The sequence below is a fragment of the Clupea harengus genome, chromosome 2 (assembly GCF_900700415.2).
Source record: "Clupea harengus chromosome 2, Ch_v2.0.2, whole genome shotgun sequence".
Lineage (NCBI taxonomy): Eukaryota > Metazoa > Chordata > Actinopteri > Clupeiformes > Clupeidae > Clupea > Clupea harengus.
The window spans coordinates 26,070,073-26,322,201 of record NC_045153.1 but is presented as its reverse complement, the minus strand read 5'-3'; the positions used below and the strand labels follow the sequence as shown (position 1 = coordinate 26,322,201).

Below are 252,129 nucleotides of genomic sequence, written 5' to 3'. Positions count from 1 at the left end.
CTTGTCTTTACTGAAACTGTATTGTACAATGAGGGTATTTGTTTGGCTAAGACTTAGAGAATCCCCTGGGCTGAAATAATAATAATAATAATAATACTTGAGGGGGAGGAGGTTTGAAAGGTAGGAAGGGGCCAGGTTGTTTAGGGCTTTGTATGTGGTGAGTAATATTTTAGTGGAAGTTGCGTAGGACCGGGGTGATGTGTTCATAGCGTCGGGTGGAGGTGAGCAGCGGCAGAGTTCTGAACGTTTATTGAGGATTGTGTTGGGAGAGCCATAGAGGATGCTGTTGCAGTAGTCGAGTCTGGAGGTTATGAGGGCATGGATGAGAATTTCGGTGGTGGCAGAGGACAGGGAGGGCCGGAGGCATGCAATGGTCCTGAGGTGAAAGAAGGCAGTTTTGGTGATGTGGTTGGCGTGGGGTAGGAAAGAAAGGGTGGGGTTGAGGATGATACCGAGGTTGCAGACCTGGGTGGAGGGGGCCATCAATGATGAGAGAGAAGGTCTGGGCTGAGTGGGTGAGGGAGTTAGGGCCGATGATGGGTATTTCAGATTTATTGCAGTTGAGTTTGAGAAAGTTCTGTTGCATCTATGATTTTATATCAGTGAGACAGGTGGTGAGAGTGGAGTGGGTGACTGAGGTGATGGTCTTGGAGGATAAGTAGAGTTGGGTGTCATCAGCGTAGCAGTGGAAATCGAAATTGTGGCGACGGATGATTTGTCCAAGTGGAAGGATGTAAATGATGAAGAGGAGGGGACCAAGCTTGGGGAACACCGTGGGTGACTGGGGAGGTGGAGGATTTACAGTTGTTTATGGAAATGAAGAGAGAGATATGAGGTGAACCAGGAGAGGGCAGTGCCAGTTATACCAAGGGAGTGCTGGAGACGTGAGAGGAGGATGGAGTGGTTGATGGTGTCGAAGGCGGCGCTGAGGTCAAGGAGGATGAGGATGGTGAGGAAGCCAGAGTCAACAGAGAGAAGTATGTCATTTGTGATTTTCAGTAGGGCGGTTTCTGTGCTGTGTTTTGAACGGAAGGCGGATTGGAAGGGTTCGTAGAGATTATGGAGGTTGAGGTGGGACTTGAGTTGTGATGCAACAGCTCTCTCAAGGACTTTTGCCAGGTAGGGGAGGTTGGAGATGGGCCAGTAGTTGATCACATTTAAGAACTGCTGTTTAATGTTCAAAATCCGGTTTAACCTGCCCCCCCCCCCCCCCCCCACCACCACTATGCAGCCTAGTCAAGTTTAGAACAGCAGCAACCAGTGCTACTCGAGGGGCAGCAAGAGGAGACTGTGATATTCCTTTAAAAAAAAGTGTATTTGGACAGTCGGTTTTCTCAGTTAGGTCAGCCCGGGAATGGAACCATCTCCCACAGAACATTAGAGAATCAACCTCATTCAACTGCTTTAAAAGAAATCTCAAAGCATGGTTGATAAATAACCAAAAATGTGATCATTAGTGGGTAAGCAGTAGAACTTGTATATTTGTTTTGTTTTGTTTTATTTTAATTTTATTTATTTTATTTATTTTATTTATCTTATTTTATTTTATTTTTGATTTATTGTCTGATTTTTGTTTGATATATACGTTAATGCCTTTTTTTAAGGTTGTATAGCCTTTTTCACTCTGGCAGGGGGACTGCCAATGGAAACTAGCCTTTTGGCTATAATTGGGTGCATTTACATCTTAATGTTCATGAATGTACACTGTCCCTCTTGATCAAATAAACAAATTGATTGATTGATTGATTGATTGATTGATTACATTCACAAGCCTGCAGTATGATCAGAGAAGGCCTTGGCTGATAACATTTCCGAAAGATTACTCCTGCCTCGTATTAATAGAACCGTCGGATTAGCTGATCGTGCTGATGTGACTGTCAATCCAAATGAGAATTTCTATTCGTTGACACTACTGAGGACAAAGTGAAGGCTTTGGAGGACAGAGGTCAGGGGTCAGACTCGTGCTTCACAGAGAACAACAAGTGAACGACATGTGGGATGAAATTCGTTCTCTCCATTTACTGCTCCCACACTATTACACCACATGTAATGTAAATGGGTGGGAATCGTTCAGGAAAACGGGCAGGTGCAGACAGATACTTAACAGCAAACTAAAATATTATTTATCACAGCATTATATTTTCTTCAATTTGACCTTCAGAGAGGATTTATCAAGCTCTGACAGTCAGCAATTGGGATTTGCAGATTATATTTGACATGCCACGTACCTACCACAGTTAGCTGTCCTTTTCCCCCCTTTAAATACACATAAACAAACTTGGATAAATGTTTAGGTTAGAGCAGAATATTCTGATTGGCTCAACTTTGAAATGCTTTTACCTTTCGATTGGAAAAGCATAGTGACGAAAAACATAGTATAAAAAGTAAGTGCACTTGTTTTTTGACTGAGTTGCTCCATGGACCACCACTCGAATTGAATGAAAGTCTGTACGATTGAATAAACTTCAGCTCATCGCATTCGGTCATCCGACTCTCATTGAAGTATCAACTCTAAGATTTGAAGAGATTGTTTCGCTACAACAATAGATAAATTACATTATTTTAAATGAATTAAAACGTTTAGTATTGTTTAATTTGAGCCTGTCAAGCATTTTAACCCATGGCAGGGGAGGTCTGTGGAATCCAATTTAGCCTATACACTACGATATATATGGTTATGTGTTTATTGAAGAAGGGAATGTACATTTGTAATGAACTTGTTGTTTTGTAAGAACCAAGGTCTCCCTCTGTTGCTCTTGAAAAGGATTCCATCTGTACCCACATGCTCAGAATCAAAGTGTGCTGGACTAAATAGTCAAACTGGAAAATACAAGAAAATACTCTGCTCTGCTTTCAGAAAGTAATTCAAAGTCCAATCTTTTTAATTTCAGGAGAGAAAGTTATTTAAATGTTGTGCAACAATCTTGAAATGTTGTCTTTATGGCAGTTGTTTCTCCCTCTTTGAAAGTGAGAGCTAATAAAAACATTCCTTCATCTGTTCATTTGCAGTCTCAAGGTCATAGAGACTGATGCCATTTTGTGAATACCTCAAACGTATTTGAAATGTTCCAGAGGGGCAAGCTTTGTCAGAGTTTACACTACTTTAGTCTGCAAGTAAATCTAGGCAGGTGGTCCAACCAATTGAACCAATATGAATGAATAAATACTTGTATTTCTATGCTGTCTTCCATGTTAGCATCATGTGTTTCCTTATCCTCCCTTATCTCTTAACAGTCTCCTCTGAGCTACACTTCCTTTGCATTTTCTTAACTTCAACATGACATGGATGCAGCTCTTGATTACATGAGGCATATGCAGGGGTTGGGGAGTAAGTTACATGTAACGGAGTTACATGATTAAATTACAGACGAAATGTAATTGTATCGACAGATACTGAAAAGAAATGTAATTAAATGAGTTACTAATCAAAATGTTGGTGATTACAAAGGGATTATACCCAAGCATCTCTGGTAATTTCCCTTTAGCAGCTACGAACACCGTAGAAATAGCTAACTTTATTAGGACTGTTAACCAAACATGATAACGGTTTAAAACAGCCTTGCCTAGTTTTGTGCTAATACCTAAGACCGAAATAAAATGATTGGTTCAATGTGTTGGCAATAATATTGAGGTATATGACTCCAGATAGAGGGTGGAAACCGTACATATTTTAACCAAATAATTTAAGCACACAGTTAAAAACAATTGTTTCATGACATGCGTCAGACCAAAAAGGACTCCCGAAATTAGCTAACGTAATTGATGTGACGTGAGGTTTGAATTGCCATGGAGATTCTTACGCGTTACAGCGATACATTCCAGTCAAAGTAGAATGTTCAATACTTCTATGTTCGATTTACATTCACTTTGATTTTACACTGCGATCGTTACTACACGGTGAGTGCTGTACTCCACAAAAAAATTATAATTTACATCAATTAATATAGATATTTTGGTTAACCTCAATTTTTAAACATTTCAGCATTCAGAATACGATTTAAAATGAAGTATTAACATAGTTTTAACCATGAACTGCCTCATTATGATAACGTATACGTTTTCTATCTCTGCATGTTAGCCTACAGACTGTAGTCTTTTTATGTCACCTTGTTTCAAGGAAGAAAAAAAGTGTACGGTATTGGTGTCAAGGTCAAAATCAGCTATTTTTGTAACCAAGGGTGCTTGTACCTTCTAGCTACCATTTTTACAAAGCTATGAATCATCAAACTGCATTCAACACCATCATCATTCATCATGACAATATTGTCAGTCATGGACCAACCACTGGGATATTTCGGTAACCACAAATTATTATTCTCCTAATTCTCAACTATATTATTCACTTAATGTATTATTATTTTTTTCAATCCTTTCATTATGTGCATTATATCTAATGTCATATTCATATCTTTTTTTTCCATCACAGGGACCCACCTCTGTCTTCAGAGATGCAGGTTGAGACTGGTCAGTCTCCAGTGTCTCTTCACAGTGGTTTCTTGGAGACCAGTTATCAAGACCTTCAGGTATGCTAACTGCATTACCAGGTCAACATCCTGATAACTTTTAGTTGACATACACAGCAAAAGACATCCAAGCCAGTATCAGTTTGACTGAGAGCTCAATAAACTGAAAAATAAATTGAGGAATTGAGGTAGCAGTGCACTTTGTATTATGTGTTGCCAGATAAGGAGTATTTCCTGACTCTTTCAGCTTTGTCAATCAGTATTCATATTTTCACTGTATGTATTTCTTGCAACAGACTGGATCTGAGGTTGACTTGGTTCATCCAGGTTTGGTGGAAGCCAGGCCTCATTCCTTTAATGAATCAGGTCAGTGCAATGACATTCACAACAACTACAAATATCAATATCCAGATGTGGAGTCAGAATATAAGTCTTTGATGTACATTGATGTGTCTTGTAGCCCAGTGTGGAAAGCATTAATGACTAACGTCAGTTTCATCTTTATTAAGTCATAATGATCGCTATTCGCCACTCTTCAGGAATGGTGACATGTGTAACTATATATCCATATCTCAATATCATACGTCCTCTTAGGCACTAGTAAGCCAGAAGTCAGCCTGGACCAGTCCAGGGATCAATTCATTCAGGGAATGACAAAGTCCAAAGACTCTTCCCCCACGGACACTGAATCCATTGTTGCCGTCCAAAACCTTATGAATGAGTAAGTATCAATGCTCACACAAATATTCACCATCTCAAATTCCTCCCATCCTCATACATACAGTACCTACTTACCTGTCTGCCCTAATTGGACAAAATCTAATATAGGATGTACATCTTTTTTTGTAGCGACTTTTCCAGCAACCACACTGGTTCCATCAAGAGGCTTGCTGTAGTGCAGCATTTCCTCACAACTTGTCAGCGGTTGAGGGACCTCTGTAATGGATGCTCAGGTTTCAGAGTGTCATTCTTTGGCCGTCAACCTGAGTTGTCCTCTGCCAGGGTCGCAGTTTCCAGTGGTGTTCAAAGTTGTGGCAACATCAAGGATACAGGCACCTCAGGGTGTGCTGATCTGACCACAGCCATTGATGCCATGGAGACTGTAATGGGAAGGATGGTCCTGAATTTAGATGATGCTGCCGCTATCAGGATGAAGATGGAGCAACTTCTGTCCAGTGGAACTTTGAGGCCACTGACAGACATGCTGGTGAATCGCCTTCGACACATCATTCCAGAGTATGACTGCCCTCAAGAGAAGTTTGTGTATGCCATAGTGGAGAGGTCTTTGAAGACTTTCCTTGGCCAACTGCTGGATGGCGTTGTTGCAGAGTTAAATGGTGCTCCTGAGGAGGGCACTCCCTCTTCATCAACATCCATTTCTAATACTGAGATCCACAGTGGAGACTTAAGTCTTTTGACCACCGCGATGACACAGTATATCATGAACAATGTGTCTGGCCGGCCAAGGGACTGCTCAGGCGACTATCCACCCACCAGGGACTTTTCATCCAGGATCAGTGGAACAAGTGATCAAGATTCTGTGGAGAACTGCAAAGTCACTGCCTGCACAGAGTGCCCTGAGGGAAAGGATTACTTTTCCCTAGTCAGTATAGTGTTGGTACAGCTGATGAGAAAGATTGAACCCACCATCGAGCACATGGCTGATTTCACAGCCTTCCACAGTGACCTCACTGAAAGGATCCTCTCAGAGTTTTGCTCTACATCAGGCCTTTCAAGAGATAAGTCAAATCCAGCTGTCAGGATTCAGAAGATGTGCAATAATATCTACAACGAACTTCTAAAGAGCTTTCGCACCAAAGCTATGGTCAGTGGGCTTTTGGCCTATCGGCAGCCTGTGTTGAGCACAGTCCTGACCAAGTGTTTGGTGAAAGAGCTTCTCCGGGTGAGCCAGGAGGAGGTGGGTGCTGAGAGGACGGAAGGAGCCCAGAGGTTCAGCTTCCTCCACAGACTCAAAGCCTTCAAGACTCTCATCCTCAAGGTGCAATAGTTTAAATATTTCATGACAGTAACAGATGTTAATATATCTCAAATATTCTTCATAAAATATTTTCTCTATGTATCTTACGTGTAATTTTGGTGACTAATAGTAATGTAATCAATACTTAATCTCAATACAGAGTAACAGCAGAGTTCAGCCCATGTCCTCAGAAGTCACAGATGCTGAGACTTCCTCTGATGAAAATGAGGGTAAGTGTTCTAGAAGATTTTCCAGTCAACGATAATTTCAGTCACGGAAATACATACTGATTTATAACATAGCCGATTGACTGAAGAATAGTAGAGTAATGAAATGTCCTGTTCCTCCTCCTTGGAACTACAGGTCAAACTTCCTCAGCGACACCAGAGGAAAATCCCCCTGCATCCTCCTCATGTGACGGAGAATCCCACAACCCAAACCTTTTCTCAAAGATGCTGAAGACCATCACCACAGTCCTGCAGTCCCGTGGGACTTCCACAACACCATAGAGTAGCCTACATCAGGATTTAGGCTGGACATATCATGACAGGATTATAGATCTGTTATCAGGTCACATGGCCAAACAAAAAAAGTAAGGCCCCAATTATTATTATTATTATTATCATTATGGATCTGTTATCAGGTCATATGGCCAAAACAAAAAAAAGCCCCAATTATTATTATTATTATTATTATCATTATGGATCTGTTATCAAGTCACATGGCCGGAAAAAAAGGCCCCAATTATTATTATCATTATTATTATCATTCTTGTCATTATAATTATTATTGCTGTTGTATTAATAATAAATCAATATCTATTTTTGTATTGCTACATCATGTTGTGTTTTGATGTCACATCCTCCACTCATTATAATACCATAAGATACAGCACAATGAGTTGCTTTAAGATTGTGGCCACAGCAGGTTTAGATGAGCCATTCGATGCTCTCTATAAGTACTCACCTCCCTTGGACTTTCCACATGAAACTTTGCATGATTGTAGCCCCACATAGGATTGGCATTTCTCCCAAGCATACCTCATAGAACAATTCATGTTGGCATTTAAAGCAACACTGCAAAAATGTGTCTTTTTTTAAGGTAGGTTTTTTATGAGCAACGCATCATCTTCAAATTCATTTTGGCGGAATGCAGTCACGTGAGGGACAGAAAAACACACCTGTCATTCCCAGTAGCCATCCAGGCACTACATATTTCTGTGGTTTGGGTCAGAACACCCCGCAACATTATTCTAAAAGCTTTTACAGCACAACATTGCCGAACTACATCCCCAAAAGACACCAGTTAGCATGTAAGCAAGCGTGCTGGGCTGTTCACACCGCATACACTCTCAGATCCTTTAGCGTCCCCTAGAAATACTACTGCGTGAAATTACCTGCATACTACTTACAGTTAGAAATATACTCAAAGTAGGAAATGTCCTTTGGTGTCATTTGTAATGGCACGCTGTGTCATTTCTTGCCAAGTCCAGATTGGGCAACCACAGAGGTGAAGGTGGATAGGTTAGAACAGAACTTATTTTGCAAAAAGGTCAAATTTAAAAAGTCCAAAATTCAACGCACAAAAGATCCAGGTAACAAAGGATTCCAAAAAGGGTAAAACACAGAAGATCCAAAAAAGCAGAGTAAAGGGGAAAAACACAAAAATCCAAAACATATCCCACACGGGCAGAGTATCCACGGAAGTGAAGCAGAGAAACGATACAGGCTTGGACAGGACTCAGAGTTACCAACCAGACTTAATGTTACAATCAGACAGAGGACACAGGACAGACTGAACTTAAATACCAGAGGGGAAACAGATAATTGGTGGGAAGCAAGTAAGCGGCAGGAGAAACTAATCAGGATAACAAACAGACTAATTAACAGAACAGGTGTGGTAGATGGTGACAGGAAAATCCAGGAAGTGGCAGAGGGCAGGTGGGGGCGGAGTTTCAGGACAAAAACAGAAAACACATGGCATGACAAAACAAACACAAGAAGCACATGACATAATAACCAAACACAAGAAGAACATGGTGACCAGTGTTCTTTGACCAGCAGAGGGGATACTAACAATTACAACATGCAACATGACACATAACCTCACCTAACACATCATTCATCATATTACAACATGCAACATGACACATAACCTCACCTAACACATCATTAATCATATTACAACATGCAACATGACACATAACCTCACCTAACACATCATTAATCATATTACAACATGCAACATGACACATAACCTCACCTAACACATCATTCATCATATTACAACATGCAACATGACATATAACCTCACCTAACACATCATTAATCATATTACAACATGCAACATGACACATAACCTCACCTAACACATCATTAATCATATTACAACAAGCAACACGACACATAACCTGACCTAACACATCATTAATCATATTACAACATGCAACATGACACATAACCTCACCTAACATATCAATAATCATATTACAACATGCAACATGACACATAACCTCACCTAACACATTATTAATCATATTACAACATGCAACATGACACATAACCTCACCTTATACATCATTCATCATATTACAACATGCAACATGACACATAACCTCACCTAACACATAATTTATCATACAAACACGTCAAACGAATGCAACATCAGAATTAAGAAGAGTTTCTGCGCTAGCAGCTGTTGGCAAGGCAAATGCCGTGAAAGACCAGGGAGGTTGAGACGGACTGCAGTGGGGCTGATGACTGGCGATGGGAAAGGGTCCGATGAAGCGGGGAGAGAGTTTACGGGACTCAGTCTTGAGGGGAAGGTCTTGGGTGGAGAGCCACACTCGTTGTCCCTGGCGATAAGGGGGGGGGGGCGAACACCTCTCTCTCCTGATCTGGGAACAAAGGTGGTTGATCACTCGAAGGGTGACCGACCAGTGGAGGATGTGGGAATTGATGGCGTACTCTGCCCAAGGCAATTGTTGGCTCCGGGAGGTGGGATTCTGGGAAGCCACGCAGCGCAGCACCGTCTCCAATTGCTGGTTCGCCCTCTCGGTTTGGCCGTTGGACTGTGGGTGAAAGCCAGATGATAAACAGACAGACGCGCCAATAGGGCCTAAATTGAGGGTCCCTGCCTGAGGGTCAGAAACCACCTCTACAGGTAGCCCATGTCATTTAAAAACGTGCTGAACCTTTAACCTAGCTTTTTCTTTGGCAGAGGGAAGACTGGGGAGAGGAATGAAATGGACTGACTTAGAAAACCGATCCACCACAGTGAGGATAGTGGTGGAAGACCAGTGATAAAACCGAGGGATATGTGAGACCATGGTCTTCTTGGGACATGCAGGGGTTGCAGCACGCCGGCAGGTGGTCGGGTGGACGTCTTATATTGGGCACAGACTGGGCAAGCTTGAACGAACCTGTGGATCTTCTACCTCATTGAAGGCCACCAGAATCTTCGGCCAATGAAGGCTTGAGTTCGTCTGGCTCCAGGGTGACCGGAAGCTGGGTTGAATGGCCCCACTTCAAGACCTGTGAGCAGAGAGAACTGGGAACAAAAAGAAGGTTAATAGGACACTGACTGGGCCTTGCCTCATTAGGTTGGGCTGCAGTTGCAATGGACTCAATATCAAATTGAGCTGCCTCTAACACACAATGAGAGGGAAGGATAGTGTCCGGTTCTTGGGGTCTCACGGGGAATGAACCTTCGAGACAGCGCATCAGGTTTTACCTTTTTGTGACTGGAACGGTAAAGTTGAACCGGGAGAAAAACATGGCACAGCGAGCTTGGCGGGGGTTGAGTCTCTTGGCAGTGCGGATGTACTCCAGGTTCTTGTGGTCCAGACCAGAAAAGGCAAGGAGGCAACCTCCAGCCAATGTCGCTACTCCTCCAGGGCTAGTTTCACAGACAGCAATTCCCTATTGCCGACATCATAGTTCTGCTTGGCGGTTTGAAAAGAAGGCACAGGGGTGGACCTTGTTGTCTTTGGCTGAGCGTTGGGAGGGCACTGCTCCAACGCCCACGTCAGAGGCATCAACCTCCACAATGAATTGTCTATTGGGGTCAGGTTGGATCAAGATGAGGGCTGAGGTGAACCGTTGATAAAAGTTTGCAAATCCAAGAAAGCTTTGAAGTTCTTTACGGGTAGAAGGTGAAGGCCACTCCAGGACTGCTTCGACCTTCTGTCGATTTTCTGTCGATTGCTCCGGGAGAGATCACATAGCCTAGGAAGGTGACCGTCTCTTGATGGAACTCGCATTTCTCAGCCTTCACAAAAAAAAATAGCAGGCGTTGAAGGACTATATGGACATGGGAGACATGCTCGGACAAGGACTTGGAAAAATCTAAATAAACAAAAACAAACTTATTTAGCATGTCTCCAAGGACATCGTTCACCATATTCTGAAACACCGCTGGGGCGTTCGTAAGACCAAAAGGAAGGACGAGGTACTCATAGTGGCCAGAGGTGGTGTTGAAGGCTTTCTTCCACTCATCTCCCTCACGGATACGAACAAGATGATAGGCATTCCGGAGGTCAAGTTTAGTGAACACAGAGGCCTCTTGAAGTAGTTCAAAGGGCGAGGACATCAGGGGTAGAGGGTAACGATTCTTAATCGTTATGTCGTTGAGACCCCAATAGTCTATGCAAGGGTGCAAAGAGCCGTCATGAAGCCCACAAAAAAATATCCAGCTCCTGCGGGGGAGGAGGATGGACGAATTATGCCCGCTGCAAGGGACTCTGACGTATTTATTTATGGCCTCTGTTTCAGGCCGTGATAGAGAATAGAGGCGACCTCTAGGGAGAGACGTGCCAGGTAGGAGGTCAATGCCACAGTCATAGGGGCGATGAGGGGGTTACGAAGAGGCTCTGGATTTACTAAAAACGACCTTGAGGTCCATATACTCAGGGGGAATGACAGGTCTGGGAACACCTCTGATGATCCAGGGGCTAGGGACAGCAGAGTCTGGGCATGAAGGAGACAGTTCGAGAGACAGAATGGGCTCCGGCCCACAATTCTTTTACCTCTCCAGTCGATGTGGGGGTTATGTTTGGCGAGCCAGGGATGGCCAAGAACCAAGGGGGCATGTGGGAAGATGATGACATAAAAACTCACTTGTTCGTGATGGTTACCAGAAAGGCAGAGACCCACCGGAACGCTGGCTTGTATGATGTTGGCCAGCCTCTGACCATTCAACATGTTGGCCACCATTGGAGTCTTGAGTTCTATGGTTGACAATCCCCACTGAGCCACAAAGCAGGAGTCGAGGAAGTTCTCCTCTGCACCGGGATTAATCAACGCCACCACCTCCTGTTGTTGGTCCCCCCACTTCAGGATGGCAGGAAGAGTGCGTTGTTCTGAGGAGGACTGAACGGGTGTCACGCTCATCAGTACCCCTCCCACTGGTGAGCGTTGGCTTTTGCTAGGCAGGAGGAGATAAAGTGCCCTGGCTGGCCACAGTACAGGCAGGAACGGGAACTGAACCTTCTCTGTCGCTCAGTCAGGGTCAGACGGGTGCGGTGTATCTGCATGGGTTCTGGTCCAGAAGTGTCAGAAGCCGATAAGGGCGTTGTTTGGGTGGCAGGGGTGACCAAAGAGGACCTAGGAGAACCCCCAAAGGCTTTCATGCGTCGGCGCTGTTGTAGCCTGATATCGATCCTGATGGCAAGGTTAACCAGGGCCTCGCAGGTGTGGGGTAGGTCATGGGTAGGTCATCGTCTTTGATGTCCTCCGACAGCCCATTCAAGAACGTGTCGAAGAGAGCATCGGCGTTCCAGCCAGAAGAGGTTGCGAGGGTTTGGAAATCGATGGCGTAATCCGAAACAGACCTGTGCCCCTGGCGCATGTGTAGTAGCCCACGAGCAGCCTCATGCCCGTGTTTGGAACAAAGACCCTTCTCATTTCGGCCGAAAAATCCTGGAAGTTATCGAAGGGAAGCGACGAGAGGGGAAGGTGGTAGGTTGTAACTCAAAGATGAGGGAGCATTGGGATAGGAAGGAACGGCACGTGCCAGGCTCACCAGCGTACTTCTCCGGGGGAGGCAGTTTAGGTTCATGGGCTGGTGGTGGAGACGGGGTCGAAGTAGGCGGAATAGCCGCCGAGGATTGAGAGAACTGCAGAGGTTGGATTTGGGCGGTCAGGTCTCTGATGCTCACGAGAATGGTGTCCAGCTGAGTCTGGTGTCGCCCCAGGACTATGCTCTGCTGTTCAAGAACGGCCTTCACTTGGTTTGGGTCTGCTGGGTCCATCTTGATCGGATTGTACTGTAAGGGTACGCAGGAAAAAGACCCAAATGCAGACCAGATGCAAAAGGAGTTCAGGATTTATTTTACTAAAATTTTACTTAAAAAAAGTAAAAAAAGATCCTGGCAAAAACTAGAATTCCAAAAAAGGGGAAAAACACAGAAGATCAAAACAAGGGGAACAAACAAGAGGCAGGATAAACTAATCAGACTAACAAAAAGGGTAATTAACAGAGCAGGTGTGGTAAGTGGTGATGGAAAAAACCAGGACGAGGCAGAAGGCTGTATTTTTTTGCACACAAACAATTTAAATACCCCTTTTGGGCAGGAGCGTAAGTTGTTTAAAATCCGTTATCCTGGTTGACACTGTGGTGAAAGATAGTCCCTGGTTCCATAGAGCTCAGGTGAAGCGTACATAATGCTGGGCCTGCCACTTGGCACATTAGTGTTGCTCGATGGCCTGAGGATGTGTGAAGACCATATCTGTGCAGTGTCGTCCAAGTCATCATAGAAGAGTCAAATGCATCATTTTATCACCTTTCTTTTAATCACCATTACCTTTTCCACCTTCACCAATTACAACAACAAAATGCACACAACAATAAACACATTTATGATTGATTATTAACCAAATACAATACATAGTAATACCTCACCGAAAGGAATCATTCCGTTTAATTAGATCTTTAGGATTATATATGTGTACTTTTAATGAATGGGGATTCTTTTAATCCCATTTATTTTGGAAGATATTTATTACGTTCATCGGGAACTTAAAAGCACATATTTTGCCAAACTCCGAAAATTCAGAACCAGCTCAATAGCAGGAAACTTCGTGAATGCGACCGTTAGATGGCACCAAACTTCAAGGAATCATCTGGTCAATGCATCCTCAGAGTGCATATGGCGCAATAGGTGGAAATATTACTCCTACAGCCTGTATACAAACAGTTTGAGGCTATTTTCCAATCCAAACCCTAGTCACTCTGACTCTATTTGTGCGTTCGCTTGAAGAGTCCGCCACATGACATGTTATCCCAAAACCAACAAGCGGGGAGTGGTTGTGCGGGTCTGCATCGATACTTGATTGGCAATGAAGCGCATTGGCTTTTCTTGTGTGTAGCTGCTGCCATTTAATCCTGCCTGCCCATTTCTTTGCAATTATTTGTAATTAACATCTAACATCGAAAACAAGGTAACAAGTAGCCTAAACAGCTAGCCTCTTGTTCAGAATGTTTGTACAGAGAAGACAATTTAATTTTGACATTCAAAATGAATTACTCAAATTGAAACATTAAAATTGTAATATTGAATTGATTCATAGCCTAGGCTACTTCTTGCAGAATGTATTCAGAAAGGATTACCAATGTCTGAAAATCCAATTGTCCACTATACGGTTAAATCCACATAATCTATTAGCCTACGGGGGGGATCTAATGGGATGTCGGAGCCTTATCTAGTTCGCGGACAGATAGGCCTGAGCATTTTGGTCCTAGGTGATGTGAAGGGCCTGACGTTTGCAGCCTACACGTAAGAAAAGTTCAAAATTCAAAACCCAGCTGGGTTGTGGGCCAAATTAATGTTTGTGTGTGTGCGTGTGCTGTGTTCAGTTTGGAAGAGTAACGGTAGTCCACAACCTGAACATGAACACCACCCCTCCCTCTTTTCCCATTCTCTTGTCGCCTGGTCAGGTGACCAACGCTGGAGCAGCTGTGCAGCCTCGCAATCGTTCTCCATCACACATTTTCACACTGAAAGGCATTCGCACCTAAGAGGAACGGCAGACAAACCAGCGGAACCACAGAATAAAACCCAACACACTCCGCAGTGGACGTGTTGCCACAGGAACTAAGACATGGGGGACCACACGGCACTTCTGCTGTTGATGGTAGCGACCTTGACGCTTGCCATCGAGGTAAGAAAAAACGGCTTTCTCAAATCGACCGAAGCAGCAGCAGCCATTTCCCTCTCCTTGAACGAACGTTAGCAGCATACTGTGACGGAGAGACCGAGAAAAAAAATCACAGTTCGACAGAGGATGGAATGACACCGACTGTTAACACAATCAGACAATGTGAAAATGTTATTGGCGCGTTATGTGACATATTATCTGGTTAATACTGACTTGATAATTGGAAGTTCTACCAAGATTTGTTTTCTGTGCAGCCCAAAAAGCTCCGATCTGGGGGGGAAATTCCCGTGCTTGGTGCTGTTTTGTGGGGGCAGGGGTATTGGACATAGATGATAAAACCTAGGCTAAATCTATTTTAAGTTGGCGTAGTGTCACGAAGTATTCTATTTTATTTTTATAGACAAGCTATGACCACCAGTATATAGTCTATCCATCAGGAAATGTTATTCTGAGGCAGACAGGGCGTTCATCTATGACACGGATAGCTGGAATGTTATGATCCCATAGCTTCTTCGAAAATGTCTTTATCATTTGGCATTTTCTCTTCATAGTATAGGCGTAGAATATCGGACGCCTTTAGGGTGGTGCTGAACCGCATTTGTAGTGCGTTAGCTCGCGATTGATGGAAATGCTGATCTGGTTCTTTGCACGGGGCGTGTTGTTTAGCCTACGTGTTTTCTGGTAGACGGAACCGATTTCGAAAGTGGATTTGTCCTGGTCAGATCAGATCGACTGATAACGTTAATTAATTAACAACACGGTCAAATACCGATTGAAAGCCCACTGTTCGGAAAGGGGCAAGTAAACATCCACTCCTGTGATGTCAGTGTGGAATAGCTTAGGTTACCCCCTTGGATAACATTCATTGCACCATAAGTCTATCAATCAGCGTTAGGTTTGAAGTTTTTGACAGGCCAATGGCCAGACTGTGTATGTGCAATGTTTTTTCTTTTTTTTTAAAGCTATATTTTTTAGAAGGTCATTTTTTACCAATAGGCAAGTGTTGGTCAGTGGAGCTTCTGCGTTGTTCATGACAGTCACAAACGTTTTTGATTTAAATAAAGTAAAATAAATGTGATGCCAGTTACCCTACTGAATAGATCGAGGGAGCAGCGCCCCAGGCCCCGTCAGACTGGTATGAGCTCAAGTACACAGATGGAGATGTTGCTTGACAGAGGCAAGATGGCGTCGGTTAACTGCGGAGTTGCAGTAACGCAATATGAAACAGTGCCATGAACCCTCTCATCTCACGCTTGACAGTGGTTATAAGCGCAAAGGTGTTGCGCAGATGCTACATCGAAAGATACGTATTGCAACATATTAGCAAATTGTAATGTCTGCCTTCATCGTGTTAGTGCAATCTTGCGTCCCAGCATTTTCAAGGCAGGCCTAACCCTTTTTAGGGTTTCTGCAGAATACAAAAAAGAGCCAATGGAGTGTGGTGCATACCAGAGGTCCATTATCCATGACGATTTAGCTGTTATGAATAACTTACCGGTGGCAGCGATATGTAGGTTATGTTAATGACATGTTCAGACGTTCCAACGTGGTACATGTCTTACTGTGAAGTCTGGATGCAAACACCTTTTTAGTTCATATTCCTGTCTATGGGAAGTGAAGTGGACTGGTATAGTTGATCTCTTTCATTGACAGAACTGCAGTTTCAAAATAAAAACACCTTTCATCCGTCAATGCTGTGCATCAACACCCAACACCAATGTAATCCTAACGCGGTGTTACATCAAGCTTTTAAAAACACAGCACGCTATGGCTTGGAGAAGTACGCAGTGCACAGCAAAATGCTTGTGCAAATTTGATGGTTTAAACTCCTGGCTACACCGGGCTTGCTTTTTTTAACTATTATTTTATTTATTTATTTATTTATTTATTTATTTATTTATATGTTTTATGATGTGTCGTACAAACTCTCACCTCCCCATAGAAGAGGCTTTCTATAGGAGCAGCTCATTTACCAGTGTGCACACAGGTAAATCTAATTAGACTAGAGGAGACGGCCTATGGTTGTACTGCAGGAAGGCCGACTGGCAGTCCATGACTTACAGTGGTGTAATAAGTGACCGGCAGTAGCATGACTCCCCACCCCACCTCCCAGCACAGTCTGAGGGAAATAAGCCTGCCTGATGCCTCAGGGCTCGTCTGCGCTTGGTTACATTTCCTAGGCCGACTGGACACATTAGGCTGGTGTGCGTTTTTGCGGGCCAGCTGTAAAGGTTGAGGAGCACATATCTCATCTTAGCCGGTAACCTTGAAGGTGTTTTTGCAGACGTAGCCTGTGTGCAGATAAGGGGTGGCACTGGCAGATTGGACAGGACGCACAGAATGTGCCTTTTCCTTTTTGCGGGGTAGCGTCTGCTCTCTGCATGCTGCTCGCTTCAGGGTACGCTGACAAGCCTGCTCGCCGTCACACGCAACTTCCCTCTGGAGGCCATTTTTTTTTGTGTCAAGGTGGAGGACTTCAGAATGCAGTTGCCTCTCCTGCAGGATTGATGATCTCCATAGAAATACCCACAAACATACACGCTCACTCCACCCCCTATATCCATATCATTTAGCCCCTAAGACCAGCTAGAGTGCATCACCCTAGAGGCCAAGTCACTCGTCTCTATCTCCCTGGATGATGTCAATCATATAAACAGCAGAGTGTTCATGCATGCAAGCCCATGTTCCAGCTCCCGGAGACGGGGATCAGTAGGCTGTGTGGTGTGAGAGCAGAGACTGCCCGTTGACCTCAGCAGTAGACTGTGTGTTATTCCTAGACCGCAGTGGCAGTCCTTGGTCAGGGACAGTAGCTGGGTGTTTATGCCTTTGTGACTCTTCACACTAAGGGCAGCAGTGTTATCTGCTGAAGGGAAGTACTGTTAGTGATCTCAGCTGTATAGTGTCTCAAGGTTGTAGATCAGCCACCACCGCAGGAGTCTCAGAGGGACTGTAATGGGACGTACCAAGCTACTGCTGTTATTTGTGTCCACCTTTCTTTTTCTTTTTGCCTGTTGGGTTGTTGTCAGAGCGGTGCTTGCCCGACGCCACAGCTTCCTCTGTTTGTGTCACAGAACACAAAAGAGGAGGACAAACAACAATCCCACAACCCCCCGGCGGTGGGGGGCGGGGGGGGGCAGGGATCGCTTTAGACGGCTGATTCCTTTGTGCCTGTTCAGGTCAGGTCCAGGTCACACAGTGCAAGAATTGCCCACCAGTGATCTCTCTCTCTCTCTTCCTCTGTTTACCTTTCTTACTTTCCCTTTCTGTCCCCCTCTCTTTCTCCCTCTCTCTCTCTCTCTGTCACATGTTAACTCTTATTGGTGCTGCGCCTCTCTCTCACTTCAATCCTCATTATTTTGTCTCGGTGATAAGCACATTGTGAAGGTCTCTTGTTGCCCCTCTGCCTTTCCTTTTGTTCCTTCATATACTCTGTTACCCCCTTCCTCCCTCCCTCCTTCCCTCTCTCTCTCTCTCTCTCTCTCTTTTTAATATCCCTTTCTCCGTTCTCCTTGCACCAGAGCAGATTAAAGCTATGTTTAACGCTTTTCAATCAGAGCTGGAAAGAGCAGCGCTCTTGTACATTATACCTTACATAACTCTAGTTCTGACCTCACCAGCAGATTAGTGCGGCTGTTTACAAGGGGACCTGGACTCTGCAATCTGCATTTGAAGGCAATATACAAATGTGATGGGGCTTGTTGTGTGCACCACATTTAATACACAGCTTCAAATATGGGCTTGAGGTTGGGGTTTTTTTGTGGATTTTTTTTTTTTGCCATTTTTGGATCCCTTTTTGGATCAAACTCAGGTGTTTTCCTGTAAATGGGAGTGCTTTGTTCTCACTCCTTAGCTGGCCTAAATGAGCAGTGTGGTAGTCATGTCTTTTGTTTTTCAAAAAAAGCAGCGTAGGCCTACATTTTGAAAAATGTCCTTTTTTCATGTGTACGTGCTGGAAGGTTCTCATTTGTGAAATTGTCTGCTGTAGTCCTCTGTTAGAGTTTGCCTGTGTTCAGGTGGATTTTAAATTACAGATGGGAAATGTAGCCCTTTGCTTTGTAGGATATTATTATTTTGAAGAATGACATTACTTGAAACAATAACAAGTTACATAAAATCACTACACATACACTAATATTTTAATACCACTGAAGATGTTACGTTACATACACACACACACACACACACACACACACACACACACACACACACACACACACACACACACACACACAGAGTTGGTCCTCTCTCCTGCTGCCTGTTTGGCTTTAAAGGTGATTTGTTCCAGTTGCTGAGCTGTCAAGCCGCCATTATCAATGTAAGCTGGTTGTTTTTCCATGAAGACATTGGGCCCTACTTTCACTGACCAGCAACGGGCAAAGGCTGTCACGCATGAACCAAAGCTATCGTGTGGGAGCATTGCGCTGACCCACCCATGTTTGCATGTAGGATCGTGCTCATGGTATTAAATTAGCAACATTATTTTGCACGACAGACTTTGCTCATTGCTTGTTACATTGCTCGCTGCCCATCAATAAAATGAGGGCCTGATATGAGTCTTTGTGTACAGTCCATCTGCACACCACTCGCACACCAATAATGGATGCGGGCAACCAGCGAGAGCAATGATTCTTCGTGGCGGAGTGTCACATTAAATGATTGTTCGATTGTGCATGATGGTACTGGTTTCCAGGATTTTATGGTCTCCGATCTGTCTCTGCTAGTGGATGCACTGAGTGAAATATGTGCGCTGGGATGGACCTGGTGTGTGTTGCTATGTCTTGGCAGTGGCTTGTATTGACACTATAACACATCCCCACACATACAGTGACCAAAAACACAAATACCTTTACCTGCTCATGCCTTTCCTCCTCCCTTTCTTTATCTCTCTCTCTCTTTCTCTCTCTTCTGTCTATCCATCTCCCTCCCACTCTCTCTTTTGCAGGTGCCATCGGATGAGTCTGCAGGTTTGCTGGCAGAGCCCCAGGTGGCCATGTTCTGTGGGAAGCTCAACATGCACATCAACATCCAGACCGGCAAATGGGAGCCCGACCCCAGTGGCACCAAGAGCTGCATCGGCACCAAAGAGGGCATCCTGCAGTACTGCCAGGAGGTGAGAGAGAGAGAGAGAGAGAGAGGAAGCGAGGGAGAGGGAGAGGGGGAGGGGGAGGGGGAGGGGGAGAGGACTCGAAGAGCTGCGAGTATGCGAGAACGCAACCAAAAGATGGATGGGAGGGGAAATAATTGGATTCTCAAATTCCGCCTCACTAAAGGCTAGAGTCTCAAGAGAAGGAGTGATAAGTGGAAGGAGGTAAAGAAAGAAAGGGAGGAGGGGAGAGGAGAGGAGGGGTGGGGTGGGGAAGAATGAGCAGGAGCAGTACTGTAGACAGGAGGGGTGGGGCAGCATGAGCAGGAGCAGTACTGTAGACAGGAATTTGTGCCGAGTCATAGTCAGAGGTGGGACGTCCAGGTGAGGAGATGAAGTCCTCCCCAGTATTAGCATCTTCAGGTTAGGAGATGAAGTCCTCCCCAGTATTAGCATCTAGGGTTAGGAGATGAAGTCCTCCCCAGTATTAGCATCTTCAGGTTAGGAGATGAAGTCCTCCCCAGTATTAGCATCTAGGGTTAGGAGATGAAGTCCTCCCCAGTATTAGCATCTAGGGTTAGGAGATGAAGTCCTCCCCAGTATTAGCATCTTCAGGATAGGAGATGAAGTCCTCCCCAGTATTAGCATCTTCAGACAAGGGAAAGCAGTAGTACCAAAACCAGTGAGGGGATGCAGCTTTCTTTCCTGTTGCACCTTGGGTTCTGCACAGTGCCTTGACACAATGTTTGCTGTTTATGGAGCAATATATAAATAACTAACATTGACATTGAGTTGGATTTAGCACATATCAATGTGCTCCCTTTGCCGGAGCGCTGCTCTGATAAGAGATCTCATAAGGAACCTGCTCTTTCTCTCACCCCACCCCACCCCACCCCACCTCCATCAGATGTACCCCGAGCTGCAGATCACCAACGTAGTGGAGGCCAACCAGCCGGCCAGCATTGCGAACTGGTGCAAGAACGGCCGCAGGCAGTGCCGCAGCCATGTGCTTATTGTGGTGCCCTACCGCTGCCTTGGTGCGTATGTGGATGTGTCACTCAAACACACATAATAGTTACTGGTTAAGGCAGTGTGTTTGTATTTTGTGTGTGTGAGGCTGTGGATTTCAACATATGGATGCTGTTTCTTAATCAGTGCATTTAATTAACATTTGTGTGTGTGTGTGTGTGTGTGTGTGTGTGTGTGTGTGTGTGTGTGTGTGTGTGTGTGTGTGTGTGTGTGTGTGTGTGTGTGTGTGTGTGTGTGTGTGTGTGTCTTCTCAGCTGGAGAGTTTGTAAGCGATGCCCTCCTGGTCCCGGATATGTGCAAGTTCCTGCACCAGGAGCGTATGGACATGTGTGAGAGCCATCTGCACTGGCACACCGTGGCCAAGGAGGTGAGAGAACAAGTGTGACTGCAGCATACACACACACACACACACACACACACATACACACACACACACACACACACAGCTACAGATGCAATCACATACACTTTCTACACAATTTACATATTGCCTCTAGCATGTATGATGTGAAAGCGAGATGAAAGCAGTTAGCTCCAACAGCTGTGTCTCATACTGCACACACAACCTGAGTCCAGGGCTGTTCCACCCCTGCTATTGTAGTCCAATAAAAGCATCATTACTCAGGGTATCACATATCTGTACTTAGTACTCTCTGAGAATCATCCATCGTGCAATTGTGCTGAATGATACCGTTACACCTTCAGAAATTAAATCTACGGACAGTTATGGTGTCTGGTTGCACACAAGCCATGCAAGACACAAGACACCTATCAAAGGTGCATACACATTATAATCGTGTGTGTGTGTGTGTGTGTGTGTGTGTGTGTGTGTGTATATATATGTACATAATATATATATATATAATCGCACATAGTGTGAACAGTATTTATGAAAAGATATTTGCCGGGAAAGTTGGCGTACATATGCATGATATTTGTAATTAACAAATTGATGACTTCAAGAGGAACTAACAGTGATGCCAGTAGGCTAAACGGTCCACTGCATCACTGCAGTCAGGAGCTGTTGCGCACTTATTATTAATAGTGTAGGGCTGTTACTGTTGTAACTGAATTGTCAACATGGCTATCATGCAAACCATCTGGTTGACTTCAAGGTCTATTTAACAGTACGGAGGTCAATATTAAAATACGTTTTAATATCATGTTTTCACAATGTAATTGGACGGTACAGATGTTGCTGCTCATATGATAGTTTATCATCACTGTCAGTTCAAGATGTTTGCACAGACACACACACACACACACACACACACACACAGAGAGAGTATGTTAAGCGTTTGATTCAAGGGTAGAAATAATCAAAACTAATAAAACATGGTTTGGCATGTGACCGCATCAAAGCCAATTGAGTAGATAGTGCAGGCATCGACATGGTGTGTCATACATGTTAAAGATTACATACAACATGATGTGATTACATGTTGTATAATAACCGTGTTGTTCCACAGATGTGGATATGTTCCAGTATGTTGCAGTATGTACTGTATAGTTGTGAATATTACAGGAGGTCCGCATGTATGTGCAGCATGTTCTGTGAACAGCTTGCTAGCAGCACACAGGCTGCTTCACCCAGAAAGCTCCAGTAGCCAGGCAACCTTGTCTGTCACCTTCTGCCTGTCATGACTCAACTCTCTCGCCTTCCCTTATCCCCCCCCTTCACCATGCAGTCCTGCGGAGACCGTACCATGAATCTCCATGACTACGGGATGCTGTTGCCATGTGGCATTGACCGCTTCCGCGGCGTTGAGTTTGTGTGCTGCCCGGTGGAGTCCCAGCGCAACTCTGACAGTGAAGAGCCTGACGATGCTGACTCAGTGGTGTGGTGGGGAGGAGCCGAGGAGAACACTGACAACACTGATGAGAGGTACGCACGCACGCACGCACGCACACACACACACACGCACGCACGCACACACTGGTGCACACTGGTGCTTATACAACGAATGCATTGTCAGCGAACACACACACACGCACACTTACTCATGCAAACATGTAGAAAAGATTATTTCCAGCAGGTACATGACTGTTCATGTGAAACGGGTACATTTACAGAGACAGACATGAGACGTTTGTACATGTGTACATGCAGAGTCCAGGCAGAATATTCATGCAGGCATATTTAGAGTATGCACAAACCAATAATAAATGTGCACACCATATTAATGTGTGTGTGTGTGTGTGTGTGTGTGTGTGTGTGTGTGTGTGTGTGTGTGTGTGTGTGTGTGTGTGTGTACGTCCATCTGTAGTATGCCTCGTGATCAGATGCCTGTAGATCAGCAGCAGGAAGAGGAGGATGAGGAGGAGGAGGCCGAGCCAGCCGTGGTGGAGGAGGAAGAGGAGGAGGAAGACGATGACATCATTGATGAGGAAGAGGAGGAGGAAGAGGAGGCTTGGGACAACGATGAGGATGGTGACGGAGTGGAGGACGAGGATGAAGATGATGATGAAGACGACGACGCCACAGATGAACGCGACACCAGCGAACAGACTTCCAACATCGCCATGACAACCACCACCACTACCACCACCACTGAGTCCGTGGAGGAAGTTGTGAGAGGTGAGTGAAACGGAGGGATAATCTCACTGTGTGGGTGCCTGTGTCTGCTTGCCTGATGTCTGACTGTGATCCCAAATGCAAAACGTACCCAATGGCTACGGTGACGTATTACACCATACCACCTAACGGTGCTTACTTGGTGGTGTTGGGTGGGTAAAATTGCAAGTTAGCACAATGGATCGGTTAAAAAAAAGAAATGTGGTAGGATGAAGACCGACCCTAGAGCCCTCATGACCGTGGCCATTAGGGGTGTAACCCTACACTAAATCCACAGTTTGGTTTGGACCTCGGTTTGGGGTCACGGTTCGGTACGTTTTCGGTACAGCAGACTTTTTTTCTGAAAAATGTAAACAAGTTCTTGAGAATCCTCTGCAAATCCACTAGATTTAGATTAGCCACCATTTTATCCATTAGGCATCATCCGACACCAGTGTTGAGTTGTTTCTGAGTTGTGTTTGGCAGGTTGAGTGATGAGAGACTGTCAGACACAGCCTGTTTTGTTCTATTTGGTTAACCTTGAAGATTCTTGAATGCATACAAAAAATTCGATTATATTCTCATACCTCCATATTAAGTTACATTTACTCTTTTTCATAATTGGCTGCTGTTGGCTTAAATTCAAGGATTTCCTGCAATTGGAGGTTGCGATTTTCTCTTATCGTGCATTATTGTATTACTTGCAATTGATTTTATTTAATTCAAAAACTATTTTTTTGAGAATCAGAATAAACCCTCGCAGGATCCTGGAGGAACTGTATTTATGTACGGTGTTCATTGTATGTTTTGGAGGTACCTGTAGTTGTCTGGATGCAGGTTTAGTTCTCAGTAACAAGAACTGTTAGGGACGTTGTGTGTTTACATGTGTGTGCGTGTGTGGAGAGGTGAGGCGTTGGTATGCTTGCCTAAGCTGAATGTTGGCCACTCCATAGTGCTTGTAGCAGAGGTGTGCTGCTGTGTGTGTGTGGGGGTGGGGGGCATGTTTTAGCATTAGCTTTTAGCATTAGCTCACGATGACTCTCAGTAGCAGGACGAATGTAGGTTGGTATGTGTGTGTGAGAGAGGAAAGAAAGGTTAGCATGTATTGGCATAAAGGTGTCTCCTCGTGACAGAAGTGTGCTAGTGTGTGTGTGTGTGTGTGAGGGGTAGTAGCGTGTGTAAGCATTAGATCACATTCGCCACGTGGTGGTCAGGTGTCTCCTGGTTGCTTGTGTGTGTGTGTGTGTGTGTGTGTGTGTGTGTGTGTGTGTGTGTGTGTGTGTGTGTGTGTGTGTGTGTGTGTGTGTGTGTGTGTGTGTGTGTGTGTGTGTGTGTGTGTGTGTGTGTGTGTGTGTGTGTGTGTGTGTGTGTGATGTATGTGTGTGTGTGTGAGGGAAGAAGGACTGGCCTAATGGTCTCTCCCCGTGGCAGAGGTGTGCTGGGCTCCGGCTGAGACGGGGCCGTGTCGAGGCATGCTGCAGCGCTGGTACTTCATGGCAGAGAAGGGCCGCTGTGCGCAGTTCATCTTCGGGGGCTGCGGCGGCAACCGCAACAACTTTGAGTCGGAGGAGTACTGCTTGTCCGTCTGCAGCAGCAGCCTGCGTAAGTCCCTGGCAGAGGAGAAGGAGCTCGCTCTCTTTCTTTCTCTCCCTTGGTCTGCGACCCGTGTCTCTCTCTCTCTCTTCTTCACTCGCTCTCTGTCTCTCTTTGTCTGTCTCTGAGCTCCAAGTGTGTCCTCTCCTCTTAGCCTGGCCGTCTCTCCGTCGCCTCCTAACTCAACTCGGCCGCTTCAGCCGTCTGATCTGCTGCGTTCGCCTGCTGCTGGACCAGCTGTCTGTCTCCCTCCATCTCTGCTGCAGTGTGGGCCGTTTCTCTTTGAAGTATCTTTAGTGACAAACCTGCCGTTGGAGCAGCCAACACGGTTTCAGGCTCTCCCTGTTTCTCTCACAGTGAGCTGAGGCTCAGACAGTGCTTTCTCTCTATCTCTCTCTCTTTCTTTCTTTTTCTCTCTCTCTCTCAATTAGCCGTAGTGCTAACCTGGTGTTTTAAGAAGGGTATGCCATGTTCGTTTCTTCTCAGAATGCTGCACAGCTTCTTGTCTTCTGCTGTCTCTCCCCATTTTCTCTCTCTCTCTCTCTCTCTCTCTCTCTCTCTCTCTCTCTCTCTCTCTGTCACTCACTCTATTTCTCTCTCTCTCTGGGAGACCAGAGATGCTAATCCTGCACTATCCTGTGCTGCCGGTCATTCTTTCCCACACAGTTTGGCCAGTTACTGTAATCAGCGTGCCTGGCCTGAGGGGCTATTGATCAGTGTGTGTGTGTGTGTGTGTGTGTGTGTGTGTGTGTCAGGGATATATATATATATATATATATATATATATATATATAAACTAGTGCTGTCAAACGATTAAAATATTTAATCGCGATTAATCGCATTTATGTCATAGTTAACTCAAAATTAATCGCGATTAATCGCAAATTTTTATCTATTCTAAATGTCCCTTCGTTTATTTATTTTTCCATCTTTTTATTTTTATTTGAATGCCCTTATCAACATGGAAAAGTTGATTGGCTTGCTTTATGCAAATGTTTTATTTTATTGAAAACCAATATTGCCAAACAGGGCGGTACAAAATAAAATTATAAAGTGCACATTTCAGGTAAACAAGGACTCAGCCTATAGTGCAGTTAAACCATGGCTTAATATTTTCTTTTTTTCAAGTTTGCTGGGAACATAGCAGTCAGGCCTCTTATTTCAGAAACATTGAACCGTAACAGTTAGGTTACCAATAAAAGGTAAGCCTACTACTTCTTTGCTTTCAGCCAGCTGCCTGTTGACATTTTCAGACAACAGTGAAGCTCGCTTCTTTTGCACAACACAACTTTTAAAAGTAAACTTTCCATTCAGAAGCTTTTTATCATCCATTTCGCGGTATCGCGCTCACCATTCACTCAAACCGTAACGTTCACCTACTACACAGTTTGCGAGGCCAAAAAGAATGTTTATCTAAAAAAACAAAAAAATTATAAAAAAAATTCGCGTTAATCTCGCGATAAAAAAATTAACGGCGTTAAAATGGGTTTGCGTTAACGCCGTTAATAACGCGTTAAACTGACAGCACTAATATAAACACAAAAAAAACCTGATCAATTCAAAACTTGTCAGCCAAAATCTCCAGTAATAATGCTCATACAAAATATACAACAGTAAATTAATCACAGCTTATTGTCATTATTGATTAATGTCGTCACAAAATCTGACCGCTCCCTACTCTCATTAGACAGCATTGGGGATTTGATCCAGTCACGTTTCACTCTCTGTGAGGTTTCAGTCTGAGCTCCACCAGACACATCATGGTGAATAGTGCCAGCTAATCAAATGATTCTATTTTTACGAGGACTGCGTAATCTATTGGAAACATCAACCTCTCTCTGGGTTTGTTTGATAGCCTATAACGTCACGTTAAACGCCAGGGGCTAAAAGCTGCCTGGGAATTTGATACGCCAAATACACACTGACACATGTTTATCGATCAACAAATCGTTAATTAAAAAACACAATCTGTTATTTGTATTGTTCGTGTTCGGCTATAATATTGAATCTGCGCTGGTTCCTTTCCCTTTCTTTTTCAGTGTCATGTTCACCTGTTTGTTTAGATTGTAGAGTAAGTATTTAACAGCGGACATCATTTTTACTGCTGGGCTCGCTATCAAATAGCCTTGTAGGCTATAATGTGAGAGAGTTGATGAGTTAGCCTACTCTGGAGAAATTAGCTGTCCATTCTTATTATTTCATTGTGTGTGTGTGTGTGTGTGTGTGTGTGTGTGTGTGTGTGTGTGTGAGAGAGAGTTTTGGTGTGTGTGTGTGTGTGTCTCTGTCTGTGTGTGTGTGTGTGTCTCTGTCTATGTGTGTGTGTGCCTGCGTCTCCACTCAGCTGAGTCAGGCAGTCTGACCTTTGAGCTTTGGGTGATATGTAGCCAGGCTTCCCTCATCCTAACTGCAGCACACTAAATAACAGTAGAAGTGAGAGATGTGTGGGTAGATGTGTGTGTGTGTGTGTGTGTGTGTGTGTGTGTGTGTGTGTGTGTGTGTGTGTGTGTGTGTGTGTGTGTGTGTGTGTGTGTGTGTGTGTGTGTGTGTGCGTGAACTTGCGTCTGGGTGCGACGGTGTCAGCGGGTTCACCTGAGCTACTAACCTGCTGACCTCTGCAGTGCTTGTGTGTTTCCTCACTGGTTTCATGACCTCCGTCCTCCTCTTTCTAACTCTCTCTGTCACTTTCTCGCACACACACACACACACACACACACACACACTAACACGGTGCAGACACAGTCCAAACACAGTCAGCGGTGGGATCAGCAGGCAGTGGTACGTGTGTGTTCCAGTGGCCCTGCGGTAGTTTCCGCTCAGTTAAGCACAAAGCAGAGCTGCCTCTGTGGGAGAGCGTGGCTGTTGTGCCTCCATAGCGACGGGGCTGTGCTCCCTTATCTGATCAGCGTCAGCCCACATCAAAACAGCCACTCAGCGTGCCTGCTGCTCCTACTGCCCAGACGGGCTGGAGACTACCGAACACACACACAGACACACACACACACAGACGCAGACACATATTCTTACTCAACACATTTAAACACAAAATACCCACATTAGGTATGAAGCTATCTGGCCCACACACACACACACACACACACTCTCTTTTAAAAAAGTAATTAAAAAGCCTGCAGTCTCGCCTGTGTGTGTTGACACAATCTGTTGGCTGCTTTTTTTTCTGACCGTCCGTCTTCTAAGACTAACCACCATGCTCACATGCCAGTTGATGATGCATGGTTTTTGTTTCTGTCTCATCCTACCCCCCCCCCCCCCCCTCTCTCTCTCTCACACACACACACACCATCCCACCTCCCCAGTGCCCACCATGGCCCCAAGCCCCCCCAACGCCGTGGACCGCTACCTGGAGGCACCTGGCGATGTGAACGAACACGCCCACTTCCAGAAGGCCAAGGAGAGCCTGGAGGCCAAACACCGCGAGAGAATGAGTCAGGTGAGGAAGGGAGAGATGGAGAGATGGAGAGGGGAGAAGGGGGAGGGGAGGAAGGGAGAGATGGAGAGATGGAGAGGGGAGAAGGGAGAAGGGGGAGGGAGGAGAAGTGAAGAACACAAAGGAGGGGGGTGGGGGTGGGAAACAAGAGATGCCATTTCTACATATTGGACAGAGAGGAGAAGTGAAAGTGTCTGGAATACTGATGACAGGCACGTGTAAATACCCTGAAGACTCTGGAGATACTGTAGTCCAAGACACATTGGGAGAGAGTTTCAGATCTTCAGAGTTTCAGCTTCTTTTTTTTTTTTTTTAAGTGTGAATGCCACATCTTTTACAACTACATAGGCTATGTTTCCTTCTCCCAAAATCAGCCGGCTTACCATAGAAATGGGACTAGTGGCTGTGCCGGGGATGGCTAACGCACCACCTTGAGCAGAATGCTGCCTGTCACACATGCATATATTCCCTTTTAAAATGGTCACTGACAGAATTCACATTTTGTGTGTCTCGGTGGCTTAAGCTTAATGTGTCGCAGATCAACCCTAGATGTGCCTGGGCAACAGCACGATTTCTGTGGTATTAGTCATCATAACAGGTGCTGCATTTAGGGCCAGGACTCATTTGTATTGAAGGAAAAGTAGGACAGGATGCAGTCAGATTTCTGTTTGACCAGGGGGGGGCATTTATGTGGCCAGGTGTTGAGGCAGTGCAGATAAACCATGCCTGGATATAATCTGGATGGGATTCATCAATGAAACGGTGTGTTCAGTCTTTCTGATGCCTAGTACTGTAGTATCAAATGTAATTAGGATGTTGCCTATCCTTTCCAATTTTGTACTCTTACATTTGAATATTTTTTCTACTCTACTGTGATGTAAACCTTTCACTAGGGAGAGAGCAGGAGCAGCATGTCTGTAGAGGTTTTTGCCATAGGCATATGAAATATAAGGCAGATGCCATGGAGAGGAGGGACTGACCCCGTTTCTTCTGACCTTTTCTTCTCTTTAGGTGATGAGGGAATGGGAGGAGGCTGAGAGGCAGGCCAAGAACCTACCTCGTGCTAGCAAAAAGGCCCTCATCCAGGTAACACACTGCACTCGCTCGCTCTCTCTCTCTCTCTCTCTCTCTCTCTCTCACAGACACACACGCAGTCCTGTGTTTGCTCTTGTCAGGGTTGAGTCGTAGGAGCCCTCTGGGTTGTTGTTGAGCTCCAGTAGGCTGAGCGTTGCTCTTGGTGTGGGTCTCGTTTGTGAGCACAGGCAGTCGAGCTGCTGGCCACCAGCTACTGCACAGCTCTCAGGGTTCAGATATACATTTGTGGTGATTAAGGTCGGGGCGGGTCACTCTTGGCCCACCTGGCTTGGGTTGGGTATTGGAGTAATCAAGCCCAGTCGCCATTAGTCTGGGGACAGTGCTAATGCATTATGACAGAGCAGCTATTGCATAACGTGATGGACTTAACTAAGTGTGTGTGTATGTGTGTGTGCGTGTTTGTGTTTATATGTTTATATATCTCTCTGTCTTTTCCAACTCTCTCTCTCTCTGTCTCTCGCTCTCTCTCTCCCTCTCTCTCTCTCTGCAGCGCTTCCAGATGAAGGTGGAGGCTCTGGAGCAGGAGGCCGCCAGCGAGCGCCAGCAGCTGGTGGAGACACACATGGCCCGGGTGGAGGCCCTCCTCAACGACCGGCGGCGTCTGGCCCTGGAGAGCTACCTGACTGCCCTGCAGGCCGACCCCCCCAGGGTACGCCTCGCACCGCTCTCCCAGACCTGTTAATGGGCAGAGCCTAATGCAATACGGCAATACCTAATGCGTACTGAATATTGTGTACACAACCACACAAACACATGGACAATGGCTCTGGAACCTCACCTAGCCCTGAGGGAACACACACACACACACACACACACACACACACACAGCCTTTGTTTGTGGCTCCAAATAAATACACGTCTCCCTCCTAGCCTCACACACTTTTCTGTTTTTGTCTTTTTTTCTTATCCTCTCTTTCTCTCTCTCTCTCTCTCTCTCTCTCATATATATCTCTATGTCTGTGTGTGTGTGTCTCTCTCTATCTATCTATCTATCTATCTATCTATCTATATATCTATTTCTGTGTGTGTGTGTGTCCTCTCCAGCCCCGTCAGGTGTTCACCCTGTTGAAGAAGTATGTGCGTGCTGAGCAGAAGGACAGGCAACACACTCTGAAGCACTTTGAGCACGTGCGCATGGTGGACCCCAAGAAAGCCGCCCAGATCCGACCCCAGGTAGCGCCCCAGCCTGCCCAGCACCAGTCACATATCCTGTCAAATGAAATGTATTAAACACGCACTTTCATAATGCTTCTCTGTACCAAAGCTGCATTTTCACACATTAAAACTGCATTTTCACTGATTGATACAGTGCACAAGATGTTTGATATGTGCTTTTTTGCATCGGATAGAAGGGAATGTGTTAAACTGAGTCATTGGCATGAGGCCTTGAGACGTTTTGATTGTCGGGCCTGACCCCGTCTTTTGACCCTCTGTCCTAGGTGCTGTTCCACCTCCGTGTGATTGAGGAGCGCATGAACCAGTCGCTGGGCTTCCTCTACAAGGTGCCCATGGTGGCCAACGACATCCAGGACCAAGTGGGTGAGTGAGTGCCCACACTCACTTACATACACACACACGCCACAAAAATGCAGCTGTGCATATTTGCACTTGTTTCATTATAATCCACACACACACACACACACACAGTCAAATGCTTCGTAGGCAGACATTAACAGCTATGAAATGTTAAGGCAAAGGGCCAATAGATGTGTCTGGTATGTGACCCCCCCCATAGCGTTGCTGATGCAGAGGGACCAGTCAGAGGTGGCCCAGCAGGTGTCGTCTCTGCAGACGGAGAAGCGCGTGAGCTACGGCAACGACGCCCTGATGCCCTCCCAGACCTACAGCACCACCCCGCTGGACTCCGTGCCCCCCGAGCAGGACGGCCCGGGCTTCGTCCACCCCGAGAGCTTCAACCAAGCCAACACCGAGAACCACGGTAAACACTTCACCAACCACGCCAGTCACCACGCCAACACTGAGGAACAACGCGCAATCCTAATTAGAATCAACAACAGACAACTACATCACAGCCAGAACCACAGTAAACAGTAGCTGCTGCTCTCACGACAACTAGAGCTAGAGAACTAGAACGAGAACTAGAACTAGAACTATACAGGAAGGCCACACAGTGTGTGCAGGTGTTCCAGGTGTTCCAGGTGTTCAGGTGTGCTGCTCCTGTGCTTCTCAGTGGGTCTGGTGGGTAGTATAGGTATGTAAATGTTTTGGCATGATTCTCTTATAGTTGAACCTGTTGATGCCCGCCCCATTCCTGATAGAGGACTTCCCACTCGTCCTGGTATGTATAAGAGGCTGTGATCTTCTAATTCTATATCTATCCGTGTGTGTGTGTGGAGGGGGAGGAGGAGGGAGGAGGGAGTGCATAGGTATATCTTTGTCCTTCAATGCGTGTGTGTGTGTCTTTTTGTGTTTCTCTCTGCAGTGTCTGGCCTGAGACCTGAGGAGATGCCCGAGGTCCGCATGGACACCGAAGACAGACAGACCGGCTATGAAGTACATCACCAGAAACTGGTCCTCCCTCTTTCTTTGCCCCTCTTTCCCACGCACACATTTCCTCTAACAAAAATGCATGTGTACTGTGTGTATGTGTTAATCACCACCCCCTGCTAGTTCTGTGCAACCCCAGTGTGATCTGTAGGTGCTTGCTTAGAGGTGTGAGTGATCTATTTGATACAGCAACGTGATTGGTGTTCAGGGTGATTGACTGGTCCTCTGCCCTCTCAGGTGTTCTTTGCTGAGGATGTGGGCTCCAAAAAGGGAGCCATTATCGGGCTGATGGTCGGCGGCGTTGTCATAGCAACTGTCATCGTCATCACTTTGGTCATGCTGAGGAAGAAGCAATACACCTCCATCCACCATGGTGTCATAGAGGTAAGGGGGCAGAATCTCTCTCTTGCACACACTCACGCACACGCACACGCACACGCACACGCGCATGCATGATGCTTTAGGATTTTTCTGGCCTGGCAATTGTCTAGCATGCAAATTATGCAAACAGTGAGTATTAGTATTTACATGGATGCCTGACATCTCTGCTCCACCTGCACTCATTCTGCCTTTTCTTTCTTTCCTTCTTTCTTTCTTTTCTTGTCTCTCTCTCTCTCTCTCAGGTGGATGCCGCCATCACTCCAGAAGAGCGCCACCTGACCAAGATGCAGCAGAATGGCTATGAGAACCCCACCTATAAGTACTTTGAGCAGCTGCAGAATTAAGCCCCCTAGCTCCCCCAGCTTCCACTCAATCGCACGCGCGCGCTCATAGCAGCCCCATCCCTCTCCAGCGCACCATCCAGCACCCCTCAGGCCTCACCCCCCCACCCCACCCCACCCCCATGCCCCCCTCCCAAGCCCAGGGGCAACACCGGCACAGCCGTCTGACCAGTCACAATACCCCACCCCACCCCGGGAGGCCACGGTCGCCTGACTGCTTTACCCAATCACAGACAGGCTGAGATACCTTCCTTCGCTGCGCACAGATTCAGAGATGATTGTAATGGGAAAGACCCACCCGAGGTCCATCTGTCTGTCTGTCCATCTGTGTGCCCTCACGCTGTGCTGTGGCGCCCAGTGCTGCCACTCCTGCTGCACTCTGGGTAAGGGAGGTGTGTGGCGGGGGAGGGGGTGCCGGCTTCAGCTCTCCTTTCTTCCCCCAATTCCTCCCTCCCTCCTCCGTCTCCCCAACCCCACCTGCACCCCCTCCATTGGCTTCATCTCTGACCCATTCCACACAGATGACAGCTGTGCTATGTTTGGGCACGGCCTGCCCTATTACACCCCCCCCCCCCCCACACACACACACCCCCCCCTCACTTCACTCAGGCACCCTCCAGATGAGGTCATCCTCCAGCACATTTCAAGAGAATTATTCCAGGTTTCCTTTTTTTCCAGAAAAACAATGAAAAGACAAAAATATATATACAGCAACACTTACGGAGATAAGCAATGAATGTTTCTTTTTTATTTGGTGTGTAATAATGTGTTGAAATAAGGCAGAAACCTTAGCTGTTTATCTATGTAGTGCATGACGATTTTTGACAGGGAGACAGACAGCCCAGGGCTCACACCAGCTCGCCTGGACCCCGCCGCCTCCCACGTAGAGTTTAGAAGGATTGTACATTTTAGTGTCCTCTTGTGATCACGTGATTTTAAAAATGAAGAAGAAAAAAAAATAATGAGAAACTGAGAAAAAAAAATAATTCCTAAATCCACTCTGCTTCTTTCTCATCACAGAGACATGGCTTTGAAAATGAGGTCTGCGCTTTTTCGGTTTATTTGTTTTTGTTGTTGTTTATTTTCTTTAAGGACTGTGCTACACACCCCTTCTAGCATGGGGCTGGAGATCCTGTAATGTAATATATATATAAGGAAAGCTTAATATTATCTTAAGTTTGAGGCTTCTTTTTCTCGTCTGAGAGAAAATGATTCCCGCGCACGCCGTTTTTCTTGAGAGGGAATGCACAAGTTACCCTATTACGTTTTCATTCCACGTTTAGGATTCTTGGGATGTGGTTTGGAAAAGATTGGGAATGGTTTTACCGAAGTATAAATGGGATTGTGTTTCAGAGTGAGGCCAAAAAAAAAAAGTTAATTACCCTCCATTTTGGATTCTGTGTATATTTAATTTCCCTCAAGATGTCCAAGCATTCTACTTCAGAAAAAAAAAATAATAAACAAATGAATTTCCAGTGTCTGTGATATTCACGAGCACGGAATGGGATAGTGACTAGAACACCTCTGAATCAGCCTTTTTTTTCCCCCCTTCCTCTCGACTACTCTGAGTCTTCTTGCTCTTTCACGCTCACCGTCCTGGTGCCGAGTCAGCAGTTTATGGCGTGCTGATGGATTCGCCTGAGGGTTAATAGAAGTAGGTTGTGGGCTCAAAGGTTGATCGAGAGAGTCAGTGTGCAAATCTGAAATACAACCTTTACTCTTCAATGTCTCATTAACACACACACACACACTCTCATGCACACACACAAAGCTTACACACGCCTTGTGGTATGTGTGTGGTTTCAGGCCTCTGTTGTCTCAGAAACACATGCATGATCATTGTGCAGTAGTTACTGGACGGCCGATATCTAGTCACACCTAAGAACGAGGATTCACATTAGTTGGTAGATAGGTCGAGTGAATGACTGGAAGTGAAACCCGAGTCATCACTCTAGGTACTGGGGGAAAAGTGGATTGGTCAAGAGGCCATTGTGGGTTATGATCCATAGTGCATTCTGAGAAGAATAAATGTAAGTCAAGGGCCGGGTCTCCTGCCAAAATGAATGTGACTTTAAACATTAGTGCAATTAATGACACACCTCATGGACTGACACTATATACAACACTAGCACACACTCAAACAAAGCACTTAAAAGGTCTCAGTCCGTATTCCTTTGTAAAGAGTTGAACTGGTTAAACTGAAGTGGAGGAGGTGATCGCATTCTGTTTTTTTCCTCTGATATTTCCTTCTCTCTGTGACTGTTTTTCCCCTCTGTGTCTGTATAAATCATCAGCTTAGAAAGAGGGGGGAAGCTTTCTACACTGTATCCCATGAATAAAGTTTTGAATGTACATACAGATTCCATTGTGTTGTTGTCACTTCCGAGAAAGTGCATTTGTGTGTGAGTGACAGAAAGAAGAGTGGGGGAAGAAAACAAGAATTAAGTGTTACACAATTCTCCTCACACAGGTTTCAAAAAACACTTGTTGCTTTATTGCCCCCTAGTGGCCAAACCCTATAAGGCCCACACCTCAAGGGAATCGGACACTCAACATAATAAAAAAAAAAAGAAAAAGGGAGAGAAATCGATCCTTTACAAATGGAAAATATCAAAATACACTGCCCTCATGGCTATCAAAAAACACCGATTATATACAGTGGAAATGCAGCTAACGCAAGCCTGCAGTCAGAGAACAAGCATACAAAACCCATAAGCGCACGTATAGAGTATCAATGCTTCCTCTCACACAAGCATACACACTCACACCCCGAAAGAGGGCATAGTCGAGCACTCACCCACACACATACATACACATTCCTTCCAGAAGCTGCTTGTAACTTTTGCACAAACACCCCTTTTCCCCTCAGTCATCATCTCCTTTGACTCCACCCCTCGCCTCAGCCCCGTCTCCTCATTGGCTGAGACAGAGTGACGCCGTGATGCTCCACATCCTCAGCTCAGCTGTCCTTGTCCATGGCGGTGGTGGCTAGGGTTACCGTGGTGAGGGGCTGGTGGATGCCGTGGAGCTGCACGCGGGCCAGCTTCTTCTGCTCGCACTCGGTGACCAGGCTGTTGAGCTCGGCCGCACTGTAGCCGATCAGCGTCCGCAGGTCGCACACGAACTTGTAGACGAAACGCTTGCCCTGCACCTTGCTGATCATGTCGCCGTCATAATAGTACCTGCAGAGGAGGAGGAGTAGGAGGAGGATAGGAGGCAGACAAAAGACAAATACGCGGAAACTTTAAAACAAGCAGAGGAGGTGGGAGGTCTTAAATCACAGCCCAGCTGAAAGGGATGCAAGTGCCAGCTGCTGCTGCTGCCGCATGTGCGTGTTGTGGCCCTGAGCACTGGTGTGCGGTTCAATTATTAATTACATGTTCCATAATGTGACTCTGGGTGCAGCTCAATTATTCATGCCCTTGCGCTGTTGCATAACGCCGACAGCAGCACAGAATTTCATTTGAGAGAGAAAGAGAGTACACCAACAGACATCAAAGTGAAAACGGCAAGCAGTGCTGAATGTGAATATTTGTGGTCCTCATGTACACCAGCAGTTTTTAGATCTCAGCTCACTGTACAGAGCTGCAGAGAAATATGAGCTAGAGCAAATACGAGGTGACTGCAGTGCTTTGAGCGATGTCTGTCTGTCTGTCTGTCTGTCTGTCTGTCTGTCTGTCTGTCTGTCTGTCTGTCTGTCTGTCTGTCTGTCTGTGTCAGCAGTGACTGCAGCCTGACGTACAGACCTGAGGGCTCTGCTGAGCTTCTCGTAGTTCATGGTGGGCTTGTTTTTGCGCTGGCCCCACTTCTGGGCCACCAGCTCGGGCTGGTTCAGCTTGAACTCGCCCTCCTCGCCCACCCAGGAGATGCAGTCCCGGGCGTCCTTATCCGTCAGCAGCTCCAACAGGAACTGCCACAGCTGAATCTGCCCATTGTTACCTGACAAATGGCCAGAGAACACCAGTCAAACAAACACACACATAGATAGACATATATTTAGAATGTGTGCATCTGTTTTTTTTTTTTTTTAAATGCAGAAGAGCTTACGTCTAACCAAATAGCTCCTTTGCAGACATGACATAATGGTCATAGCCAAGCATAACCATATTTCCCTTCCATGTTGTGAAATAGCCCTTTAGACATACCATTTGGATCCCTTTAAGATAATACTTTTAAATCTCTCTGGACGCCAAAGGCCCACAGGTACCTGTGCGGTTGCCAGGGGAACTGCGCTCTTCTCCGCTGATGCGTGGTGTTCGAGGGCCTTTGCTCTGTTTCAGCACCTTAATGGCTGTGGGCGTGGTCTGCATCACAGGGGCGGGGATGATCTGGACCGCTGGAAAAGGAAGTCATGGGAAATGGAGTCTTAACACGCGGAATGAAAACAAGCTACTGCTATAGATGACAAGACTCTGAACTGAACAGAGGCTAAGGTGAATGGACAGAATGGATGGATATACTGGTAAGATTATATTATGTTATATATTATGTTATACATTATTATGTTAATAGGTTATACATAAAAGTGAAACCCACGCTGGTCAATAGTCACTGTGGCTTCCTGAACTGCCTGTTCCTGGCTGGCCAACACATCTGTAGGAAGAATCCATATTTGATCAGTTTAACACAACATGAGGAAAAACCTACTAAAGACCTACTGATATTCTGCTCACTTATAATACATTAGTTACATTTATAAGACAGCTCGACACACATACACACACCTAGATGAAAATGAATCTAATCAATGACAACTACTACCACCAGAACAAAAAACAAATGCAGTTCACACAGTTACAGAGGTATACAGGTACCACAGAAATTGAGAAGTCTACTGTCAGCTGAGCAGGCGCTCACACACACACAAGTAACACTCACATTTGCGCAGCAGTTCCAGATGGCTCCACAGGATCTCTCCGTTGGGAACCCGCTGCAGGAACTCGTCCTGGTTCAAGGTGCAGAGGTCACGACCCGGGATGTGGATACTGCCCACCTCCATTTCCTCGATGCTGAACTCCTTCATCACCCACACAGCCCAGTGGATCACCTGGTCTGCCGTCCACTGCACCGGGTCTGAGGGATGAGAGCGCTGCTTTAAAAGTCTGCTTTAAATACCTCCACTAAAAGCCAGCAGTCAATACAGGTGTGTTTGTGAAATTATCTGAGTCTCCTAGTGTGACTCCCTCTTTAAAAGCATGCTATAGGTATGCCAAACAAGTTTACTATATCACTGTAGAAACACATGCATTTTCCACTTATAATGTTTGTTCGAGTGAACAATAATTTAGTTGCAAGTCACACAGGCACAGGTTAACTTGTGACAGGTACACTAAAACATGAGTGCCTTGTTGTAATACAACTTTGTCTCGAGTTTTGACTAATGTGGGTCAGCAGACAGGGGCAAAACATTCCCTACATGCACCTGTGCCGTTAAGTCCATTTACCGTATGGGATGTTGAGGCGGACCTGCTCCTTCCTGTAGCCCTCTAGAGCAGCCGCCCACCGCGTCACCTGCTCTGACGTGTCGTCTGTGATGGCTGAACGCTCCACGGCGATCATCTGACCGTCCTCCATCAGGTGGGCCTCCTCGCCTGCCGCATCCGGGTCGATCACCACCTCCACCGTCTCCACGGGCTTCACGATCTCCAGGATGTTCAGCTTCTGCTCATCTGCAGGGGAGTGGCGGGGATAAGGAGGAGATCGACAAAGGGGAAATAGTCAGCACGGCACTTCCCAAAAACAACCACAAGAAAATAACAAGCAAAAACAACAACTTTAGATGAACTGACAATTGCTGACAGTGCGCATTAATGTGTCTGAAGAAAAGGAGCTGTCAAGATATTTAGGACGCATCTTGGCATTTTCTTATTTCCATACTCAAATACCTGTATGCTAGTGTAAGAACTGAAAACGGGCCCGTTTCTAAATATTTTTCCCTGTTATTATTGACTACATTTCCCATAGTGCTTTGTTTGGACTTGGGGAACCCCTCCTGAGGCTCTCAGGTTACACACTAGCGCTCATGCACACTAATTTTTCAGTTAGAGCCCTTAGTAAACAAGAGGAAGTATGATGACAGCAGGATTCAATTGTTTGGACTGTCGTGAGAAAATAAACGAGCAGCAACTGTGAGTTGTGGACAGATTTCTCAAGGATGGCTCAGACATGAACTCAGTCATATAATAGACTAGGCTACTACAATAACATGGCTAAACAAATTTATATTGTTAAAAACTAGATACAAGCAAATATGACTCATTTCAACTGTTAAATGGCTGTACTTACTAATGATGACCAGGATTCATTGAATTTACAAAAAAACAGCCGCTATATGTAACCGCCCCCCTGCCCCCCAATGTATGTATGTTACCTGGTCTGGAGATGATCTGCACACTGAGCTGTACAGTGCCATCTGTCTTAACACCTTGATCGAACAAGCTGTGTTCTGCTGACAGCTGTGTGTGTGCGAGAGAGAGAGAGAGAGAGATAGAGAGAGAGAGAGAGGTTTACACCCATACACAACCAGGCATATTCATTACTGCAAAATCCATGTGTTTCCATATCCCCCCGTTGTGTCACATACATGAATGTCCTGCAGGCAGATCTCATAACCATCCAGTGGGATCTGGAGCCGGGGCTCCAGCAGCTTCTTGAGATTCCCGACGGGCTCATTGATGTCAATGTCCTGAGTGATGAGCTCAGCTGATGTGATGGTCTGCTCCTCGACTCTGGAAACACAAACACACACAGAGAGTTACAGATTAGATCATGACAAGTTGACAGAGCATCAACTGAAAATTGTCTGAGCTTGCGATGTCACTAAGTGCCCCATTGGTGGTTTAGACAGTCTGTCTTACATGCCTGATAGAATGGGGTAATACAATGACCACTGTTATAATAATGGCAACCGTTTCCAGTCAACATACTACATAATTCTTTAGATTTATTAGTTACCAAATCGTGATATGACTATTTGAAACACACATTCTGTAGATGTACTTGCACATATCTAAGAGGAATAATGTCACTCACCCCTCCTCCACACAATCCTGTTTTTCTTGACCATCAATCTCAATTTCTATCATCTCTTCTGTTTCACTTTTTGACATCTCCCTTCGAATTTATTTTTGATAATCTAAAATGAAAGCAAATTCATGTTAAACAATTCGAATACAACTTTAAATGGGTTAAAATACCAAGCAGTTGTACAATGGGTCAACGCATTTAGGTTTAAGTATCAACTTTAGCTAGTTATTTTTAGTCCGTAGCGCAATAAAAGCATGAATGCCATTCACATCAAGCAGGGAACTAGCGAAATTCATTTGTGAATAGGAACGTACAATATCGACCCTATGTAACCTGTGGGCCCATATAGTCATCACGCAACACCGAGGCCTTATCCCTGTGTAGGCCCTAATTAGGGGTAACTCTTTAATCGTTTGAGAGGAAGTCAAACAAGCATTTCATATCGACACATCTAATAATCAGTCATCGCAATTGTAACGGTGTGTATTGATCTTGCAAGTTTAATGGCTAAGTACGGGCAGAAATACCTTGCTAGCCATCAAACTGTTCGCCGACATTTCACAAGAGGGAGAGGCGAATCGACGCGATCGCAGATGATGTTTGGAAGAAACCTTTTTGTTAGTTATTGTTAACGATCAACAAAATCGTAGCTGTAACGCTGTAACTTTAATCGAGTTAACTTCTTAGAAGACTTTTGATTCTGGAAACTTAAAACGGAAATGGAAGAAACGGAAACAAAACAACAGAAGGGCAATGTAAAAGCAGCCGGAAATCCTGGCCAAAGTCACGGTGCTGTCAAGACTTCCGAAAAAAATGCTGCGTGAAAACAGATGGAATAGTGGATTGAATAGGGGTAAATACTCTCATTCTATCCAATTTGTTGTTAGATAACGTAAGCCGTCAAACGTTTTAAGCCGTAAAAAACTATTTTGTTTGTCAGCTAGCAGAAGTAAGCTAACGTACTACAGGCTCACGGCATCGAAAACTTCGTAGAACCCAAGTGGCTAACTACAGCAAGCTAACGTGTAACGTTAGATGGTTTATGATTGTGGTCGAGTAAGTTGATTACTTTAATTTAAACTTCGGCGATTAGAACTTAACGAAACGTTTGCTGTTTTGATAACGTAAATAATATCAATCTACCTTCTAGTAGAACAGCTCAACTCCGCTCGTTCAACAATCTTGTTTTGCCTGATAGAAATTCCAGACTCCAAAGTTAGCTAGCTAGCTAACACATTCTGCTTACCAGCATCAGCTATCTAGCAAGCTAGCATATCTCCCATAAATTAAGCTGGTGCATCAGCGTTTAGCATGCTAGCTGGTAGTTGTTTGGGCCACGTTAAAAAAGCGGGAAGTTTGTGTAAGTGTAAAGGTGTATCACGGATCATTAAACGATGCTCGGAAGTCCTTTGGTAGAAGATGCAATGCTTGTACAATTCATAACACCTGTGTACATACCTTTTGTAATCGAATAACCAGCGACGTTGAGGCCGAAAAGGTTTTTGGGTGTAGCTTGGATGCTAGCCTCCCTCTACGTTACACCGTTACACTCCTCATGCTGGCTAGTTTTTGGTCAACAAGAGGGGGCGGGGATGAGGGGAAGACTGAGGTTGCAAGGATTTCAGCGCTCAATAAACTCGTCCTTGTTCGAAAGCAAAAACTTAGTGACGTCTTCTAATGAACATTAGGTATGTTTGTACACTCAAGGAAAATTGCACCCATGGTAAGATTCCCGATTATCTCGTAAAAGTCTCGCACAAGTTGCACATTCTAAGCCCTGTGTTTGCTTGTAGCTGCGTCATAGGTAAACCAATAATCATTTTGTTCGCCCATCTAAGCCGTAATGTTTAGCACTTGAAATGTACTATACATCAGTTATCTATTCCTGTCGTGGGTTTTTATGTCCTGCTTGTTCATTGAAATAAAATGATAAATGTGTGATTAAAAAGATACGTATGTCCCTGTGTAATTATGTGACGGTTTCTTGAAAACCGCAGATAGGTCTGCTTCACGCCAGTTTAAAATGCAGTACTGAACATTGTCATTGCATTGAAATGTATTCAGTGAGGCTTACACACTTGGGTCTAGTTTTGAGCCTATTGGCATTGTCTGGAGACAATCTCCTTCAAATATTCACATTTGTTAACATCTGTCACAAGCTATTTAGCACGTTCTGTATGATTGTATTCTTGGTATAAAAAGGCTATATAGTCAGTTTTAAACAGAAATAAAATGGAAAAAATACACAAAACAAATGAGTAATGGATGACGGGAAGTCTCTTCAGGTCCAATTGTGATTTAATAGAAAAGTTTTGACATACAAAACTGGCAAGTTACAAATATGTGTTAAACCTGTATAAAAATACTAGTGCATTTGGGGGGATTCCTGGCAAGACATACAGTACATGGAGGTTTTAGAGGAACTGCATGTGATCTGACATGCATTAGTGTGGTCTGAACACTGGAGGGTGAGGAAACGAGCCCTTCTCCAGGAAGCTATGAAGACGTGGGCCAGGAAGGGCGTTGTGGACAGTACAGCTCAGGAATATTGTGGACACAGTTCGTTGGAGGCCACCATCCCAGTGCAGGATAATTCAAAAGAAGAATGGGGTCAACTCCACCTCTGCATTCCTGTATGTTGGCATATTTCTACAAGCAAGTGATCCCTTTATAGCATAAAGGACTTTGTGTGTTTGTAGAATCTTGGCTGTGAAGAAAAGTTTCAATTATTTGTGAACAATTCATTTACAGTGGATGGCTCAGTTTGCTGATTTCAAATGTGACTGCAGTATAGTAACCTATAATTAATGCATCTAGAACATTTTGGCAAAAACAAGAGTCTCTGAAGAGTTACTCACATCCTGCATAGGGGGGCTGAAGTTGGAGGGGTTTCTAAGGCAACAACAGTTAAAAAACAAAAATTAGTTGATTTCTGTCTTCCAAATGACTAAAGTTCTAATGTCTTAACAAGAGTATACATGTTAATACAACATGCTGAATATCTGCTTGAAGCCAATCATGTCTTAGACTGCTCTATTACATTTGTGTAATTCAACAGGAGCAAATCTAGATGACCTACTCACCGTTTCTGTTTGCGCTCTTCTGTAGAAAAAAATGAAAGCGTTAATATTTATTTCTGTGGCATTCCGCATTATAAGGTATGAATCATCTTTCCCAATGTATGAGGTTGCAGTTTTAATCTAATCTAATATTAAATGTAATATTAGTGATCATACAGTAACCCATGGTAATAGACAGACTATAGCCACAGTAAGTTCACATTCTGAGCCATGTGTTTTAATTACTATTTAAATACTATTTCATTACTATTACTATGGTTTTAACAGTCAAGTTTAGAACCAGCTATGCTGTCTGCGGTTGTCTGTTGTATGACCTTAGTATGTATAATGGAGTATCCAAAAAGATAATCAGATAGATTGTATGTGTCTGCTAGATACACATCAATTGTTCTTCAAATGGCCACATTTGTCTTTGATGAGAGTATCGTTGGAACAGCTTATTCTACATAACCTCATTCCCAAGATTCCTTCCAGAATGATTCAACTTCAGGCAAACACAGCTGATCAGCTGAGGAAAACCCCCACATCCCTTTTTGTGTGTGTGTGTGTCTGCGGCATACGCTAGCATGGCCAGCGGCCCCATCAGAGGGCAGGCTGGCTGTCAGGAAGGCTGCAGTAATGCGGCGAGCAGTGTGTGAGGCTGCCAGGGCGAGCAGGGCAAACTAAAGAACTCACTCTGTCTGCGGCGGCAGCAGCAGCAGCAGCCCCGTCTGTAGCAGAGACACACCCCCAGACAGCACAGGAGGAGCAGGAGGAACGCCCCTGCTCCCACAGCGATGAGCAACGGCAGACTCAGCTCAACTGGGAGAGAGGGAGAGACAGAGATTCATCTAGGTGTATAACACACACACACACACACACACACATACAAACTTCAGCTAGCACTGTGTTACACTCCATCATGCCTGTTCATCACGCACAGGGAAAGCTTTAATAAAGTATTAAGGTTATCATTACATCAGTTTACCATTAATGCCATCTGCAGGTCATCTCCATATACCACTGTACCTACACTCCTTGACTTTCATGTTGTGTCCTGCACAGCTCTTGGGTGGCCCCACATCATTGGAGGATTCACAGCGGTAATGTCCGGCGTCAGCTTTAGCAACGGCTTTAAACTTCTGCTCAAAACACAGGAGCGTATTTACTTTGTGCACGCAGTGGAAAGTCATTTTATCCCTTATTTTAAGAGAGGTTTATGGAAGAAAGATCAATGTATTAGAATATTCCCTTCTAAAGAATGAAGGAAAAGGAAGTTGCAGAATAAAGACTGCGGACATGAAGCATCTCGCCACTATAGGGCCAGTGGTTACAAGCCGTGGTAAATTAGTTTACATGTGATATGCTGTTAAATAGAAGTACACATGACACTACTGAGACGAAGCATTAGGTCCCCTCATTCTGTCAACTCATCATATGGGAGATTTTTGGACTGTTTTCATTAACCTGGAAACAACTTTTCTTACTTCAAATGAACCAGGAAGTAAGAAGTATCCAATCAGTGCATACCTACATCATTCATCCTCCTCAAACAGTTATAAGGAATTGTGTCAGGGGGGAAGTATGCGTGACAGACCTGTAAGGATTCTATTCAAAACCATATTGATGTGGAAATACTGTTGAAACAGTTTATCTCTGAGCGCTGAACCATTCAGGCCTGAAGTGTATCTCACCAGTGCTCCTGTGTGTGTGTCCAGGCTGTAGTGGCTGTCAGGCGTGTGTCCCGGAGCCAGGGGCTTGTTGTCTTTGTACCAGCTGTAAGTGGCGGGAGGGACACTCAGTTTGTCCTTGCAGTGCAGTTCCACAGCCGAGCCACTCAGCACTGTCTCAGGGACCTCACAGGACGGGGTGTGAGGAGGTACTGTACACCAAGAAAGTGTGTATGCACATACACACACACACACACACAAATAGTGAGGGAGAGAGCTGTGCCTCTTTGAACTTTGTGTTGTTGTGTCAGTGCTTCCTTGTTTAAAGCTAGCTGAAGTAGGTCTATGACATAGTCTGGGTTGATTACATTAAACACTTTCACTAACTGGATTTATTATCTGATTAGCCAATAAAAGTGTCTGCTTGAATCATTGAGGTTGAGACAAGACGGCAATTTATGTTACACAGCCACTAGCCCACTAACACACAGAAACTAACTGCCTTTTGTTTTGGAAAAGACTAAAACCTTTAAGACTGAAAGATACCAAAACTGAAAGATATCAAAACACAGATTTGAAGAATAAGAATTGCACAACCAGTAGACCCCTGAAAACACACCTAGTACATTGAGGGTGACGTTGATCTCTCCCAAAGGAACACGATCCAGCTTAGCAGTGACCTCACAGCGATACACCCCTGAATCCTTCTGGGTGACGCTGTGCAGAGTCACTGTGGCCCCATCAATGTCTGCTCGACCTGCGTACGGCTCTAAGGACAGACAAAATGCCTTGAATACCAGGAGGCAGTTTTATCAGTGGCAAGGACAAAAGGTTTGACAGGAGAGAGAATGTGAGGTGGGGTGATATGAGAATTTCTAGTGAGGAAAGTGAAATATCCTCCTCTACCTCTAAAATTGCCCTCAAAATAAACAAACGTGATTCCCTTCCCGCTCTTCTTCCACTCGATGCGAGGATCGGGGTCTTTCTCTGTCTTGAACTCGCAGGACAGGACAGCATCTGGGCGAGAGAGATAAGGTGGGGGAGATCAAACGGTCACAGAGTCGTCTCTGGCTCTGGCACAGAGGATCATGTTACAGCCGGTCAGCCGTATCCTCCTACTTACTGGAGTTCTCATGGGCCACCACCTTTGCCTTGCCGGTGCTCACTGCCACTGAAGCTGTAGGTGAAGCTGAGGAAAGGTGAAGAAGGTGGAGGAGAGTTAGAGAGAGAGAGAAAATGAAGGTAGGTTAACATAGGGTTTTCCTCAACCGACATTATCAACAGTATTTTGTACATTCCAGAGCATGTTCTAACATACAATATGCCTGTATATATATATATCTTATTATATAATCAGTGAACATATCAATTAAAAAAAAGATGAAATACAGTTCATGTGTCATTGCACGAATGTGTGATGTTACAAATGAGAACGACACACACTCCCTCTCTGTGACAAGTAAACATACACTGATCCTAGCCGACTCGTACCAGGAACGGGCTTGCACATATAGGAATGTGTGTGATGGATGAGCCTGAGACAGCCTATGAGGAGGCAGAGAGCACCCCGACATGACGTGATAACACACACACACACACAGAGAGAGGGCAGGGAAGAGAAAGAACAAAAATAGGACGGAGTAATAAAGACTGAGGAAGAATGAGTAAGTTTTGTGTGTAAAAGAGATATGGGGGAGAAAGACTAGGTTCTCCATTATCACTAAAGGTTCCTGTCCTTAATCTCTGTGGTATGTGTGAAATGTCTTTGTGTGCATGCATCTCTGAATGTCTGTGTGTCGGTGTGTAAGTTTGTCTTGGTGTCTATATATACGTGCCTATGCGTGGTCCGCAGAGGTGTGGGCAGGAGGAACAAAGGCTCCTTTTTAACGGGGTAATTTAAGCTCCACACTGCTGGCCCTGGAGGGAGGGTTAAAATCATACGGCACCCTATTATATCCACCACCATGAAGAATCATTTAGTCACTAAAGCTGCACAGGGAAAACCTCTGACCTCCATGTCACCAGTAAAACTAGCAATGCCCTGCTGGTCCTATGATGGTCACATTGGAACAGTTCTGCTGTGGGTCTACTCACTGTATGCTTTTCATAATTAATAGCAGTTCATCTGTGATAGCCACGGCAGCGATTTTTTTATTTTTTTATTTTTAGAACTAACTGAAAACGTGCTTTGGAGTCTTCCCACAAATGTTGGCATCCCAGAATAATGACATACCTATGAAAACTATGTCTTGTATGTAATAACGTAATGAATAACATATATTCAACATGACTATTCAACATAATGTCCTGCATTACAATGTATGTTCATTTTTTGATAAATAATATATTCTAAGCATCTATAGTTAACATGGGTGAATTACGCATACCTACCCAGCAAGCAAGACAATCGTCACACTGGTTAGTTTAGATTATATGCTACAAAGTTGACAGAAAGTTGATTGAAATCCATCTCATAATAACGGTAGATGACTATCTCTCTGAGGCTCACTATCAGCTGGGTCGAGCAGGGGACAGCGACAACATTAAACAGCCATGTCCGATCTGAATGATTGGGCTTTACAGGCCCTAAGAACTGACGCATTCCGTCAGTCCCCCCATCTCAAGTTCAAAGGGCATGTCAGAAGATCACGTAAACACAAGGACCATGGAGCCCCACCCAAACTGCCCTCTTTTCACATGACCAGTTTTTGAACACAATCAGAGAGAAACGTTCATTCTTTTGAATGTGTAGTGATTTAAACACGCACATGCTAAGCCTGTAATATTGCAGGCTAATGTTTTTTTGATAATACACACTTACATATACAATACAGTTATTAATCTTTCCCAAATAAAAGCATCTTTGGAATAAACATACTCTAATAAAAAAGAGCAGAAGAGTTAACTAACACAAAAGTTTACATTCTCATATTTTGCAATGTGATATAACTTGAATATCATGTGTTGCTGTACAGGTAAAGAAAATATATAAATGGCTTTCTTGATGCGTTAACACCAACTCAACAGGTTTGGTTTGAACAATGTATTGCTTTTGTAAGCTGCCATGAGCTTACAATCACTCATAAAAGTCATTAACAATGAGAACCTGCAAATGTATTACCCCCACTCCAAATATGCCAAAATAACGTGGAGCTTTTGAGCTTTTAGTGATTCTTGCGTGACTTAAGTAATTTGAGATGTTGCATTGCATTATAATGCTGATAACCAGTCATGCATATAAGTCCATAACCAAGACATTTTTAATGCACAACTAATTTTGAATGTACATAGAAAGAGATTATCTTTAAAAACTTACGGTGCAACAAAGTCAGGAGCACTGGAAGTGCCAGAAGTTGCGTGCTGTCCATCTTCGTTCGGCCAGGGATGAGTCCGAAATTGTAAGAGCTAATGCGCACGCTTTGTTTCAAACGGACATGTAGAGCTCTGGTCACTTTAACTTGTGTTAGAAAAGATATGAAAGTGAACTGTGATTTCGATGGCAAGATTGGCGCAATTGGATAGGTCACAGAAGACGCGCGTAAGATGTTGTCTCAAAGGATGGAATTACTGCGCCCTTTCTCCCCTGCCTATTGCGCCCCTTTTTGCACTCAGGGGGGAGAGAAAGTTTGAAGTAGGCGGGGGCCATAGTCAGTCAGATAACACACTGTATAGCTTGATACTCTGGAGAATATTCCATACACGTTTCTCTACGAATTTTGTTGAACAATCACGACATTTTATACAAGAGAGAAATATTAGACGGTTTATTAAACATAAAATCGTAAAATCAGTTGTATTCCAGGTCACGGGTAGAAGAACTGTTAACTAACTTAGCTAATTCCAAACAGAGGTGAGGAAACAGTGAGGTGAGTAATAAAGGAACACAGTTCTTAAGATGCAGTCACGTCTCTGCGAGTCTCCCTGTTATAAGTACCTATTGCAAGGCTAACTGAACACTGACCACATCCCATCCAGCCTGTAGACCACAAAATAGTCTTTTAGGCCAGCTAGTCTTTGTCAAGTAGTCAAAATGGTATTTGTGTAATGTGGCACTACTGGTCTAAATCGTGTGGTTAAAGTACAAGGCTGAGAAAAGCATTGAGGCCCAAATCCTGAGCAAACCAAGAAGATGTTAAATAACATGAATAAACAACCAGGATTATAGCCAAAATAGCCATAAAGTAGCCTACCTTCCTAAATAACATTTAGCTTCCATTATAACTAAAAACTCTCCTGCCTTCCTCCACGTGACTCTATATGGCTTCACATGACAGAGAGGCACACACACACACACACACACACACACACACACACACACACACACACACACACACACACACACACACACACACACACACACACACACACACACACACACACACACACACACACACACACACACACACACACCTGCAGAGTGAGACAGAGAGAGAGACTCAGAGACACAAGCCCAGTACATAATCAGCACAACAGCATATAATACACGTGCCTCTGTGTTAAACTGTAAATATCCACACCTCAGCTCTTTGCAGAGTAACAAACAACCATAACAAGCATGAGGTCATTTCTATTTTATGATGGGTACAATAAGAACTCATAGGTCAATTAATCTCCAGACCTACACCGTATAATTCTGGAAGATCTTTAAAAGAAAAACAAGTTTCTTCGACCTTTGCACTTTAATGGCAAACAAACATCTATTGGCTCACTTTATCTATGTTATTGGTAACCATAAAATAACATTTTAAAAATGCCCTTTCACTCACAGACCTCAGCCTGCACGCCTCTTGCAAGGAAGTGGACAAATACTGACAAAAAAGTGTGTATCCTCTACCTTGAGCTGAGAGAGTTCAGTGCCATTTATGCCCTCTAGTGGTGAGATTGAGGCCATTTACATTAACAGATGTTGATCCCAGTTTGGGATGTAGGCTGCTGTAAATCTCCATTTCAACTAAGGCTGTTTAACTTCCGTGTGATGTAACAAAGTATTCCCCCAGTTTATTCGACAATCCCTATGTTATTACCCATTAAAATAATTTGCTTGATTTGTGCTCTATAAATAGAGACCACACAAGCAATACTCTGAGTTGGCTTTATCCATTTTTATACTTTTCTATTTAAAATGTATATGATACTGAATCCATACATGTCTTAAACAGGTCAGCAGGAAGCAGAACTGTATGGCAAATAATGGCTACAGTAAACTGCAGTGTCACAAGCAAAGGAAAATTCCTTTCAAAGGAAAATTCAGGAACCAGGAACCATGTTGGGAAAAATAATCAAGCATCATTTAGATAAGGGTAATGATTGTTAGAACAGCACTCTCAAGCAGCCATTGGACAGTGTCTGTGGCTGAGCTATGACATGAGCTCAGACAAGCTATAAAGCGTCAGACTACAAAACGCATTTACAGAAACCAGGAGCAAAGAGCACAGACAGCAACAGAACGTCTCATAGAAGATATCACAACAGAAGTACAATACAGGTAAGTCACTGGGAGCAAGAACATTGCAAGTGAAATATAGACACACCCATACAGAGGAAATCACAGGAAATGTAATGTGGAACATAACCTTAAATGTGGATGTTCATCTTCTGCTAGTTGTTTAATTGGGTGTTAGTGATAATCTCAACTACACAACAGACATGTGGAGAATCATTTTTAAGTAAAGGGTGGATTGATGTATTTTGTCAGGGGTGGAGGTTAGATGGTACTAAGATGGTAGAGTAACTATTGCTAAGAGGCACTTTTTTAGTTAATTTCACGATGAACCATCTAATTTATGAGTGTATCAGAATTATGAGATACACAAAACCATCAAGTGTGGTCTTGAGGGAGACTCTTAACCACCACCATGATTTCCTGTTTCCTAAAGTTGGCTCTCAGCTTGGCATAACAAATCTTGTCTCTAACTTTTCTTTAACAGAGATGAAGTCATTTCTTCTTCTGTCACTCACCCTCACAGGTAAAACGTATTAGGGTGTGTCACGAGATAGATTTGTTAATAATCAATTTGTAATTCTAGCTGTTAATAGTTGACCTTTTATAGCTCACTCTGTCTCTTTATCTTAGTTGCCTTCTTATGGACAACATTTGCGGAAATAGTCAACAGTGAAAGTAGAACAGAGAGCAGAAAATATCTATTATGTTGTTAAAATATTTTCCTCCAGAAAATCTTTCTTTCCTTTTTGTAAATGACAGCCTTATAACCTCATCACATTTAGGATCATGTGTAATTCATTATTCAGTCATACAGTATATTGTTAATGAATAGATCTTAAGTAATTGATGGAGTGTGGTGATCCATAATATTAAAGTAAGGAAGCTTCAAGGGTAGTAGTCTCAAGATTAATGTAACATAAACATAAACACATCATTGACTATATTATAACATACTAATGATAATTATACTTTTGTTCTTTAGTGAGCCTTGGAGTACCAGTGCCAGAATGGGTTCCAATGGTGCTACCTCCAGAAGAGGGGGGTATCTCTCTGGCCGATGTGCTACCGGATCAAGGCCATGTGGTCCAGGAGGACGTCTGGCCAGATGCAGGTCTGGAAAAGGTGGAGCGGCCTGCTGAACTGAGCCCTGTAGTTCAGGAGAAACCAGCTGAACAGGAGACTGTGGTTGAGGAGAAACCAGCTCAATTGGACCCCGCAGTTCAAGATAAATCAGCTGAGCAGGACCCTGAGGTACAAGTCAAGCCTGTGGAGAAGGATCCTGAGGTACAGGACAAGCCTGCAGAGAAGGACGCTGAGGTACAGGTCAAGCCTGCGGAGAAGGACGCTGAGGTAGAGGACAAGCCTGCGGAACAGCATCCTGAGGTAGAGGCCAAGCCTGCGGGGCAGGACCCTGAGGTAGAACATGTACAGGAAGAGGTGGAGGAAGAAGACCAATCTGAGGGTCCTGCTGTGGAGGATGATCTCACAGCAAATGAAGTCACTGAGGATTTCCCTGTCCAGGAGGGGGCACAGCCCGAGGAAAAGTTCATGGATGAAAATGAGTTTAGCTTGAATGATGAACAAGGGCCGGATGAAACTTTTCTCTCAGAGGAACTAAGAAGTGATGAGCCAGTGATGAAGTTAGAACCTCCAATGGAGGAAGAGCCAGTTGTACAGGAGGTGCATCCAATGCCAGGGATGCTTAGAGTAGTAGAGGAGCCAAGGGTTGAGTTAGAGCCTGAAGAGGAGGGAGTAGGGATGTATGGCAGGTTAACTGAAGAGAAGGCTGTGATGGCTGAAGAGCCTAAGATGGCGTTGGAGCCTCTGCCAGAGGAGGAACCAGCAATGCAAGAGGCAGATTTATCAGATCCAAGGCTTAGATTGGTGGAGGAACCTTCAGTAGAGCTGGAGCCTCTGTCGGGAGAGGAGCTTGCTTCAGAAGATGAGCCTGGAACAGAGAATGAAATGGACGAAGTGTCACCAGAGCAGGAGCCCAGCATGGAGATGGAACCAGAGGAGGATCCAGCTCTTTGGGCGCGGTCTGGATTGGCAGAAGGACCTCTGATGGACAGCATGACACAAGCAACGATGGAGGAAGAGTCAGAAATGTGGGCGGGGACAGGGGAAGAGTCTGCAGCAATGGGTAGAGGGATGGATATGGACGATGACATGTTTGTGGGAATGGAGACAGGGGAACAGTCTGCAGCAATGGGTAGAGGGATGGATATGGACGATGACATGTTTTTGGGAATGGAGACAGGGGAAGAGTCTGCAGCAATGGGTAGAGGTATGGATATGGACAATGACATGTTTGTGGGAATGGAGACAAATGCTAAAGGAGAGGCATGGCCTTATGCAGAAGATGAGTTCCAAGCGAGATCTATGGATGAGGAGGTCCCTGGTGCAGGTGAGAGGGGGTGTCACTATCATTGGCTACTGCCTTGACAGACCAGAATGCAAAGCTCAGTGTTTGAACCACTGAGTGAGAAAAATAAGTTAAAACAAATAGAACATAAAACAATAGAAAATACTACATTTGTTGGTAGAGACAGAGAGAAAAAACTGTTGTTACCTTTAAAATAAACATTCAATTCATACAAAATCAGATTTTTGAGAATATGTAAACCCCCGAACCAGATGTATTATGTCACAGTCACATCAGCCAGGCATATTTATGTGATCCGCATGCATGTTCCTTTAGTGTCCACCAGGAGGAGTTCATGCAGTGGAGTGATCATTGAGGGTCGATGCTACCAGTTCTTCAGGGGTCCCAAGCAGGCTACAGATGCTGAGGTAAAGTGACATTCTGCACATTACAATCAAATGACTAACAACAGCTACAAGCACCTTGGTCCATTATGATTTTATAATGTCATTACTCATGTTATAGATATTACGTAGATACACACATTGCAACAGATATAGGTAATAATAGCATTTTATTGTGTTCAATAATTGTTTTTGTTTGTGAACTGAAAACCATCTTGGTCAGCTTCTACAGTTACCCTGTTTTTTGTTGTTTGTTTGTTTGTTTTTAAAGCCCTTCTATAGTAGTAATTGGATAATACACATAAATAGAGAGAAACTGAGAGAGAGAGAGAGAGAGAGAGAGAGAGAGGGACCTGTAACAGTGACTGCCTTTGTATCCAGTTCTTCTGTCAGAGTAGCTTCCCCAACGGACACCTGGCCTCCGTCACCAGCTCTTACATCCGCCAGCAGATGATGAGACTCATGGCACAGAACGGTGGCCCAACACGCACCTGGGTAGGAGGACTCAGATATCTGGAGGTGAGTCTCTGTGGACCTTTACCAACATGCATGAACCTATTTTGACGTATTTGAATCGGAGCTCTGGAACCAGCGTTCACTGAAACTGTACCCGTTTGTTTCAGACGGGCCGTTTCATCTGGCTGGACGGGGCACGTTGGGCGTACGCTGATTGGCTCTTCGGGGAGCCCAACAACACGTCTGGAGTAGAGGACTGTGTAGAATTACTCAGTGAGTTGCACCAAATCAATACACTGACAATAAACAACATTGTTGCCATTACATCACAGTCATTATACATGTTGCATTACAGTACATTACTTATTTTATAAGCCTTGGTAATGTAATTGTATCTGATGTATTTAAATGTTGCTTCGGTGTGTCATAGTTGTGATATTTTCACATAATACCTAATCAGAAATTTCAAAACGAGATGTAATGCTGTGTGATATATCACCTAACACCGTACTATGTATTCACAGGTAATGGTAAGTTTAATGACATGCCGTGCTGGGATCTGCGGGCTTACCTCTGCTCATATCCTCTGTGATGAGTCCACAAACTTCTGTGATGTGACCTCCCATCTTCAGCACCAATCACACCTGACAATTTCAATAGTGTGAAGAGTGAAGAGTGAGAATACTTGACCCAGGCCAAATAAGAGCCAAATAAGACAAAATAAGAGCCTTAATGCTCTGCGTGCACCACACCAGACAAGATTAGCGCTCCAATGTACAGACTCACACACTGCCCTGTGTTTATATTGATGCATATTTTACACTTGAAAGCCATTTGTATTTGGTTATTGGTTACTGTTTTTTTTGATTGGACATGTCAGATGCAAATCATTTTTTGTGAATAAATGAAATTCCTCCAAAACCTTTGATGCGTGGAGCGTGTTTGTAACAAATACTGTCGTACGCGCAGTGCTGAAATGCTTTTTACACACTCACACACATATTTTCTTAATAAAGTCACTCGAGATGGCTACATCCATATATATTGTTGGTGTGTCCTCACTGAACTTATGGACATACGTACAGAGCTTTTTGTGAGTTACACTTTCCTCATAGCCCCCTCTCTCTTTGACCCTGATGGTAACATACCAGGCCCCCTCATCTTACATCTGAGCTAATGGCACCAGTTAACCCCATGAATGTGAACAGATCTTTATTCGGGAACATCATCGGGGGCCATAGCACTTACAGCAGGGGGCTAAAGTCATCCATCCGCAGTGGAATTTCCAGAATTCTCCGTTCATGTGTGTGATCCACAGGATCAGGCCAAAGCCAGCCAGTCTGCAGGGGTCTGGCAAGGCAGGGAGCATTTACTGTAGCCTGTGGTGTCCTATGGCAGCTATGTTGGTTTGGGCCTGACATTTGCAATGTTTATACTGGGGATGTTTCTGATTTTCAGTGGTTCAGGTTTGGCAGGATTGCTTTGTACATGGATTAAGATAGTGTACCTCTGTGCATGTGGGTGTCTATGTAAAGATGTCTCTCTGTGTGGTTGTGTGTGTGTGTGTGCGTGTGTGTGTGTGTGTGTGTGTGTGTGTGTGTGTGTGTGTGTGTGTGTGTAATAGGTGTTGAGTAGAGCAATGATCTTCCACTTTAGGAGGAGTCTCTGAGCTGTCAATGACACTGTGCCCGCCTGTCTGGATCCCTGCTTAACCCCCCAATCTAACACACACACACACACACACACACACACACACACACACACACACACACACACACACACACACACACACACACACACACACACACACAGAAAGAGATGCAAAAGTCACAACCATGTGAAGCAGCACAAGTAAGGAATTCTGTATGTTGCTGGCCATTCGCGAACGTTTTAAACAAGCAGATGTTGGATGTTGACATGTTGTTGCCAGTGGGGCTGTGATTGAGATTAGAAGGCTCCACGTGTGACTGGCCACATTTCCCCCTGAATAAGAAAGGTTCAATAGTGCGCCTTCTACATAAACAAGACACAGTGCCAGACAGGTGTCCTTCGTAAACTGAGCAACCAGTGGACTTTGTACAAGGAAACAGGGTTGTTTTTTTGTATGTGCACGTGTTGGATTTGGCAAGGCACTTGGAAATGTAACACAAGTTATCATACTTGCTACTTACTGTAGCTGGTTGTTAATGGATGGTTTTTCATGTATTTCCGACTTAAGGACAAACATTTACTGGTGTTTTCTGCCAAGTCTACTGAAAAACCTTCAGGCTGTATAAAAGTTACATGTTTACCTATATTATTCAAGCCCAGAATAAACCTAATCAGAAAACACACACACATAGAAACTGTTTTTCATGAGGGAGAAAAGTAATGACCAGAGCAGTTGGCTTCTCCCCAAAGGGTAATGTTGATGTCTGGGAATCTCTCTGCTACTGTAACACAGGACTGCTGGGTCACGTCGGGTCGATTTTCAGTGGGGTCTTAGTGAGGGTCCCTGGGGCAGGAAGTGGTATTTGGGGTCACAAGGGGACTGAAAGACCTGTGTGGGGGTGAACGGGGAGTCAGCCAGAGGTTGAATCACACACTTTTATGGTGTTGTGGTTGGTCTGTGTTTATAGCCGGTGGTTTCAGTGTGCCGTTTGGTAGGTCATTTGCACTGAGCGTATGTGTGTGTGTGTGTGTGTGTGTGTGTGTGTGTGTGTGTGTGTGTGCTTGATTTAATTTTGTATGCTAGTTCTGTTCAGTGACGAAAAAACTGCGTTAAAATGCAACCGATAACAGGTTAAGAGAAGGTTGATGTCAGTCCAATGCAATGTGTCCACATAACATTGGTCCCATTTAGCAAAGCTCCAATAAAACCCAGATCTATTTACCACCCTGTTGTGTGGCTACCGTGACTGCTGAGGATTGCCGTGGGGCACTGGCTGCAGTTTGCACGGCCCACCTGTTCCAACACGACGACGACCGCTTAATTAGTGCCCCCAGCTCTGTCCGCGGGGCGGCAGCGAGTGGATCAGGCGGAGGGCTGGCGTCCGTCATTCATCACCCGAATCCCGCCGTTTTTAGGATCGCCATAGTGACCCCGCCGGACCCTCTTCCAGAGTTTTAACGACCCTCGACGCCCCCTCCCTTTCCCTCTCCCTCTTCCAGCCACTTCCCACCCCTCCAAATACAAATAAGGATCAGCGTGCCTGGAATCCTGAGGCTCTCTGTCAACCGTCATCGAGATGAGTGGGAGACTTGAGCTGAGCTGAGGTCATTTCAAAGAATGGGAGACTTAAAACTTGAACTTGAGCTTTAATGGGCGCTGTGTAATGACCTACATGAGTGAATACTCTCCCTCTCTTTCCCTCTCTCTCTCTCTCCTGCTCGCTCGAATGGGCGTCTTGCCAATTAACGGGTGCTTTTGCAATCAGAAACGAGCTCTGAGTGAAGCTTGATACTGAAAACGTATCCCTTGCTTGGTCAAGAGTAAACACTAAACAACACTAAACAAGTCATGCAGCAGTGGACATATGTCTTGTGCTTGTGTTTGTGTGTCCTGAGGCATCTTTATGCTTATGTATCTGCCTGTCTTGACTGCCATTTTTGCATCATTCTTATGTTGTACTTGTGGATGTTCAAAGTAATTGACTTTGTAATTGAAGTAAGATAGGCCTACATGATGGTGAAGTTCTAGTCCAAAGGTTGCAGTGCACCAATGCATATGATATGTAGATGGGCACAGTTAATCAAGATAAGCTAAAGATCCCGGACAGCTCTTTTACCTACGTTGTTCCCTCGAGATGACCTGTGTTTGTAGCCATCGATCCGCAGCAAGCTTGACATAACAAGGACGTTGGCATTATGAAATGACATCCATAACTGCAATAAATGGGACAAGGTTTCAAATCTGACCTCATATTTCAAACAGTAAAAACACACAAACTACATTTCAACAATATCATGCAGATCTGATTCCTTAAAAAGTGGAAAAACTGCCACTGACTATATTTCAAAAATAGTTTGAAATACATCCCAGAAGCAACTTGCTATACATTTGTGAAACACATGGTCCCTTTTAAAATCATCAATCAAACTGTGTGTACAAACAATGGATACACTGTGTACAGTATCTTTCAAAACGATCAGTGTATTTGCTCCAATCCCTGTGTGATTCCAGCCCCCCAGTAATAAACAGGTTCACGGCAGAGCCTGGCATGGCAGAAAGAGTGCACATGAAGACATGTTATGTATGTGCAGAAAGAGTGCACATGAAGACATGTTATGTATGTGCAGAAAGAGTGCACATGAAGACATGTCATGTATGTGCAGAAAGAGTGCACATGAAGACATGTTATGTATGTGCAGAAAGAGTGCACATGAAGACATGTCATGTATGTGCAGAAAGAGTGCACATGAAGACATGTCATGTATGTGCAGAAAGAGTACATTATGGAACTTGCCTCAGGTTTCCCGTGAACAGTGCATGCAAATGTACATGAAGACATATCGTGTATGTGCAGTTATTAGCAGGAGGCCTTGAGTTTATGGTCAACAACAATCCACTTTGGATGCACAAGAAAGGAAACTGCACATGCTTGAGGAGTTTGTAGATAAGGGTCATCATATAGAAACATTATTACTGAATAAGATGTCAAGCTGTTCAAGAATCTTATTTGGAAAATAAATACATATTTCATACTTTAAAGACACAGAAAACATTCTAAAATCTGAATAAATAATGCTCTCAAATTGTAAATTACAATAGTTCTCTTCTTCCAAGATTCTATTTAGAAAATGATGGAAAATATACAAATCTACTGTTTTATTTATTGTTTTATGGTACTGAAACTCTGGCAAGATAAAACCAGTGCATCAGTGCATCTACGTATGTAACCTTCAATGCAAAATGTTTCTGTGTATGTCCATGTGAAATGCTCTAAATATAGTATCAAACTTCAACTATCATGCAACTATCAGTAAAGTACTTCACGTTCCTTATTATGCCCTGATATATTACAAGCTAGCGAGGCAATCATCTGAAACATTTGAAAACTGAGTTAACTTAGAAGCCTCTAAAATGGGGCCAATAGGTCAGTGCACTCCTTTGTGCTGACACTCGGAATGCCTGGCTACTGGTATCTGGCCTAAGTGAGCGCAGCCCCTTAATTTACGCTCTGGGGGACCAGTCTCCCCTATCAGTGCTGTAACTCAAAACAGGTCAGAGCCATGTTTTTTCCATGTTGTTTTCAGCCGTTATCGCTGCCTGACAGATGATTCCAGTCGCCAGTCCCAAAGGCCGGAGAACTGGGATTAGGGGGTTCGTCAGTACCAAGGCCTGAGAAAACATTCCACACGTGCAGGAGGATTCCCTGTGCTCTGATTTCCTATCCAGAGGGGCACATAATGACACCTTATAGGTTTTGGAGAGGGGTGGTGGGCAGCTTAGTTATCAGGTGCCCACCGCCAGAGTACTTACTGACACAGCCAAAGTCTAGTATGGCAGTGCCAGCAGTATGAGAGGAGCAGATGGGAGTACATACTTCTGGAAACATGATTGCACCATCACCTCCACCGTTCCTCCATCTCTTCAAGGACACAGGATACACTCCCATAACTGCCAAGCTCTCCCCCCCACCCAAACACAGCCTGCAGGAAAGCACTTGGCCGCAGTCGGGAGGATCAGTCGACGCAGTGGGGTGGGCTTTAGTCAGCTTTTCCTCCTCTCCCTTTCTCTCGCGCCCACTATTTCACATCCCTCTGTTTGAGTGCTGTAAATATAGCTCGGCTGCCCTGGGCGTGTCTGGAGAGATGCTGGTCCTGCATAAATACAGAACAGGCAGACGCAGAGTAGATGCAACTTAGCTTTGTCCAACTTCTAAGAGACGGACAGAGGAACTACTCACAGAGGTCAGTACAGTGTGCACTGCATGTGTGTTTGGCATCAAGTTTTAGTCTCGTGTGATCTGTTCATCTGGTAAAATGCATGCACCTGGGGACATTTCTATCCGCAGAGATGAAACACTTTAGGGTTGAGTGTCTCTTGGTATAACTGATGGGAAAACATCAGATCGGCTGAAATATAAAATTTCAAAACATAAATCTTTCTTCAGAAATTTGTACTGGGTGTGAGTAAGATATGCATGAAAAGTAGCTATACCTCCTGGATTGGTAGGAAAACCTATTTAATGATAATTAGGTGGAGTGCAGAGACATATAAGATTCATGATGACGGGATCATAAGGGATCAGATGATAACTTCCAAAGGCTTCCAATGCACACCTGATATAGTACTGCAGTTATTAGATTGAAAACCTGCCTGCAGATCTAGATTTTAATTTAGTAATTTAACCCTATTTCTAATCAAGTTTAAGTGCCGACTTTATGGATTTCAAATCTTAAGGTGAGGTCAAAACTGGAGAGAAGTCAGGATACAAAACTATCAAATGGTACCTCAACATATTCAGCATACAAAGATGCATTAACAAAACATGTTCCAGAAATGAACATAAAAAGAGTGACCAATCTAAATGTGCATAAGGCACACTGGACAAAATCTGTGAGATCATTGTGGTCACTTATAGTGGAAAAAAGTGGAAATTGACAACTGACTGGTCCAGAGTTGACATTTAGTGAGGTGTAATTGAGTTCTTGCAGACTGTCATAAAATCAGCTAATGTCATGTGCTGCTAAAGCTGAGCTGAGACCTTGCTGTTAATGCGTTAAATGGTTGAGGCTCACGCCAGACAAATGAACCTGATGAAAATGAAACTGATAAAGATGAACGTGATGAAGATGAAACAGATGAGTGATAATGACAGAGGCTGTTCCTTGTGAATTTGACCTGCATTGGACTGGGAGGTTGAAGCCACTAACTAAACACATTTGATTTGCAATATTTTAAGATGGTTGGTTGGGAAACTGACCACTTTTAAAAGCATGTTCATGGAGTTCACTATTTTCAAAAGAGAGCTATGTCGGAAAGAAGAACTGTATATGGGGTGCACAATTTAAACCATGAAGAAACTTCAGATAAGCAGTAGAAAGTGATGCCATTTCTGAGCTATTGCAGGTATTCCTCTTTGCATGGTTAAGTGGACATGAGCTATAAATAAAGAGACCACAGGCTTTAATTGAGAAAGCTGAACCCCTGTGTCATGCACCTCACAGCTCACCACAGAGATCTTCAGACCACAGTGGTGCAGATTGTTGCCATGGACAACTACTTGGGTAAGCCCAAGACAGAAGGAAGGGCGTTCATCAATGTATGTTTAGTGACAAGAAAAGAGGATGCGAGGTGTGAAGAGGAGGATGTCAACGAGCAAGAGGAAGATGGATATCCGTCTGAGAGAGGTAGGTGTTGGAGCAGTCTACCGTTTGGGTTATGAGTTATGAGTGTGATGTTGACTTATGACCCTAAAAGCCATCTATTAAACAGTTGGCAATATGAAGGCAACTTGCCCTCAAAATGACATTTGTATGGAGGCTCAAATGTTGACATTTGAATATTAGTGGAGAAATCTATGTGTACTGTCTTCACCAAAAAACTGTCAAAAGTAATTACGGCCTATTATAAACTGCCATGACTCAATGTGTTATTACATGCAGCTGTGTTGTGGTCGTGCACTGGGTGTGTGTTACATGATAAACTGGTGGTGGGGTCCATTACATTATTAATGAGTGTCTGCCTTGTGACAGTGACATTGCTAATGTAGCAGTGGCTGTTGTGCATTTTCACTTGCCAAGTGATGCCATGGGAGGTAGTGGAAAAGAAGAAGATTTGGGAGCCAAGCTGTGAAACCTTCAGTTTTGCTGGTCAAGAAATTAACATCAAGACGTCTCTCGACTCATTTGGCGCCCTCATCTGGCCTGGGGTGAATATCACTTTGAGCTATATATAAACATGGGTAGAAATACAAATACGACCAAGTCTGATGAGTAATAGAAGATTTTTAACATTAGGTCTCATGTCTGTGCTCCTTTAGGCTCTGGCTCTTTGTCAATACTTGGAGAATAATTGTGAGCAGATTGATCTAATGGACAAGGCAGTGCTGGAGATTGGAGCAGGGACTGGTCTGGTGTCCATAGTGGCCTGCTTACTGGGTAAGAGTGCCTACTATCTGTAGGGAATTTACCTAATGATGGTGTGTGATGAGTTTGCAGTGTGTATAAGGGGGACAGTTGACACAACAGGAAATCCCTCCCCCCATCTACCTCATCCTTGGTCAATAGGTCATCAAAATGCACTCAGTCGATTCAACAGGTTGAGTTCTAACTGTAATATATCTGATTTGCAGGTGCTTGGGTCACTGCGACTGACTTGCCAAACATCCTGGGTAACTTGACGTATAACATCTCACGGAACACCCGTGGCCGCTGTCGCTACACCCCTCAGGTGGCTACTCTGGCGTGGGGTCATGACCTGAAGTGCGCCTTCCCTTCCTCCATCTTCCGGTATGACTATGTGCTGGCTGCAGATGTTGTCTACCACCACGATTGTCTGGACGAACTCCTGGTGACCATGGAGCACTTCTGCCGTCCTGGGACCACTCTCATTTGGTCAAACAAGGTCTGTTAAGCTACTGAGACAAAATAAAAATTGGCCCTTAAGGTCCCCTAAGGTCTTGACCCATCTTGAAGAACACATATGTAAGAGAAGACTTTTTCAAATTCTTCTTCCACTGTTCCAATTCACAGACAAGAAGCTGAGTTCAAAAGCTCTGACTAGATGCTATACTGCCTCTTTTTTTTCACCCAGGTACGGTTTGAGAGTGACCGGAAATTCACAGAGCGCTTCAAGAATGCCTTTGACATCACTGTGCTCGCTGAGATCCCACAGGAGCAGGTCAAGATCTACAAGGCTACTTTCAGAATGTGAGGGCTGACGTTCAGAACCAAGAGAGTGAGACTCGTCTATATAAGAGGGAGGAGTGAGATACTCGAAGAAAGATGGGCTGGTGTCAAATCACATGGGGATGACGCAACATTCCAAAAGGACAAGTGATGTCCAGTATCGCTTTAATACCTCTGCCTTTTTTGTGCTAAGCATTGCATGTCTGTTGCTGGTCAAGAAACAGCAATGAGTGTTTAATGCTTCGTATTATGGTTATTCGACATTGTATGATGTACTCTTCAATATTTGTACTATGACCACTAAAGTCTATAACCTTGAATGGTTATACTTTTATAATGAATAGAGTAACCCATTTTGAAAACATCAGGAACTCAGCAGTGCCAATGAGCCAGTCTGGTGCAGAGTATTCCAACTGCAAAAGGGATTAAAGCAATACTGCCCTCCTCAGTCTATGAAAGGATGACCAGCAATTTACAACAAAAGGGTTTGGGTTGATGTGACAAATATTTGTCTACAGCATTGCCAATTGCACTGCAAACACTACACATTTACAAGACTTTTTTTTAACATCCGCCAAGGTGGTTGTTTCTGTTGCCATTTGTTCATGTGTCTGTCGGCAGGCTTACGCAAAAACGACCTGTCTGATCTCCATGAAACTTCGTGGAGGTGTGCAGCATGGGCCAAGGAAGAATCCATCACATGGAGCACATCCAGGGATGTTGTTTCACTTTAACATTGCGATAGGGCATTTGGCCTGGGTAGTCTGCTCTCCCCCAAGTGCCCTTCAAGTTTTAAATGTTTCTAGACCCTGATCCAGTTCTGAGAGCATGCCTGAGTTTACCAATATTCTTGTGCAATTCTGCATCTTTCCCAGATATTAAGCACTGTATTATTCATTTTCCACTTGTTTACATTTTACAGGCCTGAAAAACAATAAAAATGCACACACACAAATTCATTTCTAAATATTGGAACATACCACTTGCGGTTCCCTCAGTATTATCTCATTATTGTACCTCGCTGAGGCATATATACTCTCGCCCTTAACCTCCAAATTCTTGTTAGCATATCAGTATGGCACACTAGATGCAACATTCTTTCAGTGAGAACACAACGCTGTGTCGTGGCTCTCAGGGGAGTGACCACTGGAGGAAATGTCTGCTCTTGTTTACAGCGCTGAAGGGTGTGGGTGTCCCCCTCTTCTCTCCAGACTGGAAGATACAACACAGTGGTTTGGCTACAGATGTGTTGCCAGATTTGGAGCATATGTCGAGTACCTCAAACCCACACGTATGGACTATATAAAATAGATTTTTATTGTTTTTCCATTCGATTTCATTTTGTGCAGTGTTATTGATACATTAGTGTCAGCAATAAACACATTGAATTCGACTTGTTAAAACATTCTCTATATTTAATTTCCAAACTTATATTAGATTACAGAAAAAGTTACTTGGAAGAGTCAGTACATGTGTTGTTCAGGTTTAAAAAATATGTTCAAAGGGAGTCAAAAAAGACCTATAATTACCCACTTTTTGGATACAACCTCATCATCATTTCGATTTTATTACCAACCTGAAGAGGACTCTACAAACTAGTCTTCAGGAGACCCAACACATCATTCACAAACAAAAGCTTTTTTGTTTTTCCTATAAACGCTTGTGGGTAATGGAGTTTATTTTACTCCCCAACCCCGACGCCCCTATCATTGGTAAACACAAAAAGGAATAACAGGCAGTCTGAGGGGAAGGATCACCTCTAAAGCTCTGACACAAACAAACAAACAAACAAACAAAACAAAAAATCTGCTCAACAGAGCATCCCCATGCCAGGAAAAAAAGCTGCCCAGAAGTCGGCAGTGAGCCAAACACACAGGGGAGAGGGGAAAACAATTTCATTTAAAAATCTTGCTAAGAATCAGCATTAAAAAAAAAAAAAAAAAAACGAAGTGTCCACACATCCATAGATCTGCCCAGCGGACGGGGCAAAATGGCAGCTGGCGCATCAGATTCTCCAATCCTTCACTCGAGAGGGTGACTGCCATCTTGAATTCAGATCACGTTGCTTGTTCAGAATAGAATAAACTTAAACTGGAGATAAACTATTTCACACAGAGGTCACTCTACACATTATCCACCACTAGTTGGCAGCCTGCGACAAGGGAAACTTAACCTGGAGGTTTCTCAGCTGAGCAAGAGTCATGGTGCAGAACAGGGTAGCTAAACATCCTGACAGCGTGCTTCACAAGGAGACGTTATTAATCCTTAAAACTACAGCGGAGCCCATCTGCTGAAGAACTACAACTCCCAGCAGGCAGTGGGGTATGAGATCCTGGCGTGGTATAGCTGGATTTTGGAACGGACCCCAAATGTAGGATCCAACGAGAACAAGATGAACTAGGCATAAGCCCTTCATGTCGACACTCTTCAATGCCCTTGTCGAGTAAGGTGGGGGGGTGGGGGTAGTGGAAGAGATATAGAGCATGGTAGAGTGAGCGCGATGGAGATACATCCCTTGAATATGGCCTTTTGGAGAGGTGTGCACTCAGGACTGATGACTGGGTGTGGTTAATCATCATCGTCATTCTCGTCGTAGTCGTCTTCATCGTCGTCGTCCCCCATGTATGACACGGGGGTCTCCACCCGGGAGCCGCTGTAGTGAGAGTCATTAGAGCTGGATGCCTGAGTGCCGTCTGCTCCACTGTCACTGCAGACAGAGAGGGGGAGATGAGGGTTTAAAAACAGTGAAATAATAAAAATGCTATAACAATGAAGAAGGGGAAAAAAAAAAAAGAGAGAGAAAGAGAAAAAGCCAAGTTTAAGCTCTGAAGTGCTTACCTGCCGACATGATAACGACCTCCATTGGAGGACGATGCACCAGTCATGAACACGCTACTGATGGGACCCTGGGCCATTTCTGGGGGTCAAGAGTCAAGAGTCAGTTTGAGTTGAAACAGACCAAAGACAGACAGAGGGAAGGGGGGGGGGGGGGATACATCTGATCTGCAGAGCCAGCACTGCGACACTGATGAGTCTAGCACTGGAGAGGCACAGGGAGCCCTGGGGAGCTCTGATGCAGGCATTCTGCGGATAAAGCTGACACCCAGACACGTTCGGCAACACCATCACATTCACCATAACGTCAGTTCTCTGTACGAGGAACATATAGCACTGCTAAGCAAAACAAGAGGCAATCATAGATTGCAATCCTCAGTGAGGTGTTGAACCGAGTGGTCATACTAACTTTGGAGAGGTCAAGCTTTATTCAATCATTCTACCATATGAATGCCTTCATTTTCATTGTGGGGTTCATTTGGATGACAGCAGTTCTATCATCTGTGTATTAGCAATAATGTGTGATTATTGCATTACTGCATTATGATTCATGCAGCCCCTAGTATAAAAGCACTTGTCAGAGTTATATTCATTATTCTACACTCTTAGGTTCTTTGGGGAGCTCAAAGAAGATGCAAGGCTGTTGTTTTCAGACATAAAAGGTTCTACCCTGGGTCTTTGCCTATGAGGTAATTTGCAGTTGAAAACTGTCAGAGCACAAAAGTGTTTGGAAATATTTAAGTGCACAGTAGCAGAGCTCTCACCTGTAACATAGGGCTCCAGTGCCTTGGGCACCAGGCCACGCGCCACCTTGAGGTCCTCAGGGGAGCACTTGCCCGCCTCCAACCCGTAGGCCATGCCCATGCGCTTCAGCACCTCAATGTCGTCATGGATCTCAAACATGTTGTCAAAGTTAAATAGGTACTCAAACCTGCAGAAGAGAACGGAAAAGAGAGATAGTAAGGGAGGGAAGGAGTGCACCACGAGAAACTAAATAAAGAAGCTATCGACACAGGCAGTCGTTAAAATTATGTCATGTCAACAATACAAAAGGAAGGAACTGCCACTGATTTCTGCAACATGTCAAGTAACTTCATTGATTGGCAATGCCAAAAATGCAAAATGTACAGGATGTGTTAATAATATATGTGCATTTAAACGATTGCACCAGACAGATCCTAAACAGACATGGTGACATGATACATACATGTGCATTTGTGACTTCATGACTGTTTAGCCCAACAAAGCAAAATATGAAAAACCAAAGACAACCATGATGAAAAAAAACCCTGATGAAGAGAACAAGCTAAGCTTCCTGACCTATGGTACCCTTTGGAATACAATTATAAAATCACACCACTGTAACAATTAAATACAAATATAGTTTTTGTCTTGAGCACAGAAATTAGCCTAGTCATGTGAGAATCCACAGCCTTGCAGGAACAAATGTAAAAGTAGACTTGTTAGAGTAAAACCTGTGGATTTATCTGAGGAACTTGTTGACAGACCAGGAATGTTCACAACTGGCCGTCCATTGACCTCATGACACTGACCTTAAACACCTCAACCTGCTAACTTGCCCCAGCGCACCCTCTAAACCGTGACACCTTCCCCGCACCATGTCAAACAAGCTATTGGCTTTCTCTGAGTTTTGGGATTTACTTGTCATTGGAAATGCTGCAGTCTATGACTGTCTTCTTGCTGGTGTTGACGATGATGAAGGGCAGATGGATCACCGAGTTGTGCGGTGGCTGCCGGTTGGTCTGCTGTTCCGTCTGACGGTTGCGCTGTACCAGGTTCTTGAAGGCTATTTGCTGCAGAGAGGATGTCAACACGGTCAGTGTAGCACATCTCATAGCATGCTGACACATTTATGAGACATTTCAAAGTGAAGCAAAAACACAATAAAAAGAGAAAAGACACAGAAGGCTTAGCCTTAGAATAGAAGACACAGTAAAGGTTTAATCAAAGCAGCACCGCTTTCAGTTGTACCTGTAAAATTAACTCCTGGAGTTGGGACTGTTTCTGCTTGATTCTTTCAAGTCGTCTTTGTCTCTCCACCTGAGGGGTGACCGTAATGTCGAGGTACATTAAAATGTGCTCCGCCCAAACCTTTTTTTTTTTGTCAAGACCACTTTGTTAAATAGAGTTGGCATACAGGATAGATTCTGAGTTTGTTTCCATCAAATGCATAGACTGGCAATCAGCATATCATCTCCTAACCTTAATCAGGGGAGTTAGGTGTTAGGGCAAAAGGCTCACACAGTGGAGTATTATATAATACACAAATATGGCTTCAGTTCTAAATTATTCCCTTACCTCGAGGTTCTGGCACTCCTGAGCTGAGTTAGTGGGTAGGCCAATCCACTTGATCTCCTTCTTCTCTTTAGAGATGATGTTCATGGCCATCAACACATTTAGAGCATCATAGACACGCCGTCTGATGTTCTTCTGATCGTACACATGCTAGAGCACAGACAAAGAACAGTCTTAGGCTATGTTCAGTCGGTCAGACAAAATCTGATATGTGCATATCGGATTGGAATCCAATCATAGCAAGTCCAAACAGCCAAAAAACAAGACAAAAAAGAAATTCCCATTTTTTCCCCCTTCAAATCAGTTTCAAACCACATCCGCATGTGGTTTGAAATACTATTCGAAACACATTTTGGCAAATCCATTTAGGTCTGACTGCTGTGATCAGATTCCAAGTGTTTTCATTACCATGTCATTACTATAGCAAACAAAAATGAGGATCACCACACAGACAAACCGTTCGAATCGGTTCACTTGCAACATAATGTGGACAGTCAATCAGAAAAATCGGATTCTGCAGAGATCAGATTTGGACTGACAGTGTGAAGCTAACCTTTCCACTTTGATACTGTCCTGCTGCCAACATGTCTGTCAGCCTTGAAAGATGACTGGTTCTGTTCAATATTATACTGCTGAAAATCCTCTCCAAGCCACCTGCCTAAACCTGATGATTAAGTTGTTTCTCTGATCTACAGTGAACAAACAAAAGTAAATGGCAATTTCATTCTTTCATTCTGATTAGTTCATGGCCGGTCTGACGCCAATCTACTCTTCATGTCAGCACAAAACAAAAACACATTGAAAGGGGTTAAGAGGACAGTGGTTGGCTGAAGGTGATTGACTCACTGAGTCATTGGGGGAAATGTGGTTGTCTGTAGAGCTGAATTCAGCCACCAGCTCATCGGCCACTTCATTGTAGGTGGTGACTCCCTTCTTCTGGACCTTTTCGCACACCTTCATTGAGAAATGCCTCAGCCCCTTCCCATTCTTCTCTCCCTTCTTGCTGCGCTTCCTGTGGACAGACCAAGTGCAGTTGTCAGAGGTCAGTGGCTTTCAGTGATATGAAGAATATCACAGACATGAAGCAATGAGAAATGACTTGATGCATAGCATCAGTAACATAGCATAACAACAAAGAGCTATATTTGTTCTGTAGTGAAACTAGTTTATATATAAAATAAAAATAAACAGAAGACAACTACATATAGCAGGTGGTCAGGACTGCAACACCATGCAAGTAAGTTATGTTAAATACTAAGGGCACAGGGTTTATGAGACAATCACTTAACTGCTCAAATGTTCCACCTTAGACAGCGTTGACAACTAGTACAGTCTGATTCTAGCTGGTTCTTTCTATGGGATCACTTTTAACTCAGAATTTGGCCTTATTTACACCTTGCCCATTCAAACTCCCTTTCACCACGCTGGTGTCCACGGGGGATGGCAGACACTCACCCTGTGGACCAGGGCGAGGCTTCGGACGGCTGGGTCTGAGTGAGGAACTGTGAGCTCGGCGTGTGGGGACTGTTCACCAGAATGGCATTGGAGCCACTGGGTCTTTGGGGTGTGCCAATCACCTGTGGCGAAAAAGAAAGTCAATAACGATCATTTAGGCATGCATTTACATACTTGAAGCGGTTCATGATGTTCTGCTGAGCCTGGAGAGTATTCATCTCCCTTCATTCCACTTGAATCTTGACACACCTTCCTTAATCAACCCAAAGTAAATGTATTGAAAAACAACCTTCCCCAGGTGCAGGGCAATGACTAAACCATTTGATAGCAATCTGATCACAGAACAGCAATGGTACATGACTGTACTTGAGGATTTCTAGAACTACATCTTACCAGTACAGTGACAGACAGATTAGGTTTGTACAAAAAGAGCAAGGCAATGATGCTCACCAAATGTGGGGCAATGTTGACATTAGACGGCCCAAGTGTTTTTGGCAGAAGTTGCTTCCCAATGGGAATTGTCTGTGGATGGACCGTCACCAAGGACAGGACACCTAGAGATATTGTTCCAGCACATGTTAGTTATCAACTTAAGGCAATGGGAAAGTTCAAGTAATTTCAGTAGACAAGAGCAAATACTCTTCCTGGTTTACCACAGAATAGTTATCTTAATGTGGCATGACAAATATATGCCAATGTCTCTGACCACCATTCACGCCAACAACCACAATAATGGAGTTCTGCAACTTGACTTACCTTTACCAGGACTCAGATTCTGATCAATAAAAACCTTCAACTCCCCATTAGCTTCAATCAGACCAGCCTGTGAAGTGAAGACCTGGTGTCAACAGTGATATAATCTTTGAGTAAACGCTGATTTAGTAGAAAACCCATTTGACAGAATATTTAGATATTTGGCCGTCTGAACAATGCAGCATAACCCTAAAGAGACTGTACTCACATCTTTGGCCATGATCCTTGGGGGATGAAATAATTATGGCTCGGTTTTGTTGGGAAACTGTGCCAGATCACTGAATCACCTAGGAGAGAAATATGAAAACATGTCTTAAATTCTGTTATGTACATATGCTGTAACAACTCAGTGTGAAGTGCATAGGACAACAGACATCAATTAGAATTCAAATTCACTACAAATATAATCCTCTAAAACTAGGTGGTAAAGTTCACATACACTCCCCAAGCAAACTGTTGCCAGTGCATACAGGGGGGGAAGGGACAATAAACGGACCTGGAGTAGGATTACATTGATACGGAAACAGTCCTAAATACTTCTGACCAACCTCTCAATCCATAGCCTCCTTCATTATAATCTGACTGGCTACCTGAGCCCCCGTGACAGTTTGCGCGTGGTGGGGGTAGCTCATGGGTAGGCCGCAGGTTGATCAGTGACTTTAACGATTTTTTTCAAAATAAGTAGTTACTTACGAAATATGTAACATTATCACGCCTCACCAGAAACGCAAAGAAATAACTCACATTTAAAACACTTAAATATCGATGTTGTGCATAGCTTGATTTTGTTCACAACCCAAGGCCCCACCGGTTAGCTTACAGCATCTATCTGCACAAAGCTAGTGCTGAATCGAGCTATGACTAATTTAGCCACCAAGCTAACTGTCGTTGCCTATCGTTAACGTTTGCATAATGTTTGAAGAACAAAGACAAAGTATCAATAACCCATACCTATAACTGGGACTGAACGAATAATGGGGTAGATGTAAATTCCTTTAAATGATGAAGAATCAACTACTTTGTTCCCTTATAACAACTTTTCGCAAAATCAACCGGGCCCCACTTCGTGTAGAATGGCTAGCAATGCCTCATCAAACTTAACTTTCAACAAAAAACAGGGTATGAGCTGGGAGGCACATTCATCAGCAAAAAGTAGCCTCGAAAGATATAACAGACGCCTCTACTAGTAATATTATTTGTATTAGTATGGTACACCACGCTAGCTAACTTAGCAAGGTGGCTTTGAAACACGTTTTGCACTACAACACGAATTTGTATGCAATTAATCGATGCTGAATTTCATTGATCTTATTCGACTTTATTGCTCTTTTCTGAATGCATAATACACGCACGGCCATACAAAGACAAATTAACGAAAAATTGTGGAGATTTTCCATTGCACTTACGATTGAACATTAATATACTGCCTCCTTCGAGTCCTGTTTTTGTTGGCATTGGGGACACGAGAGGAAGAGGAGGTCTAAAGCCCCATCACCAAACAGGAAACTAAAACTCTACAGAAGAATAATTTTGTTTTTGATACATCCAAGGGAAGTGAATGAATCAGTCAAATTCGCTGTGAACCAAATAACTGTCCTGTTCCTCTGTGTTTATTCACTCATTCCCACCCAACCGAGCCACTTCGACAAAATGGATGCTTTAAGAAGAACCTCGCTAGCTAGCTAGATTGATGATACTTAGTGCAACGTTACCTCGCGTCGTAGCGCTTATATTGCTTACAATGACTGAAATTGTTGTTGTTTGGTTTGCCGGCGGTAGTTTGATTGAACAAGTTTCCAAATAACTTCATGGTGGATATTGTACTTCCCAACTAACTTATCTACCTCTCAGAAGTCAGTCGTGCAAATGGGACAACAATCGAATGTAGTGCTGTTCTAATACGCGCGTGCTTCACAATTTGGTAGCCTGGGATTCAGAACATTGACCAGATACTACATATCCACCATGCACTTATAGACGTTATGGTCTTTAAGGAAGCAAATGATTTCAGTTGACAGTATTGCACTGGTACATTTCTTGGCTGAATGCAATTGACAAGTCAGCCATTTTACAAAGCTAGTATAGCTAGTACGATGCAAAGCTAACTGCTAGCTAAGTCAATTGCAATTTCCATTCATATGTCGCGAAAACCCGGCCTGTCAACCCGAACAATACTGACATTAGCTTGCTAACTTTATAGCTAATGTACTAGCGAGTGTAACTTCGACATATAGTTATCTAAAGACACTTAGAAATCATGTAAACGTGAAACACTGCACAGAGTATCACGTTATTAGAAGATGAAACAATATGCAACACATGTAAACATGATTAACACCAATATGTGATTAGCAACATGACCTACATAACATCAGATTATGTTGACACTGGGAAGTCCAGATGTCAGTTCGTTACCGTTAGTTATGAATGTTCCTGATTGTGTTTCAACAACTGAACGTTAACCACAAAAAAGTAATGTAAGCGTCAGTTAGCGCTGGCTAACAGCTTGGCTAACCTTATAATTAGCAAGCTTATACTTTAAGTCAGCCATATGGTTTAAAACGTTACGTTGGCAATCTAACGAGCTAGCTATATTTGTCAATTTTGTAAGGCTGCCTTAACGTTAGTAGCGATGCTCCAATCAGTTTAAAATATTTGTAGAGAGTTACCCAGAGTAAGTCACTCAATAAAAAAATAGTTAGCTTGCTAGCAAAGTAGATACCACCAGCTGTAACCAAACCTAGCCAGAGGAATTTGGCAAATAATAAGATACCTCACTTTATCAGAGCTGGCGCATGTTGCCTTTGATCGATCAAAAGTTGGCAGAATTGTTCCAAAGTCGGTCCACAGCATAAATATCTTCTCACAACGTTGAACGTGTATGTTCAAACTGCTCAACTTGGCTTTACGTTTGCTCACTGCGAGACCAGAGCCGACGCTTACTCCGTCTTCGTCCTTCTCTGAAACTGAGCTTGGCGGTGTCTACGAACAAGTGGTTATGATTGGACATTCAAAATATGACGTAAGCAGTGCAGGCCAACAAAACCACGCCTTCGCAACTATCGGGTTGGTTGGTGGCGCCCTACGGCTTCCCTTGCCGCCTAACGTCATTGGCCACAAGCTTTTTGTCAGCGCACACCATGCGGTACGTTCTTCCGGCTTATCAACAGCAAAGTACAAACAGAGAATGGTATGAAGACAACTACCACAAAACTAGGCATACTAATAACACTGAACTGTCAGTGACAATCAGTTTACACTCATGCCTGTACGATATCAACATACTTTTTGGATACAAGTCAAGTGGATCTAAATAGCTGCAATAATAAGATCTTAATTTATCACGCCCTTCGAAGTTTCTTTTAAGAGCCTTGATATTTCATCACACACGCTACAGTGGCAGAGAAACACAGCTGACAAAGACTGATAAACGCATTAGCCGTTCGAACGAGACTATCCCATCTTCGTAAGTTGACGATAAGCACTGCAGTAGACCTGCCGTGGCATCAGGCCTTATTTTGGAATTTTAGAATTGTTGATCACTGGCAGTCTTGCTTGAAGAAAAGTAGATGATTGAAATGCCCTACACAGTTTGTTGGACAGTTTGACAGTGTCATATACCAGTGTTAAATTCTACAATTCTATTTCTCTATCCACCACGTATCAGGACTGAGGCCTGCTGTCCTATTAACCTACTGAAAAGTCACTCCATACTCCAGACCTTCATAAAATGTGATCATATGGAGAGATTAGCAATGGGTACAGTGCCAGGTGTTGATAAGGTGCTTGCCATCATAGTTGTTTTACCAGCTGCTGGAGGAATGCTTTCCTATTGGGCCGTGTGCGGTAAAGGTAGAGGACTCCGCTCGCGTGAAATAAGGCAGTTAGGCTACTGTCTCAACGGCTGCTGGTAAGATAGTGGAATGGTTGCTCCTTGCTAGTCTGAAGAGGTGTTTACAATGTTGCTTCTGCTTTTAAGGCAAAGTTTAGTGCTGTTGCTTACCCCAACTTGTATAGTATATAACCATCTGACAAAGTTGTCTAAAAAGCTAGTTTACAGCGTAATTTAATGCGCTCTCGTGTAGCTAAACTATCAAAGTTCGAAAGGTCCATTGAGGTTGCACTTAAAGTTAACTGGTGAGGTGCTATTTCACATTTTAAGAAAACGATTAACGTTACAGTTACAGACTGGTAACTTCGAGCCAGGCTTCAAATACCCCCTTGGCATAACATAGCTTGGATGAATTTGAATGGATGAGACAGCTGTCAAAAACTTTGAGTTGGCTTTATTTAGATACAGCTAGCCAATTTTGTGTGACCTGCTGTCGCGCACAGGTGACCTTACCATACCGGTTTTTAATGTTTTGATCCATGTTTCTCAGGTCGAGGTTATGAATGGTTTCAAACTTAACTCTAGCCTCTCTTTCGGTCAGTCAAGGTCAATTGGGTCACGTTTTTGGTCTGGACTTCCACTGCAAAATATTGCCTAGCCTATGTAGTTTTTACTGTAGCTATGTAATTTAATTCTTCTTTTTTATTGTATTGGTCCAATGACATATGCACTGTTCTAAGTCATAGTGATCAAAAGTGCTTCCATGTTTTTCTTTTTATAATTGTTTGACAAAACGGCAGGACTCATGTGATGCTGCCCCTCCCTGCTTGGAGGCAGCTGAGCTGTCGAAACCTAGTCCGGTGGCACAGCCGCCGCTAGCGTAACAACTTTTGGAGCCTGTTGATGAGGTGATTCAAACCGAAAAACCCACGAGAAAAGGTCAGGTAGGCGTCTGACCCACAGTTGCATGTCATGTCATAACGAGCTGGACACACTCTAAGAGTTGTCATAGACCAGTGTATTCTTATTAAGCTTCAAATACCGTGTAATCCAATCAGTGGTTGGAAATAGCAAAGTAGCTGCTAGCAGACTTCAGTGGCTAACTTTATCGCTTCTAGTTGAAAGTGTTTCAATAATGCTTAGATTCTGTATATTCATCGTTTAAGACTTATGTCAACGTTCCTCTTCTCTTCGTTTAAAATAGTTGGAAAACACTCCCTGGAACGTAAAACGTACAAGAACGAAGTGAAGGCAACCAGGTTCCCTTTCTCGAAGCTGTGCTGTAAAGTTAGTCTGTGAATTCTTTGGAGACGTAGGTTATGTACTCTGAATCCTCGAGTGTTTTGCTCAACTGGAAGAGCAAAGCTCCTATGCGTTACTGAAGTGCCGTTTATGTTCTCATCTTATTCTCATACTTCTTTTTCACATTTGAAAGTTAGTTTATTAACAATAACATACCGGTTGGTTGTTTGTCATGTTGGCCTATAAAAACAAAAGATGAGCACAGGTGACACAGGCAGATTAAATAAATATGTGCTAGTCATGTTTTTTTTATACTTCCTTGGTCATTTTACTCCCCAAACATATCCAATGGGGTGCCAACGCTGCAAACATTATACTGTCAAGTTCATAGACATAGGAACACCTTCTATGTCTATGGTCCAATTTCAAAACTGTTTTTAAACTACAATTCCCTGCATCATGTGACTTCAATGCGCAAACTCCATGCTCCTCTAGCGCAGTCCCTTGATGCTGACGCGCAGGCGTACACGGAACTACTGAGTATCAAATTGGTCTAACAGCGGGTGATAAAAATGGTAGGTATTATGAAAATCATAAACCCAAACGGTAGATTAAACATCTACGAAGATGCACAACATCGGAGTTAATGTCGTGATGCGCGGGGGTGTCCGCTCGCTTCGTACATATGCTGTGTCCTTAGCCTGTGTCGCATTGTCACTTCATTTTCTGTACCGAAATTTATCAACGAGAGAGGGAAGGTCAGTTGTTGATATTTTGAGAGCTCGGTCCGCAGTCACTCCGCCGCGCGTTCCTTTCCCTTTTTGGCGAACTGTAACTTTGGTTGGGCAGAGGCGAGAGCTAGCCGCGCTGACGCGAGAACTGGGTCGCGACTCACTGCAGTGGCGAAGCTCAGAGGATAAAAAGAACAACAGTGGAAGTGGTTCATTTGACCGTCTTTCTGCACACCACACATTTGCTAATTTACGCTGGGACACTCACACAGACCAATGACCAATCTTTAAGAAAAATGCTTACCGAAATTGTGGATCACTGACAGTAACGATTGAAATCTAGAACGTTGGCTTGGTCCTTAACATGTCAATAGTCATGGTTAGCTTTATAATAAGTGTTATTTTTAGATAAGGTAAACATGTAGCTAGTAAGTCAGGATACTCTGATGTCTCCCAGGCCAACGTGTGGCTCTGATGTCATATGAACAAATGTGCTTACTCGACATGGTTGGAAATAACTCCCAACTTGCTTGGTTTGTTTGTGTGGGCTGCCCTGAGATAGCTAAGAGGTCCTCCTACTTGAGTTACATTCCAAGAGGATCTTTTTTGCAAGTGGCCTTCCATAGTTCAGCACATGTACTATGCTATAAGATAAGAATCTTCAACCTTTGCTTTAAATTCTCACATATCATGTGTTGTATCTCTGGGGACAAATTTGTATTTGTTTTGGGCACTTTTGGCAGTAAACAGGGCAACTCCTTTCTGTATCTGTTTGCCTGTTGGTGTGTGTCTCTGGATGAGTGTATTTTGGTCCCTCTGCATACTCGTCTGTGTCTCTGTTTGTCTGTATGTGCTGCTATCGGTCTCGCACCGTGTGCCTGAGCCTACGTTTGAGGGCTTCTCCTTTGTGTCCGTGCAGCACAAGCTGAAGTCGTCACAGAAGGACAAGGTTCGCCAGTTTATGTCCTTTACTCAGGCTGGGGAGAAGACAGCTGTGTACTGCCTGACGCAGAATGACTGGAAACTAGAAGTGGCCACAGACAACTACTTCCAGAACCCAGACCTCTACTACAAAGAATCCATGAAAACCTCAGTGGACAGGAAGAAGCTTGAACAGCTCTACAATCGTTACAAAGGCAAGTCAGAGCTGTTATTTTTTTCAAAATGATTACATTTTTTGTAGTGTTGTGCTTAATATTTTTTGTATTTGTGACAGTGGGTGTGTGTGTTTGCTTTAGGAGTAGGTATACGATAGGGATATATTTATGGAGTACAGACCTATGTCATTTTGTGAGAATGTATAGGATTGTGTGGAGGAATTTAGATAATTTGCATAGATAATTTCATTCTTGTGCTGTATTTTTTTCCCCTTTCCCCCGCCTCTTAGATCCCCAGGATGAAAATAAGATCGGGATCGATGGTATACAGCAGTTCTGCGATGACCTCAACCTAGACCCGGCCAGTATAAGTGTCCTGGTCGTGGCATGGAAGTTCCGTGCTGCCACGCAGTGCGAATTCACCAAGAAGGAGTTCCTTGATGGCATGACAGAACTAGGGTGGGCTATGATGATATTCTGAAACACGTGTCACGAAGTATCCATCTTTGTAGCTCTGGCCATGTTCAACATTGCATTGTAACAAAAGAGAGACCCCACATATTCTGATGACGATGACTATTGTATCCAAATTAATTTTGAATATGAAGATACAAGTTGGAATTGTTCCTCATTCAGTCACCGGGATGTATATTTAAAAGGTCATTGGACATTGTTTCCATTGGACTGATTTCTACCTATTTTTTTTATCTGTTCTTCTTCTAGGTGTGACAGTCCAGAGAAACTGAAGGCTGTTTTACCCAGATTAGAGCAGGAGCTCAAAGACAGTGGAAAGTTCAAGGACTTCTATCAATTCACCTTCAATTTTGCCAAGAACCCTGGACAAAAGGGTTTAGGTGAGTCAGAGAAACATTTACTGAGAGAGATTAAGGTAAACTAAAGAAAAGGTATTATCAAGAAACATTTTTGGCACTCATGCATCTTTCTGTTGTCCACTTTTAGATTTAGAGATGGCTGTGGCCTACTGGAATCTGGTACTGACAGGCCGGTTCAAGTTTTTGGATCTCTGGAATAGGTTTTTATTGGTGAGTGGTCACACAGTAGAGGATTTCCAGCATGTTTATAGTGGTAGCTTTGCTATTTATGTTCAGTTCAACCAAAATGCTCTTACTTGGTCCTTGGAGGCATGTACAAACCAAATCAGAGTTGGAGAGCTATTATAAACTAGACTACACCTGTCATTCTGAAGATGAGTTTAGATTATGAAGGAGCCATGCCAGTTTTTTATATGATGTTCTTCATATATTTTTTTCATGACATCATAATTATGATAGTGCCAGAGCTAAGCAATCCTGTCATAAATTATTTCAACCCCTGTGCCTCTTTTTTAATAGGAGCACCACAAGCGGTCCATCCCAAAAGACACATGGAATCTGCTTCTGGATTTCGGCAACATGATTGCTGATGACATGTCAAACTATGATGAGGAAGGTATGTAATGATAATTACAATACACTTTCTCACGTCCAGCAAACAAGCACACAGTAGCACACCATAAGCTTTCTGTAGAGTTAGTAGTATGTAATCGGACAGAAAAAAATATGATGATTTATTATTTCATTTATATAGCACTTGTAAAGTATAGAGGCACAAAGGGCTTCACAACCAATATAGAAATAAGTGAAAAACAATGGGCAAAAGGACTGCTCATATTAGGGGACAGAAGGTAGACACTAGGTAGGTAGAAACAGGGTTTAGAAGCTCTGAACAATATAAGTCCTCCTTTTTCGGTAATCAGTAAACCTCTAATTTGTTTGCATGGCATGTAATGTTTCACACGAATGTGTGCTCCTTAAAACTATTAGTTTTGGATTAAAAAGGTTGGTTAAAGTTGTGATTGGTTTAGAGCAAAGGTGAATCATGCTTCCCAGGTGTGTAATCAGAGAATCTCTCTCTGGCTTTCCCAGGGGCCTGGCCTGTCCTGATAGACGACTTTGTGGAATTTGCCCGGCCAATTGTAACAGGAACCAAGCGCAAGACTGTATAATCACAGCCCTGCTCTTCCAGAGGAGTGGGGTCTTGTTTTGCATTGACTTTGTAGTTTTTTTAAAGACTTGTACAAACATATAAAAACATAGAGAAAAGAAGAGCAGAGAAACACTTGAAGGCAGCAAGAGAATCCAGTAAAAGCAAGAAACACAGTACGCAGACCACCTGTCAAGGAAGTGCTACTGATGGAGACCTGGAGAGGAGAGGGAGGCGCACAGGAAACAACGCAAGATTTGCTTTTGGAGTCGCCATGTGCACATTGCCAGCTGTTGGCACAGGCAAGCTAATTCTAACCTCAGGCTCTTGAAGACGCCGTGGGGACCATTATATATAATCTGGACCCCTCTGCACCCTCCCTTGACCGCTAGCTGTGTTACACCTAGGGGAGAGGATGCCCTCTACCCCCCCACCATGGCCACCCTTAGAGTTGTGGGTGAGAAAAAGAGAGTGTGCAAAATCTCAGAGCACTTTGCTGTGTGGTGGGTTCGAGACTTTTATTTTGGTTGTTTTTATTCAAGTATTTCCTGCAGGGCTTGGGATGGTCGCACTAAACAGATCCACTTTCTGAGCCAGAGTCCTGGGTTCTGAGCAGCATGCAGCTTGGCTCAACTCACCAGCACAAACACTATTGTTACAGTTGTAATATACTGTATCTACTGTAGCAGTATGTACAGAGAGAATTCTATAAATAAATCATATTAAAACTATATAAAAAAAACAAAGCTAGGGAGAGCAAACAAAATGTGTTTTGCGTACAGTGTGTCAGCTCTGTTATCTGATGCCTCAATATCATTTTATTTCAGGTCAACCGTGTGACCATATCATCTGTTCTTTTGTCGTTTTCTTTTTTGGGTTGTAGAAGTTGGTGTGACTTTGTGCAGTTATGTGTTTCTCATCAATTTTGTTCACTTTTTTTGTCAGATTTATGTAAACAAATAAATTATAGCTCTTTAAGTAAAAACTGCCTTTCTTTCTCAAGCTGTCAAATATTTTATTTTAGAACAACTCTGATCAAATACCCATGGTGCAAATCATTTGTGTTGCTGTACATAGACACAGTAAATCATAATCATAGTAGAACAAATTGACCATAGTATAGTATAGTAGACCCCTATATACCATTAACAAATTGACAATAGTATAGTACACCCCTATATACTATTATCGTTGCCCAACTGTGTTATGTTTGCTGTGATGTCAAAGTGCCAGATAAACATTGTGTGTATGTATGTATGTATGTATGTATGTATGTATATATACTATGTGTGTGTGTGTGTATATATACACACATACACACACACATACATTGTATACTCATTTATGACGCCAATACATAATATCCTAAGACCGGAGTCTATTATTTGTCTGAGGCTTATACATTCTGTGTAAAGTCCATGTATTTGACCAGATTATTGACTTTAATAAGTCACTCATTGGTCAGTTATTATTTGGGTTAGTAAACAGAGGGTAATATTGCCTGAATCAAAATATTAATACATTGTTTATTGTTTTTGTCTCGGTACTTTACCATTGCTTTTTTTGTCATAGTTGAGTCATTTCTAATTCACGGAATTGCTACAGCAAATTTTTCAATGTATATACTTTTAAAGGGCACTTAAATAACAATTTAATCAAATAAGTGAATACATTAAAATAAGCGTTTATTTAACATATTTAAATGTGACGTATGTGGACAGATCATTATGCCAATTTGAGACCAATCTACCAAGGAACTAAATAACTTGGTGTTCATTGTATGAATCCTCTAGGCGGCACTGTCTACAGACCACTGTGACGTGGAGTGATTGAATGTTTTGTGTTCTGCCTGTAGGGGCTGGATCCCTTACCTGTGGGTTTTCAGTGCCCTACCTCGCGCGCTGAGTCACGGCATCATCACACTACACTGGCAGCATTGATCCTATTGGATGTAGTAGTCTACATGTTAACCAAGACGAAAATGTATAAATGAAAAGTTGCTAAAGTAGGAAATGTGTTTTACACGTCAGTCCATACAGACTCATATTCATGCATTATGGTTGGTTTGCCATTGTAAATTATCGTCAATCCAGGGCCTGGGTTACATTTCAGCTTGCCTTTTTTTGTGTAAGACCACAGACCTCAGTCTAAACCTCTTTCCAATAAGAAGCAGTTAATTTCCAGAAGGTTAAATCCTTGTGAGCCCTCATGTCAACAGGGCACACCCAGGTAAAACCTACAAAATTTTCATAAGCATATCTCAAAGATAAGTGCTGCAAGCTTCCGTATTGTCACTAGCTAATACACAGTTTGTTAGCTCAACAAATAACACAAGATCATGTCAAAGCCACAATAGCCACTTCTGTTTTGGCTCATAACATAAGAAAGAGAGGGCACGCGGCACATTATGTACAAAACAAACAACTGTGTGAGGACTTTGTTTGAATCCACATTTTACTGATAGTACAGTGAAATAAAAATGAACAATTTCAAAAGATTTTATTGCATCGTTTTTATAGCCTACAGTAAAGCAGGACATACCACATTCTGATGTATTTGAGTATTGGCCAATTGCTTATTGAAAACAGTTTTAAAGAGAAAAAAAGCTTTGTTTACCCAACTTTTTGAAGTTATTCATTAGGCCTTTCTTACACTAGTAATGGAGCATGCATAGAACATAGCCTAAACTCGATTTGAATACTTGAATACAGCCCATTCAACGTGTGCTCCAAACGGGAATGAATGATGTCCCCCTAGCTCGGTCTGGGGATTAGCATTCATGGAGGGAGGGTGAGTACACGTTAAAAGGGCAACGTGACTCCTCGAGCCGTCCAAGCAGTGTTTAATCTAGCATGTTGGGCAAAAAGTCGCGACGGATTGCTAGTCAAGTGGATCAATCGGACTCTTCTTTTCCCTCAGTTTAGTTTTATTTTACTTTTACGTACGCTCGAGTGGTCTTTTAAGTTGTAAAGAGTATTTTTTTTTCTCCGTGTTATCAAGGCAAGGCTTATAATAGGCTGACTGGGAAAAGCTTCTTTGGTTTACCTTAGCCGTACCTCCGGTATTATTGGCCTCGCAAGACTATTATTACGCACCTGTGATGTGGGTTGTCCATCGGAACGGACATTGGATACGGGACATTTGACACCTTGTGTAGATCGTAATGAACTTTGAAGCATTTACAGGCACAGGCGCTGGTCGTAGTTGAGGACTACTGCTCGGGTGGCAAAACTGACCTGTCGATCGACTCGATACTTTTTTGAATGAGGCTATAGACATAAAAAAGTGATCTTATTTGCTTTGACTGGTCCCAAATGGACCGTCAATTGAATGGATATCATGTTTCGGACGATTGTCTCAACAGCAACACGAACAGCAGCAGCAGCAAAGACACATCACAAAGGTAGGCTAGTGGACCAGATAACTTGCTTATCGACTTATAGGCCTGCTTAAAAGTTGACAGACAAATCATAATCGCTCGGACTATGAAATCTCCAGGTCTGCCTGCTTCTGAAACGCCGAAGACCGTTCAACCACCTACAAAATCCCCACCGAGAAATCACCTGTTTGTCAGGTGATCTGTTTGTGACATTACCGACGTCACTAACCCTTTGACCAGTTTTCCTTGTTTATTCTGAAATAACTTGGTCATAATTTATAACGTTATGGTCATTTTTAAAATCCCTTAACATGTTTTCATGACGTGTAACGTTAAATATTCCATGAGGTGTTGTGTGCTGTGACTTGCATGCAAGACTTGGACAAGTTATTTCTTGTCGTGGTGTGGGGGACTAACAGCTGTTATGTCAGAACTAATGGCTAATGTAGCTCAAATGAGCAGTTTCCCATGTATAACATCGCCCGTTTTGTGTTTAAAACGTCTTTGTATGGTAAATGCTGAGGGTCATATTGTGTTTCTTAAATTATACAGTCAGTTACAGAGACCATTTGCAGTCTCGTATCTGCGTTTGTCTATTCGCTGGAGAGTGCAGACCTACTCAAGTTTACTTTATCATACGATGGAAGTGCATTTTTAAATGTAAACCGTTTACATTTTTAAAATTTAAGTTTTACTACCTAGGTGTAGGCCTCTGTGGTATGACAGATTTAACAGATTTTATCTGACAAGTAACATAGAAGGTAAACAAACCTGTGTTAACTTGGTCTCAGTCTGCATTAAATGGTATATTTTAGTTTCTTTGAATTTCCTTTTTCTGTGTCCATTTTGTGCATTTCAAACCACTTGCGTGATGAACTATGAATTATTTGTTATTTTCATGACATACAACACCCATGTCTACGCAGGGTTGATCCCTACGGGTTTGAGAGGCCTCAGGACTTCGACTATGAGTCCCACGAGGAGATGATGTCTGAGTATCTTGCAGTGCTTCGAAGAAGATCCGTGAAGTGGTCCAAACTTTTACATGGAAATGTGAAAGTGGAGAAGAACATAAAAGGTCAGAGAGAGGGATGCGCATTCAAACACTTTACCCGGTGTTGCACTAGTTCTGCTGCTCTTGCCTTGTTTTTCCTCCCCCCTTCTTGTCTCTTGTCTCCTCTCAACTGTCTCTGTCTCTCTTCTCCTTCTTTCTCTCACGCACGCACACACACACACACACACACACACACACACACACACACACACACACACACACACATACACCATCATTTTCTTTTTAAATAGTTTGAATCAATTCACAACATGCATCACTTTATTCTATAAAACCTATTTAGTTTGAATACATCTATCTTGAGTGTTGCTATGGTCTATTACACAGTGAAGCGCTATGTGCGTAAAGGAGTACCCAAAGAGCACCGTGCTCAGATCTGGATGGCGGCCAGTGGTGCTCAGGAGCAGCTGGAGAAGCACCCAGGATACTACCACTCCCTCCTGAAGAACAAGCACAATGCTAAGCTGGAGGAGACTATACGCTTAGGTAAGCTTCGTGAAGGGATGGGCTAGACATGCAGCCAGGGGTCATAATCAGTATGAGTCTCTTTGGTAAGATGTTTATACTGTAACTGGAAATATGAGATGGGGCAGGATGGAATAGGGATTCAGGAGAACAATGAAGGAATATCCTTTGTGTGTGTGTGTGTGTGTGTGTGTGTGTGTGTGTGTGTGTGTGTGTGTGTGTGTGTGTGTGTGTGTGTGTGTGTGTGTGTGTGTGTGTGTGTGTGTGTGTGTAGGGCAGGGTAGATTGTACCTCGTATCCATCATCCATTGGTAAACAGTAAATTGACCTCAAAGTTGTCAGCCACAAAATACATGACTAAATCTTAACTTGACACTAGTTTGAGAGTTGAGGAAGTGAGGGAAAGGGGAACACACTAGATGAAAGGCTAGTTTGTTTTTGTGCCTGTTTGTGAGTATTTAACTGTGGTCATGCCCTTTCATAGATATGCACAGGACCTTTCCGGACAATGTCCTTTTCAGAAGTTCCTCTGAGTCGTGTCTACAGACGGCCCTGTACAATGTGCTCCTGGCTTATGGACACCACAACAATGATGTGGGATACTGCCAGGTACCCGTACCACCATACCTGCTTATAACCTTTTTGGAGCCAGTTGTCTGTACCTTGTATTGTCCTGCTAGCGGACAAGGGAATGTTTGTTCCATGTCTCCCGAAGCTATGCATAGTTGTACCCTCCCTCTTTTCAGTAATAGGCTCATTAAATGGGCTGCAGAAGCCTTTCAAAAGACAGGGCACTTTTTATGGATGTCTGCCCAGTTTCAAATCTTTGTGATCATTGTGTTTCTCTCTCGCTTTCTGTGTATGTGTGTGTGTGTAAATGTGCACCAATATTCATATATCTGTAGTGAGATTATGTATCATTTTGTGTTCCTGAGTAAGAATGATTGAGAACATGTTTTCATTTTTCTGAACATTAAGTGCAACAGAAGCTATTTCACTTGCTTGTTCGCAGTTGTGAATGTGTGAATGTTTTGTAGAGTATTTCAGACTTGCATGTTAAAATGTTTGTAAGTTGTTGCAGTAAGGAAATGAATGTCCTTCAAGACCATGTCTGGAAGTGTACGTTTTTAAAAAGGTCATGGGAAAATGGAGACTAGGATAAATGAGGAAATGACTAAGGGGCAAGGTGTAGGGAGAGTTCAGTTGCTTTCTCTGTAAAACCACCACATGAGAACATAGCATAGCCCATTGTATTTTGACGCTTGTCCCTCCTTGATTTTTTTTTGTTTTTTACAGTTGACTTTGGCACGTGATGGAACACTGTAAAGTGTTAACAGATAACGTGGCTGAACGATAGAGAATTACAAAGACAGATGGAATAGGTGGAAATTGACAACTGTAGCTTGTACTTTTCGTTTGTTTGTTCACATTATAAAGTTTCATAGAATAGTTGCTTTGGTGGCATATTTTTAACATTTGGTTGGAGCATTTTGCAAATCAAATGTGTTGTCCTGTCAGTGGACAGTGTTAGCTGTTTTGAATATGAAAAGTTGTAAATGTTTTGAATATGAAAAGTCTTCAACTTCTTCATATGTGGCTTTTTGAACAGCCAAATGTGATTGAGTTGATAAGAACAAAAACTGTAATTCCATAACAACATACGACACTACGAGTAAATGCTCCAAAAAATATTTAATATTTACAACATATTGAATTTGGTTGTATGAAAAACGCCACCTGGTGGTTTTAATGTGTCATTGAAGAAGAGGAGCATCTGTTCTTGGCAAACTCTGTTCAATTATACCATCGCTCTATAGGATCAGTTTACATTTTCATTCTGCAGTTGTGTTTCTCTGTCATGCTTGTCTCTGCCTTCCCTGGTCCTAGCCAAACCCACCCTTTAAACACTTACCTCTTGGGTGCACTATCTTTAGGATCCAGAGTACACATAGGATGGGGATAGTATTTCAATTACACAGATGCCAACTGACTCTGGCTCTGATTTTGGAATGTTGCCTGGGAACCAAGTTAGTGCGCATGACTCATGGCCAGTGTTGTATTCACAAGCATGGAATTCCTTTTGTGTTACAGGGGATGAATTTCATTGCAGGTTATCTGATCATCATTACAAAAGATGAGGAGAAGTCCTTCTGGCTGATGGATGCCTTACTGGGCAGGATATTACCAGGTCTGTGGCCTTCTACCCTTTTCCATCCAAATGGCCTACTTAGTCTCTGTGGAGCTGGCCAGTAATGATGGACGTTTGTCTCGTCTCTGCCCCCGTGTGACAGACTACTACACGGCAGCCATGATGGGTCTGAAGACGGATCAGGAGGTGTTGGGGGAGCTGTTGAAGGTGAAAGTGCCCGCGGTGTGGCACCTGATGCAGCAGCACAACGTCATGTGGTCCCTGGTGGTGTCTCGCTGGTTCATCTGCCTCTTCATCGACGTCCTACCAGTGGAGGTGGGAAGGAAGTCATTTCTCAAGAGGGTTGCATTTATGTAGTCTTTCAGTCAGATTTGTTTTTAATATTGATCTTCCTCCTCTGTTGCGTTTGGTCCCTTCCATACTCCCCACCACCAGACAGTCTTAAGGATCTGGGACTGTTTGTTCTACGAGGGTTCTAAGATCCTGTTCCGTGTGGCCCTCACACTGATCCGCCACCACCAGGCGCTCCTGCTACAGGCGCAGAACCTTCCAGACGTCTGCGAGCGCTTCAAACAGATAACCCACGGGGAGTTTGTAGAGGACTGCCACACTTTCATGCAGGTGAGATTTCAGGCCACACACGGCTTCTTTCCGCTCGATTTGTATTGGCATGTTACGTTACACTCGGTAAGCCATGTATAGGTTCCGTTCCCTTCTGAGCACAGAAACATGTAATCTCATGAACTCCCTGTCCCATAACTTGTTGATTTTGGCTGGTTGTGAAAAAAATTTCTGCTGATTTACCAAACCAGCATTGCAAGTTTACATGTGGATAAACACATTAATATTTGAGGAGTAGTAAAAACATTTTTCAACTTTTTATCAAACATCTTAGACATTTTTGGCCTACCTTGGACTAAAACAATGGAAAATGATTATATTATCTTAATCTGACCTCGATATTTATTTTATTAATACATCAAGTTCCAAAAACTGCTACACGCAGTATGTTTTAAACTGTTCACATACTGAATGTTCTTCCAGAAAATATTTTTGGAGCCTGGAAGTCTGTCCATGGCGTCGGTAAGGAAACTCCGTCAAACATGCAGAGATCGCATTGTGGCCGAGGAGGCTGCCCTGCGACCCTGAGATCAGCTCTTTTTCAACGTCTGCACACGAACATTCCTCACATGTATTTGTAACAAACAGGAGACAGGGCCTCCCCGTGACCACCCTTTGCACTGCCTCTGAACTGGAAATGGCATATAAATTCTAATGAAATAGAAAATATGGCATTCCGCATTAAAAAAAAGTTTTGTCTAATGAAGTTAACTCAGGTGTCCCCCAATTCATTTTAGCAGTTTTTTTTTGAACTGTTAAAACAGCTTAAAGGAAACATATTGTATTGTAAAGGCCCTTTATGCTGTACTATCTATGTCATTTCTACTGGTGTTCTATATGATGATTAAGTGCTTTTGTACTGTTGAGTGTGGCTGTATATGAATGTATTGAATATGGCTGCCAGAAATGAAAAGAAACTCTTTTGACCACATGGTGGCAGTGTGCTTCATTTAACCTCTTCAGGTTTGCACAGTAGTTGACCACACACACACACACACTACTGATAGATGCTTTGTATGTATGAAATAAGCCACACTACTTCTCGTTTGTCCCTTTTTATTGAAATCACAGCATTTCAAAAGTGATCCAAACATTCGCTATTAAAACAATTAAATTACTAGTAAGGGCTAGCAGTCATTCATGCCCTCAGTTAAAGATCAACTGCACTTCATGTACCTATACACCACTCTCGAGGCCAACAAGCTTGCTCTTGGAAAAAGCGAGAATCCAACCAGCAACACAGTTATGATGAAGAGTCCTGGCTTTGCAATGCGGTGACACACCCTGTACAGAGTAACAATATCTTACACACACTCACACAACTCTGCTTGGCCCGCCCACCCTTCAAACGTACTAGCATGTAACAGTCCCATGAACATTGTGTGATACCCTGCACAGTGTAGTAACATCAACTCCCTTTTCGTGATTCTAAATGCACAACACCACTTCAATGCCAGCCCAGTGAGGCCCACTGCAGTCCTCCCTCCCGTCAGCATCGCCATCCCTCTTCATCACCTACTTCCTCAGCAGATTCCAAGCAATGCACATGGTGCCCATAATGAACTCCGCGCTGAAGGCGTCCTGTGGAATTTACCCTCGAGGTCACTAGGTGTTAACCAAGTAACCACAACTAGATGCTGTCAACGGTGGACCTACCCTGATAGCAAGGCCCTGTTTTTTTTTGTTTTTCCTTTTCTTTAGCTTAATTGCTTTTGAATGCCAACCTGTAACAGATGGATCAGTGGACAAGGGGACAAACACCCAAAAAGCAGTTAAATAAATGTCCAAATGTCTTTTAAGTGCCAGTGCAAAGCCACTTGTTTACCAGTAAAGGCCTCGAACGGAGACCAGTTAAGTTTTAGCGTTAGGATTGTGTAAATATGTACACAAGGAAGGGGTGAGGGAGCACCTACATGTCCAAGGGACCTACATGGGTCAGACATCAAAGATACCAAAGTGTTTGTGTCAGTCAAAATGGGTTTCCTTTTTTTCTATGGTACTGAGAACACATCCTTATTGTCTATATGAGGAAAACAACACAGATGGACAAAATGAAGAAAGGAAAAAAATAAACACCAAAACGAGAAGGTATACAAGCTACAGCAGCAAAGAAAACAAAGTTAAAACAAAAACAATCCCTAAAGCATTCCTTCTATAAAACTCTTCAGACGAAGACCCAGACTGACAAAGGCGCGTGAGGGTTAAGCACAAGGTCTTCAGAGGTTGGCCACACACACACACAGGCTGACCCTCTGAGTCTGCTCAGAGCATGTCTCAATTGCATGTTACACATCATATTATATTCATGGTTTTTTTTTTAGTTTTTTTTTTTTTTTATACAAGAGGGCAGGAAGTCCTGGAAGAGCAGGGCCAACCTTGGCACGGGATTGAGGCAGAGCTGTGGGCTTGGGGTGGGGGTGGGGGTTTTGGAAAGGCAGCTGGGGCCCATAGCATGGGTACGAAGGAGGCCAGGCTCTGTGGGTGTATGGGGCAAGAGGCTGAGGCTAGCAGGTGATGGTTAAGGGTGGTTGAGGGTGGGGTGGGGATAGGGTGGTGGTTGGCTGTGCTCCCTGGCTTTTTAAGATAAGAAATCAGAGGGCGGTGCTCAGATGGTCTGGTAGCCAGCATGACTCCTCTTGCGGCCAATCAGGTAGGCCATGAGCACTATGAGCACCAGGCCGGACAGCGCGGCGCCCACGATGATGGGGATCAGCATGTCGTCCTCGTCCAGCTCACACTCTTCAGCTGTAGGGAGGAGAGGAGAGGAGGGGGGAAGGTGGGGGGACAGTTCACAGTTCATCAGATCTGAACACCGGAAAAAAAACTCTTCTTCTCAGACACTGAATAATGGGTGAACATGCTTAGAAGAGTAAAATGAACTGTGGTTGGTCAAATTAACACCATGGGTGCGAATAAACACGACAAAGCCAAAATCCAAGTCTTTTGTTTCGAAAGAGACTGAAAGACTGACCTTCACCAAACTGATCGGAGCTCACACCGAAGGGCTGCACCTGCAGCTGGTAGGTGTTGAGTGAGAAGTTCTGATCGACGCTCAGGGTCTGCTCCTCCCGACACATATAGGAGCGGCCCAGGGTGCCCCTCAGGTAGTCCAGGCCGGAGTTGGAGGCGCTCAATGGAGCTAAGGACATAAGGGACACAGTAACGTTTTAGCCCACAGGTCCGAAAACATTCATCTCAAAATGACGTCTGTTTGTTTGTTTTCTTGAATGAAGGTTCTGTTTATATACATCATTACAGCGTTTATCATACAAATGTTACACAGATCTCACCAGCCATATCAGGCCAGGATGCTGATAGCGCCAAGCTGCTCAGGTGATATTTCTTAGATGTTGTGTTCTGGAAAAAAAGCAAATGGCAGTTAAAATGCAGGTCGTGTACAGAATTGGAAAAAAATTAAATAAAACAACATTACAACATTAGCGACTATAGCTCCACCTAGTGGTCAGAGTTTTCTCTACAGAATGTGGAGCAGCACCTAACAATTACATGAGGCCAGTAGCTGCTTTTCTCCAAAGGGGTTAAGAGCACATCGCAAATCAACATTAAGATGTAATTATGCTCCACAAGTAGAGGCTAGCTTAATTTCTCAGAGTTTTTTTTTTTTCTCCTTGGGCATCAGAACTATACAGGAACCATCCTGCAGCTCCTGAACTCACCAGTAAGAAGGAGAAGGTGAGGTTGGTCTTATCCTCCATGAGGATGAGGGTGGCGGTGTCTGCGTCACAGGAGCCAGCAAACTTGGTCTGGTTGGGGTGCAGATTCACCAACTCCTGGACAGTCTGCAGCGTTTTAAAAAAAAAAAAAGAAAGAAGACAACAGGTTCAGGCGATGACCATGCAAACCTGTCAGAGCAGATCACATTACTGAAATCGAGTCTAAAATGGCAAGAATTTCAAATGACAAATCAGTCAAGGAACTGCAGAACTATTGCCTGTCTATTTTGACCAACAGGCAAATATTTGAATGCCAGGCCGTGCACACACATGCATACCGCTGTGTGGGCTTAGGTGCTAATTAAATGTGTGAGGTTAGCACCCATCAGCAGCACAGCACAACGATAGGTAATGTGAGAAAGACAGGGAGGATAATGATGGATCAAGTTGTGCCTTGCTATTTCATTAAGCAACGCTTCCACAGGTTAAGTGAGTGCAGTGAGTTTGTGAGGTTAAAGCACTAGAGCCTTTTTCTTAATGGAACCAGTCTTCCCTACCCTCCTTCCACATCCCTTCCTTCCAACCTTAAAGGCATTTCCGCATGCACTCATTTATTGATTTCTTCAGACAACGTGGGAAGGAGATATGGGGGGAAATCCATACATGGTGTTGTTTTTCTGCACTCGCAAGATGGCAAGTTTGCTAGTAGTGAGACGTGATCATTTTAGCCAGGTTAACTATTGAGAGGCATTTGCTTTGACATTTGATGTTTCAAAGAAAATATTCAAATTCAATGATAATTAAATCCTGAAGTACATGTCAATAAGTCACAATCCAACAACTCAGCCCCCAAGCACATCCTCCCATCCAGTGCTTCAAGAGTTTGGGAAAATCACGAGGATGACGACTACACAACTAAAAAAAAAAAACTAAAAAAAGAAACCCAAAAAATTAAAAGACTTGTCATACACAAGAGCACCCCTCATAAGGGGTCAAAATATTTTCATCATGAGACTAAACGATTTACACAACTTTCCTAATACTTGGAAATGGAGGAAGATTCAGCTGTTTACTGTAAATAAATAATCAGATACCATCTCCAAAGGCCAGAAGGCAGCACACTGGCCCTCTCTTAGGCTGAGGCTGAGACGAACAGCCTGCAAACAAAGAAGTGTGACTGAGGGTGCGCACCTTCTTGTCTGTGCTGAGGAAAGTGACGTTGAGCTGCAGTCCCATGCGAGCCATAAGACAGGCTGTTCCATTGCCATTGGTGACATTGTAGTTTCCCCTCTCGGGGTTGCCAGGAGACGCAGGGGTGGCCGGAGCGGCACTTGTCGGGGGGATGGCAGTGGTGGCTGTTGCCTCGTCAGTGAGGCTCTGATGCAACGTAGCCGCTGTGGAAACAGAATTGTTAGCATTACTTCCCATTTAATACACCACTCTCCTGAATGCATAAAATGACAATTGAATACAATTTTATAGGCCATGACATAGAAATGTTCAAACCCTTTGGCCATCAGATGAGATCAATTTTTGTACCAAATTTAGCCAATTCAATAAACAAAAACCAGAAGGGCCGGAAACAAACAATCATAAAGGCTTCAGCTTTGCTAAATTTCCATCAGGATCCATAACTTGAAATCTGAAAGGCAGTAGAGGCAAATCTACAAATATCAATGCCACATTTGGGTTTAACAGGATAACCAGTAGAATATAATGAAGGTCATCAACTTCTACAGCCATAAAACAAAAGTGTGAAACGGATGTCCTAAAGAACCAATTACGCTACATGGTTTACACGGCAAAACCGCCGTCATCAAGATATTTTGCTAAATAGGATGTAACCTAATGAAAACAGACGGTGACACTTGCCAGTGCCAGGCCAGCGGTTTGCCTCAAAGCCCTTCATAGGGAGAATCACGTGAGGGACAGAGACAATACATTTTAGCGCACTGCCAGCATGAGCGCATAGCAATGTTACCAAACCAGAAAAACAACCCCAGAAGATACGACAGGGGTCATGAACTACATTCGGTGATTGGGGAAATCCATTTAAATAACAAGATTATAGGGTGTTGAATGTTAGCAGTTGCAAGATTGGTTTACAACAAAAACACAATGCTGAAAATACAACAAATGGCTAGCTAGCTAACGTCAGCTAGCTAACTTTCCAGCTCTCCCGATGCTCGGTAACCAGCTCTTACCTAACACAACGATGAATGTTATGCCGACGGGGAGAGGTTGTTTGCGAATGTGAGGTATCATGTTTCCAGTCAGTTGCCAAAGTGAATCTCAGTGCACTCGGCTCAGAAGAACGCCAACAGGACGGCAAGAGGGCTAGGTAGACAAACAACGCACTCGTTTACAAACAGTGCACACACACAGCGTTCCGTCGAATTCAAGCACCTGCTGCAAACCTCACCCTGATTTACGTCCTTCACGCTCCTCTTGTGCTGAAATATGTTTCGATACTTGTGTCAGGTCACGACGCTTTTTACCGCTGCTTTTCTGTCATGCCAGAGATGATGCCCCCTCAGCTGCGCTTAGAAGAAATAAAATGGTCATGTGAACAGCCTTTTAGGACCACCCAGTCACGTGAGAATGAGTAAGAGAAAACAGTTCTCAAAACAAGGAGAGAGATGCTGCAGCCCCTGGTGGCTGTCATAACTATAACAGTTATTACACGTTTCGTTTAAACTCAGCAATATTGTAATCTTTATGTTCGATTATGACAAGATCATAATTATGATTAATTAGGTCAACATTGACATCACAATTTTTCATTCACTCATTACTCATTCAGTCTTTCCCCTTGGATTAATGGTTGTGGTTGTGCACGCGGATATGAGCCCGTGACGCTGGGAGGGGTGGACGCCCACGGCTGTAAAGGAAATGCGTGCGCTGGATTTATGACACATGACAAAAGGAGAGCACCATTGCGAAACGGAACGCATGAATCATTTCATCTCGATTGCATTGTTTTCAAATTGAAGCTGTAATTGAATTTCGATTATTTGCACAGCCCTAGTCGCGATTTATCAGCGTTTAGGTCTCTCTTTACAAATGTACCCTAAGTAGTAGGCTACTATAAGGCCTCAGGCATGAAAACAAGAGGCCTGACAGGAATCTCGTGGGTGCAAATTAATTAATCTCACAGTCTAAAATGTAACAGTTTAACAGAACAGTTCAGGTGTCTGAGGGAGATGGGTGAGGTGATGTGGTATATTCAATTGGATTTAGTAGTCTACTAGTTCTGTTGTCCACTAAAACAGTATAATTGGATGTCTTGTACATGTGCCTGATCCTAAGAACACTCGGAAAGGCCAATGTAATTAGAAGACATGGCACAATTGGCAAGAAGATGCCAAATGTTTACAGGAATATTCTGGAACGTCTTCACAAGATAATGCTACTTAGCCTTTGACTCGCTCTGTTGACCACACACCCTAGCCTATGCTTTGGTGTGCTGTTGTGCCATGCCATCACATTTGTGTCACCACTTGTGGAGCAAAGAAGTCTTTCTAGAACTTCTTGAAAGTAAGAAAAACATAGAGAGGCGATGTGTGGCATTAATTGAAAGGTTTGTGAACTGTAACAGCAATACGAGTAATTTCAGTGTGATGAACCTGACCGAAAATAAGCAAGTTATTTTACAATGAGTTATAAAATATTAACATTTCCCATGGACACATACTGAGTGGCAAAGCTGGAGACATGTGCTACTAAGAAATTGTATTAGGCCCATCTTGTGAGAAGAAGAAGAAGAAGAAAGTTGCTGTTTACCACTAGGTCAGTTCTATTTGAAATAACCAGCATATTTTTAGAGGTAGTTTGCAAATGCAAATGCAAATACATACCAAAAAAGGTCAAAGATTTGGTTTGGACAAACATACATAACAAACATACGTATACTTTTAGACATGGACAATCACAGGTTGTCACAGACAATGCAACTAAAGAAAGTACATTGTCTGTTTCATACAGTACTTAAGTATTTAAACCTAAGGCACACCCTACATATACTGATGTAATGAACAGTCTTTTCTGTACGCACATACATTTTTATAGTCAGTCATCAAAAATACTCATTTAGTTTGTATTTATTTGGACAAGGATACAGAAGAAAGGAACAATGGAAGGACTTTATGCACAGACGACATACATTTCTGTTTCTGTTAATCAAATTAAACTCTCACATAAGCCTTAATCGACTGCCAAAGCTCCTGGACAGATAGAGACTGCAGTCTCAGTGGGCTGGTGTAGACACATGCAGGCTGTCTAGGTGCACTTCAGAGTGATGCCAGCCGTGGTGACTACCCACAGTCTGCTCAGGATGAAACTGACATGTCTGACTGGCAGGCACATGTCGATCTTGTTAAGTAGGCATTTAGTGCCCACTGGCACTATAAAGAAAAATGGTCTCCTATTCCTTGCAGCTATGTCAGCCTTCTCCTACCTGAACGCTTGGGTAGGCGATTCTGGGGAAACCAGCAAGAGTAAGATAGATTTTGAAAGTATACAACTGGAAAATCCCAGCCCCTTCTTTCAGACCCCTCTGAAGCCGCTCCTTCAAAACACATGACTGTGCACTGCCTGACTACTGCCGGAGCACGTGTCCACGAGAGAGGGTTGGAGGTGAGCACAAAGAATCGTTGTCATTGCTAACGTATCCTACTACTCTATGTCTCATTCTCACAACTACAAAAAACACACAAATAAGCTAGATCACCACATCTGTAATATGTCAAGGTACATGTACAGATAGCTACATAGTCTACTAGCGTTGGCATTTGGATAACACATAAGCTACGGGGGAGGGGGGGGCGGGGCGTGCGTGTGCCCAAGCAGTGATTGACACTATGTCAGACACCCCTCCTGGCTCTGGTTGGTTGTTTTGATTTGGTTGCTGTGGATTCTTGCAAATGGCATTAGGAGCACTGGGTCGATTTTGGATTCGCAGATTAGTTGTGTTATGTACTACTGTCGGACCTCTTGGGCAATGCACCTTCTTACCTGGTGTCCTTGTCCATTTTCCTGACACAAACTTGTTGATGTTGCCGTAGCAACTGACTCCCCAAATTCCGTTGGCCCTGCGCTGACATGCTGCATAAAGTCAGGCAGGTGGTAGGTGACCTGCTCCTGCCTCATTCTACTGCACATACCTCAGGTTGACCTCCTTGCCCCTGGGGTCAGCTTTACCTGGCAGAAGTCACAGCGGAGATGGAAAAAACTGAAACAGCTGGACCCAGCAATGTAGTCAAGGGCATCTATTCGAGGGTTAGCTGTCACAGAAGCATCAGGAGCCATCTTTCTTCCTGACCAGGACAGTGGGTGCAGCCTATGGGCCTGCCTCAGCCATTTCTTAAATCTTCTGCTCAGCTGCCGCCCATTTTACATTAACGTGCAACATCTGTAACATTTATGTTTTTTGTTCATGTTTGAAAATTGTTGGGCTACAATAGATTGTTTTTCAGTAAATATTGACTGAAAGAAGAACACAGATTCAGAAAGAAGGTACTCATAACAAGTAATGTATTTAGTAAATATAAATTTTCGTTTTACTTCTGTATATAGGTATAAATGATCTGCTTATATGTCAGTATACTCAGTATACACAACTCTTCTTTTGTCTGTGTTCTCAAGGTTATAATGTTTGTACATACTGTACATTTGCACCAAGTCACTGTTGGAGAAATGAGTTCCTCTGTTCTCAGACATGTGTTGTCAGAATTTTGCTTCCGATTACTCTGATGGTGGTCCTTGTGGTCCTTGTCCGACTCCCCCTTTTAAGAGATAATTTAATCAATATGCAGATGTTGTGACTGTGATTTGGATGTGGTATATGGCCAATTGTGTATGTGACATTGTCATGTGGACTATTCCAGATGATCCAAGTCACCATTAGTCACGGGACCGTTGGTGCATGCATGACCTCTTAATCTGTGTCCTTGTAATCAGCCCCACACAAAGGAGTTTGCAGATTGTATGGAAGACTAATAACATTGTCTTAAAGGTTCTCAATCCCCACTGTTCACGGTGCAGATGCTTTGGCACTAAATTATTGAGCAGATTATGTACCAGGCAAAATGGCAACCAGTACAAAGTTATGGTGTTTTTTTCTAGGGTGATGACTCAGACTTTATGAACAGGAGTCATGGAACAACAGACTGACATCTGAAACCATTACTCTGTTGAAACAGACAAACATGTGATTTAAAAAAGAAAATTATAGTACAAAGGCCCCCCTGTGTGGAAACCCATGGAAGAGCTGAGTGTGTGCAGTAAGTAAGGTAAGACGTGTGGAATAAACAGGGAAACATTTAACATTTAACAGGGAAAGGTGTTCCTCTATTCTCAGAAATCCACTCTCAGTGGTTCAGTTTTGCCAACGCCAGTAAATAACTATCTCTCTCTCCACTGTTCGTCACATGACAGATCAGACACAGTGCAGATATCCAATTTAATCTGATTTCTAACTTCAAATGAAAGATTAAAATGAAGGAATGCTTCAATCCAAGCCATGGCCGGCTGCTATAGAGTGTTGTATCAAAGGAAAATCTTTCATATGTTGTTATACATTTTCAATTTGTTTTTACTTGTTTTTGAGCAACATGTCCAAATGCTTTAACTGCAGCAGTTGATGGCAGGTTTAAACGGCCAATGACCTTTGAAGACAATTATTCCACCTTAATCTCGGGTGCTTTTCTTCCTGTTGAGTAATAACAGAAAAATGCAGTCATTTTCTAAAATGAAAGTTAAAAAACAGAAACTGTAGGAAGTCATTTTCTATAGTTTCCTTACAGTTATAAAGAGGTAAGCACACACAAGTCTATCTCTGTGGTGATCTTTTCCATGTTGACACACACTTGACATAATGACCCCGTCAGTGGCGAAAACAAGTGGTTTACTATGATGCAGATGCTTCCCCATTGCACAGCCATTTTGCCAGTTAAAGCATTCTAACTCAATCCTAGACCCATCTCCCTTTAAAAAACTATACACCTCTGAGATACTGCTAACCCTGTGTATCAGCACCAGGACATCTATAGACTGATAGAGACATTACAAGAATGTCGGGGGGGGGGGGGGGGGGCTACCTTGCATAGGCACTTCCTGTTTGGTGGCACGACCAAGTTACTCCGAGAGAGCGGAGTCAGGGGTTTGGTGTGAAGGAGGAAGAGCATCAGCAGCAGTCAAGGTAGCAGAACATCCTCAGGTTCAGAGAGAGAGAGAGGTGGAAAGAGCAACGGCTGTGGCAGAATGACGAGAATGTGGAGGACCACCAAACTCTTGGCTCTGTCCATGATGACCCACACGGCAGGTAAGAAATGATCTGCTTGTCCATTGTCAGGTTTTTACCAGTCTGTCTGGTCCTTCTGTCCTCTCTATCTCTCTTATCCATCCCAGGTTTACCTCCTTGGATGCATCCCTCACTTTAAAAACAGACTCTGTGTGGATCACCATGTGACCCTGACGATGGTGTACTCTTAGTTTTGAATGAATGTGCTTTGGTGAGGTATATCTGCAGTACACGGTGTGACTTTCTGTGTTTTCCGCTGTCTGAAAGCTTGAAAAGGACTCTTAGCCTGTTTTCATGTTGTCTTCCGTGTCGCAATCAAGACCCACTGATGCGATAGAATAGGGCCTCTTTGTTTGTTTCTCAATTACTGAGACAGGTCTGTAGATGGTGGAGTTTTTTTGAGCACAGAATGAACAGCTTGAGGAACAATAATAGTAACCATATGCTTTACATGCACTAACACTTCATTCCAACAACAACTATTACCTTAAAGCAACACTATGCAGCAATTTCCCACTGAGGAATGTTTTTTAAAGAGCAACTACTTTTGGTATCATCTTCAAATTAATTTTAATGGAATATGGTCATGTGAAGGACAGATGAACACACTTGTCATTCCAACTAGCACTAGGCTATGCACTATATAGTTGTGTGGTTCTGGTTGGAACACCCTGCAAAAATTTAAGAAAAACCTTCACAGCACAACATTACCATCAATATCACCAAAAGACATCAGTTAGTATGTTAGTAAGCTTTTATCAGTGCTAGCTGGGCTGTTGATGGTGTTTACAAGGTTTTTGTATGTTTTTTTTTTAGGTAAGTAGCTTTAGACTAAAACTCCATAATGCTTCTTTAAGTTAGTCTTGGTAAGGAAAAAAAAACATAACTTAAATAATCAGGTTTAAAAACAGATTTCATGATCATTATTTTTATAATACATTCATTTTTGACATGGTACATTGTGACCTGCAACATTAGATGCCAGTTCCCTCTCTTTGGTGCAGTCAGTGATTCAGCTAGCTATCGTTCTGTTACACAATGAGCAGTTATGGACATTCGATGATAACCCAACTTTAATATTTCCCAGTTTAAAATTGCGCTCCAGACAGCAGTCTTTATCGGCCTATCTAATATCTATCTATGATGTTAACGTTATTTCAAATAGTAATAGTCTGACTATGAAATAAGAAACATTGTCACTGGCTTAGTGAACAGCACAGAATGCTATTTAGTTATTTCCATATAGTGGGTTAGAGCATGTTACACAAATATGGTCTTACGTGGCTGGATCTTTTTTCAACATTGCCTTCACATCTTCTGATTTAAGCACCCGGTTTCATTTACTGTTAAATGTGCAGGTGCTTGTGTTAAATTATCACAGAAGGCTTTCCAGTTATTTTTTCCATTCTCTTTTTCTAAAGAGAAAATGTTACTTGTGATATAATTTCAGTTTCAAGTTAATATCGCTCTCACTTGTATGAGGAAGTGAACAACTGTCTTTAAATACAGGGCTCACCTGAAGATTCTGAATTCTCTTTCCTCAAGAATAGATCAAGTGATAAGGCGAGTTACAGACGGCACACTTTATCACAGCTAAACATATAGATTATTTTCTGCTTATGAGCATGAATGGTCATACCCTCTGTAGGTAAAAGTATAGGTGTATGTACAATAGGCCGTGTTATCAATAGCTATGAACACATAAGCAGACACACTGAGGAGGGGAGAAACTGCAAACTGCAAAACTGTTGCAAAACACAACCAGTCTGCCACAGAAATAAACTGGGTTAAATACACAAAAGCATTACCACAAGTGAGGAGTTACTGCACAATATGACATGAGTAATTGGCCCCGGCAATAACCTGCATTTGGGACACACTGCTTCAAAATGTTACTAATTAGGCTACTAATTTCTGTATTTCGAATGAACCATTTCAAGAAAACAACGACAGTTACCCCTATGCACATAAAACACATAACCTACTCGTAAATAAAACTGCAGCAGCATCACTGGCTTCAGTCTGCAATAGAACTTAACTGCTGTGACTGTATAGGGAGCAAATGAAAAGGAGTGAAAAGGGGTTTAAACACAGCTCATGCATCTCTCACAGACTAACGCTGATTTAATCAGGGGCATTTTTATTCCTCGCTTTACTTTTTACAAACGTTATTTCTTGTCAGTATGAATGTATGTTGGAGTATCAGTCTCTTCGTGTCTACTGAAGGTGTTATTTATCACCACTGCAAAGTCCAGCCCTTTGATATCCTGATCTAGTCCATAAGTATGGAGATTTTTCAACAGACGGTCTAATCACATAGGACACAGAATAACTTGTCAGTGCCTCTTTTACACAAATATGTGTCATTTTTCAGTTTGCTGATATGTTGCCAGTTTTAACAATAAAATGGTAGCTCCCTCTAAGGTTTACCTCTCTCAGAAAGAACTAAGATAGGAAGTTTTAAATAATGTATATAGATAAACCAATTTGAATATTTGTGCTCAGTTGATTAATTACCCAATAACAGCAAGTCAGTAATGCCACAGAATATAATTCAATTTCTTTGAGAATGGTGTAATAACTAGACGTACCACATAGCGTTGCGTAATATGACCACCGCACAAAGTGAGAGAATGAGCATGGAAGGATTATGAAATCAAGGGCCGCTGGGGACAAAAGCCTCCTCGGCCATCCAACAACCGGGTGCGCACAGCACAGCAAGAAGCCACTCACAGTCCAAGCACCCTGTCTTTACGTGACATTTAATATCTGTAGATTGCCTACAGAGGTCATATTAAGCAATAAGCTAAGTTAATATATTTGAATTGCCAACAAATAGCCCATTAATGGACAAAATAAAAACCCTGTGTATAACCCATCATACAGGATTTACGAGACTAATATACCCGGCAGCTGTGTCTGTTCGTCTTGTACCTTGTATGCTATGCACATTGGTGTTGGAGAAAGAACACCATACAGAACACAGATAACTTAGGTTCTGCTGTGGGTTTGCTGACTGGAGACTCTGACCGCTACGTGTGGTGAGAGACCAGAGCAAAGAGTAATGCTGGGACATTGAGGAGTTATCGTAGCCTTTGAAGACAAGGCCACCACAGAAGGGAAACTACACTATGGACCATATCTCCTAACCAGCACCTCCTTCTCTCTCTCCATCGTAGCGTGTTGTGTGTGCTTCTGGTCTGTTGCATAGATTATGCCGAATAAACAGACACCCTACCCATCAGACCGGCATTCTATCGAGTTCTGCGCTAAAACTAACTTTGGAGCTAAAATAGAGTTCTGTTATATTATAGTATAACAGTGGTGTTTTCATGTGAAATCTGTCGGAACACGCTGCTCTTTCAGTTGGTGTTTCCACCCATCTCCAACGATCCTTCAGATTAGGATCCCTAACCCTAGGTGTTGATCCAATGCTCTTTCAGTTTCCTTGCCACTGACCCAGCCTGACCTTTCACAACCAATCTAACCTTGCTAATCTTACCATACTGTCCAAAAATTATGATTTAATTTTTTTGGATTGTGTTACATGATAAAAGATTATAGAGACATAATCTACATAATTATTGCATTAACAACATGTCCGATCTGATATTTCATTTAAAAAAATGCTTTTTCCTTAGATGGATATTCAGGTATGACCATGATACAACTAAGTAGTCTACAAAATGTTAATTTATCAGACTTTTATAGGGAAAAGGGTTATTCCAAATCTGAAGATCCCAATCACTACTAGAGGCCCTTAGAAACCATCATAATATAGCACTGAAAGATATCGTTGGAGCTGGGTGGAAATGCTCAACCGATTTCCCGTGAAAACACCACTGTTATACTATAATATAACAGACCTCTATGTTAACTCTGGCGTTAGTTGCGGTTGCGTGATCCTAGCAAAGAACTCGATGAAATGCCGGTCTGATGGGTGATGTCAGTTTATTCTCCGTAACAGACCTCGAGCACACACAACACGCTACGATGGAGAGAGAGAGAAGGAGAGATTAGGAGATATGGTCCATAGTGTAGTTTGTCTTCTGGTTGGCCTTGTCTTCATAGGCCGCGATGTCTCCTCAATGCTCCTTGGTCCATTCTCTCACCACTCGTAGCGGTCGGTGTCTCTACGGGATTCTTTCTTCAACACAACACACTCAGCATACAAGTTACATTTTAGTTACAGTCAATAGAATACACAATTTAGCATAATGGGTGTGTCTGTGGTCTGGTTCATGGTGTAGGTTGGGTGCATGCTGGGCATGGGGTCTACCTATATATGAAAAGGTGTGAATGTCAGCAGACAGGGAAGGTCTTGCTGGCCATTTGTGTGTTAATGAAGGTGGCGAGAATGTGATACATTCTTGTGGGGGAGGAATTCATACGCGTTGAAAGTATATGAAAAACACCTAACAGCACATATTGCAAAACATACATTTAGCTTTTGCCCAAAAAGCCTACCCCACTTCGGGAGGCGCTACCATGAAGGGACATGCCCACCTAGAGACTCAAACCTTAGATTTCGTATCAGCCATGTGGGGGCTACAATCACAAGTTTCATGTGGATAAGTCTAAGTATACGATATTGTCGAACATAAATCAGTGAAAAAAAAACAACAACAAAAAAAAACTAAACACTATATGGTCTTAATTAGTATGTAGCTGTGATTTTGCAGCTTAGGAGGTTAAGCAACTCACTGAAACACAAAATGTTCCCACTATTCTCTCTAGTAGAATAATGACATATTGATACCGTCCATTCAACTCCACTAAGCAGGGATTCTGAAAGAAAATGTGTTTAAAATGTGTCTTTGCTATTTAGTGATATAACCAACATTTGTATCCTTTGTCAGCTTGTCATGGCATAAAAGGATGACACTCGAAAATAAACTGAACATGCTGCTCAGTGAACTGAAACCGCTATTTGTCTCTGCTGCTGCTTTTGATGTGGGTCCAGTAGGCCCTGAAAATTCAGCCTGCCAAGAGACACAAAAGAATCTCTCTAAACTCACAGAGCATAGTGGAAACTGAAGGAAGGAGGGAGGGAGAATGTAAGCAAACTAGAGAGATGAAGAAAGAAAGGAAGAGAGAAGAGGGACAGTTTGAAAGAAAGAACTGGAATGCGATTGCAAGGGCTGATGGTATCTTTTTCAGAGCTCAGAAATGTTCACATACAGAACTATTCATTTAATTTTTGTGAGGCTATTTTGTACACAGTACATTTTATGGGGTCTGCATATTGTTTATAGTGGACCGGTGCACTGCGTGTCTTCATGTTTACCCTCTTTCACACTCTCTCAAAGGCACCCACATACACAGAAACACACAGACCAAGAGAAAGGAAAGAAAAAAAAAAAGAGAGAGAGAGAGAGAGAGAGAGCTGTTAGCGCAGCAGTTGTAGGAAGGCAAAACTGAACTAGATACTGAGCCCCTTACACAGCCTGACCACAGAGTACCACGGAAGCCCGGTCCTCTTCCCCTCTGAAACAGAAATAACCTCACCTGCAGGCTCCACCGCACTGTGCACAGGGGCTCACTATTCTCTGCATACGGTCAGGGCGTCCCCTGATAGTGATCTGTGCTGAAATAGGCAGAAAAACACAAGGTCTGGGGTGTTGGATGCTGAGAGACAGGTGTCTTGAGTTTGGAAGCGTTTTGGTATAACTCCCCGTAAGTGGCTTTAAGTGCCACTCTTTTGTAACGCTTACACATCCACAACGAATTTAAATCAAACCGAGATGTACACATACGGCACAAGGCATTGGTAGAGCCTAATGCTATACTTTGCTACAGTAGCTTATATACATAAACAGACATCGAGGAACTTATCCCCTGCAGTGGTACTTGCTGGTGGAGTATATACATATTCCTATGCCATTAGCAGTTCTGGTTTTATGAAGCAACATGAATGCATCTGTGTCAGTAAACTTAGTAAATGTTGACAAATGATGTCATTATACCAGCACTTCAATATCAAGAAACTCAGGGCTTCATTGTGTTTGTTATTTGAGTGAAACATGCAAGTGGCCAGTCTGAACCTTTCATTTCAATTCTCTGGGTGGTTCCCAAAGTGACCCGCTTTGGGGTATGATCTCAGGCACGTTTCATCTGACAACACAGTGACCAACAGTGCCAGAGCCATTCATCTGGAACAAACAGGCTTCCCACTCTAAGTTAAATGTCAAATACAATGACTTTTCCTTGACTTTCACTAACAAAAAAAAGCTGAATTTCCATGACCTATAATGAATGTAGAAACAGGCCGCCTTTGTACTAAGCAGACATAAACAAACCATAGTATTTTAAATCCATCAGGCCACATTTACAAAAGGTGCTTAGCCTGCTTACCACTGAGTGATGAGTGCAAATTAAAGCAGCAATAAGGAGTTCTGTTCCAAAACTAGCAAGCTAACTACTTAAAAGGCATACAAACACCTTGCAACCACCACCAACAGCCCAGTTGACACTGATAGAATCTTGCAAACACAAACTGGTGTCTTTTGGCAGAATAGCTGGCGATGTCATGCTGTGAAAGCTTTTCTTCCATTTTTGCAAGGTGTTCCAGCCAGGAAACACAGAACTACACAGTGCATATCCTGGATGGCTAGTGGGTAAGACACAGGTGTTTATCTGTCCTTCACATGACCATATGCTATCAAAATGAATTTGAGGATGGTACCAAAACTAGTTGCCTATAAAACCATACCTCAAAAAGTGTCAAGTTGTTGCGTAGTGTTACTTTAGAAAGATGATCATCACATGTTTGGCTGCCCACGTCTAACTTGGCAAATCACAGGATCATCAGTGTTCAAAAAGAGTCACCTGTTGCACGGACGCCATTCTTGGCCTACTTTACAACCTTTCAACACGCATGTGAGTAAGGTTTGAAGCCTAGACTGCAGTTCAGACGTTTCCAACATGTCTGATAAAAACGGAGTGAAACTTTAGACATTTTAAATTTGTATTATTTATAAATGGTATACGTTTCAGAAGCCAGTGAAATTACTCTTTTGAAATCCTATAGACCCATCACATTACAAAATCACTAAACTCTTCAAGCATACTTTTGAGCAAACTCGAATAGGCTATTCGCAATTAAACCATTTTGCCAACTGCCCAGACTACGACATTATACATCCGTTAAACAAGCCCCCATGGATGAACTTTTTCCATTTTCACTTTTGAATTGTGACCCTTCCTGATTGGGTGATTCATTTAGAACACCTGATCATCATGCTAAGTTATAAAACACCCTTAATTGGCCCATCATTTGGGAGTTTTCACTGCATAAACATACAACAACATACAACTAGGCTTAGTACACCCTTATAGGCTTCATCTTGACTGAAGTGATTGCAATCATGCAGAATGGGGATAAATAGGCGCTGAAATATCAAGTAACCATAACAACCACTCATGCAATACATGTTACATGTGAAATAACCCGATAAAGAACATTTTAAATACTGCATGGAAAATAGGCCTATAACATTTTGATTAATGGCAACTAAAATTTAAACACGCTTCAAACAACATTCCCTGATATTCCATGCCATAGATAAAAAGATCAGATCCCCTGACTTTCCATGCCTGGGGAAATTCTATGAACAACCCTAAACAAAGGTGTAGGAAAACAACTAATTTTGGAGTGTAGGAAAATGATGTCTATGAGTGTGAGGTGATTACTTGTGTTTCGATTAGTAGACTAGATTAGGCAGTGGTGAACTTGAAGTGGAATATAATATTGTTAAAATTCAAAATGAAAGAAATGTGGTTTAATTAAACTTAATGCAAACTAACAAACAAACAATCAAAAAACAATGGAGCCTAACGTAGCCGTCACTGAGTTAACATAATGATGCCCAGTATAGACTTGGCAGATTTCTAGCTGGAACTCTGGCGCAACAACTGCACAACTATGCAGCAGGGAATTGTGATTGTGAATTGTGATCTGTGCACCATCCTAAGAACGATAAACATCATCGTCATCATCAGGGGGACATAAACATTCACAAAATAATTAGGCCTAACAGGCTGGAGCCCCCCCAAAACTAATATTTATTTTTATTTTGAGATCGTCAAATTCACACCTTACAACCGATTTATTGAAATTATTTGGTTTCATTTATAGAGTTAGAATAAAATAGTCTCGAGTAGTACAGGAATACCGCCTGTTTGAGACTGTGGTGGCAAGCGCACGGCTCTGTTTGGTCGTGAGTGAGCCTCGCGAGCGTGCAGGCAGACGGTGATAACGTCTAGTAAAGTGATAACGTCCTAGACTTGGAGCGACTGTCCGGCCCAAGCTGGTGAAAGCTGTCATAATCAGCTGCTGGATATAAAGGTATAGCACATGAAGTTTAAAATAGTAAAAGAAACGAAATGGTTAAATCATCACGAGTTAATTATAGATGTCGTGGCTCTCTTTTATCATGCCGGTTCATTGATTATGTGGGTATGCTACCCTACTCAGTAGCTCCGCCAGCTATAACTAGCTAGTGAACTCTAGCCTATAACGTTAACCTTCTCACTTGAGCTGCAAATCCCTACCATGCTACAGTATAATTAGCACCTATCTCAGCAGATGTCTTCAATATGTTTATTGTTGTGCCATATTTAAAATCTAAATTAGTTAATGTCTCTTCCTAAAACCCACCAGAGGACACTATTTAAAATTATATTTTCAAAAATGTCTTATAGGGGAGCATGCCCCCAAACCCCCCTACTTTTGCTGGGTCACAGGAAAAATAATAGATTGTATCTAGGGCCTTATTGGGAACCTAGATTCGCCCCTGCTACCCAGATAGCAAGCATATCAGTCCTCCTGTGGACTTTGGTCGGCACCACACATCTGGTCCACTCTCGGGCCACCATTATCTTTAGTTTAACTGGGGTGGATACTAATAAAATAAAATATAATGCTAGCAATTCCTTCTAAATCGTAGTATATTAAAAAAAACCACTAAACAGAAGAAGTCAAGGTGAAAAGTGACGTGGTCAATTAAAGACGTTACGCACTAGTTACATCTACCAAAATGTTGGTGCAGGGTTGGTGAAAATGACCTAGGAACTGTAAATGAGTATAGAAAAAATATTTGGAAAGCGAGTGGCAAAACGGTGGGTCATTTGCTTGTAAATCACAAGCGGACCGCCCGAAAATCGATGAGCAAAAGGCCAGCGGACCAGCCGCTCTGCCCCCAGTGGTCCGACAGTGGTCCACTGGCCTTTTGCGATCAGGGAAAATATTGGTGATACCTGTCTCGACTGCCTCGGCGGAAAGGTCATTCAGCTGCTTGAGATGTTTAAAGACACCTGGTGGACAGTAAGCTATAAGAGACACACTTGACTGGATTGGCTCTAATGCTTTTCCTATTCATGAAGACCTTGAAATCGATTGGGAGAGAGTTTTGAGTGAGTTTGACGCAACAGGGACCAGGAGAGTCCATTCTTAATTAGGTATGATGAGTTTAAATCTTTTAACATAAACGTAAACATTTTAAACCAGGGTTGGGTTACTGTTCTGGTGCACATACGGTAGAGCTATAAGCTGGACCGAGAAAACACACTTGCCTCAGTATTCTGATCGACATTTAGCCTATTCTTTATTTCAAAATAAGCATTTTGGAATTCGGGGATGTTTGCTAGCACTCCGTCATTGGGTTCAGTGCTAGAAAGTTGGCTAGCTGGTGTCTGAGTGATCTAAAAATTGAAAGACAACGTGTTTACATGGTGGCTACAACGTGGTTACGTTTATTAACTCAAAAACTACAGCCAAATCATGTTTTGGCTGGAGCACTCCTTTAAACTACCATAAAGTAGGCCTATGCTACGTTATATAGGCTATATATCAACCGATTTGTTTTCAAACATGGCTTGTTTCGCAATGCAGTTTTTGTCACACTATCCCATGCGCTCTCATTCACTTCTGATTTTTAACATAAATCTTAATAGATGGTTCCTGTATTTACAGAAGATTAGCTGCTGCCACTTGTAGATTACACGTTTGGAGTGCATACACCATGAACAGGAATCCTGCGGGCGACTTTATATGTATGTGTGTATGTTTCCTACAGAGGCTTTCGAAGTGACCGACCCAGCAATCTGCTACATCTTAGACGCCTTTCTTCTCCTCTATGGCATCGTCTTTACGGCGCTCTACTTCAGGGAGAAGGTCAGAGTTCACGGCAGGTCCATCACTGCCCTCACGATAATGTAACCTTACTGTGGACTGTTAATCATCAGAACAGAAGGCTCGTTTATCTGTCTGACTGTCCCCCCTTGCTCTTCTTGTAGTTTTCTAGAAGTCCACCTAATGACCAGGGAGAGAACAAAGATACAGTAAGTGTCACAAGAGGAATCCTGAAGGATAGCATCAACTATGCATCCATTAAGCATTCATGATTTTATTTTATATGTATATTATGTGTTTGCTTTGCATGTTTAAAGTACATTGACATGGAGGATTATGACAACCATGCTATAGCCACTTTTAACAGTTGGTTTCTTTTTGTATTCAGGGAAGGCGGTAGAAAATTCTGTTTTGCATGAACATGTGAATAATATCTGCTACATAGAGTTATTCTCAACAAAGAATTATTTATTATTAATATTCATTCTTGTTCTTCTTATTAATTATGATAAATTAATTTTCATTCACACATAGTAAATAGGCCACTATAATAAACTACAGACAAACAAATGAACCAAAGCCTAATTTTATGACTATTTAAATACTAAAGTTAGTGCTTTGATCCCAGTGTTAATACCAGCACTTTTACGGATGTGATAAAGTGTATGTGTATGTAGGCCTATGTGTATATACGTTCTTCTGAGCCTCTGTGTGGTGCACTTGTGTTGTTTGTGTGTGTGTGTGTGTGTGTGATCTAAAATTGATTCAGCGTGTGATGATCAGTTGCGTCTCTCATCACCTGTGGACATTTGTTCCCAGCAGGAGGCAGTGGGCGCTCAGAGTAACCCAGAGAGCGGGGCGGTGCAGCGAGTGAGTGGCATCTGTTAGATCATATCTGTGTGTACGTGCGTGTGTGTGCGCGTGTGTTTGTGTAAGAAAGAGAGGGTGCGAGTGAGAGTTAACCCAGGTAGTGTGAATACTTCAGTCAGCTATCAGTGTATATAAACCATATTTTCCAGCTGTGTAAGATGTAGAGGTGTTGTTTTGTCTTGTACAATAATAATTATTTTATACTACTTATTTTCCTGTTTCTACAAACTTTTCTATGTGTGTACCTGCGTACACAAAACTACATAATAATTTCTAATGGAAACTAAGTTTACACCATAAACTGAATGTACTGTTCACTCTTTCAGCAGCAAGGCCATGCAGCAGATGATCACTATGCGGTGAGTTTGCCTACCACAGCCTATTAGCCGTATGTCATCAGCAGCATCTCTATAACCACAAGGTGTCTAGGCAATGCTATGAAGAAACTTAAGCGATCACCCAAGTGTATGTGGTTAGACTTAAAAGTGATGACTTTAGCGATCACACAAAAGTGTAACTGGTTAGACTTTAGCGATAACACAGGAGTGTAACTGGTTAGACTTAAAAGTGATGACTTTAGCGATCACACAAGTATGTATCTGGTTAGACTTAAAGGTTTGACAGGTGTCACTGGGCCTTACCATACCTAGAATAGGCCACCTGTGTTTGTGTTTTTGTGAAGTAAAATCATTTGTAGTTTCAGGTCAACTAGAAAGCTGGTAGGCGGGGTTTTTTAACGAGGGAGGCTCATTACAGTTAAAACAATGGAAAATAACAGCATGGCCAAATCTAACACAGGTGGGGCTAGATCGTTTTAGTTTGAAAAGCTCCATATGTAGAGGGCTTGGTGGAGATTAAGGTTGCTATTAGTGCCCTCATGAGGTCGGCTCAGGTACTACACAGAGACTGAAGGAGAGAGGGAACTAATAGAGCTGTTTGTTCGCCATAGGCTCTTCAGCCCCGGACGGCTGACACCTACTCACATATCGAGAAGAGGAAGAAGAGGACTAAGGATGTGAGTTCACTCAATCACACTGGTGGAAAATTGTCAATTCCTCTCTGAATTGGCTTCAAGTACAACTCTGAAGGGGACATAATTACACACTAAATTAATCTCATAATGTGTGAATAAAAAGGGAGAAATAACTCTCGGACAGGAGCCCCATATCTGGCCTAAAATGTGCTTGCAAAGCCTATAAGACAACTCTCGAGCCTTTGTCCTCTTCCTTTTGTCAACAGGCCCAAGTGAAGAAGAACGAAGATTATGAGGTACAGTGAAATCGACTCAATCTGTCATTGCTCATTGGCAGCCTAATGGTGTCCTTACTTCTATAATTGCAAATGACTGGAATGGCATTTCCACACCTCATTTACTCTTTCTGCAAATGGTGTCAGTGCAGTGATGGGTGCCTGGCTGCGGTTCCATCAAACTAGTCGTTTTGACCCGTCATCTCTCTGTCCTTCTCTAGTCTCTCAACCAGGTAACCGCAGATACTTACAATACACTGGAGATGAGGCCTCTTCCCCCGCGGAATCGTCCAAACTGAGCTCGTCTCCTGCAGTCGTCCCGTCGGGTTCCAGGTGGCCACTTGGTCATCTACTCTCAGTTCAGAAACATTTAGGCTACTTTATTAATAACCGCAAACAATCCTGTTACACACTCACCCCTCTTTACTAACTTAAGGGATGAGTCGTTTTCTGGAAGTCTTGTTTTTATTAAAAACCTGTCCTTATATTTTGAGGCCTCGGTGGCTCTACTTAGTTAGATCCCTGGTGATGAAGTTCTAAAACCATCTGGGTTACCAAGTTTTAGGAATAGTTGCTGAGAGTGTTCTGAGATTGGTTCTTGCAGAATTCTAAGTGTTCATTTTTGTCTTTTATGCTTTTTCTTTTTATAAACTATGGAAATTAAAAGTGGCCAATTATTTGAAACAAGTATCTTTTTAAGTCTTCTGAAATAAGAACACATTTGTGAACCTTTTCTTTTTATTTATGCGCGAGTTGGCAGCTGCTATATGAAGAGCTGGGGGAGACAAAAAAATGCAGCTCTAGCTGGCTCCAGAAACTAAACAAAAACTGAATCAAAATATGAGCGCTACCACTACTCGGCAAGCTGCCATACACATAGCCTGTATCAATGCTCTTGATGTGATCGAATCTCAAGGAGTTTCTGATCAAGTAATTCAAGGCAGTAAAATTCCAGACACGTTAAGACACAGTGCTGATTACAATATTAAAACACTTGGAAAATGGTTTAATGATGTTTACAACAAAAGAAAAAAACTGTACATCTACAGTAAAAGATTATCTTTATATATATATTTATATATATAATATATAAAAAAGGAAAAAAAAAATACAGCAGACCAAAAAAAAAAAATGCATCAATCTACCATGTATTCTGATTCACATACTTTAAAATGTCTACACAGTCATTCAGTACTACGCCACCATGTTGCAGCCCATTTACAGTCTGGTCACTAATGTGTGTCCCCATGGTAACCAAGAGCGGGGTGGGTATCCCAGTGCAGTGACATCCGGGGGGCCCACAAAACAGCGTCACTATGACAACAGTGAGAGAGAGAGTTCTACAGAGAGTAAAGAGTAACAACTTTAGAAGAGAAAGGGGCACACATTCCTTGAGCCATAGTTGCAGGAGATGAGAATTACAAATGCTTATATGACGCATTTCTTCTTTTTGAAGAGTTCCACTGGTGTGTTATGTACAGGTTTTTATTCCCCCCTCATTTTTTTTCTTTTTTTCCTTGTTTTGGTAACTTGGGCAGTGAAACTGATATCACACACATGGACACACCCAAAAACATACAAAAATACTATTTCATTTACCTACCAAGAGTAAGACAGTTCTGTAAGTAACTCCATGCGGTGACAGAAAAAAGAGCAATACACCCAACAAACGAGAAATTGAAAACGACAAAACTTTTTTTTTTTCTTTCATCTTTCACGTAAGTATCTCAGAAAAATACCAAAATATACATCTAAGCTTTGGAATTACTGAGGTTAGAGCTAAATCGCTTGGGCTTGGTCTCTTAACACACTCACGCTTTGGAAAAAAGAGAAGAGAGAGGAGAAAAATAAAGGTCTTTGGTATCTGTGTTTATCATACATGTAATATTTGGATTTTTGCTTTGGGATAGAGCTTGTAAATTCCCATGACCCTCCACTAATGTGTACAGCCGTTAGGCGAGGGGGGTCAGTTGGGGATCCATTTGGTGAAGCCGCGTCATCAAGACTGAGTGGAGGACTACAATGCATAGTTGCACAGCTGAGTCTAACAAAAAAAAAAAAAAAAAAACACGACGGCAAAGGACTGCGACACAGACTGAACGGAGACAATTGACAGACACGAAGAGTCCAACGTCACAAAGATATGGGGGGGGGGGGGACCACATGTCCCAGACGTCCACGTTGTCCATCCATAGTACTACTGCCTTACAGTATAGGGCGATGGCTGTGGAAACCACATAATGTGGCTGCGATTTAGCACGCTTGACATGCAGGCCCTCCCCCGAGTGTGTGTGTTAAGAGACCTTCACCCAGCTCAGCAAGGGTTCAACATGTTCGTTAGAGAAACCAGCCCAGTCCTGCCCATCTCCACACAACCCCGAGTGTTTGTGACTACGTGTGTGTGTGTGTGTGTGTGAAATTGGATGGTGCAAGTTGAACCAGGGTTGTGCTGAGAGATGGTTTAGTCCATACAATCACTTTAGTAAGTCTTTGGTTACCATGGAGAAGAAGTGGGAGACTTGCAAGTCAAGCCAAGGAGAAGGCAGACACTACTGTTCCTACACTCCACACAACACATTACTCGCAGCTACATTCAGATGTGAGAGAGATGGGAAATCTAAGACATGATTGTCAAATCATAATAAAAAAAAAAGAATAAAATGGGAGATTCATTAGAAAATTTGAAATATAAAAAACAACGTACATAAAAATAACACTGATTTCAAAACAGATGATTAACAACTCAAGAAAACAGAACAAAAAATGGGATCTTTTAAATACATGAGACAGAGATTCAGCACTAAAGACCTTGCTGACATTCATCAGTATGAGCATGTGTGGTCGTGTGTGTACAGGCACGTCTGTCTCTCCTTGGCCCCCTCCAGGTCCCACACACACATACACTCCATAGACTAAATAGACATGAGCTGACTTCTCTCATTTTTGGATTTTTTTTTATTTACTTTTTTTGTTTTAAAAGTAGATTAAAGCAAATTTGACTCAGTCTTGAGTTAGAAATGAGGTATACAACAGCTGCTTTCCCCAGACCAGCTACCCCACTTTCCTGGTGCGCCACCTGTGTCCATACCCCCCCACCAACGGCACCGGATAGGACTCCAAAGTAGGCCATCCACTTCTGGCCAACAACATGATCACTTGATCCAACATTACCCAAATCAAGAACACCAGCAGCTCTACTCCTAACCAATCACAGACTCAAGCATTCAGCTCTAAGCTTCTATGTCCTAGACCAAGCGCTGTAGAGGGGACGCAAGCGTGAGCAGAGGTTAACATTTTTAAAAAGCAGAGTGGTCACCGTGGTATTAAAATCGCTCTCTTGATTTCTCATTGACAGATAAAGAACCTTATATGCACAGAGAGATCTCCTCCCCCCCCCCCCCCCCAACCTAATTTTGTTTTAATTTCCAAGTGCCAACTGGAAATTCGACCTGCTCCATTACAAAGAAAATGCACCATGACTACGGACTAAGGTCAGCTCGTCCACTTGGGGCTTATTAGTAAAGCTTTTTTTTCAATCTTGCTGGTGCTGCACCAGTACAGGTCACACCACTAAAACCATAGGTGGCAACACAATCTGAACACACCATAAAGAAATCCAAAACAACTCACAGCGTCATTGGAGCTTAATAATGCATGATCGAGTGAGTCAGACATACATGCATGCAGGGATGGGTTTCTCTTTCCCCACACTCGCACACACACACAAACAAACAGTTTGCTACAAATCCTAACAAAAAACAAAACAAAAACAGTAAGGCATAAATGATAAGGGTAATTGTTATGTTTGCTTTGTCAAACTAAGAAAGCCAGTGATATTGCTCCCTCATGCTATACAAACAATTAAAGGCAAACAATAAAATGATTGTTAAAAACACAGCAAAATCAAGTCTGTAAATCAAGAACTAAACAAACAAGAAAATAAAGATTAAGATCAGGTGCTTTAGAGTCTGTTACCCCAGCAACAGTAAAAGATGGGGGTGCTGTCTATCAGGAGCACCAGAGCAAGCCCCTCCCATCTGCTAGGCCACGCCTATCAACAGGAGGGCACTGAAGACAGCAACTCACCCAAGGGGGTGTGGTTTCATTTTTGGTCTTGATAAAGATTTGAGAATTGCTATCATTAAAAGAAGTTTTTTTTTGTTGTTTTTCTTTCTTTGTGAATAAGCATGACAAAAACACTACATTCAATCTTGATAATAGTTCAAATATAAAATATGAATATCTTACATGTGTGTATATATATATAGAATTTAGAAAAAAAAGTCCTCTCTAATCGTTAAGTCGTTCCTCAGATAAATATTTCAGTAACTTCCCATGGCCCCTGTGCTGACCCAGATGACCATGCTACTGCACTAAAACTTAGATAACACAACCACAAACGAAACTACAAATCCCATGAGGCCGAGCTGCAACCTCAGGACAGAACCAGCGGAGTGAGCAGCAACGAGACATCAACCCAGCCGCAGAGACAAAGGCTTTTTTTTTTTTTTTTTTTACTTTGGCAAGTAGGATAAATAATCATTACTGGTTAACCTGGAATCACCCTAAAAGTAGTAGTACTTGAACTAGCAGTAGTAGTTTGTCTTGACATTAGTTCCTTCTAGCAGAGGATATTTGTTTTGGTGGTGTTTTTTCATAATAGAAAAGAGGTTAATATTTGATTGGCGGGTATTATGTTGTTTAAAGTGAACCGTTCTTCTAAGTGCTGCTGAGGTATTTAATAAAAATGTGATGAAACACAAAAAAGACAAATAATGATAACTAGAGATGAGCACTGCAGAGTTGCTTAAGGAGGCAAGCGGCAGTGAGACTGCTGTTTGAATGTAGGGGGGACGGGAATGAAATGAGACGTAGAGAAACGTACATAAGAAGCACTATGAGATCTAGACAGGCACAGTAACAAAAAGCAAAAAGTTGGCATCTTTTATATTATTAGGCTCCAAAACAGTTTTCCCAATTACCAGACCACAGGGCCTTGGTTCCTTCTTCGGCGAAAGGAGCGAGAACGATTATATTTGATTTAGGCGGCTGCCTTACTGACTACAAGATGGCAAAGGTACTAGCAAAAGGGTGATGGCAGATGACAAACATGACCCAACCCACAGCAACCCCAAACCACTCAACAGCACTTTAAGAAAGCTTTGAGATTCTTCTGACGCATTCATATCAAAAGCTTGAACTAGTTAGCATTGTTTAGGGTTTTTTATTTATTTTTATTTATCCATGATACTGCGCAAGCTCTAGTCATTGAATAGCTTTTTTTAAATTCTTCCTGTAAAGCTGTAAAAATTAGTTGGAAGAGAATTCTTCTCTCTCAGCAAGTGAAAAAACAAAGCAAAACAGGGTTATTCAGTCAGTAGTGTGTAGACTAGTGAGCGTGTGAACAGCCTCAGGACTGTTCTACACAGGCACAGCAGCTAGTGAGAAAACGACTTTGGTTCAAGCTTTACATCATGGCTGAAGATCAGTTAGAAACTTAACAAGGAGAGAAAGAACAGGACCGCTCCTTTGGATCATCTTAACTCCGGTCCCTAAAGCCTCCAGTACTGGGTTATCGCCGGTCTGCAGAGGATCACAACTCACAGTCTGCCGTTAGAAAAAGGAAAGGGCAAGGGGGATTGGGGGGGGGGGGGGGATATGGGGCTTAAAAATCCATACTAGCACAAAATGCACGAAGGACCACCAAGGACACCCCCTTGCCCCGTAAGGTAGGAACATCCTGGAGTTCTCTCGAAGCCCCTCTGCTTGCGCCCACACACACAAACACACGACCCAAATATATTAACTTTTTTTTTTTTTTTAGGGAGAGGGTAGGGCAAATGCACCAACGCCTCTCCTCTCGCACTCATAAAACACCTCAGCAATCCAACCCCCGGTGAGCCAGCGAGGCCTCGGGCCTCGACCCAGGTGACCCGCGGGACCCAGAACCACCACACTGCTGCTGCTGCTTCTCTCACTCGCTCTGCTACAGCGGAAGGGTCCTGCTCACCCTAAACCCGCACCCACCCTCCCCCCCAAAGCCCCAATCTTTTATTTTTGGTTATCTGCGTTGTCGCTACAGAGAAGAGCAGGGAAAGCCTGTTACAAATTAAAAAATAGGTTTGTCTTTGGACATGGATCTTCAAAATATTGCATTTTTTTTTTTTTTTTTTGAAATCTCCTGCTGTCTACCAAGAGCCTTGACTCATAAATATTTAGGCTTAAGCTACACACTACAATGACAATATACAGCAATAGTTTAACAAATATTTTTGGTATATCTTGGAAAAAAAGGCCAGTTGAAGACCTTGAAAAGAACGACCTCAGCGTGCGACAGAAGAAGTTTCTCCTCCAGAGTAGGCAGACTGCAGTTCTCTAGTCCAGTTTTTTGGTACAGACACTGTGCACAAGTAGAAAAATAAACAGAACCCCCTAAAAAGAACTTGACCCAAGCAACAAGCACTCATTTCGGTAACATCCCACCAACTTCCCCAGAAAAATCGAGGCTGGTTTGACATCAGCCTTTTGAGCTCCTGCTCCAAGCCACAATCGAAAGAAAGAAAAAATATATATATATATATTTAAAAAGCCCACTGACTGGCCCTGGCCGATTTTCAGAGCAGACCAGGTTACAGTATTGGCTGTGTTTGAGAAGACCACCAAAACTAACATTCATGTAGAAATATATATATATAAAAAAAAATAAAAAAAATAAAACAACCACCACATCATCCGCTAAGGTCTCAAAGGTCATCTGTCCATCTCACAGCAAACTATGAGACACAGCCGATGGCCTCTGTGCAGGACTCCAATTAAGCCATCACTATAGGTCTGGCATCCTGGAGAGGTTTTACACCACAAGTGGTCAAAAAAACCAAAACAAACAAACAAAACCAAAATCAGTGTTCTCTGACAGACAGTTGCACATTTCCTTAGAACGATGAAACCATATATTTGCCACTTATTACTTATTTTAAAGCCTTGTAACCACAATTATGTGATGTACAACTTAAAGCTGACTTACAGTTAGAGAACCAAAAAACATAAAAAAAAGAATAACGTAAAATTAGATATGAACAACGTAAAAGGCCTGCAATACAGTACCTTCCACTGGGAAACGATAGTGGACCTTACACTAGGATAAGAAGTGATCATTCAGTTGTTTAAAAAAAAAAAAAAAAAGAGAGTTAAGATCGCACATTTTTTTGGTTAGAAGAGTCTTCAAAAGCAGCTCTGAAAAGAGGAGTGGAGGACAGAGTTCAGGGAAGATGAAAAGAAGTTGGGTTGGGGAGGGGAGAGGAGAGGTCTGTCTTCATTTATCTAAAAACACCTCTTGCAAGTCACCCAGAGGGGGCACCACTGAGTCAGAGAGACACTCTCCACTCAGGTGTGATGTCAGTAACCCTAAGATGACACCTCTCCCCCCCCAAAAAAAAAAAAAAAAAAAAAAGTAACCAAACTATTTTTTCACCCCCTATCTCAACATTCTGGAGTTAATGCAAGGTGAACACTTTAAAAAAAATCCTGTCTTTTTTTTAGTGTCATTTTTTTTGGATGGCAGCAGAAAGATTAAATAACGAGGAACGCGCAAGACAGCGCAGGGTGCAGAATAGAAGCAGACAAGGGAAATGAATGAATGAAGGAAGGAAAGAAGGAGAGAGAGATGATGATGATGATGATGATGATGATGAAGGCTCGGAATGGCAGGGCTCCGCCAGCTCCCGCCGCTTCACTGCGCCTTGGAGGCGGTGCTTATGGTGGAGGTGGGCACTGCAGCCGTGGTGACCACGCTCTGGTGGGCGTCTTGCGTGAGCTGCAGGTTGGCACTTGACACCAGGCTGACGGGGTTGCTGGCGAGCAGCGACAGATTCTGCGGGTTGAGGAAGAGTGGCGTGCCGCCCGCGCTGGCGTTGGCAAACAGCAGGTTACCGCTTCCATCCAGAGAAGTGATGGGTAGAGTTCCACTAGAGGCTAATGCTGTAGAAAAGAAAACAAAGACAAGTAAATAAGGTCACCAAAACACTGATATTACTTGAATATGCAGTCAGTGGGTATGCTACACTTCCATCACCTCAAGGAACAGCAGCAACCAGCTTCATTATTATTAAACCACAATTCTAAAGGGCTTGGATGAAATGCCTCTCTGGGGATGGGTTACGGTGGGTTTCCCAGGGGGATGTGTGCAGATGTAGCTACTGTTTGTGTTAATGCAGAAGGGTTGGTGTACTTGCCGCTCCACACCCCTTGGATCGTGGCCAAGGTGCTGTTGCTCATCAGCGCTGGACTCAGGGCACTGCCCAAACCTCCTGGTCCCAGACTCAACAAGGCCCCCCTGCGGAGGACATTTAAAAACATCAGTCAACACAGCCCGACATGTTGGCTTTTCAGTCCAATTTTTGACATTTCTAACAAGCATGCTGAAGTCTTGGTTGGGAAAGCCACAAACTTTTCTACAGAAGTGTATTCAAACAGTTGAATTAACAGGCAAGATATATGAACAATTGCCTTTTTGAATTTTGGGCCAACAGCGCGCGCGCGCACACACACACACACACACACACACACACACACACACACACACACACACACACACACACACACACACACACACACACACAGGCCCTTACCCATGGTTGAACTGTGAAGAGGCCATAAGTCCAGGGTTGAGGCCCGCAGCGGCGGCCATGGCAGCAAGGCTGGCACTGGTGGAGAGCCCCGGCCCTGCCACCATCACCTGGCCCGAGCTCAGAGCTGAAGCCAGTGCGGAGGCAGAAATAGGGGTCTGTGATACCAAGCACCCGCCGGACCCCTCCTGGGGCCCCCCGCCCGACTCACCGGCCCCGCCACCAGATGTGTGTAGTGACGGGGAGGGGCTTAGCGAGGTCGGAGGGGCAGCGGCTACGGTAGTGACCATGGGCGTGGCAGAGATGACCGAGGCTGTGTTGGTAGAGGTGGGTGCTGCCGTGATGGTTGTGCCTAAAGACGGAAAAGCAGTCGAGTTGTTTACATTTTGGGGACACTATGTGCAAAACAAACTGTATGATGGGATATGAACACACTCAGAGGAAAAGAAAAAAAGAAGAATGTTTGGAAAAAAAGCTGCATTATAAACTCCCAAAACTGGGGCTAGTGCACAGATGTCTAATTCTAACTCCTTCACCACTCCTTATCCTATCCTGTACTTACCGACTCAAGTGATTAAATGAATGAAAACTGGATGGCTAACTAAAGGGGATGCACTCCAATGAACCTTTTAGCTTACAAAAAAGGTTTTTGCCTGGACTTCAGAGTGTATGTGTGTGAAAGAAAGAAAGAAAGAAAGAAAGAAAGAAAGAGAGAGACTACTGAGTGAAATAGAAGCAGTGAGTGGGTCATTACCAGTGAAGCCGAGGCTGGAGACACTCGTGCTGGTGAGAGGCAAAGCTGAGTTTACAGTCAGTGTGGTCGGTGTGAGGCTCGTCGTGCTGGACACCTGAAATAGGCGAGGCAAAAACACAGTCGGACCACACAGAACGGACCACACATTCAAACCTTACAATCATGAGGGCTCACAACTATGTGACTGTATATGTGTTTGATCCCAAAACCTTAATCATCCTCCTCTCCTCGTCGGCTCTTTCTACCGACTATGAACCTAAATGTGCTCATAAAACAAGGTTACCAGCCTGGCTGAGAACGAAAATAACAATCCATTCCAAGTTGTACCAACTGGACACAGTGTCTGGTCAGTAGACTAGAATAATTAACAGTAAAAAGGTGTTTCATTTTAATCATTTTGAATTTTAAAAAAAGGTACTAAAATTGAGCACTTTCCAAACATTCCACGAGTATACTTCAACCAGCATGCTTCAAATGACTATGTGCTTCTTATTTTGAGTTGGGAAACGGCCGTACCAGGGGATTGGAGGAGGAGAAGATCGTTTTGATGGGGGTGGTGCCCATGCCACCACTGCTGGGAGGGTTGATCCTCTTCTCCTTCTGCCGGCGGTTGCAGAACCACACGCGGATCACCTCCTTCTCCATGTTGAGCTGGTCGGCGATCATGGTGATCTCCTCAGAGGTAGGTTTTTGGTTCTGCTGGAAGGGGACAAAACGCGTCGGGCAGGAAAGCCCTTTCAGTACCGGGCCACTGGGAGAGGATAAGCTACACTGGCATGAGCGGTCTATGGGGGACACCAAACGGTGTATGGTCTATGGGGGACACCAAACGGTGTATGGTCTATGGGGGACACCAAACGGTGTATGGTCTATGGGGGACACCAAACGGTGTATGGTCTATGGGGGACACCAAACGGTGTATGGTCTATGGGGGACACCAAACGGTGTATGGTCTATGGGGGACACCAAACGGTGTATGGTCTATGGGGGACACCAAACGGTGTATGGTCTATGGGGGACACCAAACGGTGTATGGTCTATGGGGGACACCGCTCAAAACACACATCACTTTCTTCATTCCTTTGACTGACAAACACCAGCTTGTTCTGACAATAGCTGGTTGAACGGATGAGGGGTATTTTATATTTCATTGATTCCAGTCCACATTTTCATAATTACAATACACAACATAAGATGCACAATATTAACTTACTGAAATGCATTAGCTAGAATCATAAAATGCTTTCCTAGGTGAAAAAAAAAAAAGGACTGATAAGGTCTGCTGAAGGTAAGATTCTGGAGGTCCTTTTGTCTCTCACCTCTATAAAGCTCTTCTCTAAGGCCACGCGGATGTTGGTCTCGATACTGGTCCTTTTCTTGCGCCGGCGGTTCAGCCCCTCTATGCCCAGGCCAGGGGAGCCCAGGGAGCTGGGGCTGGACAGGGCCTGGTCAGACGTCAGGTTCTCTGCACACACAGCACGAACACAAACGCACAGGGATGGAGGTAAGGATCACGTTTTTTTTTTTTAACCATGACAAACAGCAGCCATGAGGTGAGAACGTGCTGACTAAACACAGACGTTTGGGGCTAAAGTGCTTTTTCTGCAAAAAAGATGCTTGAAACACCAAAAGGTGGATTTGTGCTACCAGACTGACTAGGGTAGAGGCACAGGAAACTCATCACACACACAAATATGCACACATATACAGACACATCTGACAAACATCTGTCTTAACTAAAGATGCACCCGCAGAGAGACACACACACATACAGAGAGAGCAGCACTACACATTCCATCTAATATTCTGGCGTGTTTGTTCTCCTGTGTGAAGCGTAGCCAGAGGAGAGACATACCTGCATCGTTGAGCCACTTCTCTAGCAGAGGCTTCAACTTGCACATGTTTTTAAAGCTCAGGTTCAAGGCCTCAAATCGAGAGATGGTGGTTTGGCTGAAGTCATTGCCATAAAGCTTTCCCATGGCAAGGCCAACGTCCCCCTGATAACACACAAATCAAGCTGAGCGTTAGTTCAGGCAGGCCAATCAGCTGATTCACCAGCGCCAACCAAAGTTGCTGTACCATATTACACACTTATGCTTACTAGTATGAATAGAAGTCCCCTTGAACTAAGCCATTCTGGCAAAGATAACTGTTGTACACTTCTCAGTAAACTAATCAATTTTAAATTGTTACTAGACAAGAGTAGACCTGACGAAAACAAACACACACAGCACATATAATAAACAAACAGGGAGATGCACCATGTTTGTAAGTGTGTGTACCTGAGTGAAGCCCAGTTTGATTCTCCTCTGCTTGAAGGTCTTGGCGAACTGCTCGAGCTCCTCCAGGTCACTGGGCTCCTCCAGACTGGGCGTGTCCATGCGCTTTGGTGTACTCTGGGTGTGGGAGAGGGGTTGGATGGGGGTAGCTGCTATCGTGCGAGTCGGGGTCGCGGGCTAACAACACAGAAATACAGCAGAGTAAAAAACCAACACAAATCCATTTGACATGGCTCTGTACAGCCAAGTATAAGTCATGAAAACAGCTAGACTATGACATTTCAGTCAAACGAAGAAGGAACATTTTGAGAGGGGTTGAGAGGAGAATTGTGGGATTTGTAGTCTCTTTACCTGGGTGGCGAGGGTGATGCTAGGAGTCTGCAGGAGGTTGGCTTGGCTTTGAGGTAGTTGTGTTAGTAGGTTGGGGGCCTGCAGGAGACCTGAGGAATGAGCGGGAGAAAGGTAAACTGTAGGCAAGGAGGTTATAAAGAGCCCATCATCAAACAGAGTTAACACAAGTGAATGACAGGGGGGGGGGGGGGGGGGAGTATAACTGTATGTGTACACTGTAGTACTGAGTCACTGTACATATTAGTCATAGTGACGTACAGTATTTTGAGTGCTATGCATTTTAATGTTCTCATATCTTTAGCATATCTGTCAGAAGTTAGCATATCTTTAGCATATCTGTCTTTCTGTAGATCTTCAGTGGATTTTGAACGCAGCGGTGCAATGTGGTGCGGTGTGGTGTGGTTCGTTGCGGTGCGTACTTTGCTGGCCCTGCGGCGTCTGGGAGATGATGAACTGTGCCGGCTGCAGCTGCTGCAGCTGGGTGGCGATGGGCAGCCCCGGCTGCACGAGCACAAACTGCTGCAGGTTGGGGTTCTGCTGCTGAAGCTGCTGCAGCTGCTGCAGATTACAGACACACGCGCACGCACGCACAAACACACAAACACATATGCACATATCAGAAAATAATTCTCTAAGTGGGCAAAGTAAAACATCAATAAAACCAAGCATGTCACAGCACTAATACAGACTGTCAATTATATACAAGAACCATATCGCTGAGAAGATATCTAGTTTAATTGCTTGTCCAATGTGTGACAATATATGAAAATCTTTTTTTGATCCCAGCATGATAAATAGCCATCTCTGCCTTTCTGAAGTTTTAGCAGCTGCCTTCCTCTGTCATCTTTCCTGTCCTAATTATAGCCAAACTTTATCACATCCCCGTTATTATTCTTGGCATTATGCAATCAGCTCATGTTAAATGAATAAACCCTCATTATATGCCAGGGACAATCTGGGTCATCTAAAATTCATCTCCAGCTAGCACATGAAGTTTTCAAACTCAGTAAGCCTATGAAGCTCTGAACAGAGAGGTGGAAACACTTTAGGCACAGCGAGTGGAAGCACCTGTGTGTTTTTGGCCCTCTCCATTCACTGAGGCGAGTCATTTCACTCATTCACTCTACAGCATTTCCTCGTTCACAAGTTTGGCTATGCAAATGAATATGGACACAAAGCGCTCAAGTGTTACATGGCCTACTATGCTGGGAGGCAAGGGGAATTCCGGGGCAGTTAACGACCGGCTTGGCTTTTTTTTTGTTTGTTTGTCTTTCCCACAGCAATGTACAACGGTAGGAACACGCAGATACACACAAATCCTGTAACTATCTAAAAATCATAAAAAGAACACAATACTTTAATGGAAACCCTGCAGTTTTTCAGGACACGCACCATTTGCCCTGGAACATTGAACATCTGGCTAACCCCACCACACCCTCCCCAGGATGAGAGGTAGGGTAGCGGAAGGGAAGCCTGACTTACAGGCGTGATCTGGATGGGTTGGGAGAGGGGGATCTGGGTGATGGGTGTGGCCGCGGAGGCGGAGATGTTGGCTCCGCTGGTGCTGCTCTGCTGGCTGGCTGAGTGCTGCTGCACGGCCGCCGCCAGCAACTGAGCCTGGGCCTGCTGCAGCAACATCTGCTGCTGTGCCGGAGTCAGAGTCAACTACAGAGAGAGAAAGAGAAAACAAGAGAGACAATGAGAGAGGAGAGGGTTATGAGCACATAAGCCTAGACATCAGGCACAGAGTTTGTTTATTGACGCGTCACGATCCCAATCAAAGAAGGCAGATAAGCAGGAAAAAGGCACAGTACACCAAGTGAATGTCATGTTTGATTCAGGCATATACAGCAAATGTCTGGATGACGTATGTGGAACCTTCCTGTGCTGATCTACGGTGGGGGTGGGGTGGACATACATGTGAGTGATCGGTGGCACGCCTTCACAGTGATTCCTTGGACCAGACACAAACACATGCGATCATGACACACAGACTGACTTCTGACCAGTGACTCGCACCATACAAAGCAGAGGCTCGGGCTGCCCCGGGGCAGACTTCTGCCTTATAAAGGCCTTGAGCCAGTTTAATGCATGACTGGCAAGGGCATGCAGATCACATGGCACTCTGATGACAGATGGAGATGAAAACAAGCCTCTCTCTCCTCTCTCTCTCTCTCTCTCTTTCCATCTCCAGTCATAACCCAACATGGTCTGCAACACCACCACGTGACCCAGCATTACAAGTGCTTAACCATACACACAACGAGCTAGGTGGTGTGTACTGTAACCAGACCAACGCAATTAAGTTAAAGTTAAGGCTAATATTTTGTCATTTATATTAGCTACTAAAGACATGTTAAGTAGGCATTTGCCAAGCCTTCTGGACAACTGGCTATGGAGGCTTCTAATCCTGCAGAAGCCTCCGGAAGGCGCCTGGTGGACGGCCTGGATGAGTGGCTCTTTTCAAGTGCCACTGGTCAGTGAACTGAAGAGACACAACAGGGAAGAGATGAGCTTTGAGGCTGGGTCTTCAAGATGGAGCCACAGTCATGAGCGGAGTAGACTCGGGGCTAATCCCATTACTCGTGCGTGCACCCCTGAAGTGCACCTCACTGCTCCATTGAGAAGAATTGGACGGGTGGACAACAGATGTGAGAAAGAAGTTGGAAGGGTGAGGGATTGAAAAGTAGAATGAGCCGCCTCGTCTGGCTTTCTACTAAGTCACAAAACTGTGCCTTTCAGGGATGCAAAGTCGCGAGTGTAAGAAATGGGATAAGGCTTTAATGCGCCCCACTCAATTGCTGAACTGGAACGGATTGCTTCCCGTTTACCAAAGTAAGGACTGAACACGAGAGAAGCCGATCCTCCTAGCACTGCAGTTGAGAGGGCTTTCCAGAGGTGTCCACTCCTCCACCTGAAGATCTACAGTTCTACATGGGGTGCAATATAAGGTGTTGGGTGATCCAACCAAGTTCTACAGGAATATCTGAATACTAAAGACAGAGGAGATGCATACTTTTTACCGTCAAGTAAAGAAAGTTACAAGATTTCCTGGAGGACTTGGACCATCAGCCCTGGGTGATATTAGTAATGTCACATGTGGAAAGACAGACACACACACACACACACACACACACACACACACACACACACACGTTCTATTTCCAGGCGCATGAGCAGGCAGCATGGGGCAGAATGCCACTTACTCCAGCGATCTGCCCCCCGGCCAACATGAGTTGGGTCTGAGGCAGTGCCTCCGCCTGGCTGGTGGCCATAGGCTCGCCAGCCTCCTCCGTCTTAGACTAAGAGCAGAACACAGTGCAGAGGTCAGAGGTCGTGGAACAGAGGAAAGGGTCAATCTCAGCAGGGTGAGATCTACTCAGGGTCAGGGGTTTCAAATTCTCAAGAAAAGAAGAGTAAAATAACACTCAATTACCCCATGACCACTGCACACTCAACCATCTTATTTGTTCAGATTAGGACTGCAACTAGAAAGAGTCAATCTATTAAACAAAACTCTTACAAAGCACCTAACACCCATCTTTTTTGTATAGGTTTCTGAAACAAACAAATCAAATCAGAAACAGTTGTTTTCTTACTTATAAAAGATAAGATGCACCGATAGGGATGCACCGATACCAGTATCGGTGCCGATACTTCGTTAAAATACTCGTACTCGTTTTGAATTGCCGATACCAAGCACCGATACCACTCATCAGTATTTCACTGCATCAAACTGGCCGGGCTATGCTGACACAAAATGTGATTTATTGTCCTACCTGTCCTACCACTCTCTGCCAGACTAGTAAGTAGCTTATTTGCCGTCTTGTGTTGCATTTGCTTGATGTTTGACTGTGTTAGGAAAGTTTGTCATAGTGTCAAGGTATTTCAGTATACAGGTTTCGCTAAATTTAGCTGCTAGCATCTCGTTAGCGATTAGCAATTCCGTTGAGCTGCCTTAACGGCGATTTGGGCTCATTTTAAGATAAATGACGACGACAGGAGTAAGGCACAGTGTAAGATCTGCACTGCTACGGTGTGGAGGGGCGGAAAGGAAAGTACTTTGTTTAACACAAGCAATTTGATTAAACATCTGAAGACGCACCATAGTGCTTAGTACACAGCGTTCACTGATGCTAGTGGGGCAAGACCGAAGCAACCAATCTTAACTGACGTCTTGCAAAAGAAAAAAATGCGCACGCACACACAGAGAGAGAGGTAGAGAGAAAGACTGTGCCACATAGGTTAAGTGATTGTTTGTGTACTTGAGCAGGAGATTCTTCTGATCCTTTTGTAACTGAAATGTGCTCTTGTGCTAATCTAGTAATAGTTCTGTTCACTTTTTGTTAAGCAGACTGTGTTGTTAACTATGCAGCAAATTTAATTGCCTTTATATTTGCCTTTATATTTGCATTTTGTCTCATGTGATGATATTGTCTGTTTGAAGGCTTTTTTGTGTGTTAAAACCAGAAAGCTCTGTTTATTTTTGGCTTGGGATAGCCTTCTGTTAATTTTGTACTATAGGCTTGACATAATCTGCAGAGGATAAAATAAAATCTGCCTCCAAATTAATTGCACTTTCATGGAGACCAAATCTAAGAAGTATCGGTATCGGTACTCGGTATCGGCAAGTACACGAATACAAATACTCGTACTCGTATCGGTTTGTAAAAAAGTGGTATCGGTGCATCCCTAGTATTTTTTGCTACAGAGCTCCCCTTAAAGTTGGAGTGTAGTTCACTTTTACACCACCAATAGAAATCGCACTTTGAGACCCTCCTAATGGACAGTGGTACATGTGTATTTGTTGACAAGCTGAAGGAAATGGAACACCAGAAGCCAAAGAAGCATGTAGCCTGACAAGGTAGAGTAATATTACAAGATTTTACAGAAATATGACTGCCTAGTTAACGTACTGTGACATCGTAGATGAACACATGACCAAAAGAACAAAAAAAAAAAAAAAAGTGAAAAACTTTATTTTGTGGAAATACTGCTCGCATTTTCAGGCTATATACATTGTTTTCTAAGCATTTGAATGTGAAGTATGTGTTATCTAATAAAATGTTGTTGGCGATATGATAAAAGGCACATATTGTGCATAATACATTGGACAGTGTAATGTATAGCTAGCAGAGTTAGGTTTTCAAGGTTGCAAACTAAATTATATCAGTTATAGAAAAATGCCAGTTTATTCAAACGGACCAAGCTGTCACAGTGCCTCTTCCGTCTCATTAAGCTCAACAGGTGATCGCCCTGAGGGAGAACAGCCAAGCATTAACATAATGTACGAGTTGGAGTTGTGAGACCATGTTTGTTTGATGCAGCCCGCATCAGTCTTGACAGGTTGGGATCAGTAATATCAGGTATTGTTAACTGTTAAGATGAGATCAATTTGACATTGACCTTTCTTCTTCAGAACACCTTCATAACAATTAACACCACCATATTGTTTTATCTAGGCTACACTAAGTGTACATCACGTGGGAATGCGTATGAAAAAAAACAACAACTGTATTTTCATTCAATGTGCCTACATTTATGACATTATTAGCTGGTTAATTTGAGATGATACAATCTGACCTGACAATTTGATTGCTCGTTCACAAACAGGCAGACTAATGCAGCTCCATCTAGCGGCACGTCCTTACATGTCACTGAAAACCAGTGAGCCTTCGCACCCAAAGATAATTAAGGGTTCGTTGTAGCAGACGCCTATTTATTTCTGAAAAATATATATTCAAGACCCATCTTCTGGAATATTCTGATTATCGATAAATTAAGTCATGTAGTCTTACTTCTGCTTGATTCAGTGAAACGCAGTCAACCATGGAGCCCTTTTGATGTTCTCATTTTGGCTAAAAAAAAAGCTGCTCCGTTTGCATAAATTCTTCAAGATGTGCCTCAGATCACCCTGGAGCAGGAGGGGTGGGGGGTGGTATGCTCCTCGCTGCCCTGTGACACTGAGGCGCGACACTTTGAGGGGATTTAGCAAGTCCTCTTTGGCCCAGCTCACATCACTAGGGCTTGAACACGCCGACTGCTTTTGATGGGGAAGAAAATCTTGTTTGGATTAAGGCTCGAACTGAGGGTTAATTAGGTTGCCATACACTGCTACACAGGGCTCCACATTTCCTTTCACCTCAGGCAGGAAATAGTTGAGGAAGACACTCCAAACATTCTGCGCCTCGGCCATATTCACCAAAAAGAGTGAAATGTGTGGCCTTATGTAAAAAGCATTTTAAAGGGATGGTGCTGGTTAGGAACATACTGCAGCCAACTGAGACTCGAAGAGGAAAGGAGGGGCAGGCTATGTTAATTAAAGGAGAGGGGGAAAAAAACTAAAAGGAAGGTGGTAATGCAGCACATGTAATAATTCTGCATAGATTTGCATATTCTTCACCATCTGTTTCCGAGCAACTGCGGAGCAGCTAATTAGCATACAGGGCTGATTAATTTCCCTTGTTGCTGGGTGATGGCAGGCGCTGCTGCTACAGCGCTCTCTCTCTCTCTCTCTAAAGTCAGCCCGAATCCGCTCAGTCCTTCCTCTGAACACTTCAGACCAGCCCAGAAAAAGCACACACACACAAAATACTCGCAAGCAAAGCTTCTTCCTTCGAATATTCATGTCCACACAAATATGAATATGCATATGCGTGCGCGCACACACACACACACACAGAGCCCCCAACATATGCACAACCGAAGCATCTTTTTTTTAATGTCCGTATAAAACTGAATATACATGCGCACGCACAGACACACATCCATACACACACACACAGGGGGCAGCTGGGAGCCTCCTAGAAGTATGATAATAACATGGCAGTTGTTGAGCTGTGTGGACAGGATGTGTCATGTCAGGGGAGAACAATGACGACCCCCCCCCCCACACACACACACACCTCCCCGAAACATCTGCACATTCCTACAGGCGTTTGAACAAAGCTTTTGTGTGTGTGTGTGTGTGTGTGTGTGTGTGTGTACTACCTGCCAAAGCAGGGGTTTAGCGTGAGAGCGCATGTGAGCAAACATCACTTGTTTGAACAGGGCTTTTTGTATGTGAGCACAATACCTGTTGGAGCATGATTTTTGCATGTGCCTTTATGCATGTGTGAGCACGCTCTTTACCTGTTGGAGCAGAGCTTGTGCATGTGCGTTGGTGATTGCGTTTGTTGTCTGCACTGTCTGTCTCTGAAAGTCCAGTCCATTTGTTTGGGCACCTGGAGGGGGATGAAGAGAAGGGAGGGGTAAAGATCCACACACCAAGTCCTGCACATTAAACAGCAAAAACACCCCTTGTCTACTCAAGGCATTCTCACTCTCGCACGCCCTTCCACACACACACCTAACTGATAATGGGCTTTTAGGGTATATAATTATCTAGCCCATTAGAAAAACCTTTTCAATATAATGAGGTTTTTTTTTCTTTCTTTTAGATTTACATTTTAAGCTAACAAAAGCACACAAGCTGAGCTTGAAAATGTGCACAATCCAATCACTGTAAACACACAGGAGAATATAGCTCACAAGCATTGAGCAGTTTTAATCACGACACAAGAAAAACAAACAGATAACGCCGGGACAGGTGAATATCTAGCAGATGGCAGGCAGCAGGAGTGGGGGCTATAGCAGTGGTAGTTGGTGGGGTGGGGCCCAGCAGGTGAACTCACCTGTGTTTCCGTCGCCACTCTCCATTGCACATTTACTCGATTCAGACGGATTACTCATTTTAGAATCTGAAATGAAGGACACAGGGCACAGACTTCAGCTGAGCGATCACCAAACCCCAAATCCGAGTTCATTTCCATACAGCACCCATTCACCTGACCCAGCCCACCCACAGGTGGCACGTCCCCACACCCCGAAACAGAGCCTCTGAGCCGCTCCAATTTGGCCCCATTAGTGCTCACTCGCCGACTACATGGACCACTTCACTCCAATGACTCCAATTTGGCTCACAGACATTTTTTCTATTCAAACTGTCCCAATCTCCAGCAATACCGCTGCATGCACCAATAGCCAAAACAGGGAGTGTTGAACAAAACGGACGCTGGCAATTTAACCAAAGACATACAGACAGACTACCATCCACCCAGACACAAACAAATACAGAAGAAAGAAAATGAAATAAGGTGAAAAAATAAATAAATTAAAATAATAATAAAAGAAAAAAAAACTAAAATCACTGTATGCAAACATGAAAACACAGGCTGAAGCTGAATGGCTGGAGGGCAGAGCGTGCAGAGATTTAAATGCCTTAGCACACCCACACCCTTTCTTCGACTCACCCGCCAAAGCTGCACCTGCACTTTCTAGCATGGCTTTGAAAGACGCCAAGTGGCAGCACAGGTCTCCGTTAGATGCAAACTCAAGATAGGAAGGGGAAAACTGGTCCGACAAGAGGGCCTTGGTGGTGGGCAGAGAGTCCGGGATGCAAACACAATCCTCCCAACTAACAAACCGGCAGGATGTCCACAGTAGGGTCTTGTGCACACGCTAAAGTGGTACAGTACAGTAAATGACTGCGACGCAGCTCTCTCAATCGCTACCGTTTTTCTCTTCTCTGCCTCCCTCTCTTTTCGTGCCATGATCGTCACGGCAACTCGAGTGTGAAAAAAGTTCCCCTTCTCCCTCTCTTTTTTTTTCAGGTTTGAAGCAGAAACAAAGAGTGCAGCTGGCAGCAGCCATAACGAAGCGCAATCAGTATTCAGCTGATTAAAGCCATATGCAAATGTTCCCCTGCCTCGTTAGCGGCGCAACACTTTGAAGTCCTGCGAGCAATTCATTTCACACAGGGCTCTGAAAGCTTTCTGCATAATTTAAAGTCCCCATAAATATTTATCAGCTCATTAGCATATTAATTGGATGGCTTTGGAGGGAAAAGGAAGAGAGCAGGGAATGAGCGAGGGAGAGAGAGAGGGAGAATGAGCTAGTGGGGGAGGTGGCACGGGCCCAATTACTGGAAGAGTGAAGGCATTATAATTAGAAGCACAGGTAAGCAGAGACATTCCCAGCATGCACTGTACAGATAGAAGGCTCACTGGAGTCTTAAGCCAAACTGGTAAACACTTCGAGGTTTCGGGCGGCAGATTTTTATCCCCGTAATGTACCAAAACCCATACGACTGCAGTGTGAAAGAGAGGAAAATGAGGGGAGGGCAAATCACTTTTCATCGTTAATAAATACCTTGTCATTAATGCACACTGAGAGAATTTTAATGACAGGACCCCCTACTGCTCAAACCAGGCAGCTCTGTGCGTGTGAGCTCTGCCACACACACACACACACACACACACACACACAGTGACTGTGGCAAGATTAGCATATTTAGATTAACTTTAGATTCCATTAACTTTTTTTTTTTCACTCACTGAAATTAATTCAGCCTTTGCAAACTGAGCTTTGGCAGTCAGCTGAAAACCAGACAAAGTGTCAGAAGCAAATGCAAAGTTAACTTGCTCTGAAGTTGGCTCTTTTTGTAAGCCATCTCCAAAGTGACTGTTTCAGCTTCCAACATTCAAACAATGCCAAATCGGTATTTTGCAAAACTCACGACCTTGCTGGCTTACACAAATATGCTAAAAACGACTGAAGTCACTCTAAGCAACTGACAGGTGGCCAAAAGCTGCCATCTGGTCAAAACAGCATACAGATTTCATTCCAAAATTGGGCCGTTACCTCCTCAACAGAGGAGCCAAACTAGAACAGATTGGACAAGTTTACAATCGTGAGGCATTCTGCGGTTGTCAGGGACCGTTTGGTTTGCCTGTATGGACAGTTCCTTTCCACTCAAACTGCTGTTTGAATACAAGCTAGGTTGGCAACTTAAAAGACAATCAGCCATTTCCTGACTTTTTTTTCTCTCAACACTTTTAAAGTAGAAAACACCACAACAGGTGAGAGATGGACAACAATAACAATGTCTAAAACTGAACATCGGGCTATGTTAGGTGTGAACAACACCTTACTAAGAAGATGGAGGGAAAGAAAGAGAGAGTGAAGTAGAGCACATTTCCATTTTTGCCGCTGCTACGGTTTCATAGGCCTAAACATGTAACAATGTGTTATGCAAATATTTTACTTGGGTGAATTTTAAACAGGGGAACTGATTAGCACTGTTTTATTGAAAGGGGTGACTGAACAGCGTAGGGGAAGATTAAGTGGTTTGAGAGAGTTTGTATTTGAGGGACCACAGTGATGATGAACACAGAATATTAAGCACTTCAACACCCGTTTAAACATCAATAAGCTAGGTATTTCTAGAAAATTGAACTACTTATACAAAACCTACTCTTACTATTATACAAAGACTATTAATTACATACCATGTTTAATTTAGAGTTTACTACACAGAGGGGTTAAAAAATATAAGTGTAACTGAGGTACAGAGGTACCAGTTACTGTCCAGTACTATAACATTTCCATAACGTTGAGTGGAGCCAGAAGCAGCCTTTCCTGGTACAGCCAACTGACAGCCCATTCCCCCCCCCCCCCCCCAGTTTGCCTGTTTACCTTTACATTGTGTTTGTGTATGACCACTTTTCATAATGTATGATTTTTTGTTTACACTAATGAATATTCAGTGTTTGTTGGGCTTGAATGACTACGTGGGTCAGGAACAAGAAGGTCTGATAAAAACAATCAATACATACATGAAATAATGATGTACAGCTTATCTCTGGATAATTAAAATTTCCTAAAAACAAGTTAGTCTCTACCCCGTTTCTGTTACTTGAATGGTTTTTTGCCAAAAAAAGAAAAGAAATTGGCATTGCCAGTCCCCGTATTCACAAGATATAGTAAAGATAAATTGGATTTCGGTGTGAAAATAATGCGTCAAACTAGCCGGATTCATTTCAAAGCCTGTTTAGGCAGATGTCTGTTCTCCCGTCTTAAATAAGCAACACCTCCCTGAATTAGCCATTCTAATGAGTTCCCTGTAATGTATTCACTTGTCGTAAACAAACACCACCCACATACAGCTGCGGTATACAACAGCACAAGTGATTTCTGGAGGGAACTGAGTGAGCAACTTAAATTCCTGAATTCACAACTTTTGGTACGTCGTTTGAATTGCCTAAAGTACAGAAGGAAGGCGTTCGACTACAATGTTGTTTTAACAGTTCCGCCGTAAACAGTACATGGTAACGATAGTTGGGGGAATTATTCAGCACAAACACTGCACCACTGAACATTACTAAGAATCGTGCATCTAATATGTTCGAAGTTTTGTTGCGAACACAACTTTTGTTACCACCTATTTACAACTTAATAGGTTAAGTGTGGTTGTTACGATTCGAGCCCTTTGTTCTAGTCAAAAAAAGCTAATTTACATTGGGGTAGCCAGATACGGCTTGAAAGCTACTTCTGCTAGCTAAATGGCCACAGGATTCGTTTGAATGTCCTGGCAAAACAATGCTAACATTACTACAGACATAAAATAGAAGTAACGTTAGCTATACTCAGCAAGCTACATTGTTTACCGTGAGGTTACGCCTTTCTTAACTTGTCTGAACACACAGGCGAGCAAATACCTTGACCAAAGCAAAAGAAACAGACGGGCAAATACATTCTAGCTAACGTCAGCTAGCTGACCAACGTATCGTGATATGCTAATGTTGGTCTATATGCCTTGTGAAAACTGTTATAGCTAGCTAACGTTTGTTGACTAAACTTATCCACCTCGTACAGTCTTGTGACGTACTTAATATCAATTTCAAAGCATGAAATGTTGCTTCAGTTACACACGATTATTGATAACATTATAATACTGAATTTCCTTGACTTGCCCGCTCAAGAGATTGGTTGCAGACCAACGTTACCTACCTAGGATAGCAAGCTAGTGCTAGTGTTGTTAAACAATCTGACTGTACCTATATTGAACTAAAAAAAAGTAACGCAGCTCGGAAGAGAACGACATGCCACCAACAAAGGACATTGATTTTCTTCTCATGAATAAAAAATGAAAACTAGGGAGCTAGCAAACAACATTCACATTCAGCTATGCGACGCGTTAAATGGATTCATTCTGATAGAATATGCTGAACACCGCATTCTCTGGTCTAGAAGGCCCACATGAATAACACAACAGGCTACACGCCTGCAACGAGCACAAAAGGCTGATCAGAATAGGCATAAAATAACGCTATACTAAACCTTCCAACTGATCTAAATCCTGTGTGACCTTTTTGTTGTACCGAGTTTTTTTTATTTTAATTGTAAACATATGCGCAGGCCCTATCCAATTGGATGCGAATGAATATGCAAACCTTTATCGGGGAATGGTCCATGACACAATACGAAAACACAAAGCCGCTGTGCCTAGCGTTAGCAAGCTGCTAGCTAGGCACCTCTAATCTAGCAAGCTAGCTCGTTATGATTCAACACCGATTTTCAACATCACCTGAATATGGCCAGGTAACAAACAAAAGTTGTCTCACAGATTATTAATAAAATATGCTAAATCGCATTTGCTCAGCAGCGATATGAATATGTAACGCGCTTAGCCCTCTAATCACACAAAGAGAGGCAGTTTTTCCCCTTTAATTTGCCGTCGCAGTGCCTTGCCAGTTCCCCCACAGTGAATTATTCGCTTGCGGTGGTTAATTCAAATCCTACAGTGCACAGGCATTACATAAAAATATTTTTGTTTACACTCATCCTCCATGCTTATCTGGCTTGAGAGAAAGAGTGTTTGAATATGAATATGAATATGTAAAATGCTGTAATGATTACCTGGTCCTGAACTCTCATCTTGACTCGCTGCTCCTCCGTCCGCCATTTTGAATATTTAACCCGAAATCCCAACCCTTATACAAAAAACCCAACACCCTGCCCTACCACCAGATGTAGGTTACTTTCCGTTGCGCTCTTCCCGATAGATGAGACATTGTGTGTTAGTTGTGTTTTAACGTAGAACAAATGCTCGAGCAATAGTTTAGTATTAAAGTTAGTAGTTACAACTTTAACTATATAGCAAGAGCGTAGGCTATCTACCTGAGGAGACATCTGAACTTCTTGATCCAGTAAGACGTAGCCTAGCTCCGTGGCTAAAAAATAACTGTCCTTGTCCCTGTGCAAAATCTCTCACTCAGATGTAATGATGTTATAGGGGAGCTAAGTCACATATTTGCTTTTAACGCATTTAGCTCTATATGATCAAAGACTCCATACAACATCTTTTTAAATGTTCAGGTGAATGCGGGTAGCCTACCACACAGTGTAGGCCTAGGTTGTGGGAAGGAGACTCAGGGATGGATTGTAATTTGGCCTAAATGTGACCCCCTCCCCCTTTTAATACTGAAACTATGTAATATGAATATATCCCATGTATTATTCTTTTTACATTTCTGTTTGCTTTTGGTTTTGGGTAGTGGACGTTTTCCCTTTTCTCAGAGGTGGACGTGCTTGACTTACTCAAACTACATTAACCCTTCAGTACAGTCTGAAAAAGGTAATCATTACAATGCACCGCATCATTTCAATATGTCTTCATTGGGGGTATGTAATAAAAAATAAAAAAATTCACAGCTTACAAAAGTATTGCCTTGGCCCATGCCGTTTTGCACTTTCCATCTTGCCACTTCCAAATCAAGCAATCAAGCTGCTTTTCTTTTTATACATTAGCTCATATTATCTCTATGCATCACTGCTTCTCACCATGTCCTAAAGATAGGACACATTCTTGAACTAAAAAAGTGGAAGTATTTAAAATAATGTAGCCAACTGCAAAGGCTCAGATGTGTACTTCCTGCCAATTGTGACAATCAGTTTGCTGTAACCAGAAAATATTGTAAGCTAACTGAGTAAGCAGTTAAGTCCAATAATAAGGCCACTTTTACAGGCTGTGTACTCTCTCACATTTAGGTATAAGATGTTTTAGAGTATTCAGACACACTATCTCATTCATTGGTGTATTGTACCAAATTGTGAAATGTATTGAAGTGTAGGCCTCTCAATCCCAGCATCTGGCTGTGTCTTAATAAGTCTTGTCCGCTTTGGCTTTGAAAACTGCTTGGTGTTTTCCACTATGTCCATTTGGGCACAAAAGATGGCTTAAAGAAGTTTGAACCTGCAGGCCAATAGCAGCAACATCATGCAACTACAATGCAAAACAAGGCCCTAGAGATCTGCACAGAGCATTTTTCTAAATATGACTCGATTGGCAGCATTTCATCTAATAATAACGCAGTAGCTTAGCAAAGGTAGAATGTTACAGACTAGTTTCTCTTACTCAAATACAAGTTGCTAACATCTGGTTATATTTCCTGAATCTGAGGCCAATGTGCAGTAAAGGCCCAGTCAAAGAGACCTATTCGGTATTTGTGAAGAATATATTATATATATATCTCAATTTAAATACCAAGTGAATACAAGTATTTCAAATGCTTTACTTCTTTTATCCTAACCCTAACCCTATGTAATTAAAATAAACCTGTGTGCTTTAAACTGCGTGTACTTTAACCGATTAATTCTACAGATTGCTGTCATTAACAGCTAATTTATAAAGGCCCCAAATTAACTGCACCAATGTGCGTATGGCTTAACATGCAAATTTGTTGATCCAAAAAAATATAACATTTGGCTCATACAAAGCGGGATACATACATTTATAGATCCAAATTGTTCATGGACATTGAAGATCATGGTTGTTCTTCACTCACTTTTGTATGTTTGTGGACAGTCGATTCATGATCTAACCTTAACAAATAACGTAACTTGTTAACTGTGATAAAGTTGTTTTTTCCTTTTTAATGAAATGAGTTTTACAGTGCACAATATGTTTGATAACACATGCCAGTACTGATCTTGTACAGAAGGGGGCAGTAAAACATAAGTAAACGCTTGCATGATTGAGGCTTTTTATGAGGAGTTTTTGTGATGTGATGTGATGAGAATAAGCAGCAGACAAGAAAGAAGGGGGTGGCTTTAATGTATGTAACAGGATGTCAAGATGACATCCAGGTTGAGAAGTGTTTTTGTGTGATATCAACTGAACAACATGTCAGACACAATTTATTGTCACATTGTCTGTAAAGTGCATTTATACATCACAATGGCTTCATTATCTGAATCAAAGTTTTGTACATTTAGCGTGTGCAAATTTAAACATTTCACTGTCCAACCAAGCAGTGCTTCAGCTTCTTCTGTGGCCACCCACATAGCCTTTGCCTGAAGCCATGAATGTATGGGTAAACTAATAGCCTTCCATATCTTCCTTCAGGTCACATTCTCCCATAATGTATGTCTTCTTCAGCTTCCTGAGGATTTTGTCTGTGATGCATATGATTGACTTTCAATCATAGGCTATAGCCTTTTCCCTGGGGACAGGAGTTTTTGCAGTATTTGTATTACATTTGTCTGATTTTAGCAGACTAGATAAATGAGGCAGGTAACAGTTTCTTGTTATCTAAGATGTTTGGGAGGAATAAGTTAAGAGAGTAGGACCAGCTGTTTGTTTCTTGAGTGGTTATTTAATTTAAATATGTGTGTAACTTGACACAGTTTCTACCACAATTCAGAGGAAAGCAAATCAACAATGCAGTGTCGTAATTGTACAGCAACTTTATGAACGATATCAATCCCATTAGAGAAATTATTCAATCATTTTTTTCTGAGAGTTTTCAAGCCACTAGTTTCAGTTAATTTATTGTCAACTAGAGAACTGTGTTTATGGTTCTTGTCTCCTGACATCAGGACTATTTACCATTTTGGATTTAATGAGGGCGATGGTGGCCTCTTAGCAGTATTGACGTGTTGGACCTATAATTATAATATCATCAGGTGAGGTGCAAGCATATGACGGGGCCTCAAAGGCACTGAGAGACTGTTCTCTTGGGTTCTTCCACTTCCACGGTTTCGCACAAAAGTTTTGACCTCTCATCAAGTAGCAACATTTATTCACATTACATGTTTTATTTAAAAAAAGTACAAAACATCGCTGTGAAAAGGATAAACATTCACAAGTTCAGTCACACAAACAGATTTATCTGAGGTTAGAGATTATTCATTGAAAACATGTATTAAATACAATGTCTTAAAACCACTTTCATAAACAGCTAGCTAGTTTTGCATGTAGACTGTCTATTCTCAAATATTAAGAATACAACCATTGGATAGAGAGGCTCTTTTTACGTCCACTCATATGACATTAGATTTCACAGTAAATGGACGTGATAAGATTACAAAGCACTCGTTTTCAAAATGTAGTCTACAAAAATAATATCTATTGTTTAATACTCTACTACTGTTATCTACATTTTCAACGGTTGTAACATGACCTTTATGGTGTATTTTGTCCATTATAAAATGTACAGTGTCACAGTATTCAGTCAAATTTTGAAATAACCTACAACACTAACATATGCCATAGTGCAGAGGCATACAGCAATGTTCAGTGGCATACGATTACAGAGCAGCAATTATATCAGTCCCCCTATGAAGAGGTTTGACCACTGTGCAGTGACACAGTGAGTTGCAGATACAATTAAAAGACAATACAGGAAATAATGTCACAACTGAAAACAAGTAAGACATAGCAAGTGATGATATGGGTCCATTTCTGTGACAACAGAATTTTAACTACTTCTGGATTCTGGATATCTAACAGAGCACATACTTATCAACAATAAGAAGTTCTGTTGCTGGGGGACAGTGTAATTTTGTCCTCTAACTTACAAACATTCAATCATGTACAAAACAGTGCTGCCATACACACATATTTAAGGTCCTCTTTGGTGATGTAGAGGAGGATGACTTCACTCACTGAGAGATTCACACGTTCCCATTTTCATACTTCTTCTTAACCAACTGTAGAGAAAACAAGTGTCGTTACAAAATCACAGGACTAATGTTAAAAATGAAAAACAACACTTATTCTAGAGGAATGTAAAAGTCTGTGGAATACCTGTTCGTCCATAGACACATAAGTTCTTGCACTCCTCTTCCTTCTCAAAACGGTTGTCATTGCCACCACAACCTCCATACCAGAACTGTGCACAAGCATTGGCCTGTTTGTCATAATACCAACGAATGACATACTCTCTACAGGTGCCCTGACTCAAAACCATTTCACAGCGGGGATCCGTGGGGAGTTTCTCTGGTCAGGAAGAAAACAGATGTAGTCAGCACACTGATATATAAGGTTTAATAAGGTTAATTGTCTTTGACTCATTTAGATAAAAGTTTGAAGTGGGATAGGAATGTATGCAATGTGAGCATACTTACGTTGAACCACAACAGGAGGCACCTCTGGCTGTAAATATGCTGTGGAGGACCCTGAAACTCCTGAGGAGGATGAACTGGCTCCTGTGGAGAAGGCATCTCCCCTCTCAGATGTGATTGGCTGTGAAGGTTGAACCGACTTGTTTACAATGGCAATGGTGCTACTATGTCGTGGTAGGTCCAGATCTTCTCCCTCATAATAATCATCCTCTTCTTGGACCTGCGGATGAGATATCATAATCTAATCAGTTCATCAAGTCCAACAGTTATCTTTTTTTCTGAAACCTGACCTATTATGAGGGGAAAAGTGTATTTGTAAAAATGATTAAGATTGCCTTCTGTCTGACTGTTGTAAAGATGAAGTATTGTGTACCTTGGCAGGGGCTGGGCCAGCGTTGATGGGAAGAGAGAAGCTGTCACCTCGGCCTCTGCCATAGCTGTCAGGGGCGATGACGGGGTTCCTTTCCACAACCTCTACCTCATACTTATAGTTGCTGTCTTGGCCACTGTTCCCATGGATATTATACCCGTTTTGGCCATTGCCATTGGTGGCATGACCATTGGTGGCATGACCATTGGTGCCATAGCCATTTGCGATGCTGTTGTAGATGAGGGCACCGTTCTCATCCTCACAAAACTTGCTCACAAGCTTAGATTCCAGAGCTAAACAAAGAAATAGAACATCAGTGTTAGTAGTAACGTCATCATTCTTGTACGTGTAAGGTCATACTAATCCTGAAGGTTGCATGAAGCAATGTGCTAGCTTTTACCTAGGAAATAATCTGTAAAAGTAGTAATTATACTACAATACCTGGCAGGGTGTTGAAGTCATCAATGAGGTACATGTGCTCGCTGTCTGGGTCTGACGCAATCAGATTGAGCTCGCGCAGGAACTCAGCCTGTGTTGGGTCTGAGCTGTTGACAATCCCCAGGGCATACATCTCAATGTTGGCAGCATGAGCCTCCCGCACAGCGATGTCCAACTTGATGGACTCTCTCTTGTCGGTCTGTCCATCCGTGATAACAATGGCCACTTTCTTGACGCCGTTGCGGGAGCTGTAGAACGCCTCGTGGGTGGCTTTACGGATGGCAGTACCAGTGTAGGTGCCCTCGCCCATGTAGGGCATCTTCCTGATGGCCTGCTTGATATCCTGCTTGGTCATGTACCGTGCCAGGTTGAACTCCAGCTGGACGTCCAGACTGTAGAGCACCATACCAATGCGGGTTGCATTCCTTCCCACAGTGACGCGGTCCACCAGAGCCGCAACAAAGTCTTTGATGATCTCAAAGTTCTCTGGGCCCACACTCTCTGAGCTGTCAATGACGAACACCAGCTCCATGGGCATCTCCTTGCACTTGATACCACATCCTGAAAAGATGGATCCCAAAGGAGTGTTTTATTATCACCAAACTTAATGTGAAGGTTTTTGTATGGATGTTTTTGTATGGATTTTTTTAATCTAGATGAGCCTCACCACAGATCTCCTTGATCAGTTTGATGATATCTTCCCTCTGAAAAGAATGGTTTTACAGAGTTGGATTTTAGGAAAATCAAAGTAATCCAGACCTTGTTATAAGCATAACTGCTTGCAATTAATAACTTGAAGAACTTACAGTGAGTCCTGCTTCTCCCTTGGTTCCTGGTGTTCCCTGAGATGTCAAGCGAACACGTCAGTACAGTATTAGGTGCATCAGTAACACAGAAAACAACCAGTTCTTAAGAACTGTGATTGCTGAAACTATTTACATGCTCTGTTTTAATAACTCACAGGCTCGCCAGAATGTCCATGGTCTCCCATATCTCCTTTAAAGCCTTTGTTTCCCCTCTCTCCCTGCAGGCCTCGATCACCCTGCATAGACCAGACACAGCAGGCACCATTACACAAAGATTAAAACCAAGCAGCATTCCGAAACAGCTTGAGCTGGCGTTCGCAGTCAAAGCTCTCACCTTGGCGCCTGCGAAACCTTCTCCTGGTGCCCCTCTTGGCCCAGTTACTCCCTGAGATCCCTGGTCACCCTAAAACGATAAATGTAATGTTTATTACTCTGTCCTCCCTGTTTACATGGAGTTCACATCTAAATGACATGAGGAGCATAAAGGTCATAGGTCATGGGGCATATTTCTGTGTGTGAGAAAAACTCTTATTAACATACCTTGTGGCCTTGCAAGCCTTCCCCTGGGGGTCCAGCAGGCCCTGGAGGACCTGATCGTCCAACATTACCCTGAAACAGCAGGTGGGCGGAATTAATGAGAGAATGAGGAGACAGCTTTGCTGCTGCCATGGCGACGGAGATGAATAGTAAAACATCTAAGACCTTCAGTCTCCTCACAGCTGGACATTTCCATAAGTTATTACTATGATGACAGAGCTTTGAATGTTGTTATTTTTTGTCACAATTTTGTCAAACTTATCTTTGACAAAAATGAAAGAAAGAACTAAATCCTGACTGACATACCTGTGGTCCTGGCAGTCCCTCCCCTTGGGCCCCAGGTAGACCTGGCAGGCCTCTGAAGCCAACATCACCCTTTGGACAGACATCACACATTATTTCCCCAATGCACAGAGCACCCACAAATACTCACTGGTTGAACACAAAAAAAGTGGTTGGATTTCTACCTCCTCTCTAAAGTAATATTACCTTAGGTCCTTGAATGCCAATTCCCTCAGGCCCAGACTCTCCTGGAATACCAGGAAGACCAGGAGGGCCCTGTAGAAAAAGCATGTTAATTGTTTGAATGCGTCTTTTTCTCATGTGGGCTCTGATGGCAAAGAGAAACGTTTAGAGTGTCTCATGTAAGAGCCCTGTGCACTCACCCCTGGACCAGGAAAGCCCTCTCCTTTGGGGCCAAATGGACCAAGTGGGCCAGGACTACCACGATCACCCTGGCGTTCAAAATAAAATAATCTTTTCAGTCAGTCATTCACCTGGTATGTTTACCTGTTTGTCCATTTTACTGAGACTTGTCCATTGTCCATTTATTTAGACAAGCTAGTTTTATCCAGACTCCTACCTTAGGACCTGGTAATCCGTACCCGGTCTCACCCACGGGCCCAGTAGACCCTTGAGGACCGACGTCACCCTACAGTAGGAGAAAGTATGATATGACTTTCACAATCCTCTTTTCCAGTGAAGCCTACTGAGCTCTGTCAAAGCACTCTGATTGTTGGCACCAGGCCTGTGAATTGAGTGCTTGCTGACATATGTATTGCAAAGGCTGGATACCGAGGACAGGCGCTTGTTACCTTAGACCCTGCAATGGCACGTCCTGGAAGTCCTGGCATTCCAAGTCTTCCTGGCACACCAGGCTCTCCCTGCAAAATGGCCCCGCACAGCTTTTAATCTCATGCATGCAATCAGTAGGAGAGCTAAACAGTTTCAAACTGATAGATTGCTGCTGCCAAAGTATTACAGCAAGAGGCAGATGAGAAGATAAATTATTTGTCATTCTTCATTATTTCTTCATGCCTCACCTTTGGCCCAGAGGGGCCATTTATCCCATGTGGTCCAGACAATCCTCGGACACCCCGCTGCCCCTGGTCTCCCTAGGAAAATAATACAGAGCACATCAATTCACCAAGCTACCTGTTGCTTTTTAGAGCACATCCTTCATAAAGTAACAACATGAATCGTGGAGGTTTCATACCTTTTCACCTTGGGTGCCAATTCCTGGTGTTCCCTCAAGGCCTCTAATACCAGTAAGCCCAGGCTCACCCTATAAAACATACAGTTAGATATGAGTTTACCATCCTGTGCTAATTGTAAATGGACAAAGTGTTGCCATATCCTTTTATTTACTGTGAGAGTGATCAATCCCTTTTTACTACATTGTGCTTTACATTTAACTATCAGCAGCAATTTCCCTTTGCTGAGAGTGGACCACTTGGGGGTGTCCTAATTAGGGACAGATTCATTTTCAGGAGGCCTATTAAAGAAAACTATGATGTGCAAAATCGAGGTGTTTCAAATCTACGGTGGAAGTTGTGGTATCAACACTCACCTTTTGTCCAGGAGCTCCATCTTCCCCAGGAAGCCCAGGTAAACCTGCTAACCCACCAAGACCTGGATCTCCCTAAATGTCAATAGGAGGTTAGCAATCTCGTATGCGCCTTGAAAATCAACTAAGATGTGAAATTGAATTGGCCAATCCACTAGAACTGTGGAAGAGTGTTACAGACAGCTGAGGCTTTACCTTTGTTCCTGGCTCTCCAATCCCCCTCTCTCCCGGAGCTCCAAACTCTCCTGGAAGGCCCGTGTCACCCTATCGAGGAGATGACACCCAGAAAGGCTACTGGATTACGTGAGCACTATTAACTTTATAGTTTCTCTTGTGTGCCTGTACGTGTAGGACAAGTGACTGAAGATGACAAAGGAGTTCATTACTAGTGATGCTAGCATGCATGTGACTGATTCTCAACTGCTCTAGGTCCTAACACATTTACATTCAGTGTTACACAAGACCATAATAAACTTGGAATACAAATGTTACCTTAGGTCCAGGTAAGCCCTCTCCTTGTGGCCCTCTGCCACCTGGTGGACCTCTGGGACCCTGTCCACCCTATAACCAGAACAACAGGAGTGAGGATTAAAGCTGGTGGTTGATGAATAGAGCAAGCAAGGCCTCAGCCAAGCACTGAAAACCTGTTGTGAGCTCAGTTTCCATGTCAAAGTATTGTCTGGAGACCCTTATTTCCGAAACTACAAGCAACTGACTGAACTTTGAAGAGTGGTTTAAATGATGATAGAAATGTAGCTGGCAATCACCTAGTTATGTAACATGGCTGCAAGAGGCTTTGGCATCAGTGGCACAATTGGATTTATGTAATGAAAATATGTAATCTAGATAAATTAGTTGAAACATGAGTAAAAAGCTGCAGTGTGTTCTTCACTGCAATGAGAAGTGTCTCTTCTCCCCGCTGAATTCTGTGCTAACTTCTTAAATCTGCACAGTTTTTGTCTTGGGATATTACATCATAAGCTATTACAATTTCCCAGTCAACAATTTCCACATTCAAATATATATCCATGAGAAAAGTTTCCAGACCACAATGAACACATTTAAAAATGTCAGATGCAAGGGCAGAAAAATCTTCTGTTCAATCAAGCCTCAGTTTTGGAGGTTGATTCAAATTATCAGTTGCATTTCATGTCTTTTTCTTCTGGCAACCATAATAGAATCCCACACAAACTGTTACCAAATGCAGTAGAGTATGCAAGTTGACTAGAAGTATTAGCATTTAACACTGCCTGGTTCCAAAGAAAAAAATCCCTTTCACAGGTCGACGAAAATAATGTCAGCAAAACAACGTCAGTAGAAAACCTAAGCAAACTGTTTAGTGAATTTCGGGGGATGCCTTGGAGATCATGTCCCCTGGCCCAAGGAAGACACACTGCAGGCTTGGGTAGGGGTGTACAAATGTAGCATTACACTGCAGCTACATTACACTCAATCTGCTTGGGGTGCGGAGTATGAAACCATTTAGCCTGTTAGCCAACAGCTAGTCAGGCTTGCATATAGGCCCTTTAATATAACAGGTAGGTAACTTGCCTGTAAGAACTTTGCCTGTAAGAACTTTGCTTGTAGGCTGCTAGAACAAGGCACACATGTCCATCAAAAACTGAGATGTGCTGGGTAACTTTCTAACTGTATTAATATGCAGCTAGTAACATTACTGATTTTATTGTCTCAAATGAGGAGTCTGGAATTAAGCGTTTCTCTGCTTTTCAGACGGAAACGGTGTTGCTTTCAAAACACTGCAAAATATAACTAACATTGTTTAAATACTAAAGTGCATGGATTAATTCTGACAATTAAAAACTGCAAATTGCACGTTTTAAACTAAAGGTTAACCTGTTGAAGTCACACTGGAAAGCATAACGCTGTAAGGATCAAAGGCTATTAGCCTGCTACTTGTCCATGGAAAGCAGACCATCAATCTCAATCATTTTCACTTTCGTTTACTAGGAATTTTCGAACATTTACACACTCACCTTCTCTCCTTGGATTCCAACACCAGAAAGCCCTATAGGCCCAGAAAAACCAGGTGGTCCAAACTCTCCCTGCACATCAAACACAGAAAAGAGGGTCAAACTATGGCAGACAGGATCAGACAAAACAGTCAACTGATATTTTCTGACATGTCTCAACAAGACACTGCACCAGCTATAAGACATTACAATAGCTTGCTTATTCATACATAAAGTTACAATATTTATAAGCAGTCCATCACATGAACTTGACTCTGTGACAGGGACTTTTATTATGCATCATTGTTCAGTTAGTGTGTGTTATCTTACAGGTAGTCATAAACTTGAATTATTCATTAGCTTTCCTTTGTAGTGCAAAATTAAAGAGAGCGTAAACACATTGTATCATGGCTGATTGACAGCACATATTTTTCAGTTTAAGTCTATTTGTGTAAACCTAATATTTCTAGTTTACTTAACTGTTCATCAGACTATTAAAGTCCCCTCCTGTCTTTTGTGACCAGTTTTCCAGTTTTGTATCTCCAAAGATGCCATAAGGCCATTGCCAGTACAGAGGTGTTGATGCCTATTCCAAGAACCCATTTCACTTAAATGTGCAGTCAATGATTCTAATGCAATACATTTTTGGTAAAATTCACCGAATTACCCCTCACAGTCCTCCATTCAGTGTGTGTGCTCAAATATCAACAACCTTTCACCAAAACTAAATCGCTGACTGCATCGTTAAGTCTCATATGCTGATTGCAGTTTGTCTCAAATCTTAGTAAACTGAGACATTAAACACTAGTCCAACACACAAGAGTGAAGGATTAAATGGTTGCACTTAGCCTAAAACCAGTATGCAGATGTTGACAGATTGTCTAACAGGTAGTGAGACTTTCCCCTTCTTCAACACATCTTTTCCCACAGCAACCAGATCCTTCCCAGATCCTTCCCAGCCCTTCCCAGCTGCCCGAATCCCATTCTCCCAGCAAACTTCCTTAGGAAGGTCCCATGTGTAATTGCAGGCTATTCATTACTTCATTAACCCTTTTGTGGAGCAGACATGGCCTGTCAGTGAGAATGGCATTCATTAGTTGATGTATTTACTGCCCACCTTTTCTCCTTTGATTCCAAGGCCCGTCTGTCCGCGGGGCCCCCTCGGTCCCTCCAGTCCACGGTCTCCCTGCCAGACAAAAGAGGGGTCGTCAGCTTACTCTCAACCCCCCCACCCCCCCAAACCAATGGCTCCTGCTTACCCAGCCATATGACCGTACATCTCCCTTGCCCTGGTGATTGTGTGGGCCTGCTCAGAAATGTATTTGCTATTGTTTGCGTAAATTGTATTGTTGTAAAACCCTGTTATCATTTGTCACTACAAATCTGTCTGAGCATGGGAAGTCTGCATTCCTATTGATAATGGCGCACTAAGGCCTACTCTTCATCTCCTCAGGCTGTGTGTCACACTCCACTCTTTGGTAAAGGTGGAAATCATTCAAAACACCACCAATGGTGGAAGAGGTTCTATTTACTGCTTCTGCAGTGTTCTGAAATAATGGAACCTAGACACACAGATGGTAGCTGGCTAAATGAGAGGGAGTTGACCTTGCCCATAGAGTTGCTCGGACCTTTTTTTTGGTGCGCTAGGGAAGAGGAGTTCCCCAGAAGTTGTGGGCTCAGCCCTGACAGATGTTTAGCTGCCCGAGGACTTTTTGGTGTGATGCTTATGTTTCCAACATGAGACTTATGCCAAGTGTTAAGCACAATTATGGTAAGCAAAGATGTGTAAAAGCATTCCCGAGGAAGCACATTTCTCTTTGAAGTAAATGAAAGCTTATTATCCACAAATTATGTGAATTCGACAAAGATGTGAGTATTAAATAGCTCTTGTTCTGAGATGGGGAAATTATACCAATTCACCCATGTCCAGGCATGCATGGCAGTATAAATGACAAGAGAGTATCTATGGGAGGGTAAACATTTGTAGAGAAGTGTGAGCTAGCCTCGACAGATACAGCATGAATAGGAATGCAAACTACTGAAGCTAAACAACTGAAGGAAGTAATTCAAACAGCCCAGTCATTATAAAGTGTATGACCTCCGACTGTGTTTCTGACTTCATTTCTAGTACTGTTGTATAGACTGTAAGGATGAAAGAGTCGTATTGAACTGAATTCCGACCCATTTCATGTTTCTAAAAGGATTAAGGTATTTTTTACTAACTAAATCGAACTAAATCAAAGTCAAGTCTAGTCACTATGATCAGTTTAATAACTGTGTTTTCTGGCCATCCTTAGACCATACCTTGATTTTCAACTTCACTGTAAAAATTATTTCAATGTTTTATTTATTTATTTGACATTGTCATTATAAAAATGAACGGTGAGAAACCCTGTCATAGTATCTTTCCACATCCTGCTTGAAATCCCTCAGTTGAATAGTTCATAGTTCAATAAGGAATGTGTCCTGTATTTGTGATTTGCATGAACATTTTTGCATGACTAGCTTTGCAGTACCTTTCCTCCTGGGAATCCCTCTCCCTGAGGTCCTTTTTCGCCTCCAACACCTTGTGGCCCTTGAGGCCCCTGAAGAATAAGTCACATCACATGAAGTAAACAGGACGTTTAGGATCAGCAAAAAGAAATGGATTCTTTAGAAGTCAGTAACTTTAGAGAGGACTGAACTGTGTACTGAAAGGACAGCAGCATCAATCTCCAGATGCCAGGAGGCAGAGGGCATGATCACTTACAGGTAGGCCTGGCTCGCCAATCCCCTGAGGCCCGGGAGGTCCTGATCTCCCCTGGAAACCTTGGTCACCCTATAAATACAACAGACACCTTTGTAACGTGTCCACTAACAGGTGTATAAATCACAATGGGTGACTAAATCACATTTGAAAACAAATGATGTCCGAATATGGCGGGAAAATGTACCTTAGATCCAGGAAGACCAATTCCACTCTCTCCTTGAATTCCAGCTGGGCCAGCGGCGCCTCGCTCACCCTGATTGGAGGGTCAATTAAAACATAAGATCAAAAATCTGAATATAACAAGTTAACCGGCACAGATGTTGATTTGTGAACATAGTGTAGGATTATAACATTTGCCTCATAAATAGTAACAACATGTTGAGGAGAGAGATTTTATATTATCTATATGCATATGCTCTTACATTGGATTTTATTTTAACTCAAGCAACTTTCTACTTTTTTTTTCACATAGCATACAATGTTTATCCATCAACACAGTATCCATTGTTCTCTAGCTTTCAGAGAAGTTGTTGAACAATGGGTGAATTACAGTGTGTATGCCCTGGAGGTATAGGCGTAGGTGTAAAGTTAATGATATATTTGACACGTCCTTTTAAGACAGGATCTCTAAGGTATGTAATTTTGCATGTTCATTTAAATAGTAAATCATTCTGCTGTTGTGTAGACTGTTGACATCAAGCTTCGCACAAATGTCTACAAGTTAGAACAAAGGCCTATGAGAGAGTATGAAATATATCATTCCATCCAACATGCAGCAATTTTAGAAGCGTAGAAAGAAATGTTGCAAAAGCATCAAATGAATATTTGACCTTTTGGTAGCAGTAGGTACTATTGAATAAGATGTATGTAATTGTCATTTCAAACATTATCTATGTCAGATTAATGATGATAACATGTTTAAAAAAGGCTATTAAGCTGAAAAATGAGTAGTTGTAAAATAGCATTTTCCAAATTTATCGACTGACTAAGGACTATCTTTTCACTACCTTAACACAAACACCGTATGCTATAGTCTAGTACCTTGACAGTTAGTTTGTTAGCATTTAAGATAAACCAAGTCTATGTTGAGTTAGGCCATAATTACAATGAAGGCTGGAATGCTGATCTTTGCCTCAAACATGCCATAAAGCAGCCTCTATGCTGTGTTATATGCTAGCTCATTTGCAGCTGTTAAAACAGTAACTCAACTGTGTTACATAATTATGCAAATCAGAATGCATTCTGTAGAACCCAGGATCACGGCAAACAGAAGTGCCCTTATTTTACCAGCATGTAAGAGACTCTAAAGCATGTGTCACATAACCATTTGTTTCCATAATGTTTTTTAGCACAATCGTGTCTTTTTCTTTGACTGAAGTTAAAGAAGATTACATTATCCACTGACAAGCAGTCAAGACTGAAATCTTCCCGACCAAAACAAAAAAGTAATTGAAAATGCCATGTCAAACCCCAACATCACAACGCAAAACTAAAACGATTTGACCACTGTAAGTAGTGTAAACACTCTAGAATAACAGCCAAGTGCCAATCCCTGCCTGAAAATCCCAACGGGTCTCAGTTTTCTCCCCTGGAGGAATACTAACACTCCCATGTCTCCTATAGCGGGCTCTGAGCTGATTCCTGAGAGCCCACAGCCCCTGTTGTCTGAGCTGAATTCCAGTTTTAGCATGCCTGACAACAGCATTGAGAGCCTGTGACAGCAGAGAACCTGCGGCTAAGAAACATTGCCACTTAATGTTGTCCGAAACAAAATGTACAGGCTTCTTCTTGTGAGTATGACAACACGGAACCTGGAAACACATTTACTGATTTCCAGCACAGTCTTGTCAGTGGTATTTTATTCTGTGGTATTATTTGTCTTCGGAACACCTGCATGCAATCGTGTAGAGGATATGCAAAATGTTTTTCTCGTAAGGACAAGTTATGGCCATGACAAACGGCAGGCAATCTTTTTGTGACACCCTATAAATATGAGGCCGCTGCTGCAGGCACTTTCTAACTTGTATACACACAGAGGACCCATGCCTCTTGGGGATGCGTCAATCGTAGACCCATGAAGTTCACATTTACTTTTTAGTGTTCAGTTAAATGAAGGGGAATTGTTTTTGGCACATAGCCAATGCATTTCAAAGGTGCCTATTAGAAGAGACTGGAAATGAACTTCTAACCACAGCACACAGGAGCTTCCGTTCCCGTGCTGGGGCAGCGGACAGCCAGCATGCTGCAGTGTCTGTTTCCTCTAAGTGCAAGGTGTTATTACTGATGTGTGGCATATGAGGATGGAAACGTTAAAAATACAAACCACAAACCTTCTTTCCCTGTATTCCCTCAGGTCCAGTGTCACCATGGGGGCCGGGTAAACCCTGTACAGGAAAGAAGTATAACTTAGATCCCAAGCACCTGTGTAGGTTCGTCTCTGCTATGGTATTCTCATCAGGTTGCTTTTTATTTAACAAATCACATCTAGACACAGTTTACTTTCAACGGGTTTGCATTTATATAGTATATTTAGAGAGATATATCTGTACATACCTGTAGTCCTCTGGCTCCTCTTGTGCCAACTGGTCCCACGGGTCCCTGTGAGCAAATGTACCTTGATGAAATCTACAATGCTGCTCGATGCTGTTTGATCAAGATTTGAGAATTACAACAATAAATCAATCGTTGTAGAAGTATACTCACTCTGTCTCCTTTGATTCCAGGAGTTCCACATTCACCTCGCTCCCCCTGCAAAATTCAATTTCACATGTAATTTTAGATAGAGAACAATGAGACAGAGCATTCATAATGATGTACCATATGGATGTACTTCAAACAAGGAAAAAGACTTATCACTGCTCAAAATACATACACTCTCTCCTTTGTAACCAGGTTTGCCCTAGAGAACAGACAGACAGCAACATGAAACACAGATTGATAATTCAGTTAATTCAGAGAAAATGCTCCTTTTTTTAAAGAGAAGATATTTGTTTTGTGTCTGGTTGGTGACCAGCCAGACATGGTAGATTTCTCCTCAGGCATGTTGAACTCTCACCTGTCCCCCTTCTCGACCAGAAAGTCCCGGAATCCCACTTTCACCCTAAGTGGAAAAGGAATCAGATTTGTTGCACGTGAAGTCATTTATCATGGTCATGTCCATCTTAATGACAGGCCAGGCATGCTGCTGCACCGGTGGCCACTTTTCGGCTTTTTACCGCTTCAGGACATTCACAAAACAATAAATGACAACAATGGTCTGAAATTCTACAACTCTGGATGAATTTACAGCTGTAATGGAGAAGGATTAGTTACCTTATGTCCTTTGGGTCCAGGGATGCCATCATCTCCTGAGCGACCCTTTTTACCCTATGGAAGCAAGAGGAGAGGCATGAGCAGATCTGAGGAAAAACAAAATGACTGAAATCTGACAGTCGTCTATGACCATTACCTCATCTCTTCATAATGTGTTGACGAAATCCCACAATGTTACCTGACCTCACATTTCCACGTATGATTTCTCTCTCTCTGAGGCATATCGCTGCAATACTTTAAGAAGATTAGACTGACAGATAAAGCTCCCTCATCAATTTCCACTTATATTGAAAGATGTTTATTTGATGTTAATTTACTGTATTGGTGTCAAGTGGGAATGAGAGCTGTATTAATTATATGGCAAAATCGGACTATTAATCAAGGCTATCCCCTGGCAACCTAGTAACAATAACAATAATCTTCAGCTACGACTCAGGTGGGAATGCAAGCCACTAGATTGCCATCTTTAAGATGAGCAAGGAGGAGGAGGGACTTCATTATCTATTGGACCAGAATAGAACATTTCCTATAGCAACTTCACAAGATCGAGCTTCAAAACTTAATGATTATAATTTCATGCAATCAAAACTGTCAAACTGGCTTGCTTTCAAACATAGACGTGAAAAAAAAAACTAAAGTTTAGCTGTTTTTGATCAATATCCTGAAAAAAAGGTAGCCTACATCTTGCATGCAATAACGTACAGCTATCCTGTCTTTACTCTGCCAACCAATCAAGATTCTTTTAAAAGCAATGGCACTACGAGATGCGTTAAATCCCAGGCTATACATCGTTTTTGTCAACATTAGCAAAATGTGGTTTGACCAAAAAGAACTTCCTCAGCAAACTGGATTCCATATTATGTCTAAGATTGCTAGCATGTACTGTTATTCTCGTTGTTTAAGACAAATCCTTTGAAAACTTTGGCCACTGATGTTTTTTATAGATTATGCCTGCCTCGTAGAAATAGAACACTTTGATCACCATGATGTGTCTGACAACCCAAATTAGATAGTGTAGGCTAGGCTGTTTAGGTGGCGATCAGCTGATTAGATAGTGTAGGCTAGGCTGTTTAGGTGGCGATCAGCTGATTAGATAGTGTAGGCTAGGCTGTTTAGGTGGCGATCAGCTGATTAGATAGTGTAGGCTAGGATGTTTAGGTGGCGATCAGCTGATTAGATAGTGTAGGCTAGGCTGTTTAGGTGGCGATCAGCTGATTAGATAGTGTAGGCTAGGCTGTTTAGGTGGCGATCAGCTGATTAGATAGTGTAGGCTAGGCTGTTTAGGTGGCGATCAGCTGATTAGATAGTGTAGGCTAGGCTTTTTAGGTGGCGATCAGCTGATTAGATAGTGTAGGCTAGGCTGTTTAGGTGGCGATCAGCTGATTAGATAGTGTAGGCTAGGCTGTTTAGGTGGCGATCAGCTGATTAGATAGTGTAGGCTAGGCTGTTTAGGTGGCGATCAGCTGATTAGATAGTGTAGGCTAGGCTGTTTAGGTGGCGATCAGCTGATTAGATAGTGTAGGCTAGGCTGTTTAGGTGGCAATCAGCTGATTAGATAGTGTAGGCTAGGCTGTTTAGGTGGCAATCAGCTGATTAGATAGTGTAGGCTAGGCTGTTTAGGTGGCGATCAGCTGATTAGATAGTGTAGGCTAGACTGTTTAGGTGGCGATCAGCTGGCTCACATCTTATGCAGGACCTGATATTTCTGCATCATTTGCCCTCTCAATGAAATGTTTGATTTCAGGCTTTATATTGACAATGTTAATATGTTAATATGAGTCACATCTATGTAGAGACACATTGGGCAGCGACACATAATACTATAATCCCAGCGAAAACTGAGATGTGAGCAATAAGCCAGTGGGACCAGGCTGATATAACTGAGCCTTTCTTTTGTAAATAGGTGCTGTGGGAGGGGGCTTTAGTGTCACCCTGCCCCAGCTTCTCTTAGTTGACATCTACACCCTGGAGTGTAATTGCAGGTCAGTGAGAGAGAGGAAAAGAAAGGCAGTCCAAGCAGCTTGTGTCAGTGAAAGTGCAACCTCTCACTCCCTCTTTTCCCTTTAGAGACATTTAGAGAAAGTGAGGATAAGGACTAGGTGCGTGAGTGAATAAGTGAAGGTTTGACTTGAGAGGAACGGGGACTAGGCATGTCTCTGCCTGGTAAGGAGCAGGAGGTCAATAGACTGGGCTCGACACCTGGGCTGACCACGACAACCATAATCCATCATAACGGTTGGCTTCTGGCTATTAAAGTAACAAGATTCAAATGGCAGCCTGTGAGTTACTACGCTCAGAATGTGAGCCAGAATTCTTTTGCGAATGCACCTGGTCGATAACCATGAGGCAGTGTTGTAGAGCTCTGACACAAGTGATCATTACATTGACTGGTCTTACATTTTTACTCGAGGCTAGAGGATCCGTATGGCGTTGCCTTTAGATGGCATATCACACACCACCCCCAGCCAGTTTGAACTCTACTTTGTTTCTTTCTTCTCTGTAGCTGTGGGAGCAAATAGTGACAGCCGTAGTGTTATTTATGATGGGAACAAAGCCTGGTTTTATTGGCGGTGGAGACCTTTACTAGATGCCCCCTCAGTGTCTCCATGGGGTATGCATTCTGCTGTGAGTAAATGTATAGCCCTCGGACCAATGAGAAGGGAACTTTGGAGTTCTTACTCTGTGGGAAGTAGGGAAGTGGGTAAATCGTGAAATATACAAATTCCCCCTATATCTAAGGTTATATTTGTAGCCTGTATCATGGAAAAAAGGATGAATCTGGAAGTTCTCTTAAACCTTTCAACCGGCATTAATGTGGAGGGAGCCAGTCTGGGCTGGGGTGGTTGGGGGGGGTGGTGGGATCTCAACAAAGACAGCAATTATCCTGACTTTCACAAAGTATGCACTTACCTCTAAATGTCAGACCCTAGTCTTTGAAATTCCTCAAAGAACTCATGCCTTTGGGCAAAGATCACCCGTCCTCTATTGATTCCAATGAGAGGGAATGTGATGATTTAAAAAGAAGAGAAAATTCTTTCATTAGGAGATTAACTTACCGCTGGACCATTGGTTCCCCTTTCTCCCTTTTCACAAGAACATCTCTGGGCCGCAGGACACTACAAATATTAGAAATTTAAATGATTGTTGATAAACATTGATATTTTGAAAGTATATCATATTAAAAATATATCATATACAGATTTTATTGAGTTTCTAATAAAATACGTACCCCTTCATTAGCCAAATCAGCCTGAAAAAAGGAAATACAACAATTAAAAATAAAGTACAATTTATCAGATCCATGCATACACATTTACATAAAGGAAACAACTGACTGATTAATGACAAACAATATTAATACATTCAATCCCAATCCCAACGAGTATGTGGTGGTGCTGTAGACCCTCACCATTGTCTGGGAATCTACCTCAGACATTTCTCAGATTTTAACACCCAAACAAGCAATTTGTGCTTGCAAACTTTACACAGCGCCCCTACAGACATGTAAAGTCCTTTTTAAATGTCAGGTGCAGAGAGATGGAGCCCATAGCTTAAGAGGTATAAATTCAAAAACAACAGTGCCAGAAAAAACCCTATACACGTGAATGGCAGGTATTTTCGGCTGAAAAAACAGTCTCAATGGGCTTGGTGCAGGTATTGTGTTATAATTGCAAACCCTAGGGAATGTCAACAAAACTCCATCACACTGCTTTGTAACCAAATACACTACTCAGGAATTTCTAGCTGGACTATTACAGTGGTGATCTTTGGATTTAAATGACAAATGCACGTTTAGGATATCCTATGTATCCTATCCATATACTTCATTGTTGCAGCTACCTACAAAGGTTAAAGAATGTGGAAAAGTGAACCAAATTCTACTCACGATCTCTGTGAGGATCTTCTCGATGAGGTCAACATCCTGCAAGTTGTGGAGGTAGCGGGAAGCTGGCGAGCTTGCCAGCAGACGCAATTGTGCCACGTTGGTGGGATCATTGGCCGAGCGAGTGATGCCCACCGTGAAGAACTTCACCCCTTGGTTTTTGGCATCAGCCGTGGCCGAGAAGATGTCCGGATTGCGGGGGTGCGACACTCCATCGGTCAGCAGCACTGCCACCTTGATGGCGGCCGGCCCCGACTCAGCCTCGTACATCTTGGTCATGTTGGTGATGGCGTAGGTGGTGTAGGTGCCATGGCCGATGTAGACGATGGGAAGGATCCGGGTCCTGAAGTTCTCGAAGCCGCGCCACTGTTTGAAGGTCTGCTCAATGAGCACGTGACTGCTGTACTGCAGCAATGCCACCTTCCCGCTCAGGCTACGGCCCGTCCTGAGCTGGATGCTTGGTAGCCTCTCTGCCACGTCGATGGCGAAGCGTTTCTCCTGCTCATGGTTCTCCTTGGCACTCTCTGAGCTGTCCACAAGGAAGGTCAGCTCCAGGCTGCAGTCCTCATCCAGTATGGCCGCTGAGGAGACAGAGCAGAGCCCTTTTAATGTGCATCCATTAAGCCTGGTAGGATTTCATCACACTGTATACATAGCACTGTTGTGAATGGCTAATACCACATAATAGGAGCCCTAATTGGCCCCATTGGAATTAGATAAAAGAATCTTCTGTTATGCAGTAACTGCAGGGTAATAAGTAACTACAACACTCATTAGGCTGTGCTTGAAGAGGTAGTTCCACAGCTGCAGCATATTGCTATATTAAAACTCCATAGTAGTAGTTCCATAGCACTTGCACTCTGCGAATTGCTTTCACAATCACAAAAAAAGAGTGTTTACAAAATGGGCTGTCAGGCAAATCAATATACAGTTTATTCCCATGTACACATCACTCCATAAGAAAAATTAAGTAACTGCTGCATGTGGATACAAATAAATCACCCAAATGTGCTAAAATGAAGGTCTTAGTGACAGCCCTTCAGGACTGATAACATGAAAGACATGCAGTGCAGATAGACTCGGAGATTAGATCAGCATCTCACTGTGAACTGAAAGTTGGAAGCTCCTAATGACATGTTTGATCCCAATCCTCATATATCTTGTTTAACATCTTGTTATAGTTTGACCTTACCTTGGAAAGAAATGGTACTGATTTTTTTACGGGCTGAAAGCTGTATTCACACAGAAATAAATGGTGCTTATCAGAGAGACGATCAAATTCAATGTGAGAATAACCGAAGCCCACATGAAGTCATTGCTTGTTTTACCTTGTCCACTCTGGACTGTCTGCACAGTGTTTCCAGTCAGATATTTGCCCCTGGCCCTGTTGGGCCCCAATCTGTCCCCAAAGTGATCCTGAGCCAGGGCACCCAGCCCTGCTAGGAGCAAGAGCCCAGTCAAAGTGTGGGGCATCATCTATCCTCCTGGAGAGAAATATTGTGTACAAACGTATTTTAATTATAGACATTACATTTTATGATTTTATACAAAACAGTATTAACTTCATTCAGTATTACATGCAATCTAGGATGTGTTGCAATAACTGGCAATCCTTAACATGTGGCAATCCCAACATGTCAAGACAGGTACTGCAGAAGCTTAACAAGATTCAAATATTCCATTTGACAAAGCCAATTGAGTTTCTGCATCAAAGATAACAATCTCCAGAGACAGAGCAAGACTCACTGTGGACCCCTCCAAAAGCCCCAGGGGCGAACGGCAGATCCAGGTGTGCTCCTTTGTGTGTAGTGCACCGATGAGCAGGGTGCGGGTAGGGAACGAGGGAGGGCAGAGAGACAGGCAGAGTGTCAGGGAACAAGAGAGAGAGAGACAGACAGAGTGAAAGGTGATAAGGGTGATTCCGATTCCTGTCAGCTCCCTGAGTGTGCTGCAGCCACTATGGACATCCTGGGTCTATAGTGATCCCATCTCTCTCCCACCCTCCTCCTTTTAAACAGAGGAGGGCCCGCCCGACCCGCGTAGGGTCCTGAAAGCCAGACCCCCAGAAAAGCTGGGGGTTGGCCCAGTTATGCAGATGCTCAATGTACCTTGATACATGCTTAGTAGTAAAATGTTACTTTGCTGTTGGTTTTGCACACTAATAACATCAACACGTAATTTCATTTACTTGAGGTTCATATGATTCATTCATCATGGTGAATACATTTGCATGGGTGTGGAGCATCCTCTGTTGAATAGCGGTTTAGTGAGCAGTGTCTTTCAAGGGCAATAAAATGTCTTTGTAACATTCCTCTAGATACTACTGGGGTTGTCATGTGATTGGAAGTTGGTGTGGTGACCTCTCCTGGCCTTTTCCTTTGTACATCGAGGTCATTGTGCAGGAACTTTCAGATGTTATTAAATTGGTCTGAAATGCCCAGAGTTTTTGCTCAGTAGCTGCCAGGGTTCATGTGAAAAAGGTCCCCAATGAAGGATTCAATTGTAGAGCGTCCAGTGAGGCCATCATGTGATTTTATTATGAATTTATTACTATTTTATTATGAATGGCTTCAAATATGTTCAAACATGTGATCACTGATCGATGGTGTCCCGTTGATAATACCCACACTCAGAATTACAGCCAGTTCTTCAGATTTTCAGGCTCTTCCCACAATGTAGGATTATAATCGTCATGATCTATTTTCGATATGTGAAAAATATGTGCTTTTCTGCTCTTTGGGGAAGAACCGTTTGTCAGGGATTCTTTTAGCCATACAGGTGCACTGAGGTAGGGGGAATGAGATTAGTGGCAACCAGTGAAGTCATCATCCAGTCACACCAATTGTTGTAAAATGAATTAGGGGGTGGAGATAGGGGCACCTTACATGCAGTCAGATATCAGATATCTGGTCATATAACATTTATTTGCTGTTAGAGGAGTGTTTTTATGTGAATGAATTTAGTACCTGGCCATCCGGATGTCAACCAGTTGGTTGTAAACATTTGTGCCCTGAAGCCGAAGCAACTTCTTCAAAGGAGACAAAAAGTTTTGTCAAAGAAATCTACTAGGAAATTTAATTGTAGATTTTACTGTCATGACTTAATTTACTTGATAAAGACCAGCACCAGTATTAGAGTCAATGCACAAGATAAGTCGTGGCTCTCAGAGGTACTTTAGATAAATATCCACTTCGTGACTAGACACTAATTTCAGTAATGTTCTAAGTTTCTCCTCTTTTGTCCTTCTCCAGAGACGTAATGCACGAGGCTGAAGGAGATGGACGGATACGTCTCCACTTCATAGCTGTGCTCACCTGGCATCCCTGCTTTCTCTGACCAGTTGGTCATGGTTCACCACCAAGGCATTTTGTCCGCACTTGAAGAGCGATGACCATCTGACTCCCATGTCAATAATAAGCAGCCCTGTCCCGTCTCCTGGTTGTCAGGGTGGGGCGAGCTGGGACAGGCCTGGCGCAGACTGACTGAGCCATCACAGAGTAGCGCTCCAGCTGTGTTAGGGGTGACCGGGCATTCTAACCCCAACCTGAAGGCACAAAGCAATCAGGGGCCGAGCTGACACCCTGGAATGCTACGGTAAATGATGGCAGTCTGCTATTCTCTCACCTATTAGAGAGGGATATGGAAAGGATCATGCTGAATTAGAGTGTATGAACAGCACAGAACTCTAGACTTTAGATTTCCGCTTTCCTGGCTTTGTTTCAGTTAAAATGCCACCAAGGTCTTTCCTTTGCATGAGTGAGAGTTGAACTGTAGTCTACAAAGATCATATTTTAAGCAGATGATAACATCGGCCAACAGCATGAGTAAACATAGGGGAGAGGTGATAAATGATACAGTGTATGCCTGCATAAAAAACCAAACAAATGAAAAGTAAATTTTGTGCACATGAATGTTGAGAGCAACTGTATAGATAATGGCTAAACGTAATGGCTAATTTCAGGTCCAGCAGGTTCTGTAGTATCGTGTTTTTTTATTTTATGTAATTTTGTTTTCCATTCTCTTTTCTCATCACAAAATGTTCCATACATAGATGATCTTTTAATTTCCAAAAACTGAACTCATTTCCAAATGAAAGTGAATGCTGCTAAGAGGACAATATTTACTTCTTTGCCAAAACCTACAACATAATGAGTTTTTTTTGGTTTTTGGTTTTTTTGGTACTCAAACATGACATCAGTCTTGTTATTAACAATCTTAATGACTTAGGTTCAGAATGCAGAGCAAAAAGAGAGGGCTCTAATGTATGTTGTACACCAACATCATTTGGTCTATAGTAAGAAGCTCTTGAAGACCCAACTCTTCAGAGAGCACCTTCCTTCCTAACTTGCATTTCTGCTAGTACTTAACTTGCACTTACAGCAGATACATTCATGCACTTTTTCTTCTTTTCTATTTCTTATGTAAAATAGTATTTATTGTTACACTAGGTCTCTATTGCTCGTAGCTTGACTGTTCTCTCCCTGTTGCTTTGGGCAAGCGTCTGCTAAATGACTAAATGTAAATGTATAATACAGTAACCTACAATCACTACAAGAGGGATCTGGACCTCTGTTTTCCAACAACACATTTAACTCTACCATTTCCAAAATATGTGTGGCATTTCAAACCTCTTTGTCAGCATCGTATTATGTCAATGTGTGTCCCAAAGGCAAAGGGATATAGATTATTTTCCATCTAGAAGATACACTTCCTTGGATTTTTCTGCAAGAACACCTCAAGGCACCTCTTCAATGAGATATCTGGTTAACACACACGGCCAGTGGAATGTTAACTACCCAAATGCATTGGGGCTGTGCCCTGACATAGCTTGACTTCAAGAAATAGGTCTGGCGTTGTGTCAAAAAACATATTTGGGTCACAATTTGTAATGAAAAGTTGTAAACTAAATGTTGATTGGTTCCAAGCACTCAGTACTTGGATGTATATGTATATTTATTGATTCATGACAGATCTGGTCTCAAGTGTTTTCAAATGAACTGTAAGATAAGATATCCTTTTCATCAACTGTTTTAGAAATCAGTTGAAAGTCTGTTGACCTAGCTAATAGTATTTCACTTACATATCCTTCATATATGGAACACCGTTCCTTAAGCAATGCTTTTGAATTCGTTTTTTTTTTACCACAATTATACCACATATAATTTAACTGCCACAATAGATTTTGTAGAACTTTTATAGATTATATTGCAATGCCCTCTAGTGGACAATACCATAAGGCCCTTCAAATAATCAGGATAACGCACTATGTTTGCTTTTATTTTAAGAATACTGAGTCATGTACAATGAAAACATACTTCATATTCATTCTCACAAAGAATAAAATATAATGTTGTTGAATAATATACATCTACCTTGAGATTTAGGATTTACACAATAAAAATATGTATACTTTTACTAAACAGAGTGAAGCACAATTATGCAATACAATCCAAGATCTTCTGGAATGCAAATTATAAAGTGTTAAAAATGCATTGTGTCACGACTTCGGGCAACCATTTGGCACATTGGCGCCCTCTGGTGGCCAAAGGACATCATGAACTCATTTGTGTCCACATGTGCCTTTGTTGTCTTTGTGTGCCCTCACCTGTTCCCCATTGTGATTTGTGTTCTCACCTGTTCCCCATTGTGTGCTCTCACCTGTCTTGCGTTTTTGTGATTGTCACTTCCCTCTATTAGCCAGGGTATAAATACCTGGCTAATCTCTGTGGCCCTTATCGGGTCGTTAGAAGTATTTCCTCAAGGACACGCAGCCATCGCAAGCACTCAGGTGCCGCTAGTCTTAGCTAGTTCCGGTTGGTGTCTTGTTGCGGTTCTCACACCGCTTCTGTCTCTCGTTGCGGTTCCTAACCGCTTTCGGCTTCTTAAAGCCTTCATCAGGTAGCTATTGTGAAAGCTACATTTTGTATCTTGTTTAGTTTATGGCCTTTTGCCCTGTTCATATCCTCTGTGCTTTTGGATTATCTTCTGTGTATTTGTTTCTCGCTGTTGAAGCATCCTTGTTTCTCAATAAAAGAAGGATTGAGAACATCATCCTGCCATTGGATCCTCTCATTAGCACACTGGGCTAAACGCTGGTTCCACACATCCACATCCAGCATCTCGGGTTCAATCCCAGAGAAAAGCCTGACCCATAGTAACCTGAATAAACAGTCTTCAGTCATTGTGATTCATACAGTATTAAGACTCTTGTGGTCATCATATTTTTTATACACAGATGTTACCTCTATAGCCATTACAAATAGAAAGACTTCAAAAGAGCCACTTGCTACAAGCATGGACACGGTCAGACTTGAAAACTGAGAGATTAGTGAAGCTGCATCTATGTTTAAGAAACAAGTTTCAAATGGATTCTCTCAAGACTGAAGATGAATTTGGCCTGGCAATGGCTTAAATTAACAGCTTCAACATTCACTTTAGCATATTGCCTTGTCTGTGTTTATTTACTGCCTGAGCCATAACTTTTGTCAATAGGGCTGGAGCACTGTTTAAGACGGTGAGAACTGTTGAACTATAACTGCTCTGTATCATAACTCACACTTTTATTGTCTCCTTTTAAAATCCTCTGGTGCCATCACCTTCAGTTTCTTTCTGTTAACATTCCTCTGCCTTTATAACCTTGTGAAATTGATTATGGGGTTTTGGAACTTATCGGTTGTCTGTTAGAACTTCTGTCAGAATTGAAGTGACTAAACTGACCATAGTTCCGGAAACCTCTATAAGTTTTTTTTTTAATAAAATGAAAGAGGGGATTTTAGCTCAAACTGGTTATTCTTGTGAGCACCTGAACCTTATACTTACCACTGGTTGGTACCACTAGGGGGAGCTCCAGAGTCTATTCCGTGACCAGTCAGTGCCTCTGGCATGGCCTCTGTGAACAGGGGTCAGGATTTAGAGGATTAACTTCAGCCACCCAAATTGATCTTTAAAAATGTCGAACCATGGGTGTTCACTTCTGGCACCATTTCTACAAAAAAGCCAATTAGGCCCCACATTACATATGACAACAGGCACTACAAAATAGTGTGTTATCTATGCAGATTGGTGGAAAACTGCCCGTGATGACAATCTCAAAGCCATTTGGGAATGCGCAAAGTTAGCTTGAAGCGACAAGTTTCTGTCTGTGTTTTGCTGATAGGGTAACATTTTAACTGGACAAAAAACCATAATAGCCTAATTAAAGTACAAGATGTTTTGTATGCACAATGTGTACATTTTGCAGTGCGTTATTCTTCTGGTGGCAAGCTAATTAAATCAGGCCAACTCAAAAGAAAACAACTTGTGTACACCCTTAGGCGACATACAGGTGAATTATAGTGCAATCAACAGTGGAGCATGATGGCAAATAATAATATTAATAGCTGCTAATATAGGATGTTGTTTAACTTCCAGAGATATGCTAACATAAATCTTCGATACATCCTTCATTCGCATTAATTCATAATCATATCACTTGGCACCTACCTATATATTATACAACATGACACCAATTAAAGATCTTTTTTTATTGTTTCCTATATAGCCTACATATAAGGCTAATATTGGCCAAAAGACATTAGCCTTGACACAAATCTCATTGACTGATCACACAGGCCATGCCGGAGACACTGACTGGTCACGGAGACTGATCACGAAGGCACAGACCGGTCACAGAGGCCATGCCAAAGGTATTGACCGGTCACGGAAGAGACTCTGGAGCTCCCCCTAGTGGTACCAACCCGTGCTTAGTATAAGGTGCCACTGCTCACAAGAATAACCAGTTACAACAGCTTCTGAAAAAAGATGAAAATATAAGCAGGGTATCATTCAAATTAAGATACTCATTGTCTTAAGACCATTAACATGCCAATTTTTAATGAGAAAAGAAAATGCCACATTATGATGTATAATGTTGATGGGTGATGGGATGAGGCCCTCAACCAGTCACATGGCGCAGCTTGGCATTTAGCTCCTTCTCCTTTGCAAGTAGATCAGAGCTGTGCTTTTTATAAGCTTCAAAATCCTGGGGATGTGATTTCACATATTTGAATGGGTAAAGACACAATGCTCAGGAATTGTGCTAAAACATGAAAAATACAGTGTCACAGCTGCCATTCTTTTTGCTTTTAACAGACCTTCTTGATATCGCCATATGCCTTCTCAGCAGCGCCAAGGGACAGCTGAAGTTCCTTCACTTTCAGATTTCCGTTTACAGATGATGCTTCAGTTGCAAACCTACATTCATGACAGAGTTTAAGGGAAATTCAAATGTATGCCCAGTTGAACAGGAACTTTGCTCAAAATAAATCTTATAAATCTACGTCATACCTGTCTTCTGCAGCAATCCTGCAATTTTCCGCTTGCAAACATTTCTTTTCCAGCTCTTTCAACTCAACCTGTCTGTCCTGCAATCACCAAAATAGTATCTGTTGTTAAAGATTAAAGATAACATACAGTGGACTGTATGTATTGTTTTTTTTTACCTTAACAGTTTACTCCTGTCAAAGAGTTTGTACAAAGCTGATGTGTATAACACCATCACCTGTATAATTTTCCCTCTCTGCATAGACAAATCCAAGAGCTCTTCTTTCTCCTTGGTTAAAACTTCAATTTTCTCCTGCACTTTTGCCTCATGTAAGTTGTCTCTGTCTTGTGAAAGTTTCAGTCTAAGGTCCAGTTCTGGAAATAGATCAAGACAGTTCAAATTATGAAACTAATGCTACATCAAAACATAAATTATGGACCTTAAGATGTGCTTTCTATTTGCAAACACTCACCTGCACACATATCAACTGCATTCTTCAGTTGTTCTTGAGTGTCCTGTAATTCATGCTGCAAAGATGCCTCCTTGGTCTGATGTTGATTCATGAGTTCCTTTAACTTGCTTTGGAACACAGCCGTTTTTTCCCTGTTTAAACAAAGAACAGCACCTTGAAAAAGAACTATAGACACACAAGAATGTCATCAATACACTGCTAAATAAAATACTCACTGGTATTCAGCCTGTAATCTCATGTGTTGCTGAGCAAGATCCTTTAATTCCTGGGTCAATGACAAAATTATGGACTCTTTCTCTTGTAGTTCTTTACAAAACAGCATTTTGTTTTCCTCCAGAAGACGTTTGTTTTCTTCGGTTAATACAGCATTCTGTCGTTTGTACTCGTCTTTAAATTTGATTAGCTCATGGTGGTTTGCAGCCAGGTGCATGAACCTCTGCTCTAGTAGCGAGGACCGCTTCTTTTCATTGTCAAGTTCAATTTGTACAGCACCGTTTAAACTCTCAAGTTCAGTGTTGATTTTCTCTAGAGCTTGACACCGGAGTAGCATCTCATCTGCTCTTTGCTTCAAGATGCAAATCAGATTGGATTGCTCGTCGATCCTTGACCGCAACATGCCTGTTTCTGCTCGATCCTCTTGGGACAAACTGCGGAGTTTTTCCAATGCCTTGTACACATCGTCCATATCCTACAAAGGTTTTGAATTTGAATGTTTATTTTAAACGAGTCTTACGCTACCTAACTAATTACAATAACAATCATAGAACAAATGGTTATGGTTAACAGTGGTTATAAAGAATTCACAGTCAACACATTCACGATATTAAGCATATTTATAACGTAGGTAATGGAAGCAACAGTTGTTATTACATTAACGTTATATTGTGAACGTTGAATGATAACGTCATCCATATCAAACATATTGGGAAATTATACCCATATAATATTGCAAGCTAGTTAAACGAGCAGTTCGGCTTTACTGATTTAGGAAAGCGTTAACTACTAGTTAGCCAAGCCGCCCCGCGGCTTGAACAATTGAAAGTTAATTGAACGTTAAATCAGCTAACATATAATAGTCTTAGCTATGATTGCTAGCGATAGCTAGTTAGATAACTATCAAGGCTAGACGTTCAAGGTAATGTTAACGATAGAGCGTGTCTTGCAAAATGTATTTGCTAACGCTTTATCTACCTGCTTTGTGTCCGTGATCATAGTCTTGAGGTCTTTTGAGATTTTCTGTGGCGATGTCATAGCGTATCGTCTTTGCAAAGAGGGTGAGAATGGGGGAAATCAGTGTTCAGCAGTGGATATCCAAGTGGGAGCTGTCACAAAGTTTCCTTGGTTGCCACTGGTAACAAGGATGACATAGGCATTGTATGCACACGAGCGATACCCCGCCCTTACGCCTCTAAAAAAAAAATCTCTGTGAAGGACCGTCGAAAAACCTTGAAGACATTTTACACCGTTTTAGGCAGAACATTTAAACACAGTTTTATGAAGCGAATTATAATGAATTTGGATTGTTCTTATGTTACTCTATGGCTTGTTTCTGTCCTGGAAATCTTACATAGGCCTACACCTGATCAGTTATAATAATTCATACTAGCTAATGAATTAGGCACAAAATCGTGTTTGTCCATTGTTTTACTTGATTTTGGCTTGGCCTATCTCACTTTCATGATCGCAAGATGGCGCTGTTGTGCTTTAAGTGACATCACCTCCTGGCTATTTCAACCTGACTTTGGGCGCACAAAGGGTCACTCGTAAATGCATTTTTTTTTTGTGTGGCCCAATGTTTTCATCTACTAATGTAAATTATAAAATAAAGTTAATATTAATTACAGGTAGGCTATATGGCCAACTATAAAAAAGATTTGGGACGACACTGACCCGTGGTTTGTAAGCCTCTTCCTCCTAACTGGTTTAATCCAAAAGCTGCAAAAATATAGACACCGGGCAACGATTGATTAACTATCAAGTTCATTTTGGATAGGCTAGTAGTCGTAAAATACATCATTGCCCAGTGTATTGCAGGAAATACAAGCCTCGTTTATGTCCTTATGTTGCAATGGATTAACCTGTTGGAAATGCTCATATTCGGTTCTCTATAAAGTCAAACAAGATGCCTCACTGTATAACTGTTCCTGAACATGGCTTAGGCCTATAGTTAGGCTAGGCCACTCTATGTAATACACATATTGTTCATTCAACTAATTCATTAATTAATTCATATAGTTTCACACTAAAGCCCAACATTAACCTAGCAAGTGACAAAACTTTGTTCATCTCTATGAAACATTTTAACATACCACTGTATCCTCAGTCCACTTTAAAATTACTACATAGCTAACGTATGGTGAAGGTTACTTAACACCCAAGCCAACCCAATTAGGACAACAAAACTCTGACGGGCCAACGCACTCCTGGTGCTGGTCACTGACTATCGCTTGGTCAGTGGATTTATGCAGATTCCTGGGCGGTTAAAGGATTTGATCCAGTGGGCCGGAGTAGGGGAGCGTCATATCTAAGCTGAATCCGCCCTTTTTCATCAGTTAAGGACAAGTGAGAGAGGCAAGCAACAGCATCCCAGTCCCAAGTGCACCTCCATCTGCCCGGCTTCACGAGGAGCTGGCCAGACCAGCGGGGACCGTGCATCAGAATGTGGAGAGCATTGCTCGCCAAACTTGTAGTTTTACTTTTTTTATATACGCTTCAAAGTCACGCACAAGGTAAGTCTTAATTTGATTTCGTAACTTTCTTTTGGTTGCTTGGAACCGTGAATGCTTCGGAGACGGGCCATTGTGCAATTAACAATGAAAATACGAGTTTACTTTGAGAAGCAGTTCTTGCCGCGTGAGATCAATGCAAAGACACACAGACATGCTCTAAAACCGTTAGCAAATCTGATTTCATAACTTGAGAAGTTCATGTTTCTACAAGGGAATGTCAACCTGCTAACTGACACATTATGTTACATTTTATTGGTGAATTGCTATAATAGGACAATGTTGTATTTGTTTTAAAAAAAATCTTAATTTTATTTAGCAAATCTGGACATTTGTGTAGGCCTGCGTGGTTAATTAGCTGACATAACAATTAACTTGGCTAGGTCCAGCCACGGCTTCATAATGCTCAGGCTAATTTAGTTAGGCTGCACTTAATTGGTGTCGCAAATGGAAAAACACATCTAGGCACGACAGATATAAACACAAATGTTCAATGCTCCAATATCGGGAAGGTAATTTACCATACAATTGAGAAATGTTATTTCATCTTGAACACAAAGCCTCCCCTCAGACAGATTTGAAGTTCTCTTGAGGAACTTTTGCCTGAGCTTTGCCGTTGCTAGGTAACAGAGGCGAGCATGTGACTAGCAGACAATCTCCGGACTCTGAGCTACTGGTACAAATCTCAAATCAACTGCGCCTCTAAACTCAAGCTCTAATAACGGAAATGATGATATCCTATTGATTGTGTTATCATTTTGAATTGGGTACTTAATATAAACAAACGTATTTATTTGAAATGGTCAGGCTACTCAGCGGGTGCAAATGGAGGTTGTGGAGCTAGATCTAGCGAGCTTCTCAAATTGTAATCTGCTTTCTTTTTGCTCAACCCTTAGCAAGTAAGCTCCTTAGTGTGAATCAGGCAACTAATTACGTTGCAGCTGCTGCTGAAAGCCACTATTACTGCCCTAGGAACAAGCGTTCCTAACGAGTTGGTTTCAACACTTTTTCAACCGCTTGCATCTAACCAAAGATAGGTTTGTGGCATTAACGGGAATGGCAAACTGACAGATCAGCCCATGTCCATAGAACAAACGTGTTAGGCCTACATCCAGTATCTAGCGAAGAATGCTGGTCATCAGCGAAAGAATGACCATAAGAAACACTCCGTCTTGCATATCATGTTACATTATTCCCCCCACCTCCTAATCATAATGAGTTTCTTTTACTGATGACAGGCGAACTCTACCTGGATTTTAGTCTTGTGTGTAAATTGTCACTTTTAGATTTTTAAAGCAGAAGCCACATCAAAGAGGTGGTGATGATTGGGGGAAGTGGGGCTTTTGCATTTTCAGATTAGGCTTGTGTACATGAATTCGTAGGCCTAGTTTCTTATTTTGCAAATCTGAGTGCCGCCTCTGGAATGAACTGGAGCCTATATGTTTGGCTGTGTGTGTGTCAGACCTGTGCGAAGTGGTACTTGTTGATCTCCTCAGAAATGTGAGCCAGTTGGAATGGTTGATTTAATCCAGATTTATTCAGCATGTGTTTGAGAGGAAATGACCAAAAGAGCCTTGATGCAGGAGGACAGGTTACTTTCTCTAATCCACTGAGCCTCATTTCCGCTGGATCCTCCACAGTCCTGAGAGAGCAGACTCCCCTCCTCTGCCCCACACCAAGTTTTTGAGAGGCACTGAACCTCAACTTGTTGATTTTTAATGTGTGATCAAATACCTCTCACTGTGTCTGAAAGTACTCTCTAGGTCTTGAGAATGCGTGTGTTGGCACTATTCATAATTGTAAATTTGACACTGGTGTCACTGGTCGTTAATATGTAATAATTTACAAGCACTGGTAGCGCTTACACTGCTCAACTGTCCCGGAATGATCTATTATCTCTGTCACGGTTTGCTGACAATACCAAGCAAAATGCTGATTTAAGCTGCTTAGAACATGTTTTTTATATACTTGAGATTGTGATAAACTGTAATCATTAGCTTCTAACACTACACATTAGTAACTTGCCTGAAAATTTTGCCCTAATGCTTATTTACAGCATCTAATGATACATGTTGCCGAAACCGAAGTGGGATTGTTAGGTTAATACATTAGCTCAATGACCTTAGAAAGGATACTGCAAGCATGTCCCCATTCATCTTTCCCAGACTCAAGAGAAGCAGTTGTGTTATGGTGTCTTATGAGGTAGCCTATATGTCAAGCAGATGGACTCAGTGTCCCCTTTAGGGGGTCACTCTATGGGTGGGTGGATTGTGGAAATGTTTGAACTCATTGACAGTTAACATCTTTATTAGTGAATTAGTATAGGTGATGAAAGAACAGAGTTCATGCCATCAACTGTCCCTCCTGACTTAAAATGGAAAAATGGGGCTACATTTAGCTAAAGTGATGAACCAGGGTCTCTTGTAAATTGTGTTGATGACTGAAAGTTGAAAACAGCTGAGAAATTTCAAACAGGGCAGCAATGCTAAGATCTCCCACAACTAATGAAAAAAAAGTAGCTTGCCTGTTCTGCACGTGCTCCTAAAACCTCACACCATCCTTTCCGGTGTAAAGCCTTGAGCAACAGTAGCCCAGTATTAGTAATAGGAACAGAAGTTAACACAGTTGGCAGAAATGAGGTCTCCTAATCCTCTCACTGTAAACAGCGCCCTTAGCATTGGTATTAGCCTGCTCTGTGATGCAGACAAAGGCGCAAATGCCTCAGCTGTGTTGTCCTCAGTCTTTAGCCGCAGTAGTAAAATCTCTAAAGTGGCTGGACAGCCACAATGTAAGGGCCGTCTGTGAGGACCACGTTTCATGTTTTTATTTTCTTATGTCTATGAAATAAAATCAGAAACGTTTTGTAAAGGTTCTTACTCAGACTGCTTGTGGAAAAACAATGGATGCATTCTCAGTGAGGAGAATGGCTTAATCGGAGAGGCCTGGGTGTACATCATTCTATATTTCCCTCCATTCTACTGTTTCTCTGCCAATGCCAAACTCTTCAGTCAGCCTGCAGGTCTTTCTCTGTTTTGTCTGTGAGCTGGAAGAACCAAAGTCAGTTGTTTAGCAATTGACTGCATTCTGTTGCATCGATTTCCATATGAAACGGCCCCAAAGCACTTTTCACTGACAGCGTGGACGGGTCCAGCGCTCCACATTGCCAGACGTTTTTTTCCCCCTTCTGTGCAAGGGGTGCACCACAACAAGGCGGTATTGATGAAAGAGGGGAGTACCTCTCCCGGGGCCTCCACGTGATTGGAAAAGAGATGTTGCAGGGTGTGTGTCTCTGTGCGTGTGCTTGTCTGTGTGTGTGTCTGATTTCAGAGGTGGAGTGGAGAAGTGTGGGGGATTTGTGCTGCACTTTTGTTTGTTGGAGGAAGCTGTACTGTATTCTACATCTACCCATCCATCTCCATAGGGCCTTTGGTGCGCTGACACCTCCAGTTATGAGGTTGCTGCCCCAGTGGCTTGTCCATTGTGCTATTGTGATTTCACAGTGGGGACCGAGGCTTTGGGAGACTTCATTCTAATGAAAATTCCTTCACCACTCCTCTTTGTGTGGCAGTGGTAGGGCGTCCTTATCTTTCTCCACAGACAGTTTTTTTTCTGGGGGCTCTTGCCTGCTGAGGGTTTAAGTTGGCTAATTAGAAAATACATGGTCAGGGAGGGGGGGGGGGGGGGGGGACACTAAAATTAGACTAAACATGACCAAACAAAGAGTCTAACTAAATAAGAGGTACAAACTCCTTCTCCAGGGGGACAGGACGAATACATTTGCATAATATAAGCCCCTCTCCACACAAAAGCTAATGAAACAATCACACTGCTCCGTAGCTAGCTTTGTTGTTATTCATTTTTAAACCAAGCAGGATTCAATCAAAGGTTTTAAAACTTGGGCCATAGTTCTGGGTAGTAGGGCTGAGCCTAGCACCTGAAAACGAATGATAGGAAGAAGAAGTTTTGCGAGAAAGCTGGAGAATGAACAAAAAGCAAACGTGGAACCACATTCATTTTGTTCGAAAAATGAAAACATGTTTGCCATTAGAAAGACATCCAATGACACCAATGATCATGATCCTCAGAATTTGCACACCACTCAACCACATCAACAATCTGACCAGCTGTCAAGCCTGACATTTCAGACCTCACCACAGGGTTTCCAACCCATTAAATGCCCATTGAAAGTGCCTCTGTCGTAAAGTTGGAAGCCATTGGTTCTTAATGCTCTTTTTTTCTACTTCTAAACGCTAGGTTGCTACCAAGGTCATCCCTTAGACTGGCACAGGGGAACCTGTTTCAATTGTTCAAAGCCATTTCATGGTCAGGCTCAAACAAATCCACTTCATAGCATGCCCTCTCTCTAATAGTCTTAATAGTAGTGTAACCTATGCTGAAAGATCTTGAGTTTTTTCCAAGGGCAGGTAAAAAACATTGTTAACATCAAAACAAGGATCATGAAGTGCAGTTGTGCTGAGAACTTAAAGGTATGGGAAAGTTAAAGCAGAAAATCAATGTATGAAAATAATGATCAAAGTGCAATTTCATGTCAGCAAACAAGTGACCAAAAAAAAAAAAAAAAGCCCTGGGAAGCAATCTTACACTTCTCAGATGACTGAGTAAATAGTTAAGTTTGCACTGTGCCGTGCAGGAGTAGCTTAACACAAGATGGTACTGTTTAAAAAGCTCACTTCAGAGCTCCTGTCACCTTTCCCAGAACCGATACTGTCAGGAAACAGTGGCTTTATTTGAAGGTCTCAGCAGATTAGTTTCCATTTGGCAAAGGTTGGTTAAAGCTGTTAACCTAATGTATAGCCGACTGGGATTATGAATATGGCCCATGTTGCATGGAGGCCTTTTGCCGAGCATCGGACATTCTTAACATTGTGTATCGATGCTTCTTGGCATTTCCTACCTCACAAGATTTGTTTCCCCCCACGGAAGTGAACGAACGGCAGCTTACAGTTTCACCTTAGCTGAAATAGTAGCATCACTAAAACAGTGTTTCGTGTAGTTGTGTACAAAACCAAAAGTCCTCTTGAAGCAATGTGGTCTAAACGTAATTAATGATAGCATTTATAAGTTGCACATCAGCTATACAAATAAATCGTAATGTTGTTCTTTGAACTCAAGTTTACCTCTAGCTTAACTCGAGCTTAAAGCGTAGAGGTGCACCCAAGTTCATAGAGATCTTTGTGTTGCCCTGGAGGGTCTAGAGGTAAGTCCTCTCATTTGTCCGTCGTGTCAGTGAGTGTGCCCTGCTTTTCCAGTACTGTACAGGGCAGTTTGTCTTACCTCGGCGTTTACAGACGATGCTGAAACCTCCGGGATCATGTCCTCCTAACAAAGGCTGCCTTTGAGCCACAAGAGGAGCAATTTTATCATTAGTAAACTGAGCAGGAAAGAGGCTCACTTCCCAATTGGCTGCTGAAGGAGTTAAATATGGAGTGCATTTGGCCGGCGTTGTTTGAAAGTGGCTGCTTGGTGTGGGCTAATTAATCTGAGTCAGGACCTTATGATATGAGAAGCCCCCTCACACAAAGCTTTTAGCGCGGTAGCACAGGCAGTGACCCCACAACTCACTCTCAAGTGGGAATGATCCATCTGAAAGGAGCCCATTACATAAAGCTAATGATAAATTACTGACATTGCAAAATGATAAACTCTCGCATGGGTGAGGGGATGTTGGCTGCGCTCCTCTGCTTGTCGGTTGAGTTCAGTGCTTGCCACATCTCTGACCCCATGAAGGTTTTGGCCATTGATAGACCGTTTTGTTCCTGTCTGGTCTCGGCCAGGCTAGTCTTTCTAAAGCAAAGAGCAGTGTGCCTGCTTGCGCTCTTGGCTCGGCCATGGTGCTGGCTCTTAAAATGTCTGGCCTTTCTCTATGGTGAAAAAAAAGGTTGCCATGTCAATAAAACAAGTGGAAACACTGCAGCACCGGGAATCCGAGATTGGGCTGTTTAATTAGAGTACCTTAAATTTGGTCCATTCAGCGGCCATGGGTATGCTGGCAGGGCTTTTTGTGGACTGCTTTAAGCGGCTCAAGATCAAAGACTGACATCATAACGCCCTGATATTCAGAGCTGTTCCCTTAACTCCTTTTTTAAGATGCAATTGTGGTGTGGAGCTCTGTTTCACTTAAACTCTATACTGACAGGTACTGGTGTGCCAGTACTTACAGTACATTCACAGTGGTTGTACTGTTGTTTTTATACTACATTCTACATGCTACATAAATGTGGTATTTTTTTTGGATGAATCAACTTTACTGGTGTATAAAAGCAGAATTTTTCATTTTACTGAATGAACAACATTTTAACATAAAGACATATAATGTAATTGAATCAGTAGAACTGTAGTGGTGTGCTTAGATAGAAAATGGGATATGAGTTCCTGATACGGCAGGTGCTGTAAATACGAGCCCTGACACAGAAAGTAGATATGGTGATATTTGTGTCCAGGAGTCATGAAGATTGTGGTTCCAGTTACCAGTTGCTCATTGTTTTCATGGTCAGATGCAAGAAATGTAACTGTGGAAAGGGAAGTGTGCCTGAGAAGAAAGCATGAATAGTAATCTAATAGCAAAACAATTTGGGGAATGTTGTAATTTGTTTATTCTGGCCTGTATGTTTTCAATCTAAGATAGCAGTAGCTGGTTAATCCATTGCCTTCTAATCCCACTGTTTCATTTGGTGTTTGGCTACTAGGCATGTTCATTTAATAAGCCAATTCTATTCAGATGTCTGCATGTTTTTTCACCATGTGACACTGTGGTATGCTGTCTGTCATGTTTATCATTTACATACATTAAGAAAAAAAACACATTTAATTGCTCTACAATTTACAACCAACATTCTGTTGAGGTGGGAGTGTGTGTGAGGGGGTTTGATTAGTTTAGTGAGTGTGTGTAAAGGTAGCCGATAAGGGAGAGACACTACTAGACCACCACCAACCCCAGACGTGTACCACCAACCACCACCTTGCATCTCCCCACTGCAAAGAATTTGGCCACGGTACCAGCCGGTACCACTATTTATCCCAATTACATTTCTGACAAGGAGCAGCATGCTCCATAAATCAGGGTGTCAGCGAGAGACAATCAGAATCACACATTCCGATTGAGATTTAGGTTGGGGTGGGGGGTAGTTGGAGGGGAGGGGGGGGGGGGGGGGTAGCTGTTCTGACGGAGCGCTCTGCCACTGAACTCTGCTGGCTGTGTCGATATCTCCTGGGGAGCGTCAGGAGAGGTAGAGTGGTTGGTACCTTATCTTCTGGGGGTTGGGTTGCCACTCAAGTGGGGGAACATCAAACGGAGGGCCCGGCATGAGAGCGCTGAGGGGTTGCGTAACTGTCGGCGGACGGCTGGCACACTCAGCTCCGTGCCGGGGGCCTGTCAATCCAGTTAACGACGTGTTCCATCAGTGGCAGTGATCCCCCATGCCCTGCCCCAGTGCAGTCAGAATGAGTGGAGATCACTTTGATAAGAGAAGAGAGAAAGGGAGAGAAACGTGGCCTTTCATTATCCCATGACACTTAGAGGTCGCTGTTTAACCTAGTTCAGTGTTCCTAATAATGAAGTAATGAAAATCATTAATCTCAATCAAAAAGGGTTTTAAGAAGACTTGCAGAATCAGATCTTGAACAGAGGCCTAATGTGGAAGATTGTACAGCTGTTCACATCCTGTGACTTCATGACCATCAGCACGTGTGTTCCTGTGTCCCAGCGTAACTTTGTGTCGTCTGATATGTGTGACCCTCCTCTTTCACAGAATGTGTGGCGGGAAAGTTCCGCTGTGGGACAGGCGACTGCATCCCACAAGATTACCGATGTGACGGAACTGCAGACTGCACAGACCACTCAGATGAGGCTGGCTGTCGTGAGTAAACATCTACATCGTTGTCAAAGCAATCACAGATCATTTACAGAAGTCAACAAAGACAAGAGCGTGTTTACTGTACTGACACATGTGAAATTTGAAAGTTGTGAACAGTGGTGAACAGTGTTCCAATGTGTGATTTTGTAACTGTTTTGAATTTAGTTCTCCATGTACTGGGATAGCCAACTTCAGACAACTGTGAAACCGATTTTAAGCTGTTAAAATTGTGCCTTAGTTGGTAAATTAGTCCCACAAGCAGTTATTTTTCTTTCTGTCCATCAAGACCTAACTCTAACGGGTCGGAATCTTATATAGTGTGTCATAGTCATTAGATTATAAATGTATGTGTGTGTGTCTGTGCCCATCTGTCCTCAGCTGAAGCTACCTGTGAGCATGGTCACTTTCAGTGTTTGAGTGACGGAGAGTGTATCCCCGGCGTGTGGCTGTGTGACGATGAGGAGGATTGTGAAGACGGCTCAGATGAGCGACAGAACTGCCGTATGTACCCCCTCACCCCTTCACCCCTTCACCCCTCCCCCACTCCACATAAATTAATACCACCCGCTCCATTAAACTCCAGTTATCTGCAGAGCCATGCTACCGTTCAACTATTTGAAACGTGATAGTTTGAAAGTATAAGGGGAGATGAGTAGGAGATATAAAGACCCCATCATACACAGCCCACCCGCCCTGTTTGTAAAAAAAAAGAGCTCCTCTTTGTAGTTGGAGGAACACCCACACCATACAATTAAAAATGCTGGCCTTTTTGCTATCTCCTCAGCTGCACGGACGTGCTCCAGTGGCCAGTTCAGGTGCACAGATGGGGCATGCATCCCAGAGGAGTACAGGTGTGACCATCTGGCTGACTGCCATGACGGCGCGGACGAGAGGGACTGCCGTGAGTTACCCCCCCACACCCCAGACACACACACACACACACACACACACACCAATACCACCCCCAGCACCATAACCGCCATCACACTACCCGTGCCCTCCACACACACACCCACACACCCCCACACAGTAACCCCTGCCCCCTCACTCCAGCTCCTGTGGCATTTTAATAAATTTGTAAGATTAAGAGGCTCGCTGACTGACAGAAATGACCACTATAATGCTTCTTGTTGTCAGAGGTTGATTGCGGTGGATTCTTTAGTGGATTAAGGCTAGCCGGAGTTCAGCCCGCCGGTTCAAAATTGAGGCTGTATATTACGCCTGCCTCCACCACCACCCACCGCCTACCACCACCTACCATATTGCCTGCACACTCACTGATTGAGCGCATGCAAACTTTACATTGATGATGTGGGGCATGTTGTGCTTGATGTGCATATGTTTAAAGAACATATGAAGAGTCCATGTGGCTTTTTTTTTACTATATGATCAATCTCCTCCATATATACAAAAGTTATGTATAAAAACAGACAGAACTGCCATGTTGTTTGCAATTGTAGCATCCTAACAGGATTTCCCAGAGGGCATTAGGGTAACCAGTTTGAGTTGTCACTGCTTTTGTGCTTGTTTCTCGTAGACTACCCTGGGTGTACCGAGCTGAGATGTGCCAATGGTGCCTGCTACAATCGGAGCCAGCACTGTGACCAGTCACTGGACTGCCGGGACGGGTCAGACGAGGCCAACTGCAGTGAGTCTCCTTCTGCTGTCGCTCAGCAGTGCAGTTCACTGTAGCAGAGAGCCCCAGAGCGTCACCATTCCCACTCAACCCATCTCTGCCATCTTTCCTCCTCTCTCCACAGCGCAAAGGTGCAGCAGTGGCATGTTCGAGTGTGCCAATGGAGCGTGTATCCCGCGGCGATACGTCTGCGACCATGACGATGACTGTGGGGATCGGAGCGACGAGCAGAATTGCAGTGCGTGCCCTGTTCTCACTGACTAGCTTCTCAAGACCAGTTGCTTCTGACCGCTCCATTGTAGCCACAGTCTGTCCTTCACCGGGAACACTGTAGTCTCTGGTGACCTACATGAGTTTCCACTGTTACAAACGATGAACGTTTCTGCTTTTCTTAAGAGTTGTATGAAGTGTGTGATTACCACCTATGTTTTCCTGCTAATTAGTTGTATGTAACATCTAAATGGCTCTCCCCTGGGTGTCTCCCTGTGTAGCTTACCCCACCTGTAGAGGCACCTACTTCACCTGCCCCAGTGGACGCTGTATCCACCAGGTGTGGTTATGCGATGGTGAGGACGACTGTGAGGACAACGCCGACGAAGTGGGCTGCGGTAAGGATCACCCATCGGCAATCTCAACAACGATGCGGTCTCCTTCACACACACACACATCTCATAGCGAAGGTCCACATTGCTTCACACTCACACACAGGAATTTCAATGAGAGAACTAGAGGGATAAAATGTAGCCTACTCAGAGATAAAATGGAAAGAATAGCTGTGCAGTCTTGACCTGTTGGTCCTCCCCCCCCCCTCCCCTCTCCCAGCCATGGACATGGGCTCTGGTCTACAGTGTGAGTGCGAGCCTGTGCTCCTCTTAAGTGCGCTATTGAAACCCCTCTTTCAGAGAGGATCACTCAGGCCTCCGGAGAGCTTTAGAATTCCCTCATGCTGCTCTGAAGAGGGTGTGTGTTTTCATAGGATGGGCCCGTAGGACCCTCTCAACCCCCTGTGTGAATCCATTCATCGCAGCTTCCTCCGATGATTTAAAGAGACAGTGGGGTTGTTTTCCTCCTCAGACAATGCCACAACTGGAGCCCATAGCCTTCTTCAGACTCACATCCTGCATTCCTGAACAAGATAACAGTGTGTGCCTTTTTGATGCGAAAGCGTCACACATAGTTTTGGGTTACAAACAAGATTACAATAGTTTAGTGAAATCTATTACACCAACTCCCCCCCCCCTTTCCTTTATCCCTTTCCCCTGGCATTGGTGTGAGTATCTGAAATTAAACCATTGATCTAACTTCATTGATTGCTAGTTTTATTTGATGACTGACATGCATAATGTCCCAATACATGAAGCTATTATGATGAAGATAACACAGACACCTGAGAAGTCACTGTTCCATTCCAAATCCTTCCATGTGTGATGTTCTCTGACAGTTCCCTCTCTGTTCCTCCTCCAGATGCGGTCCCTCGGCAGTGCTACCCGGGAGAGTGGCCCTGCCCCTCCTCAGGGGTGTGCATCCCCCTCCACCAGCTGTGTGACGGAACCCCCCACTGCCCCGGCGGAGAGGACGAGACCAACAGCACCGTCGGACGCAACTGCAGTCAGTACCACTTCCAATCTCTCTCTTGCATTGAACGCTCTTTGTGTTATGATTGTTGATACGGATTCAAATGTGCACACATTGACATTGAAAGAAAGACTTCTGCTGTCAGAAAGAAGGCAGAATCATAGTGATAAATCATAGTAGTTGTTCTATCTGCTCTCTTTGCACTTTGTCACACTGACTATAATTAGTACTTTATGCTTACTCTCGAAATTTCTCAACTTATTGTAGCTTGATTGTTGTTCCTAAAGTCCCTTTAGATAAAAGCATCTGTCAAATTAATATATGTAATGTCATCGTCAAATATCCACGTTTTCCCGAACCATCTCACTTGTAGGCTGCACATAGGTATGTACTTATGAGATCATGTTTGCAATGGGGTTCATCTGTTTGTATACTGTAATTATGCCTGCCACGGTCCTGCTCATAAACAATAATCAGTGTTTTAGTGTCAATGGTCCTCTTGTTTGTAGGATGTGACAATGTAGACTCTTAAGTCATAATGGGACCTTTTAGTGATATTCCTGTAACAAATGATTTGGTCATTGTTGTGATGGTCATAGGATCCTTGCTTGTGGCTTCTGTACAACGTTTGTATGATAATGCCCCCATGAATTCAAAAATGATTGGATTGAAAAATAGAATTGAACAATGAACAATGTTAGGGCCAACAAATTGAAAGGAGCAGATCAAATTACCGCTGCAAAGTCCAAAATCACCACAGAAAGTCCCAATCCCTTATATTTTCTGAAAGATATCATGTTGTATCAGAGTTTCGGTGGATAAGGTTGTGTGTTTAGGTGGTCTGGCAAAGGTATGTTGATATGGCTCAGTGATGGGAACCGAGAAGCCTAATGTCAATATTTGTTTCAAATTCAATGTCCATTTCTGCCAAGTAAACAAAGACCATTTTGGATCAGACACATTCACACCCCAAAACCTGAATAGACATGTTTGAGAGGGCCATATGCCAGACCATTGTGTGGACAGAGCTTCAAGGGATATAACCCTGATGCAGCAAAAGCCAAACTCTGAGTGCAGTTTCTCTGATGTAGAGGAAGACATCACACTCACCTGTCTCTGTCTCAGAGGTCTACGAGGTGTAATGATGCTTTGCATCCATTACCAAGGGCAAAACAAAAATAAGAAGGACTTATGATTTGTTGTGGTGAGATTGTGGTGGCTATGACGATGACATCACCATGTCTTCCTTTGGTGTGCTCCTTCTCCAAAAGTGTGACATAATGGAGTAGGTCTTACCTTGTCAGTGGGGGGGGGGGGGGTCAGTGCTGGGGAGTAACGTGCGTCTGTGCTGGGCAGGTGTGTGGGGGGGGGTCAGTGCTGGAGAGTAACGTGCGTCTGTGCTGGGCAGGTATCTGGCGCTGCGCCTCCCTGAGCTGTGAGCACCGCTGTCACAAGTCTCCTGAGGGAGGCACCTGCTCCTGTCCCCCTGGATATGTGGTCAGCAGCAACAACAGCCGCTCCTGCAACGGTAACATTCCCTCTCTGTCTCCCATGTGACCAACAAATACAGCACTGGGATAACTATTTGTCCCAGAATTTTGTCAAATGATGTGCTGTCTGTGTGTGTGTGTGTGTGTGTGTGTGTGTGTGTGTGTGTGTGTGTGTGTGTGTGTGTGAGCATGTGCATATATGTGTGCGTGTTTGTGTGCATGCAGCTACAGTGATAGATTTTTGTATGCATATGTGCTAACATGTTGGGTAAAGTTCTCTATCTCACTATATCTTTGTACTCTTTCTTTCTCCCTTTCTCTCTCTCTCTCTCTCTTTATCCTCTGTCCATCTTGCGGGTGTCAGACTTTGACGACTGTCAGATGTGGGGTGTGTGTGACCAGCTGTGTGAGGACAGGATGGGCGCCCACCGCTGCAGCTGCCGCGAGGGCTACGTGCTGGAGCAGCACCGCCACTGCCGAGCCAGCACCTCCTGTGAGTCTGTCACTCAGCCCCTCAGCACCCGGCCCGGACAGCCAAACCCCTCACCTCATCATTAGCACCAGCCAACACACTCCCCCAACCCACCACCCCTCCCCTTCCCCCTTGCTTACACAAACAGTCCTCTACCAACCCCCCCCCCCACACCATCACCACCCAGCCCTCTCCTCTCCCTGCCCGGTGGTGCATTGTTGCGCGCTGAATGTTATTCCAGTCAGTCATTTGCTTATGCAGAGCAGAAACTGGCCCAGGACCAAGAGACAGGTCCCCCCTCTGTGCCCCTCTGGCCAAGTCAGTGTTGTCCCAAAGCCCTTATTACAAGCTCATGTGGAGTCATTTGTGTGATTTCCTAATTATTTTTGTCTTTATAATTGAGAATTCTATTCTCCAATTAAAATATGGAAAGCAGAAAATGGATATAGGCTTACAGATAGTGTATTTCCATTTTTGTCTTTCAGGGTCAAAAAGTTGTGCTGTGGATTTTTCAAATAAACTATGTATTATGATTTCACATATATAGATTTTTTGTAAAATGTCTCAGTGTTATCCAGATTCGCTTCTATTTCTTTTTCACTGAAATGTTAATGGCTGAATGCTGGATGTGGTTTTCTGTTGTCATCTCTGACTGCTGGGTGCTGTTATGCAGCTGGAGTTCCCTCTCTGGTCTTCTCTGACGGCCGAGACTTACTCATCGGGGACATCCATGGAAACAACCTCAGGACCCTGGTCACTTCCCAGAACAGAGGAGTGGCTGTCGGAGTGGACTTCCATTATAAGAGCCAGCGCATCTTCTGGACTGACACCATTCAGAATAAGGTGTGTAATCAACTGGGGACGAGGTTTTTTTTTCCACAAATCTGACTGGCAGTCAATCAAAATAAAGATTTTGAAACCTCTCTGTTAATGAAGCTAGGTGAAAACTAGCACTCATTCCAAGAATACACAGCGTTCTGTCTGACAGGTAAAGATTAAATTCCAGAGCATCCCACTTTGTTGCATTCTGACAAAACAAGGATTTCGACTCCTCATACATTCAAGGAACCCATCTGGTCAGCTGGAGGAGCTATCAGTGTTAGAGTTTGTTTGTTGATAACGCGAGTGCTTAATTCTGTAGGTTCAACCCCTTGACATGGACTAATGTTGCTCTCCCCCACACTGCACCAGTCTCCCTCCGCTCTGCAGTTACCTTCCCTCAGAGGGCAGAATGCCTGGGCTGCACTCCCATGTAGAGCCAGCCTGTCAAAAGTGCGCCCGTCAGTCCCATTTACTAACTCTTCAACAGCCCTCACTCCCCTCCACAACTCCCCCCCTCCCACCCAAATAACCTAGTAACAGTGCTCAGGATAAACAAGCCGGCTGTTTGTCTGTGAGCAGGGTAGTTGGCCCCCCACGTCGGACGGAGGGAATTCTTTGACCGATGCCTCTAGATACAGCTAATACTGTAATAAGGGGAGTTCCTGGTGGCTCCCAAATGGCGGGGGTCTTGATGAAGGAAGGCGGTAAGCCGATCTGGAAGAGGATTCAGCCTTTTTTCCACTTCCTTAATCTAGAATACCCTGTCTGATATACGGGAAAATGCTCACATATTTCTGTGCAATTTTATGCAACCCGACCGTGTTCAAAGTGACCATGCAGTATTTGTTTTCAGCCGCTCTGTCCATTTTTTGGAGGCATTCTCTGGCCAACTCAAAGGGCTTTGTTCGACGCTCTTGGCTGCTCTATGAGTTGAATCCCAGCCACGGGGCTGAAAAGCCGGGACATACCAGCGACTGGGTATCTGCGATCTGCCTCCAACACCACTAGCGAATGTCATGGGCCGTAAAAGTGAAGGGGTGCACAAACACAGTGTGCGAATGTTGCCTGGGGGGTTACATTTCCAGGGCTTAAGTTTCTTTTAAACAGTTCAGCTGACAGTCCTACACTCAGTGTGTCAGGGTTTGGTTTTCCAAAAAAGGCCCAAGGCTGCAAACTGCCAAGTACCATGATGCCAAGTGCTTGTGCCTTAGACTTAGAGGATGGTGTCATCTTGAAATCTGTAGGAAGGCAATTTTACAAAACTTTCACAGGAGATGCCAGTATATCTGTAACGACAGACAAGATAGTTACGGTGAAGTTTTTAGACGCTTTTGTCCAAAGGCATCCTGCACTGACTGGGAATCAGCAATGCCAACCTCTGGACCACCTAAACCTGTCAGATAGTTGGCCAGATAGTTGGCCAAGTCAGTATCACAATATCTTTTTCTTATCAAGAGTAAATGTGCCTTTATTTCTGTTCACATGTTCAAATGCTTCACTAGTGACTCTTGTACAGCATTAGGCCTACCATAATCTCCTAACAAGGATGCTTTCTCTTTGGCTTGCCAGGTGTTTTCAGTGAAAATGGACGGTTCAGACCTACAGGTGGTCTTAAATATATCAGTTGACTACCCCGAAAACCTGGCCGTGGACTGGGTGAACAATAAACTGTATGTGGTGGAGGGCAGCGTCAACAGGATCGACATGGTGGACTTCGATGGGAGCAACCGCGTGACCCTAATCGCAGAGAACCTGGGAAACCCTAGAGGCCTGGCGGTGGACCCTACAGTCGGGTGAGTGAGTGTGCGGTGGGGGGAAAGAGGGCAGGAGTGTGTATGGGGGAGGTGGGGGGGGGGTGTCTGCCCTTGTCCCTTATCTCTCCATGGTCTCGCTCCAGCAAGACAAGCTCAAGAGAGCCTGACACTCACAGATTGTCTCCCAAGAATGAGCTGGATGTAATAAAAATGATCAGACCAATTGAAATCCAATCGGCAGGCAGAGCCAGGTGGCCAGACGGTATATTGGGAAGTGATAATGAACATTCACAGCGATGTTGCTCTTTGATAGGGTTTATTCTCCCCTGTTTCAATGAACCATGGATACGAATCTCTGGGTCGAGTATTTGATTTCAGTTACACTATAGCTTAACCGCCCGGGTTTTAAGGGGTCGCACACTGTTGATACTGTTCATTCCTTTGAATCCGATTTACAGAGGGCATAGGCAACAGTGTAATGAGATCCCTGGGGTCTGTTCTATAGGTACCTGTTCTTCTCCGACTGGGATTCCTTGAATGGGGAGCCTGGACTAGAGAGAGCCTACATGGATGGGTCTAACCGATACGGCATCATCAAATCCAAGCTGGGCTGGCCCTCAGGGATCACCCTAGACATTGAGGCCCAAAGAGTCTACTGGGTGGACAGCCGCTACGACTACATTGAAACCACAACGTACAGTGGACTGCACAGGTATGCATACATTATGGACTACACTATGGATACTTGTAATATATTTTATTCTACCATATTGTATTTCAGACCAGTTGTACTACATCACAGATTGATTTTAATTATTTATATCATTGATTTAAAATTTCGCCCACCAACCTGTCAGGTGACAGTATCAGTATGCTAGTTTAGGCTTTGCTTGACCCACCTACACTGCTTGTTCCCTGCCAGAAAAACAGTGGTGCACGGAGGCTCCATCATCCCACACCCCTTTGCTATTAGCCTGTTTGAGAGCACGGTCTACTACTCCGACTGGACCAAGATGGCTGTTCTGAAAGCTAACAAGTTCAGCGACAGCAGTCCGCAGGTGGTGTACACCACGGCTCAGACGCCTCATGGGGTGGCTGTCATTCACCCATACAGACAGCCAAATGGTAAGCCCGACAACAGGCATCGTTCTCCACCTTTTTGGGACTTTTTTTACAGGAGTAAAACTTTTTCTTTCTGTGACTTGACACACCCAGCTATTTCTGCGGTACAAGTACATGCCAATTGAAATAAACACACCTGTCATTCCCACTATCCGCTCTGAGTACTGAGTCATTTTGAGGTTCAGGGAAGAAAACCCACAAAAATGTGAGAACAGCTTGACATCGCCAAACATCAAACATCACCGAAATACATCAGTTAGAAAGCAAGCTCATTTTCAGCAATGCCAGCTGTGCTGTTGTTGATGTTTGTAATACAGGTCTGTTGGCTGCTAGCTAGAAAGTCCATAATCTGTTGTTCAGTTTCATTAGTTGTTTACTGGATGTGTTTGTGTGTTTACAGTGAGTAACCCTTGTGGGGCGGACAAAGGTGGCTGTGAGCAGATCTGTGTTCTGAGTCACAGGACAGACAACGGAGGGCTGGGCTATCGCTGCAAGTGCCGCATGGGCTTTGACCTCCATGCTGATGGCAAACGCTGCGTTGGTAAGTTCAGTCCTGAGGCTTTCCCTGGGCTCTGTGTGTGTGGAGCAGGAGAGGATTGTAGGGCATATGTATGTATGCGTGAGCAAGGTGTATGTGTGCAATTTGTTTTGTATTATTCTGATTTATTTTAAGTAAGTAAATATGACAGGATGTTAGGGACGTTATCCCACCAATGTGTTAGCAGTAATAATAATGATGACAATAATCAAAACAAAAAATAACTTTATAACCTTTGATATTTGCTCGTAGTGCAGTATGTGGTCTTGTGTAATGTCTAGAGGGGAATACTGATGGTATGTCCGTGGACATTTCCCTCTCTGTCTCAGTTGTTAGGCAATTCCTGCTCTTCTCCAGTCAGCTGGCAGTGAGGGGGATCCCCTTCAACCTCTCCGCTCAGGAAGATGTCATCCTCCCCATCACGGGCACTCCCTCTTACTTCGTCGGGGTGGACTTCAGTGCTGAGGATGACGCCATTTTTTTCTCGGATACCGCCAAAGACATGATCTACAAGCAGAACGTGGACGGAACCGGTGAGACATTTTCCCCTCTCTCCTCAAAGCCCCCCCCCCAGCAACTCCTCCAGCTTCCAAAGCAGTGGATTCCAGCTCAGCATTTTAAAAACAAGGTTTCAAAATGCACAAGTTTAGCTCCTTTGGGCCCCAAAAATAGCAACGGCTGCGACTAATATGAGCTTATTGGAACTCTGGCAGTGCTGTGTGTTTGTTCCTCCGTGTGGAGCGAGGCTGCTGAGTCCAGAGCCTGAGCATGTGATCCTCTGAGGTCAAAGCACGGAATCATGGGAGTGTCTTATGGGGCAGGGGAAGCATGGGGGGAAGGGTGAGCGAGCAAAAGGCTAAAGTAAGAAGGGTTCCTAATCACGTAACACCCAGTCACCCCTACCTAGTCTTAAGAACACTGACCCACAGAAACAAGACACATGTAGTTCTAGTGGAATATAAGATGTGGGTGGTTTGGATATCTGGATACAAACATACCTACACAGAGAAATTCACAGGGCTGGTCAACTTAATGCCTGTTAATAATCACCGTAGCAGCAAATCCCAGTGAAACAAATGAACCTGCAGTGTGTTTTTGTGTGCCTGTTTGTTGGTCTTGCCAGCATCTTGCCTGATCTGACCCAGCCTTGCTCTGTGTGTGAACCTGTGACCAGTAAATTCAGCCTGACAGTCTATTTGCTTAAAAGTGCCCCACTTTCATCTCTGTATTAAAATTGTTCGGGGCTCCCGCTTTGATCTGCGCAGGCCGGGAGGTGTTGGCCGCCAATCGGGTGGACAGTGTGGAGGACCTGGCTTACGACTGGATTTCAAAGAACCTGTACTGGACCGACCCGCGCTACCGCAGCATTTCGGTCATGAAGCTGGCCGACAAGTCAAGGCGGGCCATCGTCCGGAACCTGAACAACCCGCGAGCCATCGTGGTGCACCCTGTTGTGGGGTAAATTCTGCTGGGTTGGGATGGGGCGGGTGGGGAATGACACAGGGCGGGGGAGGGGCAGTTACTCCAACAGTGACGGACAGTTATGTGTTTTAAGTGTTACTTGCATTGAAGAACACATTTGTTATTCCTATAGGGTGGTCCTGTGGTGCCTTGGAAAAATAGTAATGAAATGAATGCGAATCAGCAGCCAAAAACACAATAAAAGTATTGGGGGGGGGTTCAAGTAACAGAGTGCCATAAGCTGAGGTAATCACTAATCACTGGAGCCCCCAGATGTCAGCAGGGGGTGGTGATGGGGGGAAGAAACACGACTCACATCCCCTCCTCTGTCTCTCTGTCCCCTCTGCCTCTCCGACACCACGAAAAAGACAACTGGGCACTCGGATCACACCTAGAATAATACTGGAGGTGTCCATCCATTCCTGGATCCCTCCAGCTTTGAACCCCCAAATCTGATAAAAGGGCTCTTTATTTAGGGCTAGTGGGACATTTCCAAGAGCTTCAAAGTCATAAGGCCCCTGGGCCAGGGAGCCTAGATTAGTGCTGCATGAAGGCTGGTATTGTGGCGAACACTAAGAACTTGGCTTAAACGGAAAAGCCCCATGGAGTGCTCAAAATACACTGTCTGTAGCGGTTCATAAATGCAACCAGGCAGTATTTTTTTTCCAGCAGTGTTGAGCTCAAGCCAGGTTTCCCCACTTACTATCTGTTGGCAAAAAACTCAATCAACATACATGTTCTCAATGTGTCTTCCTCTTTCCTTGGCAGATATATTTTCTGGACAGACTGGTACCGTCCGGCGAAGATTATGCGTGCCTGGTGTGACGGGTCACATGCCCTGTCGATTGTAAACACAACTCTGGGCTGGCCTAATGGCCTGGCCATTGACTGGAGGTGAGCCAAGCCAACGGTCCCCAGCGCGTCACTGATGCGCAATACACCATTCAGACAAAGCCACTGTTGCGGGAAAATATGCCCCTGACATTTTCATTCACCAAAGTAGCACCAGTCCAGTGAATCACTACTAGAGCTTTTGCATGATCGATGTAAGAAATGGCCAACACTTTTTGTTGTGTGTTCTGCTCGTGTTTCTATTGTTTACACATCTGCCTCGCTAGTAAGCTCCTTACAGACATGATCTGCAGTAATCCTTTCCTCAACGTTGGCCCAAAGCTGACTCATGAGTCCTGTGTGTTCTCCCAGCTCCCAGCGCCTGTACTGGGTGGACGCCTTCTTCGATAAGATTGAGCACAGCTCGTTTGATGGACACGACCGGCTGTCCCTGGATCGCATCACCCAGATCTCCCATCCCTTTGGACTGACCATTTTTGGAGGTCCGTTCTGACCTGAATAAATTAATGAATACAATTATTGAATAAATAAATAAATGAATAAAGAAAACTACTGGAAGTATAGATTGTATAAATGTACAGTAAATGTACAGGCAAATGAGCCCATTCGCTAGGATTCCTTTCTGTATTGTTTATCATCAAATGAAGTTGGGATCTACTGCAGCTAAAGATAAACAAACAAGAGCAGTTTAAAGGCCTTTTCTACTTTCCAGAGTGTTTGTTCCTCATTCCTAATGTCCGTCACCATTGAAATTTAATTATGACTCGCTAATCCTGTGTGGTGACAACGTCAGCAAACAATGCTGCTATTGATAAATTGCAGGCAATTATGGTGCCTCCTCAAACCGCCAGTTTTTCTAATACCACTAGTGGTGAGAGATAAAGTATCTTATGTCAAAGTTAGTGCCCTGGTATTCTTAAGGCCGCACCGCCTCCTCTGCGTTCTGACCAATCCATCTTTCTCCTTGGCCAGGTTATGCATACTTCACCGACTGGAGGCTGGGTGGGATTGTGCGAGTGCGTAAGACGGACGGGGGAGAGATGGTGGTTATCAGAAGGGGCATCAGTCGCATCATGCACGTCAAAGCTTTCAACTCCAACTCCCAGATTGGTGAGAGAGGCTCCTTCAGAGTGTTTGTGTGTGTGTGTGTGTGTGTGTGTGTATGTGCCGGTCAGTTGGTTTGATGTACATCCCTGTTTTTACCTAAACATTTCAAATTTCAGCGGCAACAGGCATACCACATCTAATGCATCCCACATGAATTAAATCTCTCCTTTTTTCCTCCCCTCCCTCTGCTTATTTCTCTCTCTCTCTCCCTCTCCCTCTCCCATCCTCAGGTGGCAACTTCTGCAACAGGCAGGCCAACCCTAACGGCGACTGCAGTCATTTTTGTTTCCCGGCCCCGGACTCCCAGCGGGTGTGTGGCTGCCCGTATGGCATGAAGCTGGCCCCCAACCAGCAGACGTGTGTGGACGACCCCACCAACGAGCCCCCCACGCTACAGTGCGGCGCCAACTCCTTCTCCTGCTCCAACGGGAAGTGCGTGCCCCAGAGCTACCGCTGCGATGGCGCGGACGACTGCTATGACCAAAGCGACGAGGCCGGCTGCGGAACGCACAGTAATGCATCACTGTTTTGTAGTACTGAACTTTTACATGGGATGGGCGCTGCTGTTTTTCTTTTCATTGCTTTTGGACAACATATACTGTACAACATACCCCTAGCATTGTTCAGAAAGTGTTTGAAACTATATAATTTCTGCAAAATATTGTGTATTTGATTGTACAGTTGTATGAGTTTTTCAACCTTTTTATGGCATAACAATGTTTCAGCTCTCCTACTACTGGTCTTGTTGCAGACACCACCTGTTCACCAACGGCTTTCACGTGTGCCAACCAACGGTGCATACCCAGGAATTGGCACTGCGACGGGCACAACGACTGCTCCGATGGCAGCGATGAGCACGCCTGCCCCACCCAGGTCCCCGGCACCTGCCAGGCTAACCAATTCACCTGTGCCAACCACCGCTGCATCCCCCAGACCTGGCGCTGCGACACTGACAATGACTGCGGAGACGGTTCTGACGAGGCTGACTGCAGTAAGTTATGCCACACTGGCTGGAGCAGTGTACATGTAGCCATACATGGGGCCTTGAGCTGCTGAAAGAGACAGAAAAGGACAAACGTGAGATCACAAATGCTAATGTTTAATCCGCATCCAACATTGAGTCGGACCTAAGCATGTATCTGTGTCTGTGTCTCTGTACCTGCCAGACTTTCAGGGCACATGCCAACCTGACCAGTTCCAGTGCCCAGACCACCGGTGCATTGATCCGGCCTACGTGTGCGATGGAGACCGGGACTGTGCGGATGGAGCTGATGAGCAGGGCTGTGGTGAGAAGCATGTTAACGGCAGCCACAGATTTCATTCAATGTATGAAACTATGTTGTTATTTTAACTAATCATCCCATTGTTCTATCGTAGTATATAACTGCACCGCCTATGAGTTCAAGTGTGCCAATGGGCATCAGTGTGTGAACTCCTTTTACCGCTGTGATGGGGTCAATGACTGCAGTGACCGATCGGACGAGGTTGGCTGTCGTAAGTGGGATCACTGTTTTTAATTCAAGTGTCAAATTTCCACTGACAGATTTGTTTTTGAGAATATTTCTGCATATTTTTGAGAATATCTTCCAGAACGGGGTAATAATACTTGACAAATTGATGGGCTATTTATGGGCATGGATGCAATGCACGTTTGGCCTCTATTGTGCAGTGAACAACGAAGACACCAAACATTATCAATCTAATCAAAACAATGTTCCCTCTGCTGCTTAGCTACAAGGGCTCCAGGCATGTGCCACCATGAGACAGAGTTCCAATGCCAGTCTGACGGTAACTGCGTGCCCGCGGCCTGGGAGTGCGACGGGCACGCCGACTGCGCGGACGGCTCGGACGAGCACCATGCCTGCCCGCCACGCACTTGCCCTTCCTCACACTTACGCTGCGACAACGGCAACTGCGTGTTCCGCGGCTGGGTGTGCGACGGCGACAACGACTGCCGGGACATGAGCGACGAGCGTGACTGCCCCACGCCGCCCTTCAGTTGCCCCAGCTGGCAGTGGCAGTGCCCGGGCCACAGCGTCTGCGTCAACCTGACCCGCGTGTGCGACAACGTGCCCGACTGCCCCAATGGAGCCGACGAGTCTCCTCTCTGCAGTAAGTCGCCTCCGCCCTTGACCTCCGACATACAGCAGATGGCCCTATTACCTGCCATGTCTGCTCACACTGTCTGCTCCTTTTATGACATTGCACTCACACAGACGCTCTCTGTCTCTCTGTCTCTGTCTCTCTCTCTCTTTCTCTCTGTCTCTCTCTCTCTGTCTCTCTCTCTCTCTCACACACACACACACATACACACTAGAGGTGAAACGGTACGTGTATTCATCCTGAACTGCCATGGTATGGATGTCACGGTTCGGTGTGTTCAGTCATATGGAGAATATGCTGTTGCCCATGTGCGAAGATTGATGAACAAGATGTGGCACCAAATGTCAAAAGTGCGAGTTCTACCCGGAAACCTTAAAGGGAAACTTTTTTCAACCTGGGCCCTATTTTTAGATCTTTTTGGGACAATTAACGATCGAAATCGTTCATGGAACAACATGGAAAGGATCTCTACAGATCTCTACAGACTGTTTACCGCAATAACTGTGGAAACTGGAGAAAATGACTGTTTGCACAGTCAGTGTTTTAGCTTTCTCTGCCTCCGGGCTCTGATGTAGCAACCCATTCAGTGTATGTAGTCGATTGGCCTACCGTGTGATGCTGGAGTGGGCACCCCTTAAAAGAAAAGCGCCTCCCTTTGACAATTGCCTACAGGCACTTGTGAGGTACTACATCAGAGACGGTCTGACCATTACAGTAACATTTACGAGCCTGTCAGTGGGGAAAACAAGTGGTTTACGTGGATGTGCTGGCTTGCCTTGCGTTTTTTTGTTGCTTTTTTGCAGTTGTACAGACCTCATACCGAACCGTGATGTCCAAACCGTGGTGTAAACCAATCCGTGACTTTGGAATGTTACACCCCTAGCACACTCTCACACACACACACACAACACTAATACCTTCATTTTTGGTTGAATTACAACATGGACGTACACAATCATTTGGGGATCTCAGAGCTAATTGTTGGTGTTTTCAGGGTTCACTAGCCACTTTTGGACTCTGTTTGTTAACTGTATCCAATGAAACTTCTTTCATCTGTAAATTGTGCTGTTAATTGAAACTTTTGTGTTTGTTTCATCCAATTCTGGTGGTTAGACCAACGATATGATTGCACACCTGTCACCTGTGTTGTTTGTCTTGTTGTTGTGTTGTTTTTGTGTATTTTTGTTTGTGGAGTCAGTTGTGTAAATTGTGGGAAAACCCTTTGCAATCATGCATGTTGTCAATCTGGTGTGGATTAACTTTAAAGTGACCTGTGATTTTCCTTTCATGCCTTCCTCAATGCTTTCAGATGAGCCTCTACCAGGTAGGCAAACCCACAATCATTCACCCAGTCCCTTTGCATGTAGCTCTGATCTATTCCTAAATCAACACCCTGCCACATGCCTACTAACCCCTACAAACAGGTAGAAGTTCCATGCTGCCGTGCCGAAACCTTCCGGACGTCTGTAGTTTAGAGAACTAGCATGAGCAAAGCACCGTATGCTAGTATGTGATTCCAAAAGGAATGTGTGATGTAGGCTGCCGACCAATAACCAATTTGAGCTGATGTTAATAACAAGTATTAACCTGCCCTACCCATCTGCCTCTTTTGTTTTTTTTCGTACGTTCTTTCCAATGGTCTTCATTACTGTAAACATCCAAGTATGAGCTCACTGGGCAATTCATTCAAAGAAATTTGTTATCTAATGCTGTTTACATAGCATTTAGAGTCAGCCCAAATTCCCTGAATGAATTCCTTCGCTGAATGTGTGAGTCTATTGCAGAGTGGAGTGGAGTTGCACTAACTCTTTCCTCACTTCACCTCTCCCCTCAACCTCGTCCCCCTCTAGACCAGGAGAGCTGCACAGACAACAACGCCGGCTGCACCGACGGCTGTATCCAGGGGCCGTTTGGCGCCCAGTGCACGTGCCCCATGGGCTTCCAGCTGACCAACGACTCTAAGACGTGCGAGGACATTGACGAGTGCCAGCCGCCAGGCCTCTGCAGCCAGCACTGCTTCAACGAGAGGGGCTCCTTCAGGTGCCACTGTCAGGAGGGCTACACGCTGGAGGCTGACCAGCACACATGCAAAGTCTCAGGTGTGTGTGTGTGTGTTTGTGTGTGTGTGTGTGTGTGTGTGTGTGTGTGTGTGTGTTTATCTGCAAGGATGTATCTCTATAAGAGTATATACCCAGTCTGTAAAGCACAGTGAATTTGTGAAATCAAGAAGCTATTTGATACTTAGTTAATCATCATAGCTCATTCAAAACCCTCTGAAGAATCTTTCTTTGCATACAAAATGAACAGACAGTCTCATTCGGAGCTGTGCCCATTCATGTCCAGTGAGACGTCCGATATGAATCCGATTGGCTCACTCAGAGCTATGACATGCCCTGTCAGTAGCCGAGAGGGAAAATTCCCCAGGCGGAACCACATTTGGCCCTCCGGAGACAGAGATGGCCCTGGACACGGTTTGTGGCTGTCTCCCTTTCCCCACTGACCGCCAGTTCGGATTACAGCTGATAAGGCAAACATCATGTATGTCAGTCAGACGTCTTCAGATGGGCCTATTAGGACCTAATCAGCAACAAAGGCAGCGCTGTGCTGCCTTAGTTATGAGGCCCTTCCCCTATGAGACATCACCGGTGACACAAGACTGACAGAAAGGCCGCCACTGGAGGGCTGCTTTGAGGAACGTATTTTGTAATACCTTTTATGGGAGGCATTTGGAAGGAAATATTGGAAGTATTTTTTGTGTTATTTCCACAGGGACGAGGGAGGCATTTCTGTTGGTCGCCAGCCGAAATCAGATCATATCTGATGACATCTCGTCCCAGCCCAACGTGGTGCACTCCATAGTGCGCGATGGACGGAACATTGTGGCGGTGGATTTCGACTCGGCCACCGACCGCGTGTACTGGTCAGACACGACACAAGACAGGATATGGAGCGCCCACAAGAATGGCAGCGACAGGACTGTCGTGAGTGCCAGTCTTCCAAACCGCTGCCTATCCATTAAACCCGCATGCACACACACACACACAGCACATCATGTTAACCGTAGGTTATTAATGAAACAACTCCTTTGAACTCAACAGATCTTTGACAGTGGCGTGACAGTCACAGAGAGCCTTGCAGTAGACTGGGTGGGCAGGAACCTCTACTGGACGGACTATGTGCTGGAGACTGTCGAGGTGGCCAGGCTGGACGGGTCACACAGGACAGTGCTTGTCAGCGAGAATGTCACCAACCCCAGGGCCCTAGTGCTGGACCCCAGAAACGGGTAACACTCAGCAGCAACACAACAGCACTAGCATTAGTATAAAAACATCACTAGCATTAGTATAAAAACAACATCACTAACATGAGTATAAAAACAACATCACTAACATGAGTATAAAAACAACATCACTAACATGAGTATAAAAGCATCACTAGCATTAGTATAAAAACATCACTAGCATTAGTATAAAAACATCACTAGCATGAGTATAAAAACATCACTAACATGAGTATAAAAACATCACTATCATGAGTATAAAAACATCACTAACATGAGTATAAAAACATCACTAACATGAGTATAAAAATGAACTGTCTAACACAGGACAGCTCAGGTATGACAGCTGTTGTTTATATTATGTCCCTTATTTGTGACCCAGGTTTCACCTGATGTTCTGGACTGACTGGGGCAGAAACCCGCGCATTGAGAGGGCGAGTATGGATGGGAAAATGAGGACCACAATCATCAGCAACAAACTGTACTGGCCCAATGGTTTGACCATTGACTACCCTAACAACCTCCTCTACTTTGCTGATGCTTACTTGGACTTTATTGACTTCTGTGATTACAATGGGAACAATAGGAAGCAAGTCCTAGCTAGTGACCTGGTAAGGAAAAGATTTTCACTTTGTGTTACTGTTGTCCAAAGTGTGGGAATTAATTCAATCATGTTTGTCAAGAGTGGAAACATAATATTCTATTCCAACGCAAGTCATGGCTTTAACCAGAAAGATAAAAAAGGGGAATATGCTTCCTTATGCATTGTATTTGGTTCCTTGTAATATGGTATTTCCTCGTATTACACTGATATAAAACGTTATGCTACAGACTGAAAAAGTAGACTTAAAGCTAGTACATTTCACTTTTGGCAAGTACATTTGATCTTTTTCACAAGATACATGTATTTATTATTATTATTATTATTATTTTGGCCCACCACCACCCCCCCTCTTCGGAGGACAGCTTTATTTTTATTCAAATGTAGTTACAATCGTGATTGAAGCCACTCCGAACATACCCAACCTAATACAGTGTGAAAACAAAGTAGCATAAAGCAACAAACAGACAAGCAGGCAGACACATAGACAGACCAACAGACAGACAGGTAGACAGACCTGACAGACCTGATAGACAGGCAAGCGGACAGGCCAACAAACAAATACACAAGACATTCTATAGTTGCGGTGGGATTGTTGAAGGTACTACTTTACCAACCCATGGCAATGGGGAAGAAGTTGACAGGGGAACAGAAGGAATTGATGGGGGAAATCTGTGTGAATTAAGGGAGATGAGATGTGCCTGCATTGATGGGGATTGTGTTGAAGACTGCATGTGGGTTTATGTGAGAAAAGGGAGAGTAAAGGTGATGGGGATGTACGTGGTTTATGCTACGGCTGAATTTGCAGAAAGGTTATGAAAGGGTTCCAGATGTCTTTAAAGGCACATATATTGTTCTTTGTCCTAGCGTCAATTTCCTCTGTTAATATGTATTCTGATAATAGATTGGACCAGTGATTGAGACGGCAGGATGTTTTGGATAACCAGTTCTGAAAGACTATTTTCTTAGCAATAGAGAGACGAGTACTGGGATTTTGTGTTTTGACAGGAGGGGTTATTTCTGAAGTGTCTCCTAGGAGGCAAAGTGTCGGAGACATGGCGACTCTGCATTCCAGGATGGTGGATATTGTCTCAATAACAGTGGTCCAAAATGAGTGAATAGGTTGGCAGGCCCAGGTGGCGTGGAGATAGGAGTCCGTGTTCCCTAAAGTGCATTGTGAGCAGGTGTTAAGCAGGGGTCAATAAATCCCATTTTGTACATCCTCCTACGGGTGAAGTGGGTTCTGTGAATGGTCTTATATTGTATGAGTTGTAGGTTGGTGTTAGTTGTCATTGCAAAGATGTTCCTGCAGATTTGTGTCCATAAATTGGGGTCGGGAGATAATGCCAGGTCACTTTCCCATTTTGTTTTGGGTAGTGTTACTGAGTGGTTAGAGGTAGAGATGAGTCTGTAGATATGAGATGTAACTTTTTGGGGATGGTTAGCGATTTTTACGAGTTCAGAGGGCTGCAATGTGTTGTTGGTTATTTTCATTTTGAATTTGACTAAAGATCTCAACTGTTGATACTGGAGAAATTTTGGAGTATTTATAATTTTATAGTATTTTCATAATTGAACTTCTGCTTGGTGAAGATGTGTATTTTATTGTTCTTTTTATTTTATTTAAATTTTTTCCTCTTTTTGCGTCCTGCTTTTTTGCAGCTTCCTCCTGCTGATCTAATCAAACCTATTATTTTATTGTCCCGAAAAAAGTGATACAAATGTCAGGCATAGACGCATTAATGAACAAACCTATTCTTTTAAAGTGAGGCATATCAATGACACATCAATGTGGTCAAGTCGAGGTCTGGTAGTTCTAGTTTCTGAAAACAAAAACAGGTCTAACTATGGCAAGGGAACTGTGTCCTGTACCACTGACTTATTCCTAAGAACAAAGACTAATTTAGTTTGACTCTTATTCCATTTTCTGTTCAGATTCATCAACTATCCAGCATGTTATAGCCCTGTGTTGAGTCTGTCCCTCTCTCTCTCTCTCTCTCTCTCTCTCTCTTTTCTGTCCTGTTCTCAATGAAAAGGTACTGCAACATCCCCACGCAATTACCATTTTTGAGGATTTTGTGTATTGGACCGACAGATTCGTCAACCGTGTGATCCGGGCCCATAAGTGGCATGGGGAGAACCAGACGGTGATGCTCTACAATCTCCCCCAGCCCATGGGTCTGGTGGCAGTGCACCCGGCCAGGCAGCCCGCAGGTAGGCCCCGGCCTGGCACCAGCTCACACAGTATTCTTATGTTGTGTAAGAATATAGAGAATGTTATTCTAATTGTCACTGAGGCAAGATTTATGCTTAGAGAGAACGACGCACAGCCTATTTTGTTTCTTTACTAAATGCATATTAATAACTGTCCTCAAATTCACTTCAGTTGCACTACAGTCAGAAAATCAGTGAAAAATGTTAAGTGTGGATAGCACTAGATGTTTCACACAGAACCCCGCCATGCCCTCCGTCACCCCATTTACTCTGGGTGTTTATGTTGGAGTCTCTCATTAGTCATGTCTAATAGCCTGGCCTTGCACTCTCCCTCTCTCACAGGTGATAACCTGTGCCAGTCGAGTCCCTGCACACACATCTGCCTCCTCTCGGCCCTGGGCCCCAGGTTTTATTCCTGCGCCTGCCCCTCGGGCTGGACACTGGCCGAGGACCAGCTCACCTGTGCCAGAGGTAGGCAGCCCGCCAAACATCCAGCCAATGGCAGACTTATCTCTCCTCTTCTGATTAAGGAAAGGAAATCAGGCTGGACTCTACAGTGCAGCAGTGAATGGAGTTTACTGTATCTATGGGTTCTCCTTTGAAATATAATGACATATTTATAAGGAGCATATCATAATACAGTGAATGAGCAAAGCACAGCTCTCAGGACAGCTGTGCAGTTGTTCTCAGTGGCATCTAGCTGCCAAGGGATGGATGCAGGGAAAAAATGGGCTCTAGCTCAGTTGAAAGAGAGCTTGTCAACAGCACCCCATTATCAATTCTATCCCCAAAGTCTCATTCCAAAAGCAAATATGTTTAATCCCACTGCCGCGCTGCACTGTACCCGAAGGCCTGGTCGAGATGAGATGAGATGAGATGAGACGAAAGAGAAAGCGAGGGAGAAAGCTCCGCAGGTCCTCTTCAGGTCAACAGCTCACCTAGTCTCAGGTTTCAGCTATTTTCTCTCTCTCAGCGATGTCAAATGCATTTTCTGTCGCCGGGTGACTGATTGATTACCCTGGAGGAGAAAATGACTACAGGTCCACCCTGATGCTAATCTCTGATGACAAAGCCAATCACCATCTCCAGCCCTCCGGCCGCACCAGAATCTCGCCCCCCTCCTCCTTTCTCGATGCATAGCTCGCTCTCATCCTATGGACGTGATGCTGGCCCATGTCGAGAGAGTAATAACTGCCATTGTCTTTTTCCTGTCCACAGTGGAAGATCCCTTCCTGGTGGTCGTCCGTGACAGCATAATTTACGGCATCTCCCTCAACCCCGATGACAAGAGTAACGACGCCATGGTGCCAGTGGCCGGCCTCCATAACGGATACGATGTGGACTTTGACGATTCGGAGCAGATGATCTACTGGGTAGAGCATCCGGTGAGTGCCATGACTGTACCCACATGACCACAGGTTCAGTCCTTATACTGATAGAGCTGAATACTGATAGGGCTGAATTGATCACAAAGGCGTAGTCTTAGTTTTGCTGCTCTTTTCAATACAAACATCTAAGCCCACCAGAAGGCATTGACTGTTGAGTATATACACTCTTAAATCCTCTCTACGGTGATAGTGGTTCAGAGGGTAAAGGAGTAATTTAGCAATCGGAAAGTTGCTAGTTCGATCCCGACTCCTCCTCACCAAGTGTCAAAGAGTCCTTGAGCAAGATGCTGAACCCCCAACTGCTCCCGATGTGCAGGTTGGCAACTTAGATAGTAGCCTCTGCCATTGGTGTATGAATGGGTAGATGTTTGACGCATTCATCTGCGAAGCTCTTTGAATGCTCTTTTAGTAAAAAAGCGATAAATAAATGCAGTCTATTTACCATTTATCTGCAAATTCACATGTTGAGGCTTTGCTTTTGGGTAACGTTCCACTGGTTGTTTGCAGGTGCATTGCCTTCAGAGTGTGGTTTGTGGAAATTAATCTGCACACTTGTGCAGACATCCTACTTTTTTCAACCTCAAACTTCCCTCCTGTATTATTTATTGGGTCATGGCGTGTTTCATAATTGAACTTCTGCTTGCTGATAATCCGATTTTATTGTTCAACTCACTTATTTTTTTCCTCTTTTTCGGCCTCTTAATTGATGCATGGCATTTTTCATAATTGAACTTCTGCTTGGTGAAGATGTGTATTTTATTGTTCTTCTTATTTAATTTAATTTTTTTCCTCTTTTTGCGTCCTGCTTTTTTGCAGCTTCCTCCTGCTGATCTAATCAAACCGATTGTTTTATTGTCCCGATAAAAGTGATATAAATGTCAGGCATAGACGCATCTATGAACAAACCTATTCTTTTATTGTCTTCTTTTATAGAAGTGAGGCACATCAATGACACATCAATGTGGTCAAGTCGAGGTCTGGTAGTTCTAGTTTCTGAAAACAAAAACAGGTCTAACTATGGCAAGGGAACTGTGTCCTGTACCACTGACTTATTCCTAAGAACAAAGACTAATTTAGTTTGACTCTTATTCCATTTTCTGTTCAGATTCATCAACTATCCAGCATGTTATAGCCCTGTGTTGAGTCTGTCTCTCTCTCTCTCTCTCTCTCTCTCTCTCTCTCTCTCTGTGTTGTAGGGGGAGATCCATCGGGTGAAGTCAGATGGCACAAACAGGACAGAGTTTGCCCCCGCAGCCATTTTGGGCTCCCCAGTGGGACTGGCTTTGGACTGGATGACCCAGAACCTCTATTACACAAACCCATCCTCCCAGTCCATAGAGGTGCGCAGTGAACAGTGGCACCTCATTTGCCATGGCCATGTGGATTATTCTGAGATACCTGCTACATTATTTCCCCATGGCTCACTGTATTTTATAGAACCATAACATGTACAATATCACCATTGTATTATATTTATAAATGCAGAAAGCATTTCATGTGTTTATTTTTTGTAGGCACTTCTATGATCTCTATCTAACTGCACTATCATTGACCATGTTACTGTATTGTATGATCATCTGCTGCCTCTCTCTGGCAGGTCCTGAGGCTGAGAGGAGAGGTACAGTACAGGAAGACGCTCATCACCAACAACGGCTCCCCTACCGGTGCTGGCACGCCCACTGGCATCGCGGTCGACCCAGCACGCGGGTAAGCCCCGTTTAGCACACGCCTGGCATGGCCACTGATCCTCCTGCTCGTGGAGTTCTGGCAGGTTCTCTGCCATCTGTCCGTCTCAAGGAGTCGACTGAACAAACAAACAAAGGGTTACAGCAGGAGAAACACTAGAGGAAAGGACTGCAAGATCCTCCCGCTGCACCTGTTTAGTCCCAGCACAGGCTCTCTGACTCACACACACACACACACACAGAGGCACAGGGAGGGGAGGGTAGCACACTCTTTGAACCCAGAAATAGAAACCCATATGAGATTTTGCATTGCAGTCAACTTTATTTACTTGCCGAAGAAATCAATAAGTGATGGAATGGGATATATTACATTATGCATTTTAACTCCAGCTTTGCTACCATTTGGCATCCAGTTCATGCAATACCTCTTGAAAACCTGTCTGTAAAATAGTTAGGGCTCCTGAGGTAAACACCAGTACTAGAATGAGAGAATAGAGGTGTGAAGGAAGAGAATGAAAGGCTGAGTGATTAACCTCACAGCTCTGTGTGTGTGGTGCTGCAGGAGGATGTACTGGACTGACCAAGGCACAGAGAGCGGCATCCCAGCTAAGGTGGCAGCAGCTAACATGGATGGCTCTGACCCCATCAACCTCTTCACTGACCGCCTGGACCACGTGGAGTTCATCACCATCGACATCAAAGAAAACAAGCTGTACTGGGCTGTCACGTCAACTGGAGTGGTAAACTGTCATTTGAAAAATCTAGAGCTAAGCAGCAGCCATATTTCGTAGCAGTTTTCACCTACACCTATTTAGCAAGTGAATATGAGGAAACCTTAATGTATCAGGAGAACTTACGCCAAATGCTCCTTTATTTTATGATGTCAGATTGAGAGGGGAGATCCAGATGGGACAAACCGCATCACCATGGTAACAGGCCTGTCGCACCCCTGGGGTGTGGCGGTGCACGAGTCCTTCCTGTACTTCACCGACCGGGACTATGAGGTGATTGAGCGCGTGGACAAGGCCACGGGTGCTAACAGGGTGGTGCTACGGGACAATGTGGCGGGCCTGAGAGTTCTGAAGGTGCACTACAGAGACAGTGAGTACCTGTAGGATTGCTCCAAATGAAACGTGACATTGATTTCATCACTCATTCAGATAGTTTTCTTGATTGATTTTACTGTACACAAATTAAAATAGCCTATATAAAGTATCATAAAAAAGAAATTTAAAGACACAGGAGCTCTTTGGAATATTGAAGCATAGAGATCTATTCTAGTAGACCCCAAAAATAAAATGATAAAGATTGAAAATGAGGCAGGCATAATTTAGGCATATCCAACCAGCGACTAACACTACTAATCTTATTCTTCAGTTCGTTCACCTTGCAATGAATTGTGGTATAGTGGAGAAATTGTAGTGTACACCGTTAGTACACTAAGGTTTGTGCCACGCGTGGGACTTTTATAGTGAATACAATTTCATGAGTGGATGTTCCGAACATAACTACTGTTAAACAGTTGCTCCCTAGTACATAGTTTTGTTTTCTATGCCTGTTATGTAGTCAGTATAACACAGCACTCAGTACAGTGCTACACTATATCTAGTGAATATATGTGTGAATGAGGATGACCGCTTGTGGTGGAGACAAAGCAGAACCAGTGGCTGTATCTTTGGCTTGTAACCACTCTATTGGTTGAATGGGGGCCTTTTTCCCTCTCTGATTGAGAGATTAAGATAATGGCCGCCTCGTGGCGCTCCTTTTTTTTGGGAGGCCTTGTCAGCTGGATGCCGCCAGGATGATTACCTGGGGGAGATGTCTCCGAGCGCTGGATCAGCTTACCAATTAGTTCCTCTTGCCATCAAAAGAACACTGGCTGTTGTGTGAGGGGGAAGGAGCCAGTGTTTCTTTGCGCAGAAGAGCAGAGATAAGTTCTCTCGCTTGCAGGACAAGAGAACGACTCTCATTGTGAATCCCCCAGATTGGATCAGCCTGAATCAGGCTGTCATTAGGAGCAACAGAGCCTCTAGTAATAACTCTGTAGTCCTCCTGGCCCCCTCGCTGCTGCTTGTCATCTGAGGTATGAGCCAGATTCTTAGGCCATAGCCCCTCAAAGCTGAGGCAAAATCTCCTCTTCATTGAGCGTATAATAAAGCATTCCATTTCTAGCTGAGTAGTTAAGCATAGCTGGGAGGTCACTGGTTGTAATTGACCTCTGAGAGAATGTGGATCTCCATCTTGGCTGTGACATCCCGGTTTATTACCCCGCTACAAACTGACCACTGCTCTTGTGTAGGTACCTAGTGTTAGATTAGCTGGAACTCAGCCTGAACCTCTCTGTCATTTAGTCATCTATAGGATATATATTTTTTTTTAAACTGAGACTGAATTTGTAGCATACATAACTGTCTAAGGGTGAACCTGCTGTACGTGTTTAATGGTAGACAAGATATGTCCATGTATAACTTGCTGGATCTGGATGTAGCACTTGCTGGAACTGAGACCAAACTCTTCTGTCCTGTCTCCACAGACTCTGCAGGCACCTCTAATGGCTGCAGTAACAACCAGGCGATGTGTGAGCAGCTGTGCCTGCCGCTGCCCGGCGGCCTCTTCAGCTGCTCCTGTGCTACGGGTTTCCAGCTCAACGCCGACAACCGCACCTGCGCGCCCTACCAGTCCTACCTGGTCATCTCCATGCTCACCGCCATAAAGGGCTTCAGTCTGGAGGGCTCCGACCACTCGGAGGCCATGGTGCCTGTGGCAGGCAGAGGTATGGAAGTTAAAATGCTCAGGAAACTTTAGTCCTCTGAGTGGTCCGGTGTGTGCAGTGAGTGCATCTGTCCACTGATTGGTCCGGTGCGCTTGCCTATTTATAACTATGAATAGAAAGAACTGCAGCATTTAGTAAGAAAAATGGCACATCTCATTGAAACGGTATATCTCATATTGAATGTGAATTGATCTATTATTCTAGAACATTCAAAATATTATTCTAGAAGAACATTCGCTCTAGTATTGTTGTCACCTGTTGTCCCCTCGTTCACACTCTTTCTGCCTCCTCAGGCCGCAATGCTCTGCATGTGGACGTGCACATGCCCTCTGGCTTCCTGTACTGGTGTGACTTCAGCAGCACGGTGGCGTCTCAGAACGCCATACGACGCATCAAACCAGATGGCTCAGCCTTCCGTAGCATCGTCACCTCCGGCATCGGCCGCAACGGAATCCGAGGCATCGCTGTGGACTGGGCTGCAGGTACAGAGGACTTTGGGTCTTTTTAATGTTTGAGGAACCCTCTGGTTGGGGCTTTACTTTGGGGAAGGGGTAGTAATCGAATTGAATAATCTGTGAAAAGTTGTTAGGGTATATACAACAGTCTACAAAGGTCAAAGTGGCACATTAATAGGCACATTAAGTGGCTTTGATACCAAGAGCGCCTCCAGATACAGGATTGGTAATGAGACAGGTGCCAGGAAAAGAGATTGGACTCAATGACAGGGAAAGGGCAGGAGAGAGTGAGGAACTGGGAGAGTACGAACGGATAAATATTTGGATTAAGGAGATTTCATTTAACTTAATTTAACAGCTGATTGATCTGCACAGTGTTGTTGCAGGAAACAGGTTCATGTCCTTGAGGAAGAGCTTAATTAAGTCATTTCAGTTTCATGAGCCTTAATGTTGCCTTCCTTGCCTGTATAGGAAACCTGTACTTTACCAATGCCTTCTTGACTGAGACGTACATCGAGGTGGTCCGTCTGAACACCACTTTCCGCCGTGTGCTCCTGAAGACCCAAGTGGACATGCCTCGCCACATCGTCGTGGACCCCAAAAACCGTTACCTCTTCTGGGCTGACTACGGCCAGAACCCCAAGATCGAGCGGGCCCTGCTGGACGGCACCAACCGCACCGTGCTGGTCTCCTCCGGCATCATCACGCCCCGCGGCCTTGCCTTGGACAGGCAGACCGGCTACGTCTATTGGGTGGACGACTCGCTGGACATGATCGCACGAGTGCGGCCCGATGGTGGCGAGACGGAGATCGTCCGCTACGGCAGCCGCTACCCCACCCCGTACGGCATAACCGTCTTCCAGGACAGCATCATCTGGGTGGACCGCAACCTGAAGAAGGTCCTACGAGCCAGCAAGCAGCCCGGGTTCACCGAGCAACCGGAGGCCATCAGAGACAACCTGGGCATGCTGAGGGATGTGACGGTGTTCGACCCACACACGCAGCCCAGCTCGCCCCAGGAGCTCAACCACAACCCCTGCCTGGAGGCCAACGGCGGCTGCGCCCATTTCTGCTTCGCCATTCCCAGGTCAACGGATAAGCAGTGCGGCTGCGCCTTCGGGAGCTTGGCAGCAGACGGCAGCACGTGCGCGGTGTCGCGGGAGGACTACCTCATCTACACCACCGAGAGCACGGTGCGGAGCCTGCGACTGGACCCCGAGGACCACGCCATGCCCTTCCCTGTGGTTAACGTGCCCCGCACCTCCGTGGCCCTAGATTATGACCGTGCCGACGGCAGGATTTATTTCACGCAGAGCTCCGGCGTGGGACACAGCAAGATCAGCTACCTCAGCCTGTCCTCCCCCACCTCGCCAGCCATTGTGGTAGCCTCAGGTAAAGGAACGGGCACAAGGGTGTCATTTTCTTAGATAAGTTGTTAACAATAAACAAAATGCAGTTTTAAATGCATTTAGCACACACTGTTTGCGTTGTTTAATTGATTTTGGTTATTGACACTACCGTTAACATTATGCCCGTCATGCCAGGGCATGCAGATCTCATCTAACTAATCTCCTCTATATTTGCATAGATCTGGGAGCCCCTGATGGTGTTGCTTATGATTGGATCAATAAGAGGATCTACTACAGTGACTACATCAACCAGACCATCAACTCCATGGCTGTCGACGGCTCTAAGAGGACCACCATCGCACGCGTGCCGCGGCCCAGGGCCATCATGGTGGATCCCTGTAGAGGGTGAGTCTCACTGAAAGAGGCTTGAGTCAGTGACTCGTTTGTTTTTAAAGGGAAACTTTTTTGTTAAGAGGGTTAATTCTAAATTTGTCACTACTCTACAGGAATGTGAGAAGGGTACTGTCCAGTCTTTATGAACTGTTCATGAATCCACTTTGTTCTGTGCTTGAAACAGGTACATGTACTGGACAGACTGGGGGACCAATGCCAAGATTGAGCGGGCTACTTTGGGTGGAAACTTCCGGACAGAACTAGTAAACTCCAGCCTGGTGTGGCCTAATGGACTAACACTGGACTATGATGAGCAGAGACTTTACTGGGCTGACGCCAGCCTGTAAGATTCCACATTCAGTTAACATACAACTGGAGAATAATGGTGGTTGGATTTGAGCAACTAATCCGTTTCACTAACTCTATTTTGTGGGCGCGTGTGTGTGTTTGCTTTCATGTGTTTGTTTCTCAGACAGAAGATCGAGCGCTGCTCCCTCACCGGGGCCAATCGAGAGGTGATCGTGAGCACAGCCATCTACCCGTTCGCCATGACCCTCTACGATCAGCACATCTTCTGGACCGACTGGAACACGCGCAGCATCTACCGCGCCAACAAGCACGACGGCTCGGACCAGCGAGTCATGATCCAGAACCTGCCGTCGCGGCCCATGGACCTCCACGTGCTGTCCAACAGCAGGCAGCAGCAGTGCAGCAGCCCCTGCCAGCAGTTCAACGGAGGCTGCAGCCACATTTGCACCCCAGGTACTGTGCTTGCTTTCGTCTCCCAGAGTTACAGGAAGTGGCTCTTTCTTAATCATTTTTAACTTTGGAAAAAGGTGGTCGCTACATGAAGGCTACATGACAGATAGAGTGTTTTGTTGGCTATGAGCTTGGATCCTGTCACATATGTATGATGTCTGTTTGGAAAGCTGGCAATTACAAATCCTTCCAAGATGTCAGTCTTCATCTCTACCCTGCCAAGTTGGCAACACGTTTTTCAGTTGAGGGTGCACCGTCCTGGCGCTTTTCTCTGACCTTTCTCTGCCTTTTTATGTTTCCAGGGCCACAGGGGGCGGAGTGTCAGTGCCCGTCGGAGGGACGTTGGTATCTGTCCGACAACAAACATTGTATCCCAGACAACGGCACCCGCTGCCAGCCAGGGCAGTTTACTTGCATGAATGGACGCTGCATCAATGCCCAGTGGAAGTGTGACAATGACAACGACTGTGGGGACGGCAGCGATGAGCTGGAGAGAGTCTGTGGTATGAAACCCCCCCTGGCACAGCTTATGCTCTAGGTGCCACCCACTGTCTGGTAGCCAGGTTGGATCTAGCTTTTAGCGTAGCCCTGTACAACGCATCTGGAGCTTTTGTACCTCACTATAGAATATCTTGGCAGTTGGTCGATGCTGTTACTTAAGACCCCAGCCATTCCTTTCATCCTTTTCTAATTAGACAGCTTTTAGTCACGTTTTGAAACTTTGAAACTTAACATACTGGCTGGCAATACTATTGTCTGTGTTGTGTGTCTGTGTCTGTGTTGTGTTGTTTCTGTGTACTCTTCATGTTGTGCTGTGTTTTGTCTATACTGTTGCGTTGCTGTGTTGTCTGTGTTTTGTCTATACTGTTGCGTTGCCTTTTGTCTGTGTAGCGTTCCTGTTTGGGTTTTGGTGGTGGTGCTTCTGTGTAGCTTTTTATATGCTGGCTTTCAGTTTGTGTTCTATCTTACGCTGCCACTGTTAACACTTGGTGATCAGTCTGGGCCTTTTTCTTGCATCGTGCTCCACTCTAAATCTTTGCATGCTGCTGTTTTGTGTTCTTCATTCTCTGCCTTCTCACAACAACCGAATCTCCTCTTTTCAGGATCCAAGACAGATTTTGCTGCTTTTGGTGTGTATGCTTGCATTCTCTAACACACTATACTTAACTTCCTAGGACTGCTAGCCTTTCACGCTTTAGCGGTATTTAACAACTAACCACTTGCTTATTGCCCCTTGTCTCTTGCATGCAGTCCCACAAGTGGTATCGTTCATTGCTCTGTCAGGTAACTCTGTCATGTCCAGCCATCTCTCTCAATGCTCTCCCTCACTGTGGCCAATGGCTGTAAAAGTAATGTGTTGTTTTTTTTTCTGTGACTGGCAGCCTTCCACACCTGTGATCCCACGGTGTTCACCTGTGGGAATGGCCGCTGTGTGCCATACCACTACCGCTGTGACCACTACAATGACTGCGGGGACAACAGCGACGAGGACGGCTGCCTTTTCCGGCCCTGTGATGCCAACACAGAGTTCGCCTGCAACAATGGCCGCTGCATCGCTAAGGAGTATGTCTGCAATGGTATCAACAACTGCTTCGATAACGGCACCTCAGATGAGAAGAGTTGTCGTAAGTTTGCTGGATTCCACTTTTGTCAGATTTCTCTGGTGTTGATGTTATATCAAGGAGAAGGTAGCTGTCTCCAGATCAGTTGAGGATGTTTGTTATTCATTTATGTTAATACAGACACTGTTCAAAGGAAAATGAACGAGCTTTGGTGTTGCATTACAATAACAATTACTAACAATACATTTTGGATCACCCTCCTGCATCTGTGTGCTTGCTGTAGCTGAGCGCACCTGCCAGCCTGAACAGACCAAGTGCCAGAGCACCAACATCTGCATCCCTCGCTCGTACCTCTGCGATGGAGACAACGACTGCGGGGACATGAGTGACGAGAGTCCCACACACTGTGGTGAGTCAGAGGCTTTGGTTTAATTGGTGGATATTACTGAACCAAAAATGTCATGTTTTAGTCCTTATTCTCATTGTCTGCATGCTTTAGATAATGACAGAGATAAAGGCACCCATTGTCTGCATGCTTTTTAGACAGAGATAAAGACACCCATTGTCTGCATGCTGTAGATCATGACAAAGATAAAAGCAGCGCTTAAAGCTAATGTGACAACAGGAGAGGTACTAGATCAAATTATTATTGACAAATTAGTTCATCATCCTTTTCTTTCTGTGTTCATTGTGGTTTTTGTCTTTTGTCTTGTAATAATAATATTAAATAAATAAAAGATCACAATTCACACAACCATAATTTAGCCATGGCCTATCAATGTGCTCGGGGCACACTCCCTCACACCATGGTTAGCTTAGTGTTACCTGAGATTTCTGCTGTTTTCACCCACAGCTGAACAATGCCAAGAAACATCCGGCTCAGCCAGAGCTGAATGGGCCAAAATGTTTTCAGTTGTGTCCTTTGTTGGTCAATGGGGATAGGGTGTCCATTCACCGATGTCCGTTTCCTTGCTCCCCCTCTTTTAAGCGAGTGGCTTTGGGTCGCCCCCTTTGTCCTCAGCCTGACCTCTGCCCTTTGTTTCCCCTCAGCCACATCCACCTGTGGGCAGAATGAGTTCCGCTGCTCCAGCGGCCGCTGCATCCCGGCGCACTGGTACTGCGACGGAGGCACAGACTGCACCGACGGCTCAGATGAGCCCTCCTCCTGCGGTGAGTGCACAGATACAGACAGACACAACACTGCCAGGACCACACGTTTCACAATCACCTCACTAGTTGAGCTGAAGTTCTCCACAGTGTTATCTTGTCTTGTCTTGGTTTTTAACGGGTTCAAAACATCATATCACTGTGTTGTTGATTTGTTGTAAGCTGAGCACTTATTTAGATATCGAATTAACTTCAACCCTGTCCCTGCCTCAGAGATGGAGGCCGTTAGGTTATCTTGATAGTGTATCAGTCTCTAGTCCGCCGATGAGCTGGTACTGCATTCTTCTGTGTGTAGTTAAGGGCTTAGTAGGTGAATGTCACCACTCAGGAGATGGATGGGCTGAAATGCGCTCCGTGCTTAGTGGGTGTTAGGTGCTGCAGCTGATGCTGTGTTGGGGAGCTGCTTTATCAGAGCTCAGTGCCTGTCTGTGATCGGGTTGCCATCGCCTGCCACATTCCTGCCTGCTGACTCCCAGCACCCTCCCCCGTGCTCCTGCCCCTTCCCCTCCACACCACTCACACCGAACAGTACGGCTTTCCACGGGGAATCTGCACAAATTCCAGCACATCCATGCCCAGTTGTTTATCAATCTGCTGCCAAACATGACAATCTCCATTTTCTATCTATTTGCTGAGCTTTGTAGAGTGCGTTTTAGGATACCAGGATGCCATTTGTCGATCAGGGTTGTTGAGATGAGCAGCGTCTCTGGAACTCTGTACGGGAAAAAGTTGGAAGTGGAAGTCCCACATATGTGTTCTTAGAGTTGGGTTTAACGGTTTGATCTCTTGTTCATAACCCCACAGCAACTATATTGAGGACCTGCAGCCCAGAGCAGTTCCGCTGTGATGATGGCCGCTGCATCGCTTCCTCTTGGATCTGTGACGGAGACAATGACTGCGGGGACATGAGTGACGAGGACCAGAGGCACAACTGCGGTGAGGACTCGTCTCCGCTTGTTCTCTCTCTCTCATTCCCTCCGCTTGTTTTTATCTCTCCTCTCCCTCTGCTCCGATCATCTCTCTCTCTCTCTCTCTCTCTCTCTCTCTCTTCCCTTCCTTCACTTATCTTATCTCCTCTATCCTTCCACTCCCTTCTCCTCTTACCTCCTCTCTGTGTCTGTCTCTTAATCTCTCCATCCCTCTCTCCTCTCTCCCTCCTTCGTGTCGTTATTGTGATGGATGAGACAGTCCATGTAGCAGGGCTGACTGGTGGATCTCCTGTCTGGCTGTCTGCTGCTGCTGCTGCTGCTGCTGCTGCTGCTGCTGCTGCTGCTGCTGATGGCAGCGGTGGTGGTGGGCTGCAGCCTTTAATAGGCCGCATTCCTGATTTGGGCCGCCTCACTCGCCGCTTTGTGGGGGTCTCAGCCGGCCGGCTCATGCGGGATCAGGGCTCTCACGTCGCACCCTGGGCAGTGGGCCGCCCAACAATAAGGAGCCGGCAGCACGCGGCCGACCCCGTGGGAGCCTCGGCGCACACAAAGGAGGCTCCCGTCCCGGCGCATTGACATGCACCCGGAGGAATGCCCATTGTTAAGATGAGCTCAAGGCTCTCAGTGGAGAATGGATCTGCTAGCTGATTGGCTGGGTGATTGTCAGGGTGGCCATTAGAAGAGATGTGACTGAGGAGTGTGAGGAGTGAGCTGGTAGATGAGTGTTTTAGTTTTTTTGTTGTCATCCTCTCACTTCAGCCAATCGCACGTGTTCGGCCTTGGAGTTCGTCTGTGCCAACAACCAACCCCCGCAGAGGAAGTGCATCCCGCGTGACTGGGTGTGCGATGGGGACGCGGACTGTACCGACGCCTTGGACGAGCACCAGAACTGCACCCGCAGGTCCTGCGGCGTCAACGAGTTCTCCTGCAGCAACGGCCTCTGCGTGCGCAGCTCCTACAGGTACAAGTGTCCAACCGACATCCCTAAAACAACGATCATCTCAGGGACCAGATTCCCCCGTTAACCTGTCGCTCACACCGACTGCTCTTGTCCATAGACTCATGATCTCTGCTACGATGCAGTAGTTCTGTGTTAAGACAGCATTAAGTGTATACACCATGGAAATTATGATTGCCACTCACACAGTGACTAATAAATGGTCTCATAAGCAGGAAAAAAAGTTAGAAGTTTGAAACATACAGGTAGAGGCTTTATGAGCAGCACTGGATGGTCACTGGACAAATCCTTCATGCGATGGTCAGATCTTTGAGTGTCTTGGTTGCTGTGTGTTCAGATGTGACAGGCGGAATGACTGTGGGGACGGCAGTGACGAGCAGGACTGCACCTACCCAGCCTGCCAGCAACACCAGTTCACCTGCGAGAACGGACGCTGCGTGTCAAAGGACTTCGTCTGCGATGGCGACAACGACTGCGGGGATGAGTCGGACGAGGTGGATCACCTGTGCAGGACCCCTGCCCCCACCTGCCCGCCAGGACAGTTCAGGTGCGAGAACGGCCACTGTATCGCTATGGTGAAAGTGTGCGACCGCACGGACGACTGCTCAGACAACAGTGACGAGAAGGGCTGTGGTGAGTGTGTGACTACAGCCACATGGTGTGGTTATCGTGATTATTTCAACCTATTTCAAGCCTAATTTGTTTGTGTGCCCAGACCTTCAGATTGGTTGTATTCCTTCATTCATGTAGTGAGGTCTGAGAATGCAATCTGATTGAAAAACTTCCCATCTGACGTAAAATTGTATTTCCTTGAGTAGAAGTGACTCTACATTTGATATTGATTGCTGAAAACCCTGTGCTTGGACGGCTGCCTTTTCCCACATGATGATTGTAACATTAGTGATGCATGTTTGTGTGTGTGTGTGTGTGTTTGTGTTTTTGTGTGTTTGTTTACCTGTCTCCCCTTCAACAGGCATCAACGAGTGTACTGACACCAGCATCCACGGCTGCGACCAAAACTGCACCGACACGCCCACGGGGTTCCTGTGCACTTGCCGGACGGGCTACCGCCTCATGTCGGACGGGCGTACGTGCGACGACGTAGACGAGTGCGTGGAGACGCCGGGCGTGTGCAGCCAGATGTGCGAGAACACGGTGGGCTCGTACATCTGCAAGTGCGCGCCGGGCTTCCTGCGTGAGCCCGACGGCCGCAGCTGCCGACAGAACAGCGGCATCGCGCCCTACCTGCTCTTCAGCAACCGCTACTACCTGCGCAACCTCTCCACCGACGGCGAGTCCTACTCGCTGGTGCTGCAGGGCCTGACCAGCGCCGTGGCCCTGGACTTCGACCGCGTGGAGAGCCGCATCTACTGGGTGTGTAGAGGAAAGACTTAGAGAAAGTAGTAGAGAGCAGAGAAAAAATAAACAAACAAATAAGTCCAGGGGGAAATATAAATCACAGTTTGTGTTCTCTCGGAAAGACGTCCCATAGCCGTACCTTGCACAGATGACCTTTAAAACTCTTAAGTGCATTTTTTCAGTGGCATCAAAACATCAGAAGAGATGACGAAATGCCTCAACACCCTTATATTACATGAATGACTTTTTAAAACCCCAACTCTCTTGCAGGTGGATGTGAGCAGGCGCGTGGTGGAGCGCATATTCTATAACGGCACGGGCAGGGCGACGGTGCTCAACGGGCTGCCCCACGCCGAGGGGCTGGCTGTGGACTGGGTGGGGAGGAAGCTCTACTGGGTGGACAGCTTCCTGGACTGCATGAAGGTGTCGGAGCTGGACGGCCGCTACATGAGGAAGCTGGCTGAGCACTGCGTGGACTCAAACAACACCTACTGTTTCGACAACCCACGCGCCATCGTGGTGCATCCCAAATACGGGTACAAGACAAGTCGATTTTACCCTAGGGTTGGCAGAGTGGGTCAGCTGACGCCATTCAAAACAAAAGTTGATGTTGATGCCTAATATCTTGCTATAGTGACAAAGACTTTTGATTGAATTCCCTCTGATTGCCTGTTAACTCCAAGTTGAAATAGTCTGTACACACACATACTCATGTGTGGGCTTTTATTTGGCAGGTATGTGTACTGGACAGACTGGGGGGAAAAAGCGTTCATCGGTCGAGTGGGAATGGACGGCAACAACAAGTCTGCCATCATCACCACTAAGCTGGAGTGGCCCAACGGAATCACCATTGACTACACCAATGACCATCTGTACTGGTCCGACGCTCACCTCAACTACATCGAGTGAGAACCCCTTTCCTCCCCTTTCATCCGTCTTTTGAAAAGATTATACAGGATAATAAACATGTGCCATCTGTACACAGTGTTACACATCACACAGCAATACTGTCAGTTGTTTTCATGTCATAAACCCCCTTATGTTCAGTGTATCACACATGTCAACATGTTGCCACGGTTCTTGCATCTCATCATGTAATTATGCTCATAATCTCTTTATGTGGGTTGCTATGTGCCGACCATATTTTCTTGTGAACACTTTACACAAGTATGGTTCGGTTGATTTTATTTATTTTTTTAAAGCTAAGTAAAAAGTATCAATATAATACCTATATATAACCAACTTTAGTTTCTTCTTCACTCAGAGAAGGGCTGTTTAAGGCCTGAATGTGCCCTGATTAATTAAAAATATTTTAAGCCAAACTACTGTCACACACCTCGTCATGACTGACATCGTCTGCCCTCTGCAGGTACTCGGACCTAGACGGCCACCATCGCCACACAGTGTACGACGGCATCCTGGCCCACCCGTTTGCCATAACCGTGTTCGAGGACAGCGTGTACTGGACTGACTGGAACACGCGCACCGTGGAGAAGGGCAACAAGTACGACGGCAGCGACCGGCTCATGCTGGTCAACACCACGCACCGGCCCTTCGACATTCACGTCTGCCACCCATACAGGCAGCCAATTGGTGAGCAATGATCCGTAACACGAGCCCTTAACAACCTCCAACCACCGCCAGCTCTTTACACCCTACTCAGCCAGCTCTCTTACCACATCTCACAAGGCACCGGTAACAGACAGCATCCTCCCCAAGATCCCTATCTTCCTAATGTCTTCCTCCTCTTTTGCACTCTAGCTCTGTTTGGACACTCGAGACACACAGTCCACTGTTTGTGAGAGTGTGTTTGTACAGGATGTCTGTTTGGAGATAGGAGGATTAAGGAGGTGTATTGTCTTCTTCCCCCGTGCGGTTCTACTGCGGTTTCTTGGCCATGTGTACCCAGTGCTCTCTCAGCAGTGATTAGTCATCAGAGAAGATGCTCTTTCTTCCCCTCTCTGTTTTGTTGTTACCTAACCTCTGTGTAATTTCTCCGACTATCCTTTGCCAGTACAAATGCGTAAACAATCTCTTGGCTGCCCTGCTGAGTTACCCATTTTGTGTGACTCTATATTTGTTCCCCACACAAACTAGATGTGTAACACTGTTTGTCTTCCCCTGCTGCAGTGACTAACCCGTGTGCGGTGAACAACGGCGGCTGCTCCCACCTGTGCCTGCTGCACGCCGGGGACCACGGCCACACCTGCGAGTGCCCCGACCACTTCCTGACCCTGCAGCTGGGCGGCGTGTCCCGCTGCCTGCCCATGTGTAGCAGCACGCAGTACCGCTGCGCCGACAACGAGCGGTGAGCCCCCCCCCCCCACTCCTCAGTCACATCAACCTGTTGTGTTTTCAGGGGCGCACAGTCCACATTGGACCCCCGTATACACAGTTTATTCCAGCCTCAGGCATAGCAAGCAGGCATGCTAGCAGGTAGGCTTGAACTGGTGGAGGCTACAGTCTGGCGAGTGAAGTTTGTGCTCTGCGAAACTCTATTCTGTGACTTCCAGCACACAAGTGTGTCATGAAAGAAGTTCTTCTGGACATGACTTATCTATCACCTTTATAATTGAAGAATGTGTAATTGAAGTGTCCCTGCTTGTTGCTTCCAGCTGCATCCCCATCTGGTGGAAGTGTGACGGTCAGGCCGACTGCAGGGATGGATCTGATGAGCCCGCCACTTGCCCCATGCGACACTGCCGCCTTGGCCAGTTCCAGTGCACCGACGGCAACTGCACCAGCCCTCACTTCCTCTGCAACGCCAACCAGGACTGTCACGACGGCTCGGATGAAGACCCTGTGCTGTGTGGTAAGTCACGTGCCATCTCATTCAAAGTTCTCATGACACATCTGTATAAAGTTAATATCTCTGACATCATTTAGAAGTAGTCACCCCATGACTAAATCATTTGAATTAGGCCTCAGGCTCACCAGAAACCAAGTCATATCAAGGTGTATCAACCCAACACACTCAAGGTCATAATAAGATAGACTTGTACATATTCCTTCGGTATTTGTTGTCTCTTCGTCTTGACAAGCTACAGTTGACAAGATTGAGAGATTGATGCTGATTGTTACAGCATATCTATATCTGCAATACAGGTAAAAGAACAATAACTAGGCAGGGACCAGATCTTCATTGGTGACCCCTCTCTCTCTCTCTCTCTCCCCCTCTCTCTCTCTCTCTCTCTATCCCCCTCTCCCTCTCTCTCTCCAGCTACACATGAGTGTGAGGCGCACCAGTGGCAGTGTACCAACAAACGCTGCATCCCCGAGGCCTGGCAGTGTGACGGTGAGAACGACTGCGGCGACGAGTCGGACGAGGCCCCCTCCCACTGCTCCAGCCGCACCTGCCGGCCCGGCCAGTTCAAGTGCCGCAACGGCCGCTGCATCCCCCAGACCTGGAAGTGCGACGTGGACAACGACTGCGGGGACAACTCGGATGAGCCGCTGGAGGAGTGCAGTGAGTCACGCAGAACACCTTCACTGAGAACTGGACTGGGCAGAAAAAAGATCTGCAGTCTGCATAGCCTATATGTCAGTGATTGTAGTTATAAATTGAACTGAGTGGGTTGGACACTTCTAAGTTCCGTGCTCCTCAGATGAGCCAAGGCCAGGGATGTTCTCTTTTAAGCCCTATTCGATGCAGTGCTGTTTTGTTTCATCTGCTACAAGTCTAGCATCAGTCATTTCAGTTGATTGTGTGTGATATGTCTGCAGTGGGGCCCGCCTATCGCTGTGACAACCACACTGAGTTCAGCTGCAGGACCAACTACCGCTGCGTGCCACTCTGGGCCATGTGCAACGGACACGACGACTGCAGGGACAACAGCGACGAACAGAACTGCGGTGAGCCAATGGAGCCTGTGATACGCTCATTTGTAGGACTAGCAGGAGAAGATCAGAAATACTACTGTGATCAGGACCCTTCATAGATACTGTACATACTGTATATAAAAAAACACATATACAGCAATTGGAGAGAGAGATAGAAAGAGAGAGAAAGATGTAGAGAGAGAGAGGGAATGGGGGTGCACAAAAGAAAGAGAGAGGACACCGAAAGACAGTGACCCACAGACAGAAGGAGAACGAGAGTGAAAGACAGACAGAAGTGTGTGTGTGTGTGTGTGTGTGTAGAGAGAGACTGTTAAAAGTGTGTGTGTGTGTGTGTGTGAGAGAGAGAGAGGCTGTAATCCTCTCCCATTCCAGCAGTGGAGCATCAGTATGAGCTGAGAAGGGGAGGCACTGATAGACGGGCTTTAGCTGACCCTCTCGGCCCCTGCCCTTGGCCCGGCATGGGAGTTGGATTTATGAGCTGTGTGTGTGTGTGTGTGTGTGTGTGTGTGTGTCCAGAGAATGTGCTTGTCTTTGAGAGTGTCTATGCTTCAGTTCATGAGAGTGTGTTTGTTTGTTTGTTTGTTTGTTTGTTTGTTTGTGTTTAGTATATGTCGTTTCATAATGCTCTATGTGGGCATATTGGTGTAGCTGGGAGTGCTCATGCAGTTGCAGTTACTGCAGAGTTCAAGTGATTGATTGAGTGTGTGTGTGTATGGTTGTGTGTGCATTGAAGTGTGTGTGTGTGTGTGTGTGTGTGTGTAGGGGGGTCTGTGTGCAAGGCAGTGCTCTTATCAGTGGCTTCAGCTCCATTAGTGCCATCTCCAGTACTAAGGGGGGATCCCCACTAATCTGGGCGCAAGAATGCAGCGGCCGCACCAGGTGGAGCATGGCTACCACTATCTCCCTCTCTCCTAGCGTGTGTGTGTGTGTGTGTGTGTGTGTGTGTGTGTGTGTCTCCGTGCCTGTCTGTCTTGTTTGTGTGTGGTATAATGTGATGTGATGGATGTGTACACCACAGGCTGCAGGTTGTCTTCTCTCTCCTCCTCCTCTCCTCCCCTCGTCTACTCTACACATCTCCTCTCTGCTTCTTTCCTTTCCTCTCGTCTATAATTCTCTCACTTGCTCCCTGCTTCTTCTCCTTCTCTCTCCTGCCCATCTCTCCTCCCCTCTCTCTCTCTCTCTCTCTCTCTTTCTCTCTCTCTCTGTTCTTTTGGCTCAGGGCTCACCTGCCGTGGGGCTCCCTCCACTCCCCTCAGCTGCAGCCTCTCAGCTATAATTAAAAAGCCTCTCTGCACACACTTCAAAGAAACGCTCTTACAGTTAACACCACCACCCCACCGTTCTCCATCCAGACTGGTATTAAAGAATCCAGAAGGTGTCAAAACAGTGTATCATTGGTCAGACAGATGTGTTCAGTTTGATAGTGTTTGTACTGTGTGGGTGTGTATTTGAGTGTGTGGGGGAGAAAGAGATGGACAAAGAGAGTCTGTGTGTGTAAGACAGAGGGTGACAGGAGTTGATCAGAAACAATAGGAGTTTGTTCTGGTGATTGCTGATCTCAAACTTTTTGACTACTTTGTTGGTCTATGCAGGTGCATAACATGTAAGCAAATAAAAAAGGCCAACACATGAGCAAAAGACGAGACAATAAGAGTCATAGAGAGACCGAATTTGTTTGTATTGTGTGTGTGTGTGTGTGTGTGTGTGTGTGTGTGTGTCTGTGCGTACGTGTGTGTGTGTGTTTGTATGTGTGTGATAACCCTTGGCCTTCTGCGTTTGCAGATGTGCTGACCTGCGACCCGGGGGGTGATTTCCGCTGTGACAACCACCAGTGCATCCCACTGCGCTGGAGATGCGATGGTGACAATGACTGTGGAGACGTCTCAGATGAACGCAACTGCAGTGAGTCTCCCTCCCTCTCTCTCTCTCTCTCTCTCTCTCTCTCTCTCTCCCTCTCTCTCTCCCTCTCCCTCTCTCTCTCTCTCTCTCTGATGCCCGCTCCATCCACACAGCAGCACAGAAATGCACACTTTGGGAGGTCATGCCTCACTAAACCTGAATTACCATCACAATTGGGTGCCAGAGCTGTGGGCTTCACACTAATAAATGAGCTAATGGCTCAACAGGTCCTGACATGTCCCACGGCTAACTGTGCTTGCATTTGGACACAACACATACACACTTCTCTGTTTTTCTGTTGGACGCATGGATTGGCTTTACTTGGCCGCACAAATTATGGAACATGGCTGCTGATAAAGAACAATGGAGCTTTTACTCTTCTGTCAGAAGACAAGTGAAGAGTGGTGGTGTTAACACGTCTGTCATCAGCACTGTTTGAGGCAGGAGTACCCGAGGAGCAACCTGACCTCAGTCTGTAGACGTTAGTGGAGGTGGTAGTGGCAAGTGAAGGAGGCTGCCGCCTAGTGGCTCAGCATTATCTAAACAACACGCAGAAACACATACAAGTTTGGTCCAGTGAGGGTAAACACACACACACACACACACACGCGCGCACACACACACACACACCAGCACAAACACACACATATGCGCATACACACACACACACACTCTCACACACACACACACACACACACACACACACACACACACACACACACACTCTGACTCAGGCGGTGAGTGATGCGTTGATGTTTTCAGCACACTGACCCTCCCGCTGTAGCGGTGCTGGTAATGCGGGTAGATAGTGGCTCTAATGAATGCCATGAACTCACCACCTAACAACGACGGCTGTGAGGAGCAGGGGAGGCGTTCGCCAGCACAGAATGTGTGGGAAGAACCCTGCGAGATCAGACCACGAGCAGTAACACACTCTAACTCTAACACTCACTGTCTGACAATTAATGTGTTTGTGTGTGTGAAATGGTTTAAATTGGCTGCATTTAACTGATGGGTTCATCAATCCATGACACATTTGGTTGACAAAAATGGATCTGTTGACTGGAACCATACGACTAAATTGTGTTTGAACCCTTTCTCAATCCTTTAACACCTTCTCAAATTCATGTGAACCAGAAATTACTTCATAGATGCAATATATGTATTTATTTATTTTTAAAATCAAAAGTAGAAATCTTGTTTAAGACCAAATATGTATTTTGAATGAGTTTTGGATAATGTTGGCCTGAATTCATTTGCATTCACACAAAAAAAAATTAGCTGTTCAGGAAATTGTGGAACATGGTTTTGTTATTATGAATTCATAATTGCATGTTTTGCAGGGGAATGGTTTAAGTACATGTATTCTTTTAATCCTGCAGGCAGAATTGAGTAATTGTTGCATTATCCAGGAGCATTTTTTATTGACAACTGATAGCACATAGCACAGAATGACTGTTGTCTTTGGCTTAGTTGGTAAGAAAATTAAGGTTGTGCAGATTCAGCCTTTTACTGCTGCAGCCTTATGCAGCGGGTTCTCTGTGTATTTGTGGCTTTTTGGAGTGCAGACAGACTGATGGGATTCACACTTTTGTTTGCACCCCCCCCCCCCTTTCTCTCCTCCCCCCAGGCCCGCGCGAGTGCACGGAGAGTGAGTATCGCTGCGACAATCTGCACTGCATTCCGGCGCGCTGGGTGTGTGACCATGACAACGACTGCGAGGATAACTCGGATGAAAGGGACTGTGGTGAGCAGGAGGCCTCTTTGTTTTGGCTCCGATTGTTGCATGGTTGAGGCCAGCTCAGGGCCCATGCTAACACCCATACTGCCAGCGTCAGAAATCACATTAAACAGCCACAGCAGAGAGAATGGATTAACTCCTTCAGAGCAACTTGTAGATTTTTCCCCTTTCAATTTGAGGTGTTATCTCGGGAAGCTTCTTCTTTTCTGGCTTTGCTTGTTGAATTTGTCAGCGTGCAGTGAGAGCAGAAAATTCTTTTTTTTTCTCTAAGCTTTCATCTTCATCTTCATCATTCATCTTTTGAAATTCATTTCAAAACAAAGCAGAAAGGATCATACAGTAATTGCAAAAACTAACTTTGTTAACTACTGAGCTATTAAAATGTCTGTTAAACACAAAAGAAATAGCAATCCCCAAACCTCTGCACTACTCCCCCACAGCATAGTGAAAGACAGCAATGCTTAACATGTATGCAAAAGTTGGACATTGATGTACTTGTGTGTGTCAACATCTCCCTGACATTAGTCCTGTTTCCTTTCCATCATGGGAGGTTGTGCTGGTATTTCTAAGCGTGATGTACAATAGTAGCAGTGTTTGCACTTAATTGACTGGGAGGTTTGGAGTATTGGAAATAAAAGCAGGTCTAATTAGCAGCAGCAGTGTAGTTGAGCCCAGTGGCTGACAGACTTTGTTTGGCTGTGTTTCAGAGCTCAGGACCTGCCACCCGGGTTACTTCCAGTGTGGCAGCGGCCACTGCATCGCCGAGCGCTTCAAGTGTGACGGAAACGCCGACTGCCTGGATTACACCGACGAGGCTTCCTGCCGTGAGTGGCCCTCACCCTCCTCTCATCTCACGCTAGGCTTAGCATCACTCCTCAGCCAGCCACTCTATTTAGTCAGCCAGCTCAGAGCCAACACAAAGCAGCAGCACCACTGAAGCGCTATAGTTCAGCTCCAGAGTGACACATAAGTGGCCATTGCTGCTGCAATAGCACCCTCTACAGGTGTGTTGGTAGAATGTCATTACAGCTCAGTGCCACCTGTTGTCCCTGTGTTGACTGTTTTAGATGATGCTCGCAGTCTTGTGACTTAGGATGAATGCGGTGTGTTAGAAGTCTAGACCTATGACTTTGGCTTTGCATGCATTAAGTTTTAACACATGTCATTGTTGTTAACTAACTGCTGGGATCTCTTGTCTACAGCCACCCGCTATCCTAATGGCACCTACTGCCCCCCCTTTCTGTTTGAGTGCAACAACCACGTGTGTGTGCAGCCACACTGGAAGTGTGATGGTGACAATGACTGTGGAGACGGATCGGATGAGGAGCTCCACCTTTGCTGTAAGAAAACAGATATCCACATACACACAAACAGACGATTCTAGGGACTCAGGGGGCCCCAAGCAAAAGTCTAAGCCTGGGCCCTCTAACCATTCCCCCAGACCCCCGCCATCTACATATCTACAAAGGGTATCCGTTCAAGCGAAACTTTTGTTTTGAATAGTACAGAATAAAGTGCATACTACACTTGATGTAGCGACTGGCATGTTTCATGAGCGGAGTAAGAGGTGGAAAGTGAAGGAACTGTTCCAAATAATCAATTATATATCAATTGTAATAATTAAAAATGTGTACATATGGACATCTTATACAGAATAATGTAAGAAGATATTTTAGAAGGCTAGTCACTGTCATCTTCATATTAGGATAAACTGATCCTACATACGTACTTCAGTAGGCGAAGAATCCTGCTTTGCCTCCACTGCACACACACACACACACACACACACACACACACACACACACACACACACACACACACACACACACAGACACACACACAGAGCTACAGACACTCCCAATGGTTCAGGAGCACACAGACACACATTTCTGAATGACACAGTCACCCATTAAGTACTGTATGTATGTCAATGTTTGTCCTTTTTTCGTACATATACACTCTCTCTCTTTCTCTCTCTCTCTCTCTCTCTGTCTCTCTCTCTCTCTCTCTCGCTCTATCTTGCACACCTGTGTGTCTGCTATAGAGTCTTAAACCCTTGTTTACTTTACAGTGGATATTGAATGTGAGCCGCCATTCCGTTTCCGTTGTGGCAACAACCGCTGCATCTACAGCCATGAGCTCTGCAACACTGTCAACGACTGTGGGGACGGCACTGATGAGAGACAGGAGCACTGTGAGTACCACAGACCACTAGGCACAGAAAGAGAGAGAGACAGAAAGATTGCACACACTGACAGACAACTCAGTAGCTAGCAAGACAACAAGCACCTACAATTTATTGGTAAGTAGATAAATACATGGATAAATGGGTGTGTGGCCTGTTGCTGGATTGATTCATTCACTGATTCCTTCATTAACTGATGCGGTGATAGTTATGCCATCAATACAACATGATTTATCCACTTTGTATACACAATGTAGCATTAGACAATGCAGCTACTGATTTACTTTGAGTTTCCCATAACTTACATTACATTAACATGACCTAGTTACGTTTTAACACTTACACTGAACCTTCCGCATTTGAATTTTACATGCAACCACTAAACTACTGTAGTGGTTCTCAGCATAAACCTTCAGGTTGTCACACATTTGACCACAGCCCTACTTCCTATCCCTGGTCTTCCACTGCTGTACCATAACCTCCACCCCCTCTCCACCCCTGCAGGTGTGGCCCCTACCCACGGGCCCTGTTCACCTGATGAGTTTAAGTGTGGCAACGGCCTGTGCATCCCGCTGCAGTACGCCTGTGACGACTATGACGACTGTGGGGACCAGACCGATGAGCTGGGCTGCAGTGAGTGTCTCCTGCTTGATCCACCTTTTTATACTAAGACCAGGCTCATATAACCCTCCACCAGTAGTTACAGTGAACAGTCACAGGAACACAGGATCCATCTTCTTGGATCCTCAGTTACCAGTCCTTGTGCTTTAGTGGAGATTTTAAGTTCATTAGATTGAAATTATGTATTGCTACCCCAATTCCTACATTGACATATGTTTGTCTTACTCTTCGTTTTGTCTGTGTGCATTAGTTCTAAAAAGACCATACAAGAAAACGTGAGAATAATCTTTGTGTGTGTGTGTGTGTGTGTGTGTGTGTGTTTCTCCTTGATCAGACGTCGGCAGTGGACGCTCCTGCGGTGAGAATGTGTGTGAGCATAACTGCACTGATCTGCCAGGCGGAGGCTTCCTGTGCTCGTGTCGCCCCGGCTACAAACCTACCCAGACGGACAGGAACACCTGTGAGGGTATGGAACACCTCAAATACTTAACACTTAACACACCAGAGAATTGAACACACTGAGAACAAAAGCATTAGAAATGATTAAAGATAGAACAAATAGGTAGGTCAAATAGATAGGTCAAATTTGATATATTTTGCCAGAGATGTATTTTTATCATGTAATGAATTGTATGGATAATGGTAACAATGAAGACAAATTAATGTGTGTACATTTGTGAATAGGGTGTGTGTATCTGTATTTATGGATGTATGAGTATCTTGCATATGTATATATATATGTGTACTAAGTTTATTTTGTGTGTGTGTTTGTGTGTGTAGATGTGAACGAGTGTGAGGTGTATGGCACGTGTCCTCAGCAGTGCAAGAACTCTAAGGGCAGCTACGAGTGTTTCTGCGCTCCGGGTTTCCGCACGGTGGGGGAGCAGCACGGGCTGGAGTGTGCCGCTGAAGGTGAGGGGAAAACAGACGCCGTGCACCTACGACACCTCCCTCTCCATCTCACTATCCTTTCATCCTCTTTACCAGCCAAGATCAAAACACCCCACTGTATTTCCCTATAAACATACTTTATGTGAGCTGCATACTTTCACCGCCTCTGGGTCTTCACCTGGCAGGACTTAGGCCGTGTGTATAGTATTTTGTTACCATACAGTGCTTCGCAAATTTATAGTTTTGCTAATCAGCATAACAGTGTTTTTTCACAGATCTGTCTCCGGCAGCATATTTGTTCTCAGTATTGATTCCTTGTAACATGCGGGTTGTCTGTCTGGTGGTCCGTTCCAGGGAACCCCCCAGTCCTGCTGCTGCCTGATAACGTGCGCATCCGACGCTTCAACCTCTCCACCGAGCAGTACTCCGATTATGTTGACAACGCAGAGCACATCCAGGCCCTGGACTACCTGTGGGACCCCGAGGGCCTTGGACTCAGTAAGAGAACCTAGCTAGCAGCTCCTTTTTGAGGAAACATGGCCTGTGGCTGTAGAAGCATATTAGTAATAGGAAAGCTTTGTCTCTGCAACACACTGGCAAACTTCTCCATACATAGTGTTTACTTTTTAGACAGGGAGTGGTTTTACTCTAGTGTTTTGTCATCGTGTGCGGTCTGGTAGTTATACAAGTGGTATCCAGTAGGGACACGCTCACCTCAACCTTAATTTGTGGTTTCAGGTATCGTGTACTGGACCGTGCTGGGACGCGGCTCTCAGTTTGGGGCCATCAAGCGTGCATACATGACCACATTTGATGACCAAGGCAATAACCCAGTGAAGGAGGTGAACCTGAACCTCCGATACATCGCCAAGCCTGATGGCATCGCTGTGGATTCGATTGGAGGGTACGTAGTTCTGGGATTATTGTTTGTTTGATCACTTGTTTGTTCATTCAAGTCATTCAGTTGCTAACACTTTCATGATTTGCATTTTAGCCATATTTACTGGACGGATGCCGGTGCTAATCGGATTGAGGTGTCCAAGCTAGATGGGCGCTACAGGAAGTGGCTGGTTAGCACTGATTTGGACCAGCCAGCTGCCATTGTTGTAAATCCATCTTCTGGGTAAGACTGTTGCTCAGCAGAGCACTCAATTCAGTCAATATAATGTAAACACATCACACCTACTGTGCAATTTTATAAGGTTTGTCATTTTCACTGGTGTGTTGATATGGCTTTGTTCGTCCTTTTGAGGTACCATGAAGTTCTGATAAACCCCTGTCTTTCCAGAATGATGTACTGGACAGACTGGGGCCAGAGGCCTAAGATCGAGTCGGCCTGGATGGACGGGCAGCAGAGGCGGGTCCTGCTGGATGAGGACCTGGGCTGGCCAACTGGCCTGGCTCTAGACTATGTGAACGGGGGGCGCATATACTGGTGCGACTCCAAGGAGAACATTATCGAGTCCATGACAGCAGAGGGCTCAGAGAGGAAAATCATCATGTCTGGAGGTCAGTGCTGCAATTTATATGCTCTTCCAAATATGACCATCAGAAATGACTGAGCTGTTCTTCAACCACTACTTTGAATGCTGGCTCTCTCCCTTTTTATCCACTATCAAGCTGTATATCAGGGGTCGGCAAGTAACTTGGGCCGCGGGCCGCGGGCCAGCACACTGATATGAGCTGGGTTCTGCTCCAGGTTTTTTTCCTATTACAAGCGAGTTTTCCTTGCCAGGGAGAGTTCCTTGCTCTAGGAGTTTAGGCTATGGGATCTGTACAGCACCATGAGACAAGATCAATTGTTATTGGCGCTATATAAAACAAATTGAATAGAATTGAAATGAAATGACAATATTTAAAAAAAGGATGGATGATATTCAATATGCCAGTATTTTCAAACTTAGTTGCAGATTTTCTTTTTTATTTCCCTGAACAGAACGCCATGTCTCTTGTGTACTAGAATTAAATAATCATCGCTGAAATGTACTGATTTTAGTATGCAAGGTTTGTTGGTGTTTTTTTTCTTGCCGAAATCAATTGTAAACTGATGTTCCACAAAGTATGTCTATTTGTTTAATGTGGAAGATTCTGGACCATCCTCAGATGACTACAGTTCTGTTTGCATGTATTTTAAGTTGGTGTATGTTATGTAATGATATGTGGCACCTGTAAGAGTATCTTGTTGTTTTGAGTATCTGGATTGTAAGAGTATCTGGTTGTTGCAGGAAAGGACCCAATCGCAGCCCAGATACAAAATAACTCAAAAGGGAAACTAAAGGATCCAAAAAGGGAAACTAAAGGATCCAAAAAGGGAAAACACAAAAGATCAGGGGAAACTAGAAATCCAAAGCACAGATCAAAACTAGGAAAACCAAAAAAGGGGTAAAGCACAGAAGATCCCAACCTAGGAATCTAACATGGGCAGAACATCCACAGAAGATCCCAACCTAGGAATCTAACATGGGCAGAGCATCCACAGAAACAGATCCCAACATAGGAATCTAACATGGGCAGAACATCCACAGAAACAGATCCCAACCTAGGAATCAAACATGGGCAGAACATCCACAGAAAAACAGATCCCAACCTAGGAATCTAACAGAAACAGATAATAGGAGAGGAGAACTAAACTAACTAACTAAGGGCAATTAACAAGACACAGGAGAAACCAATCAGGCAAACGAACAGGGTGATTAACAAAGCAGGTGTGGTAGAAGGGAGGTGGGGGCGGAGCTCAAGATGACAACAAAGAAGCACATGGTGTAAACAAACAAACAGGGGAAAGCACATGTCTGGAACAAGGAAACACAAAACAAAGACAGCAGGATCCTGACAGTTTCTGGCAATACGCCCAACCGTTAAGAGATATCAAGTGTTTTCTTTTGTCATGTATTCATTATTAAGCTCTTCTGGGAACAGAAGTCACAAATCCTAGTTGTCAGACTGGAATATTTACAGCCTTCTGTAATGCCTGCCTGTCTTGCACCCTGTAGATATTTACAGACTTCTGTAATGCCTGCCTGTCTTGCACCCTGTAGATATCGGCAAACCCTACAGTTTAGATGTCTTCGAGGGCCACGTGTACTGGACCACCAAGGAACGTGGGGAGGTGTGGAAAATTGACAAATTTGGGAAAGGGGACAAAGTGAAGGTGTTGACAGTGAACCCATGGCTGACTCAAGTGCGCATCTACCAGGAGCACAGACACAACCACTCTGGTGAGCTACAGGCCTGTTCCATTTGCTCCTCTTATCTTGACCACAAACATGTTCGGTATGGTTCCTCTGATGTGTTTCCACTGTGCCCTAGCAGGGCCGAAAGACATTATACATTTATTTGACTGCATGTGCATGAACTGAACTGAGCTGAGCAGAGTTGAACCCTCCTTGTTGTCCCTCAGTGCCTAACCCCTGTAAGGACGTGTGCACTCACCTGTGTCTGCTGCGGCCGGGAGGCTACACCTGTGCCTGCCCCCAGGGCTCCAACCCTCTGGGCTTCCAGTCCAATGAGTGTGATGCAGGTAAGGGCAGACCCAACTCTCCCTCTACAGCCCCTGCTGTGCCCCAGTGTTGTCAGTCCTGTCTGTCTACCTTCCAGCCCATACTATCAACCTGCATGCCAGGCTGTCGTGGTGATCAAACTTCATGTTATGTTGTGACAACATTGGCGTGATATGGGGATGAAATGTTGGTGTTTGTTTTTTGGGAATGTTGTGGAATGTTGCTGTGGAATGTTATGGAGATGTTGTGGAATGTTGCTGTGGAATGTTATAGAGATGTTTTGAAATGTTGCTGTGGAATGTTATGGAGATGTTGTGGAATGTTGGTGTGGAATGTTGTGGAATGTTGTGGTAATGTTGCTGCATGGCTGTCGCTCCTTGCAGCCATTGAAGAGGCAGTAGCAATGCCCCTTGCATGCAGATGCATGAACGGAGGTACCTGTTACACTGAGGGAGACCAGCCTAAGTGCAAGTGAGTTCAGATGCATGCATTTGCATTTTGTGTCTGTTAGCATTTCTGTGAATGCATGTGTTTTCACCATTATGACAGTTCCTTGTCTGATGCCAATTTTTCAATAACAAAATTCTACCTAATGTTTCTCTAGGTGTCCATATGGCTATCGAGGCAGTTACTGTGAGATGGGCATGTCCAGAGGGGCTCCTGCAGGAACAGGTACCACACAACAAATCATCCTGTAAAGGGCTCTAAGCACATTTGTCCGAAACATTTTCAGCTTTATCATACATGCTTCTCTAGTGTCCAGTCAAATACTACCCATCCATATGCAACCCAAAAACGAACACTCCTCATTGCTGTCTGAGGCTGGTCTGTTATCAAAGCCTTGGATATGGGGATGGTGTGCCCAGTGGCGTGTTTCATGCTGTCAGACTTTGGACTGACAGCTGTCCCATGGGATTTCAGAATGCCTCGCTGAAGAAGAAATGTCCTTCATCTGTTAAATCTTCACTCACACCCAGAGACCCAGTGATGAATGATTCACATGGCATTAATGGATATTTCAATTAGAACACAAAATCTCTTTATTGGCATTTTATTATTGGTGCGGTTATTATGTCAGAGTTAAGAGAGGTAATAATGAATGGATTAACTTGAATAAGTAAGCTCTTCTCTTGCTAATAATGAACCAAGTTTGCACTCAGTATTCACCTGAATTTCAAGTTAATTTCTTTCCCAAGTAACTTATAATATGCTCGATGTGTTATCTGTGTTGGAGCATCTTAGTAGTTGAACCCTAGACCTTTGTATCGCGACCACCATAGGTATAGCCCCGGTTGAGGTTGTGATCGTTCTCCAGTGGGGAGAGCTAATGGTCCAGAGAGTGTGATGACTGATGATGATGTATGAGTGTTTCTCTGCTTCCAGCTGTAGCAGTGCTGCTGGCAGTGATCATCATCCTGGTGACTGGAGCGCTGGCAGTGGGAGTCTTCCTCAACTACAAGCGCACAGGCTCCTTCATCCCCTCAATGCCAAAACTGCCCAGGTAGCCCACGCTTCAGTGTGGCGGTGATCACCGTCGTCACGCTATATATCCTCAGTGTTACATTGTTCAGGAAGCCTGACTTGTTCTCTCCCTCTGTCTCTTTCTCTGTCTCTCCTCCCTCTCCTCCCTCCGCTCCTTCCTCCTCTCTATTGTTGTTCCCAGCCTGAGCAGTCTCCACAGTCTGGTGAAGGCCAGTGAGACGGGGAACGGCGTCTCGTTTCGCTCGGGTGACAATGTTACCATGGACCTGGAGCCCCCTCCACTTGGGGTGTCGTTTATCGACCGTGCCATGCAGCTGGTAAACACACACACTCCTCTCACACACACACACACTTCTGCCTGGCACTCAATAGCGTCAATGGCAGCTGTTTAACTACACCCATCAGTGCTCTGGTGAATCGTGCTCAAAGCCCCATGAAATCTCTTCTTGACCTTTTGACCGGTAGAGGAATGACACTAGCGCATCATTGACAGCATTAATAAAAACTAAAGAGGACTTTTATACTCCCTGCAGCCAGGCCTCTGATCTAAGATTAGCGGAGTGAATGTTCATCTAAAGGCCTTTCAGGACTCTATGTAAAGCTGCTTATGATGCACTTCTCTGTAATGTGGAGGAGCTTGACCCTGACCGTCTGTGTCGAGGGTTTACTGTGCGAGAGTGAGAAAAAAAGTTGAACCGAATGGGTGTAATGAATGGGACGGCGTGAAGGTTAATGTGTAATTTTACTGCGGCTTAAGCCAGATAAGTGCGCTGTTTACTTCATGGCTCTGTCTGCCTGGCTTTCTATCAGGATGAGAACTTTGCCAATGCAGCACAGCAGCCAATCACCTTTGAGAATCCTCTGTATTCTACTTCCGCTGGCACGTCTGGTGATCCTGCAGTCATCCACGCTACACAGGTACTGAAGATGGAATTCTCGTGTTTTATATGCATCATAGTTTGAAGTAAATGATTGTCCATGATATCATGCTAGTATACGTTGATTTAATATACCCCAAATGGTAGCTCTTCAGCATCACAATGCATAATGCTCAAGGCACGTGATTTTTTCCTGCAGGTGACGGTCAATGTGAGTGGTGAGCAGATAGATAATAACTTTGAGAACCCGGTGTACCACCGCAAACAGCAGGCGGTAGAGGTGAAGAGCACTCCAGTCAACACCACAGAGACACAGGTGAGATGGCCGGCATGCTGAAGCTCAGCTCAGAGGTCGTAGATGTGTGTTCGTAGATTGTGTGGGCCCTCTCAGGTTAGATGATCAAGTCCAGTGGTGTCTGTGAAATTATGGTTTGTTGTCTTTAATGATCCCACAAGTGAGTGTGTGTGACCTCAAGTTGACCTTGTGACTTCCTTTAAGCGTAACCCTGAGGAGTCGCCAATCACGCCGGCATGATGAAATTCCATTGTTTCAAACTTGATGAATATCTCAGCGATAGTTTGTGCTACAAACAAACTGATCAAAATCTCTGTGTAATCTACATCGTCTTTTTTAAGGTGTTTCCGGAGTCCAAGTGGAGCTTCTTCAAAAGAAAACTGAAACCAGGCACAACCTTTGAAAATCCTACTTACTCAGAGGTGAGAGGAATCGAACACATCACATAGCTATACGCCAAGAACACCACATGCAAAGGCTTTACAACAGCCTGCTATCTCGTGCCTGTTTCACATATTCAGAAGATTCACCATTCTCTAGCTGTCCGTTCAGTGTGTGCACATCATCACGTTGCTTCAGAAGCATGGAAGGAAGTGGTGTCATTTGATTGCTCAATTATCTACAACCTTTTGCCACAATCATGGCACAATCATTTTAACAGTTCAAAATACCATGAAATAAGGGTTGCACAGAGTAGGCCTACAATGGCCATAGTCTGCAATGTGTTTCACGCTGTGGAGGAACTTCCCCTGATATACATTCAGGAGAAGTGAATCTGAGTCTTTTTTCGAATTGAGAATTTGTTCTCTTTTGTCACGTATGTAATCTTAATATCTAGATATCTACCAATCTAGATTAGTACATTTATGTGGGTAAACAAATGAATGTAGTAAAAAAAATAGATACAAGCAAATATGACTCATTTCAATTAGTAATCGGTTGGGCTGACTAATGATGTTACTAATGCTGATAAAAACAGTCGGAATATGTAAACACAGTAAGAACACTTATGGAAAACTAGATCTTAGGCTACTGTATAATGTTAGTAACTAACGTTAAAATATCGTCGGTATCATATATACTTCACTACTGCATACGGTAAGACCAAGAGTTATATTGATATCATAGCATTCGTTTTATGCTTTGCTCTATGTGCTTTTAATTGATACAAGACACCTCCCGCACAAACCCCTGAGTAGGCCCTACTCGTGTTTTTCAGGAAATTATCATTGAAATGATGATTCTAAAATGATATAGGCCTACTCGTGCAACCCATGGAACTACTAAATGTGCAGAGACATTAGGAAACATTATATTTACATAATCCATTTAGGTTTGCAAGCACATTTGTTTTGATAATAAACACTGCATTTGCACCGTTAAAGAAAAGCATTTTTTGTAGTTGGCATGGCGTTAACCGTGCTGCAGAGTATTCAATTTGTATTGGCTGTTTTTCAGATGCAGGAAGAGCAGGGGGCAGGGAGTACTGGGGACTCCAGCCAGCCGCCCCCCTTCGTCCCCTCTAACAAACCCGTGAGGAAGGAGCGACCCAGCGCCTTCACCCCGACCGAGGACACCTACCGCGACACAGCCAACCTCGTCAAAGAAGACAGCGATGTATAACCCCACCTCCCACCTCACCCCATCCCCTTCTGTCTCACATATGGGAATCAAAGACACACTCTGCTTTGCACAGAATCTATTTTTATACACAGCCTGAGTACAAAAGAAATAAAATTTAAGATTATTTTAAGAAAGACAAGTAAAGAAAAAAAGAGAAGAAAACTGCTGTAGACATGGAGAGAAAAGAGAGGTCTTTCATGACGATGCCTTCTGATATTTCTTATGCCAATTCTTGTTTTGTGATTTTTTTTTTATTATTGTGATGTACTATATGTATATCTTTGCACTGATGCTGCTGATAGTGATGTTATAAATATGTTGTATATTTGTAAATTTGAAGAAAAAAAAAAGATTTTGTTGATAAGATCTGGAAAATAGATGATTCCTATTCATAGCAATTCAAGAAGATGCATATCTTTTGGATGGGTTAAATGCATTGAGAACAAAAGTATATTATGTGTAACAAAGTTTTAAACATTCTTCAGTCTATACTTTGCCACTTAACTGAAACTGGAGACAATTGCAGTTGGTTTTGCATATTTATATACCTCATTTATGAACTGGAAAAAAAAGAAACTGAACAGTGGTCCTCTGGTTGGGATAATTTCCTTAATGGAAATTTAGCGATGTAAAGACTACTGAATAACACTGTTCCCAAGCCAGGTTTGCACACTTGTCTGAGTTTTCTAAGTGAAAGTCAGTCTCCAGCATCCAAGCACAGAATGCCTTCACTGGATTCCATTTATGAACTTGTCTCTTCCTAAAGGATAATTATTAGTTATGTTCTGTCTCAGTCAATTACAGTAGTCTGTCCAGTCCCTCCTGCAACACTTTCCTTTCAGGTCGAAACCCTTTCGCTCCAGACAGGAAGCAAAAGGCACAAGTGTGCATGTCTACTTGTAATGGACTGAACACACAAATCAGAAAAAGCAATGCCCTCCTTATCCCTGTGCTGACCTGAGATTGTAGGTTTTTCACACAGGATGGATATTTGTTGTTGCAGTGGCCTCTCTTATAATAATCATGCAATAAAGGGCCTCTTTTAAAAACACTTATAAGGCAATTTGTGTTATTGCCCCCTCTTGCTGTCCATGTGGAAGTGTTCAGTTAGTCTTCTTGTGGATGTTAAAAGAGTCCAGCTGCAACTGAAGTAGTGTAAAGACTACATGCATTGTTGATACGGAATGCATCAGGTGAGCGGTTTTAATTGTGGCCTGTAAATTCTTTTTCAGTGATTTTTTTTTTTGTATATTAATAATGAAAAAACAAGCATACCAATTTATAGATTGTTCTTGATGCACCCAAATGTTTGGTTGGTAGCCTTGAAGTGGAAAACAAATTGATGCTGCTGAGAAAGAATCAAATAAATGTTTTGTTTTGTAAAAGTGTGCTTCTTTAATTCTTTGAAGGGTTCTTTGATATGACAGGTTGACAAACATGAACACAACAGAGAACAGCATTCTAATAACAAGGATTCTTCTGACATAAAGATAACAAAAATTAATGACAAGACTTGATCTCTTCCCACATTTATATAAATTAGCTCATGTTTCTTGCACAAAAAGGATATCAAATGTCCTTTATTTACTGTTTGTATAAGTTAATACTATTTTGGAACATTGTAAAGAGGTGACTGGTTCAATTATCTTTCCTCAATTAAAAATGCTCATCCTGAAAAATCAGGTGAATGAACATGAATAGAGGTTGGCGGGCGGGAGGAATGGAATGGAGGGAGGAATTAAGTAGGTGTTTTTCAAGGAAGTGATGATAAAGATGACATCACTTCCTCTCTGATTTATATTCACCCTTCAACACTGCTTGGGAGTAGGAAGAAGAACATCGACGACAAAATCACCAATAAATGCAGGGAGGTAGGAGAGGGGTATCCAGAAGAGCTTGGCATCCCATCCTGCGCCGTAGCGAGTCCTCGGGTGCTTAGCTGTCAGAGCATGCTGCATGCAACTGGTCACTTTGGAAATGTCACTGCTGCACAGTATGTTCATGGAGAAACTCTGAGCCTTGTTGTCTGCAACAACAACAGGGATGTTACCATTCATCCACTCCATTAAATACTATTCATTTCAGCAACACTCATTAGTTACTAATATTACCTATTGTTTACTTAGAAAGACACATTTTTTTTGTCTTAGTTACATATTGTGTCCACTGTCTTTTGTTAAATGTGCTGTACAAAAGAGCACCTTAGTTCTTCTCTCAGTCAGGCTTGTAAAACTTACATTTTCTTTCAATATCTTTAAGTTTACAATGTACACTTTGAAAGTTTTCCTGTGTTAATACTTGCTACATAAAATACTTATGGATTACTCACATTCCTCCAGATACTTGGGTCCGTACGAGTTTCTGATGTCAGAAGGAAGGCGGTCCCACAGCCTCTGCAGGTCGGCCTCAATCAGATCCAGACGTGTCACAGCTGTCTTGAAAAATCCTGGCTCTATGATGCTAACCTTGATACCAAAATGCCGCATATCCCTCCTGCACTCGAGAGAAAAGATTCACTGAATCACCATGTCTTACGAGCTAAATATCTGACTTTTGTGGAAGGTATAATATCTGGCACACATAATAGTTTAATGAATGGTGTAAAACAATTCCTGGAGCCACCAACTTTGACAGAAACGAAAAACCACGGGAAAGCCACAGTCTTAGGTCATTTTTTAGGGCTAAGGTCAAAGGTGAGTGACACTCCTATGAGCGACGTCTCAGACAGCCAGTGAGAATGATAACAGATGGAACTGATAGACAGTGTTGCTAACATAGTGAATGATATCCATCAAACTGATATGACATAGAGACTAAGAATATTAGAGGGGGCATGGTAATGCTTGATCAAAAATACTTAACCAAGATTCAAAGAAATGGATACACATTGCATGATACAATGCAATACAGACATGTACCATGGACCCAATTTTGAAACAAGATCACATATATGAGATGTTCCAAGAAAAAAATATGTTCAAAACATTTAAATCCTATATATATATATATATTAATTATTTTCTTCCTTTATATTGTCTCGCTTAAGCAGACAGGAAATCAGTCGCATTGTGATTAAATGTGCAATGACTCCAGTCATAGCCATACCTGAGGCTATCTGAGAAACACTCCACTCCCCACTTGGACAGGCAGTACCCTCCTCCGACCAGAGCCAGCCTGCCCAGGATGCTGGCCACGTTTACTACCCTGCCCTTGGCCTTTTTCAGCAGGGGCAGGAACTTGAGGGTTACCTCAATCAGACCCATCAGATTCACATCCATAACCTTCCGGAAATCCTCTGGCTGCATCCATTCTGTGGGTCCAATAGGGATGGACCTCCCAGCATTATTTATCAGACCATAAAGACCTACGACAAGAACAGATGGGAATGGTATAATTTATTTATTAATTCATCCAGTAGATTTCAATTCGGCTTCTGTTTAAATGCAGAATACCAGTTGTGACAAACTAACAGAAAACAGAAGAATTTCTGTGTCTACGATTATGAAATAGTTTGTAATTTGTTTGCACTCAATGAATGAGAGTGTGCTATGATTCAATTATATATTCTCTTGTAGCCTTTAACATCCTGAAGAGATACTCCTAACTTATTCCTCAGTTCATCCAAAGTATTTATTCACATTTGCCCTAGCATGGTTTAGATAGATCTACATGTGAACCACGGCCACTACATGCATGTTTTTAAGGAATTCCGTTCTTGATTCAGTTATCTTTTCTTAAACCAAACAGGTCAGCACTGTACTAACACTAAGTGAGATTAGCCTACGTCTGAGTAATAAATCTATTCGAAATGAGGACCTTCTGTGAGTCTTCACATAAGTGTCAGATTCCTGTGAAGAGGCAAAGCTGCTTAAACATCTTAATAGCCTATCCCATCCAAAGAAAGTGGTTTGAAAAATATGCAGATTTATGGGTCAGTTTTAGGATTGTGCGGTCGTCAAGAACCCCTATCTCCACTTTATCTACCCCAGTGCTTGCCTCAGACTGGCACCCTATCTACCCCCTGCTGTCAGATTTACCTCGCTCCCCAGTCTCGCGCCGCACCATCTCTACCGCTCTTTCAATGCTCGCGCTGTCGGTAACATTGAGCAGGACTGTCTTCAGTCTGGGGGAGGCTGCGGTTCTCAAGTCAGTTGAACCACTTTCCGTAAGACATGCGGCTATTACGTGAAAACCCTGTCGATCAAGCTGCTTGGCCACAAGGTTCCCGAAGCCGCTATCGCAACCCGTGACGAAGACATGTTTTTTATCGATGTCATCAACCTTCAAGGAATCTCTAATGTACCAAACAACAAAGACGGCAGCAGCAACAATCAGGAGGAATGTGTAAGATAAGACGCAAGTGAACACCTGTAATGACAGAAACAAGAACAGTAAACGTATATGTAGCCGACACTTTGTAAAACATGTAGACTATGGTTTGGTGAAATCTCATCTTTGAAGCAAGGTTGTTAACGTAGGCGTCGGCTAGGCCTGGGTGTGGGTGTGAAATTAAATTCCTCACCTGGGCAGGAATGCCGAGAACGTGTTCCGCTTCGGTCACCTGTAGTGTATTAGGTCAAACGTCAGTTCAGAGAGGAAAATATTAAAGACACGTAAAAACCCCTGTAGAACTCAATGATTCATCCTATCCCTTGATTTAATGACATTTAGCTCTAGCCATAATGAGCTGTAACCAAGGCCTACTTAACACCTCGCATATCCAGTTGATCCAGTTAAGAAAATACAACTATTTTCACGCCAACCGAAATACCATTCAAATGTACTTGGTCTTTGTTGTTCAAATATAGTTGTTCATAATCTGTTGTGCTGATCCAAACTCCTGTCAAGTGTAAGACTGAGTTATAAAGCAGGGTTGCTTCTATTTACAGAATGACAATCAATCTGGTTTGAATACAAACTAGACGTTTTTCTCTATTTCATTTTGTTTAACTATGTATTGTCATTTAAAATGTTTAAGCAACCCTCTGCAAAAAATAAAGTGAGTTCATAAACATTTAGATACAGCCATACACAATTGAAGATATGTACGGCCTGATTCTTATATTGTATAGTGTTCAACATCTCAAGAAGTATGTCTTAGAATTCTAAAATGTTTCTCACATTTTTGTAAATATGGAGTCTAAAGAAATATAGATAGAATCTAAAGTTGATATACTGAGAACATCAAAGCAATTTGTATGTTCAGGGTTTTCAACTGCAGATTTCAAATACAGAGCACTGTCAAACAAGATATTGTTTTGCACCACCACCAGATGGCATATGCTGATTAACTGTCCACAGTGGAAACGAGATCCTTACCCTTAGTCATGCATAATGTACAACCATGGAAAAGGCCTTACCACCTCAGAGAAAATAGACATTTCTGATTATGAGACTAGAGCACTGCATACATGTAGTGCTGACCTACTTTACTCCTTACATAAAATTAATTCAGAATGAATTAATGTACAACATCCTGTTGAACTCACCATGACTACAAGCCCAAGCAGCTTAATGTTTCATATGTTCATCGGCATAAGCTACTGTCACCTCTGACTTGTTCTCTGCTCCCCCGGCCTTTGTGCTGTTTTGAGCCAAAGGTAGTGTGTGTGTGTGTGTGTGGGGGGGGGTGTAGCGCTGGGCTAAGTGTCAAAGGTCTGATTAGAGGCAGTGCAACCGGGTAAACATGTCGCCAGTCATTGTGTAATAAAATTCATGAACCCTGTGGACCTACTCAGACATCTCTGCCCAACAGATAGTAATGTACTTCGGCAGTTATGCAGGACAGTTCAAATAGGGTGGCTCTATTACAATTGACTGGCAATTTGGAACTCCACATCTGCTCTAGAGATAAAATCATTTTTGAACAGTCATAAATATGGGCTTTGTTGTGAGATCACAAATGCATGTAACATGGTTCAAGTATGTTTTATTCCAACATGAAGAATGCCAGGTGAAATATCCATTCATACTACGGTAAGTATCTTTTTAATATGCAAGTGATTAAAGTAAATAGTCATATGATCACATCAGAACAATTTCCTATTAAGAACAGTCTTTAGGCTTCACTGCATCCTTCGCCAGTAGGAAGTCTGCGAAGCAGGTTGGCATGTAGGAGAGTGGCAGCCAGAAGAACTTGGCATCCCAGCCTGGCGAGTAGCGGGTACGGGGGTGCACAGCAGTGACGGCATGCTCCATGCTGCTCACAACTTTCATCAGGTCACTGTCCAGCATCTTCAAAAACCTTGTGTTCAACATCGCACCCACTGGCAAGGGAAGACAGAGATCACGGGTCCACAGGAATTAAAGACCAAGGCCTTATAGACCATTTTCACTTTATGACTAAGATTATAGACGATAGCCATCATGCTAATAATATTACCAACTGTATATATTGAAATTAATTAGTTACCTCTTTTCATATAATCACTTCCATAGTCATCCTTAACATCTTGGGGTAATCGTTCCCATAAGGTATGCAGATTCTGTTCTATCATACTTGAGTCAGTCACGCTTGTTTTGAAAAACCCAGGCTCAATACACAACACTTTCACTCCAAAAGGGGCCATATTTCTCCTGTGGGTAAACAAAAGAAAACAAAAACAGTAAAACAAATGATACAGTTACTCTCACATGACTAGCAAATTGCTTAGCATTCAAGCAAACTCGATAAATCACTACAAAAGTTACCGAAGACTGTCATTGAAGGCCTCTACTCCATACTTTGACACACAGTAAGGGCCTCCAAAAGGACTGATCCTGCCAAACACACTGGCCACGTTGACCACGCGCCCTTTGGCCTTCTTGATGAGCGGCAAAACGCTGAGGGTCACGGCGATGACCCCGCACAGGTTGACCTCTAGCATAGGCTTGTAGTCATTGATGGTGAGCCAATCACAGGGGCCAGAGGGTAGAGAGATTCCGGCATTGTTCACCACAGCCCACAGACCTGTCAACACAGCCAATAACGTTGATTTGGAATGGACATGGGTAATACTTTTCATAAAAAATGTCCTACCAATTTATGTAAACAACTACAACATGGGGGGGTGGGGGGGCATTTCATGACGTAGATAACTCCCAAACGGTTGACTCTATATCAGCATCGGCTTTGCAAGGTTCATGATGGTTTTAAACAGTAGATGTGTGTTGTGCAATTTTGAAACCATAAAATGCCATTGTAATTTTGTCAATTTTGACACCAGCGCTGATGTATTTCATATAATTTAGTTTACAGCTCAAACAGACATCTAAGTGTAAACTTCCTCTTTACATCAGGACGGTCAGAGCACAGACGGGACTTTCCCCTCTTTACAACTGCACATTTCTGGTCAGGCATAACAGACAAGTCAAAAGCATAATTGCAATTATACCCAGATACGCTACATGCTGCGTATAGGGTGTAGATCATCATAAATATGGGAGATATCCAGTTTAATATCCATACCATTACTAGACTTTCCATTTCTTACTTGGCCTCATCACAGTAAACTTCCCCAGACCAGTTTTAACTGGTTAAGTGTGATCAATGTATTATGTCAAAAGGAGAAACAACACAATAATACATTGCCATAATAAGTAGAGTATCTTTTGTTTGTAGTGCTGATGAGGATAGGTTTACTTTCTACAAATTTCAACATCCAACATTTCAATGTTATTCTTCTAACCCGCATCCCACACTTACATTCCACACAGGTATTTTACATGCAAGACTGGACAAAAAGCTCCTCAGAGAAAATGCTTGGAGGCCTGTCTACTACTACAATGTAGCCTACTGGAGTAGTGTTGTGTCACATTTTAACGCAAACATAATATATGTTTATGTTGAACTCCAGTAAAGGTGTAGGCAATTTACTTCACTGTTACAGAAAATAATAGGGATAGAGCTTGGGGTTTGTTGAAATCTTCCTTCAGAAACAGTTCATCAAGATAACAAGTGAACATGCACCTTCACACATCTGGAAACAAACCTTTCTCTCCAACCTTTTCTTTGATGCTGGCTGCTACTTTGTTGATGCTGTCAACATTGCCGACATCCAGGGCCAGGGTTGTCAGTCTATCTGAGGTTGCTTTCCTCAACTCATCCTCTCCTTTTTCTGTGAAGCAGCCTGCAATAACTCTGAACCCCAGCTGGTCCAGATGCTTTGCTAAGAGGTTCCCAAAGCCCGTGTCACAGCCAGTAATGTAGATATATTTCATAGATGGATCAGGTACTCTTTTCCTTTCCCTGAACCAGCGGACAAGAAACAGCAAGGCCACCCCGCCAAGAATGTATAAAAACATTTCTGAAAATAGATTAAAAGGTAAACATGCCATATTTACCAAGCATTCACAATAAAAATAAAGATGAAGTCCTATTCATATTGTGGCGTGCATGGGCGGTGTGCACTGTCTGTGTGTGTGATGCGAGTTCGCCCCGTAATGCTGTGTGTGTGATGTGTAAATGTGAAATTCGGTGTTAAATGTTCCAGTTTAGAATGTGCCTGTGTTTTCTAGCCTGTGTTAATGATAGTGTTTAATTCTGTGATTTTATTGAGTCTGTGTGCTCTGAGTAGTTGGTTATGTGTGCTTTTCAGTCTGTAAGCGTCTTTGCCCACGCAGCCCAGACCTATCTACTGTGTTGTGTCCGCGTATATGACTGTCTGCTCCCCCTGCCCTCCATTCCTAATCTTAAAACTTTCGGTGTGTACTTAATTAGACGGCAATGCTCCAAAGAGAATGCTAGGTGAAGGGTTAACTGTCCAGCTGGTCAAAGTACCTGGTGAACCATTAGAAAGTGTTGACTAAAGTTGTAAACTATTAACAGTGTAGGTTTCATCATTATCTTCGATAAAAATCGTATGCATTCAGTTGATTATGACTCCTGTCAATAGCCAGCAGCTAGAACATATTGATAACAACGTTTACCTAAGTGATCGTAAACTTTTGTAAACAATGATTGGCAGACAACCACAAGATTGATTTTTCATGACTTTGACACTTAGTCTTAGTCAGGGCGGCTCCTCCACCCGTCACTTCATTCAGACATGAATCCAGAAGAATCGGCAATATCATCCTCCTACAACAAGCAGTCATATAAACTTTGGTAGCTTTCCGAAACCGAAATGGGAAAGAGTCGTCACATTAGCTAGCCTACAAGCAGACCACTAGAGTAATACATCTAGCCACCCAGCACTACATGTAGCCCCAATGGAGCAAAAATCACAAACATTTTGTTACCTGCTTTTGTCATTACTAAGAACGTACTTTTTTAGCAGGTAAATGCATCCGTAGTTCACTGATGCCATTGCAGTTTTAAATAACTCGTTTACCTGAACCACGTAGACTAGACAAAGATTGCAATGTAGGCCAAATCGATGAAATGCAAAGACTCTTCTTGAAGTCCTCTTGGAGGCTATGATCTCTTACTTTTCAAAGCAACTTTCATCTAAAAAGCCTTCCGGTTCGCACTACTCGCTACTATGCAAGTTCTCCATCTAGTGGTTGTTATGTGGCTAGCGTAGCCTATCACATGATTGCAGCCTGATATGGGCTGATCACAGCCCCAAACCAAAATGGAATGAAACCAGCTCGGGTCTTATTCAAAGACTTTTCATTCAAAAATGTCTTAATCTCCCACTCCCATCAAGGTTTCAAGTTTCTTCAGCAATTGACAGATTACTTCACAGATTGTTTTGAATTTGGTTGGTTAACCTCCCATATATACAAGTTACAGATCTATTTACATACATTAGACTAAACTTGATTAATTTAGCTTATTCTACATGTTATATATCTATGCCTCTAGGTTGGGCAAAGCACATAATGGATTTTATTTGTATAGCACACTTTAAACAATCAAAACAATAATAACAAAAAGTAATAGAAGTGCTAAAGTCAGACAGAAAATAGGATAATGTAAAATTGCAATAAATAATATATTTAATAAAAAACAATTAATAAGATCATAATGAAATCGGGAAAAAAAATATTAAAAACAGAGCAATTTAAGACAGAACAATTTAAGACAGAACAATTTAAACAGCGCAATCTAAAACAACACAAAAACCAGGACTTTAGGTGAAGGCAGAGATGAATAGGTGAGTTTTGAGGTGAGATTTAAAAGCAGTGAGGAAATCTAAGGCCCTAGTATTCTCCGGGAGCTTATTCCATAGGTGTGGCCCCAGCGAGGAGAAGGCACGATCTCCCATGATTGTCAAATTGTCCGGGGAACCGCAAGGAGGTTGGAGTTTCCTGACCTAAGTGTCTGGGATGTGAATTGAGGAGTGAGGATGTCCTGAAGATAGGTTGGACCGGTAGTGTTTATGGCCATGTGAACTGGAGAAGGACTTTGAAAAATATTCTTTGATTAATTGGAAGCAAGTGGAGGGAGTGGAGGACTGGGGTGATATGTTGCGATTTCCGTGTCCTGGTGAGAACCCGGGCAGCACTGTTTTGAACATACTGTACTGTACATGCAGTGATTAAGACGGGAGCTGATGAATGCGTGCACCAACTTTCTGCAGCATGTTTGGGTAGAGAGGGTCTCAGCCTTGAGAGGTTTCTGAGGTGGTAGAATGATGTTTGGCAGATAGATTTAATGTGTGCATCAAAGGACAATGAGTCCAGCTTGACACCCAGGTTTGTGACGAGTGGGGAGAGAGGAGTGGGGTGACCACTGATGGTGATGTGGGTGATACCGGCCTTTTTTGTTTGATGGGGGGTGCCAATAAGAATGGCTTCTGACTTGCCGCCATTTAGCTGTAGGGAGTTGTTTCTCATCCAGTGCTGGATGTCATCCAGGCATTTGGTAGTCCGGGATAGTGCCAGGTGTTTGTCAGGTGAAGTTCGGAGGTAAATTTGCGTATCATCAGCATAACAGTGGAATTGGATGTTATGGCTCCGTAGTATTTTTCCCAGGGGCAGCGTGTACATTAAGAAGAGCAGGGGCCCCAGGACTGACCCCTGGGGGACACCGGAGGTAACGCATCTAATGCTGGAGGTGAGATTGCCAAGGGTAACATATTCCTGCTGTCCTGTGAGGTAGAAATAAAAGAAGTCCAGAGCAGTGCCTGTAATTCCCACCTCCTACAGGATGCTATGGCCCACTGTGTCAAAAGCAGCACTTAAATCCAGCAAGTTAAGTACACTGGGGGAGGCAGTTTGACGACCTTAGGAGGTAATTTACAACCCTCACCAGACCAGTTTCAGTACTATGGAAAGGTCTGAAACCGGACTGGAAAGATTCATAAAGATGGTGGGTGTGGAGATGGTCATGTAGCTGGAGGGTGACAACCTTTTCCAAGACCTTTGCTCAGAGGGGGAGGTTTGAGATGTGACGGTGGTTGGAGAGGTCCCCAGGGTCCAGATCGTGCTTTTTAAGCACAGGTTTGATGGTTGCCAGTTTGAAGGAGGGGGCTACTTCACCAGTTGACAGGGACCTGTTTATTATGTAGTTTGCAGTGGGGACAATGGCTAGGAGACACGCTTTCAATAGTGATGTGGGGATGGCGTCCAAAGAGCTAGTGGAGGAGTTCATTTTTAAAACAATGCTGGAGAGCTCAGCTTGGGTGACCTCAGCAAAGTGATCAAGGGCTAGGCCATCATGGGGGGAATGATCAGAGGGACGGTCATAGCTTGTCCTGTAACATACAACCAGTCATGCCAAGCAGGAGGCTGTTTCATGTTTAACCTTAGATCAAGAGGACACACGTTACTTCCGGTTATCCTTCACTGGCTCCCTGTAGCTGCTAGAATTAAATTATAAATCCCTCACTCTCACCTATAGGACAGCCACTGGATTGCACCAACCTATTTAAATACCGTGATTCAGTGCTATTTTCCCTCTTGATCACTTCACTCCTCTGATGAGCGTTTCATGTCCTTGCCTTCCCTCAGCAGCAAAAGATTACAGTCAATACTCTTTTCGTTCGTGGTGGAAGTACTAGTCCAGTCCATTCTAGTGACACCCATGGTACTTTTAAAGTACCTTTTTAGACATCATCTGTCTAATTGTTTAATTTCTTTGAGGTGTTCTTTATGAATATAATGATATCATTATTATTGTTTAATATTATTATGAAGACTATGATTATTATGAATTGGCTGTTTTTGCTTTAATGTAAACACACACACACACACACACACACACACACACACACACACACACACACACACACACACACACACACACACACACACACACACACACCACTAGAGATCAGATCAGATGAGGTCTCATCAAACACCCCAGCAGTTTACATTTTAAAACACGGCGTAAACAGTTCCTTGCATGTAAATATGTTCCTATGAAGGCTTGCCTTTGAACTTGAATAAGAAATGTACCTGACTAATGGCCTCTCGGTCATTGAACTTCTTTTACAACACATCATTGATAATTTCTATGTTGATGTTGTAAATGCTGTGATGAGATAAGGGTAATTTAAAGTGAGTGGACACCTTTCCCCAGACCTACCCTGCCTTTTGTAAGTCTAAGATCAACCTCCCAGACCAGAAAAACTGAAAAAGTTAACATGCTTTGAAAAACAGTAATGATTGCTTGATGAATGAGAACAAAAGGCTGTTTAATCTCTGTGGCTTACGTCACAACGGAAATATGCCCAAGGCAGCAATAAGGGAGCAACACAAACAGCATGTCTCCTCTTGAATATCATACATTTTAAATACTGACACTGACCAGAACATCAGCTCCGTCTGTTGCTATGCCGACTGTAGTTATAGTTATCATTATAGTTTAGGTATTTAGCAGACACTTTGGTCAAAAGTGACTTACAAAACATTTGATTTACAAATAGACTAGGTTTGAGCGTCAAGGAACAGAATACATGTAGCAGGGACCATCCCATGTGTTTACTGTTTAGGGTAATCAGTATTCACAGGTCAATGTTTGGATTGTGTGATCACAAGATCCTATGCTATTTCATGTATAATCACAGTTCAAACTCTAAACAAATGAATACAGTTTTTTTTCCAAGAGGGTGATTTTCTTTAATACAGCTGATCTTTATGAAGGAACACTTGATGGAGATAATTTCCAAACACTGTTAATGACTTAAGAATATATTAATCAAGTGCGTTGTATTAATATTTACTCTGTATGAATCATGTGCTTATGTAAGCAGGGACATGGCTTTTCTGTTTTCCTGTGTATATGTGTAACTTTGATTATTAGGTACTGGCGCCACTTAGTCTGCATATGTGTAAGATCTACATGCGTAAGTGAAGGAACCTCTTGTCTATGTTTGGGGGAGCTCAGTGATGATAGGGAGGGTCAAACTGTGCCTTTTTCGACCTTGTGTAGAACTGACATGCTTGGAAGACAGAATGTTCACCTAACAACACTGATCAGACCATTGTCTTAGTTTGTTTTGTTTTGGTTTAGTTTTGAGAGAGGAATAGTCCAGTCAATGCAAATACATGACAGGGACACCTAATGTATTTATTCAGGGCAGTCACTGTCTGATGAATAAATTGATTTTCAAAACGATAGCATAGACCTATTCCACACATGTAATCAGCTTAGACTCTTAATTGGACAGTTAGCTGACAGTACAGATTTGACAGTGTTGCATATATCTCAAGAGCAGGTGAAGATAAAGCAGACCAAACATAACATATAATCCAGCAAGGCTTTTTCATGACAAGTGGTTGGGAGGGTATCATTTGAAAACAAATCAGCCTTCGCTGGTTGAGCCCCTCCACTACCTACTACTGCCTCAGGGACTGCACCTTCACCCCTTGGTAGTGTCTTTTGCACTGGGAAAGGCGTAACATTGACTTTTATCAGCCTAATAGAAGGGGAGATAGTAGATAGTAGAGGGAGTGCACAGGTCCAGAGCGTTTCCTGTGGACGAGCTCCTCTGTTGCTGATATTGACCAGGTACTCAGGAACACCTGAAGGGAGCACACAAGGAGAGGACACAGCAGGTACAGTGTGTGTTTGTTTATGTATGTGTGTTATGTATGTATTTATATGTTAGTGTGTATGTGTGTATGTACATGCATATTTATGGCCTGTTACAGTTGAGAATAATTACTGTCATGATTTATACCATACAAGGTATTTGAGACAAGATTACTTAATCATTTTAAAATAGATAAACCTTTCATCAACATGGTTAAATGACTACATCTTGAAAAATAAAAATCTGAATCAAATGCCAGAACTGATTTAGGCATGTATTATATCATGTAAAATCAGTACACATACTATTTAACCTCCATGTCTAATTATCAGTATAACAATTCAAGACACTGCAATTCCATTAGTGGCAGATCATTGTCTAGGTTTTTTTTCTTCTCTTGATGTGGAGAATTAGTATATTACAGTTTCAAACAGTTGTTTAACTGGCTGTGTTTTTGATTAGCAATTCAGTCACACCACTGAAGTCTAATCAATCTAACCATCAGATTACAAGATTACATCTGAAGAGGTGGTGTTGTGCACAGTCCAATAGTTCAAACTGTCATTGTTCAACAGTTCAAACTCCCAGTTCATTACCACCAAAATGTTGTTACCACAAAAATGTGCAGCTCCTATACTGTGTTAGGTTTATTTCGTGTAGCTACATACTGGAGGCAGCCACCTATTGTTACACAACTATGAATCAGCTGTTTTTACCTCATTTGACTTGTAGCAGCAGTATGACAGTAGCACTGGGCTAATTACAGTTTAAACATAAAATGGACATTTAACCCAAATCATAATAGATTTCACTAACTTGTGAAGACACAGCTACTTTTCCTTTGGTTCTTTGACTTCAACACTTGTAACACTGGTTAACAGTGTGTCCAGCCAATTGTGAGACAACAGTTATCAAATACAGCTCCTATTTAGTTTCATCTGTGAATTACTGGGCCCTGAAAACATCCAGATCCAATTAAAAGTGAATATTCATACCAGCAAAAACACTTCTGTCTGCAACTCTGTCCTAAAGCCTGACGCTTTAAGAAGAACATTTTTTAAAGTATTGGTACACTGAGTTGTTTGTGAAAATGTCCAGTAATTCACTGTAGTCTGCGCCAGGCCACATTGAGGTATGATGATTATAGTAGAGGAAAACTGGTTTGTTCAGTAATGGAGATATGTACGGCATGCGGAGTGATCAGTTGGTGCAATACCAGCACAAGGAATGCATGAGGCGCGTTGTGCTAAAGAAAACATTTTAGTTTAAAGTTGAAGTTAAATGTTTTGATGTATTCATTCATTGCTTAGACACAAATGTTTGGTCATCAACATGTTCCCTAACAACTTGGAGAAAATAAATTTAAACCAGTTAAAATGAATGATATTGAAATGTCAGAGCCTTACCATTGTGTTTTTACAATATCCTTGAGTTAAAGTATGACCTAGGTTACTTCTGTAAAAATGTCTTTAGGTTCAAAAAGCACCCCATCCAGAGAATGATCTGCTTCATAAAATGTTGCTCTTTTAGGCGTGTCCGGATGACTGTGACAAGAATTAATGAAGAATTATTGTCCTACATCTTCTGAATTGACATTTGCTATATTATATACATATACTGTATGCAGAACTGGTTAGTCACAATTTGATTGTTGAATTAGTTTTTTTCCGTTTTCCTAGACAGGCGTCATAATGGGGTATGTACAGTTTATTTAACACATTGAACTTACACTATAGTGATACTGGGTGAGTTATGCCATCCAACTCTAAAGACATACTACAGAGAGCTCTGGTGTCTGTTTACAGGGAAGAGAAGAAGAAGAAGAAGGAGAAAGAGGAAAAAGTCTTAGGAGTGGGATTTTTTCAACTGGTAACAATCTCATTTAAAAATATCTGCAATCTGAAATACATATTTGACTTCCAACTGTGTAATTCTGCCAACTGTGGTTACAATTGTGGCTGTACATAATGTGGTTTGATGATGATGTGGCATGTCAGACTTTACTTGTCCAACTAACTAATCCAAAGTGAGCATTTTCAACAAAACAAGGTTGTACGCCCCTGTATTTATACACATCTACATCTTCAGATGCTTTATGATTACTGGCCTACAGCATGAGTAGAGTGAGTCTCAATCCACATTACGTCCCTTGCAGTTCCGGTTCTCCACATGTCAGGACACCCTGATGATGGTGGTGGGGGGTTTGTGCGCGCTGATCCACGGCGCCGCCTCTCCTCTCATGCTGCTTGTCTACGGCCAGATGACCGACACCTTTGTGTCCTACGAGCTGGAGATGCAGGAGCTGAGAGACCCCAACAAAACATGCATCAACAGCACCGTCGCCTGGGTCAATGGATCCATATATCAGACAGCTGAGAACGCCACTGTCCTCTGTGGGTGTGTAATACTCTTACTATTAGATGTTTTGTGTCTTGATAGGATAAGAGACATTGCTGACCATATATTTCGATCCCCTCAAAATACTTTATTTTTCAGTTTAGAGAGCCAGTTAGCAAATTTCATTTTCTACATAGGGTGGACATTGAATCTCAGATGACACTGTTTGCATATTACTTTGTTGGTATTGGACTGGGTGTCTTCATCGTCAGTTATTTTCAAGTAAGTACCCAAACAACAACTCCATTGCTATGATGACTGACTCTGCTAAAGGCATTTACAGTAAATGTCATTGTTTATTCTGGGATAATATGTCTTTGTTCAGGGCAGATCATGTACCCATTGACCTCTGATTTCAGATTGCCCTCTGGGTTTCAGCCGCTGCTAGGCAGATCCAAATAATAAGGAAGACATATTTCCGTAAGATCATGCGGATGGAAATCGGTTGGTTTGACTGCAACTCTGTCGGAGAATTAAACACAAGGATATCTGAGTACGTTCTATCACAGCTATATGCCTATGTGGTATGGTAAATGATTCCAGAATGGTTGGAAACTCATTATGGGTTAATTTTGTAATTTTTGTCTTGCCCAGACTATGTTCATAATATCTTTGTTTCCCTTGTGTCCCAGTGATATCAATAAAATCAACCATGCCATCGCAGACCAGGTGTCCATTTTCATTGAGAGGCTCTCCACCTTCATCTTTGGCTTCCTGGTGGGTTTCATTGGCGGCTGGAAGCTGACTCTGGTGGTCGTTGCAGTGAGCCCCCTCATTGGCCTGGGAGCCGGATTAATGGCCATGGTAAGATGATAAACACTTCCTATGAAATGTATTGTATGTGGCTCAGCTGACTAGTAAAAAAACACAGACTCAGGCCTGTACGTGTGAAGCAGTCATGCTCAAGTGGAAGCGTGACTCAAGCTGAAATGAGAACTCACTGTCCTTAGGCTCCTTACAACAAACTCACAGTGCATGTTGCGTCTTCAATATTTCCCGTTAAGCTGTAGGCCACTTTAGCTGCACTCTGACGTTTGAGTTGACGGGTGTCTACATGTTCTGAATGTGTTTTGGTCTGAAGGCTGTCGCTAGGCTAACAGGCTGGGAGCTGAAGGCCTATGCTAAAGCCGGAGCTGTGGCAGACGAGGTGCTCTACTCCATACGAACCATTGCGGCCTTCGGCGGGGAGGACAAGGCAGCTGAGAGGTACTGTGTGAAGCCATTTAAAACGTTTGCCTATCTGTGCTCAAACCCTGACATACAGTCAAGTTTGGACACGTGTGCTTATGGAGTATTGGGTCTGTGTGTGCTTTGATGACTGTGAGGCATCATGGGGCTGTTTTCACAGGTACGACCGAAACCTTGAGGAGGCCCAGACCTGGGGTGTGAAGAAGGGCACCATCATTGGGGTGTTTCAGGGTTACCTCTGGTGCATTATCTTCCTCTGCTACGCCCTGGCCTTCTGGTACGGCTCCAAGTTAGTCATCGACACCAAAGAGCTCTCACCTGGTGCCCTCATACAGGTGTGATGAAGACACAATGTTTTTGTACCTTTTGGGCATTTTCTTGAGCAACTTCAACCAACTGTACGTGTACAGCATCATGCACACAGTGTTACTCACTTAGACTATGACGGGTTGGATGAGGCATCTGTCCAGTAACTGTCAAACATGTTTCATGTTTCCACAGGTGTTCTTTGGCATTCTGATGGCCGCCATGAATTTAGGTCTAGCTTCACCGTGCCTGGAGGCTTTCGCGTCAGGCCGGGCCGCAGCCAAAAGCATATTTGACACCATAGACAGGGTGAGAGCAGCAAGTCACAGACTGCCTGTGGATGTTTTCGACAGCCTGTCAGGAAATCAATGAGCTCCTGTAAATGATTAATCACCTTCACAATGGCACCCTGTCTCTCCCCTTCCTTTCAGGAGCCAGAGATCGATTGTCTCTCGGAGGAAGGGCACAAATTAGAGCGGGTGAAAGGAGACATCGAGTTCCACAACGTTGAGTTCAATTACCCATCACGACCAGATGTTAAGGTACATTTGGTTTTAACGGACTTCTTTTTTTTTTTTCTTAACTGACTTCTGTTGGTTTCTGCACTGTACTGTACTGTAACAAATTGCTGAAATCACATCAGGTTTTTTTTCATTTAGATCTTACATGACCTAAGCATGGTGATAAAAGCAGAGGAGACCACAGCTTTTGTCGGGCCAAGTGGTTCAGGAAAGAGCACCACAATCCAGCTCATACAGAGATTCTACAACCCCCTGCAAGGAATGGTGATGCCTTCACATCAACCGTGAGCCGTCATATAATCTGTTGCACCGTTTCCGATTTGGGTGTTTGGCTAAAGGAAGTACCTTTGGTTCTTGTCCACCTTAGGTGACTCTGGATGGCCATGACATCAGGAGCCTCAACATTCAGTGGCTGCGCTCTTTGATTGGCATTGTGGAGCAGGAACCCGTGCTCTTTGCCACCACCATTGCCGAGAACATTCGCTACGGCCGGCCTGGTGTCACCACGGAGGACATAATCCAGGCCACAAAACAGGCCAATGCATATGACTTCATCATGGACCTCCCTCAGGTATACAATTACTGCTGTTACAAACCATAACTCGGAATGACTCACCTGTTTGGAAATGAAAGAGAAATGTTGGAAAATAATCAGAATGACTGAAATCTGAACACTGAGTTTGAGATGAAATTTGCACTGTAACTTCTAAGTGACCACGTTGTGTTTGTGTGCGGAGCCAGAAATTTGACACGCTGGTGGGCGAGGGTGGAGGCCAGATGAGTGGAGGTCAGAAACAGAGGATCGCCATCGCTCGAGCTCTGGTCAGGAACCCTCGCATCCTACTGCTGGACATGGCCACTTCGGCCCTGGACAACCACAGCGAGGCTATGGTCCAGGAGGCCCTGGATAAGGTGAGCTTGGCTTGGGGAACTGGAGTCTGACCTACAGAACACACCCATTCAGTTTAGTTAGTGTGTAATGCTGACATTCTCATATGCTCAGTTCTCTTGGCTTCGTCTGGTCCTCCATTATATCTGGGAACTTCTCCCACACAAATGAAGCAACGCAAACGACAATTCTCGCAATATCTCTTTATTTCTGTAATCATTCTAAATAAATCACATGTATTGTGCTACACTTTGATCTGTGCTGACAACACATTCTCCTGAATGCTGCCTTCAGTCTCGTATGGGTAGGACCACCATCACCATTGCCCATCGTCTCTCCACCATCCGTAACGCCGATGTGATCGTTGGCTTTGATCACGGGCGAGCTGTGGAGCGGGGCGGTCACACCGACCTCATGGAAAGGAATGGCGTCTACTTCACCCTGGTCACCCTGCAGAACCAAGGCCAAGAGCCAGCCACGCACAGAGAGAAAAGCCGTGAGTTAGGGAACAGAGTGTAAACAGAGTGTAAAACTCATGGATTCAACTATATATTTAATTTCTTGAATAAATTAATTTGTAATTTCAGCACCTGAAAGTGAGATAACTGATGTAGCTCTTGGAAGACAAAGGACGCTTAGCAGAGGGAGTCATACGTAAGTGTCTGCTTAATACCTGAACTATAACTATGATGATGATGACAATAACTACAACTCCCTGTATAACAATTTGTTTTATATTGTACAATAAATTGTTTGCTTCGTAAACCTTTTAGGAGTGTTATGAAAGGATGCAAATAGTTTTATGATGAGCATTAGATGTGCTGATTAAGCTATGGAGTTGCATGAAGCAGTGACTTGCTTTGACATGTCTAACTCTTGCCTTGGACAGGAGATCTCTGCGTCTACGGTCGCGGTCTCAGAGGTCAGAGGACTATATTCCTGGTGCCATATCCGGACAACTCCAGATTGACACAGACAGGGACATCCCTGAGGTAAACTCAGCATTTCTGTTTTCATTCGTATTACTCACGAGTCCAGGCTGAGGCTTCATATTCATCTCAATCTGCAGACAGATGAGAGCACGGAGCCAGGGGAACATGTTGAACCAGCACCAATAACTCGCATCCTGAAGTACAACCGCTCTGAGTGGCCATACCTGCTGATGGGCTCTCTCGGAGCTGCCATCAACGGGTCGGTCAACCCCATCTACGCTATTTTATTCAGCCAAATTCTTGGGGTGAGACATATAATGGTGTTTCATTATGACCAGCCATAATAAAAATTGATCAAATTACAAAAAATGAGTAGTTCCACATTCAGTGAATTTTACCCAATCAGCTGTTTGTGTCTGCGCTTTGTGATGTTTGTGGTGTTTTCAAGTCTTGTATCTTGTTTTTTTGTCCTGTCTTGTCCTGATGTGAAGACATTTGGCCTCACTGACCTGGATGAACAGAGGAAGCAGATCAATGGAATATGTGTCCTGTTTATCATTGTGGCCGTGATAAGCTTCTTCTCACAGTTTTTACAGGTGAGCATCCAGTTCTCAAGCTGCTCAAAACAATTTCTGGTGACAACGCCAGACACTAACAATTCAATATGCCATAAAGGTAAATGAAAGAAGTAACCTCCTTTTGGCTAAAGTGTGCCAAGAGAGACACCGCCGAGTCCTTTGCCCACTGCTAGTGCCCTTAGGAACGCTCATGTGTGGTCTTTTGGTCTGTTGGAAAAGGGTTATTCCTTCGCCAAGTCGGGAGAGCTGCTGACGCGCAGGCTGAGGAAGATGGGCTTCCAGGCTATCCTGAGGCAAGAGATCGGCTGGTTTGATGACCGTAAGAACAGCCCCGGGGCTCTGACCACCAGACTGGCCACGGACGCTTCCATGGTGCAAGGGGTAAGTGGACCGGCTTAACCAGTGAGCCATGAAAGGTGGCTGTGGTGTTATCAAACCAAGTGGGCTCTTTCTTTAGTGAGTAGCTCAGCTTTTGTTTTCTTATGTGGGAAAAAGATGTGACTATAGGCTACAAGAAGACAAGGGGCCCTAATTTGTACTGATGGGCAACAAGGCTGGCAATACACAATGTCCGACGTGCATGAGCCTAAAGCTAATTCAAAAACATGGCAAGAACTCCTGTGAATGATGAGTCTCGTCTCGATCAGGAAATGAAAATAAGACTGAGGGGCAGAGGCGGGGAGAAGTGGGCCGCCCATTTCATGGTATATAGATAACTCCCAAACGATTGACTCTACATTAGCATCGGCCTTGCAAGGTTCAGGATGATTTTAAACAGTAGATAGCATGAGACATTTTCAACCCATAAAATACCAGTTGTTATAAAAAAATGTGAATTTTGTCAATATTAACACCAGCATTGATGTGTCTCATCACAGTTCAGTCATATTATTTAGTTTACAGCTAAAACAAAAACATTTTAGGGTGCAGTTACACTTGACCAAGGTCTGTTAAAATCATTGTGGTTGGCTGATAAAGAATGACTTCATTGCGACATCCCCGCCGATTCTCACTGCACAGTTGCTGATGCGCGAAGCATGTTTGCGGCGCTTGTTGCGCTTTCAAATTAGGGCCTAAGAAGTGCATTTTTCTTGGGTAACCTATGTAAATTGTGGACTTAGACATTTAGTATTATATTGCAGATCACTCAATTTCTCCGGTTACTCCAGCTTCTGTGAATTCTCTTGTTTTGTCTTGCAGGCGACGGGGTCACAGATAGGCATGGTTGTGAACTCGCTCACCAATATTGGTGCTTCGCTCATCATAGCCTTCTACTTCAGCTGGAAGCTGAGCCTGGTTGTCATCTGTTTCCTACCTTTCATCGGCCTGTCCGGAGCTTTCCAGGCCAAAATGCTCACTGGCTTCGCCAATGAAGACAAGAAGGCCTTGGAGGACGCAGGACAGGTGTGTATGGTTGCAGCATCAAGTGGTTCTGGATTTAGTTCTAAAGGTGGAGTCCGCAATTCTTATCCAAATTTTTGTCAAATTGAATTGCTCCTCACTGTCCGATCAGTGTGTGTGCTTTAAAATCCTCTGGTGTTTGTACACAGGACTGTAAATGGCTCTGGTGAAAATCAAAAATAGTGGCTTGTACTGAACCATAAACAATTCCAGCCAATCAACATGGAAGGGTGGGATGTAACTTGATTGCCCCAAATATCAACAACATTTCACCAGAATCACGGATTCTGCCTTTAAGGCTGTGAGGATGACAACATTCTGGTTTTTGTATGCCTTAATCTTCCGACAAACCATAACATTGATCCATCAGTTCGGCCTGGAGAAACTAGTGTAACCCCCTGGCTCCATGTGAAAGTTGCTGCCCCTCTGTGAGCTCCTGCTTCATGACTGCTGCTGGATGATTCTGTATCCCTGTAGGTGTCCAGTGAAGCGATGGCCAACATCAGGACCATCGCAGGCCTGGCTAAGGAGGGCCAGTTCGTGGAGCAGTATGAGCAGCAGCTGGAGGCCCCGTACGCAGCCGCCAAGAAAAAGGCCCGTGTCTACGGCATCTGCTTTGCTTTCGCCCAGTGTGTCATCTTCATGGCGTACGCAGCCTCTTTCAGATACGGTGGCTACCTGGTCAGCAACGAAGGGCTTCCTTACCTAATTGTGTTCAGGTTAGTTAATTATGTAACTATGTATTATGTAATACAAATATTTTATTATGATTTTATTATTATCAGTTGGTCTGTACTGAGTCCTGTTTCAGCACAAAAAAAAACGTTTTACATAGAATAACTGTATTGACACAATGGGCCCCAATTTTCCCCAAATAATGGGCCAAAAATGAGCAAAATCTATCGCACATGAATTAAAGCACTGTGTGGCGTGTGGGAGCGTTGTGCTGACCCACCCATGTTTGCGCTTAGGATCTTGCTCATGGATGCTTGCTCATTTTTCCAAGTTATTAAATTAGCTTTAGTTCATGCGCAGCACTGGTTGCTGCTTGTTGCTTTTCTTGTTGCCAATTGCCTACCAATGAAATTATGGCCCAATATGTGTGTGTGTGTGTGTGTGTGTGTGTGTGTGTGTGTGTGTGTGTGTGTGTGTGTGTGTGTGTGTGTGTCTGTGTCTGTGTGTGTGTGTGTGTGTGTGTGTTTGTATGTGTATGTGTTTGTATGTATATGTATGTTTAGAGTTGTCGCAGCTGTTGTGACCTGTGGAACTGCGTTGGGGAAAGCATCATCTTTTACTCCAGATTATGCCAAAGCAAAGATTGCCGCCGCCCAACTCTTCACACTCCTTGACAGAGTCCCAAAGATCAGCATGAATCCAGCAGAGGGACAAACTTGGGTGAGAGAGAGAGAGAGAGAGAGAGAGACAATAGAAAAGAGAACATCTCCAGTAGATCACATGTATCTCTGTACTTCACAATGTCAAAGTTGCACTTAGTTTTTTTTTAGAATCAGTGTATCACAAGTCTAAGATATGAGTCTTGTCCATAATCAATCCCTCTGTGCATGGCAGGATAAATTCAAAGGAGAGGTGGAGTTTCTCGACTGCAGGTTCACGTACCCCAGCCGGCCGGACGTCCAGGTGCTGAGGGGGCTGGCGGTGTCGGTGAAGCCCGGGCAGACGCTGGCCTTCGTGGGCAG

General features: G+C 43.8%; 17 protein-coding genes across 43 annotated transcripts in view; 8 read left to right on the top strand and 9 right to left on the bottom strand.

Moving 5' to 3' along the window:
* Window positions 1-14,346: 14,346 nt before the first annotated feature.
* Window positions 14,347-34,986, top strand: appb (amyloid beta (A4) precursor protein b). Of its 3 annotated transcripts, none has more exons than XM_031558774.2 (17): window positions 14,347-14,600; window positions 19,540-19,707; window positions 20,588-20,717; window positions 20,964-21,076; window positions 22,398-22,594; window positions 22,977-23,287; window positions 24,695-24,865; window positions 28,171-28,304; window positions 29,313-29,387; window positions 29,887-30,045; window positions 30,441-30,569; window positions 30,836-30,935; window positions 31,132-31,335; window positions 31,642-31,695; window positions 31,840-31,910; window positions 32,142-32,288; window positions 32,528-34,986. In XM_031558774.2, the coding sequence occupies exons 1-17, from the start codon at window positions 14,541-14,543 to the stop codon at window positions 32,627-32,629; spliced, it is 2,325 nt and encodes a 774-aa protein (XP_031414634.1). In that variant the 5' UTR covers window positions 14,347-14,540; the 3' UTR covers window positions 32,630-34,986. The 3 variants fall into 3 exon arrangements, with proteins under 3 accessions (XP_031414634.1, XP_031414630.1, XP_031414637.1); XM_031558770.2 differs by having other exon boundaries at window positions 31,840-31,928; XM_031558777.2 differs by lacking the exon at window positions 24,695-24,865 and having other exon boundaries at window positions 14,348-14,600; window positions 31,840-31,928.
* Window positions 34,987-35,097: 111 nt separating this feature from the next.
* gabpa (GA binding protein transcription factor subunit alpha) lies at window positions 35,098-41,469 on the bottom strand. Of its 3 annotated transcripts, none has more exons than XM_012836505.3 (10): window positions 41,111-41,469; window positions 39,659-39,761; window positions 39,210-39,354; window positions 38,997-39,081; window positions 38,071-38,295; window positions 37,505-37,699; window positions 37,163-37,219; window positions 36,834-36,962; window positions 36,373-36,565; window positions 35,098-35,808 (listed from the first exon to the last, which is right to left on the bottom strand). In XM_012836505.3, the coding sequence occupies exons 2-10, from the start codon at window positions 39,733-39,735 to the stop codon at window positions 35,586-35,588; spliced, it is 1,329 nt and encodes a 442-aa protein (XP_012691959.1). In that variant the 5' UTR covers window positions 39,736-39,761; window positions 41,111-41,469; the 3' UTR covers window positions 35,098-35,585. The 3 variants fall into 3 exon arrangements, with proteins under 3 accessions (XP_012691959.1, XP_031414653.1, XP_031414650.1); XM_031558793.2 differs by lacking the exon at window positions 41,111-41,469 and adding an exon at window positions 40,796-41,073; XM_031558790.2 differs by lacking the exon at window positions 41,111-41,469 and adding an exon at window positions 40,180-40,433.
* A 688-nt stretch (window positions 41,470-42,157) lies between these two features.
* jam2b (junctional adhesion molecule 2b) lies at window positions 42,158-48,585 on the bottom strand. The gene is made up of 7 exons (XM_031558798.2): window positions 47,698-48,585; window positions 45,505-45,570; window positions 45,288-45,398; window positions 45,001-45,150; window positions 44,406-44,593; window positions 43,745-43,853; window positions 42,158-43,533 (listed from the first exon to the last, which is right to left on the bottom strand). The coding sequence occupies exons 1-7, from the start codon at window positions 47,747-47,749 to the stop codon at window positions 43,334-43,336; spliced, it is 876 nt and encodes a 291-aa protein (XP_031414658.1). The 5' UTR covers window positions 47,750-48,585; the 3' UTR covers window positions 42,158-43,333.
* Window positions 48,586-49,778: 1,193 nt separating this feature from the next.
* si:ch211-160b11.4 (fibrous sheath CABYR-binding protein) lies at window positions 49,779-53,970 on the top strand. The gene is made up of 7 exons (XM_031558763.2): window positions 49,779-49,866; window positions 50,309-50,347; window positions 50,807-52,231; window positions 52,526-52,617; window positions 52,975-53,112; window positions 53,217-53,322; window positions 53,574-53,970. The coding sequence occupies exons 2-7, from the start codon at window positions 50,311-50,313 to the stop codon at window positions 53,639-53,641; spliced, it is 1,866 nt and encodes a 621-aa protein (XP_031414623.1). The 5' UTR covers window positions 49,779-49,866; window positions 50,309-50,310; the 3' UTR covers window positions 53,642-53,970.
* Window positions 53,971-58,858: 4,888 nt separating this feature from the next.
* mettl21cb (methyltransferase 21C, AARS1 lysine b) lies at window positions 58,859-63,193 on the top strand. 2 transcript variants are annotated; one of them, XM_012836460.2, is made up of 6 exons: window positions 58,859-58,941; window positions 60,202-60,384; window positions 60,778-60,905; window positions 61,017-61,134; window positions 61,329-61,600; window positions 61,790-63,193. In XM_012836460.2, exons 2-6 carry the CDS (start codon window positions 60,246-60,248, stop codon window positions 61,907-61,909), a joined length of 777 nt encoding a protein of 258 aa, XP_012691914.2. In that variant the 5' UTR covers window positions 58,859-58,941; window positions 60,202-60,245; the 3' UTR covers window positions 61,910-63,193. The 2 variants fall into 2 exon arrangements, with proteins under 2 accessions (XP_012691914.2, XP_012691915.2); XM_012836461.2 differs by lacking the exon at window positions 58,859-58,941 and having other exon boundaries at window positions 60,307-60,384; window positions 60,730-60,905.
* An 85-nt stretch (window positions 63,194-63,278) lies between these two features.
* On the bottom strand, window positions 63,279-72,233 carry tfdp1a (transcription factor Dp-1, a). Of its 3 annotated transcripts, none has more exons than XM_012836457.2 (12): window positions 72,017-72,233; window positions 69,452-69,530; window positions 69,247-69,313; window positions 68,941-69,044; window positions 68,491-68,612; window positions 67,882-68,047; window positions 67,039-67,185; window positions 66,712-66,780; window positions 66,382-66,533; window positions 65,484-65,650; window positions 64,723-64,801; window positions 63,279-64,591 (listed from the first exon to the last, which is right to left on the bottom strand). In XM_012836457.2, exons 2-12 carry the CDS (start codon window positions 69,461-69,463, stop codon window positions 64,453-64,455), a joined length of 1,224 nt encoding a protein of 407 aa, XP_012691911.1. In that variant the 5' UTR covers window positions 69,464-69,530; window positions 72,017-72,233; the 3' UTR covers window positions 63,279-64,452. The 3 variants fall into 3 exon arrangements, with proteins under 3 accessions (XP_012691911.1, XP_012691912.1, XP_012691913.1); XM_012836458.2 differs by having other exon boundaries at window positions 72,022-72,233; XM_012836459.3 differs by lacking the exon at window positions 72,017-72,233 and adding an exon at window positions 70,650-71,272.
* Window positions 72,234-73,034: 801 nt separating this feature from the next.
* On the top strand, window positions 73,035-79,113 carry dcun1d2a (DCN1, defective in cullin neddylation 1, domain containing 2a). Of its 5 annotated transcripts, none has more exons than XM_012836470.3 (8): window positions 73,035-73,153; window positions 73,876-74,014; window positions 75,968-76,184; window positions 76,436-76,604; window positions 76,869-76,999; window positions 77,106-77,188; window positions 77,498-77,594; window positions 78,071-79,113. In XM_012836470.3, exons 3-8 carry the CDS (start codon window positions 76,010-76,012, stop codon window positions 78,148-78,150), a joined length of 735 nt encoding a protein of 244 aa, XP_012691924.1. In that variant the 5' UTR covers window positions 73,035-73,153; window positions 73,876-74,014; window positions 75,968-76,009; the 3' UTR covers window positions 78,151-79,113. The 5 variants fall into 5 exon arrangements, with proteins under 5 accessions (XP_012691924.1, XP_012691925.1, XP_031414585.1 ...); XM_012836471.3 differs by having other exon boundaries at window positions 73,876-74,019; XM_031558725.2 differs by lacking the exon at window positions 73,876-74,014.
* Window positions 79,114-80,892: 1,779 nt separating this feature from the next.
* Window positions 80,893-86,743, top strand: LOC105908010 (growth hormone-regulated TBC protein 1-A). Of its 3 annotated transcripts, XM_031558686.2 has the most exons (9): window positions 80,934-81,531; window positions 81,627-81,702; window positions 82,434-82,585; window positions 82,907-83,065; window positions 83,529-83,653; window positions 85,136-85,232; window positions 85,336-85,508; window positions 85,629-85,814; window positions 86,238-86,743. In XM_031558686.2, exons 1-9 carry the CDS (start codon window positions 81,459-81,461, stop codon window positions 86,340-86,342), a joined length of 1,146 nt encoding a protein of 381 aa, XP_031414546.1. In that variant the 5' UTR covers window positions 80,934-81,458; the 3' UTR covers window positions 86,343-86,743. The 3 variants fall into 3 exon arrangements, with proteins under 3 accessions (XP_031414553.1, XP_031414546.1, XP_012691898.1); XM_031558693.2 differs by lacking the exons at window positions 80,934-81,531; window positions 81,627-81,702 and adding an exon at window positions 80,893-80,918; XM_012836444.3 differs by lacking the exon at window positions 81,627-81,702 and having other exon boundaries at window positions 80,936-81,531.
* Window positions 86,744-86,853: 110 nt separating this feature from the next.
* Window positions 86,854-92,088, bottom strand: lamp1b (lysosomal associated membrane protein 1b). Its single transcript, XM_012836445.3, has 7 exons — window positions 91,911-92,088; window positions 91,693-91,825; window positions 90,680-90,882; window positions 89,492-89,614; window positions 89,105-89,171; window positions 88,786-88,953; window positions 86,854-88,559 (listed from the first exon to the last, which is right to left on the bottom strand). Exons 2-7 carry the CDS (start codon window positions 91,751-91,753, stop codon window positions 88,420-88,422), a joined length of 762 nt encoding a protein of 253 aa, XP_012691899.1. The 5' UTR covers window positions 91,754-91,825; window positions 91,911-92,088; the 3' UTR covers window positions 86,854-88,419.
* Window positions 92,089-96,636: 4,548 nt separating this feature from the next.
* Window positions 96,637-109,725, top strand: LOC116218196 (T-cell surface glycoprotein CD3 zeta chain-like). Of its 4 annotated transcripts, none has more exons than XM_031558761.2 (8): window positions 96,637-96,809; window positions 106,865-106,962; window positions 107,085-107,129; window positions 107,743-107,790; window positions 108,120-108,149; window positions 108,740-108,805; window positions 109,030-109,059; window positions 109,260-109,725. In XM_031558761.2, exons 1-8 carry the CDS (start codon window positions 96,749-96,751, stop codon window positions 109,335-109,337), a joined length of 456 nt encoding a protein of 151 aa, XP_031414621.1. In that variant the 5' UTR covers window positions 96,637-96,748; the 3' UTR covers window positions 109,338-109,725. The 4 variants fall into 4 exon arrangements, with proteins under 4 accessions (XP_031414621.1, XP_031414615.1, XP_031414610.1 ...); XM_031558755.2 differs by having other exon boundaries at window positions 96,638-96,809; window positions 108,117-108,149; XM_031558750.2 differs by having other exon boundaries at window positions 96,638-96,809; window positions 107,740-107,790.
* A 5,457-nt stretch (window positions 109,726-115,182) lies between these two features.
* On the bottom strand, window positions 115,183-133,897 carry pou2f1b (POU class 2 homeobox 1b). Of its 8 annotated transcripts, none has more exons than XM_031558640.2 (14): window positions 133,785-133,887; window positions 128,720-128,785; window positions 128,178-128,269; window positions 122,439-122,711; window positions 121,466-121,604; window positions 121,047-121,135; window positions 120,699-120,872; window positions 120,272-120,413; window positions 119,736-119,890; window positions 118,933-119,115; window positions 118,417-118,510; window positions 117,666-118,014; window positions 117,270-117,370; window positions 115,183-117,015 (listed from the first exon to the last, which is right to left on the bottom strand). In XM_031558640.2, exons 1-14 carry the CDS (start codon window positions 133,828-133,830, stop codon window positions 116,768-116,770), a joined length of 2,151 nt encoding a protein of 716 aa, XP_031414500.1. In that variant the 5' UTR covers window positions 133,831-133,887; the 3' UTR covers window positions 115,183-116,767. The 8 variants fall into 8 exon arrangements, with proteins under 8 accessions (XP_031414500.1, XP_031414511.1, XP_031414506.1 ...); XM_031558651.2 differs by having other exon boundaries at window positions 119,736-119,881; XM_031558646.2 differs by having other exon boundaries at window positions 121,466-121,601.
* Window positions 133,898-135,773: 1,876 nt separating this feature from the next.
* col28a2a (collagen, type XXVIII, alpha 2a) lies at window positions 135,774-157,531 on the bottom strand. Its single transcript, XM_012836334.3, has 36 exons — window positions 157,498-157,531; window positions 155,512-155,619; window positions 154,187-154,764; window positions 153,530-153,550; window positions 153,357-153,416; window positions 150,301-150,354; window positions 150,044-150,088; window positions 149,861-149,887; window positions 149,692-149,736; window positions 149,542-149,586; window positions 149,319-149,372; window positions 147,173-147,241; window positions 146,989-147,057; window positions 146,756-146,824; window positions 145,357-145,425; window positions 144,264-144,332; window positions 142,762-142,830; window positions 142,465-142,533; window positions 142,273-142,344; window positions 141,919-141,987; window positions 141,746-141,817; window positions 141,518-141,586; window positions 141,286-141,354; window positions 141,089-141,157; window positions 140,913-140,981; window positions 140,730-140,798; window positions 140,427-140,495; window positions 140,221-140,289; window positions 140,042-140,122; window positions 139,887-139,922; window positions 139,748-139,784; window positions 139,084-139,641; window positions 138,646-138,935; window positions 138,276-138,492; window positions 137,956-138,147; window positions 135,774-137,858 (listed from the first exon to the last, which is right to left on the bottom strand). Exons 1-36 carry the CDS (start codon window positions 157,529-157,531, stop codon window positions 137,851-137,853), a joined length of 3,669 nt encoding a protein of 1,222 aa, XP_012691788.2. The 3' UTR covers window positions 135,774-137,850.
* Window positions 157,532-162,029: 4,498 nt separating this feature from the next.
* Window positions 162,030-164,298, bottom strand: zgc:172182 (coiled-coil domain-containing protein 89). Its single transcript, XM_012836434.2, has 7 exons — window positions 164,149-164,298; window positions 163,173-163,645; window positions 162,958-163,088; window positions 162,723-162,859; window positions 162,509-162,585; window positions 162,316-162,415; window positions 162,030-162,203 (listed from the first exon to the last, which is right to left on the bottom strand). The coding sequence occupies exons 1-7, from the start codon at window positions 164,206-164,208 to the stop codon at window positions 162,117-162,119; spliced, it is 1,065 nt and encodes a 354-aa protein (XP_012691888.1). The 5' UTR covers window positions 164,209-164,298; the 3' UTR covers window positions 162,030-162,116.
* A 1,033-nt stretch (window positions 164,299-165,331) lies between these two features.
* lrp2a (low density lipoprotein receptor-related protein 2a) lies at window positions 165,332-228,827 on the top strand. Of its 4 annotated transcripts, XM_031558593.2 has the most exons (82): window positions 165,332-165,686; window positions 173,453-173,560; window positions 173,936-174,058; window positions 174,342-174,458; window positions 175,095-175,205; window positions 175,318-175,431; window positions 175,685-175,801; window positions 176,658-176,801; window positions 178,177-178,296; window positions 178,623-178,751; window positions 179,404-179,573; window positions 181,122-181,345; window positions 181,812-182,018; window positions 182,229-182,431; window positions 182,829-182,969; window positions 183,296-183,499; window positions 184,232-184,424; window positions 185,196-185,321; window positions 185,631-185,761; window positions 186,252-186,389; window positions 186,617-186,898; window positions 187,138-187,377; window positions 187,553-187,672; window positions 187,764-187,880; window positions 188,118-188,498; window positions 189,799-189,813; window positions 190,340-190,588; window positions 191,259-191,470; window positions 191,588-191,772; window positions 192,152-192,380; window positions 194,407-194,584; window positions 194,927-195,055; window positions 195,803-195,969; window positions 197,169-197,312; window positions 197,570-197,679; window positions 198,220-198,397; window positions 198,545-198,758; window positions 200,191-200,430; window positions 200,724-200,912; window positions 201,357-202,277; window positions 202,474-202,639; window positions 202,812-202,970; window positions 203,100-203,389; window positions 203,689-203,889; window positions 204,490-204,516; window positions 204,638-204,670; window positions 204,769-205,011; window positions 205,232-205,357; window positions 205,999-206,118; window positions 206,920-207,051; window positions 207,804-208,005; window positions 208,340-208,635; window positions 208,976-209,376; window positions 209,632-209,897; window positions 210,096-210,266; window positions 210,731-210,954; window positions 211,492-211,669; window positions 211,977-212,173; window positions 212,582-212,827; window positions 213,085-213,213; window positions 214,984-215,103; window positions 216,731-216,847; window positions 217,549-217,665; window positions 218,044-218,181; window positions 218,913-219,035; window positions 219,531-219,659; window positions 219,982-220,113; window positions 220,428-220,559; window positions 220,893-221,036; window positions 221,277-221,442; window positions 221,533-221,661; window positions 221,827-222,047; window positions 223,577-223,756; window positions 223,939-224,058; window positions 224,422-224,509; window positions 224,643-224,710; window positions 225,422-225,539; window positions 225,702-225,837; window positions 226,331-226,438; window positions 226,598-226,714; window positions 227,035-227,115; window positions 228,152-228,827. In XM_031558593.2, the coding sequence occupies exons 1-82, from the start codon at window positions 165,617-165,619 to the stop codon at window positions 228,314-228,316; spliced, it is 14,046 nt and encodes a 4,681-aa protein (XP_031414453.1). In that variant the 5' UTR covers window positions 165,332-165,616; the 3' UTR covers window positions 228,317-228,827. The 4 variants fall into 4 exon arrangements, with proteins under 4 accessions (XP_031414453.1, XP_031414460.1, XP_031414466.1 ...); XM_031558600.2 differs by lacking the exon at window positions 189,799-189,813; XM_031558606.2 differs by lacking the exons at window positions 204,490-204,516; window positions 204,638-204,670.
* Window positions 228,828-229,686: 859 nt separating this feature from the next.
* Window positions 229,687-233,927, bottom strand: rdh1 (retinol dehydrogenase 1). The gene is made up of 6 exons (XM_012836436.3): window positions 233,806-233,927; window positions 232,839-232,877; window positions 232,354-232,684; window positions 231,422-231,680; window positions 230,646-230,809; window positions 229,687-230,342 (listed from the first exon to the last, which is right to left on the bottom strand). Exons 1-6 carry the CDS (start codon window positions 233,806-233,808, stop codon window positions 230,125-230,127), a joined length of 1,014 nt encoding a protein of 337 aa, XP_012691890.2. The 5' UTR covers window positions 233,809-233,927; the 3' UTR covers window positions 229,687-230,124.
* Window positions 233,928-234,228: 301 nt separating this feature from the next.
* dhrs9 (dehydrogenase/reductase (SDR family) member 9) lies at window positions 234,229-237,785 on the bottom strand. The gene is made up of 5 exons (XM_012836438.3): window positions 237,628-237,785; window positions 236,287-236,601; window positions 235,007-235,265; window positions 234,729-234,892; window positions 234,229-234,582 (listed from the first exon to the last, which is right to left on the bottom strand). The coding sequence occupies exons 2-5, from the start codon at window positions 236,597-236,599 to the stop codon at window positions 234,362-234,364; spliced, it is 957 nt and encodes a 318-aa protein (XP_012691892.1). The 5' UTR covers window positions 236,600-236,601; window positions 237,628-237,785; the 3' UTR covers window positions 234,229-234,361.
* A 6,187-nt stretch (window positions 237,786-243,972) lies between these two features.
* The window catches only part of abcb11a (ATP-binding cassette, sub-family B (MDR/TAP), member 11a), a 10,592-nt gene continuing 2,435 nt past the window's right edge, over window positions 243,973-252,129 (top strand). The window contains exons 1-22 of the mRNA XM_031578079.2: window positions 243,973-244,089; window positions 244,376-244,617; window positions 244,755-244,839; window positions 244,977-245,110; window positions 245,250-245,421; window positions 245,699-245,823; window positions 245,966-246,140; window positions 246,307-246,420; window positions 246,543-246,653; window positions 246,771-246,896; window positions 247,000-247,203; window positions 247,374-247,544; window positions 247,816-248,017; window positions 248,109-248,175; window positions 248,411-248,522; window positions 248,591-248,758; window positions 248,945-249,049; window positions 249,251-249,412; window positions 250,232-250,435; window positions 250,910-251,151; window positions 251,671-251,827; window positions 252,002-252,129. The exon at window positions 252,002-252,129 is cut by the window's right edge and continues 70 nt beyond it. Coding sequence (XP_031433939.1) covers window positions 243,973-244,089; window positions 244,376-244,617; window positions 244,755-244,839; window positions 244,977-245,110; window positions 245,250-245,421; window positions 245,699-245,823; window positions 245,966-246,140; window positions 246,307-246,420; window positions 246,543-246,653; window positions 246,771-246,896; window positions 247,000-247,203; window positions 247,374-247,544; window positions 247,816-248,017; window positions 248,109-248,175; window positions 248,411-248,522; window positions 248,591-248,758; window positions 248,945-249,049; window positions 249,251-249,412; window positions 250,232-250,435; window positions 250,910-251,151; window positions 251,671-251,827; window positions 252,002-252,129 — 3,323 coding nt within the window. The remainder of the gene's footprint in view (window positions 244,090-244,375; window positions 244,618-244,754; window positions 244,840-244,976; window positions 245,111-245,249; window positions 245,422-245,698; window positions 245,824-245,965; window positions 246,141-246,306; window positions 246,421-246,542; window positions 246,654-246,770; window positions 246,897-246,999; window positions 247,204-247,373; window positions 247,545-247,815; window positions 248,018-248,108; window positions 248,176-248,410; window positions 248,523-248,590; window positions 248,759-248,944; window positions 249,050-249,250; window positions 249,413-250,231; window positions 250,436-250,909; window positions 251,152-251,670; window positions 251,828-252,001) is intronic.

Bases quoted from the DNA above. Each gene is read 5' to 3' on its own strand.
- dcun1d2a (XM_031558702.2), top strand. From the start codon at position 75,845: ATGAGTGTATTTTGGTCCCTCTGCATACTCGTCTGTGTCTCTGTTTGT. The intron at 76,185-76,435 runs GCAAGTCAGAGC...CCCGCCTCTTAG, and splicing joins GCTCTACAATCGTTACAAAG to ATCCCCAGGATGAAAATAAG. The intron at 77,000-77,105 runs GTGAGTCAGAGA...GTCCACTTTTAG, and splicing joins CCCTGGACAAAAGGGTTTAG to ATTTAGAGATGGCTGTGGCC.
- lamp1b (XM_012836445.3), bottom strand. From the start codon at position 91,753: ATGATACCTCACATTCGCAAACAACCTCTCCCCGTCGGCATAACATTC. The intron at 90,883-91,692 runs GTAAGAGCTGGT...CTGTTTCCACAG, and splicing joins AACATTCATCGTTGTGTTAG to CGGCTACGTTGCATCAGAGC. The intron at 89,615-90,679 runs GTGCGCACCCTC...AAAACGCTGCAG, and splicing joins TCCTCAGCACAGACAAGAAG to ACTGTCCAGGAGTTGGTGAA.
- si:ch211-160b11.4 (XM_031558763.2), top strand. From the start codon at position 50,311: ATGAAGTCATTTCTTCTTCTGTCACTCACCCTCACAG. The intron at 52,232-52,525 runs GTGAGAGGGGGT...ATGTTCCTTTAG, and splicing joins TGAGGAGGTCCCTGGTGCAG to TGTCCACCAGGAGGAGTTCA. The intron at 53,323-53,573 runs GTGAGTTGCACC...ATGTATTCACAG, and splicing joins GGACTGTGTAGAATTACTCA to GTAATGGTAAGTTTAATGAC.
- zgc:172182 (XM_012836434.2), bottom strand. From the start codon at position 164,208: ATGACATCGCCACAGAAAATCTCAAAAGACCTCAAGACTATGATCACG. The intron at 163,089-163,172 runs GTGAGTATTTTA...TTGTTTAAACAG, and splicing joins AGATTACAGGCTGAATACCA to GGAAAAAACGGCTGTGTTCC. The intron at 162,416-162,508 runs GTATGACGTAGA...TCATGAATGTAG, and splicing joins AGGATTGCTGCAGAAGACAG to GTTTGCAACTGAAGCATCAT.
- pou2f1b (XM_031558640.2), bottom strand. From the start codon at position 133,830: ATGGCGGACGGAGGAGCAGCGAGTCAAGATGAGAGTTCAGGACCAG. The intron at 119,116-119,735 runs GTGAGAGACAAA...GTCCCCTTCCAG, and splicing joins TAGAGAAGAGCTTTATAGAG to CAGAACCAAAAACCTACCTC. The intron at 117,016-117,269 runs GCAAGTACACCA...TCTTTTCTACAG, and splicing joins GATCCAAGGGGTGTGGAGCG to CATTAGCCTCTAGTGGAACT.
- gabpa (XM_012836505.3), bottom strand. From the start codon at position 39,735: ATGTCAAAAAGTGAAACAGAAGAGATGATAGAAATTGAGATTGATGGT. The intron at 37,220-37,504 runs GTGAGTGTTACT...TTCTTCCTACAG, and splicing joins TCTGGAACTGCTGCGCAAAT to ATGTGTTGGCCAGCCAGGAA. The intron at 36,963-37,162 runs GTGGGTTTCACT...TTCCTTTTCCAG, and splicing joins CACAGTGACTATTGACCAGC to CGGTCCAGATCATCCCCGCC.
- appb (XM_031558770.2), top strand. From the start codon at position 14,541: ATGGGGGACCACACGGCACTTCTGCTGTTGATGGTAGCGACCTTGACG. The intron at 22,595-22,976 runs GTACGCACGCAC...GTCCATCTGTAG, and splicing joins ACTGACAACACTGATGAGAG to TATGCCTCGTGATCAGATGC. The intron at 32,289-32,527 runs GTAAGGGGGCAG...TCTCTCTCTCAG, and splicing joins TCCACCATGGTGTCATAGAG to GTGGATGCCGCCATCACTCC.
- lrp2a (XM_031558593.2), top strand. From the start codon at position 165,617: ATGTGGAGAGCATTGCTCGCCAAACTTGTAGTTTTACTTTTTTTATAT. The intron at 198,398-198,544 runs GTAAACTGTCAT...TTATGATGTCAG, and splicing joins CTGTCACGTCAACTGGAGTG to ATTGAGAGGGGAGATCCAGA. The intron at 203,390-203,688 runs GTACTGTGCTTG...TTATGTTTCCAG, and splicing joins CAGCCACATTTGCACCCCAG to GGCCACAGGGGGCGGAGTGT.
- jam2b (XM_031558798.2), bottom strand. From the start codon at position 47,749: ATGGACAGCACGCAACTTCTGGCACTTCCAGTGCTCCTGACTTTGTTG. The intron at 44,594-45,000 runs GTGTGTTTTCAG...CTTGGTGTACAG, and splicing joins CGTCACCCTCAATGTACTAG to TACCTCCTCACACCCCGTCC. The intron at 43,854-44,405 runs GTGAGATACACT...TGTTTTGAGCAG, and splicing joins ACACACACACAGGAGCACTG to AAGTTTAAAGCCGTTGCTAA.
- dhrs9 (XM_012836438.3), bottom strand. From the start codon at position 236,599: ATGTTTTTATACATTCTTGGCGGGGTGGCCTTGCTGTTTCTTGTCCGC. The intron at 235,266-236,286 runs GTTTGTTTCCAG...CTGTGTTGACAG, and splicing joins AGAAAAGGTTGGAGAGAAAG to GTCTGTGGGCTGTGGTGAAC. The intron at 234,893-235,006 runs GTAACTTTTGTA...GTTTACCCACAG, and splicing joins GCCTTCAATGACAGTCTTCG to GAGAAATATGGCCCCTTTTG.
- LOC116218196 (XM_031558749.2), top strand. From the start codon at position 96,749: ATGACGAGAATGTGGAGGACCACCAAACTCTTGGCTCTGTCCATGATG. The intron at 107,130-107,739 runs GTAAGTGTCACA...ATTTGTTCCCAG, and splicing joins AGGGAGAGAACAAAGATACA to CAGGAGGCAGTGGGCGCTCA. The intron at 108,150-108,739 runs GTGAGTTTGCCT...TGTTCGCCATAG, and splicing joins CAGCAGATGATCACTATGCG to GCTCTTCAGCCCCGGACGGC.
- tfdp1a (XM_012836457.2), bottom strand. The intron at 67,186-67,881 runs GTGAGTCAATCA...TCTGTGCTCTAG, and splicing joins ACATTTCCCCCAATGACTCA to CATGTGTACGATCAGAAGAA. The intron at 64,592-64,722 runs GTAAGCACTTCA...CTCTGTCTGCAG, and splicing joins GGTCGTTATCATGTCGGCAG to TGACAGTGGAGCAGACGGCA.
- LOC105908010 (XM_031558686.2), top strand. From the start codon at position 81,459: ATGGATATCATGTTTCGGACGATTGTCTCAACAGCAACACGAACAGCA. The intron at 81,703-82,433 runs GTGATCTGTTTG...ATGTCTACGCAG, and splicing joins AGAAATCACCTGTTTGTCAG to GGTTGATCCCTACGGGTTTG. The intron at 83,654-85,135 runs GTACCCGTACCA...TTTGTGTTACAG, and splicing joins ATGATGTGGGATACTGCCAG to GGGATGAATTTCATTGCAGG.
- rdh1 (XM_012836436.3), bottom strand. The intron at 232,685-232,838 runs GTGAGGAATTTA...CTGTCATTACAG, and splicing joins TTCTCGGCATTCCTGCCCAG to GTGTTCACTTGCGTCTTATC. The intron at 230,343-230,645 runs GTGAGTAATCCA...TTGTTGTTGCAG, and splicing joins ACCCAAGTATCTGGAGGAAT to ACAACAAGGCTCAGAGTTTC.
- col28a2a (XM_012836334.3), bottom strand. From the start codon at position 157,531: ATGACCAACTGGTCAGAGAAAGCAGGGATGCCAG. The intron at 155,620-157,497 runs GTGAGCACAGCT...TGCTCCTAGCAG, and splicing joins AGAGAAAGCAGGGATGCCAG to GGCTGGGTGCCCTGGCTCAG. The intron at 141,818-141,918 runs GTATGAAACCTC...TTATTTTCCTAG, and splicing joins TTGGCACCCAAGGTGAAAAG to GGAGACCAGGGGCAGCGGGG.
- mettl21cb (XM_012836460.2), top strand. From the start codon at position 60,246: ATGGACAACTACTTGGGTAAGCCCAAGACAGAAGGAAGGGCGTTCATC. The intron at 60,385-60,777 runs GTAGGTGTTGGA...TCACTTGCCAAG, and splicing joins TGGATATCCGTCTGAGAGAG to TGATGCCATGGGAGGTAGTG. The intron at 60,906-61,016 runs GTGAATATCACT...GTGCTCCTTTAG, and splicing joins GCGCCCTCATCTGGCCTGGG to GCTCTGGCTCTTTGTCAATA.